Consider the following 241,345-nt stretch of genomic DNA (forward strand, 5'->3'; position numbering starts at 1 on the left):
TATGCAGCAAATTCTTATCAGCTGTGGGTTAGATGCTAATTAAAACTAATTAGTTTCCTCTCTATCCTAAAATCTGAAATAACACTATATTCAACATAAACATAAACAAATCCTGAATAAAAGCCCAGATAAACCCTTTGTGGAAACTAACTTAGCTTGGAAACCTGAGGCATGTATGTGGCTGTGTGGAGTCTATTTGATTTGTTACTTTGGTGATAGATCGGTTAACAAACCTGAGCTGATCTGGCCATTAGTAAAGAACACAACAACTTTTTTTTTTTTCCATCTTGGTGTTATATAGCAGTTGTGGTGGGAGTAATTAACAAAGGTGTATTAGTCTAATGAGTGCCCTTGCTGAACCTCATGAGAGAAATTAAGGCTGCAGGTTCCAAGGTATGCTCCCAGTTCATCTTGTTGGAGGTGGTGGGGAAGCTTATTGATTATCTCCCGCTGTCTCTGTCAAGTCTGAGAAAGCCCGGTCATGGAAAGTAGTTCCAGCTCTCCTCACTGCAGGTTCAAAGAAAGTGAGGAGTTGTGTTTTGCTTTTAAGGTGCCAAAATGGATAAATTCCAAGGGCATAGGTACATTTTGTTTTTTTAATTAACTTGAAATAACACACACATTGTCATAGGCAAACATTATTTATGGAAGGGTGAACAACTGCATATATAATTTTGTGTGGTTGGAAGAAATTAAAAGATAAAAAAGAACACTATATACTTTTTAAATGAATTTAAAGGTAATCAAAGAGGGATCTACACTAGTAGATTAATTATCAACTCTATAGCTATGCAACTAAAGCCAGAGAGCGAAACACATTCAGCAACTGCCTTGCTGTTTAGTCACTGAAAGGATTATATGTAAGCTTCCTAAGTCTCAGAAGCTTTCAGTTCATTAGGAACACTGGACACATGCAATACATTGAAACAATAATCAACCAACCCATTTGTATTTGATGCTGTTTTGCCCCATTAACCAAGAACAACATAAGAGTATATAAAATATATTTTTTAGATTTTCACTCATGTATGCTTTTAAACATTTAGAGTTTATATACTTAGTGTCTCTAGCTCCAGTTCTCCAAGTCTTGTCTAAAACCGGGGGCTGTGGGAAAAACTTTGAAACAAATTTTGAACAAAACAAAGAAGACCACTCTAATATGTCACCTAATTGTTCATTAATTATATCATAAATCACTGTGACAATGACAGCAAGTCCCAATTACAGATGTCACGCTTGGCCTGGCCCTCTATCAAGCTTCATTGTCCCTGGAAACCATATTGTGTACAAATCCCTTTGTTTACTTAATGCCAGAAATATAAGTCGTATAAGAATATACATTAGATCTTAACAAAAAGTACATATTCTATAGACATGTTAAAGACATGTCACATCCATTCATTATGTGTAAAGATGATTTACTTCATTATAGAAATCAAAAGCTAAATTAAAAGAGTGGGGAAGCTGGTTTCAACCACCAAAGATGGTGAAAAATGGCCTTGTGCAATTATACAGTATTAATGCTGTTGACCTATTTTTTTTCAATAACAAAGAATATATGATACTGGATGCTGCTGTAGTTACCCCAGATTGCAAGATTATTTACTGGCTTTCTGGACACTTCCAAAATAATAATGATACTTAGCACTGATGAGCAATATATAAAGATTTAATACATGGTTTAGGGCACATTATAATGGAGCTGTAAGCATATATAAGTGTAAGTAACGTATTTACTGTATAAACAGATATTGAAGGACAAGTGTCATTATAATATCTTTATATCATTATCTATAATAATGTAAAACATGTCTTCCGAGGAGAAATTATAATATTGTTTATCATGAAACCAATAAAATGTTCTTATAGCTGCTTACAACTCTATTACAGTGTGTTTTAAAACATTTTAAATGTCAACAATGCAAAAAATTTGTATATTCTTTAAGAAACAACATAATCAACACTTCTTTTGTATGCAGAACAGGCAACAGACCAGATTATATAAATCTATCTTCAAAATTAATGGACTTGGAATTCTTTTCAGTTGACTTATTATTTATTGTTATATTTGTTTAGCACCTTCCATACAGGTTAAGACATAACAAATGTAGACCATAATAGAGTGAAATAAAAACTAAATAAAAAATAGATGAAAAAGAATAAGCAGTCCCTTCAGGAAGTTGCGATTTTGTGATCCCAACAATTCCAGGGATTTCTGCGCGACCTTGCAAATGTGTCCAATTACTGCAACCTTTCTGCAAATCTGACCAATGATTGTAGCTTACCACATGAAACTGTGAGCCATACGTTACCAAACTCACTTCCTTGTTTCTAAAAAGTCAGACCATGCAGACACGTGCAAAGTGAATGTCCTGACCCGTTACTTTGGAAAAATTAGATTTTATTCTCACTGGAGCAAGTAGCTTTTGATTTATGATTAATTATAACACGTACAGCTTTTGTTGCAATTTTCACTTCCTCTTGCAATTTCATTACCAAAAAAAGCCTAAAAACATCACAACATGCATCACAATGTTTTGGGAAAACTGCTGTAAAATCAGGCATTTTAAACTGTGGCAATCCCTCAAAAAAGTCTTTGAAAGTCTGGAGGGATTGATGAATTTTCATGAAATAGAGTTCATACAGATCCCGATTCAAACAGGATATCTTAGTTCTGTTGCTATTTCATAATTCATGCACTGTTTCAACACAGGTGAGTGTGGTTGTGGTGTTATGGAGCCACAGGTCAGCAGGATGTCCTCTCAACCTGTTAGTGCCTGGGGATTCACCCAATAAGGACCTGGTCCTGCTGCAACTCACTCTTTGTGATTTTCCCCCCCTTTTTCCTCTGCATTTATATTCTGGTTGTGTCTGAATGCCGGCAGTGACAGCTATTTAGCATTATATTTGAATGCCTTTAAAAGGACCTCTTCAAAGGAGTACAGGCATGGTAACAGGGAATAGAACAAATAGCAGATGGTGTTGAAACTCTATGTTCACATCAGGGGGTGATGCAAATGTTCATCATTCATTAAAGCTGAGGAGAGTAATTTGATAATAAGTGAATACATTCCACATACTTTCTTCATCATGTGTTATTCTGTGCACTGCAGATTACACAAGATACAAGATTTATATGTGTATAGTTTGATCGAAAGAGGTCACTCATTATAGATGCAGGGAAGATCTCCTAGCTAGAGAGGTCATTATCTGCTGTGTACTCTGAAGAGATGAAAGGATAGACTGCGAATAACTATCAGACTGTAAACACACAAATCAATTTATTAGCAGAAGTAATTGATGGGGCTTCAGCACTTGACCAGTATCACATAGTAATTTTCATAGCCGCCTCTGTGCCTTACATAGTTAGTCATGCAGCAAATCTTGAAATAATTTTAATTCTAAGGTGTCAATTGTTGAATATTTTCCCTGGTTGGACTCAGGCCCCACATGGTCACACTCAAAGCTTTCTGTGGTGCTACATTAATGCAGGGCATGGCATAGCTTCTTACACATTCATTATGTTACAGTTTACTCAACTGTGATTTACTATTTAATAGTCTCTAATGACTAATAATAATCCATCTAACTCAAAATATGAATCATTACTGAGCTTTATTTTGAAGGTTCTTAAAAACATTGAGTGTCGCATTGGGTGAGCAAAAATGGAGTAAAGGATGGAAGCTACATACTATTTCTAGAATCAGGGATCAAGGAAATGTATTTATCATTATACAACTCAATTAAAGCTTGCAGTCCCTTCATGCTGCACACATAGAAAAAGATAAGTCAATTAATAACATAAAAGAAGTAAAAGAAAATAATATGAAACAATGTATACAGTTATTTAGATACATATACGCATACAACACACCCAGGATATAATTTTGCAGTGCATTTTTTAAATTTGCCACTGGGGGAATGTAAACAGCAGCAACAAGATAATAAGCCGATGATAATATGGTTTCATCTTCACATAAAAAGTTAGACATTTTAGAAACCGTGTCCATCAACTTTGTCTGTGTTTTAACACCAAGCATCATCAGTGTAAACAGAGTCCACGCTATCGGCTCAGAACACTGCCCGCCCTTCAAGGATATTGATGGAGCAGGTCTCTGTAAACCTGTGGGCACAACAATCTCTGATTTCCTATTGTTTAGTCAGCCTGAGTCCCATTTCATCCAGACTGACATTAGCCTTAAATCCAGCGTTATGTGTTTTAGAAAAACTGTTTCCATATTGTGAGAAGAGCAAACTTGTGTCTGTATAGCTATGTGGGCAATTTATTCCATGTCCATATTGAGGTCAGTTTTAAGACACCTACTGCCTCACCCTAGGTCTCTGATATCTAATCAATAAATAATCTGAGACTGGATCTGCCCTACCAATTCCCCATCCATCACTCAGTGATCTCCCTTTGTATCATTCCCTGAATTTATAGGCCACTGTCTGCATGCTAAACCAGACAGCAGTGGTGAAATTTCCCCTGAAATCCACATTCTTGCTTTCTTGGATTCATTATGTACTATCGTTTCTCAAAGTCTGTCTGTGCTGCCTCGTATTTTTGGCCACCCCAATGGCAGAAACACAGACACACAGTCAACCTTTTCTCATTGTCTTTGTTCAAAAAGTCTCATTGTTCTGCATCATCCGCTTGTCTCTTGACCTTATCTCTGTTCTTTCCAAATGGACAAAGCAACAGTACAGTCATGCATCCTGTCACCAAGTGCCGCACATAATTGGATTGTTAGACTCACCGCCTGAAATTGAGCACAGAGATCTTATTTGGTTTGCAGTGTTCTTTCTTTCTGTCTCTCTCACTTTATCACTTGTTTCTCCCTCTTCTCTTTTTAATCCAATCAACCCTGTCCTCTCTTATTGTCTGTATCACACCGTCAAATCCCTCCCTTTCTCTTTCTTGCTCTGATCCACTCTCTGTGTATAGACCTGTGTCGCTAGGCAGTGGGAGGTACAGACAGAGGCAGGATTCAGAGGTCATTTTACAAGTGTAGCTGCTAATTAACAGAAATGGAATGAATCATTTCAAAGGGAGATGGTGTGGACACACAATTCAACCCTCCATTTCATCTTGTTTTTTTCCCTCTTGCTCGGTGTTGCTTCCCTTTCAATAGTACTCCAAAAACACTTGATCGCTTCTATTTCCATGGACACAGACACTGCTCCCGGCTTGGATTAACACGTTTTAAAGAGTGAACACCACTTGGACAAATCCACCCAATTTTCTCATTCCAGAGATGACATTTAATTTTACATGTACAATTCCTGCTCTATCAGTTCTCACCATTTATTAAACTTACTGACCTTAATGTGAGGTCTCTGAGAATCAATATACTGTACTTCCCACATGTCAACTAGCGCTCACTTTTAAGTCAATTCAAAAATCATCTGTGTTTTCGAACCACATAACTCAATATATAACTTAATATAGAGTCTTAACTGGTCTTAACTTTTCCCCAAATGATGAATATTGTGGAACATATTTCATATTAAAAGGAGAATACCAGAATTAGAAAGTAGTTTATATAAGAACTGTGCTTTGGTGCCACACTTACCATTTTGTGAGACTATAATTGCACTCCTCTACATAAATTTTTTTTTACTGGACTACTCTTGACTACTCTATGAAGGCTGTAGTTGTATGATGACCATTTGTCAGTTTGCTCTACCCATTTATGCTGGTCAAGGCTTGATGCCTATACATGATGCATATTCTTAAATATAATTGTAGAAACTTTTTAAACGTTTGTTGTTGTTTTGTATTTTGTTTTTAAAATGTTGCTATTTTCTTGAGTGACTTTACCAGATTGCAGATTCATTGGCAATGACAAGGTCTCTCTGAATCTCTTGAACAACTCTGGCATCAGCAGCTCATTTTCTTCCCAGTGTCAAGTGTTTATAGGTGTCCCAAATGGCCACACTGAAGGATGGAGGGAAAAGCCAGCCGTCATAGAGAGAGAGGAGACGTGGCATTGTTAAAATATTTGGATAACTGTACACATTTTTAATTTTTTCACATAGTCATAGTTTTGCATTTGGTTGTAAACACAAAAAGTGCCACAGATAGTTGGGTACCAAATGTAAAAAGCCAGCTAGAGGGAGTAGTTAAAACCCTGGCACCATTCTCACCTCTGCACAGCTGGCCAATTATGACATGAGCTGGGTGTGAATGTTGGATTGCCGGCTTCGGAATGTTACAGAAGTGGTTGGACACAGACCCTCAATCAAACACCGGAAACGGTTTCTGAAGCTATTTGACCATGCCATAAGCGGGTCTGTTGAAGAGTACTGGCGGTTTCAGGGTCATGGGTTACTGGAATCTGTCCTAGCATATACTGGGTATGAGGCAGGATACACCTTGAACAGGTTGCCAGTCTAACACACAACCAGCAGTACAGTATATAGAAAGACAAACACATTCCCGCTACATGTGTAATTAAATCTCTCACGACACTAGAATACCTCTTATAGGTTACAGCCATGATCACATAGGATGCAATTTTCCACTGCTCAAGTACGTGAGGTTTAAAGGGAGATTGTGTAGGAATTTCTCCCATCTAGCGGTGAAATTGTATTTTGCATTCAAATGAATAGTGCTCTCTAGTGCCTTGCGTTTTCAAATGCGTATTGCAACTATGGTAGCCGTTATGTACCAAGAAGCCTACCTGTCGAGGAGAAAGCAGGCGACTTTAGCGTCCCTTTTGAAAGTCTTTCTCCTTCATTAGCTCTTTCCACCTGGGAAAAGCTACCCCGATGTTTACCCTCGTTTTTTGAATTCGCCGGTCACGTTGCCCTTTTAATTCCCTTTTTCGCTTCTTTGGCAACGAGGATTCCTTCTCCTGTGGCTCGGCATAAGTATGATCCTCCATTATTAACTAAAGTGCAGTGCAGACTTTCAAATGCGCCTCTCACTGATCTCCTTCTCCGTTATAGCTGGTTTCAGTCACGTGACGCTGGCTCAGAACGAAAACGCGTTGTGGATTAGCTAGACAGGTAGGATAGTGCTTTATGTCCCTCTCGGCGATTATAGTTTTTCAAAATGGCGGAATGACATGGAAGCCTCCATGGACTTGCCCGTCCAATGTATATACAGATAAGAAATTCTTCGCTTATGAGGATAAGTCAGATCATTGGCAGAGGTAATTTTACACCAATGAGGACACATTTATGAATGAAGACATTGATTTTAGCTAATACAATACTTAAAACACTACACAATGTCCCTTTAAGAGTTAACCCTGATTGCTTTTGCACCATACAAAATTAGTGGTACACTGTGAAGGGTCTGTAAGAAAAAGGCTTTCACCAATAACAAAAAACTAAATTTCACTGAATAAGGAGGTGAAATGTATTTCTTCTATAGCTCCTGATCTATAAATTTACTCATGGAACTTTGTGGCTTCTGTCATGAATAGGCTAACATAACCAAGCATGCATGCACCCATCCTCATCACATGCCTTTCTATTCAGACTTCTTTGAATGACAGGCAAAGTATGTGTGTGTGTGTGTGTGTGTGTGTGTGTGTGTGTGTGTGTGTGTGTGTGTGTGTGTGTGTGTGTGTGTGTGTGTGTGTGTGTGTGTGTGTGTGTATGTGTGTGTGTGTGGCGGTGCATATGAAAATACTAAAAGCAGAGGTGTCTCGTTACAGGTGATGATATTGCAGCCTAGATTGCTGCCATAGTTCTGCCTCTGCCAAGGAATCAATGACATGGCTGCCGGTACGAATCAAGCTCACAGCTGCCAGGAAAGTGAAGTGCAGCTCAGCTTAGATTGGAGACAGGTGGATGGATAGTTTTAAACAAAATTAAACAACAATGGGTTGGTAGATATTGGAAATGTTTATTTATGTTTGTGTGTAAGAAAGAAATCGGTGAAAAGGAAAAAGAGAAGGAGGACAAAGCCTTTATGAGTTTCTGTGAGATGATAGAGAGGGATATCAGCAAGGAGTATTTTGGTGAGGAATGAGATGGGTTGGCGACATAACAAACACACACATTTAGTCCAACTGAAATTAAATTGCATTTTTTGTCTGCTACAGCATAAATGTCTGCTCTGTAAATCACTTGTCCTGAGTTCTCCTTTGAGAAAACTGAGAAACCAAAAGGGAGAAGATTATATTTAATATTTTGTTTACCTATAGCCAATAAAATTTTACATTAAGCACATTTACATAAAGAACTTTATCATAAGCAGAGCAGACGGTCACACTGAGCCAGACAGCAGCCTAACACAGCGTAGCAAAAGATGGTAGTTACTGGATGTAACCCAAATTCTACGAGTATGTGTGTAGCCCTCTAATTTAATTTTCCTAATTAGGAGAATAAATTAACATAAAGACAAATAGTTTTGTTCGTCTATATGAGAATATAGATAGATAATTTGTGATATTTCCTCAAATACCTTTTTCTCCCTTTTTAATAATAAAAACTATTAACAATATGTCTAAAAAAAAAAAAGTACGGTAACACTTTATAATGAGTACACACTATTAAGCATTAGTTAAGCATGAATAAATACTGAATTCATCATTTATAGCGCATGAATAAACATTAGTATGTAGTTTATAAACAGTTAAAAATGTTTTATTCATCATTGATAAGCACATTAGTTATGGATTAGTAAATACTGAATTCATCATTTATAAAGCATGATTCTGCTGTAAATAGTCATTACTATGTGGTTTATAATCACAGTTATAAATGTTTTACTCTTCATTGTACTGTACATTTCTGCATGCACTTGCACATCCACTATTCAGACATGTATTAATGATTAGTGACTGTGTTAGCAGATGTTCTATAAAACCCACAACAAATTCATTTTCTAATGATGGCCTATAAACAGTGATTAATGCAGGAATTCACAGTTACAAAGCACTTACTACTCATTAATTAAGTATTTTACGCGAGCTTATCTAAAGTGAGCACTATCTATGGTTTATTAAGGATTTACAAATGAGATATAAAGGCTGACAATGCCTCGAGACTCACAAAATGTTCAGTTATCTTAACAGACGAAGGAGAGACACAACACAAAGGGATATAGAACATATTGTATTGATATTTACTGCAACTTCCCAACATATTGTATAAAGACGAACAAGGGTGGTTTATGAAGACATGCTATTGTTGTGATCTTATCTGTTTGGGACGTGTACGTTGAGCTCCCGCTCTCAGCACGTCATCAACGTGATGACGTGCTGAGAGCGGGATGTTACGTCATATTTACGTTAACTCTCAGAAGTTTCTGACAGTGCAGCCAAGGGGAGCATGGAGAAGCACATTGGAGTCTGCGGCCGTCAGCGGCTCTAGAGGAGAGTATGTGTCTTTGTTTGGTAGCACACATTATGGTTGAAAGATAACGTTAGCTTGTCACTTGACACTAACGACTAACGTTACTAACGTTACCGACCCGCCCGCGGTGGCTAAGCCGACCCGCCGCTGCTAGGCACTCACCTCGCCCGGCTAGACGAGACTAGACTAGGTCGGCTTAGCCACCGCGGGCGGGTCGGTAACGTTAGTAAAGTCAGTAACGTTAGTGACGTTAGTCGGGGAGCGAGGGCAAACACCTGCAGCTGCTGACAAGCTAACGTTATCTTTCAACCATAATGTGTGCTACCAAACAAAGACACATACTCTCCTCTAGAGCCGCTGACGGCCGCAGACTCCAATGTGCTTCTCCATGCTCCCCTTGGCTGCACTGTCAGAAACTTCTGAGAGTTAACGTAAATATGACGTAACATCCCGCTCTCAGCACGTCATCACGTTGATGACGTGCTGAGAGCGGGAGCTCAACGTACACGTCCCAAACAGATAAGATCACAACAATAGCATGTCTTCATAAACCACCCTTGTTCGTCTTTATACAATATGTTGGGAAGTTGCAGTAAATATCAATACAATATGTTCTATATCCCTTTGTGTTGTGTCTCTCCTTCGTCTGTTAAGATAACTGAACATTTTGTGAGTCTCGAGGCATTGTCAGCCTTTATATCTCATTTGTAAATCCTTAATAAACCATAGATAGTGCTCACTTTAGATAAGCTCGCGTAAAATACTTAATTAATGAGTAGTAAGTGCTTTGTAACTGTGAATTCCTGCATTAATCACTGTTTATAGGCCATCATTAGAAAATGAATTTGTTGTGGGTTTTATAGAACATCTGCTAACACAGTCACTAATCATTAATACATGTCTGAATAGTGGATGTGCAAGTGCATGCAGAAATGTACAGTACAATGAAGAGTAAAACATTTATAACTGTGATTATAAACCACATAGTAATGACTATTTACAGCAGAATCATGCTTTATAAATGATGAATTCAGTATTTACTAATCCATAACTAATGTGCTTATCAATGATGAATAAAACATTTTTAACTGTGTTTATAAACTACATACTAATGTGTATTCATGCGTTATAAATGATGAATTCAGTATTTATTCATGCTTAACTAATGCTTAATAGTGTGTACTCATTATAAAGTGTTACCAAAAGGACATTATGGTTGACTGCAAAAAGGGATGACTAAATGTAATTTCAGTTGTACGTTTTCTGTCATTCATTCAGACAGCTAGTTGGAGCCAGATGACTGGATAGTAAACTGGGCCTTTTTTTTTCTCCCTTCACACACTAGCTTACACGCTCACCAGTCACCTTAAAATGGGTGGATGCCATTGTTAATGGCATCAGAAATAAAAATGGTGTCTGCTATTCCAAGGAATATTTCTTGGTCTTGGCTCCACCATAGGCCACATTTCATTAGTCCCATCAGCAAGGTAATTCAAAGTAAAATATGAATGGTAAATTACAGTGCGTGGGAAGCCTGGTTTATAATCAAAATGCTGACATATCTAGCCTTGCTTGAAGAGTGGTTAATGAATAAAATGAGACACTGTCAAATTTCAAAGTATGAATACATTTTTTGTAGAACACTGAAAAACTGAAAAATTTCAAAGGCAGCATCATCTAAGCTACTAATATTACCAAAAAGGCTTTACCTTAACTTCACTCACACATACCAATACTAAACAATTTGTCTGAGTTACAATAGTGTAATGGTTTAAAGGTGTATTCTTTCCTGCAAAACTTGACTGTAGTTTATCAAATCAACGAGAGTATATCTAATGCAGTCAACCTCTTCACATCTGAAATATTAGTGTGGGTTCAAAGAAACAAAGCTATGTTATATGTATCAAATAGAATAGCTCTGGAATTGAAATGGCCTCATTAGATCAAACCCTTTAACTTCAGCTCATACATTTATCTGGGTTGGTGTAGTAAATGTTTTTGGTGCAAAAGTATATATGAAGTCAAACAGTATGTACTGTAGTTGGAACAACTGTTTCCAAATACATCACTGCTAAGGTTCCAGCTTGCATTTCACTCTGATTCACGGAGATGATGGATAGCATGTGTTCTACTGCGTTTCCCAGGGTGAAGCAAATTGAATACACTCACTGGAATAAAGCAGGGGGATTCACTGGTTTGTGACTGTCAAATAATGTGCCAAATGTCTCTGTGTACCTATGTCACAGCGGAGGGGGCTCCACAAGGTAGAAGCTGAGGAAAACCTGCTACATCATCAGATATTACAAATGTAAATATAATGAGAAAACAATGGGGGCCAAGATGGAAAGCAGGTGCAGTCAATTAGAGAAAATACAGCATTTTTTCTTTAATGTAAGTTTCTTTCTGTAGGTTTAAATTAAAGAGGAGTTAAATACAATTACTCGGGGAAAATGTTTGTTTGCAGCTACCTACCTTCCTTCCACTCATCCATTCTCTATAATCGTTGTGCTCGATTATCTATTGTACTGTACTGTATCATACTTAGGTAATAAACTCACAAAAAAAACAAAACATGAAAGGCCCTATATCTAGAGCCAGTGTTTGATTTGTCTGTTTTGGGCTACTGTAGAAACATGGCGGTTCAACATGGCGGCCTCTGTGGAAGAAGACCCTCTCCCTCTGTAGATAAAAACTGCTCATTCTAAGGTAACAAAAACACACACTAATTCTTATTTTTAGGTGATTATACACCAATAAAAACATATAGTATCTATGAATATTTTGTTCCATTTTTGCAAATACATCATCCTAAACACACTGGACCGTTAAATGTTATTTAATCAAACTACTGTATTTTAACCACAAGCCAAATAGTAACAGAAATGCAACTTACTGTGTATCTTATTTAGAGAAAAGGCTGGTGAGAGCTGTAGTGCAGGTCTGTGCCAGCAGTCTGAGTTTTAAGTTTAGAGTTCTGCAAACGGTTATCAGGTGAATAAGAGGGAAACCCACAGAGGGAAGGTAGTCATGGGAGTGAGTACTGCAAAAGTAATTTTGGCGGGTAGTGAACACTTTATGCTGAGTAAGGCCAAAAAGTTTCGGATGAGGAAGAGACGAGCAGACATGCATCATAATGTTGTACAATTCTATGGGGAGAAACACTAATAGTTCCTTCAATCTGCAGTCCAGCACCGTCTGAGGTGCAGTGTATTATAATGAATGATGCAAACGATTGGTTTGAGTGAAGGACGATCAGCTTCCTGGCGGGACTGGCAAAATTGGATACTTCCTTTGGGTGAATGGATGTTATTTAGACAAAAATAATATTTAGATGGCGCATGATACAACAAAATACTGAGCCAAACAAAAATAATATTTAATTCAAAAAACGTATACAGATTCTCTTCCAGAGATTTAGTATTGCACTTCTATAAAGTAGAATGGCTCACAAAAGACAGAATAATAAAAGAATAGTCAAAATCTATCCAACAGAGGATGACTGTCTCTAGTATGGGTCAAGCTAGAATGTTTCATCAGATCGAACATGAACGGTCCCATCTAGAGCCAGTGTTTGTTTGTCCACTGCAGAAACATGGTGGTCAACATGGCAGCCTCCATGGAAAGCCACCTGTAGTGTCTAAATTCAAGGCTCAATCTTAGATAACAGAAAGATCATGATTTTTTTTTAGGTGAATATAAACTGGACCTTAAAATCTTGCACTCATATCGATACTGGAAATGACATACAATAGGGCAGACTACAACAATATATTCACTACACTACATTATCATAAAACTGCTCTGTTGCAAACAATTACAGCTGGAAATCTTTAGTGCAATTGCATCCAGTTCTCATCTGGTTACTTGGTTTCCTTCAAGGGGGATATAGACATCAAACAGCATATGAAAGGGATGTAACTACAATTGCTATAACCTTTGCATTTAGACAATATTTGTTATTGTTTTAGGTTACTTAATTGAAGCAAGCGAGTTGCGAGAGAATGGTGTTTTCCTCAGTCAAATGTTGATCTTCTGCTCGGAGAGCAGGAAGCACAGCACAAACATGCAATCTGGTAATAGAAACTGAAGTCTTTGATATTGGTCCCCATGGGCGGCATCCGCTTGAATTCTGCGATGGGGTTGTGTGAATCCTAACAGAAGGCTCCTACTGCAGGGTCAGAGCTACACTGGGAGACAACACTTGCTGAATATATTTGAAAAACACTATGCTTTGATATTCAGATCAGCCAGTTCTCTGTTGGGAAAAGTGTTAGTATTATTATCCAAGGGAGTACATGTATGAAAATGCATGTTGACTTTTTGCACTGACTAAAAGCATACAAGGATGTCACATACCAACGGCTCCAATCTCGCCTAATGACTATGTATAGCTATATCTATCATTCAAGTGAGACACATGTAGAAATTGCCTGATTATAGAAATTGTATCTGTAATATAGAAGCAGAGAGATGCACAATTTATTCCTGTCTTTAAAACGAATTAGTCAATTTGTTGCAATATCCAGTGCAGAAACTAGTCAACCGTTTATTGTGCAGCATCTTTTTGCCGTCATTTCCATGATTAAGGAAATAATGAGCCATTGTCACTTCTATGTTTCACATCAATCAGGGCTCATGCAGAACCCCCCCCCAACATACTGGTGTCTTTTTAGTGCCCTGGAAAGGAACCTTACTTGGCAACCAATAGAATAAACTATGAAAAAACATTCTGGACTCAACCTTTAATTATATTACTTCCTATCCCATCTTGAGATTTAATCATTTCACAAATTAATTTTCACTGAAGCAAGAATATTGTAACCCTAAGGTTATATGGGTTCTGTCCTGTTAACTAATCACCAGATAAAACACCAGTGGTTTTAATTATTGATAATTAACCTTATGAAATGTGATTCATGCACCCATCCTGTCTTTTTCTCTGTCTTTCTCGTTAACATATCTTTTTAATATTTATATTATATATGTAACCCTCAATTATCCTGTAGTTTTAAATACTGTTATTATTGTATTGTTTTGATGCTATAACGCCGTAGACCAGATGACCCCATACCTTATCTAGAACACTTAATCTAATCAGCAAATATGTGCTCTGGACTTGATCTCATATGGTCCAACACAGCTGCATAATGTGATCCATGTTATATTGAGCTGAGAGGTATCCTTGCTTGATGATGGCTCTGCTTTGGCATACAGTCCAGTAATGTCAGCTCATATCAGTCATATCATGCCCTACCCCTCATGTTCCCAGTATAATTTCCATTGTCTGACCCAACCGCCCTCCACTTGAAATGCTGCTTGTGGATCTTTCTAGGATCTCATTAGAATCCCCTTTAGCCACTCCATCACTAGACCGTCATCAGTGACAAGTCTGTGCCATCCGCACACCAGCAAAGTCATGGATTTGACTGACAGGTCTTTTAACACACATATCCGTTTGTGCACTTAAATTATATGGACATGCATGTCAAGGCACATAAACGGTATGCACATTCATAAAGCAAACATTAGTGAATTGCCTTGACTACATATGCACACTTTCATACACACATGTATGTTCCTGCTCTCAGGGTTGTCTTTCCCCACATGCATAATATCATGCGTGCCCAATTTATAGGCAAAGTGATCAGGCCACCAGGGCTCGTCAGCTGGCTTAATGCCTCTTCATACACTCTCAACCGCTGTGGCCGGCATAGGTTGGTGATTGGCTTGACAGCTCCATTAAAAAAGAGAAGGTGATTGCATTCTGTTCCATTCCCATAGCATGCATGACTAACCAGGCTCAGCAGTAAGTGGGAGGGACCCACTTGAGCTTTGTTCCATTGGGTTTATGTCAGTTTTAATACAATGCCTTCATGTACGGATGGCTTTACCTTTCACCACTGTCCTATGAGCTGAAGTTGTTAACAAAGGGCTTCACTGTGTTTACATGCACAGAAAAGAACCAGGTTACTTGGAGAAATTAAAGAAAATACATCACATACAATAAAATAGCACATCATCAATCAACGTTATATTGTTTTGTTGGGTTACAAGTTATGTTTGAAAAAGCTGCTTTCAGGACCAGAAACTGCGACTGTGACAGTGCTGTTTCTAATGTTTTAGTGACCATGAACTGGTGTGCATGCTAAGATTGAAGACTCTTGTTTTAAAATGAACCAGCCTAAGACAGCACTTCCACCCAACTCACAGAAGTTCACATGAATTAGCTTGCTAGTTACAGCTGATAATATCTGCTAGTTACACTTGTCATTTCAGCCCACATAATAGATGGTTGCCAGCTTGAAGTGTGACCTTGTCATCAGTGCGTAAGAGAGTGGACAGTAACTGAGGGTGGTGGATCTTAGCTATCAGTCAGTTTGGTCATATTTAGCTCACTGCAGATTCTCCACAAGGGGGAGTCTGTCATTGTCAAATAGCTTTTCTTTGAGTTTGTCATTAGTGAAGATATTGTTATGCACCAACAACACAGTGAATATGTTTGCGGTGCCCTGTTATGTATTACATGTACAGAAAAAGTGTAACCTCATATTTATTTTTGTTAATGAGAGGATAGCATCTTTGCACGTTCTTAATATTCCAACGGAGGAGTGCTTTGCATGTTAATTTTATAATATATGTAATTCTCTACTATCATCTCTTGCAACATTTTCCATTCCTTCAGGAAGCTTTTGAATAAGGAGAATTTCTGTGCGAGTGTGTATGTATGTGTGAGTGATTGAGAAAACAAAATGCACTTGCTGTGATAATATCAGCAGCAGGGGAAAGGGAGTTATTATGTAAACAGAAATATTTAACAAATTCTTTACTCTAATTATAGCTGCCAACATAGCCAGCAACAACATTCAGTACAACACTGCTGTAAGAAATACAAGAGCTTCTATGTTTGAACAAGGGTAGCCTTTGTTACCTCATTTAGAGCTATAGCTTATTTTAACTACCAAATCAACCACACCTACATACTCATGTTAGGTTGTGGAGGGCCAGGGGTTCTAGGTAATAGTGTTTTTTCTTCCTTAGTTGCAAATATGTTCAAATTGTACAAATAATCTATTGTTCGCCCGTGGGAAAAGACAAATTCAGGCTTATTTTTGTTTTAGTTAGTTTAGTTACTTTTTTGGCCTTAGCTTTTCTGGGCGTAGCACTATGAACAATGTTTCTTTTCATTTCACAACACTACAGTGAAAACGTCCTTGTTTGAAGCCTGCACTCAAAGCCTGCTTAAGCATATATACATGGTCAATGACTCTTGTAAAAATAGAGTTTGTTAACTGGGCTTCAAACCCTTACCCTGATCTCATAGGCGTAATCAGGGTACTGCAGAAAGCTGAAATTGTCTCTCAGCAGTAACCATACTTATTTTATGGGGAAGCCTCCTGTGTGGAAAATGTGAAAGTACATACAATAAAGCATGTCAAGCCAAATTCATTAAAACATTTTGAATATGTATAAATGTTTACAGAATATAAACATACTGGGCTGTAACTCTGGCTGAAATTAACTCCAAACAAGGAGAGATCAGTTCTCCACCAGGTGTGTTCTGGGGCCAGATGTATAAATGATGCGTACACATGAAAAAAGTGTATTTACGCCACTTTCCATGCAGGTTTCCGAATGTATAAAAACCTACACGCGGTAAAAATGTGCATACTTGTACACATCTTTCACACCATGTGTACCTCACAACATATCAAATGGCATTCCCAGCTATTTCCTAGGCTAAAAACAAAGCTTAACTTGTTTGCTTGTTTGTTATGAACATCTGTATATTAATTCAATACCCAAAAAGTTATGATCCTTGACTGTAAGGGAGCAGGTATGCTCGGCAGGGCCCCTACCAATCAGTTAATATGAGTTAGGAGTCAGCAGTCAATGGTAGTACAAAACAGAGCAGTTAGTAAATTAGGTTTCTCAAAAATTGTGAATCACCAGAACCACAGGAGGTCCTTGAGAATACAGTCAGAAAGGTACACAAACGATTAGGCTAATAGGTACAATAAACAACGAAACACACAATCCCCTCTAGGCTTACACCTGGCGGCGATAATAAAACAAAACTTTTATTTACAAAGTTATTTGAGCTGAGAGTGTATATGATTCCATTGGTATAGTTGTAGAAAACATTGTACACAGGGGGAATCATTAACTTAACAATAAAACTGATTCAACCGACCCAGTTCACCACTGCTATATTTGAAGCAAATTGGTTCGGAGGGCTATTTATTCTAATCTGGGTGCTGAACGCACTGTGTCAACATCAGGATTAAACCCAAACAAGACAGATGGAAATCTCCTTAGCGTCCCCAAACACAAAGGGCTCAGAGTAAGCACTGCCACTGTATGACATCTACATTTAGATTTGCTGTCTTTGATTTAGCCTGTGAAATGGTGCTGTTAATTTACAAATGTTGTCAGAGTCTATCAGTTTCTTGAGAAACGTAATACATTTTTGATTGATAACTTAACATACTTAGATGAGGATGTGTCTTCCCAAAGATTTCCTAGCTTTCTGTGCACTAATAGCAGGTGTTTTTTTTTTTTCTGGTACTTGAATGATGACTGATATGTCAGGCATTCCCAGTAAATAGATACAGTGTCTTTGTACAGAATGGTGAACATAGTGAGGTAAGGGGTCACTAACCATTATGCAGGACGTCAAGAACATTCAAAGCAGCTAAGAGTCTTTCCGTCACCAAGGTCAGAAACACTTACTGTTCAGAAAGTGCAGCAAGAACAAAGTGACTGCATATGTATGTGTGTGTGGTGGGGAATGTGGCCTTACAATAAATTAAACTAAATAAAGAAAAACCTTCTTTTTAAGGGATGACACATAATGTGCAGTGCATACAGTATGAAGTCCAATGTAGCCTGTATTTTAGGGCCTCTGAAAATAGTTCATACAGTTCCATAAAAAAATCATGGATCAATTAAACCTTTTCTCTCCACTAATAACTCCCTGAGGACCATCTGTTCCTGCCAGTCCTCCCCCTGTGTCTCCATCCAAAACACGTGGTAAGTGGGGCAATGGGTGTGCGTGTCGTCATCTTTTTAACTTTTTTTTCTTCTTAAGTCTGGCCAAAGTACTGGCTGGAACTACAGTACGGGTGGATGTGTGAAATGAAAAATACATCATGCAAAAATCTAGATCGAAAAATTGCATACTAGGCCTATTACATATAAAAACATGGTGACTGTTGGATCTTCAGTATGTCCACAATCTTCTTAAAAAAAGTCATCAACTTCTGTGGGCAGCATAATTGAGCAGCTGTATTATTATTTGAAACTATGCACGTCCTGGTAGACAAGTCTCCTCCGAGAAAAAACTCTCCACTGGATTCCCAAACTGTCAGTGTGTCATGGCGGAGAAAAACCTGTGTTAAAAGAGGATGAAAGTAAAGCTTGTGATTGACCAAGATCTAACACACCCACCTTTCATGTATACGCTTTCTGGTCCTACTCCATATCTCCACATGGTACAGATGCATGTCTGACCATGAAAATACGTAATAGACAATAAATAAAGAAGTGTGTTTGGAAGGCACTGGTCTGCGCTGCGCTGCTGGGTTCGTGAAAATACATTTTGAGCTTATATTTTTCGAAGACATTAGACGGAAAACATCCTTCACACGAACCAGTACCAAGAGTCACAACGTTCATGTAGTGAAAGTGACATGCAGTGTGGCTTTCAAGCCAACAGGTGGCAACAACAAGCTTATGATATGAAAAGTATAGCAGCAATTAATATTTTGATTACAGATTACTCCGTTGAACAAATTATTGAAAAGGTAAAGCGTAGAACCTGTAAAGATATCTAAATATGTGAAGCTGCCAGAGCCCCAAGTTGGATCCTTCAATAGCTATACTCTACTGGTTATAAACACAAATTACATCTTATTATATGAAATAAAATCTTTACCTGTAAGATGCTGGAACCAGTATAGGTTTGGTATTTTAACTAAATAAATGACTTAAAAATTATAAGTTTACTGTCGATCAAAGAATTAAAATGTGGGTTCTTCCTTCAGCTTGAAATCAGGTTATTTCTATACACAGTATAAAATTGAATTGTTAATAAGATTTATTTTATTCCATTATTTCTGATAATTATATAGATATTCGGTCTTGGTGCCTTTTTGACTTGTCCTTGCATTGCCCATAGAATAACGCCATTTATAATTCCCACCTTTTGGAGGCAATTACACGGCTGCCCTAATCTCATCAGTCAGGGAGACAGTCAGAGAGACAGCTGTTGGAGTGTTTCATTCTTATCTCTTGTGCACGCTCCCTTTTCCTCTCTGTCTTTCTCTCCTCCCCTCTCCTCGATCTTCCTCAGGCTGGGTGGCTGGCACGACTAGTGACAGCAAGTCCTTGGGTCCATCTCACACTCACTCTCCTTTTCATAGCACAGTGTGCGTGTTTTGACAATTGTCAGAGCTGTGTCTGCACTGGCTTTCTTGTTTTGACGTTATTTGTCCTTCATTTTGTCCTTACTCCTTTTTATTCTTGCTTACACTAAGAGCACTTGGTCAATTGAAGTCATCAGCTCTGTGACCGCAATAGGACAAGCAGCAAACAAGTGAGTTACATGTGAATCCGCATCCCAAGTGGTCAGACCATTAAAATCAATATCAGCTCATCTCCATACCTTAAGCTCTGGCTGCTGTGCTAAAGCATTTGTCTTCCCTTAATTCTCCAATGAAGTCAATGATGAAACATCTGAACAGAGGAGCTGTAAACATTAAAAGACTGCATGTTGACCAAAATTACTAATGTGACACCTGCAAATTACAAATATTTCCCCAAAATCTCACTCTTCAAATACCAAAAAAAATCGCTCCGAAAGAATCCACTTTCAGCATCACCTTTGTGTACTGAGCAGAATTTATTTCTGGGCCTGTTTTCTCTGTCCGAATGACAGTTCCTTGGCAGTGCACTGTCCAGCCTATGAGTGGTGTGTCAGCCATGTTTATTTTGGATGACAGATGCAATCTGCCCCTGTATCAGCTGACGGTTCAATCTATATCTCATTACTCTTTCCAAACAATATCATCTTGGCTGAGATTCACAAGGCATCATAATACATTCAGTCCCAGTGATATCATGTATGGCTACCTTAGTAATGCACCCCCAATTACAATGTAGCAGCAAATACAGCAAATCAGTTTTCTGCCTCTAATGCAATAAATTTAAAAGATATTTAATTCTATTTCACACCCTTATATGTTTACTCTTCATTTTCATCTCATCCTCTACCCCCAAATCTCTCTCCCCCTCTCCCTCTTTCTTTGCTATTATTCACTTTTTTCCAGGGCAGCGCGAAAGCAGGCTTTGCTCGTGTGATTTACTTTCTATTAGGGGATTAAAAATCAATTATGCAGGAAGCCATGCGTAGGCGTGATTATAGCTGCGCATGACGGCACCATTCATCACAGGACCACTCATCTCTACAGCCGTTAGTTACACAACACACACCAGGACAGCCATCTTTTACCATGAACTCTGCCCTCATCTTTTACATACTGTAAATAGAGTAGGACCATAATACAACATAAGATGAATGACTTAACTGCTTTTTAAAAAAAATCTTTGTACAGCATAGTGAAAGAGGTGGGGATAAAAATGGTTCAAAAATGCACAGCATTTAATATCTACAATACTAACAATAAAAAAAGAAGAATTTATGAAGGGATCCATTAACATCCATCCCAGTTGCATATAGCCAATTATAACATTTACAGTCTCTTAACTGAAAATAGAATAACACAGTAACAGGTGTGACAAGGCCCAGAAACAGTGTTGAAATTGCATTAATAATGATCTTTCAAACAAAGAAATATTGTCAGGTGCCATCTGAATTACATTCTTGCGATTTGTGACTCAGCCCTCTGTGGTTTGATCATTGATATTGACCAAATGAAAAATGCATTCTTCTGTCAAAAGGTCCAACCTACCTATTGAAAATGTAGTCATGGATATAATTTGCTATACTAGGTTGAGAAAGAAACACCTGCTGACAACATTCAGCTCTGGTAACTCAGGTTTGTCCTACATATATCACAGGAATACAACAGAGTACAAACTCATAAGATTAATGGATAAATCAGTTATTTAGTTATTTATCAGTTACTTCCATCTCAGGCACAGAGGTAGACACTTTGGGAGCTATGTATGTCTATTGACCTTGGGATCTGTGATAAAATCTGCTAAACGTCTACCCTCTCTAAAATAAATTCCACTTACTCTAAACATCACAAAATGTGTCAGTAGATGGTCTGTATTCATGAGATTCTATTGTCTGTCAGTGATTCAGTAAGTCCTAGACAGAGGTAGTAGTAATCATACAGTAGTGTCATATGTCTGGGAGTGATTATAATGTGTTTTGAAACATTAGGCATTGTTTTATCTTGATTAATGTTGTCCGTCCTTTCTGCTAATTGCACTTGACCTTAGCAGATAATCCTTAAGCCCAATGTTTCATTTCAGTATTGGTCAGTTAAGACTTAACTATAACTCCCGTTAAATCCCAATGATCCATGTTCTACGCAACTACAATACAAAGTGCTGGATGTCTTGGAACCTTTCTCCAGTTATTTCAGTACATTTCTGGACTGCACAGATAACATGGAGGCACTGTGAACTGTGAACACTGTGTGTCTTCTCGAAGAGGCTCAGGTTTTTCAGATTACTCATCTGTGTTGGCTAGCACACTGTTGTGTGCAGTGGTGTGCTGGTGAGAAAACATCAATGCTGGGGATGCAGGCAGGACAAACAAGCTGGTGATAAAGGCCGTCTTTGTTGCAGGGCTGAGTCTGAACACCCTGGAGGCCTTGGCACAGGAGAGGAGGAGGACTAAACTGAACTCCATCTTAGACAACCCTCGTCCTGCCCATTCTATCATGCGCTGACACAGCTACAGAGCATCCTCTGCCTAGTCCCTCCAAGGTGCAGCACAGAAACACAGATTTTTTTCTGTGCTAGCTAACATCAGACTTCTTTCTGTTCAAATGAATTGTGCCTCAGCCACCTAGGAAAGAGCCAAAGCAGGACGACTGTGCTGTGCTGTGCTGGTTTAATAAGCTACCATGCCGTGCTCTTTGTGTGTTCTCTGTGGTACTCTATAAATACAGAGTTTTTTGCTGAACTGTTTTCTCTGGACATATTTCAGTACATTCCATGTGAATACAATCCTGCATATGAAACTTTCCCACAAAAAAGTATGCTACCTCTTTTATTTCTGTCTCACTCTTTCTTCTCTTTATTATTATAAGTTTTTTCCCAAGCGCCCTTCTACTCTATGTGCTGTCTGTAGGCTTAAAATGAATTCAGTGTGAACTTGCATAACATACAAATTCTGTTCTGTAAAATCTTGGTTAAAGCAGTAATAGCAAAAAACTATGCACATATGATGGAGGTCAGGTGATGGAGGAAACCCTGGCAACACACAGCATCTACATTTGTGTATCAGCATAATGATCATGAGTGTCAGAGTATAATGGCTGCTGTGTATGCCCGCATTGATATGATTGTATCACTGGTCAGCTGGTAGCCAAACATCTGATCAATGAGCCTGTGATTATGAAGCATTAATGAAGCAGCAGAGGCCAATCAGCTAATGCAAGCACAATTTATTCAATATTGCAGTGAACAGACACAGACGGGTGCTTTGTTTTACACCTGTACTAAAACCCAGACTTTATAAACAAGATTTGCTACATTATTCATTTAAAACTGAAGGAGTTTTAGCTAAAAGATGCAAGCAGACCGTTAAAATTTCAGTATCATCTTTTGCAGTGCTGAACATTTGCCAGCAGCAAACGCAAAATGCTTTGAGTTTTTCTCAGAATTACTGGCCAAGTTTTTCACATCAATAACTGAGGTACATACACAGTCATATTCTGTTTCTTATGTGATACACATGCACGCATGTACATGCACATACACAACCCACATTCACCACCCTTTTCATGCCGATAAGAGCCCAGACTTCAGGAGAATGGCACGTCTGTTTACTCTGAAAGGTTCAAAGATAATTTACCTGGATTAGAGGAGCCATCTGTGCCTGCCATCCCAGATTGCTTTGGAGGTGTCTCAATAAATACTGAGCAGGCTGCGTGGCAGGCAGTGCAATGGAAAGGCAGTAAGAGGTTTGCTCTGACGCAGGACTTAATGCCCCCTTTTTACATCAATTACTACTGGATGCACACTGGTGGCACCCTTGACCTCTGTCATCACTGGTCTTTGGAAACTGTGTCTTTGTCAGGCCCACAATACAAACCAAACAGTACACGTAAGCCTTCATCGTGTATGGAGAGACTTTTGCTTTTCTAAAAAACATACAGTGAAGTCAAAGTATTACACCAGTGATATGTTTTTCATTGTTTTGGTTTCTCTCCAGCACATTGAATTTCAAATGAAACAATGACTAGGAGGTTAAAGTGCTAACGTTCAGGTTTGCCTGTGATTGGGGGTGTTCACATCATTGGGGGGACAATGTAAAAAAAAAAAAAAGGGGGTACAATTTCTACACTATTCATCCAATTTCAATGTAAACACCCTCAAATTACAGCTAAAGGTCAGCACTTTAACATCACAGCTTTGGTTTCATTTTAAACCCACCATGCTTGCGTACAGAGCCAAAACAACAGAAAACACCTCACTGCCCTAATACTTTCTGACTGCACTGATGATGTGTTCATAAATTCATCAAGTTTGTGACAAAATCTTTACCTTTCTGGACAGCTCTGTCATACAGACTGATGTAATGAGGCTGCCATGCAGACAGGAGCCTGGGAAGCATAACTGAAGTGGCCACATTGTGGCATCAAGGTTACTTTGGCCTCTTGTTTGTTCAATTCAGAGCACCTAGTCACCATTGTGGAGTATATAACTATGGTACTTCACATTTTGTGCTCTTGCAGTGATGTGAGTGAGAGCTGAAATATTTGTAAATGTTATAAACCTATAACAACTCCCAAATGTAAACCTTTGTGTGAGGGCTTATTTAATGGCAACATAGACAGTGGTAGCCACTGGAAAAGTCTTCTAAAAAAGAAAAAAAAAGCATAAAACCTGCCTAAGGTGTGGGTATTGATTTTTAAAAAGGCTGTATCTGGTGGTTTCTCGAAACATGCTGAGATGCAGAAACACCCCCCTTCTCTGTCTCTCAAACTCACAACCCCTAGCACATTACCCTCTTGTAGCTGCCTCCTGTACACACACAAATGCATTTAATGCCTAGTTAGTTAGTTGCACAGTCATTACATTCTATGGATGAGTTCGAGGAAGTTACCACTAAATTAAGTCAGGAGGCTGTACATGCCTGGAGACACACCTGGGGCTAAAGAGGATAGAGATCTCACCAAACCGTTAAGTAGTACACAAGTGGTCGAACAGACTGCACTGCACTCTCAACGCAGTTAAGATTTAGATACTCGCCCATATTCAGTTTTGTCTTATTCAATCGCCTTTTCCTGAGGTGAAATATCAGGAGAGCAGAGGTGGCAGCTGAGTAAAACCTCACATTCAGGAAATAAATTGTTGCTGCCATCCTTGCTGTGATTAGAGTGGGGGAGTTTGGACCTGAGCAGCCGTATCCGGATTATTTCCCAACTGCAGCAAACAAGAAAATGAAACAGCTGCATTCATCTTGAGAGATGTGAAAAACTTTAATCTTGGATGTCAGGCGCAGCCTCTCGCAGCGCATGCATGTGAACACATTCATGTGTTTCTCACACTTTGCACATATGCCCACACACTGCTTTACTTGCCTACAAAAGTTAGGGCACAGAGTCTGTGTGGCGAGATTGTAAAGAATGCAGCTCATGCATCTGTGCCACTGATAAACCTGCCTTTACAGGGGAGCTAGGGGATCTATATTTTGCTGATGCTGCGTACAGCCAGGGATGCACACATCTCCCTCTTTCTCTTACACACAGCACATGTGGCACATACCACCACAACACACACAGAAGCAATAAAAAGCTGGAGATGCTCCTACTATCTGTGTAAAGGCTGTTGCTCACCCCAAGTGCAATCGGTATTGTTGAGAGGGTGAATGCTAAAATAAATAGAACAGGTAGACTCTCTTCCTGGTACCATCAATAAAGAAGAGAACACAATGTTATTAGGCTATGTGAGCACTTAGAAGACTAATATGCTGTTGTGACATTACACTCTACCTCTAAAGGATATCATTTTCACTCAGCAGTCCTTTGAAGACAGCCATTATACTTGTCTTGATGTTTTGCAAATTGTCGACTTTTGGTATGAAACCAAAAAGTTCGAGTGAGAACGCCTTACTGCTCCTGCTCGAGTATGATGATGAAATACACTTTATTCTACATCAAAAGCATTGTACCCTTTTAACGGCAGAGTTGATCTTAAAGAAGGCCATTTTCAGACCTCGCTGTCAGGTAGGTGCAAAAAGATTTGAATGATTCATGAATCAATTTGCCGTGTGTGAATGTAGTGCTTATAGAAATGGAGCGTTTCACTCCTAGGCAATGCTAAGGCTACTGCTGCTGCAGTACAGCACTTGTCTGAAGTAGATTCAGTGGCTTTGAGGCTGTATTTTTACCTCTCACACCGCACAGATGCCATTACCTGAAAGCATTTAGAGAGGGGAAAACACATGCAGCCTGGCTTCAGTGAGGTCACGCAAGGCTCCTGCTCTCTTTGTCTTGCTCTCCCACACACATTTCACAGTGCCTTCACACTGAGGTTATGAGTCAGTTGCAGGGTCCTCAGTCATGTTTTGGTCATTACAGCACTCGTCCTATCTTACACTGAGAACCTCAACACCCCGACCCCTTTTAGAGTCATATTACTGAACACACAAGCTGAAAACACACATGTGTAGCCTTTTTTCCTTTGTCTCTGTGTCTCAAAACACCTCTTCTCTGTTTTCTCTCATGTGCAAATTCTGACACAGGCAGATAGTGAGAGGAAAGAGGATAGATGGCACATTTCCTGAGGAGAGGCAGCCAACGTTATTTGTTATAATTCAGCTCTAATTTCAATATTTTCAAACCTTCCCAGAGATTTATATGTGCTGCCTGAAAGAGCATCCATCTTGACCGAGCCCTGGCCAGCCTGAACTGCGCCGGTGTCACATGATCGATGTTTTCCCTGGCCTCCCAACATCTTCTTGGGGTCACATGGGCCTCTGTCAAGCTTGGTTAATTTTGCACTCTCAGCTCCACAGCTATTAGCATATGAATATCCTCATAGCCATACATATTCTACAGCCATGCATGGGGATTTCAAAAAGTGGTCCTTTTTAAGGGGGAATCTGAAAAGACCGGAGGGGACGAAGAGGAGGAAGGAGTGGATGGGGGCTTGGCAGGATGTTTTCACAGCTGTCATGGTGATGAATTAGGCTCTTATGATTAATCTGTATTTAAATGTAACATTACCATCTCCAGACAGTTAGAGCCAGCCCATTTTCAGCAGACCGTGGCTGTCCAATAGCAAAACATGTTGATTATACTGAACATCACCGAAAGGAGCAAATCAAACACCAACTACATTATTAGCCCCATTAGGTGAAAGTCATTATTTATTGCCTATACACAGGCCCTTTCGAAAGTAAAAAATTAGTAAAGCTATCAAGATTTGCATGAGCCCCAGATAACTTCAGCCTCATAATCCCGGTGTTGAAGTGAAATGGAGAGATACTGAATGGGTGGCTATAAAAGGTTCCTCACTCATTGACTCTGTGAGGACAAACTCTCCTCCCATCTCCATTGTGTGTCTACATGCCAGCTTTTTAGAGCCAAGTTAGCGTTAAAGTGAGAGTTGGACTCCCACCCCTGCCATTTAGTTTCCACACGACCTTGTGGAGATACAAAAAGCGGCCACACCGAACAGCTGCCCACTGGGGCGACAGATTTATGTGGGCCAAATCAAACCTCTAAAATTCCAACAGCTGACCTGAGCGGTGAAGAGAAATAAAAATCACAATGTGCATATTATTGCTCTTGTGAGACTCTCGTCCTCTCTAGTTCAAGGCTTCAGCTGTCATTAGTGTTCATAATAAGAGCTTTCCCATATGCTTCTGTCCACAGATGTTATGATTGGGACATAACATGATATGACTGCACATTCCCAAACAGTGTTACGGGTCAAGTGAGGGACAGCCTTAGTAGGAGTGCTAAAGGGAACCAGTTGCCAGCGAGCAAGAGTTGCGGTTACCGATGCTGACAGAAATCAGAACATAATCTGATGTTAATTGTGCTTGGCGGGCTGATGTGACATAGTGTATGCTGACTCTGCTATCCTAATGTCTGTCAGGTCAGTTGACTGCGAGGAGAAAAAAAATGAAGCTCTTACAATGGGGTCGGTCAGTGGTGTGTATCTTTGACATTTTTGGAAACATGCTTATTCACTCTCTTGCTGATAATTAGATGAGAAAATTGATATCACATTATCTGTATGGTGAATATTAAGCTACAGCCAGCAGCCAGTATGGCATAGCTGAAAGACTGTAAACAGGGAACCAGCTGACGTGGCCGTGTCCAAAGGTATCAAGATCCACCTACCAGCACTTCTAGAACTAAGAAACACATTACGTCTTGTTTGTTTCATTAATACAAACTGTAAAAAAGTCAGGAAGAGCCAGACTAGCACTCTTCCCATTTATATTCTTTATCCTAAGCTAAGCTATCCAGTTGCTGCTTTTATATTTACTGTACAGATACTGTATGCAAGTTATATAAACCTTCTTGTCTGGCTCTTCGCAAGAAAGCAAAAATATTTGTATTTCCAAAAACGTTATACTATTCCTTTAAAACCACTTTATATTTCTCATTACAAAATATTGTAACCTACCGAATATAATCAGAATCATTCAATCGCCTCAAGGCAGTATCCTGCTAATAACTGCCAGTGCCATAAACATGTCCCTTCAACACAGATATATTGTATGTAGTGTCTAATCGGATGCCAAAGTGATCCACTGGCCAATTTTATTGGCATTATTTATTTTTGCTCTGCTGGATGTTCTTCTGACAATTCCTTATTGCCAAATACCATGAAAACCATCTGTTTTGAAGAGATCCAGACCTGCTCCTGCAGTGTTTATCACCTTAGGGGTGTTATAATGTTGAAGAAGTCACTGCTGTTTACTGTATTTGTGAAATGGGATGGTCAGACCCGGTCCAATTTATGTACATGTATTTACTCTAAAGATTTAATTCAAAGGAGGCTGATTGAAAGGTCCAATACAGATGGTCTAAGTTCTTCTTGGCTAAGCTGGTAGGACAAGGGAGATAAGAATACCAGTCCTGACTATGATTAATGGGTTGGTATTGCTACCCATCTCATGCAAACCAGCAGACACTGTGTAAATTATGCTTAAAATACGTCTGAAAGCACTTTGTACATTTCAGTTTGAGGCCCCTGTGTTTTACTCTGTATTCATGACATCAAAACAGGGGGAGTAGAAATAATTTGACATGTATTTGGCAGGTGGAGGGTTTTTAAAGGACAGAAGCAGGGAATAGGATGGGACACATTTTGATAGTGCAGCCACAAAGCCAGTATAATGTAAAAAAAAAAAAGCATCATCTGATTTAAATTCTTACTCTTACCACCACCATCTCCCCACCTTGAAATTTCATTCACCCAATGTGAATGCTAACATTTTTTGACCTTGCCTTTTATGCTGCATTCTAATTTATACAAATGTAAGCATTTCTTTCCCCTTCATGCTCTATTTCCGGAGTTTGTTAGCTTTTTCTGGGTGGGCGAGGTCCTGCCTTGAAACACCCAAATCTCTTCCTCACTATGTCTCTCCCCCGGGAAAAAAAGAGTGTGAAGAGGGAGGGGAGGGTGGTGTCATAAGAAACTGAAATTAAAGCTTTGCAGCGGTTCACTGCCTCTTCACTTAAATTAAAGACATTCATGCATTCTGAAAGAAAGAGCACTTTAATGAAAATGTATACAGTGTGGCAAATGTCTTTGTAATGCTCTGGTGATAAAGAATTGGAGATGGGCATGGTAAAAAATAAACATGGTAATGTATTTTGGAGGATAAACAGAAAGGGTAAACATGACAGAGGTAAATAGTTTGGATATGTGTCTCCCTCATCAAAGCTAATGCCCTGCTGTGTAAATTTGCCAAAGTCTTTTTGCGTAATTGATTCGCATAGAGGATGATAAGCTGTGTTTTGCGATAAGAGGATGGTTTGAGGACAATGTTGTTTGAGGAAAAATTGGAATTCCAATCTAAGTATTTCACGCAAAGGACAAAAGTAAATGAATTATCACAAAGAATGGGTTGAACATCAAAATAATCAGACTTCATTTTAGCCAGTAATACTGAATCCAATTATTCTATTCATTTTCCCTCAGCACAGTAATAAAGTGCCTCTGAAATCCCTGCAGAATATGAATTAGCTGTGTTTCTAACATCTAGAGGTTAATGATATGAGGAGCTGCATGTGTACTGTATACTTGATGACTAAGTGCTCTTGCAATCAACCCCTGCAGGCATATGGTGCAATTCCTGGAAAGTCCAATGAGAAACTCCATGCGACTTCCTATACAATAATGAACAGTCACAGTCAGTGACAGTCGTTTCAATTTTCAGCAGCATCTTCTTATCTGAGAAGTAAATATGTTGAAAAGGAAATTTCTTCACTACACTTCTCACCTCATTCCACCCTGCTGCTGGAGAGAATTCTTCTTGGCTCTCTTCTCTGATTGTAACTTTATTGAAGCATACAACAAAGTAAAAGACAAAAAAACAGATGTTTAGGTGAATGAAAAACATCACACCCTAATATGCATCCTCATGTACATAAGCATATACAGTACCTGTACAACCATAGCCATAAAACATCTGTTTAACACATCTGCCCCCCCACACTATATACCCTTCTTTACTCCATTCGTATATTCATCTTTTTTGTGTTTTATAGCGATTCTGTCTATTACTTACCTTTGCCTCCACATCCTATCTTTATCTCTCCCTCTGTCCTCCCTTTTTCCTCTCAGCGTGCAGTGTATAGAGGACGAGATGGCTGAATCATCTTGCTGTGATGTTAAACAGGGGTATTCCTAGGAATAACTCAACAAAAGCAGTAAAGAGAGCGGTTGAGGTACAGGCAAAAAAAATCATATGCATAATATAATATTATAAAAACTGAGAAAGATCAGAAGCCACACAACCAAGAACAACACTATCAATAGGGCACATTTTACACTATTACGTTACATTGCATTTATTTAGATGACGTTTTTTTTCAAAGCAACTTCAAATAAATGCAACCATATGGGTATAACCCAAAAATGGCAAGAATCATGCAGGTACATCCACAAATCAACAAATATGCTAAACTGCTTCAAGTGCTACATTACTGCGATGTCAATGAGGAGCTCATTCCACCACTGTGGAGCCAGGAAAGCAAATTATGTTGAGTGGTATTTTTGTAGTGAGGCAGTAGCAAGCCTTGGCAATAGCTGGGTGTAGTGGACGGGCTGGGGTTTATGGTTTGACCATGTCCTGGATGTAGGATGAGTCAGGCAAGTACCAGTGTCTTGAATCAGACTGCAGCAGCCACCAGTAGCCAGTGCAAGGTGCGGAGGAGCAGTGTAGTGTGGGAGAGCTTGGGTAGGTTGAAGACCAGACGGGCTGAAATATCCTCCTGATGTTGTGGAACAGTGAATCTGCAAGAGCAGGCTGTTGCAGCAGTGTTGGCAGAAAAAAACAGCTGGTTATCCAGTGTCACACCCTGGTTCCTTGCTGTCCAAACTGGCGACACCACAGAGTTTTCAATGGTAATGGAATCAAACCAATTAACATCCATGTGAAAGTCTGTTTTCCTTTTCCCTTTGCTCAGTATTCCGCCTTCTGTCATCTCTAACCAGGGGCAAAGGGCCGCTGGTATAATTACAAAGACAAAGACGCTTGTGGTATGTGTTCCTCTTAAAATCAACCTCTGTGCCTCTCAAATTGCTAAATGATGAAGTAACAAACATAAATTATAGGCATCATGCTTTTTGTCACCAAAGGACCAACACTTTTGATTGCAGGGATACAATGCTTTGTTTGTTACTGTGTATCAGTTCTTATAATAGCTTTTACTTACAAAGCAGAGTTATTGTGCTACCTACAGTTTGTGATCAAAATTCTCACGGGCACATGCACGGACACACGAGAACTAAGCGAATATGGATCATTTGTGATTTCTCCAGTGTAGCATGTTCCATAACAACCCTGTCAAACAGAATAAAATATGGCAAACATTTACATCAGAGGTGTTTATCTCACAGGTGCAGATATACACACAAGCACATCAATGCAGATGGTATCAAATGCCACATGCATACACAGAGGGTTTGGTTAGTAACAGGAAATGTTTCTGGTGATAAATTCACAATTTACTAAATTTGTGAGAAAGGAAGAAACAAAAAATATTACGTAATATTCCAGTTCTCCAGCATTACAGATGTTTTTTAAAATAAGGATGTTGCTTCTTGAAATAATTCTAGTTTAGTCAGTCTGATGCTGAGAGCTTATAGGGACAGCGAAAGAGGAGAAGCAGCAGATAAAATTCTGATGCTGATCTGCTTCAGTGTTAAACTTTCAGGCCATGTCTGCACCAGGCTGGCTGACTGTGACACTTTAGACCAGGCAGCAGCAGATGGCGGTGACATGTCTGTATTGGTCTGAGGCCGCAGAGAAAAACTAAACACACGGCTGCTCAGTGCAGGAGACAGGAGAGACTGTGGAGAGAGCTTCCTAATGACAGGCAGCTAATGGTACTCACCCGGACAGGATGTCCCAAGCAACATGGAGTCTGGTCCACACAAAGAAATTATGTCTTCTTTCACTCATAACTTCTGAGTGATTAGTACATATTGCCTTTGTCAGAAGAGCCATGTCCTTTGCCAGATATTAGCTACTGACCAAAAGAATACGCCTCAAATTACTCTTTCCACTAGAAACATATTCAAAATGTATTTGCAATGTTGAACAAAGAATGATTCCAACATGTTAGTTGTGTAGTGTTTTACATTCAAAAGCAAAATATGGTAAAGCTTCAGATATACATATCCAAGATGTATGACACCATTAAATAATATATTTTGTTGTCATTTGTATACGTCATTCAACTATTTAGCAAAGAGGTATAGTTTCACATAAACATAAAGGTAGTGAATATTATTTTCGCAGCAGGAAAACTTTCTGTCTTTAGGTAAAAATCACTATTTAGTCTTAGTGGCCAATTAAGAATCAAAAAGTTTGGTGAGTACATTTCTCTCTCTTCTCACCTCCATTTTGTTGCACTCTGTTCTGAAGTTGTTAGGTTGAGTGGGTGGCTGGAACGATCTGTCATATTGCATAGTGGCAGTAACATTTTGTTTTGTCTGTAACAGTTTTCTGTCTTTTTTTTTTTTTTGCCTCAGAATTTGTGCAGCACATAGCATTCATAAATAAAAAAGATAATTGCTCTCTGAATTTCTTGCTTTCAGATGTCCGGAAGAGCATTCAGACACCATTCTTTACTTGATACAAGTGAAAATATGCTCCTGTGGGTTTATGCTTCTATGAGCATATAGCCTCACAAGGCAGGGCATTAGGGGGTGCCCGAACAGAAATATAGGAATGGTATCTTGTAGCACCACTCCTCTCAGGGGATTCTCTCATCATTCATATAGACACATACAGCATACAGCAATGTGTACTTGTAAAAACAAGAAGCCTGCACATTCAAAGAATGTTTTTTCCTTTTTTGTCCAAGTAATTATTAGAGTTTTTTTCAGGATATTTAATTTCAGTGTTTGTGCCATTCACTGCCTCCAGGCACTGTTACATGTTGTGTGCTTGGTAAAAGCTAGTAATGAGGCCAGGGTTTTCCTTCCTTTCTAAACTGGATGCTGCTTGAATACGTTTTTTTTTTAAATACACAACTAGCTGAATAAAAAGAAATCCACACAATCACAGGGATGATCAAACAGTTATAGTACTATGGGTTAGGTCTCCAGTGAGGAAAGTGACTTTTGAGCATTGCTTATATGAAACAATGTCAGTCCATCCAATATACAGAATCAAAAAAAGAAAAACTAGGAGAAACATATTCACTGAACAGTCTTTTACAAATAGCTAATAATTCTATTTCAGAAAATAATTAAATTAGCCTACAAAAATAAAGTGCAAACTTCCCATTTGCCTACTACAAACAGATGTGTGTTAATACTAATTTTACTATTTTCTTCTTTTTGTCTTGTGATACTTTAATTGTAGCTGAATTCCACTGCTGCCGCATTGCTTGGTAAGCTCAATACTGTTGCATTTGAAGTGACATTTCAAAAGCTAAGCATTATTAACTTGATCATCATCATGATGATGATCATTTACAAATGTATTGCCAGCAGTGGTTACTTTTGAGGTCTGTAAACATCTGGTCTTAGACCTCTTGACCACTGTTAACTTGTTGACAGAGTCAGAAGTAGTTTTAATGGTAATATGCTTCATGAAATACTTTTCAATGTACAATACTTAAGTTCTTCAATTCTGATTGACACAGCGAGTATTTCTCCCAAATTGTCCACTTAAGAGCTGCTCCAAGCCTGAAAATATTTTGTGACTATGGTAGTTCTTGACAGAATACGTTTTTTATACAAATGTACTGGGACAAATAAACCAATTCAAACCAATATGATATACATTTATACTGTACTAGGAGAGGTGATGTTCATATTCAAAGACTTTAATGATCTTGAAATCACACATAAAACTAGGAGGATGCTGCACTTATTATAGGCTAAATGACTATGTTTACGGTCTGGTCAGACACTGCTGTGTAATTTCAATCAGCCAAACTTCCCCCACATACAAAGCGCAGCTCATTACCACTCACCTCTGTGGACACACTGTTTTGTTCCCTTGATTGGAGGGCCTCAGCTCCAATTAATATCTTAGAAGGCTGACATTTCAAATGAGGCTCCATCCTCTCCTGTTTGGAGCACATCGCCTCCTTTAATGAAGGTGCACAAATAGAAAAAAGAGGTGTTTTCCTTTGATCTTTTTTTTTTTTTTAAATGTTGGCTTGTTCTATGTGCAGTGTACTGAATGTGTTCTCTTTCAAGAAATATCGTCATTTTTAAAAATGAGATTTTTGCACATGACTCTGGTTATTCATTAATGAGATTCATAGGACTGACTTAATGGCAATGCAGTTAGGGGAAATTGCATATGTGCACCAGGGTCAGCCTGGGTGTCTTAGGGCTTTCTTGAAAATGGGACAAATACTGTTACAGCTTAGGCTCTATTGCTTTCATTCCTCAAACCTCATCTTTTCCTTTAATGACATATTATTGATCGCAATATTAATTTATTCCTGAGCCAGAAATTATAATCTAAAAGGCAGCATAAATAGTGATCTTCATTGCTAATAGCCTAGTTGATACAGGCTAAGAAAACGTGATAGCGTTTCTGCTGAAATGAGATTCATTTAAAGATTCTGAGGGAGAGAAAAAGAAAGAAAAAAATAATGTCAGACCCTGTTTCATATGCAGAGCTACATCCTCTAAGCCATCAGTCCACATAACCTTTCTCTTTTTGAGGTACGGTGGATTTCAAGCCAGCCACTATCTCTTTCTCTCATTCCCACATAATGTAGCTCCAGCTGGCCACGCTGCTTCAGAGATGTCATGCCGGGTCACACACGTGACGCTATTTCCCTCCCACCTTGCGCCAGGCCCTACAGGTTGTTTAGCATTTCAGACAGGGCTCTTGTGCTGCCTCGCAGCCGAGCACAAGGGCGCTTAGGGATGTCATCTCCTCAAAGCTAATTGCTGTGCCCTTCTCTTAACGAAACAAGCTCAGGAAATAAATAACTAATGTGCCCCTTGGTACGCTCATTAGCTTACTGCAAATTCGCCATTCCACAACTTTTCTTGCCCTCACCATCTCACTCCATCTCACTCAGCTTTCAAGCCACACGCCCATCCCACCTACCACACACACGGACATCAACACACACACACACACACACACACACACACACACACACACACACACACACACACACACACACACACATACACACACACACACACACACAACACACACACACACACACACACACACACACACACACACACACACACACACTTCTACTCTTCTTCATTCAACTTTATTCTTCTCCATTTTTCACATTCTGCCTTTCCCATCTGCCAGGAGAGATCAATGTAACAAGGATGTTAAAGAGTCTTTCTGCAATTCCTTTGAAGAATTCTGAACCAGTTCTAAACAAACAGCTCTATTCAGTAGGAAATAAGAGATCTTGTTATCATTCCTGACATAAAAGCCACTGAAGTCAGTGAAATTTGATACATCCTTGTTTTCACCCCAGTATTATTTTTTACTTACTGAATTAACTAGCATGTTTAAAACAGAGTTAGATTTTGTAATAATAATCTACAAAAAGGAGAGTCATTTTACTTCATCAGTGTCATTTATTGGAAATATTCTTTGTGGCGTGACACCCATGTCAAATCTTAATGGAAAGTGGGAATATTCAACCCCGCATTTGCTTCCAGTTTACCACAGTTTTTTTGTTTAAGAAAAAAGAAAACTAATTGTGTTTGCTGGAATACACTGTCCAGTAACACCACCATGAGCCATCAAATCCAGTCGTGGGTTAGACTTTACACTCCACTACCGGGTTGCTTTAGATTAAGAGAAACCCAACAGGAAATTGAAAATTTCTCAGACTACAGGTACATGTAACTTCCATTAACCAGAACAACCTGTTCCCCTCTGTGTAAATGAAACAGGAAACAAGGTAATTGTGTTTTCTGGCAGTGTAGATAGATATAAGGTTTCCTTGAAATCAGAGGTATTTTCATAATGATGGCTTAAGAAAAGTCTTTGACTTTTCTTGCTGATTTTACTTTATAAAGATGTGTCAATTCCTGTCTGAAATATTAATTGATTAGATTATTACTTCTAGCAGGGAAACGCATTCTGCTAAATGGAACGTGGTAACCCCTCTGCTACCTTGTGGGATAGAGATTTTAATACATTTCCACATAAAAGTATTAGTTCTGTACTAAATGGTAATGATGTGTCATTTCTGAACGTAAAGAGGCCACATCTGGACTATCTTCCTGTGGAGATTTATAACATTGCTGAATGGACATTACTCTGGCATGGAAACCTTCAGGGCATAGTGCTGGTGCTGATTTGAGACAGTGCAAGGCCTTTGGGACATGATAATGTGAGTTGTTGTGGGTGTTTTGTTCCTGTTTGTAAAAAATAAAATAAAAAGTCTGCCCTGGGATTGGCAGAATATCTGCTTGTATAACATCCACGGTATGTCTCATCCACCCATAACTAGATTTTATACCCATGGGAGAAGTTGAACAGATTGATTTTGAAAATCATGAATCTTTGGAGTAAAGGCTGGCTTACTGAGCTTAATTCTAAGGCTAGGGGATATATGTGGACACACAGCCCAAAACGAATGTCTGCCTAAACCCACAAATAATCAAAGACTCATGAATAAACCTTGGTAGAAAGTGAGATTACAGGCATTTTTTCACAAAGAAAATATCTAAATTCAACACATGTTGCTCCTATTTAAGACAGTCCACTCCAAAGGCAAACTGCCCTTGGCCTTAGATTTTTGAGACATTAGGTTTTAGTTCTCTATTAGTGTCAGAGGCGTAACTGTCAATAAATGGAGGTGCTCACGAGTATAACTTGATAAAATAAATACCACAATGTCACCTTTTCATAGTTATCTCTAACCCTTTTTATGGATCTGTCCTGTTGTAAAACACTTCAACTGCATCCTTGTACAACTTGGGTAAGTTTAGCAAATGAAAATGTCACCCTGCATGCCGTCACAAAAGGTAAAAGAAGATAAGAGAGAATAGCTAAAAGCACAAGTCCCATCGGAGCTTGTGTTCACATACAAAGGAGCATGTCTCTCTCAAACCCAGTTCCTGTGGGGAATAATGTAAATATGGCACTAAATGCCAAAGTATAGTGCGTATGTGAATGCGTGCTTGCATACACGGAGATACACACAGAGCTCTCAGATGGGTTTACATTTGGCTAATGAATGACTGGCAGAGAGACACGAATACCCATTAGTCCCTAATGACTAACTTATAAAACATATAACCTCAGACTACAAAAGAGCAAATTATCGATTTCTTAAAAGAGAAAATGTCTATAGAATGAATTCTCTTGTTTGGACCTTGTCACTAATGCCTGAGTAATCTTCTATTTAGCTGTACAAGCATGTAACCTGCATTCAGAGACCATGACAATGAGAAATGTCCCCCATGATACAGCTATGGATGTTAATTACTTCACATACCAGAACCTCAGATCAGTGGTGCACTAGCGACCAATAGAGAGCCTGTATCAATTTAGTTTAGATTAACCATGCACATGGTGTAGGGCTAAGCAGCTATTTCTTAACTAAATGGCTATGCCTCAGGTAATGGTGGAGAGGTTGAACATCTTCCAAATTAATTTTGATTTCTGAGCTCAAGTCTAACCTAATCAGGTTTCTCCAGAGTGCCATGCTTTACTTTTATAGATTTCCCATAAATATACTTACAGATACATACAACACACACTTACACACAAACAGGCTAGTATTACAACATTTTTGAGGACATACACTGACTATACATTCATTCCCCAAACTGCAATTCTAATCCCTCTCTGTAGTATGCCCTGACCAAGCCCCAGGAACAGAGCAGGGCTGTGATGTGATTTTGTGTTCACGTTTGCTGTTGAGACACACCAGCACAAAACAACCTTTTCACTTCATTACAAAAGGAAGCACTGTAAAGTGATGAGTACATTCTCTGAGCATGACAGGCAACCCAAAATTACCCTTTGTATAGTCCAAATTTGAGCAATTTGGTCCACTAATTTATTTAATGCCATTTATGTGTGCAGGCAGTTGGCAGGAGTGAGGAAATCACTAACATGCCTGCTCTCAACCCATTCAGCTGGAGAAGGACTCTTAAGTTTGGGCCTAACAATGCAGAAACTGTTTTCTTCATACATTAATACTGCCCTACAAAGCAAAACCGCTGTAACTACAATTTTGGTCAAACTTTTACGTGTCTGTTTTATCTTGTAACACATTTTCTGAGTTCAGTCTTTCTCTATCTTAGAGCAAAAAACAATGTAAAAATTGCAATAACTGCAGAAACCAACCAAAAACCAAGGGAAAGTGCAATAAGTGCACTTACTTTATTCTTCCTTGGTTTCTCAGAGCTTCGGCTGCAGATACTGCATTTTTAGTCTGAAATGGACCATAATTTACTAAATGAATGTCATAATGTATTGAAGAAGATGTTAAACTAGTGATTGAGACCATAAACTAGTTAGGAAACTGTTTACTGAGCTCATAAATGACAAGTTGGCTCATTCTCCATTAGAGTGAATGGTATCAGTGTGTTATTTCAGCCAATAGAGCCCCCCCTGCTGGATTTTACATAAAAAGCAGGTTTTAAGACACTTCCACGATGGCTTCACTTTTCTGTCCCGGACGTTCTGTCCTTTCTTTATACTGTCAATTCTCCTGTCTAGCTATTTATCACTAGCACAGTAGTACCTTGGCCTCTCTTGCTAGCTAGTGCTAGCACATTAATAGCTGTCTAGCTAGTTAGTGCTCCCTAACTAGTTTATATTCTCAATCGCTAGTTTCACATCTTCTTCAATACATTATGGCGTTCATTTAGTAAATAATAGTCCAATTTAGAGTAAAATAAATTGGGCGGGGCTACCTTTTGATTGGCCGGTCAATCTCAGTGAGTCTGTCCAGTGCACCGCACGAAACTCAGATCAAACGGTCAAACTAGGCAGTGCTGATCAAATACGAAGTAAGATTCTGTTACTGCGTTGCCTATTTCTCACTTAAAAATCATTTCAGAAGCATATTTTAATGTACTGTTTAGCTGTAATAAGAGATTGTGTGTGAGCAAGCGAGCCGCCATTGTTTCCTGCTACGCACGGGTCAAAACTGCACAGCCAAAATGCAGAACTCGAGGCTTCAAAGCGGTACTCCACAAATCAATAGGTGATGTTAACATAGGTTAACAGGACAAGATCAAAGGTCAAATAATTGGTCATGATTTTTAAGCCATAAAAATGACTAAGATAAACACATGACCATCATTCTACATTAAACATATTTGGCTGGCCAGTCAAAAAACTTTGAAGCCATTTTTCTGTTAGCATAGTTACTAGGCTTTGTAGGGCAACATGGTGCTGACACACCAAGCCACAGTCAGCCATTGGTGCCATTTATGTAGTTTTTGCAAGGTGTCTAGAAATGTTTGCTTGGCCTTTTGATGGCAATTCAGAATGTCAAGTAGTTTTCAGAGGAACTTGGTGAGAGAGAGCATACTGACTGAGTGTTCAGTCTAGTGAATCAGTGATTTAATTTAGCGCAGTTTCTTCTTATTTGTCGTCTCTGCCTTTTCTCTCCTTCACCCACAAGCAATAGATCTTGGGCTGATAATGTCAGTTTAAAGCAAATCAAGGCAAAATCTTACTTAAACTGTACTGTTAAATTAGATTTACCATATAATGATGATGGTTCGCTAATTTAATTTGGGCTGTTTGAACATAAAAAGTACAAACTACTTTTATTTGCTTTTTGAAAACTTTTTGAAATAATTTTTTCCTCTGATGCAGGAAGAGAATGTGTTCATGATGCCATGTACATGCCAGCTACCTGTGGTCTTTGCAGTGTCTTCAAGTCAGCCTGATTTGTCATTTACATTACAAGAGTCATGAATAAGAAAATGCCACACTATAATCATCCAAAAGTAATGCTGCCTATAGTACTGTAAGTGGACATTATTCTGAGGTGCCTGAGTTGGTGAAAAAAAAAAAAATTGAGTAGGAAATGTTAGGATCCTGCATATTTTCTGAACACCATGTTGATACACCGTGGTTGAATAATTAACATCTTGGTAGTAATCACATGAGCCATGCTTCAAACAACAGAAAACAATCAGTTTGCTCGATACTGTATATCAGCCGTTATCATGGCAGGCCAACATATGAATAAAAACAATGTTCAATCAGAGCTCCATGTGACTAAGAAGCTTTAAGGCAGCTCTATATTGTCAGCTGACCAACAATATCCTGCACTGTGTCGATTACCTTTCTTTCATTCTGAGAGCTCAATCTTACGTTCTACCTCTAGCTGTGTATAAATTATTTGGTGGATGTGTAATGATGGTAGGACCCCCACATTACCTCCTCTATTTATCTAAAAAAAAAAATTCAGTCAAAAATTGAAGTCTCACCAAAAATATTTTGCTGTAATATTATGAAGTTTAGTGAAAGAGACAAGAGGAGGAAAATATAACTCAGGAAATGAAAAGGTCTTTTGATATTGTACGAAATTGTTTTGCAGCAGATAGACCTACTACTGGGTCAAATTCGGTCATAGATTATCTTTGTGATATTAAGACACTGAGGGAGCTTGTGTCTGTTCAAGAATAGATTTATTTCTTCTTTTTTTAAAAGTTCATTACATTGAGGCAAGCAAATAAGGTGCAATGCTGAAAGGAATATACTTTCTAAGTATAAGAAATTGGAACTGAGAAGACTTTACTTGGCAGGCCAGGCTTTCCTATGAGAAGATACACCCACATACAAAAAGTATGAGACCTCAGAAATTCCCCATGCTTTTTAATAATTGAAAACTGTGAGTTTTCTCCCATTGGTCTTTATGTGATGTACAACAATGTCTGGGCCTCATTTACAGTCAGGGCTGCTGAGACCACTCCATGCATTCAGATGCGGCTTTGCTGCCAGGCTCAGTGCATGAAAACGAACAGTGGATTGAATTGTCAGGCTGGAGCCATGCTACTATAAGAGGAGCCACTCTGCAATGAAAAAAAAAGAGTTGCAGACTAATGTCTCCCCTTGGAATAGCTTCTCTACCTAAGATGAGATGGCAACAGTCTGCATCTTGTATCTAAAGGCATCGATGACAACAACTCTACTCTATCTGTGTCTGGGTTTGGGTGTTTTGCACAAAACCCTGGAGAAATAGTCTGGAGAAATGGTCCCTCAACAATCACTCTGTGAGACTAATCAAATCAATTCTCCAAAGAAAAATGATTAAATGCTTTTAGTTTGAATTCTTCTTCTATCCCACTCTGGATATCTGAGAATTAAGAGTTATTGCTCGATGATTGAACTGTAGCTGAAATATTGCTTCTCATACATAAAACACTAGAAGTCTTTTTGTCCTACAAAGAGAGGGTTGAGGTGGGTAAAATTTTGCCTCTGGGAAAAAAGTTATTCCTAAATACTTGCATTGTTTTTCAAAAACTTAAAACACGTGTCCAGAAAAAAATCGTGTTAATGTCATGACCTTGCCTCTGAGTCTGTTTTGAGAGAACCAGTGAGGACAATGGCAACCTGTGCACACCCTGATATTTATGCACATAATCATACACTCAAGCCACCAGAGCTACCTGTCAAAACCAGGAACCAATCTGCAAGAGTGATTAGTTATGCCTGACTGAGTTTGCTGAACATTCTCCATCTGCATGCACTAGTAATGTATGGAATAAGCAGAGTTGGTAATAGGGCTGGAGACTGACAAGGTTAAGCTGATGCAGATGCAGGATAAACAGTTTGGCATGGACAGAGGTCACTAAGGTCTGACAGTTTCAAAGGTTCATTTTTTTCTTTTCTTTTTTCAGGAGGATAACAAAATGGGCAAAGGTAGAAAAATAAGCCAAATACATACTGTACTGTCATGACTGAGCTGAAACATATTCTATAATTATAAAAAATATATTTTATAATATATATAATATTATAAAATAATTCAAAGTTGATTTGTGTTAAGAACAGTAGCAGCAGTGGACTGTAACAGCACATTTAACGATGAGAACATGGTCCTATACTGACAGTAAGCATGTGGTTTGCATGGATGAGTTATCTTGCCAGAGTGGGTGAGAAGTCACCACAAAAGACTCCTGATTGCAGAGACATGTTAGAAGTATTTCACACATGGTCACGACTTCAGCCATTTACAGCTCATGGACAAAAATAAAACACAGTAAATCTCTCAACCTTCATAACTAGTTCCTTTGCTTGTGTTGCCAGGCATTGAAACCACATTGACTGGTCAAAATCAGTAGTAAAGCACAGCTGTAAGTTCTTCCACTACAACACAATAATGTAGTTGTCTCTGGATGCATAGGCTACTCTTACCATGAAGTGATACATTTACAGTGAAAAAGAGTGGTAAAATAACACTAAGCAACAGTAACCACTGAAGGTTTTTGTCTGTAAAAAGGTTTCCATTCCTTCTTCTAGGTGGTTGCTGGTAAAGAAAATAAAGCCACAGAGTGAGAACCTAATGCTTACCTTTGTACTGTATCTCTATTGATTTGACTTAAAGCAGACTGAACCTAGTTATAGTGCTATTTACGATCATTCAGGGACAATGACTTTTGAATTTTGTCAGCCCTCTGTAATGCTGACTGTTGAAATAATACATGATGTTGAAACCTGCCGTCATCTAAAACTGTATAAAGTAAGGGAGATATGTATCTGTCATATGCTGCAGCATTGTTTACCAGCTAACACACAATTTTTCTAATCATGTAAGTTCTTTTAAATGACTCAAAACAACAATTGTCTAAATAATTCTTGGCAGCAACATCCTTGAATGACATACACTACCGGTCAAAAGTTTTAGAATACCCCAATTTTTCCAGTTTTTTATTGAAATTCAAGCAGTTCAAGTCCAATGAATAGCTTGAAATGGTACAGAGGTAAGTGGTGAACTGCCAGAGGTTAAAAAAAAGGGTATGGTTACCCAAAACTGAAACTGAAAACTGAATGTGCATTTCAGAATTATACAAAAATACCCTTGTCAGGGAACAAGAAATGGGTTATCAACTTAAAGCTGTTCTGCAGCAATGAAGGTTGTTCAAGCCTTTAAAGTTGGTGCTACCAATTCCCACAGGTGTCCCAACTTGTCTTGATTTCTTACAACCCCCTCTGTCTGCATAAAAGTAGTGTTGGAACACACTGTGGTACCATACCTGAGCATTATTTGAACAGTATTGTACTACAGAAAGTAGTGTGTTGCTATAAAAACAAAAGGCAATGAACGATGGAAGAGAGACAGACCATCATAACACTTAAAAATGTAGGTCTTTCCTACAGAGAAATTGCAAAAAAAGTCAAGGTGTCAGCAAGTACAGTCTCCTTCACCATTGAAACTGGGGGAACAAGATGGTAAGCTTGAAAACATGGAGTGGCCTGCACAGTCACCAGACTTAAACCCCATTGAGCTGGTTTGGCATGAACTGGACAGAAGAGTGAAAGCAAAGCAACCTACAAGTGCCACACATTTATGGGAACTTATGCAACAGAGTTGGGAAGAACTTTCTGAATAATATTTGATTTCCATTGTAGAAAGAATGCCACGAGCGTGTTCAGCTGTTATATCTGCCAAAGGTGGCTACTTTGATGAGTCAAAAGTTTAAAATACATTTTGGTTAATAAATTGATTCCCTGATTTCTTTTTTTTTTACTTCAATTGTTTATTTGTTCCATGCTTTCATTTCAGCATACAATGAGACACTGAACTGCATGAATTTCAATAAAATCCTGGAAAGATTTGGGTGTTCTAAAACTTTACAGTAGTGTAATTCTTGAGAAGGAGGTAAGAATTTTTTTTAAGAACATGATCAACTCATAACATTTATTCGATTCATGAGGCTAAAAACAACACACATTAAACTTTCAAGAAATTATTGGAAGGAGTCCTCTCAACAGAAGCTATCCATCAACAGAAAAACCCATTTTCCTTCTTTTAGTGCATGGTGTAGGAAATGGCTGTTTCCATCAATTGAATGTCTCCTTTTTTCTCTTTTTGTTTTGATCTTACCACAGTAAAGCACAGCTGGAAAGGTCAACATAAGGGGGTTTGTACTTGAACATACTGCATGTACAGGTTATCGTGCTCAAGGATGCTTCTTTTTTCAAAAAACACAATACTATAGGAAAGAATACAACTCTTAGTCTTATTAGGGCAATTTAATTATATACATATATAAGGGAATTTGCCATCAGTCTCACTTTAGGGACTGTTAGGTTCATCACAATATATGCATGAAAACAAAGCATAATACACCACAGTGACAGTAGACCCCTGCCTATATACCCACACTCCCAAATTCATACACACAAGATTAAGCTAACCTCCTTTGCTCAAATGACTGACTGCTGCAGGGATAAAGGATCTCTTACAGGGTGCCTTTACGAATGAAATGACAACTGTCACTCACTACCTCAGGCCTCTTGTATGTTGTTACATCGTGTAAGTCCGACAGCAACCTTTTATGACTGTCTAATATTTTCCTGTCTGTCTAATATTTTCCCAGCAGTATAAGAATTCTGACTTTAACCGGTTCCCGCAACTTGTGTGAGAAGGTTGCTAAACCATGGACAAATACTGAGAATCAACATTTGAATGCTGTCTGCCAGACTAACATAGACACTTTGCAGTATAGCCATACTGACACCAAACCAACTCAAAATCAGTGATAATTGAAAACTCAACCTGTAATGAATACATGCAAACAAAACTAAGCAATTTACTCTCAACAGACACACCATCCAATCTGTTTAAACAAACTGATTGTTGTCTCCTTTCCTGTGAAACATTCATTCATCACAGGTTGAATTTTTAGTTTTTCATTTATTCATTTATTTATTTTTGTTCATTTGCATAGACTGCACAAACCAGAAATAACTATAAAACCATATAATCAGGACTTTTATGATATACACTACTCTTTGTGGATGATTGTTTAGGAGTGCTTTGATCATATGAATAAGGCTGGAGAAGGTGGGGTTAAATCCATACATTAAAAGCTCTGCATAGGTTTTTAGTTTGTCTTTCTGCTGGTTGGCAAACACTTAAGGAAAGGAGTTCATTGCAGCCAAGTGCCTTCCAGGGCTAATCAGAGAAAGTCTAACTTATCTCTCCAGACAAAATGCAGCAATAAAGATTTCAATATAAGTTTAATATAGAACAAAGACAATGATCATTCAGGTTTCCACATCACACTTGGCGTCTCATTTGGAAATTGACTTACGTGGATCAATTTATGTTTTTTTCAATTAGTGTTCCAGCTATAGCTAGAAGGGCATTCAAGCTATCTTACCAACATTAATAGTTATCAGTGTTGTAATTCCAGTCTAGGCCATACAAGACCGCCCCATCATCAATGTCTAAGTCCTTTCTATGGCTGCCCAGCTGGGGAAATACTATATTGGTGCTACTTTGAAGACTTATATCATCTACACAGTGATTTCATCAGTGGAGCTAACCTTAAAGATCCTGAAACTACCAAAATAAACATCGGCATTTTGCTCAGTGGTTGAACTTTTACCAGCTAATGGTTGCGTAGGAAACAAGGTCTAAGCTTAAGATTCATGGCAAAACAGGCTTTAGAACCTGAAAGTCCTCATTTATCTTTGGAGTATATTATATTTATCCTGCTGCTTGACCTTCTCTTATAGTCCCCTATTAGCCGTGGTCTTTAAACATTTTTGAAGTAATACATTTCCCATTTTCTCCGCTGCTGGTGCTGCAACCACATTAACGGCGGGAGAACTGCAATATAGCACCACAGTGCTGTTTCCCATTGCTCTCAGCTGGTAAAACAGCAGTGTGAGAGAACTACCATCTCCCTGGTTGTCAGTCAGATTACGGTCTATGGGAAATGACATGTGAGCTGGCCACATACTGTGCCTGCTTGGTGGGATAAAGGCACACGTCTAAAACCCCTTGCACCTTAATGTGATTTGCTTTAGAGTGCAACAGGCTTTTACAGCGCACAGGTAATTATATTAGGATTATGGTGCCCAGGGATGTGGGCTTCTTAGACCCTTAGACAGTGAGGAAACCCTTGTCAGCTGTCAGTCATAAGTACTGAGGCAAAGACATTGTATCTATGGTGTCCAAGGCTCTGACGCTGCCATTTCAATCATTCAGAGGGGATTCTTTCACAAAAGCTGCACTGTCTTAAGTGCTCAGATTGACAGAATGCAGCTTATCAAGAAGTAAAAGGATTGCACACATTTGAAAGTACATTTTAGGGGCTTGATGTTTGATAAGCACTCATATGCTTCAGAATAAGGCATTATAAGTATGCCACCCATAAATGTCAGCCTGTCCCTGTCATAAAGTAGAAAAATATATGCATTTATTCCAGTGATGAAACTTGGTTTTCCTCCATTTTGTTTATTCACAGTTTCAAAGTATATGTAAATACAATGTTAGTATCTTTCATCCGGCAGCACTGGAGTTGTAATTTATTTACAGCTAGCTCATCATGCTGCAGTTCAGACAAGCCTTGGTCTGATGAAACTAATTGCGTTAAAGCAAAATGTAAGTGTATTTTCTCTTGCTGAGTTGACAAAACTGACTTGCAGCGCTGGAAATGTCAATAATTAAACACTGGCATGGCAAAAGCTTCTTGGTTCACAGCTTGCATCTTCACTCTATTTGATCTTCAAGGCTGGTGCAGTCTGGCATCTTCAGTCTTTAATGTGGGTTCAGGATGGATTCCCAGGACTGAACCCCACACTCAAAAGTCTTTCCGTCTTCCAAGCTTACTGGAGTTGGGCCCGGCAGGAGGCTGAGATCTGCCTTTTGCCTCAACCCTCTGAAGGTGCCCCCACACTGAACGTATTTCTCCTGCTGTGCTGAGCCACCCTGCAGCTTAAGACACACACATGTAGTAACACACCTATTGAAAAAAAGTCTGTTTTGCTTATGTGTGAGGGTCTACACTTATATAGGCTCTCATGTACACAGACACATGTGTACATACATTTTTAACACACACCGAAAGTAATGCGTTAATCAGTTAAGGAAGACATTGATCATTACTCATCAGATGCACAACTTCTGTTTCAAGGTCATCACCACGGTACTTTTACAGATCCGTACCCTCACAATGAGTCAGAGAATTTTTAGCCATACTAGTGGCATGGCTCTAAGGACTGTCGGTCAGTTGGTCATCCACTTTACTCCAGTCTGAAATATCTCAACAAGTATTGGATAGATTGCCATGATATGTTGTGTAAACATTCATGTTGCTGAGCTGTACTTTCTGTTTTTTTTGTTTTTTTTAAAACATCAGCATTGTCATTGTGAACATGTGATAATGTGTGAATGAGAAGAGTGTTTAGATCAAGTACAGCCTCACAGAAACCCAAGCATGTCTGCAGACTCTTAGTCTTGTTGTAATTGCAATGGTTGCACTGTTCTGTAAACAAAAGGGATATTTTGTTTTTCTCATCAATCTACTTACCACCAAATAATAAATACAAAAAATCTAAATGTATAGTGACCTTTATTTCTATAATAATTTTACTTTTACTTATTCTACCTCTATATATTTTTATGTAAAATAAAATTGCAAACATAAATTGAGAGGATGTGTGGGAGACAACTGAGCAAAGTGGGAGAGAAACAGCAGTGAGTAAAGCAGGTGGATATATGAGTCTCTGTGGTGCTCTGTCTGGCCCTGATTGGTGAGTTAGAAAAGGAATGGTGCTCCTCCATCCATCCATCCATCCACAGGCCTTGCTTCTCCCCGGCCTAATGAAACCATAATAGAAGATGACAGGAAGCAGGGTGGGTACGCGGCCTTCGTTGATACACTGACTGGACCTGTACTGTAGATCACTGTTTGTATGTGGGTGCTTGTGTGTGCCGTTTGGGGACGAGATGTGGTAAACAGGAATGGCAGGCACATACAGCTAGACACGGTTAACCATAACTGTGCCAACTGTGTAATCATCTGGAAAGTCATTACAAATGTGGTGTCCTTTGAAAACGGTACCAGTAGCAGGCTGTTAAATAAAATTAAAACTAATCAATAATTCTGCTGTGTTGGACCCAGCCAGATGTCTCATATGAAGATAATGCTATTTGCCTTTAAATGATGGCTCATTTCTGTGTGGGAGAGAAGGAGGGCGGTGGGATTCAGATGAGGGATATGCTCCGTGCCTTTTCTCTGTTTCCCTGGTTTGCTTTTTTGAGTCTGTTAATCCCCTGGCAAACTCTGATGAGACTGCAACTCCCTGGGAGTGCTAACAGCACATCAATAATACATCCAGTCCAGCTGCATCCACTAAACACTCCACACACACACACACATACACACACACACACACACACACACACACACACACACACACACACACACACACATACACGTATACACATGCATGCTCTGTATCTCCCTCAAGCACACATACATACACCCTTTCCATTCTCCCCTCAACCATGGCTTGACTCCTCGCTGTCACTGTCATAAAAGCCTTGCATTATTTATTCATGTCAGGCCCAAAATATGAGCTAAAACCGTCCAGAAAAGATGTGACACCTGAAGCATTTTCTAAAGGCTGCTGTATCATTCAAGAACAGACTGATTGCTTAGTCTGAAAGGAAGGTGACAAGTTTTGTTTAGGCTTCAGCGTTGGTACAAAGTGCCTCTGTGTTTACACTAAGATTGCATATTCAAGGTGGTGGCTTTCTCTGGTCCCACTAAGTGCACATCAGGTAGAATGTTAACTGGAGCAAGAGTGTCATGCTGAAACACAGCATCAAAGATTTATTTCCTTCTACACAGCCTTAATTTATGCACTATGCAAACTGTTGATTCCTTTGGTAGATGATTCAGGAGGTAGAGACAATGCTAGCAAAACATTTATTGTATCAACAATATAATGACAATTGATTCTATAACAGTTGCTGTATTACCTAAATTAACAATGTGAAGGATACAGGCAAAGTTGAAAATGTGTTGCTTTAGACACTGAGTGCTTCCTAACAAAGGCCATCAGTCTATGCATGCTGTATGTGGTTTCTGCATACAATGTTTTAACCTGTCCTTTGCTTTATTAAAATGTGCATTTGTGGCTGTTATATGACAGGGAGCAAAGCTGTGAATGCAAAATTGTCTATTTGTTATTCCACCCTACCAGGAGGTCAGGAAAAATTAAAAACACACTCACAGAAGTGCAGTGGCAACCATCCAGAATAACTATCTAATTAATTTCAGTGCATACCGTGAGTGTATCTTTTGTCTATTTCTGAAGGTTTATAATCTTTGGAGACCTTAGTCAAGGCCAAAGTGGAAAAGGATCATTTTACTCACATACATAAATGAAACCTAATTCTGCCAGTCCCCATCTGGCCTGCGTCTGTGTTTGCAACTGAGACCAAGGTTGAAAATAAAATACAAGGACAATACTTAAAAGATAGAAAAATACAGTCATACTACAGTACATACAGAAAAACGTAACTGTGGTAGTTATTTCTTAGCACACAACCAGCCGAAAACAACAATAACAATAACAAAATGAAGCAGGTAAATGTGAAGAACGCATCATGCTTTTTAGCAAAGAATAAAATTGGATGGAAGGGATTCCATTTATTATGATTATACGCTATATCTTTAATACCTTGTGGTACTTTTCGAGGAGGGGCTATTCACCTTCTGCCAATTATCAAAGTTTTTGTCTAAAAGAAAACAAGAGTCTTTAGAATGTATAGCCAAAATAATTAAATAATGTTTCATGCTTCTGATTGATGAGTTCCATCAGATCAGCGTGATGATTGATGGAGCTGTTAAAGTTTTTGCATTTAATGGAACACTTGAAGCCCTAGACAGTCTGCTGGGTGATCTGAATAACAACTGAAACTGTAATGGAATTTAAGCAGCAATATGACCAGGTTACGTTAGTTAAAACTTGTTAATTGGTGTGAAATATCTCACTGCAGTTTTTTTTTCACTCAACAAAGTTATTTTGTCTATATTAATCCTCACTAATTCTTAATATATATAATTTTTGATCTTGCCACACTATACCGTTAAAGAAAAAAAAAGACCAACTCACTATAAATCAGAATCAGAATCAGAATCAGAAATACTTTAATAATCATTATACAAACAACATATATTAAGAACAAAATAAAATATCAAATGTACAGTAATAATGTGCAAAAAGTGCAAAAAATGATTGTCTATGTTTGAGTCAGATTACAGAGAGGGGGTGTCTGACTCTCTGAGGGAGGCGTTGTAAAGTTTAATGACCACAGGCAGGAATGATTTCCTGTGGCGCTCTGTGGTGCATCTGGGTGAGAGGAGTCTTCTGCTGTAGGTGCTCCTCTGCTGGGCCAGTGTGTCGTAGAGTTCATAAGGTCAGTTTTGTTATCAAATGATATGTCACTCACTGTTACTAGACTATATAGCGGCCAAATGTCAGAAAGGAAATGTGATAGCTGAGCACGAAAAGCAGAACAACTGAAAGAATAACGGGACCAAGATCTACTCAAGAAAATTCCTAAATTGAAAGGATTTTTCAAGGTTGCGGAATATTCATCTGTTCATGACTGCGAGCTAAAGACTAACGTTAATGTCGGCGCAGTTGATACTGCAACGGAAGCTGTAGCTACAGCTAGCTTTAGCCAGGACAAAGACAGCGGCCAAGTTGACCACGACAATGCCTCACAATCTCACTCAGATCAGGAGTCTGAGACAGAGGGGCCGACACCTCAACTACCCGAAACACCAGTATGTTGTCCCACTAACACCCATGGAATTAGCCATGATGCCCCAGCCACCACGCCCACAGACCCCTCCGGGACAGCCTTGCCCGTTGCTGTGGAGAGCGCACAAGAGGCCGCCAATCCCACTATCTATAGCTCGGATCCTGCATGCTGGGATAAAATTGATGAAGACATGAGGACATACTGGGTTAAAATGGGACCTGGAACTTGTCAGGACAAGGACGTCTCTGATGTCCATCGAAAGTGATATTCTGGGCAACCTGGATTTTACCAGCGTCATTAAAGACTTTTCTGTCAGAAAACGAGGGAAAAAAACTTCTAAAAAAGGTACAAACATGATTGTGCTGTTATTGTGTGCTGTTGCCACAGCTGTGTTTATTGTATTTTTATTTGTTGTTATTGTATTGCACAGCGGTCCGATTTGTGTTTCAGTCAGGACGTTGTAATTATTCCTCAGTAGCAGGCATATTCCGACATTGGCCTGCCTGTTGGTTTAGAAATCTGAAAGCAGTTAGCAGTTAGCAGATGCTCTGTGAAGGCCTTTTTCTGTGGGATCGTTTTTTATAGTAAAGGCTGTGTCAATGTGTGCGCGCGCGTGTGTGTGTAAGTGCAGCCAAGTGTGCGCGCGTGTGCTGCGTAAAATTCCAAGCGGGTTTTTTTTTTTTGATAAAGCATGATTAATAATGTGGGGGGGCCCAAACAAACAGTAGCCTAGGGGCCCATGACCACCTTAATCCGCCACTGGACATGGCCACTGGTCATTCAAGGTCCTCTTACTTAAATTTTCTGTTAGCAGTTTGCTTAACAGGAACGGTATAGTGGGTTATCGAAGATTGGTTGTAATGGTTGGAAAACTGTTTATTGTGAACGGTGTCCTAAAACCAAGACAGTGATTTAAAAAATACACAGTTGGATCATGATTAAGTGGTCACATCCACAAACCACATTGTTTTTTCATACATTAATAGAAAAAATATTTATTTTTGCAGCCTTAATAATAGGAAAGTGAAAATAGTTCAGTGTATGTGTTAATTTGACTATAATCATGCAAATTACCTAATAAAACAGTATGAAAGTATTATTTTTTTAAGCCAAAGAGAGACCAGCCAGCCAGTGGGTTATTCCCCTGAAAGATCAGAAATGCCAAATGTCAAAATACTAATACTTAACAACAAATTGTGCACAGCAAAGATAAACTCCCTTCTTCAATCAACATGATTACACTATGTGGTAGCGCATGTTGGAAGAATGATTCTCTGTTCAGTAGTCCACTGCTTATCAACACCTCCTCCTGGTTCGCCCTGTCTCGCCTCTGCACCCCTATTTTCTCCAGATAACAACTGAAAACAGATTGCTTTTTGGCGCAGGCCTAATTGGGATGACATAGCTCATCAACACCTTGGATGAACCAGCCATGTCTCTTTGGTCAGAGTGGGAATAAGACTTGGAACAAAAGAGAGTGAAAGTTTTTACTAATTCTGTGGGCTTATTGGCTGTTAAGAGGGACAACCAGGTCTGATTGGTTGTTCTATCTTGGATAGATCCCTTCAAACCCACACAATCCCTTCATGTTGGATGTTTGAAAAGGCACATATGTGTCTCTAACACTTTATGTTATAGAAAAACAGAAAATATACTAACTTCTGACACAAACAGTCATTGTGTGCTTTGAGGTACTGCTGTCATCCATCTGTACATTTTCTATGCCACTTATCCTTTCCAGGGTCACAGGGGGCTAGAGCCTTTCCCAGCATGTGTTGGGTGAAAGGCAGATGTAACCTGGCCTCCATGCTGGATGCCACTTTGTCACGGAAATAACGCATATAGACAGACAAACAACAGCTATGGGTGATTTGGTGTTTCCAAATCCACCTGACCTGCATGTCTTGTACACAGAAAAGCTCCATCTGGCTGGTGGCTTCAAACCCAGGATCTTCCTGCTGTGAGAGGACTATGCTAAACACTGAACCACCATGAATCACTTCAGCTTGTTTAAACTCCTTAAATTCCAAAAATAACTTTGCCCCGCCCCTTCATTTTAATTGGATTATATGGTTAAATGTTGGGACTGATGCAAAAATAAATCATATTGATACTGGGAAGCACTCTTCCATCAGATTATAGCATTGCTGTTTTGCTTGGTTGTTACATTTGCAGGTGCAAACCTTTTTTCATATCTCTCCCTAGAGAAAGTCAGACAGTACAGTAGTTTCTCTGCAGATTCAACCATTGTTTCCTAAACAAATTACCAAAACTTGAGGGCATAAAAAAAACCATTGAGGCTCATTTGATAGTGTTTTACTTAACATTACACTGGTTTTGTGTACTGTATTAGCAATAGAACTCCCTTTCATGGAGAAGAAAACATCTCTGTGTGAGATGTATTACCTCGTGGGATACTGATGATAAAACCGGTGTGGTGTGTGGTAACTCCAAGAGAGGATGGTAAGATGCATATGACTCCTAGGTATAGCACACACTCAGAAGTAATCAATATCTGCCCTATTGCTTTGACAGAGAGAGAAAGGAAGGTAGAGGTGGAACCAGAGCCAAAGACAAAGAAAGAAGTCCTCTGGGATTGGTTTATGGAGGCACCTCAGCTATTTTCCAGCTTTACTTCAAACAGAACCCCTAAACACTCTTACAGAGCAACAGCAAAGGTTATTCAAAACCCAGCGGTACCTGGGTGCTGGATCTGTTTTTAGTGTTTGGCCCAAAGGTTAGATTGGACAGATTTTTCTGTTTGGTGTCAGGCAAATAAAGGCACCACCGACACAATGCATCTATAAAACAGATCCACATCACAAAACAGCAAATAAAAACAATAAATGAAAAGGACACCTCCTAGAACAAAAACGAGAACAGGTAAAACTATCACAAATATGTTATTAGAGAAAAAGAGAAGAAACCTTGAAAAAGCATCGTCAACTGCTTAGTATTCACCATCATTGTTATCTTCAGGGCTGTTATGAGAACGATGCCTTGTGCCTAAAACATAGCAATAAACTGTATGACTGCTATGTTTGAATTAATGGTGAAAAGGAGACATAATGAGGTGAATAGGGAGACTGAATATTTTTTCTGAATATGTGTTCACAATAACATCGTTTACATGCTGATGTTTAGCAAGTTTATTTTTAACCATGTTCATCTTTGTTTAACATGTTAACATGCTAACATCAGCTAATTAGCACTAAACAAAAAAACTGCTAAAGCCAAGGGTCATTAGTTCAAGTATTTGGTCATAAACCAAAGTATTTGGACAAAAAATACATTTAAATTAAATTAAATTAAATAAAAAAAATAAAAAAAAAATTAAATAAATTAAATGTTTTAACCTGAAGATGGCACTAGAGGAGAAGTCAGGGGACCTCAATCAAAACTTATTACAACTGATATTTTATGGTAATCCATACAATATTTGTTTTTATCAAAACCACAAATGTAACCTTCATGGTGGCACTAGAGGAAAAGTCATTTGGATTTCTCTTCTGGAGACAAAGAATATCTATACAGAAATTCATGGGAATCGATCCAATAGTTGTTGAATTATTAAAGTGGTGGACTAACTGACCAACAGACACACTCATGATACCATACCAATGACATACCAAGAATGCCATGAGTGCATACCCTCCATTGTCAGCAAGTCTAGAGAAATACTGTGTGATGAGTGTTTCTGTTTTGAACTTGTTTTCCATTCTTTGATTAAATTACATTATATTAATTTGACCTTGACATATTTTGAGATTGGTGCTGAAATTTAAAGACAGCCCTGTGTGGAATATCAGGTTCTAATAAAAAAATTATCAGTCTACACACAAAACACTATAGAGGAGTCACACCTCGTTCAATAACTAAGTACATTGAATAGGACTGAAGAGTTAATGACGCAGCGTCGTAGGACAGTGAAGCGGCTCCTCTCTTCTGTGGATGCTGCTGTCTCCTGCCCAACTTCAAAGCGTGCTTTGAAGTCCCTAGGTGGAGATCTCTCCGTTCTCAGGGAGATATCTATCCTCGCTTCGCTCTCTTTTGTTAGCTAATGCACACCGATGAAAACAGGGTTGAGGCTGAGAGAATGCCAAGGGAAGATCAAAGCATGAGGGGCAGAGGCGCCATGCAGTTAACTGCTTTGCCAGTCTTTGACTGAATGGATAATAGGAGAGGTGCTCTCTCATTCTGTTGGCTTCCAAGATAAGAACAAAAAACACCATGTGGAATTAAAGCACACTTAAACCTGCAATACACAACATTATACATCAAAATAAAGATAGATAAATAGGACTCACTTTCCCATGTGCCCCGAGGAACCATCAGGATATGTAGGGATTTTGACATAGTGGCCACAGCTGATAACACATGCATGCACAGCATGATAACACACAAGCAGTATAAAAAGATTCTTTGTGTTATTAAAATCTGAGCCTTATCGGTGTATTATTTTGCGGTATTATTTTTAGTTCAGCCAGAGAAGGCTTCTAATGTGCAAATGCCCAAAAATGTAAAAAGCCTGAAAGACTTTTTAGGGTAAGCACCAGCTGAGCTTTCTGTGGAATGAACCAGTTACAATATCTAGTTCTTTCACTGTAATACATCCATCTTTTCACTGATTCCAGGATATTCTGGACGTCTGTAAAAAAAAAGGTCCATGAATGCTGCGAAGATGATGCTGTTAGTATCATTATCAGGTCAGATATTGCAACATTAATGTCTGATCTAGGTTCTTTTTAAAATTGAGTGAACAGTAAATTGAGTCCTCCTTACATTCATTACATTTTAATGTTTCATTTTCATTTTCAGTGTTTTTTCACTTTGTTATAAACAAATTAATACATATTATTATAAACTAAAACATACATGTTTTCAAAGATAATAAAGACCTAACATTGTAATTCGAAGCTCACAAATGATAGAAAGCACTGAGAAAAAAAAAGGGGTTACAGCTGAACGTGTCACAGACAATGCTTTTTCAAAAACGCTGGTGAACACTGGTATTTCTTTTTATACTGCAATTGCTTGTACTGTCTGTCTGCTTTGTCAGAGCCTGTAGTGGCTCTAGATATACCAGTTACTTCCGCCTCAGGCTAGAAACTCTTTCAAAGTAAACAGCGGGATGATTGGCAAGTGTTGCAAGGTGAACCTGACCAACTGAGGAGGAGGAGGATGAGGAGGAGGAGGAGGAGGGCAGGACTAATAATACTCGTTGCAGCCTCATGTTAAACAGTAGCGTATTGTAGGAGCTGTTTGACTATGAAAGATGCAGCTGTTTCCAAACACACAGCACACCTGTGTATGCCTCTGTATTAATTTATATTAATGTGGTAGAATGTTTTCAGATGAACAGTATTTTTTTTCTTTTTTCTTTTCAAGCTCTCTTGATGCAGCTGCACATTTGTTTAACCCTTTTAGATTTTAGAAGTGCATTCAACTAATAAACTTCATTATCAACAGGATGCTAATAAGTTAGCAATTTAGCATCATGCATCAGGTTTATTAAAGTGTCCCAGTGATGAGTGCACACATTCATATGGGTGAAGCAAATAAAGTTGAGTTTATGCAACAAATAAACGAGGAGTGCCAAGCCAATATGAATCCACCCTACATGCGCTCCTGAAGCATCAAAAGAAAATATTGCTCAATTTAAATTTAATGACTGCTTCCGCTCAACCCGGCACTGGCAACTGGGCACGGCGCCCATGCTCTAATAACAATAATGCACTGCTTTATGAAACGCCCTTCACACAAAAGTGTATGTGTGTGTGTGAGACTAGCTGAGCACAGCACATTAATAACTTGGGTCTTAACTAAGAGGTTGAGTGCCTGTGAAATGTAGGAGCAAAGTGCAAAATTTAAGTATAAAGAACCATTTCAATCTCCTTTTGGAGTGTGATAGATACATGTGTGAAAAGGCACATTAAGACTTAAAGATATGGTAAAATCCTGGATTTGGACTATACGCTCTGCAAAGGTGTGTGTGCTGACTATTGTGAGTATTTTAGTGTGTTATCACCTTGCATTACACTCAGTAGACTATTCAAAGTAACAGGAAAATGAGTAAGTTAGAGGAACACCGCATATTTGTACATGCGGAAATGGTTGTATATGCACTTTTAGTTATCACCTAGTTTGTGGGCACCATAAAATGGCTCGACTAAAAACTGAAGTACTGGTAAAGGCCTTTGTGGTCCATGCAAATTGCTGTTGTCTAGAAGTTAAGTGTCTTGGTATGCCTGAACTGAGTTTGAAGTACGTGTTTTTGTGTGTTTGGGTCCATCTGTGTTGGGGTCCTGTTTAGTCAGCTGCACAGTGTGGGATAACAGTGTGGAAATGTATTTTAGAGAGTATTGCAGAGGCAGGAAGAAAAAGACCCAGCCACTTGAATGACATATCAAAACACTCCAAAAGAATGATCTCACATAAGTAGCCTTTTAAAGGTAGAGGTCTCCTCCAGCATCAAATTATTCTCTTTTTCTCTCCATCCTTCATTCAGCCCTTAAGTGTATGATAATGAGTAGCAATCAAGGACAGATACTTGTGTTTTGCTCAGTGAGGAGTTAGAGCAAGAAATGGGCACTACACACCTACATACTACAAAAAAGATTTGGCAATTTAAGCCCTTTATAGGAAAAATAATAGTATATCAGCCTGATTCAGAGGAGATGTAAATTATATTGTGTTGAGCAGCAGTTAACTGTCTGTCTAGCATTTTGTATGGCTTTGGTGCACTCACACAGTAATCCAGCTGTATGAGCTACTATAACCACAGGGGGTGCTACTGCATAATTTAAGTGTATAGCCAGTGGAATATTATTCTACAATAAAAGCCGCTGGTCTCTGCTGCTATAATCCTTAAATATATACGTTTGTAAGTTATTGTGTATTAATATGAGCATGTATACGTCATGGGAGGGAGTCATTTTTGCTGTCAGTAAGAGTTCCATTCTACACAACCACACACACACACACACACACACACACACACAGAGTTATTATTCATGGGCCATTTTTCTCAGTTGTTGATTTCAAAAGTGAGTTTAAGATTTGGAATTGGAGAGGAACCCCCCAACCATCCATCCCACAACAGCCACTTCTTATGGCACAAAATGGATTTGACCCACTCACCATGATTCTGTCCCACACACTCACCTTGTTCCATGGTTTCTCAGAGGCCCACCTCATCTGTGAGCCCTCTGTCAGAATCCGTCTCTAACTTCTCCCTCTGATTTCTCATCTTATTTTTATCTTTAGTCCTTACTGCATCGCCGTTCCCACTCCCACCCCCCTTTTCACACTCTCATGAATTTCTCCCCTGTTAAATCCCTCTCTGTCGCACTGCTCTCGATTTTGCTTCTGACGTCTCAGCCTGCATTCTCCATTGGCTCCTCTCTTCATCTAAACTGCACAATTCATTGTTCGCCTTTAAGAATGAATGCTGACAAAGAGGCAAATGTAGATGAGATGATGCTGAGGATGTGTTTTTGTATTGAAGGAAGGGTACGGGAGGTGGGCGGTGTGAACTGAGATCTAGAGGGCCAGCTGCCAACACATTAATCCCTTTCTGTGCTTGAGCAATGGAGCGTTTGGCAAATCGTCACCATACGCACAGCAGAGGTGTGTGTATGTATGTGTGTGTGTGTGTGTGTGTGTGTGTGTGTGTGTGTGCGTGTGTGTGTGTGTGTGCGTGCTCGTGCCCTTGCGTGTGCGTACAGTGTAAGAAGACACAGTGCTGAGCCCAGCTCAACACTGGTCTCTGCGTTTCTGTTGGTGGTTGGTGGCTTACCTCCTTTCAGATGGATAGAGAGCGCAGTGAAAGCAGAAAATTAATCCAGCATAGCAAAGCAGCAGAGGCACAGGAAACAAATTGTATTAGCTCAACACCACAGCAGACCCTCTCAACATCGTTTTACGCTCTGCAGAGCACCCAGACCACACCAGTCCCTGCTCTTCAGCCAATAACTCAAACATTCTACAATGTAAATCAGGTCTTAAATTGTGCAACATCATGTGAATATATATATTTGAGTTGAATATTTGTGGTCAAGGTGACCATGTAAAAGAAGACTATAATCCCATAATCACAACATCAATCAAAACAACAAAGCTTAGTCTCAAGTGGAACAACATTCAAATAATTCCTACTCCTTATGAGCTTGTTCTCTGTAAGTGGTGAAATATAAATGTTTGATGAACCTAACACTTTTTACCACCATCTGTTGACAGACGCTACAGTTTGAGCCACGGGGTTTTTGTCCAAAGTGAAAAGTTTAAAAACATATCCATCAGAATATTGTTTGGCCACTCACCTCACAGCGGTAGGGCATCAAAGAACGCTTGCAAGCTCTTAGAATTTCTCATCAAATTATTCTCTCAAAGCCCTCAAGCTCAGCATGGGGTAATTTTGCAAATATAATGTATTTTTTGGACAGTCGCATTAGAAGCCCTCCTCTGTTTTTCCACTGAGGTGTTCAGACGAAAAAAAAACAACGTGTGGTAAGAGGCACATTTGTTGCTGATTATGGAAGTGAAATTTAACAGGTGCTGTTAACACCGACTCCAATATTATGTGATCAAACAAAGAATTCCACATTCATTTGGGGTCATTAATCATTAAATGCTAGCAAATGGCAATTAGCTAATGTTGATAAATGTTTAATGAATGTATCAATAAATGATAATTGGAGTACTCCTTGGAGGAAAAAAAATAATGGAATCTTTGAATTGCAGTGTGAATGCAGTATGTGGGTGTGTATCAATGCATAGATAAATAGATAGGTAGATAAGAGCCAATCTACTTTTGACAATGTGATGTGGTTACATTTGTACAGTGGAACACCATCTTTGACTGTTACAGCCACCCGTCTCCCTGTACTGCCAAGCGAGTGAAAACTGCACTTGGTACATTGTGGATGGGGAGGATGTGTACTGTAGCATGCACACACTTGTTTAACAGAGAGCTTTTTCTATTTTATTGCCAGCTTTGGTTGTTACAACATGTACAATATGATATTTTTGGTCACAAGCTGCCACAGATGGTAGAAAATGTACACTCTTAGGTACCATTAGGTATTTTCACAAGGCCACAGTTAAAGTACTAAATTGCAATGACTCACATGGCTGCCTTCCATGTGAGGGCTCAGGCCATTTATTGTAGACTTTTGGGCCACTGCCACTAAAGGATAGATGTGCATATTGCTTTGTTTAAGGAAGAGGAAAATTTACATATAAATTGGGAAGTGGAGGTAAGTGAGAAGGGTAAAAATGCAGACAAGGAGGGAGGCACTGACAATACAAGGTTGTTGTGCTATGAGCGAGCCTGACATTTGTGATCTCCGTGCATGTTTGCAGAAATGTTTTGGTGACTCAAATCTCCATAATGCAGCTGCTGTGCCTCCTAGATCTTCCTCACAGTCTCTTTATGTTTCTCCAGGGAGAGTGAGAGAATAAATCACATGGAAACTAGGCATGGTACGATTTGAGTCACAATTATCTTTGCCAAAATAATTGCGATACACAGTATTATGACGATAATCGTGAAAATATACTTCATACTTTTAAAATGGCACTAAAACATACTGGCATCACTTTACCCATTTTGTTAAGAAACATATATGTATTGCATTACAGATAGGCAGCTCATCTCCCTGTTCTATAATTTGGAATCTATACTATTGCCACACATCTGGTATGATGATTTTTTTGTAGGGGATATAAACCAAGCCAATCCTTCAGGCTTATGATTTTGAAAATGACTGGAGAGATGTGGGGCTCCCCTTGTCTCCTTGTTCAAAATAACTCAGTAAATCAATTAAGGACTGTATGCTGGCGAGCTAGACAGCTTTTTCAAGTCAATCATTGTGAGGATATTCGCAATTACCCAGATTAATGATTATCACAATATTGGAAATGAACGATAAATGAAATTTTCAGCATGATACACCATAATATCGTATGTCGTCCCATCCCTAATGGAGAAGATAGTTAACAAATGGCCTGCTGATATTTCTTCACTCCAAACCCTTGGAAATTAACCAGGATTCCTTGAAACCAAATCATTGTCCTACCGAACTGTCTTTGATGTATGCATTACTGGTAAATTGTGCATTATGGCTCAACTGTTTTGTGAGAGAAATGTAGTCTCAAAATACCTTTTATCAGTCTCTATCAACCAGAACTGTTGATTGCAGCATTTTTGTATCTATGCATATTCAACCATCGGCTTACCTGCACAGATTTCCCTAGCAACAGCGGTCCAGGGGAAGTTTGACCAAATGTTACCAGTGATCTGATTTGCTATCTGATTGATTTTTTAATGTGACTCTCACACTGTTTACACGGTTGAAGGTTTGGAAATAGACTGAAGTAAGGATAAATGCCATGTTGACAATGTAAATGAATCTATATGTCTCAGGGTTGGCTCTTTTTTATTACAGGGTTCATTCTACTTTCCAAGAATGTAACCAAATACAGCTTTCAGCCGGGGAATGAAACCATAAACAGAGATATTATTCAAATATGAACAGATAATGCACACTAAACAGATATGAAGGCATTGAAATACCCTCTAGGTTCTGCTGTAACTAACTTGTTGTTGCTCTAGACGCTAAACAGTGGTAGCACACATGTACAGAAGCAACACCACAGTTTCCTTTTGACTAATCAGCAGTGTTGGTTACAGCTATTACTTTTCCAAGGAAGAAGCAATGTAACATTATTGTTATATTTTTATACTCACATTAATGTTAATGTTACATCCATTTGTAAGTCTAAGATCTCAACCTTGCAAGAGCTTGTCAAATTTATAAATGAGAAAAAAAAAGAGTATACATGTTCCACAGGTGAGCTTAATTTAGCTTTTTCAGTTTGGCAACCTATTGTATAAATTTAACAGATTATGTGGCCTCGCAAATCGCATGCAGTGCTGTTTTTGATTTAGCCCTGCCGTCTGCTGTAAATTTCTGTGCTCTTGTTTCCTCTTGTTTGTAGTCCTGTGCCGTCCACCAGTTTCATTGCGGCTGTCACATTAACATTCACCTTTACAGCTCTCAGTGAACCATTTCAAAGTAGCTGATTTCAGTCAACAAATCAAAATGCAATGGCAGGACGTCTGGCCACAACCCCGCTAAAAAGCATCAATGCAGTTTGAGAGCCAAACAAATAAAAGGTGTCTCCTTATTAGTGGCATATTAACAGAAAATTGATTTTGCCTGAAATAAAAGGTCAGGATAAATGACTTGTGAGCTGCTAGCTCAGCTATTTATTAGCCCTCTATCTACAATCTAACAAATTACTGCTCCTGTGCGTCTCAGAGGGCAGAACAAATAGGAAAGCAGGGAAGCTACTTCTAAAATGTCATTCCATAATGTCAAACCATGGATTATATGTCAGCGTTTTAAAAATACCTTGTGTTCTTAGTATTGGTTTGCTATTGTTTGATAAATAGGTTTCTTTGGCTAGGAAAATTTGACTGTTTTTGTTACCTCCCACTCACAATCATCCTCTCCCAGTGGGAAGTTGGCACTTACCCAGCAGGAGGTGTGAGAGTTGGCACACTTCTGCTATCATCATTACCCCTGCTTTAGCTGTAGTTAATGATATAGTATGGGGCCTGATTAGAAAAGGCAGGGCTGTTTGCATAAGTCAGATGCCAACACAAACAAAAGACAAAAGTGTCCTTGCTAGTCCAGTAGTAACTGGATGAATTTGATTGGCAGGGGCAAAGGTATTAAGATAATATTTAAATTGTCCAGTGGCATTGAAATAATTACCTGACTATCATGATTAAAAATTAGGGGGTATGGGTGTCATATCCCTTTAGGCCATGAAGGCTAAAATCCACCGTTACGCTTATATTTCATGCTATGCACCCTGCCCCTGTCTCTGTTTGGTAAGCAACATAGTGATATGTGGTAATGAGTATAGCAGTGGGATGGAGAGAGAGCGAATGAGAGAGGTGGAAAGACAGAGTGCTGTGTACGGGAGGGTTTTGCATGCTTTCACCTTTGATTTACCTATAATTACCATTGGATTTACCTTCAATGACTCAGTCGCTAAGCCAATCTCTTAAATTGGATTTCTGCATAAAGTAGCTTTCCCTGCAGATTGGTGTCCCTCACAGCTGTCTCATTACAATTTCACTCCCCCTCTTCACTCGCCACCCCCTTTCCCACCACCACTATCAGAACGGTCATAGAGGAATCATACAACAAAAAAAACTCAAAGTTTTTGGCTTGACTGGTCTCACTTTAACCAATTTGATTTGGTTGTCATGGTAACACAGCACCCCCCTCCTTCCAATTGTGGTGGGACCGCGGCGATGGGACTTGGCTGATGATGACTCCATCTCTCATCCAAATGATGGTGATGAGACCGCTGCTCTCTGCCTCAGTACATAAACACAGGCTACAGGAAGGAAGATAGAGGACAGAAGAGCAAGAAAGGCTGGGAGAAGAGGGGAGTATCACCCCGCCGGGACAAGCTCTGAGATATTGTATCAAAGCCCAGCAACAGTTCTGCAGCAAACAAGCAATTAATAGGGCAATTATGCATCATGTACCGGAGCATTTACATTCACATTTGCTCGCTTTATTATCTCTTACTGCTATAGACGGAAATTGGATAATGCAGTTAGTCAGGATTGGGAATATATTTCATTCTGAGCAGTATGTCGTGGGTGAGGATTGGCCATAAGCTTTCCTCAGTTCTCACCCTGTGCCTGCCATGCTTCTGCAATCAGACACAACACAGCTCAAAATATGATTTTTGGTCCCATTCTGCCTGGTGGTACTTATGTCAGCAATGCTACATCTTTCAGACTGCACACACAAGCCATATGTATCAATATTTGTTTGCATCTATCCCAAATACTCTCTTTTTGCTGTTAGGGCTTTAAAGCAGGCGAACTCAGCATGTGTTTGCAGATACAGATGTCCTCTCTCTGTAATTGAAGATGATGAAGAGGCTGCCCATGTGAGGGGATATTGCTCATGGACCACTTATAAATCAAAGAGACAGAGTTTAGTAATTGATGATGTATTTCGTAGAGTATGACCATATTTAAACAGGGTTTTTTCCCATTTAATTCTACACAATAGCATAAATTTACTGTAGCCACAGAGATATAGAATGGAGCAGCCTTCTTCACAGCCTTAAATCTTTTGACTGACAATAATAAGAGCCAAGACCAATCCTTTGTTAGAAGCAATTTTTGAAGTGTTGGTGTGTGAATGTTACATATAGCCCACAAATAGCCCCAACACCTCAAAATATTGGAAAAAAATACAGAATTCATGTATCTGTGAACAGATTGTGTAACCATTCTTGTCGGCGTAATGTGCAGCTGTCCACAGCCTGTTCTACAAGACTAGCAGGTATGATGGAAAATGGGGGAGATGTGAAGGAATGGAAAGCCACATCTGGACATGCCCTTCCCAGGAGGATCCTTCTCTCCTCCAGCTCTGTAACCTTTGACCCGGGAAGCTTGATTAGCCAGCTCCCATACTTTTATGTAGAAAAGCAGGAGAAATGCAGAGCCACGAATATGCAGATAAGGAACGCACCCTGGGCAGCTTTAACCACCCTGGAGTCCGAGTCAAGGTCTTCTACACTGTCACGCAGTAAAGTCCATGTAGTCAGCAATGTTTCAGTGCACACAGTGTGTCTTAAATTTTCTCTCAAGTACTGTGGGAGAAAAGTAATTCATTTTTTATTAGTTTCAGATATACAGTATAGACTATATGTATTTTTGAAACCACTCCTCCTGGGTGTCTTTTTATTTAGTCTTGTGGACCACAGGATGGTTAAACCCACTAAAACTACAAACCCTTTAAGACCATGAAAACATATTTCAGCCTCAATCGGCCTCTTTCTATCATCGATGATGTCCTACTTTAAAGGAAAAAAAAGGCAATCTGCCAAAATTGAATAGTATTGGTCGTTTTTTTCAGAAAAATTTGTGTATTTGGGTTTCGTTCATGCTCTTCACACTGTTAATGGGCGTGGCTTTTTCAGAAAAAGTTATGTCACATATTTTTGTGCACCAATCAGTATTTATTAAAACAAGAAGTTGAATCAGAATCTGATGGCAATTGTAAAGTTGCAGATAGTCCAATGAAGCCGAATAGGCTTAGTGAGCTAAATTCTTAATAGATAACAACTTTAGCTTCAGTTATTGCATTTAGTCATGATGTCTCTTCAATTTAACCTCTAGATGGGCAAAAAAAGACAATGTTCCTATAGCCTAACACAATATCATGATCAATAATTGAATCCCATATTGCACCAGTCATGGTACTGTACTATCTAAGGATGAATGTCGAGGCCCTCTCACATCAAATTTCTTTCTTGTGCCTTCATAAGCAGCGTGCCTGTCTAGTAAGGCTGATAAATGACTACTTCATTTCACAGATCATTCTCGTCTCTTCCAAGAGTATAAGTTTAAGAAAACACTTTGCCCAGGTTTTCGGCATTGCATGCAATAAAGTGCCCCCCACTGTGATGGTAATAGGATCATAATAGAAAATGGACAGGAAAATGAAACCGGAGCATGTGGGTATCTCAAGAGACAGAATATGAGGCAATAATGGCACGGCATTGATTGACATTTCACTGTTGTTTTTAATCATAATAATATGCTTTCAAGTTAGGCATGGAAATGACTTCATGATCGTATAATGACAGCTCAATAGCTGTCAGGGTACTGTGTAGAGGATAACATCTTTATTGTTTTCCATCATTGTATGCTGACAGAGCCTTGACTTACAATGAAAAAAGTTTCTTTCTGGGTGTGTTTGATGTACGATTAATCGTCATGGTTATTCAAATTTGTGGTTGCTTTTTGTGTCTCCCAGCACCTTAATTGTTTCTGATACCACACATATTTTAATTTTCTTTATTTTAAACTCAGCAGGGTTTAATTTCCTTTTTTTATAGTAATAGTTGCGATACATTTTATTTATGACTTTAGACAGAAAAGGCATTATTTTGTAGAACATTGGTGCAGGAACTAAAATTTTGGAAAATTGACAACAACAATCACAAAAAAAAAAAAAAAAAACAAACATACAAGCTATAAGGCAGTTTTGTACATCTGCCAGTCTAATCCAAGTGACTGCTGTCTCACCATGGCCTATTCACACATATCAAAAAGCAGCCCTCCATTCAGTACAATACCATGGGTAGAAAGGCTATAAATTTGCATATTACCTTTGCTGACAGCCAATTACAGAGATACACTATTTGTTGGTCCTTTTCATTCTGTGGTCTAGTTTTTGAAACTATCTACTGAGAATGCATATTCATGACTGGGCTATGTGCAGCCCCATTAGTGGTGTGTGTAGGTGGACTCAGGCTTATAAACAAGTGGAGCCATTAAAGAGCGTATGAATGCCCCCGACTCTGTTGCCAGTACCTGGACTCTCCTCAGTCAGTAATTACTAGGAGAGTTTTGATTAGAATGCTGTAGGGAAAATGAAAGACTTCTTTTCTGTGTTACAGAGAGCAGGTGCCCATATGGATATTGACCAGATTCAAATAAAAGTGAAGGAGAAATTAAGCTGCCTTGCACTTAAAACAGTATTTTTAAAAACGACAACAACCCCACATCAGCGGATAACTTCAGCAAGAAAGATACTAGACACTAAAAAAAAGGTGATATGAAAGTTTGAGTAGTGTTTCACAGTTAGAGTGACCCAATTGCAAACTTTAACTCAGTTATTCTTATGGCTGAAAAACAGCTCTTCATTACTTTCTTGACCCTCATGTTCAGGGTCATTAACCTTAACGCTTGAAGTCCCCTTTCAATCGACAAAGGTACATAAGGATAAAATACTGACAATACTAAATACTATTGGCTCATTAAGGACCGAGCCTTGCTAATAAGCCTGAAAGAGTTCAATGCAATATTAATGGTATAGGATTTCTCAGAGTCACCATTTCCAGAGACCATTCAGTGAGGTCTCCTAATAATTGATGGGCCAAATTACAAAAAAGACTTCATTACATCTCCTTGTGAATGAAGAATTCATGAAAGCTTGCCGAGTGTACTGCATGCTAATGAAAAACTGTCATAAAGACTATTTAATATGTGTATCATCTATTTGGGTGTCAAGTATTTAGTGACATTGTTTAAAATGTATAAAACAGTTTGTTTCTCAAAGTGAAATGCTCAGATTCAGAAGTTACAATTAGTATGGCTTTTTTTTTAAAAAGTAAGTTAATTAAATTTGGTGGGTAGGGTTTGGTTCCATTTAAAGATTATGAAGCTCGTTTCTGTTGATGTAGCAATAGCAATATGAATAGGAGTCAACTTGGTTTTGGCAATGATATCTTTTGTCGGCTGTATTCAGAGGTTGAAATTTATTCTGAAGGATTCATTTTCACAAGTGGTATCAGTTTTGTCACCATACCTGCGCTACATGGCTAAGATTTTACTCACCCACATATATGAAATGTCCCCACATAGCCTACAGGAGCTGATTCTATTATGCCTGTTTGTCTTTGATGTATACCATTCATGTCTAGGTTGTCCAATGTGAATTACTGGCATGCACAGTACAACCATTATCAACAGTCCACAGTTAGACGCTCTGAAAGGACCTGTATTGTTTTGTTCTGCATGGAAAACATGTTTGTTAAGCCGCCTTAATTAAAAAGCTTGACAGTACAGCACAAACACTAGAGCACTCTCAGTGCTCAATTTAAAACAAATTTCTCTCTGCACTTAATGACGACTTGTCGGAGAAATATGGCAGGTGTTGACAGGACACTACTAATCATAGAAGAAAAGGAAATTCAAGAAATGAGAAGTTCAAACGAAGAGAGAAATGAAGAGGGGAGGGGAGTAGTGATTAGGTGAAAGAGTTCTCCTATGGATAGTTGCCTTTAACTTGTGTCTGTCTGCCCACATGCTCTCAAAGCAAAAAGAAACACAACTCCCTCTCTTTTTTTTCCTTTTCCGTCTCCCTTTTGTGTGATATCTGAGAGATGATCTGTGATCACACTGGAGGCACTGTCTACTGTAGTGGGACATACATCTGTCTCTCATTAAAATCTGGAGTGCGAGTGTGAATACACTGACCCTCACATGTGTGATTGTTTTAGCATCTTTGTTAGAAGAGCACCCTGTTATTTATCTACTTCGTCCGTCTCTCTCTCCCTCCCTCCCTCCCTCCCTCTCTTTCCCTTTCAGTTTCACCATACCTCAGTCCTTTGTAGTAGCTTTTGTTCTTGCTCACTGCTCCCACCTTGAATTCTGAATCTCTCGCACAGATATAATGCAGAATCAACAGTCTCTTCTCCTCTCCCTTTATTCCGGGAGATGAATGGCAAGAAAAATGCTGTGAGACAATTAGACAAGGCCACATGATGCTGTAATGGCTGAGCCCACTCCCCCACAGCGACACGGACATTGATGTTCCTCCCAGAGGATCGACATGCATAGAATAATAAAGAAACAGACTGATACATATATACACCAACACGCTGCAATCACATGTGTGCATTTGATGGACGTTCGATTTCTTATGACTGTTACATTTTCAAAAGGCACAACATCAACTTCTAAAATCACCACCAATAAGAAGCTGTTATCTCACTAGGATGCCTCATTATGGTGGCCACTTCAAAAGCCTCTATTAGCCAAGTTGTCTATGGCAAAACTGGTTGTTCTGTCAAGGACCAAGGATAAGGGTGATCTTCCATGCTGAGAGTGGATGTAGGTAACTGCAGGTGTCACAATGTATACATCTCAACTGAGTGCCTCCTCTGTTGGAGAGATGGGGCCCTTGAGGCAATAATTCAGTTTTTTATCAGTTGAGCATACAATTCTTCCTCTTTTGTAGCTACTCTTGTTGTCAACTTTTGTTGTCCCTAACTTGTGTTTTCCTTTTTCCTAACTTTAGCCAGCCATGTCTTTCTTCTTCTCTTCCATTTCTTATGTTAAATGCCAGGATTAAAAAAAGAGACTATCACTCTCTCCCCTGTAGTTAGAGAATTACAGGGCATTTTGCAAGTGGGCATTTATGTATACACTTTCTCTGCCTGCAGTATCAAACCATCCTCCTGTGAACTATGCATTATTAGCTGGCCATACAGTGAAATATATTTGATCCGTCAGCTGTTTTCCATCTATTTCAAGCCAAACCCTGCAAGGTGTTTTGTGTGATGAGTTAAGACGATTTCTTATAAAACAGTTCCATTTATATTCCTGTTTCAATGCTATGGAGCTACAGTCTGATTAATGGCTGAAGACAGCCCCTCCACACATAGTGTATGTGTAAATATGATCTGCCTTGCAGTATTCTTGTGTGGTCCTGAGATGGGAGGGAGGGATGTTGGTTGCCTCTGGCTTATTGCACATGCAGTGTGTTGATCAACATGTTTTTTTGTCATTATAGACGTTGATCTGCTGTACAGGGAGAGTACTCAGTCCAGGAAATGCACATTATCCATTTTGAGTTCTCTGTAGTGTGTACAAATATTGCTATAAAACTCAAAGTGCTCAGAGCTCTTCTTTTAGGGTAGCTTTAACAACGTAGAACATGGACTGTTGCAATATCTGTTCTCTGAAAAAGACACTTGATAAATGGCCACTTGACTTAAAGAACATAAAGTTGATTTGTGGTCAAGAAAGTGTTTATAAATGACAAAACAACAGAAAAAAAAGTGAGTGGAAAAAGCTAAACATGCTGTAAACGTGTACACAAATCCTTTATGATGATTCCAAGATTCAACTGATGCTCAAATCCCACGTACACTGAACATGTTAAGCACACATGCTGAAAAAGATAGTACTATTGTGAATAAGCATACACATTTACATAAGTGCTGCTGGCTGTGTTTCTCTCTCTGCTTTTCATTTAAAGAAGAGAAAATGTGATTGCAACTGAGCTAAAATAGCAACTAACCCCAACACACAAAGCTACAGCCTTAAGGAAATTGATGCCTGTTCTGCATCACAAGGCACGATCACCAGACTTTGATAAATTTCTGTTTGTTCAAATGCATCTGTTAGACACGTGTCTGTGTGAACAAAAACTGACTATAACGAAGTTGCTGCCTCAGAGAATTCACTGCTTTGAAAATATCCTCAACAGTGACGCCGTTATCAGTTTGTGTCTCTACATTTGAAGGAAGGTGTAGCAGGTGGTCAAGGGACAAGTGTGTATGTAAAGAGAACACTCAGAGCTGTCAAGACTTGCAATGCCATCCTCTTCACTGTTCTCAGAGAGAATTACACCTAGTCCTCAGCACTCGATGCTGAATCTTGGTGTCTTCTCTTGTAGGGCAAGATTTACATGACAGTTAGTGGGATTATAATGCACAGAACTGTCATCAGGGGAGCCATTTATAGCTGTGGCTGCAGGCAGATGTATGAGTGGTCAGAATTTCTGTAAAGTACTAGCATAGAATCCTAGAAACAATATCTTATTTAAAATTTTTTGCTCGTACAATAAGAGGTTCTCATAAAGAAAACCTAGTCAAAGCTCTGTTCCCAAGGCTTTTTGTTCATTTCCCTCACACATAATGTGATTTTGTCGATGGAAATAGATGCATTAGCCTGTATTTCCTTGTCGTGATTCTTAAGATTACACTTTTCATGGTGTAAATTTCTCATGTATGCTAAATAAAAAAAATTAAGATGTTGTTTGTGTCTCTTAATGACAACATACAATAAGTCAAATAACTAGGTTTGATTATGGATCCAGATTTAAAAACAAATGGCATGTTTCATTTGTAGAAGTGCAAGAGGTATTAAAAATAGGTATTTGGTAGCTTTTCAGGATGACGGGCATTGAAGCCAGGACTTAACAACAGTGCCTGTCAATAGAACCATTTTAGAATTTTCAATTATACATTTTTTAGACTCTGTAGTGGAAGCAAGCCTCGCTTGAACGACATATTGAGAACTCCACCTGGCAGCAAAATGAGAAAGCCAACATGATTTGCATTCTGTGGCAGGGCTGTTAACTTGTCATCAGTGGCACTTGACAATTGAATGAAAATAAACATCTACAACCTGCACTCTGTGGAGTTAAAATCCAATTTAAGTTAGGAGTCTGAAGAGGTTTTTGAAACATCCATTATTGCCTTGTTCTCTTGTTATTTTCTCTTTTCTTTTCACATTCAGAGTATGATTCCCAGTTAATTTATTATTCACTTTCACCCTGCATTCTGGTTTACAAACACCAGCTAGAGATACTCATGGCGGTTACGCGTTGGACAATGTGATGAAGCTGAATTCAGGAAAGAATTGTGGAGCTGAAAAAAAAGAGCCTAATGTTTGTGTTTTTTGTGATTGTGTGTGTACTGTATATATATGTGTATATCTAAATGGCTCTGCAAAAGCATGAGCCAGAAAAGTTTTCTGGTTTCTGTGTTGTGCTGCAGATGTGCATTAATGGCTCTGCCTGTGCGTTCCTGATCGACCTATAGACTTTACATTAGGGTGGCTTTTCTAGGTTTAGGGAAGGTTTAACAAACATAAAACAGAAGGTGTTTTTTTAACAGTTTTATGATATTTTATAATGGTGGACTATAGGAAAAATGCATTTTGGGGCACAATTTTTTCAAATTGGTAGTGAGGCAAAGTGGTGCCACTGTGTCCAGCTCATTTACTATTCAAAATCAGCAGCTATAGGCTAATTTGCTTCTGCTTTCCAAAGTGAGAGCTAGTTAGCATGGCTTGCTGGCTTGGATTTCCCAAGTGGAATACAAACTTAATAGCACAATGGGTCCTCCCGAATGTTTAATGTTATGCAAGGACAGGAAAATGTATTCGCTAACGGTACATATCTAAAACTAATGTCTGTCGGCTATACAGGGCGATGACATCTTGCAGTCAGGAGTGCACCACAGAAGTTGACAGCATGCCTAGCAATGTCGGCTATCAAATGTCAGTCAACACCTCCCACCGGAGACTTTTGATCTTAGACGCTGTTTCAACAAATACGTTCAACAATAATATCCTCTTGTTGAAAATGGAAACATTTGCTCAACAGCTGTAGGATCAACATATTCTATATTTTCCTTCTCAAACAGTGAGGAGAATTCCAATTTCAGTTCTTCATTGAAAGTTTTCAGGACAAAAACTACAAAAGGAACAGAAGAACATCTGTCAACTTCTTTTATATAGACTTTTTGCATGCTAAAAGAGTTGAGCCAGTAACAAATAAAGTGAGTGTGAACAGTTTAGGAGGATTTTTTTGTAGCTTGTAGTCTAAACATCAAAAGGCCGGATGTGTGTAGATAGTAGAGGTGCTGGAGAGAGATTCAAGGAGAGCGGCATCTGGCTGGTCAGCTCAGTGTTCCACACTTCAGGCTGACTCCTCCAGCTTTTGAAGTCTGTCTCTTTTAAGTCACCTGGGGATACATTCTTGAAAGAGATAGGGCCTTTCGATAAGCACTTTTTTTACTCCACATTACAGAGCTCCACAACACACACCGGGATGAGAATGATAATAATCTCTCTGCTCCTGACCATTCAGACAGATAGATTGCATGGGTATTGTATTCTCATATAATGGACACAGGATTTAACAACAGTGTTAGATGGTTGAAAGGACTGACAAGAATACTATGCTTTTGTGTAAACTAAAGAAACTTCTCAGAGCTCTTCAGGAAATCGGAATTTTAAACTCTTAAGCAGTGAAATGCAACTTTTTCATTCAGAGTTTAGGTGTACAACTGTTTTACTCCAGGGCGTGACTGATAAAGAAGTAAACAACACATTTTTATTCACAAACACACCTCTGTAGCGATGCGCAGACATGAGTCCTTGCCCCCCACTGTGTACCTGCGTAGCTCAGATGTAGGCTACAAACAGTCTCAGAAGCTGCCTGTGATCTATACATAGAAGTGAGGCAAACGGCAAAGGCTAACTTTGATGGAGCATTTTTTATTTATTTATTTTTCAAGCATAACAAGCCCATACGCACATATACAGGCACAAAATAAAAAGAGCAACTTGTTGAAAAAGTAAAGTTAGATTGACGATGAATGTCACTCAAGCTGACAAATCAGCATTTACAGACCGGGGGGATGGGGGAGGGGGTTAGGGTGGTTATGTTTTCGTTTTTTTAATTTGCATAACACATGGAGGAAAAGTATGACACTTAAAGGCTGTGTATGCAAAATACAGATCGGAGTAAAAAAAAAAAAAAAAAACGACAGTATTCAGATTTATGCACACAGCATACACCAACACTGCATGTGTGTAGGTTTCATTGCGGTACATGTGATGATATGAATCTCAAACAGCAGACCCTTGTGTGCCAGATCCTTGACTGTGGATGAACGTCTCAGTTTGCACTTCTGCTCTCCAGTAATCCATTGAGGGCCAATGAAAACTCAAACAGCCTCAAACTTGACCTCACCACATGTCTTTATAGTTTAATAAGTTCATGGTTTAAAAGTTCATGTTTTATCGAAGAAACGGACTTCAGCTAGTTTAATCATTGAAACTGAATTAATAACTGACAACCACATCCTGATTCGTTTTATTATTTTATTATTAAATAATTCTAAGACATTTTTTGCTCTTTTTTTCCAGTGTTGATCATATTAGATTGTACTAGTGTCAATAATATATTTCAGTTTGTTGGACTGCAAACAATCCCTCCAAACACAAATCTTTCAAGCAATTCAGCATTTGGCATCCAATAGAACATTCAGTGTAACTAATTTCACAAGTACACTGCATAACTTGGATTTTATTTTTAAGTTTCTTGTACCAGTTAAATGTACTGTGAGAATCCATCCTTTCAGTGCTTTCTGACCTTGATCATATGATTATTATATGAAATATGATGACTTAATACACCATAGAAACTCTGTTGAACTTCAGTTAGGAAACATTAAAAATATGCTTAAATGCATAATAAAAACAATGACTTTACAGTTGAATTATTTAAAGAAATTAAATAAGCATCAAATATTATAATTTTATAATATAATATATTATGACAAAACTATTCAACAGTTCATTCTCGAATTATACACAAGCTATACACACCTACAATGTTTATGCGGTGTGTCACCATTTGCCACACAAGAACACACACATACACACATCGATGATAACACACCTGCTGTTATCATCAGAATGTCCACAGTGGTTATAAGACAAGCACAAGCATATTTACCCATCTCATTCATCTTGTGCTGTCCTATCTATCTGGCAGGGCTGTGCAGACACATATATCTCCCTATCCAGGGTACAGATGCAAGAGATCTATTTAGCTTTGCTCTGCTATTATCTCTTGTTCCTTCCCTCCCCCTCTTGTATGCATGCTAGATTTATTTTCTCCTATCCTGTTTGTTTTGTCTCTGTTTTGTTGCCCTTCTGTTCCTTTGCTTTTAGGTCTTGGTCTGTTATATTTTCTTCCTTACTTCACTATGCTTTCCATCCATTTTAGACAGGTCATTACATTAACTCTCCACTTCTAAAAAGATATTTGGACTCATGGACGTCATTCTTCTGTTGTGTTCAGCTTCCCTGCCCTATCCTGGCCTGTCATCTCCTTTACTATTCCCCCTTGTCTTGATCCCTTTCATCTTTCTAGTTTCCTTTATTTTCTTTGGTTGCCTCTTTTGTCCCCTTCTATTCTGTCCTACTTTCTTCTCCTGTTTCCTCTCTCCTCTCTGCTCCTTTACCTCTCCTCCTTTTCCTCCTCTCCTTCGAGGCTGTTAGAGTCTTATTTTGTTCTAGGAAATCCAGTCTGCCTGGCCCATCTGCATGATTATGCACAGCACCACTGATTGGTTCCAGGGAAATCATTCCAGTGGAACATGATGTCCTGGATTGAAATAGCCCACAGAGTAACAACATAACTCACATTTCCACTCCAATTTCAAAGTTGCAAACTTTATATCCACTCATTTCAAGTCCGATCAGACACCCAAGTCAGTCCTTAAGTGATTAGATTAATATTTTTCCCATATTATGGATTACAGTAATTGACAAGTCTATCCTTTTATTTTAAGGCCCGGTGCTTCAGGGATCAAATTCTTCATTAAATCAGAACAGATCTGACAAGGTAATTTGATGTATCTGGTATTAGGTGACAGTTTCATTAACTAGATTCTTTTTCCCTGACACCTGGATTATCCCAATCTATAGTCTGGCAGACTACCTGTTAACGCAGATTCCTTTCTTTATCCTATAAAATTGTTCCAAGCTAATTTAGATACTATAATCGTATATCTCATTGATATGCACTCAAGTTGCATTGTATTACTGTATGTAAGTATTTATGGCTTACTGGCATAGAAAAAGGAGACAGTGATGTTATCTATTTCCTTTTTGCTACGTGGAGCCACATATGAGCCCAATAAAGACAAAAAGAACATGTCCAAATGAGTAGAACTCAGAGACAAGTGTTCAATAATTGAACGGAAATTGAAATTTGAACAAATATATATAAGAGTGCTTCTCCAACAACACTCTCAAGTCTACACTCACATTGTAGCTACCCAATGGTAAACCAAGGTAAAGACACGTCTGTTATCACAACTGGAAACTGATGGGATACTAAGGTTCAACACCACAGAGTACAGCTTCAAGGCCCCGTCTATTAGAAGACAGAGCAGTCAAGACCAGACAGACCAACCTAAGCACAGCAGGGACTGAATACAGAGAAATAGTTATTTTCTTGTGGAAGGCTACAACAGCAAGTTTCTGAACACGCCTAAGGCAAAAACAGAATGTTCAGCTTACAAGCATACTGAAGAACTTCAGACAATCTCGCTATGTGTCCACCCTCACCTGCACATACAAGGTCAGTGAAGGGTGGACACACGGCCATATTTAAAAAAACATATTTAAAAAAAAAAAAAAACTCTCCTCATATAAGTAACACACACATACTATATGCGCACATTCCCCCAATCCAACCTCAAGTCTTCCATGTGAAGTAATTGGCCTGACTCTGAAGGAAATCTCCTATCTGAGCAGCGGTCCTGGGTTGCAGATTGCCATAGGTTGCTTTCTCAGAGGACCTGACCCAGCAAGGCTGCAGCTTATCTCATGCCTAATAGAAGCTTCTGCAGCATACACACACAATTAGGACAGGCTTCATACGCACACACAGAAAGGAGTGTGTATACACATGAATAAAAAGTTCAGCCATGCACATATATTTTTAAAGCATATTCACTTTGGCATGTGTGTGTACGCTGAAATACATGCACATACACTCATACACATACGTGCGCACGCAAAAACACTGCCTTAAGAGTCTGTTGGTTCTCTTATCCTCCACATCACCCAGTCAGGGGTAGCCTTGGATAGTCCGTTTGATGTCCAACACTCGGCAAGATTAAAAACAATCAACAACAATAACAGCAGCAGCCACAACAACAGCTCCAGCATATGGCTATTAAATCTAAAAGGCGTTCATGCATCAAAAAGAAAACTAGATTTCTATCATTATTATCAACACTATGTGGCTGCTTCAGGGGCTCATTTTAGCAAATGTCTTTCCCCATAGACAACAGATTGGGCCATGCGATGGGTTGAGAGTGGAATGAACAAATATGCTAATGAACTGACAGAATGTAATGCACAGAGAATACATACAGTTCCATGCACAGATAAACAAACATAGAAAGAAGAAAATAAGTACTGCTAATGTTCTCCAATGTTGCAGAACAAAACAAAGATAAGGTTGAGTTCAAGCCTGAGAAAACTATCAAGTTAGTCGACACCCACCGTGTCGTGTTTGGCAAATTATCCTGGTAATATAGAGCTCCACAAACGCGTGAGATTAAAGCTTCCTATTCTGACTATATGTGGGGGCTGGTCTACAATGCAGCTATTATAATTTATGAGTCTGGGACCAGGCTTCTTGCCTCTTGGTTCCTGGCCTGAGGACTACAACCGAAATTCAACCTAATCCTGGCTACCAGTTCTACAAGTCAAAATGAGAAACACTACACTAGTCAATTTGTAAAGCAAACTAATCCCATTGAAATAGTAAGCAAGGAATTCACTTTGAGAATGGATATACTCTACAATGTTTATGTTCAGACCAGAGAATATCAAGATGGCTGCTACCAATATGGAAACAACTCAGCAATGTTTCTTTCTGGATATACTATCCTACATTGTATCCTTTATACAGGCCCATATCTCCCCAGTGTAATAAGTTACGTGTCAGAGATCAGCCCTTGAGTTATGATTATTGTGACCACAGGGGAGTATGGAGTGTTGGATTTAGGGTGCTAGGCATGTCTCATTCACCCTTCAGCTGTCACAAATCCCCTCCAGAGGCCAGGCCTCCACTGACTGACAGGTGTAAGTAATGACTCGAGTTCAGAGGTCGTGAGTCAACATAAGCACACAGGCCAAGCACAGCTGCATGCAGACCAGAATTCCCTGAGGATTCTGTCATTTAGTGAGAGTTTCCATCATTTAGCAAAACCTCTGCAGATGTAGTGCCTGTGAACAAAAGATGTTAATTAATAACAACAGATTTTCAATCCCCCCAAAAAATGTATGTCTTTTATATAATTTTGCTGCACTTTCATTCATTATAATTGGTTCATTTGTGGAGTGCAAAATTATTTGGGAGTCCTTTATATAAAAACTCATTAATTTATCAAATGGATTCACCAAGCGTGAATTTGGAAAAATAATACTTTTCATTGCCTCCTATCTTTCGCCATTTATCAGCTTGTGTGTGCTGTTCACCTTTGCTGCACTGCAGGAGGAGAGCGGGCTATTGGAAATAAAATGGAGGAAGAACATGGTAGATGGAGGAGGGGGTAGCGCTCATTATGGCACCGCACATTCCAGAAAGTGAGAGATCAGCCCGGAGGCCCTCGGCAGCTGACAGCAGCTGCATTTCCCAGCCTTGTGAGGATGGTGGTGATGGTGGTGAAGATGGTAAGTGGAGAGGACAGTAGAAAGGAGTGCAGGGTTGGGAATGGGATGGAGATGTCCTGTGGGACTTAGTTATCATTTGGCATTCCTCTTCTCCTTTCATCACTTTGGATAATTTCTCACATGTGGGTGTAGGGGAATAGGGGGTTATCATGGGGAACGGCTGGGTGTCGGGTAGAGGAGTATTCTTGTTCTGGGTAGACACAATTTTTGAATTGTACTGAAGTTTTGAAGGCACCACCCCTCCTACTCCTTTCTACCCTTTATACCTCCAGGCTTTTTGAGCTTTGACTTGTGACAAACACTCGTACCACAGGCATCTGATCTGAGGACAATTAAAGCTTTCACTGACAGATGACAGAAGCACTGAATACACGCCAGGGTTGAGGAGAATAAAAACCGGTAGTAGTGGACAAAAAGAGGAATGGATTCATTTGAAACAACATAAAATGTTCATAGGCTGTCTGGTAAACTGTTATAGTGCATCTGCCAGAATGTCATGCTAAGAAGGCAGGAGCTCTACCCACTGCAGACATCCAGTGTGAGAATTGGTGGGTAAATTACTGACCAAGACAAGAGCACAGACTGTATGGCAATAGTTTGTTTCCCATGAATTTTTTGTTTTCTGTCACTATAATTCATCCTGTTCCTTTGGCACAAGCGGCTGGAGGAGGGTGAAAGGCCTCTGTGAGCACGTCAGAGAGAGAGCAACTTGGAGAAGACATTCAGGTGGCTGCCCGTCTATAGCAATTACACTAACCAAGACTATGTGTCTGTTTTGGCTGTTAGCGTGTGCTGAGGCTGTTGTGTCCCTCTCCACTGTCTTTAACAACCGATCGACTCTCCCCTGAGAGCCACTTAGTCTGTCCTCCATCCAGCCTCTTGAGTTACAGCTCACCAACACACATGCTCCCCTCAGAGGAGCTGCCATCTGGGCACACATACATACACAAACACGCAAAAACTCTAACACACACACACACACACACACACACACACACACACACACACACACACACACACACACACACACGAAAACACTCAAAAACGGACACATATGTGCATCCATGACCACGAATAGGTCAAAAACAGCTTCCCAGGGTCATGCAGGCATCAGATATGATTTTGTTCATGCTAGCTCTCCACAATAATCACAGCAATCAGCAGATTCTAGTGGCATTCATGTGACTGTAAAGTGGGCAAAATGACAGGGATATTTTCTAACATACCTGTTGTCTCTTTCCTCTCAAAAGAGAACATGTGTATGCAGAGTGAGATATCTGCCTGTATGAGCCATTATCAAACTGTCATGGGATAATTTCTCTTGTAAAAAATCATTAGCACAAGGCATCTTTTCTCGGAAAACATGTTGCTTTTAAGAGTTGCTATACCTGTTTATTTTCAATGCTTTGATCATCACAAAGGAAATTCTACTCACCTCCATTATCTTTGTTCTTGCAGCGGAAATCTCAGCCATGGATATCTTAAAGCCTGCAAAATAAAACCAAATCCCTCCATGTGACTAGATACCATAGAGATAAGAGAGAATTATGTTTTTTCTCTTGTTGTTATTTGTGATTTGTGTCAGCTAAGCGTTTAAATCAATCCTGTAATAGTAATTCCACTTCCGCTAAGCAACATACTGTAGTGTCCTGGGGTAGGTGAATAGACATACCTTCCTGACATGTTGCGGGGCAGCAGACTCAATGACAATAGTCTCACTGTATCTGTGTTCTTTGTGTTCAACATCATTTTTAGACTGTTCTTATATGACAGTTGGACAGTTTTGTTCTGCACACACCATTGCAAAACACTTCAAAACTTCCGAACTGTTTATTCTGTTTTTGTCTCTTTTGTGTTGTTCTGCATTTTAATGCATTTATGTGATAATTGAATTAGAAAAATGACACAAAATGAAGGGAAAAAGAGATGGAGAATGACATGCATAATAAGGGTTCCCAGTCAGACACATACCAGAACACTGCAATTTTTGTTCAGCACCTTAATAACCCCTTGATCACCAGGGCACCTCAAGTTTTTGTGATAGTAAGCATAATCCTACCAATTAAATCATTGTTTGACATGAAATCTCTACCTGACAAACCTGGCTATAGCCGCAATATCTCTAGTACTGCTATGAGGTACTTTTGGTTTTATGTTTAACTGACGTGAGTCTGTTTTTATTGGGTATTTTAGCCAATCAGAACAGGGACCTGGAAGTATACATTTTATACATTCTTCAGTCAGTATGCCCACACTGGTGAGTCATAAAGCTGAATGTGTTGTATATTCCCTATGGAGGTCTGCAACAGCCAGTTAACAGAGTCACATAAAGTATGACTGTGCAGTGCATCTCTCTTCACCAAGCATGAATACCATTATATCAGCTGAAGTGCATCTATGGAACGTAGCTCTCAATGCTATGAGCATCTGTTAAGATGGCAGGTGCTGGTTAAGAGCAGTAATGACTGCCATTAACCAATGTTTCACTGCTCTACATAATTCTGCTTCACATGCATCACTACTGTGTAGTGCCTGGCCATAAGAACATACTTTGTGAAGTTGCTGTAAGTGTGGAGAAAAAGGAATGCGCTGTATTTTCAAAAAGAGCCGATTTATGTATCATACAGACAAGGATGGTTTGAATTAATCATCTGCAGTCACATTACCGCCATGTACTCTATAACAGAAGTAAAGTGCATATATCCTCCTTTACACAAAAGGCTGAAGGAAAACTTGGTAGGAAATTTACATATCTTTATCCCAACGCCCTCATTAGAGAGAGGTCAGCATTATCTGTTATCATCTGCTCTCTTGCATCACCCTGTGAGGGCAGTCAAGTGAAGGGCATTGGGGCATTTCTACACAAGAACGTTATAGTTTACCTTCTGCACTTACCCAGCAAACACATCAAGAGGCCTTTGAATAATACAACGATATGGAAGGACTTCCACCTCCATATTGAGGGTTAGATGTGATAAAACACAGTGACATGTCTCTTTACACATCAGGGGAGAAGACAAAGAGAGGAAAAGCTTGTAGCTTCTGGCATGGGTTGCTGTGTGCACAGCTATGGCTAGAAACATGGAGGGATGTCGGCCTATCAGATGCGCTTTGGCAGCCAAGGTTATGAGTTATGAAGTTGATATTAGAGAGAAGGGAGCAACGAGTGGGAAGTGTATGACCTTCATCACTCACCATCCATTATTTCCCCTCTTCCACCCTCTCTCCCTCTGTTCTGCAAGCCGTGAAGCAAAGGAGCCCTTTTGTGTGAACTCTCTAATTAGGAGGACCTTGATGTGCGGATCTCGTTCATTGTTCCTCTTCATTTTGGTGGGAAAATATTTCATTGATTTTTGCAGCAATCGAAGGCGGGCGGAGCTGAGAAGGGCTCTGTGTGGGATTAGACTCTGCGGGGGGTTTCTGGGATGGGTGGGGAACTTGTGAGGCATTGTGTGTGTGTTTGTGTGTGTGTGTGTGTGTGTGTGTGTGTGTGTGTGTGTGTGTGTCTGTGTGTGAATTGAAGGGTAATGTCCCTCTTCATAACCCCTACCCCTTCTCACCCTCTGAAAGAACCAATTACAGCTGTGATCCTTCAGTCATCATAACTCACCTCTTCCTCCAGCTCTTGTTCACTCCGTACCTGCTGCAGACTGTCTTTCTTTACACACTGCTATGATAAATCCGGCTCATTTACTAACATCTGGTTTCGGCAAGGCTTTTGTTTGTGTTCTCTCGAGAGCAAGTATAATGAAAGATGGCCCTGTTTGGATAATCAACCAAAATCAAGTACTTGTCAAATGATCTTTTGTAATCCTATTGGATACTAAACAGTAGAATGACACTAACATTGGTTAAGAGGCATTTACAATTTCTGTATTTTTCTAAGCTCTTATAGTAAGAAAGAGTCAACTGCTGTCATTTTTCCCAGTGGAGTATACAGCAATCACTTGTTTCTGTCTCTTTCTCCCTCACTGTCTTTCTCCTGTCACTCTAGACTGTCTCTAAATTACGCCTTACCCTGCAGGTGCCAACGTCTCTCTGAAATGATTATTCCTACCACACCGAAGATTGCTTTTGGTAATTATATGTATCATAATTAAATTTGATGAACTCCTCCGAGACATAAAATCTCATTTGACCCAGGTGCTGAATTTCTCCTCCTATACACAAAAGGAGAAATGTCCTCTACTATTAAAAGAGATACACTTTGAATCTTGCAACTGACATCTTGATTAATCAAAGCAGTATTTCCACATTTACTGAATTCACTGAGGCCCATCAATAACTTAATTACTGAACAAGTGAAATGCAAATTCCCCATCGTTACGGCAGAATGAATTGAGCAGGATTAGCTATGTTGTTCCGCAAAGGCCAAAATTTGGCTTGTGGAGCAAGGAAAATAAGCTGAAGGTCAATACCTGTTCAGCCAGACCACACGTGGCTGTCTGAGTCAGAGGGTTCCACTCTGCCTGCCCCAATACTTTTTATAGAAACAGACAAAGAGTTCAGTCCTTTACTCATGTACTGTAGACACATCAGCTGTAAAGTTCACATGACCATGTGTTATACGCTGCAAACCCATTCATATATCATTAATTGTCATCTCCGTCCTCCATGAGACTCAGCCACACCTCTTATCTCTTCTCCCTTTGTATGAATGGTATCCTTGAGTTTTGTCCTCTTTTGTTTGTATAGTATATATAGTATAGTTTGTATAATCTTTCAAGGCCTTGGCAAGAAAGAAGAGATCAGGTGGCCCAGCTCCTTCCAGTTTTGGCAGCACTAATAGTTGCTTGACATCCTGACCCTGATCCATATTTGTATAATTGACTTGACTTGACTTGACTATAGACACATGACAGATTAAAGGAGAACCGAAATAAGAGTGGAGAAACATAACAATTGCAGGTGCTTTTATATTGTGCATCACCAGATCTGAACCCGATTGCACAACCTATGGGAGATGTTGGACCAACGTGTAAGATGGAAGTCTCTATTACCATGACCAAAAACACCAAATAAGGAAATCATGGTGGGAAATTAGCAACACCACACATTTTACCAGCCAAATGCTGGTAAAATATGAAAGCAGCTGATAGATTTCAGACACAAAATAATGATTTACTATTGAGTGGCTGGTGAATTGGAACATTTATCTGTCTGTGGGTGGTAGATGTTCATATTTTCAAAAGTTAATTTCCCAACCTGGAGGGAATATCTCCTGGTGGAATTGTGTTTCAGCCATCCAGTAGAGTTAGATTTTTAGAATCTATGCAAATGAGCATTGAAGCTACTGGTTTGCCACCTATTGTTATGCTATATTTCATTATTTGCAAATTATGCAACACAGTTCTCCACAGAACCACACTCAGACTCAAGTCCCTGATTCCATTTTGGCTGTAGGCTTTTCCTAGACCCCCAAGATCACTGTAAATATGCACACAGCTTACTGAGGCCCTACAGCCAGCAAGCACCGAGATTAGATTTAGGCCTCGGACAATCTCACAAGGCGAGAAACCAGTCACTGGGGATTGAGACACAATTGTCATACTGTGTTCTCTGTGTTTTTGCTAAATAATTATGTTTTTTTAAAAAATGCACACACAAGTAGAAGGATTTGAGACATGCCTACTTTCAGTTGTATCATCCCTCTCTTTGTGTGCCATTAACTTTGTCCCATGGTTGTAAGTTCACTATGTTCCTCCACTGTCCTTAACTCAGTATTCACTTCAAGTTTTCTACTCCCACACTCTGATCTGCACCGCTGGATGGATTGCTTTTTCTCCAACTCGCTCCCCTTCTCTCTGCAGGAGTTCCCTGCTGTGCACCAATCCTTTTCTTGCAGGTGATTGCTCAGGGAATATTGATTAAGGCAAAGATTTGCTACTGAGAAGTCACTTTTCAAACTTCCTGTGACTTTAATGTGATATAAAGTGAGCTGACTCCCTCGTCAGTGATAAACACCCTGTTACAGATGAAGCATACGTTTAAGAGAACGTTCTCCATACTCATCTCTGTCTTCATGTCTTTGGCTTTCTGTCAGCCTCAATCTGTCTATCTCAACCTATTTCTCTTACACCCATGCGCACACACATACACACACGCACAAATCAGCATTCACACCTATTGTATTGTAGTACTCTTTGTCATGAGGGCACATATCTTCCACTATCGCTCTAATTGCTCTGATTAAAGTGACAAACAGGTCCAATTAAGCTAAAGGCACAGGGGAACGATATCATAAAGAACATCACCATATCAATGGTCATTACATCTGTTTAACTATTAGTGGAGCACTACAAAGCGCTACAAGTGCAATTAAAGCATCTACATGACCTTGCGCAACATGATCTCGTGTAAAATCTGTATTACCGCTGGGTGTCCAAAATTACAAAAATGAGACGCTCATAAACGGATAAAGTGACAAGTGAAGAACTTAATATTGTATATATTTATATCACAAATTTGAAAAGACAGAAAATTAATTGTTTCACAAATCTTGTTGGCTTCATCTGACAGCACAGCCCCAGCACAGCAGTATCTCCGCTAATATGAAGCTGGATATTATTAATCAATTAGAGTCAATAGACAGTTATGGAGGAATGCTGAGACTTGGATACATCCCCATATCTTTCGACTCACCTCATTAACCATATCATTACTGTGCAATAGGCTTTCCAGTGTGTGAAGTGCTCTAAAAATCTCTGGCAACTGGAATTTACGAGACTACTGTGACTGCTTATGTATTTTGTGTGTGTTTGTGTGTGTGTGTTTATGCACAAGTGTGTGTTTGCAACCCAGATAAGAGTCTAGATGGGAGGATAATTTCCACTAGTTTGTCAAAATATTGTCACTTTACTTGGAGAGCAATTTTTTGGGTTTTGCGTGTAATCCGAGTGACGGCTCGTTTATTAGTGGCTGATGGCTTTTAACACGTGCTGCCAGCCCGACCGGCAGTGACAAAAAGCTGTTTATTTCCTTAGCCATTATGAAACCAAGCATTAGACGTCACACTCACGCACAGTGCTGACAGTAGTGTTACTGGATAATAACCCTTCCTCTCTGCTTTCTTGACTCACCATTAATGAAAGCAGAATTATCGCCCATTGAGTCACAGACCATAAAGTGATTGACTTGTTTTCCAAGGCGTTTATTGAGTGCATTTTAGTACAATAGTTCTCAGAAAGTTACAGCTTACAAACTCTTGACACGTACTTGTCACAATTTACAAGTGGTAGCTATACAGAAACAAACAAACAAAAAAGGAAACCGTTCACGCTCTTAAACAATGTACCTGTGCACACATAAATGTCTGTACACACAAATGTGCCTGCTATGCACATACACATACATTCTCTCTCTCTCTCTCACACACAAATAAACAAACTATGACATGTGCACACTCATATTCAGCTGCATCATCCATTGTGTACCATAGAGGGAGGTTGTGAGTAGTATCCTAGAAAGGTCCCATTTCACCTGATCTTCCTCCTCATTGGCTGTCCACAGTGTTCACTCTGTGTGTGCATGTGAATTTGTGAAGTGTTGTGTGTATGCTGTTTTATATGTGTGTAAATCTTTGAGTCCACAGTCTGAAAAAGAAGGGAAAAAAAGAGAATGGAGTAGTTTAATAAGTTTAGTTTTGTAGGGTGTCATGTCAGGTCATTTTCAGGTGAACACGGCTTCCACTGTTCTAACCTATAAATGACAGGCACGAAATCAGCTCCTAAAAGGACCGTTGGTCACTTCTTCGACAGTTACAGCACCATGAAACATTTAACAAGCTCTGTTCTTGTGTTTTGTATCAGGGTGAGATAAATGGCTTCCATATGAAACAGCTTTCAGAGAGGGATGGTGAACCGCCTCTCCATTCATCACACTGGAGTGTCATTACAGTCAGATATTTAGAAAGACAAACAGAGCATAATGGAAGAAAAAAAAAGAATTACACTGTTGCATAATGAATACATTCTATCATCTCATTCACAGGCTCTTGGGTTGAAAAGCAAATACATGAGACTGAGCTGAAAAGAGGACTAATGCATTCAAATTGAATCATTGGCTTCAGTGAAAGGGATTTATGCCAATCTCAAGGAGCGTGTGATTATATTTAGGAATACTTGGTAAATCAATGACTTGAAGAATTGAAAAGAAAAAGCAATTGATTTTACCCATGAGGCAAACCAGTTGCTTGATTACAGTATTTTCCATTACCAAACTAAACCAAAGAAATTAACATTTAGATCATTACAAAGATGTTGCCACATAAACCACACTGTGGGTTGATAAGGACGGATTCACTTCAATGAACTAACCTCCTGACTTTCATCTAACCATCCATTCTTTATGCCACATGTGTCGTGCATCTCCACCCTCCTGTAAACTGACTCATCCCCCTATTTCTATCACACATGCACAGACTCTGTCGATTCTTTGCCCATTTTCTTTTCATTAAGCATCAGACTGGAAACCAGACGCGAGAATAACATAATTGAGGGTTCTCCTGTGCGTGTGTGTATCTCTGAGTGTGTGTGTGTGTCTGTGTCTGTGTCTGTGTGTATTGTGTTTTGACACTCCCATCAGTCTCCCTCCCCGTGGCTGATCAGATGCCTGTCAGACGAGGGTCCCAGCAGGTGTTTGCACCCTTGCCTGGACCCACTGGAGCATGGAGCCAACCATTTCTCAGGCCAGCCCTGGCCTTGCCCAGCACAGCCCCAGCCCAGGACAGCTTGGTTACACCCAGGATGAACGAGCTGGAGGTGTGCCAGCCAGCAGGGGTAGCCAGGGAGAGAGGGCAGGACAGACAGACAGAGAAGGAGGAGGAGGAGGATGACATGAGTGGGGTGAGTATACTTAATAATCTGCTAATGGGCCTGCCATCAATTTCTAATTTTGGATGCAAGGTGGTTAGAACCGTCGTCACTCATGTCTTTTCAAATAGGGCCAAAAGGGATTTCAGCAGGGTCACAGCTACTGCACAGAATTGATACTACAATAGCTCAAGATAATTGTCTGTGAGCTAAGAGACTATGGCTGTATGTCAAAGGAATATTGCCACAGGAACATTCAGATCAGTTTACTTTCAGTTTTAAAGGCCAGCATTGCTAACGTTATTTCATCAAAACTCATAACAGATTTATAAACTATAACACCCATTCCTCATAGCTTTCCAAAAGCCTGGGCCTGAAACAAGTGACCGGCAAGAAGAAAAAAAAAAAGTTGGATGAAGAGAAAAGCCACTACTACTCATCATCAAGCTGTCCTGTAGTTGTTGTCACTGTGACACCGTCACATTGCACAGACCAAACACAATGCAATCATCAAGTACCATACCCAGAGTAAAGAAAATAAATCATCCCTGTGCACTATCCAGAACTACGGTCAAAATAAATTCCTGAAAACTGTGGTGTAACTTCACGGACAGTCATCCATTGCATCCCTTGGGAATGACGTAGATATCAAACAATCAACTACCAAAGTGTACATTTTCAAACACCAATTACTGCAGCTTAAAATTATGGATAGATTCAGATGCGCAAAACCTTCTGTAGCACAACAGCATTTGCACTCAACCTGCCTACCCATATGGCAGCAGTGTATAGTGAGAGTGCATGGATAAACTCAGCAGCTTAGCTATAGCAGTCTATGGAAGGCTGTGCTACACTGTTAGCAATGGGCCCGTGTGGGCTGTTTAAGTCTGTGTGTTCATCGAAATGGCATCAGGCGTCTGTTGGCAAACCTCAGTCCAGATGTTCATTTTCACTGTGTAGAGAAGTGATGCTGATGCACTCTGATTTCCAGTGCCTTGATTAGCTACTCTCCTATGCATTTCAAACTTGCAGCAAATTTTGCCTTGCCCGAGATATTTGTGGCACCCATGAGGAAGACTAACTGGATTTGCCTGAAATAAAATCTACCATATATAGAGCAATTAAGTAGTGTTTTTCCTGCGTGATCAGCGAGTACTTACCATGGATTTGGGACGGCCAAAGCGTGGAGTTTCCTTCTCTGGATGGTGCTGAGAACTCCCAACACAAACAACAACAGAACAAAAAGAAATAAAAACATAAAACATATCTGTACAAGTAAGTGCTCACCAGCAAGAGACAGCATGTGTACACCCACATTAAACATGATCTCCAGTAAATGGATATTTTGTCAATTATTTTAACTCCTACAGCAAATTTCATATAGATCTACAATACCAATTCTTCGCCCACAATTCCTTTAACGTATTCCTCAGGTTAAGATTCAGTCAGGATTGTCCTTGTGCCCATGGAACAGGGAGACGTTCAACTCTGTGTCCGTCGTTCAGTTGTCCAAAGGGAACCAGGACACCATAGAAATCTACACATTTCATGTGTCTATCACAATCTAATCAACAAACATGTCTTTGCCAAAAATGCAAGCAGAGAGTTCTGTACATACATATTCATACATTATCACCTTCAATATGAAGGTTTATTATGAAAGATATAATCATATTTAGCAAGAGATAAACATATTTATATTCTCTGAATCTGGGTGGGGCTGGTTAAGAAGTCCTTTGGCAAGGCCTTCCACCCAGGACTCCACAGGTAGTGTTAAAAGTTAAAATACGAGTGGGCGGCATCTTGCTATAGTGATAAAACAAACAAAAAAACGGATGGTAAAAGACAAAAATATAACTAGCTCTGAATTTCACCAGTCCTTTTACAATAAAGTTTTCAAATTCTTCAAACAAGCAAATGATGATGTGAAAGTTGAAAATGGTGCTCCACTGTACATCCCTGTATGCTTCTCCCTCTAATTATTCCTACTGGTAATTGCTTTTTCTTCTGAGACTTATTTCTGGCCAGGTCAAGGCATCTTCATTGCACACATTGACGACAGTAAAATCACAGGTCACACGTTGTTTCTAAATGTCTCACGCTTCGGTTTACAATTTTAACATCTTCTAGTCCAGATAATATAGAAGTACAATATCACTCATTTTACAGTCTGAAATTGTGAGAGATTCCCTGTGTCGATGTCTGATTGTTGGAGTTGTTTTGGTTTACAGTGACATGAATGGCAGTCTATAACCACAGTCTGTCTGTCTTCCTTTTGTGAATCAATGGAGAAACAGCATCAAGTCTGAACCCTGATCTCCTGGTGTGGATTGCATGAAGTGTGATGGCTGATAACCACGTGGTAGTGTAGACCCTGGTCTCCTGTTGTCATGGTAGTGGATTAGATTAAGACAATTGTCTCGACTCTGGCGCGTTCCGATGGATCGGGGGTCATTCGAGGGCTGCCATTGTTGTTGGTCCTGCGAATGCTGCCTGTTCCGTGGCACAGCGCCCCCTGTAGTCATGCCATAGTCGTGGGTGACTGGCTCATCTGCACCCTCATGGACTGGATATTACTGAGGATCTTCTTCTGGTGGCCTGCCAGGGTCACTCCTATTCTCAGCAAGTCCCTAGGGAGAAAGAGGCAGAGAAAAAGAAAATTGAAAAGCAAGAACATATTTTGAAGTAATAGATGAAGGGATTTCCATCAAAGTGAAGAAGGAATGGATCATTTGAGTATGAGACGATTATACTGGCAAAAAATGCATCATTTCATCATCGTATGATCCTTTCCTGGTGCACTTACAGTCCTGACATCACAATATATGAAAGCACCATTTTAGGGTGGAAAGCTAGTGGCAATGAACAGAAAACACAAATTTACTAAATTAATTCTATCACTTGAGAGAAGACTTAGCATGCATGTTTCTTTGCATTGCAAAGAGACTGCGAAATGCCACCCAGCCTCAAGCATACATTTTTAATAAAAAATGTTTTTACATTTTCACATAAATTTGTAGACCAAGCAACATTGTTAATTAAAATAAACAAAGTGCAATATTTGTGTCTATTGGTACCACAAGTGCTACAAGAATTACTGTCATGACACATGCTTTGAAATATTCCACATAAACAGCAGCAAATAAATATTGCCTCTTTAAAATGTGTATTTCAAGATTTGTGTCATTATTATTAGAAATTTGTGCATAGAAAATCCTAGACAGTAGCCAAAATACTTGAAGACCACAGATGGAAATATTCTTACTACAATGACTATGTTGTTTTCTGTAATAATGAGTTACAGAAGTGATGTTTATTCACTCCGATTTCCAGTGCCTTGATAAGCTATTCTTCTTTGCATTCCAAACTTGCAGAAAATGTTGCCTTATCCAAGATATTTGTGGCACCCATGAGGAAGACTAACTCGATTTGCCTGAAATAAATCTACCAGATATAGTGCAACTTAGGCTTTACTTTGAGGCAATCATCCAAAGACTTGAGTCACTGGGCGCATTCATGCTAAAAATACACGCACTTGACGTTGAGTCATTTTATACAAGTGTGCCCATCAAGTGCCATATGGGTTTGGATCTCTGCATTTGCACACGAGCAAGTGAACTCACTCTGAGGTCATTTGAGCCACCAGCTGCAGGGAGGTAAAGCCTGAGTTGAGGAAGTTGTCTCTGTACTGGCTCATCTTGATGGCAGCGAGCCAGTCCTCTACTGAGCTGAAGGTGTTGAAGTCAGGTATGGATCTGTCCAACAGTGGCTGAGAAGGCCTGGAAGAAGGAGAGTGAAGGAAGGGGGTAAGAGGAGGTATATAGCAGGGCTTTGATACAATATTCAGCAAGAAGAATTTAAAGAGAAGGAGAAAAACTGTGGTTAAGGTGTTTGCGTAGGTGTGTGTGAGAGAGGATGCAAGATGGAGAAGGAGAAGGTGTGCATGTGTGCTGTGTGAATATTGGCTTTGGAAAGTTCCTTTTTTTAACCCCATTATGATGTTATACATTCTATCTACATACTTACCTACCGACCTCTAAAAATGTTTAAAAAGAGCAAAAACTGGAAAATATTCTCTGGTATCATTATAGAAAACCTCCATTTCTTGGCTTGAATGCCAAGTGCTGCAGCTAGTGCCACTCATTATCTGACTGTCCTTACAACGAAGCATACAATGGTGATGCTTCTCAGTGTCAGATATTAGGAAAGTGGTCACAATTAAAGAAACTGTGAACTGAGCTTAATACAGGATGGACCTGGTGGAAAAACATGCTCCACTGCACAAAATCAAACTTGCACACGGCCAAAAGTTCACCTTTCAACTTGGCAACAACCCAAAGAACACAGCCAAAACAAGTGGCTTCAGGACAAGTCTCTGAATGACCCTCAGTGGCCCAGCCAAAGCCTGGAAATTGGAATGGAAACTGTGGAGAAACCTGAAACTCAGTTCACAGACAGTCCACATCCAATCTGGCCGAGCTTGAGAGGATCTTTGAGGAAGTTGTCCAAAGCAAGGTGTGCAGAACTGGCAAGTCCACAAGATTCAAAACAAATCAAGGATACTGGTGCCTCTACAGAATAACACAACCATTCTGAATATGTTTATAAATTACATCTTTCTGTATGATTTAATTAAAAAAATTGGATAAAATCAATTAATATAACACCACAGAATGTGGAAACTGTGTGAACTTTCTAAAGCCAATATGGGGGTCTGGGTGTTCGATAGAATCATAAGCCGCAGGGGAAAAAAAGATCCCGGGGAGGAAAAGTTCAGGTTTGATGCAATCAACAGTAATAAATGCATGTTTATTTTATGAGAGGAAAATAAGTAAGCATGTGCATGCTGGGTTAGTTTGTGCAGACAGCCTGTGTAAATACTGTATATAAACAGATGAAAAGCATATTTGTGCATACTTAATGTCCTCTTCAGGGTGAATGTGTGTTTCATGTGCTGTGGAAAAAAGTGTTTTTACTCACACTGCAGGGATGTTGGCTACAGCTTTGAGGCTGGTGGGGTTACGGATCATCTTGTCCAGGGTGCTGACAATGTCTGTGAAGCGGGGTCGGACATTGCGGTCCTTCTGCCAACAGTCCAGCATCAGCTGGTGCAGGGCACTGGGACAATCCATAGGCGGTGGCAGACGGTAGTCCTGTTCAATGGCATTAATCACCTGGGGGAGAAAGGGAAGATTGGCTTGTTAGTTATTCTGAAATTAAATTTTATATACCACGTGTAAATCATACAGGAATAAAAACTACTTTCTCTCAGTAACAGTATTTCTACAAGCTGGCTGGTTGTCAATAGTATGCTTAATTAAAAACAAAACACTAATTTGAATGAGTTTTCTGGGACTGATGACATTAGGCACATCCACTCTGTAATCCTGACACGCACATCCCTGCCTCAACAACACCACCACCAGCATCCCCACCACCACCCCATACAAACACCCCCCCGGTCACTCAAGAGACAGTTTCAGGCGGACGTGCCCTTCCTCTCAATTCTAGCCAATCACATGTCACTCCTGGAGGACAGAGTAAGGAAAGATAGCAGAAGCAGTGCCACTGTACAAAGAAGCCACTGGGGAATGGGCAAATTGCATATAATTAACACTGTGAAGTACAGCCACTTGACACATGTCTCTTAGAGGCTGCACAGGCTATCCTGGCCTTGTTAGAGAGAAGCTACAATAAAGAGTTTCAGGGTCGTCAGAGTTACAGTCAAGTGTTTTGTAACAGTTGAATGGTTCTATCAGAACTTGAGGCAGATTTGGAGGCTTAGTGGGGTACCTGTAATCCAATGACCACCTTTGCTAGCAATAATGTATGATTGTAAAAAATATGCAAACAGTGAACTCAAAATAAATATAGTTAAACATAAAGTAAAAAGTTAATCTGCAGCTGTGAACTTCTCCGATACTACAAAGACTAAAGATTACCCAGATTGCTGCATTGCACACTGATGGGCCTAGCTCTCACCCATATCCATATATCCATTCTGTCTGTAGATGTAATCTTTTCTTAAAAATGCATAGTTGCGAGATAAGGGTCTGGTGTGAAATCAAGTGCAAAAGATACTATCATTAAAAATTAGAGGCTGCTCCGTAGGTTGCCAACACCACCCCAGAGTTGTGTGCAACTCAGCAAAATCTTGACAAATGGTGCATATGGAGAAGTGGTAGTGTGTGTTTTTAAGTGTGTATGTGTGTGTGTGTGTATGGAGCAGCCGGACATGCTGAGCGGTGCCAGTCCTCTTCTCTGCATTAGTCCCACCAGGCAGTGTTTGTTGCTGGCCCACTGAGGCAACATCTGCTGGGTTGGACGGTCCTCGTGGAGCAGGGTCCATAGAGGCCTGATGGTTGGCTAGTTGTCTCACTAAAGTAGCTTAGGGAGAGAGAGACCTCATAGTGTGGGACTATATCCAATGGTTGTGTGTGTTTGTGTTAGTGCCTGTGTGTTTGTGGGAGTCTGTGTGCGTGGACCTTATCCAAACGGACATGGGGAACAAAGCAGAGCTCTCAGCAATCATTCATTGCTCTCAAAAGCCAGCCAGGAAGGAAAGGGGATAGTGTGAGACTGTTTCCATAATAAGTCTGCTTTCAAAGTCAGAGTCAAGGACATCTTCAGAGATGATGCTATGAGATGAGAACTGATAAAAATGTGTGATTTATTACAGCTTCCTGTCTTACGAGTTATCCTTGATTGTGTATCTGTGGGGTGAAAAGACAGTATAACCACATCTGTACGGAAATGGCCATCCTATCAATGAGGCAGTTTTCTCAACTTCAATGCAGTAAAAAAAAACAAGTTTGAACTTGAGTAAAGTGTTAACGCTCTTTATGATCCTTCTTAGAGATCCAATGAAATAGGCACTTGAACTTCCAAGAGAACGGCGGCTTCTCAGACGAAGGTGCATCTTCAGTGGTGAGGCCATGCTGCACTAGCAGGTGAGACAAAAAAAAATCCCCACGTTTTTTGACAATTACACCTTTCTGCCTGTCCAATCACACCTTTCTCTCTGTAACCAGCATCTTGTTTATTTCTCACTGTGTAATGTCCTGGTATCCTTTCAAAAGAAAGTACATCCCATCAAGAAAGCAATGATAAAGTTTCATGGTTCTTTTGCTTTGTCAAAATAAACTTACGTCCTGGTTGGACATGTCCCAGTAAGGCCTCTCTCCAAATGACATCACTTCCCACATGACGATGCCGTAGCTCCACACGTCACTTGCCGAGGTGAACTTTCTGTAAGCGATGGCCTCTGGTGCCGTCCACCTCACTGGGATCTTGCCACCCTGAAGGAATAAGAAAAGAACAAAAGAGGCATAAGGTGCAGCACATTAAAGTCACCCATTGTCCTCTTTACCACTGCATGGCTTGTCTTACTCCATCCCTCTAACTCTTTATCCCCCTCATCCAGCCAGGGTATCAATCCTCCAGCAGTCAAAACATACACATGATTCTGCCTCTGTCTCAGCAGTGGCTCCCAATAGTGTTCGCCCTTCACACATCGACCACCATCACATTTAGTGTCTCCTCTCCCACAGCCCTGTTTGGATAAAGGAAGATAGGCCCAGGCTTCTGCTTGTACGTCGAGCGTGTCTGCCTGTAATTGGGCTACCTGGGCCTCAGGCATGCCACACGGCCTGTTGACTGAAATCGACAGCTGCTTGTTTAAGATTCCACACACACACACACACACACACACACACACACACACACACACACACACACATATATATATACAGACACAGCTGGAAACATATGCACAGCCACAGACATAGATTACTGTGCATCAACATCCACACACACAAACAGACGGACACACATAAATCCCTATTAGTGCCCCTCCTCTCCTTCCACAGCACCTTCCCTTATATCTGTGTTGCGCTCACCCCCAGTTTAATAATGCCAATTAGCTGAACCTGAGTATTTACAGATAAGCCGCTATTGGAAACAAACCCAAACCCAGAGAGCAACCTACACAGACCACCCTGTTCTGGCTCACTCTCCGAGAGCAAGAAGGAGAAAGGAGTCAGAGAGAGAGGGATGTATAAATAGAGAGAGAGAGCAAGAGAGAGAGAAATGAGCGATAAGTGCGGATACAGAAGATGGTTCTTGTGGGGTGTGTTCATACTGCAGGCTGTTGTTTGAAATGCTGGACAAGAACACATTTAACACATTCCCTGTATTTGTACATCTATACACACTTGTGTAGGTGTTACAGGTCAGTGCTGCGTGTCACTGCAGAGGTGGAGAGGCTGAGCTCATTAATGAGCACCTCTTTTGGGTTTGACCTTTGAGTGGTTGCTGACCCTGAAAAGAGATTTTGACCTTAAATGGAGACTGCTGTCGGGATGCACTGCAAGACACAGAGGTAACACTCAGCTCTCACTGAGCACACCAGCCGGCGGAGAAAAAGACATGAGGCAGTGAAAGAATTAGGCAATGGTGCAGTGTGTGGTTGTGCAAGTGTGTGACAGACAGAGAAAATTAGAGAACAAGAAAGAAATACGGAGAGGAAGAGATCAATAGACGAATAAAGGCTATCTAAGCCCCAGCGACTTCAATGCTTCTCTCATATCTCAAACTAGTTCATATCTGAATCGTTTCATCTAAACTGAGACCTCAGGACACTTACTCTTGCCCTCTCCTTTGTCTGAGGGCAAATGGAGCAGCACAGATACAAGGCACATACCTTCCCTACAAAACTACAAAAAGGCCAATCCCTTTCTTCCTCATCTGTCACTCTGTCAGGGGCAACCCTTAAAGTCAATTATTTTGTTTGGACGAATGCACTTAAGATGAAAAACGAAGAAATAAACGTAGAACAACCTATAAAAAATAGCTGCTCCGAGCTAAACGCCGTCTATTAAAGCCTCTCTTTATCATTACTCGCTTACTCCCTCCCTCGCTCTGTACATCTGGTCTCATGCCCCAGGACCCTGTTGGGATATGAGCTGAGTGTCGCTGGAATGGCCTGAGCAAAGACACAGGCTTCACAAGAAGCTCCCTGCGCACCTCCAATGAGACAGACTTTAGTAATAACATTTCCAAGGCGGGTGAGTCAGAGGCAGCTATGCAAACCCTTAGTAATTACTGCTGTGGGCCAGTGATAGCTCTGCCAAAATCCTGCTTTAATGACATGAAGTGCTGAACAGCTCATGCATACAGGGAAGGCAAAAACATAATAAAAAGCATTGGATTTTTTTTTTTGTAAAAAGAGCATTAATACCACGGGGAATGAGCTGGGGGTAGTAGAAATGATGATGGGAATTAAAACAGACCTAATGTCAACACAAAAGCACGAGTGGTCTGTGAAGCCTCGAAGCATGGGGAGAGCTCTTTGGATATTGTATATTGTGCTGGCCACTGAAAAAGGAACAAGCTGTTTTCTGTTTGCCTTGAAGTGAAATATCGCCCCTAAAACAGAATTCACACACTCCACTATTAACTTGGACAGTTAACTCAGAATTTGTGTAGATGAGCCAGGCTGTAGCGCAGCCACTGCAGGTGCAGAACTTCTGCGCCTTGAGGGGAGTAATCTGTAATGATATCAAGTGTTACTTCCCTAAACTCCCTTGATAATAAATAAAGTGGGTGACATACAGTGCCTGATTTTCCAGAGATACTAGATGGGTCTATTTTCTGGTTGATAAATGTTGGCACTATGAAGAAAAAGCGAGTGCTCATGAGGGTGTGAAAACTTGAAATAAATGTGCCACAAAGATACCTTACTGTACGCTGTCAAAAACGTTCCCCCATTTTCCGCACTCGCTGACATAAGCAATGTGGGAATTTTGTCTTTGGCTAAATTCCCACATCATGAACGTGGACAACATATCCGCCCATGTTTGTGCACATCCATCCATCCAGAGCACCTTGAGCAGACACAGGAGTGTGTTGTCACCTTTATGTCACCAGAATGAGATTACAGTACGTGACTGGTTCCACCTGGTTGTGACCGCCTGCGACAGGTTGTGACCAGTTGTGACAGCTAGCAATACGTCTGGAGCGCGACTGCAATGGAGATGTGCTGGGACTGTCGGGTTAAGAGGTATCATGGTGAGACGAGTGTGTTTCTATGACAGCCAGGGCTGAACAATGAGGGATAAACATGTGGTTGCCATGTAGTTTGTGTACTTACTGGTGTATGGTCCACACATAAGTGTGTGTGTGTGTGTGTGTGTGTGTGCAACGATATAAAACACCTGTCATGTCTTTGCAGTGGCTTGAGCTATGCATCCAGCTGCGTGCCAGATACCTTCATGTAGACTGTCACTGACATGCTGCTGCAGAATGAAGTAATATCTGGAGCAAATACACCTGTCAGAGTGAAATAACCGTCATCACTAACATGCAGCAATGTCCCAGATAAACCTACTGTAATTGAAAAAGAAGAGTCCAGTGTTTGGTCTTGTTTTGACTCAGCTTTTTTCCACTTCACAGAAGCTATTTACATATTCCAAATAAACTTTTTTCCTTCATCTGGAAGACAAATATGTAGATCTCCCTCTCTCAGTCTTTTTTTCCCTTCCCCATTCCCTCCTTCTCCTTTCCTTCACTCCTCCAGCTTTAGTAATCCATTTCCAAACAATGCACACTCAAATGGACTTGAGCACATTTACTTAGGCTGGGAAGAGTGCTCCATAAACATCCTTTTAATGAAATCTTGAGAGCAACGATCTGCCCTGGATGTCTGCCCAAACAGAATGAGAAAGAGAGTAAGAGAGATGGCGAGAGGAAGAGTGACATGGAGAGATGGGAAGAAAAATAGAACAAAAAAAAAAGGAGGGAAGGGTTGGTGACAGAGATGTTGGTTTCTCAGACACCCATGGGAATGTCTAGTGCAGAGAAAGACACAGGTCTTTCACCATATATACAATGGAGTATTGCAAAACTTGAGGGAAGCATTTGTCAAAAGTTTTATTATTGTATTCCAAAGATCCCAAACAGTCTCACATTAGGCTGGGAACTATTTGAGGCCTTTTTAGATTTGATTAACAAATGAATTCTAAAAATTTCTATACTGCGTGGGAAGATAACAGAGGGGAAAGAAAAAATACCGTACACCCAGAATAGCCCCTGATAAAAAATTAAATTGTGATCACGATTAAAATAACTATGCTTCGTATTGCCTGGAACTGTCTGTAGCATTCTGATCCCATTTCAAAAATAACTGCTGTGAGGGACTGAAAACCAGTCAGGTTACAGTATAAATTACAGCACAATTCATCAAGAAAGAAACAGATATTGTACTATTTAGTGATATATTGCATTTATCTCTTATTGTTTAGAGAGTTTGCTTGAACTGAGAAATAAGGTCAACTGCATCCTAATAATCTATAGTAATAATCTATAAAATAGAGGAAACTCAACATAGTGAATTGGTAACTTAATAGATGTGCTCCTATGTCTTTTTTAAGTATGTATAAAACAATTTGACTTCCCTACTTTTTACTATCAATTTCAATTCTTGGTTCTTTTTGAGTGGTAAATCTGCTACTGTAACACTGCATAATATGTGCAATGCAAGGACGGAAAGATTGACTGACAAAGCAACAGTAATTAAGGGTGGTTGGGCTTAGCAAACAGTCATTTGTTTGTCTCAGAAATATTATTGCTCCTCTTGGGCATCATCTTTGATGTATAATTCAAAGGGCAATTATTACCTAATTAGACTTGAAAGAATGGTGAGTTGCTGACCTCTATGTAGTTTTGCACGGTAATTATGACAATCCATTTGCCTACATGTCACCATGAAAAACACAAAATATATTATTTTTAAGTGATTATGAACCATATTTGTCACACATTTCAGTCACAAATACAAAACCAATTTGGCTTGGTAAAGACAATTTAGTGCATGACACAACCATTGTTGTAAGCATGGGGCGAGAAATGTGAATTTGTAGACTGTATTTTGTTTCTACCAGATAAGTTAGACAACTAGTACACAAGATGGATTTTCCTGTTATAGCTACAGCATAGCTCTGGGCAAACAATAAGGTAAAACAGCTTGTTGGCATTGCAGATGAATAAGTTGATCTCCATCTTGATGCCTCAGGTTCACATATGTATCACATAATACACACAGGCCTTGTTATTGATCTTGTGCAGCTCCTTCTGACTGTTTAGGTTGTTTAAGTTTCTGCTTAAACATAGTCTTTTTATAGCCTTCATGTCTGTAGGCCTATAATGCCATAAAGTGGTTAAGGCAACATAACCATGTGAATTTGTTCTTGTATGTGGATTGTTATTTAATTTGCATATAATATAAATGTACCATCTAGGCTTCTCTCTGAAAAGCCAAACCTACCTATGGTGATTTTTATATGTCACTTTAGATGTTTTGCTCAGTACAGTAAAGACATTATAAAAGATACAATTATTCCCCATGGGTTAACCTTTCTCAATGTCTTTTTAATATTTACTCCATTAATTATCCCCATTCCCCGACATCGCATGCAATTGTGTTACATTAAACAGAAATTTCATCTCCCTCAGGGAAAAGTCACCAATAGACCTCAACATCTCTGGCATCTGCTGACATGATAAAATACAATTTTGTAAATATCCCATTTGTTCTATTTCATGTTAATATTAGACAGTGACCTTGGCCCCATGATTCCCTCAAAGGACGTGAAAAATAGGCAATCACATTCATACAAAACTGGAGCACAACCTAAATAGACCCAAATGTTTCCTTTAATGCTGAGTCTAAGATTGTTCCCCATGTTGTTAAACCTACTGGGAAGGTATGAAGGCCCCATTTAATGATAACAATATAAAAAAAGTAATGGTCATGTCAGCACTGTTATTTTGAAGATTTTAAAAAGCAGAAAGTTAGTATTTGGAAGTTGCTGCTTTGGTTAACCAACAACTTAATCTCTCTTTTGTGATACCGCAGTCTGCAGGATAGTGTTTTATAGAGACACTAACAGAGGAGGTATCTCTTTCACTGATTTAGTTGTACACAAACCACTTCACTGTAAATCCTGCTCAGATGCAAATGCAGTCCAACAGCCACAGATGGTGAATCAATGCCCACCTTATACAGACTCTAGCAAACATGACAGAAGGTATAAATCAAGGTGGAGTGCTTTGGATGGTTGCTCCCTCTTTGATGCAGGGACCAGGTATGGATCATGTTGCTTTCTTGTTTTCAGAACCTATACCTCCTCCATATTCATATTCATTTCCGTTCCTGGGAATTTTCTGCTGCTACATTTACAGCAAATTAAACTCTACGATCTGAATAAAATTAGCCTGGAAAGATCTTAATTAGTTTCAAATACAACCAAGAGATAAAAATCAAATCAGGGTATAGTGTTTAGGATTTTGCTGCAATTGTGAATTATCAGGACTGGGGTTCAGTCTCCAGCTTGTCAGGACACTTAAGTGGGAAGCCAGTTGGGGATCACGCTTGGTCACTGCAGTGGTGACTCATACTTGAGGGAGGCGGAGAAGTGGAGGAACTGTGCAGGACAGCGTGATATCTACATGCTCTCCCAGTGTAACTGAAAAGTACGTGGCATGTGTATGTACTAGTCTACACCCTCCCTAAACAAAAGAAAAGGGGTTTGGAAATGTCAGGGTATTGTGGGAAATGGCAGCAATTACATTGGGGAAAGAGGGTTCTGAGGTTCCTACCACACATCACATGTGAATGACGTGATGTAATTCAGATCAGATTCAGTCAGCTCGTACATTGTTTATGTTGTTCCAACTACAAACTACAAGAGCAGACGTTTGTTTTGAAACTTCAACAATGTATGTGAAGACACAGGTTGTTTTTTGAAGATCAAAAATAGCCTACAGTAAACCTAGACTTCTAGAGGGAGAATGACTGACTGCTGTGCATCATCAAAGAGAATCCATCAATCACATCTTCCCTTCACCTATACCAAGACAAAAAGAAAAAAAAAGCCTTTGATCTTAAAATGTTTTAATATTATAAGAGTGAAGCACATGTCCATAATTAACAATACTGTAATGCGAATTTGCCATATGGTTTAGTGTGAACTATATAGCAACTGTGAGATCTGTATTTACAGTTGGTCTTTCTAAAATGCCGGCTATGTTAGCAGCTTGATGGAAATAACTGTTGCTTTATTTAAATGCTTTTAACCCACATTTTGCAAAATGTATCTGTTTGACAAGAAATGTCAATAAATAAACAAGATATTTCATTAATTTTTAGTCTGTGTCTATCTGATCCTTGTGTAGATGATGTAGTTTGCCTGAAACTGGCTATGATAATGGGGATATTTTTGGGGTGTGTACCTTGCTGTGTGATGTGAAGTATGGACATCCAACCAACCGTGACTTTTGTTGTGGCAATCAAGGTAGCAATGAAAGAGTTTACTGTTACAGATTTAATGCCTCTGTAAATACTGTATTCTGTTTTTTGCATACAAATGTGATGTGTCAGAAATTTAACCAGAAAGTTCCTTTCTTTGCTTTCGGCCTGGTCCATATGGACATGTTCCCATTTCACTGTTTACTCCGAGACTCTGTCCCTTTAACTTTATGCAGAGCATAAATATTTCACTACAAGTTGAATAGACAAGCCAAAAAAGTGCATGGGCCTGGAGCCAGAGAGAGAGGGAAAGGATGCAAATAGAAAACAGACAAATGACAGAAACAGCAGCGCGGTCCACATAGTGTGAGCATTGGAGCGGAGCTGAGAGAATGTCACTCAGGTCACAGGGATTTGACGGATGAGCTTTGTTACTGGCTCTGTGTGACCTCGCCTTTCAACCCCTTTCAGCCTCAATGACACAAACAAACAAACACACATAGACATACATACACACATGGAGAAAGGCACCTAGAGGGCATAAGTGTGTATATACCCAGGAATACAGTACAAACACACACATCCAACCAAATACAGTACATGCCCATTCAGTCACGATATAAAGTACACATTGCATGACATGCAAGGAAATGACAGCCTCTTTCACATCATCAGCTGAGGCACAAGCAGAAATTCCTGACCCATACCTGCTCCCCAGACTATGGCCCTGTGGGCTTGAACCCTGAATAGAAAGGGTAACACCACTTGTCTAAGCTGTTATAGATTTGACACGCCATACTCGCACAGCAGATTTTGGAAACATAACTATACACACACACTCCCTATCGACCACTTGTTCTCTTATCATAGCCACAAAATGTGCATTAAACCCCAGTGACCATGGTGAAACCTCTGACTTTCACTCACCCATGAACCCAAAACACACAATAAAACAGTTTGACGCACCATTCATCACACCTACACTGAGTATGCCATTCCAATGTGCCTTTGTGTTGCTCTGGGAAAAGCCTTGAAATGGAAAAGTAGTGAACAGCTGGAGAAAAAGGAAATATAGACAAATGGATGCCTGGATCGATATCTCCTTAGATAGATGGATTGGTGAATAAAGAGAGAAATGTGAAAGTCTTCCGGCTTTGCTGGGTGTGCAAAAATCAGTCCTCTTCTCTGTCAGGTAAGCAGGGTCGCTGACATCTCACCTGGACTTGTGATCATGTGCCTACTTACTTCTTAAACCATGTAGCCATGTATATGTAATCATAGAAATCAATTGAAGTACAAGAAAGCTACGGCTACAATGAAACACAGATTTTAAATTCTTTCAAATAATTAGCACACATCACCATAGCAAGACCAGTGGAGTCCAAGCATTGTCCTGTGAGCTTAATTAATCACGACTTTGGTGAGCAGCCAACAGAGAGGGAGGACAGCCCCCTTCTGTCGGAAACCTCCACAACATTGCTCCAGAGTGAACCCACATCCAGGGTTAACGCAATTACCAGCATGTCCTCCCAACCATACATCCAGCATCACACCACAGGCACTGTAATTGGTGTGCCTAGAATTGCAGGGAAAAATTAGAAAAGCAGTAGAGGGAAAGAGGTGATTAATTTGCTGGAGGAGGAGGTCGATGGCGATGTAAATCACTGCATGTCAGCGCAATTTAATTTCCCTGATTCCCTCGGCCTTGTCTGCCACGCCAGCCTTGCTTGCTGATTGGTTAGCGTCAGGTCATAGCAGAAGAAGTCATGGAGTGAAGGACACCGTGCATAGCTTAATTACAGTATAGGACTCTGTATGGGACCTGTGGACCCTACTTCCCACTATTCTTGTTTGCATGTTCCCCTGAATACAGGGGGTGAGGGCTCAGGAGGACAGGTGATATGAAAGTCTGTGCTAACATCAACTACTTCTTAATTGAATTTCCACATATGTTAGCTGATCACATTTAGTTCTATTTAAAAATTTAACAGGCATATCGATGGACTCACTCTATTTGTATGTGGTATGATATAAATAAAACTGCTCTTGATGTGTAAGGAACAAAAACAGTTATGGAACTGAAGATTTCATCTGGATGCTTATGATAATAAAGCAGCAGTCAGTATGAAAGTGAAGCACATCCAAAGCTTTGATATGCTTGTTTTAAAATCTCTATCAGTAAAAAACACACCGTCAAAAAAAAACCTGAGTCAGTGTGTTACCATCAAAACAGCTCCCCAGGTTCTAACTTCAAACCTCACCTGCTCTATTGACTCTCCAGATAATACCCTCAAGGAGACTTTGTTTGCATTAAACAACATCAAAATGCCGACCGCAATCTATAATCCAATCCCCACCTTTTACACTCTGTTTTATTAGCAAGCTCAGCGGCGCAGACAACAGAGGTGCTGCTCCTCTTTGTTGGTACATAAGACCCATTCAGCAAGGTTTAGCCAAAGGGGTCAAGCATACAAAGAAAACTATTCCTGGGAGCAATTATCTCTCAGCCACACCAATGTGAGGGCATAGCTCCTCTGGTCCGTATGAAACTTCCTGTTCACACCTGGGCTACCACCTCTAGCCAATAGGTAGCATCCCCTGGGATTACAGTGTACAATATATTGTTGTATTGTATGTTTGTTTTTGCATATAACCCAAAGTAATAATTCTAACAGAGTGCAGCTTCTGTCTAAGCTCATCCTGAAAGGTGGATATAAAATATGAAAAAAGTACATTGTGTGTTTTGTATTGTATTGTATTGTTTAGTTTCTTCGCCTATATTTAGATGAAAACAAATTATTTTGAGAACTCTCTTTTCATACCTGCGCAGCACCGACTCACAGGATATTTGACTGCATGCTTTTGATCTCAAGTTTTGCATGTGTTGAAATACCTCTGAAACTAATCCTAAAATAGGCCCTTTTTATAACATAATATATTCATATTTATTCATAATATATACAGTGCTACCACAATGCTGTACATTCACAGTGTATACAATGAATCTTTTTCAAAGAGAACCCCCTAGGCAGTTTTATGAGACAAGTGAATATCTGTACTCCCAGGTAAGACTGGCAGAATAGGTTGTGTACGGTCACTGGAGGCTGGTAACCCAAAATAAGAAGAGGACAGGTAAAATACAGGGCACGGCTCAGTGATTTTCAAAATAAAAGCATACAGCAAAAAATGTATTGCTATTGTAAGTATATTTATATTGTAAGTTTATTGAACTTAAAAATACAAAAATCTACCTCTGCCTTTATGTTGATAATGCTAATAATATTGATATATATATATTAATAATATAGAACCATGCTCTTTATCATACATCGTTTTGCATGCAGAGGACCTTACTGTCTACAAAATGCAGGCAGTGGCACTCATGATACATTGGCAGTAAACAAGTTCATTTGCACCAAAGTCTCAAAGCAGTCAATGAGGTGATACTAGACACATGCACCCGCACACACACACACCCACCCACCAGACACACATACATACACACACACACACACACACACACAAATGCCTGTGCGTGTACACATCATTGCTCATATGCTCACACACACACATACACACACACAGACACTCAAATAAAAACACACACACAAACTCAGGCATGCCAGGAGTCCTAATGACCTGCATGTGTGTTTGCGAGGGTGTAAGAGTGTGTTTTGAATTAGGAAGAGGAGAGGCAGAAGATGAACTAACGATGGCTGCTAATAATTACAGATCTGTAGTTTGGAGGAGTTAATGAGGAGCCAAAGCCTCCCATGATGCCCCAGTAATAATGAATGAGGAGTGAGAGAGGAGGAAGGGAGAGAGAGGGGGTGGAAGCTGTCAGTTTGAGAGGCCGCAATGCCCTTTGGTTTCTCTGCACTCTGGGCATGTCAACGAGAGAGGAGCCTTCCCAGAGGAGGCTTGTCTCCACACTAATGAAGATGTGACAGACCTCCAGTCCGTGACTTGCAGAGTATAGGGAGGAGGACGAAGGAGGATGAGGAAGAAGAAAGAGACAGCTCATATAAAATGAAAAGGGACTGAAAAGGTGAAAGGTTTCGAAGACCTTAAAAAGCATGTGACAGTCTCAGAAGACAATCTGATTAAACTGATAGATTGTTTGAATGTTTCATTTGCCATGTATGTCAATAAAAAGTTGACAGGACACTTACAAGATAGATTATATGCAGATAAACCCTTGTTTAGTAAAAGACAAAACGCTACCCATGGCACTCAAGCTAAATAAAAGATTAATCATGCAAGTACTCACCAGAGAGCTGGTGTAGCTGGGATCAGAGGTGTCATCCTGCAGGTAGCGTGACAGGCCAAAGTCAGACACTTTACACACCAAGTTGCTGTTGACTAGAATGTTTCGTGCAGCCAGGTCACGATGGACGTAGTTCATTTCGGAGAGATACTTCATCCCAGCTGAGATCCCACGCATCATCCCCACCAACTGGATCACTGTGAACTGACCATCGTTTTGCTAGCAGACAGAGAAAAGAAACAAATAAAAATGGTAATTTAGATATTATCTTTGCCATGATTAACATAAATGAGAATAGCTGGAGGAAATTCTTAAAGATATTATATTGACTAAATAGTCCTGGCTTGAATGTTGTTATTTTAAATACCTTTTGTTTGAATCTGTTTCTCTATCAGGAAATATAAGTGCAAAATAAGCATGCACTTAGCATCAAGGCGGCCCAGTGGGACATTCCTCCAGAATTAGAAAATATATAAATTATTACCACAGCCAGAGGGTACATACACATACAGTGACAATGAGATAAGATGTGTTGTCACACCTTACATGTAAATAAGAGACGGAACAGTCTAATCTACCTGCCTTTCCCATATATTTGAGTTTTTTCAAAGTAGGTAATTATGTTCATTTATTTCAGTTTTTTTTATTTCCCTTTCTTTTAAATCATTTGTTGTTTACACTTTGCCTTTAAAAAATCGACATGCTGAGCTCTTTTCTTAATGTCTAGAGGAAAAGAGTACTTGTATTAGATAAGCAAAATGGATTCCTGAAGCTGATTTTGCTCATTGAAGGTGTTAAAGCACTGTTTCATTCGGGCATGCAGGCATCCATCTCTTTAACATCCAAGCATGGCGCCCCTACCCCTGTGTGAATGCTCTGAAGAGCAAGCTTTGAACCCCCGAAACACAGTAACAAATAAGAGGGTAAAAGAGATCGATGGAAACACAAGTCGGATGTGGCGGTTAGCAAAGCCAACTTCAAAGAGCCCCTTTAAACCCACCCTAGATCAAAGTGGAATAGAACACCAATCCATGAGATTGAAGGAGGAAAAAAAGCGAGTTGAATATTGATTAAGCTGTATGTCTGCTCAATCCTGACTATAAAAGAAAGAGTGAAGAGTCCATTATTAGCTCCAGGCATTAATAGAGAAATTAAAGGCTGATACGGCTAGCTAATGGAAATTTCCAAATTAAGAATGATTGGAATCATGTTCATTGTCATGAAACATATTCTCTGTTGGCACAAGATAGGTTTAGAAGGCTTATTCTAATTTGTATTAGAGGAATTCATAGCCTGAACTCCTTTTCTAGGATTGTTTCAATTCACAATTAGCTTCTTAGTTCCATGATGCAAGGTTTCTACTGTATTCAACTCCTGAATTTTGATCACCTTATATTAACTGTTTGCAACTTTGTATGACATGGTACATGTAAGCGTTCACAAAAATTACTCACCCTGAGGAATGAGTCAAGGGCACCATTTTCCATGAACTCAGTAACGATCATGACCGGACGGCTCTTCGTGACAACACCTTCCAGACGGATAATGTTTGGGTGGTCGAACTGGCCCATGATTGATGCCTCAGACAGGAAGTCCCGCCTCTGCTTCTCCACGTAGCCTGCCTTCAGGGTCTTGATGGCTACATAGATCTCCCTCTTACCAGGCAGCTTCAAGCGGCCCTTGTACACTTCCCCAAATTCACCTACAACAGAAACATAAAGAGATGCACAGTGGTTGCTCTGTCAAAAACAAGAACTTATCTACTTTTGTGTGATCAAAAAGAGATCAGTCAAAAGATTAGTAGAGTTGATGAGATCTAAATCTATTCATTTATCAAGCTTATTGGCATCTCTTGTCCCTAGGCAGAAATATTTCCCACACTGCTGTTATAGATCTTGATTTAGTCTATATCAAGCATGCTGAGTGTTGTCCAATAATCCTCTAGTGTTGCTCCCTCATGATATTCTTAACAGTGTGGCTCCTCTGACTCACCATAGTCATCTATCCTAAAAGCCTGTGTCCTCATATTCCCCAATCAAAGAATAACAGCCAAGCACTATCTGGTAAATATCTGGAACCTGTTTGATTAATTATCACCACCTTGGTGTCCTGCAGAGACACCACACAAAAAAAAACCGGAAATCTTTAATTAGTTAGTCCCCTTGCATCCTTACCCCTTTTCTATCTCTGTCACTTCCTCACACCTAGCTTGCTGAGTAGGCCAGTCCACGGGCGCTATTATAGGCCCAGTCTCATTACCAGGGGTATTTTAACCTCCGTATGAACTACACACATATGGTATCAGCATGAACTCCCTGCTATAAAAAACGTGTGCCCGGTCCAAAGGAAACGACACGATGGAAACACATGGACATAGTAAGCTGAAGCTATTTCACCCACAGTTGCTGAGAATTGACTTCAAAGCCATCAGCTCCTAGTTACCTGTTCATCAATTTTAACAATACATAAGAGATCACTCTGAAACCAGGACAGAAAACATTTTTTTACATGTAAAAGAAAGGGGATGATGCAAGGTAGCACATGTAAGAGAGCAACACTAATAGGATCCAAAAACAGAGACGCACAGGGAATAGACCGCAAGGCTTGAGTTATTTCTAATGCCATTAGGTCCCAGGGTAGCTGGCCTATATGCTGCTAGTGCACTTGACATGGGCCCTTGACATGTTCCCATCTGATGTGGCTGCCAAAAGGGCTAGGCTTTATGACCTTGAACAGATTCAAGCTAAACCTGTTTGCACACAAGCACACATACACATATAACATAAAATAACATAAAGAAATACATGAAAATATAGCAATCCATAGTCACCTTGCACCTTGCATACACATGCACATCTACACACCAACTAACACACACACACACACACAAAGATTGTTCCATAGCAACCACTCTCCATACCTGCACCAATGACCTCCTCGATCTTGACAGTGGAGACGTCAATCTCCTTGGCGAACTCTCGTACAGCTTCGTTGGGGTCTTCGTAGGTAAAGGGATCTATGTAGATCTTCATCCCCGGGGAGCCTGAGAAGTGGGTCGGGCAGCCCAGTGGGGAGGGGCAGTTAGACATGTCGGCTCGCAAAGAGAGTTCTAGAACAACCAAAGTGCTAAATGAGCTTTCCAGAAGAAGAAGAAACTGTTATTTTTTTCTTTGGCTAATGTCTAGTGTTAACGGTTGATGAATGCAGTTGCCCTTCAAGTCTTCGCCTAAATCACAGTGTGACACAGCATGACTCACAATCACTACAAGCTATTAAAAGTGGTAAATGATGATAACTCCATTTGCTCTACGGTACTCCTCACAGATGGGTAAGAGCACTACAGTATGTAAATGAATATTAGCACATATTAAATAGTATAGGTAGAGGATTACAGAAACATCCTCAGTTGCGAGTAGAGCCGACAACAAAATGGTGGTTTGATGATTCAGTACATGGAACGGAGAAACAGACCAGAAAAAAACAGAAAGAGGGAGAGAGATGAAGGGATAGAGGGAGGGATGATGGTATATAGAAAGAGTAAATGTAGACAGATTTTTTTTACCCTTTTATCCCTTACCCAAGCAGTCTCTGCTCTTTGATAGTGGTAGAACCAATTTCCCCACAGCCTTTTCCTATAGGAGCTCATAAAGAGATAAAACCACTGCCCTATCAACTAGTGCTTTATGCTGTTCTGCAATAGGTGAGCTCAGTTCACAGACAGGCGATGTCTGCAAACCGAGGACAGATTTTCTGTGTTGACAAGCTGGGTGGGGAGGAATGCCGAAAAACACTTGTAAACAAATTCAATACACACTGCAGAGACGGACACTACGGCGAGCAAGTAGACGTCAAATCATCATTTCTACAGTGACACCTAAGGGCTGCCCTTTTCCTCAGAGCTGTTTAGTCAAAACCTTGGCAGCCATGATTGGAATAAACCCATCTCCATCAAGTCAATTTGTGCCTGCTCATTTGCATAAGCCACATAGAGAGAGGGAGGGGTCTCAAGAGACAGGGGAGGATAAGGTCTGGTCTTGGAGGGATCAAGGTGCCTCACCTCGCTCTTGACTAGAAGCTGATTCTAGTTACCGCACTAATTGCCTTGAACTGTGTCTGTGTGAATGTAATTGCTCATTAGAGATTCCATACAGATTGTATTCAAGTTAATCCATCGGAGGGTTTACAGCTTTGCATTCCATAAAGTCATGCTATTTACAAGTGTCGCCAAGCTTCTCACTCAGCAGTAGCACTGGGTGGGACTCAAAATCTCAGCAGGGAGCATATACAACAACAAACATATGAGAACACATGCGCTCAAAATCTAAAGCACAAATGTATGCACGTACACAGAAGTACACCCATTACTTTCCAATTCACAGTCCACAGCCCACTTTCATGTATAATTTAAAAAGCAAACAGTTTATCTCCCTCTCTCCCTCTGGTACAGCTCTGGTTAACTGGACTCATCTTTTTATGGCCATTGGATAAAAAATAGATTCCTGCTTTAATATTTCATCAGGTCCTTCATCTGAGTGTATGAAGCAAATGTATCCAAACGTCAGTTCTATTTTTACCCAACATATAAAACAACAAGCCTGTCAGGAGTGAATGCATGGCTGCTGCAATGACTCACACGCACTCAACACATACCATATTTTCATACCCTTTTCAATTAGATGGCTGCATGTAAACATAAATGGGAAAAACTGACATACTCATAAATATATTGAATTTGGATTATAATAAATCCAAACAAAGTGCCTAGGCAATGACACAATTGCTAAATGGTTAAGAGTATTTAGTTGACCAGCATTATAAATTACAGTTTACTGCACTGCACTTAACCATGTTATTTTCACCAATGTCCAACATTTAGCCTGCTATTAGTCTGCCCTGCTCGTTTACTGAATGGCCCTAATGTATCCACAAATCAACCGTACGGCAGTAATGCTTACATTAATCTATTACAAGCTATGGGTACAATCAAATTACTGGTCCTAGTACCCATAATTTACATATTGCCTAAAGACAAACAGCAATGTTAGTAAACGAAACACAAATCCTCATTTTTTCAAGTTAAAGGAATTCTTTCATATGTTAGTCCTTCACCAAAGACATATAATTTCTTCTAATTCCTTTTGCCTGACAATATTTGTTAACAAATAACAACTTCAGGATATAGTAATGTGTTTTATGTGATTATCCACTTTGAGCAATTAACATCAACAATTGAAGGATACTATATGCCTATAGTGTATACATTCCCGCTTCATGTTAGTCCAAGATGTACACTAATCCTGTGGCTCTGAGAATATAATGGGTTGAGTTTACTTACTAAACACAGACTAATTATCCATCGTTTGATGTCAGAAAATCTTTTGTCCGACACACACTGCAGCTTATTAGTATGGAAATCACAGAGGGGATCTAAAAATTGGATGTTATTAACAGTCACATTTGTGTAGATGTTAGTTTGCATTTGTCAGGCATGTGGTGCCTTCAACAAAATTGTGATTAGCAAAAAAAGTTTGGCCTATAATAGACCTAGGTCAATGTCAAATGTCACAACAATCTACAGATGCTTACAAATTCTGTTCATGCATTAGCTAACTCACTGAAATCACAGGAAAAAGAAATAACTGAAGTATAAATACATTTGGCATCTAACAATAACTAGATCTGTTAAATGGGCTTTTGAATCCCATTCTCTTTCAGTCTGAGCACCAGATGCTGAAGCACAAACAACAGCTGAAGCTACAAAGTGACAAACAGGGTTCGAAGATTAGTGATTTTAAGATGTGTTTGTTGTCATATGCAGAGAAGCATTAGGGCATATAGTAAACATGCAGCGCTTAGGAAAGGATGTCTCTTAATTAACTGATGTTGACAAGTTGTTAAAGTGTGAGAAAGAGTGAAAGGGAATGGAGTAAAATTGACAAATGCTCAGATGCAGTACAGTGTGTGCAGTATGTTGGGATGAATACTGGTGATGGAGATGATGCCCTGATGTGGGCAATTAAAACAAAGAAATATACCCTCCAAGCCATACAAGCAACGCTTTTCTTCATTAATCTGTGGGAATGATGTGCGTGTTCATGCGTGTGTTCTAATCTGCCTGTCACGACATCCCACCCAGTATTTGGTGTATTGTTGGGAAAGTCTGATTTTCATAACCATGGCCACTCTATGGCTGCACTACTGGATTTACAGTATGAGCAGCATCCCTTTTGATGCCTGTCACATTAGGTGGGCTGGAAATGAGGAGACATCACCTGACGTGTGTGGCAACAGCTGGAAAAGTAGGCAGCTGGGTAAATGCCGGCACCACATTTTTGGAGATTCACCCAAAACAATTGGCTGAGCGGCGCTATTTAATTGTTGCGTTGAATACTGTAATTACAAAACTGTCAGTCAAATCTTGAGAGAATAGAAGAAAACAATAAATCAGGGGGTGGGGGATTACTTCATGAGTGTTGGCGGTTTGAAGGTTGAAGGAATAAACCTATGAATAGGATCCCTTATCAGCATTTTATTTCCTCTCCACTTCAAATTGCTTATTTGATGATTAGGGCCGCAAGCGTCTCTGATCTTTTGTTTATTTTCACCACTTGTGTTAATTGCATTTGGTTTTTCCAAAGATAGCCCGTGACAAAACTGACTCTTCTGCCCACAGCAGTTTTAATGAGCCCCTAGCTGCCACTGCTGTAACTGTGACACAAAGTAACCGTGTTGAAGCGCTTTGCTGTGTCAGGCTCAACAAAACTCTATCCCCTCGAGTGAGCGCCTTTTCAGACTGCTAGGTCGGCAGTACATAGGGCTTTCATTTGCGGTACAAATCTCATACACACTCTTTTGTGTGTGTGTGTGTGTGTGTGTGTGTGTGTGTGTGTGTGTGTGTGTGTGTCCCTCCAGGCTCCTTCCCCTCATCAGTCGGTGCCAAGGGGGTGCTCATAACATGACTCAATCACATATATCGTACAGCCCTGAGAGATGACTGTCAGTCAGTATCATTGTGTAAAGGAAAGAAATTGACGTTTACATCCCCAAACGCCTGCTACCTGAGGTTATTTCTCTTTTACCTTACTTCCTTTTCCTTAATGCATTATTTACATGTACATGCTTTATGTATCTGTCCTCTGACATACAGTACATGATGTGACAGCAGTAGAGGACTGGACTAAGGTGAAAATGCAGGTGTAGCAAATATCATTAAATACAACACTCACCTAGGCAGGAATAGTTAACATGTTTATAATTCTTTTGTATTTATATAGCCCAGTTTTACAAATCACAATTTGCCTCAAGGTGCTTTATTTTGATATATATATTATATTGTGCAATAAGATGGTTAGAAAACAAGTGGAGTCAAGTCAAATCAAAAGAGATTGTAAAAAGTAAGACAAATTACAAATGGCAAACACAAAGGGGCCAGAAACAAAGTGAGGAATAGAACATGAGTTCGAGCTGGTGGGTATGTAGTAAACAGATGGTGAAGATGGAGTAGCAAAAAGAAAGACAAAAAATAAGTAAATAAATAAATAACTGTGTATGCAGATGGATGTGTGTCTGTGTGTTTGGTGTGTATGTGTGTGATCGTGATGTCTGTCTATCTATCTATCTATCTATCTATCTATCTATCTATCTATCTATCTATCTATCTATCTATCTATCTATCTATCTATCTATCTATCTATCATAAATACATATAAGGGGCTTTATAATATGTACAGCCTCTGTCATTAGACCCAAGTAAGGAGTGGTACAAAATATTGTTCTGCTCAGACAATTTACACGGATTGCAGTGATGCATTAATCTTGAACCATAATAAGTGTCACAGTTCAGCAGTTCTGAGCCAAAATGTAAAATGCTTCATAAATAGCTATTTGGTCGCCCAAATCTGCTAAGTAGTTTTAAAGATATCCAGGAAATTAACAGACAAACAAATGAACAAACAAAATGTATGGCACCAAAACACAATTGCTAGTATATAGGAGATGTAGTATTAGGATGGACTCACCTCTTCCTGTGCTGTAATGTTGCAACTTGTCACTGTACACCGCCTCCTTGGTGTATGCCCTTTTCCTGAGGGAGAAATGAATATTGAAAGAAGAGAGAGAGAGGAGAGCATAGAGAGAGAGAGAGAGAGAGAGAGAGAGAGAGAGAGAGAGAGAGAGAGATGACAGGATGAAAGGAAGTGTAAACGAGGCCTTATTACTGTTCATGTTTCTCTGTATGGCCTTAAAATGACGTGGCTGAAATTGAATCAGCCGCAGAGGGTTAGCAATGGCAAATGAAGTTTATGAAAATGAGCTGATTTTTAATTAGACCTTGATAGGATCTCTCTGCTTTTCATCTGTCTCCTCTGCCTCAGCATCAAAAGAGTCTGGCCCGTTTGATGAACACTTTACTTGCTCAAAGTTGCACACAGCACTGCAGAAAATTCGACTTTCATATATCTAAAGCCGAGCAAGATAGGAATGTGACAATGTGACAAACTGTTGCAAAATTAAATTGGCTTGACTTAAGTAAGTTAACAGGGCAAAGTTGGAGTTGTTAAGTTCTCTACAGAATTTAATATTTCAAATATTTCAACTTAGCTTTCCCTTCCATCAAACTGACTGCTATAACTAAAAGTATATATATGTATATATACATACAGTAAAGAGCTCACATACTGAATGTTACAAAGAATAACCTGGCTATGTCTCCAATGGCCTACAGTATGTCTCAAAAACATACAGTCATAGATGAGTTTCAGTGTTACAGAATCTCAGCAATTTTGAGATACAATTTCCAGATTTATCGGAGTTGAATTTTCCTTGTGACATAATCTTTTATATGTGAAGTAGTCATATATGGTCAGATTCCTTTGTGCAATACATCATAGTGTGATGGAAATCCATCTTCATGCTGTGTTGCCATCTGTATTTTAAAAGCTATGGGGAGCATGTTGGGCCTACCTTTATATTTGCTAAAGTTCCCGTGGAAGCTCTATGCTGTCATTACAATGGCAAAAGCAGGCTACATTTGTAGCTATTTTCTTCTTGAAGAGAAAAAGTTGGGAGTATGAAAAAAAGCTAAATTATGTTTATTTGTTAGGGAAGAGTGTAGTAGAAAAAGGAAAATGTGGGACGGAAATAGGAAAACGTGGTTACCTGCTGCACACGATGGAGATAGCAACAAGGGAAACAATAAAGACCACTCCTGCTGCCGCTGACCCCGCAATGAGAGGAAGCTGTTCCCTCAGCTCAGACTTGAAGTCATCTGTGTTACACAAAGAGAAAGACGGACCAATATTATGAATGGCTTAGGTGGAGCTTAAGGAGCATGACTGTGTTTATTCAGAGGTGTGCATGTGAGTGTGTCTGGGAGGTAAAGGAGGAGATAGGGGGAAGAAGAGGCAAAGCGGACTGGGTGTACTGATGGATAAAGAAAACATATAGATCTCTCGCTCTCTGTTGAGCTGTGCTGACTGAAATCTGGCGAGCTTTAGCAAGACTGACTGACAGGTTGTGTTTGATAAACCAGGAGAGAGACGGAGAGACAGTGAGTGAGAGAGCGCGAGGGGCCCTCTCCGCTTTCTCTGTTGCACCTGTCAGAAACAAGCAGACAAGAAAGCACATCTTGGAATGTTGTTTCTCAGGTGTTGAAAAGGAAGTCATCTACTGCCAATCACACATATAGCCCAAACATGTTTTAAGTACGTAGCCAGGGCAGGCTGGTGGTAGTTCAGAGGACATCTTAAATGCCTGCCTAAAAACGCTACACAGCAGAAACCTCAGTTTTGTGTGCCTTTCTTCCCTCGACGTTGGCACCAGCAAACACAGTAGTTAAAGCAATGCACGATTTAGCATGCTGCAGGCAAATCAGCGTCTAAATCCAATCCCCCGTGTAGAATGGGCCTATTGGATTAAAGTGATAAAGGGAGAACTAATGCATCTTCGGAGCAGCGCGAGAGCTGGGATATATGAGGAAACTCAATGTGACAGGAATTGCTCACTCTTTTAACTTGCACATTTATCAAGTACGTTTCGAGCAAACAGTGTGAATGATGTTCCAGCTACCCAAGCTTCCAGGCACTCTTCCTGTTCCCTTTTGATGCATATTAGGCGTGAGAGGTCCAGATAAATCTCCTCCTTCACCCATATGAGATTGTGATTTTCCCTGACAACCAGAAATCACACTGCTACCTGTTCCAGTGGTAAATAGGCTCCTATTACAATCAGTTAGTTCTCAAGGCCTCTAGTAGAGAACCGTGGAGCTGTGACATCAGTTACCTTACTGATGGACCAATCACTTTTCTTTCTTCACTGCTTGTGAGTATGTGTGTTTGTGTGTAGAGGTGGCGAAAGGACACCTTGTGGAGGTGTATGAAAATGTGCTGACAGGAAGACAAAAGGGATTATATGTTTTATTTGAGAAAAGACATGGAGGGAGAACAGTGGTTGGGTGGCGAGGTGGTGTCTTCACAAGACAGTGGAGCAGCATGACAAGGGGAGAGGAAACCGGCAGAGGGGCAGGAGGTGGAGCCGTGGGTGTGATTGTCAGCAGTTCTCTAGCGTCTGCTGCTAATTGCCTTGACGAAAGCCGCGCTGTGGCAGCGAGCCAACGGGTGAACCGTTTACAGTGCTTGTGTGAGCGAGCGTGAAATGTGTGCACGTATCCTATTTGTGTTTGAGGGAAAGATCATTTGCGACCGTGAGAGAGAGCGATGGGGCCATGGCTGTGCCACTACATCTGCTCTGCACAGGTAAATAGCCACAATGATCATCTTCATCATCATTATTATCCTTCCCATCTTCCCCTCCCTCAAGATCATCACCGTCTCATTCATTGTTATCATCGCCATTAACACAATACAATTTGGAAATGTCACTCCTGTCATTGATACATCATGAACTATAGCCACACTGGCATAGTAGTCTAGTAGTTCAGGAAGGAACAGTGATGCAGCACCTTGGCAAATCTGGTTGTGAATGTTACACATATCCAGTCAAATGTTTAATCCACCCAGAGTGAATCATGCTGTGTTAATTTTAGCCCCGATTTTACTGCCTGGCAAGGCTATGAAAAAGTATTACATGAGGAAGTGATATGCAACGCCACCACCGCCAACCCGGCACACACACCTCCTTGCACTTACACTAATAAACATAGTTCCACAACCTTGCCAGAGTAGCAGGTGTTGCAGCTCCTCTTCAGCCCCTTCCCTCTCCAACAATCCAGCCCCCCCATGGCAAAAAATTAATCTCATCAACTACTAATCACAGCTATGCATTCTGGGATGGCTCTCCAGCAACAGAAGGACCGGGTGAAAAACCAATTAGCTAAGCATTTTGGATCAAGCACAGTTAGTTGCACAAACAAAAGACACTCAGCGTTCTACATATTCAAAGCTCCCACACACACACACACACACTCAAACCTGAGCATGAAGGAAATTAATTTAGCTGTAGAAATAGAAGTGCAATCAAACATTACCGTTCCCCTCTATCTCACCTACTAATAATAATGCAACAACAAATACAAAGAGCGACAAGAGTGTTACAAAGAGTTCGGATGTATGTGTGTGAGAGAAAGAGAGACAAAGTAAGACAGAGACGGATAGAGAGAGACAGAGAGAGCTGTTTCTCCTGGCTCGGCGATCCTTACCATCTGTGAGGGTTTGGAAGCACATCTTGCTGCTGTATTTGCCAAAACCAGCCACAGTCCTTGCCCGCACCTGAACCACGTAGACTGTACCCGGCCTGAGGCCCTCCACGCGTGCAGTGTTAGTTTGGCTTCGCAGGATGGTGGAGTTAATCTCTGCATGGTCCTGAAAGGAGCAACGAACACAGGGAGCACGTTAGAGACGACTTACAGAGAAGATGTCAGCAGGATGTGTTAAACCGCACAGTTAAGAAAAGTCTGGTAAAGCAAGATCCAGTGGTAGTAGTTTGACAGTGAGACAAGAAACAGGCTCATCAAGCATTCTATATTCAGGAAACAGTACTGGGAAAGTGGAACCAAATTTGGAGGAAATCACTTTATAATCGCTGTATATTGTAGTTGTTGTAAACAATACAGGAAATGTAGTGTACTTTTGATAAACAACATTGAAGGACAGATGGAAACAGTAGATAGTAGAGAAGAGACAGAACAGACCAGTTAAGGGTAGTGAAGCTTTTTTCTTTTAATATATTTTGTTTTGGCATTTCGTTTATAGATAGTGGCTGTAGAGAGAGACAGGAAAGCTGTGGGAGAGAGAGGGGATGACATACATCGGAGGGATTCAAACGAAGACCACTGCAGTATGGCCTTGATATGTGGTACGCGCTCTACCGTGTGAGCTACTCAGATGCTCCAAAGCTCTCTCTTCAAAATGAAGTGAAGAGGTAACATGTAACAACTTTGGTCAATTTGAACTTCACATACACACACAAGGATACCACTCACACAAACACACAACATTTCCTATTCATACAGTAACACACATACACAATGTGGTAATTAAAGGCAATCATTTCTTGCAAATTACAAAGAGCAATAGCTGCTTTGGAACAGTAATAGAATAGCATTGCATATTTGTCTCTTCAGATGTACTTTATGAGGCAGTTTAATTACTGCAAGAAGTTTGAACATTACATCCTCTTGTTTTGTTGACTGAAGTAGGTTGCTTTTTAAATATGATGGCAGGCCAGTTCCACCCACAGAAAGCATTTTATTTTTTTATTAAAGGGAATGCTATAAACATCCTTTGTGCAATCATGTTGTAACATTCTGTTAAGGTATTTTCCGTCTTTCTAATTCTCTGTGTTTAGATTTCATCCATTTAGATCCTCCCAAATTTTTGATTTCACCATTATGGACGTGCATTTGTCTGTATGAACATACATTATGAATATATGCATTTGTCTATGTCTGCATGGATGCATACATATCGCCATCCATTATGGAAATGTATGGTTCTGACCATGGGACCTGCCCTCCAGATCCTGTATCTCTGCCTTTCCCTCTTCAGGCTCAAGAGAATCAGTCAGGCAGTCTGCTGCAGTGTAGTTTGGGGCTTGCTGGAGGTATCTGCTATGGGGGATCAGTAATTACTTAGGCCTGTCACCTTCCCATAACCCAGAGTGAATATGACAGCCAGAAAATAAGACTGCACCTACACTACACCCACCACTGCAGGTTGCTGATAGCTAGATGCAGACATACTGTAGAGAGGGAGGGAGGACAGTTGAAAGAGTAGGGGCAAAATTCCCTCTGTCAATAAAACAGTGTAAATAGAGGCATGCTGTTTTTTTTTTTTTTTACATTGGTAAACACACTATTGTTTAGTGCGGGACTACATTTTATAATACATGTATGGCTGCTCTGAGAAAATTTAAATGCAAAATCCGGAGATCGGAGTGGAAAAAGTAGGTAGGCAAGGAGGAAGCAAGGGAGGGAGGGGAGGAGGAGGAGGAAGATGATGTCAGGAAGCGATAAGAAACTCGAGGCAGAAGCAACCCACATCGAAATCATTATCCAATCTGATTGGTGTAATTGAATCATTCCGGTTGCTCCGTCATTGAGCAGACGAGGTAAACACAGCTATGAAATCTGCCCCCCACCCCTCAAACCCCCACATAATGATGTGTGCAATCACATTAGCTCTTATTGGACACTCTGGGCTTGATGAAGACAAATGTTTAGGCTTGGGATGGGAGAGCATCGCACCAACAGGCTTTCATTCTATCTCTGAGAGGAAAGAGATGTTTATAAATGGAACACTGGATATAACTGGTTTAGAGAGTTTAATAATTTCTCAGACCTTTTGTCCATTAGATCACACAATCTGTCATCTTCCAATGTGCTGCATACAGGCACTAAAACAAATCTGAAGCTCAAAGGGTAGGTAATGTTGGAGAAACTAGCAAGAGACGGCTAGATCTTTAAAGTATCCAAAGCCACTCAGCATCCAACACACATGAATATGCAGTTGTCATCTCCATTGTCATCTTCAGCCTTATCCAACTAGCTCAAGTCTCATTCATACATATAAACTATTCGGGGAAATAACTAATTTCCCTCTTCTCTTTTTTGTTGTGTTTAGAAGTGAAATCTGTTGTAGGTACAGATGGAACTATATATATTTTGGCTAATCTTTCTCTGCAATTGTTGAGCAACTAGCTTGGTGGCTTTAGCAATTTCTAGCCGGCAGTTGTGGAAGACTCCGGCCATGTGCAGTGAGTGCAGGTGGATGAAATGATTGGCTGGGCATATTACAGGACTGTGACTGCTACAAATACTGGATTTATTTCATTTTTCCCCCCAGAGCATTTGATTTATTGATTTAGGTCAGGATGTAAAGAGAAGTTCAGCAAATATAACAAAAAAAAAATGCTTCTGGAATACACTACCTACCCTAACTGTAACTTTAAAGTGGCAGCTTGTGGATTTGAAAGAACTGCGGAAGACGTGAAGCCCCATGAGAGACTGGGATCATAGTCGCCCATTCATCTGGTATAAGACATGGTTGAGTGCACACGGACCACTTGGGGTCAGGAATCGCCGACTCCGGCTCTCAGTCATCTTGCATTTCTCGTGACCACACCCCCCATCTGTTAAGTTTGACTGGAGGACAGGTGAGCAGACAGATGGCAAACCGCCAATGGGGGAGCATCCCTTGAGGGAGCACCAGCTAGGAATGGCCCTTTCATGCTGCCAGTCAAATAGGGATTATGTGACACACACATGCATACACACCCACATCTGCCACTTAAAAATGAGCTGGCATTTGGCACAACAGCAGGTTAGGGGATAGCCAATAAAAGGCCATGCCAGGAGGGACTTCCAACCATGAGAGGTCCTCTCCTGCTGCCAGTCAAATGGGGATTAGGAGGACCACACCCTAACTTGCTAAATAAAGACAGAGTTACAGGTGGGGAGGCAGATGGCAGAGCAGCCAATCAAAAGCATTGCCAGGGGTGACAGACATGAAACGAAAAGGGAGTTTGGTCTCTGCAGCATTCAGTAAAATAACAGACAAAATTAGAAAGAATAGTCTTCCTAATATAGTTTATTGTTTACTGTCTCAAGATTCTTTCCATGTACCGAATGATGGTGAAGCGCACTCATGCCGTTTACATTTACTTTAGCTTTAATAAATTGTCCCTCTCCATTTCCTAAAAAACAATGTGCAATAATCTACACAAACCACATATTTGGACACATTTAATTTTAACCATTTTATATATATATATATATATGGTAGGAAACATTTACTAGATGTACTACATAAGCACTGGATCTATTATAGTCCTATTGCTGGAATGCTGGAAGTCCAGTACTTTTTTTACATGTAGAAAATTTCAATTCATTTTTTGTAATTGCCAATTTCCTACCAATTGCTATTGCACTGCCAGCAGACTGCGGAGGGGAGATCTCTCTTTGAATGTCCTTTCTGACACTTTCTGACATTTCCCCGTTATTTTTCTAGGCTTTTTTGAGGGGGTCAGTTTTCCAGTCAAAAACCATTACTGTTGTCTGCCTGTAAAGGTCACCGAGACATTATATGTGATATTGGACTATACAAATAAACCTGACTTGACTTGAATTGACGTGTGCATGTGTGTGTGCAGGTTGGCGTTTGTGTGACTGTTTTTCAAAAAATGCCAACCACCCAAAATGGATAGCATGGCCACCTGGCAAGAAGACAGACATGGTGGATGACCATGTGTCCTCTTCACAGGCTCACACACATTCACACCATGCAAATACACAAACACACACACACACACAAAGGGAAAGGAGGGCAGGGGTGGGGGGTGTATGAGGGAGAACGTTCTAATATTATTTTTGTAAAGTGGAAATAAAAGAAAGAAATCTCGCCCTATTAATGATAAAAATTAAAATGTATTGCCTCCGGTAAAAAAAAAAAAAAAGAAAGAAAGAAAAGGGGGGGAAATGTGGGCTAACAATTTAAATCTCACAGAGTAGATGGGTTTTATTACCGTATGCAAATAATTATCATTACCCAGTGAATTCTAATCTAAAAGGAAAATGGTAATTATTTTGAATGAAAATACAATGGTGATAAAAATCTGATATTAAATACCAATCTTAATGAAAAATAAAGAAACTAAAATAATGTAAAAACAAATTCTATCACCATAAGGCAACAAAAAAAAGAAGGATTTTCCTCTCATTCTGATTCTGTAAAGCCGCCTGCTAACGCTAGTGAGCGTGTTGTAGAGAGAGGTGAGAAGAATCATATTATCTACAGTAACTTGGAAGGGAAATCTATTTGCCTCAGCACTTTCTGTTTGTTTTCTTTGTTCTTTGCAGCCACCTCCTTTTGAGATGACTCTTTGTATGCATTCCATTCACCTGGAGACTAACAAGGAGGACGGAGCGAGTGGGGTGGGGAACAAACAAAGAGGGAGAGAAGAAGAGAGTCTGAGGGAGGAAATGTGAATACACTTGCTGGGGGACCGGGGGAGTGCTGCACAAGTCCTGCTTTTCATGGGTTCCATTAAAAATCTAAACTTGTCTGTATAACATCTGTGTGTGTCTACAAAAGTGTTGTGGTGGACTCTGAAGGCTGGCAGGGAGAGAAGAAAAGAATAATAAATACTTTCTCCTGGCTTCTCTTCTGAGGAATTACTAATTGTATGTTAAGTACAAAGGGGATTTCAGAGTGCCAAAAATGCAGATGGTGATATGGTCAGCATGCTGCAGATCTTGGTGACATGCTGTAAACTTGTATTTCTTTTAACTTCTCCCTTTGCAGTGTGACAGTACTGCTGTCATCCAGAATGGATACACCTGAACTGCCGCTGACATTCGCACACAAACACCGACACAAACTCACACACACCCTCTCTCTGACACCAACACACACAGAGCCATCAGTAACCAGAGCCAGTGGCTGCTCTGCTCCAGTCTTAATGGAAGGCCTGACCTCCGCTATGCTGAGTTATTTCCACCCTCCCCAAATTTTCAGGCTACCAGAGGAAAAAGGCTATGAGAGACCGGGAGCATGAGATTCTACTTTTTCTCTGCAAACCTTTAATTCACTTCGCCTTGCTTCCCAATTTACAGGGTCCCGGGACCACTTACTCTGTAATGAGAAGGTGGGTTGAAGAAGGGAGTGAAGCCTGTTGAGAGAACAGCCATCAGCACTCCCTACAGCTTTCAGGTGAAACTGTCAAAATGAAGTCTTTTTGAGTCATTACCATCCCTTTCCTTCATCCCTTTCCTTGCGAATACAGCCTAAACTGCCACTTTACTGTAGGTAGAAGACTTGGTCTTATAGTCTGGGTAAATATTGGCAACATTTTACATACAAGCGCAATTACAGATATTGTGGACACATGTTTAAAATCATGTCTAAAACCAAAGAACACAAGGCTCAGACCAGTTTTAACAACAGCAATATTACCAACTTCTCTGAAATACTTACTTCAAAGTGAAAATGAGAATATTATTACCATAAATATCTGTTATATATAACATATTTATGTGGACATTGTGAGTTATATTCAAAACAGTGTCAGTGATTACCTTAAATTTGACTTGTTTAAACCCGTATGAGGTTGTGCAGTGTCCTGGTGTCTGATAAGCCTTTAGACACATTCAACTTTTATTCAAACTGGACTTCCTGCATTGTATTTATTTGTCTCACTGGTATGCTCCCATCCACAAAGCCCCCACTAATAGAGTGTAAAGCTGAGTCAAGGAACAGCATTACGCTATTAGATGCACACTGGTCAGACTTTTCCTGATGCACAATAATAATTAAAACATGTGAGTCTTACTAACACTCTCCTAATGTCTCGAAGAGCCATATCAATGAAATATTTCTGTGCCATTCATGTGTATGTATGGTGAATGACCTTCAATGGAATGAATAGGGCACCATCTTGGAACACGATCTCAAATTCCTCTTAATGCATCCATGCTTGTGTCCCAAGGGCCTTCTGGAGGCCAAACAGTCAAGGTTCACAGTTCAAAACCATCTGGGGATCTTTTGCCCACTCTCTCTCCATATTTGTCACTCTAATGTGAACTATCAAATCAAGACAAGTCATAAAAATACTCTATACTGTTATAAAAATAATGTGTTATCGTGTCTCCAACACTTAGTTGTGATATGTTAGGCTAATGGCTAAAATTACAACATGAAAAAAAGGGAGTTTTCCTTTATGATTATTCTGGGGTATTACTCAACACAGAGTGTGACAATGCCACTGCTGAAGAAGTCACTCTTGTAAATGGGTATAGGGGGCTTCCTGTGAGATGGAGTGTACAGAGAGACAGCTCTCTGCTGTGCTAAGGACTAGCTGACTGTGCCAGGCACGCTGAGACAATCAACTCCAGAACCATAACAGTGTGACTACTGTCAGATTAATGCAAGCATCGGTGAGATGCATAAAAAGAAGGCGAGTATAGCAAGGCCATTTTGATATAAAGCGCCTATTTTTATGATTGTATTATCCTGCCTACTGTATAAGTTACCCATGGCGTTGGGTAAAGCTTGGAGTGTGCAGGGGAGTGTGTGATAGACATGGCGAGAGACTTCCATCCGTAATTGGCTTTTATGACTAAAAGGCCACATCATCGCATTACGGCTGCGTGGAACTTCCAGATTTTCTGGACCTCTCAAGCCTTCAGAAAATCAGCGAAGAGCTGGCAGGACTGACCTCGATGCAATGCAATTTAATTCCCTGCTTCTCCATATGCACCAAGCAGGCTAAACACGCATGTAAGTAACCCAAGCCAAAGTGCGTGACAGAATTTATGTGGACTTTTTATCATGCATATAATACATTTTAACTGGTGTGGAAATAACACACGTGGCGTATACTGGTATTTGATTCTTTTGCTCAAATTTGCCACCACCTGCTTTTTTCTACTGAAGGTTGGTGCTCAATCAGGCACAAAAACACATCTGCAGTGACACTTTGGACAGCAGAGGCTGGCAGAAGAAAAGTCTGTTTAGAGCCTATAAAAAGCCTTGTCAGGTCCGAAATACAGAGTGTCAAAGGAGGACCACCAATGTGGAAATCTCATCCCCACAACCCAGTGTGTCACAAAGCAATCACTCTGACTCACCTTCTGTGTCTTACTCACACTCATATGGTGGTACTTTTTCTAGACAGACACACATACTGTACAGGGGGATATGGAGGCACATTAAAACAGAGGTAGACACCGTAGAGTGCAACCACTCTGTCACCTGAATCATCCCAGTGCAATTAGCAATCTTGTCCTCCTTAATTCACTAATTTGTGATTACGTCGTGCTCATCTATTTGTGCGGGGACACGCTACATAAACATCAATAGGATTAGGTTTCATTGATATTCATGAGCTAATGGGAGGCTGTATAAGTGTTATTTACACGACACTAAGCTGTCTGGCAGATAAGGTTTCTCAGGGCCATGGCAATCGGATTCAATTTTATGACCTGTGCAATGCTGGGGATGGGGGGGAAACAGCAAGCAATGCAGCTATTATTGGATAACTGCAAACATCATTTAAAAACATGATTGTTGTTCTCACTGATAGAAAATGTTAAATGTGACAAACACTATTCTGAGGTGGTGTTGTGAATATTGATCCAAGAACCTTAGCCAAAATTAGTTTGTGTGAAATAAATAACTCAACAGAAAAAGAAAAAACATTTATAAAACTCTATCGATCTTTCCTTTTATTTGGAAGGCTGAACATGGGTGAAGGTGCATCAAGTCTCGCAAAAGTCTCAGCTTAAGATGACAAAGACCGGGGAAAGAACATGCATGAACAACCTTGCTATACTTATCGATCAGCTTTAGGAGGACAAACAGGGGCCCAAACAAAAAGCTGGAGTCTTGGATCTCTAGGTATCATTATGTCCCAGGCCTTGGGAAAAGCCTACAGGTCAATACTGGAGAAGCATAGGCGCTGTGGGGTAGGGCTGGCGACTTAATAAAGCAGACGTATTGTGTGTGAGCAGACGGGTCGATGTGGCTCCCCCCAGACGCAATGCATTTTCACAGTGGGACAGGTTGCTGCACTGTGCAGAGTGGGCCTGGATCAGAGGTCAACCTATTCACTTCATCAGCAGCAGAAACCAAAGAACAGTGGGAGAGATAGAGTGAACACAGTGAAAGAACATATTATCAACCCAGGGGACTCTGCTCACTGATATCAGGAGAGTTTAGATTTTTGGGGGCTTTACATGCAGTTTGCTACGCATGTGCAGAGTAGGAGACAACACCCAGTGTCTGAAAGAGATCACACATCAAATACACATTTGCAGTCAGATATAAACATGTCAATTCTTACATTTGCACACACTCACAAACACACACACACACACACACACACACACACACACACACACACACACACACACACACACAGAGAGACTTATCTTACCTTCTCGTAGTAGCGCAGCTCATAGTCCAGGATGATGCCATTGGGCTGTTCAGGTTGTGGCCATGACAGTGTGAAGCTATTCATGGTGGAGCTGATCTGGTGCATGATGGGAACTATGGAGGGAGCTGTAGGGTACAGAAAGAGTAACATAGAATCAGTACATTTCTAGAATAACATATTAACAGGTATATCTCAACCACAACTGTTTGAATGATACTAGATAAGAAGGTATTTGGTTTTTAATTTCAGTTATCCACAGGCAGTATGAGAGTATATTTTGCTAATGCTGCCTCGACACTAGTCTGCTTTGATTTTCCACTACTCCCCCCAGTCACTAGGCAAGAGTGTAGATCAGCTCACCAGACATGAACATGTGGAACTGTGGCCTTTTGGAACCATATTGATTCTTTACTTTAGGTTCAAAATAAATTAAGCCAGCTACGGAACAACCCCTTCATTATCTGCCAGCTAATCATAGTCAGGAATGATGGTGCAGATTTTAAAAATAGTGCAGAATTCCAGTACATATCATCCAATATGTGTACCTAGAATAAATCATCATGAGTCATCAATACTGCACAGAATCCAAGTTTAAACAGTACAACTGCCACTCTCATCAGTAACCAGGTAACCAGCTGAGATGGGCCGATTAGAGCTGCACTCAGCCATATTCTGGCACTGCAGGACCAAATATGTGCCGGCTTTGGCCAAAATAAGGCTGCTGATTTGGCAAAGATTTGAGGGTGTGGACTTCGGCTGAGTGTCAGCTCCAGTTAGCAGGACTCAAGATACCTTTGCGCCAGAATTGTCAGTCACCACACGTCTGGCTCGAGTCCGACAACCAATCGTGTTGGATTTAGTCCGCTGTTGGACTGAGTATTTTTGGCTATTTGGGCAGAATATAGGAGCACTAAGTGTGGAATCCATGAGATGCATTGGCTGCAGTACTTAACACAGCTCCAAAGCTTTTTAAATTCTCAAAAGTGGCGGTTCATATTTTAATTATGCAATACTGGTCTGCATATGGCTAGGCTAAACAACACAGTATAATGTTTAGTAATGACTGTCATTATCTTTGGAAAAATTGTCAAGTAAGAAAATGTCTTAAATCTGTTAATATTTGTTATATCTAAAAAATATGCCTGACGAAAAATAACTGACAAATGTACTGTAATTGCATTTTTAAAAATGATTTATGAAGTCATGTAAATTAGTTATTTGGGCCTTTGCGTTGACAGCAATACCATAACTATGCACAAATGCAACTAAATTTACAATATAAATTCAGAATAGGTCATATTAGAAATGTATGTTAAAATGAAAAGGGCAAAAATAACATGAACAGAAGAAGATCTAGAAGAAACTTGACAAAAATGACCCAAAATTGATTGTGATGTAATATGCAGCCTTACAATAGGCCGCAACACAGGCAAACCTTTATGAAAATCTGAATCACCTGATTTATTGCGACATCCCCCCGGTACAATCCACTGCTGATTTCAGTGCAAATGAAGTCTTGGCGAGCCATGAAATTGCTAAACAGGGCAGGCAGGAAAAATATATGTTTGCATCCAATAAAACTGCCACTCTGCAGGCCCAAGGAGACTGCACCGGATCTTCAGAAAAACAAGCATCGTAAGTTTATATATACTCTATACAGAAACTATATTAATAAAGACCATAAAAGCCAATACTACAAATTATTCATTAATTTAAATCCTTTGAAATCAAATCTGGTCTTGTGTTATGATCGTTTGGCCACAGTCTATTCCATCCTGCAGGCCCAGTACACCTGAATGCACACACCGGTTGTCAATTAACCCAGAATTAACCCTGTTCCTCGTCGCTCTTCACATGACACTCAGAGATTGTGTTATTGGAAAGAAGGAAGATATCCGTAATAAAACTGTATATACATGTGTTTTAACTTGTGTGTGTGTACAGTACAACTGCCAGTCTTTACTGTAGGCATTACAAAGGCCTAAGACATGAATTTCTGTACAGTATTACTACACCCTGCTGGAACACTGTATGTTTCCTACTCAGTTCTAAGAAGAACTGCATCTGAGCCAATGTAGCATCTAAAAGCATTTTTTTTTTATATGAAATAAAATAAATTGAATTGAACTGAATTTGACCCTAATTTTTTACCGTCAGAACAGGTGTCATGTCTTTTTGCTATCATACCTTGGCAGATTTCCCTCTGTTGACATTTAACAAATCCGTGGATATCGTGTCACTGCTGACAGTGGCGTTGAAGGAGTTCAATACCCCAGACTGTCTCCTCTGAGAGAAAAAAAAGTACATTTTCCTGGTGCTGATATTCACTTTTTCTTCATCTATTTGTTGTGTTAATATGTGTAATCTAGGGCAAGCTGACAACTTCCTACATGCCACTCTCAGTAGAGTCTAGGCCAGTAGCAGGTGAGCTGGTTTCTAAAATCTGCACAATTCAAATCATTATACACTTCCCAAGGATCGTTTGGATTCCTATTAAGTTCTAGATGTAGTTAGTCTTTTCACCGGTCATGCTAACTGCTTTTTTTGTCATCTATTTATTCTAAACAAACCACTGTTGATGCTGGAGATGCTCCAATACAGCTACAGTTCCTGTGTAGCAGAGGATTTTTCAGCAAAATGGATTTTAAATGCCCTGAAAACATCAGCTTTTTAAAATAAGTGATGTGGTCCTGCTTCATTGCTGAAGTCAAAACTGTAATATATTGCACTTTAGAGATTTATGCATTTATGTTTTTCTTTGTGCTCTTCTTACTGGTTTAAAGTGGGCGGGTCTCAATTGGAAAAATGTAATGTCTCATACTTTCAAGCACCAATCAGGGTAATCCAACATTTGAATCACAATTTGATGACACTTGTGGGGTTGTTGCTCATGTTGCCAGCACTGTCAATAAAATCTGATCAAACCACATGCACACAGTCCTTATGAAACTGAGTTTGTGAATGTTAAGCTCTTATTAAATTCTACCAAAGGATGTTTTTCCTAGATTATTGCTTATTTATTCATAGTTTTTAGGATTTGAAACCAAGTTTCAGGGCTTTAAGTAGAATCGTTAGTATAGATGCGCAAATCTATGATAGAGACAGACATTTGTTCATGAAAATGTCCCAAAATATCTAATAAAATTACAAATTGGTTGGCTTTTATGTACAAATGAATCATTTTAATTGGCATGTGAATATGCCCCCAGAATCTACTGTACGATCACAAACTCCTCCAAGGTGCTAAGATAAACTCTAATTTAAAGTTCAAAGATGAATCCAACCAAACTTACTCATCAAAACCAATTTGTGAACATACAAGCAAGTTTGATTAAAATATGATTCTGTGGCTGCTTATATTAAGTTCAAAGCCCTGGTGTTTGTATACAGTGTTGGAAAGGAATCTCCACCCCCATGTCTGCAGGCATAAATACAGCCCCACACAAGCCCATGCTCTACATTTTGTGCCTATCAGCCTCTTGGCTCTCAGCCTGCTCGCTGCTGAGGCCTAGTCATCGCTCCACCTGGTCTCCACTCACCATGTTTTTGAATAACTCCTCTATTGAAAAGGCAGCAAATGGCAGCCTCTCTCAACTAAATGATCCCCTTTTATCAAACTCCTTAATGGTTATTCTATTTCTTTTCCTTCTCTTTGTACTTCACCCTTGCATAACCACTCCATGGTCACAGTTCTTTAAGAAGAAAAGCCCCTGACCTTTTCACTCAGTGTGGTTGCTTGTAAATGGTGTTTTGTAGGCAGGACAGATCACTCTACAGTTTTTCTTCAAGTATTTCTTGATTTGATTGTCAGATAATTACCTAATATGCAAATGTAAACAAATGAATGAGCTCTGTTTATCCTGTCAGTGTGAATGGATTGTGTTCCGTCTGCCTCCCTTGGCTCTCACCTCCTGCCTGCCCTCCCTTGCTCGCTCCCTCCCTCCCTCCTTCTCTCTCTCCCTCCCTCTCTCTCTCCCTCCCTCTCTCATACCCTAGACAGAGAGTGTGAGGGCTAAGCTTCACCTCGGTGCACTTCAGCCTCTCTGCCTCTCAGGCTGGTTCACGCTCCACTGACCAGGGCTAGGGCTGCCTGGGCCGCATTATCAATTACCGGCCACAGGCACACACTGTTCCTGACAGACTCAAGGGAGGGGCACTCCACACAGAAATTCCTGCAGTAGAAAAAGGGGTTGAGGAGGAGAGGTATTTCCACAGCCCCAGCCCCGAATCCAGGTCCCAACTTAATTTATGCGTTCAAGTACAAAGACAGAAAAACATCCATTTTCTACCATGGAGAATTTGTATACATGTTTTCATGTGTCCATTGTCTAAATGTATACAAGTGTCTAGCCTGGGTTGAGATCTTTTTTCAGTGATTCAAATAGGTCTGCTTATTGATGTTAACCCCATTTGGAGAAACAACTGAGCCAATCAGAACTTTGTAGGTGGGATTAAGGGTTGAGACATCACCCTCCTGTGCCAGGGCAACTCCTACTCCTAATCTCAGAGGAGCTCATCCTTTTTGGTTTTAGGGTATAATTATTAGGATAGCTTAGGTGTAAGTTGTGAATACTTGATCATAAACTTTTATCTTAACAACAAAAATTCTCACTACATTCCCTGAAGAAAAAAATAACTTTTCTCACTACCGTGTCCCACTGGACAGACAGTGGCCGTGTTTTCGCGAGGAGAGATAAAGAGGGTGTGCACATGCATGTGAGTCTATGTGTCCTAGTAGCCTATGTGTGAAGAGCCTGTCAGAGACAATGTGTTGTGCCTGTATGAGGGTGAGGTTCAGCCCAATGAAGCACCGCTGTCCCCTCCAACTGCGTCCCCCACTGTCACCCTGGGACGATGATGCTGACAGTGATTGGTGACTGTGTCCTGCACTCCTCTCTCCTCCCTCCATCCCTCCCATCCCTTGCTCCTGTGCTCCACTTTTATCTGGCCCCACTTGCTGCCCCTGGCTTTTAATGCAGAGCTTGGCTCACCATTAATCAAAGTCAAAGCCTCCCAGTGTCTGGCTGAGAAAGAGAGAAAGTAAGAGACAGAGAGAGAGGAAAGACAGAGAAGGGGGGAGAGAGAGAGAGAGAGAGAGAGAGAGAGAGAGAGAGAGAGAGAGAGAGAGAGAGAGAGAGAGAGAGAAGGTGGGAAAGGGGTTTGAAAGAAAGTGATGAAAGAATAAAAAGCTTCTTTACCTTTGTACAATTAATCTACTGTGGAATACAGATGAGTTGGAGCATCAGATTACATGTTTGACACAGACCTGAGCCTCTGTTTTCATTATTGTTACTTCACTGTGCAGTCACCATAATTCATATAGTGTGGTGAGGGGTCACAACATCAAATATGCTGTTCTACATCTTAAAAGAGTACTCCAGTGACTTAGTATTGCACTTCAATAAAGTTGGGAGAGACACATTTCAAATAATTTTTAAAACTGATATAGACATATCCTTACTTTTAGGTCCTTACATGGGTAAAGCTCCAAAAACGCCGGATCCCATAATGCAACTCAGTAGTACCTCTCCATTAGACACTTTCCTCCTGGTAAATGCCCATGTCCTCTCCACTCCCCAGGTTCGTAAGGCTATTAAAAAGTGGTACTCACCAAGTCAAATTAACCATGATGACTTTAGACTTTAGAAAAGTCCCTCCAGAGCCACTAAAGACATTATACAACTGTTTTCACAGGCTGAGAAGTACTCCCCATGACTAACAAAATGAACTTAATTCCCTTCCTTTTTAAATTGCGAGTAAAAGTTATATCTGTACCCCCTAAAAAGTAGCCAATAATAGTTGTATTAGTTCCACTTCAAAATTAGTATCAATGTTTTAAGTCTCCAACTCTCTCTTTCCCCTTTTTACTGTGTCCTCTCTCTCACTGTGAGGTTCCCGGGATAGACTGAGTGCAGACAGCCATCAGTGTTCCTCAAGCAGCACAGCTTTCACATTTGAATTCCCAGCTGGAAGTTCCTGCTCTGCCTCAGTTACGCTCAGCTAAATTATTGGACAGAAAGTTGTACTATAATTGGTCAGCTGATCTTTTACCAACATCCCATTCAACTCTTTGTACAGAAAAAAAACACACAAGTGCACAAATACTTGTAGGTATGGCCTCATTCACAACCGCATACACAGGCCAAGTTCTTTCTCTGTAGTGCACTTGCGGTTTTGTGCTTTAAGATGCTGGCACACCATTGAACCGTGCAGCCTTCTAATAGGGGCTCAGTGTCTCAGATGAGGAAAGCAGCCTATGGTCATGTGCTGTGCCTCTGTCAGAGGCATAGGTTTAACTACTACCCTCCCCATTAGCAGGGGCTCAGAGGGCCAAGCCAGCCATGACTATATGGTAATGGGCCTCTCTCAAACATCATAAAGAGGGATCAGTTCAGCACCATGGATTCCTGTCAAGGAACCGGGGTTGGAATTATTTTCAAACTCACATTATACGTGGAGGATTCTCAACGTAGCTCTATGGGAAAAAAAGAACCCGTACACTGCATGAGCATACTTTCATATAGACACAAACACACATGCTTCCGACCGTCACTTAAGACACTATATGAAGACATCAGAATTGACGAAGGGGCTCACTAGCATTCTAGCCCACACTTTTATTTTTGCCTGCAGCTAATACCTCACTTTCTGGGTGCAGGGACAGGATCCAACATTTATGAGAACAGGCATCAAATGAAATAAAAATGGCACAAGGAGAGAGCCCGAAGAACCGTCTAAGATGATGAAACTCTTGGACACCCTAGATCTGATACATACAGGCAGCAGTGAGAGGGTAGAAAGCAGAAAAAAGGCAACCCCCTAAAAAACAAAGAACGACTCTGCAGCCTGTAAACTAAAAAGACATAATGAGTAGTGTCTTGAATACCCTCCATGGACATGTTTGCCTAACATCTCGTCTGATTTTAGAACCCCACGGGGCGTAGATCTCTTTAATTCATCTGGTTGTTTGGATTTCAGTCTAGCACATTGAATCTTAGTATCTTGAATGCAACCCACCCGGTTGGACTTGCCCATAGAAGGCCGAGGATAGTGATGTTTGCATTTCTGTGGGAATAGCTCTCCAAACAGAGCAGCTAAGTGGAGGAGGATTGTTTGTAGATATACTTGGCATTCTGTGGTCTGAGGAATTGTTGGCACACAATCTAGGTCAAGAGGGCTGTGCCAGTAAGATCAGAGAGCTGTTGAGCATCAGGCATTAGTTGAGAAAGATAGCACCAGTCATGAGATTTATGTGTTTTTTTTTCTCATGCATCGTTCACCAAACCACCCCCGCATAACAACTTGGAGTAGAAAAAGAGTTGTAAAATGTGTAAAAGATAAAAAAAACCCTCCTTAGTTGAAGCAGTGGTGGATGTGAGGTAAGTGTCCAGGATGGATTACATAAGAAAACATGACTGCCATGTCTGTAGTTCTCACCGGTACTTTTATCACCCCCAGCATGACTACCATATACACTTATCTATGTGGTCATTTAGCAATGTGATAAATTCACTTGGAGCAGAGAGTGTGTCCTACCCTTAAAATTAAAGCACAGTTTTTCATAAAGAGACATGACTGGCTATTTTTCAATAGCTAACACAGATAAATATGACATTCATATGAAATTCAGGCCAGTCCTGAATGATAGCCTAAGAGGGGGCAGTATATAACCTTTGTGTGTCTGTATCTGTATATGTGCGTGCGTGAACCTCCTGGAGAGCACAGGCCGCGAATGAACTCCTAAATCACACTATTGATCAGTCTTTCCTCCCAGACACACACTGGGATTGAGGGCAGTTAAATGGCCTCTTCGGTGATTCACACTAAATCCCTTCAACTCCCTCCTCACCTCCATTATTCCCTCCTCTCCTCATCTGAGCTCTCCCTTTCCTCCTCTCATGGCCAATTTACACCATAACCCTTCTAACTATATTGCTGCCTTACTGTTTTCTAGGTGGTCTCTTGGTTTTCCTTAATCTTATAAGAGTCCACACTACAGCCATGTCAAGTTGAAAAAGACATTTTCAACTTGACATGGCAAACGTTTTTTCGTGGGTAAAGGACCACTTCACCTATCGGTGCTCTTGTGGGTTGACAGTCTTATAGTACTAGAAGGGCAATAATAAACCATTACCCTTGTCAACAATCTATATCTCATGGGATGGCTCTATTTATCCTCTAAATCCCATAGCTGATGATGTTGTTTTGAGTTGAGTAGAAGCGAGGCATACTTATTTTGGTATGAGGGCCTCTTTTCATTAACCAGACAGAACTGTGAGACTTTAAAACTACAAAAATATAAAGTTAGACTTTTGGATGGCATGAAACAGCATCATCTGCTGTAGGTTTTTTGGGTACTATTGATTGTAAATATTTATATAAGCCAATACAAGCCAATCAATATAATACAAGGCTGAACATTGGTGAAATAGTCCTTTAAACAGAGATGTACTGGATGTATTTAAAATTACAGACCCTTAGTTTCAGGACATGTTCACAGTGACATCTATAAATGCATATATAAATGCACTTGCCATTCACTTTAATATTAATTGGAGGCACATCCATGCATGCTATTTGCAAAAAGGATGGGTGAAATGGAAAATAAATAAGAGGGTTTGTTGATTAATTATTATCTGCTAAGCAATCATCTTACTCATCCCCTCCATCATCCTTTTTAACAGCTGTGCTGAGCACAACAGCACATGACAAAAATGGCTCACCTTGAAAAGCAGAGCCAAGAGGGATTTAGAGGAGACTGTGAGCAGCGCACCCTTTTCCTTAAACTGTGCCACATTCTTCTGGAAATAATGAACTTAACAAGAATAAGAAATATTTTTCATGATGTATAAATGTGTAAGCTTCTATGCACACTTCCATGGCATGGCTTCTTTAATACGACATTCTAAATCAGTAGCTTTCTAGAATCATGTCTTTTTGGATAACTAATTCCAATTTGAAACAGAATTGCAATTAAAGTATTTAATGGACAAATTTCAACTTTCGCATCCCGGATATCTGCGCACCTGCGCATTCCCTGATGTGCATAAACAATGCCATGTCACATAAACAAAGAAATCTGTCTATTCTACTGGCAGTCTTGGCTCTGGCATAGATAGGACATTATGTGAAATTAGGGATGTGCCTCATTCGTCTGTTTAGTCCAAACAGTGCCATCCTTTGTTTCACAGTGCTAAAGTTGTCATTCTGATGCTGAAGCAATCAAGTACATTTCAACAAGGTTTTGATTGTGCTTTTGTCATTTTGCTGCTTAGTGAGATGAAGAAAATGTTTGCTCTTATATATGAACAACAACACCATGGATACCAGATAAAGAGTACTTATGAATTAATTTGGATTACAGTTGGGTCTTTTTTCTTTTACAAATTCAGTGTTCAAAGGTTACAGAAAATGGTAAAATGTATAATTTCTTAATGTTACAGTCTTCATGAACCCATAAAAATACAGCACTACATTTTTAAGACTTTCCACTTTTAATTTTTCAAGTGCATTATCAACATTAATCCCTTCTGGATACTTCTGCCTCTTCAGTGGGCTGCCAATGAAACCCCCTGTTGAAACTATAGGAACAGTGCAATTACCTGGCTACAAAGGGCCACACAGGGCTGGACATAGGCCTGGCAGATTACTGGCAGACACCTCATTACTGCAGCAGACTTCAACAATAGGCCTGGGCATTGCTTCTTCTACATCTATCTGTCAAGTGTGCTATTAGCCTGTCAAATGGGGACAGTCAGCACCATTAGGCCACCCTGATAATCAGACCTATTTACTCCCTCATTTTCCTCTCCTTCACTGTCACAGTTTCGCAGTCTGGTCAAAAAAAAACAAAAAAAAAACAGCTCTCCCTTTCTCCATTGTGCCCTGTCTTCCCTCCCACTCCTCCCCTGACTCATTCTCAGACAACGACAAGTTCAGTTGGTCATTACATTCCTCTGAGAGTCGTCATAATCAAAAATGGTATGCCATCCACCAACTGGACCAAATTTAATTTCAAAATGTATTCTTATACAAAAGGGATCTGGATAGAGCAATTTTGATTTCACTGGTCTTTGAGATAAATGTGAAATAAGTTCATTCTACAATTAAAGTGGAAATGTACTGAAATGTACCAATCAGTAATTGTGAATTCTCCCTCTCTTTCTGCACTCATTCATGTCCCATTAATGCATGTTACTAACTTCACTTCTTCCCCGGAGTTCTTGTGCTTTCTCGTCACACAGATTCTCATGGATCCTGATGGAGCCTCCTGCCATGGTCCTGCTTGACTGCCATTGCTAATATTACTGATATTATTGTTATAATTATCATTATTATTACTAGTATTATTACTACAGTTACTATTATTACTATAATCACTGCTCATTGTCCCCCATCGTTGCCATCATCTTTTTCATGTTCATCATCATCAGTCACTACTATTAATTGTTGCTACTGTTGTTGCTGTGCACCTCTGTCTGTCTGTCTGTCTGTCTGTCTGTCTGTCTGTCTGTCTGTCTGTCTGTCTGTCTGTCTGTCTGTCTGTCTGTCTCTCTCTCTTTCTCTCTCTCACCCCAACTGGTCGAGGCAGATGACCACCCACCTAGAACCGAAGGGTCTGTCCTAGGTTTCTGCCTCTTAAAAGGCAGTTTTTCCTTGCCGCCGTCGCCAAGTGCTTGCTCATGGTGGTACTGTTGTGTCTCTGTAAATAATGCTATAAGGAGTTTGGTCTAGACCTGCTCTATTTGAAAAGTGTCCTTCTGTTATGAATTGGTGCTATACAAATAAAATTTTATTAAATTGAATTGAATTTGACATTAGGTATTTGTTCACTGGCTCAGACTAAGCATTTGCTTATGCAAGTGCTCAATTGTACACGTACAGTGCATGGCCAACAGAGACCCAAGCTGACAAACTTGCATCTCCTTTGTTATGGGAACCTTGCCCGTATGAACAAAACCAACAATCTCTTGTCTTTCACAACACTGTAACTCCACTTTGTGTCTGTTATTAGGTCCCACAAGCTCCCGCTGTGATTTTCACGGTCCGTCTCACCCACAGAAACACGAAGAAAAAATGAAGAGAGAGCCTCATTTAAATTTTTCACTTGCTCAATATTTGTCCCTTGATAGGTGCTTTTGTGTACAAGTCAAAGATTTACAAGAGCATGAAAAATGCCGTTGCGAAGAGGACCGGCAAAGACAATATCCCCGACCTGTCATTTCCATTGGCTGGGCTCAGGTCCCATCACAGGCAGTTAGAGGATGAGCACACACAAGCACACAGTGAGACAGACGGGGCGAAAGAGGGAGAAAGATAACAGGATGAAGGTCATTTTCATTTGCTGGACTCAGATCCATCACAGGCAAAGTCAGAGAAGGCACACACATGCACACAAACAGAGAGAGGACGAGAGAGAGAGAGAGAGAGAGAGAGAGAGAGAGAGAGAGAGAGCAGGAGTGAAGAATATTTCAGCGCAGCCTGAAAACAGCAGCTGTCCATGTATCTATCTTTGGTTGCTCTCCTCCAGTCTGACATTAAAGTATTGAACAGTGAACAGAGTTGAACCTGGATAACTGTTATACAACACTAAATGCAGTTCAGCATGTATGTTGTCAGCTAAGCTAAGAACAGTGCAACATAGAAATGATGGCTTTTGTGGCTCACGCCTATGTTTAATGTAACTATATATATATATATATATATATATATATATATATATATATATATACACACATATATAATGAAGGGGATGGAATTAAAAAGGAATAAATATTATTATTTAAGAGAGGAGTACAGTGTCAGTGTATAAATCTGGCGGTTTACAAACATTCAACTGGGGTTTAGCCTTCCATGAAGAGAGAAGTACTGACTTGCTGTGCGGCGTTGCTATCAAAACACAGTCTCATTAAACAAAGACCAAAGAAAAACAACAAAGAGATGTGTCAGTCTGTGAAGCAACCAGCCTTCAACATCCAGATGTGAACCTCAAAAAAGAGGTCTCATATTTGACTTGTGTGTTATTTTTGGAAGGATGATTACCTTTACCAATGTTAAAAACCAAGAACTCCTGGATTGCCCAAAGAGGAATGCAAACTGGGGTTATTTCCATCATCGGATTTAATTTGTAAATAAAGTACAAAAGAAAGAGGGATGGTGCAGTGAATTGCACTTAGCCTGCCACAAAATGGAACATGCTGTGTCTTGGGTCTGTGTTTCAACTCCTCCGTCGTGTTTTCAGAGGGGAAAGCTATTGCTTTGATTCAGGGAAGGAAAGCTTAGAAGGAGAGCATGTTCGTATAACTTTCACTAAACCAGCTGGACTCACACTTCAAGCTTTAAAGTCATTATGCACGGTGGAGCGACGTGAAATCTTAGTAGCCCTGAAGTCAGCTATGCCGTGAAGTGAGACTCTGAAATGCACTTTGTGCATGATGATGGTCTGTTGAGGTGAAATAATTCACATTTATGCAATAATAGTAGAATTTGCCGTTTCACAAATGTAAACTTAAATAAAACTACTAAGGAAGGGGAGGTGAGGATGTTGCTGATGGATAAGAATAGATGTCATCATCCCTTACCAGCCTGATTGGTGGTGATGTCTATGGAGACATGCTGGGCGGGGTACGGGCTCTTATTGCTCACTCCATTAACAGCCTGTATCTCAAAGCTGTAGAGGGTGTGAGCCCATAGGTTGCTGATGAACACCCTGGTCTCAGTCAGACCCAGCTGTCGGGGGACGAAGTCCACGTTGTCGTCGCAGTGGGAGCAGGACCGCCGGTCGGCCCGGCACTTCTTGCAAACTATGTTGTAGACGACATCATCGCGGCCGCCTGTCTCCCTGGGAGAATGCCACTCCAGGATCACAGAGGTTTCGTTCACAATGGAGATCACATTCCTCGGGCTAGATGGGACACCTGTAGACACGCAGAGAGATGTCAGCCAGATTCCATTGTAGCTAGGGTCATTTACCTTTACAACTACGTTTATATTTTATGTCAGAAAAGGTTTTATTATAATCTGCCATGATCCTCAAAGCAAAATGCAATGCTTGTCAAGAAAAAAGAAAACTGTTTCATAAATCTGCCTGCTGTTAGGTCAGTTTAGTCAATTTACAACCCTGTAATAAATATGTGTTGTTGTCCAAGAGCAACTCGTCTTTTTCGTCTTTTTCTCCATCTTCAGCACAATTGGAATGCTAATTTATTCCATTCACACTCAGAGAGATCATACAGCGAAACGTTTGTGTCTATCAAACATTGGTTATTTAGCAAAATGCAGTGTTGCATGGAGTATTCTTATCCAAGTGGCTCTGGAGATTCACGCTCCCATTCACTCCCTCATAGCCCGCAGCTGGAGCAGAACCTCAAAGACGATATTCAGAAAGAAATCAAGAAATAATAAAACTATTGTTTTGCTTGAGTGGTGGCTTAATATTAGGGTTCAGAAAAGTGGCTAGTTCAGCCTCCCGCAATTGGAGCACAATTCTTTAAGAGTTAAAATCTGCACAAATGGCAGTATAAAATTTTGCTTAGCTGAGACTCTGTGTCCCTCCGGCTGCTCAGAGGCTCTTTTCAGACACTGCAGATAAAGCAGAAGCTTTCCAAAGCCCTTAGTCAATGCTGCTTAGGTTAAGTGAGGCTGCCCTGTAGAGCTGATCTGGTACCAATTCATCCTCCATAAAGCCTGACCTTTATCATTAAAAGAGAAGTTTAACTGACCCACTATTAGATCCATGACTACTGTGAAACTGAAAATCTACTCAATTCTAGAGACCCTTTGAAGAAATACACAACTCTCTAACATGCTGTATGTCTGTTCCTCTTCTCCGATCTTTTTACCAATTAAAAAAATAAGACAACAAGGGGGATACACAAAGATTTTTAGATATATTATTATACAGCACTTTCCCATTTCTGTGGGCATAGGGCAGATAGTTACTTCAGTCAACACAGACACAATTAATCATTGTTGCTGCAAAGCCATGTGGGATAGCCCTGGGGAGCTGGGACAAAGCGACAGAACACACAAGGGTGAGGGAACGGCACTGTTACTGCTGCGACCTCAGCTCAGCGGCTCAACAACAGAGAGGTCAGTGACAGGAAGGGCGTGACCTCCCTAGTGTGATTATTATGGTCTGGCTAAAAGAAAAGCTAGTGCTCCAGATACATGGTCAAATGGCACTTAATTTGATCTTTGGATGCTACCTGATGTTTTTTTATGTGGAGAGGAAACAAGGCAAAAAAGAGTGTGTGCTGGTAGGAACTGGCCATATGAGGGAATTGGCAGCACACTTTAGCTTCTCCCCTTGGGGACTGCACAGTAGGCACTTCATATGTTACTCACACCGCTTGTATCCAGTGTATCATCCATCACATACATGCACTCGCCCCAAACTCGCATCGCAGGGAAAAGCAATGCACATCTGCTCATGTGGAAAATGCATGTGACACAAACACACATGCCTGAACTATCTGCAACTGTGTACTTAAGTCTGCACTGTCTGTATCAATGTATTCATACAACAGTGGAAGGAATACATATTTCCTGGTTGAGGTGTGAACTAGGCGTCCCACTCCTTCGTCCCAGTTACAACCAAGCTCTACATATGCAGGGAGGGCAGAAGAAATGAGAAGTGACTGCCACTTAACCAATGATTTGCAGACTATTACTGCAGCCTAAGGCTGTTTTAATTTGCCATAGAATTTAATTTGTTGAGAATGTTACTTACAGGTTCTTAGCTGGCATTCATTTAGCTATGCCAGTCAGATTTGTTTGTGCTCACATAGATGTTGCTTTCACTAGAATTATAGGAGTTAAACATCATCTACAAGCACCTCATGTGCTCTTGTGACATATACTGTATCACAGCACAGTAAGGGCTCTATTTTAATGGTGCAATCACAACAATCGGTGCAAAGAGTCAGGTCATTTGCACAAGGACAATGAGGACGAATCAATGCACATGTGTTATTTTTATTCAGTATGGGCAATTGCATTATGCACAAAAGGGTTTGGTGAAGGGGAATGTAAATAGCACTCTTGCAGTGATGAACCATATCACCTCAACCGGTCATATTATCTGTTTCATACCCTTTAAACAGCTGTGGCAATCATAGGGGGACATGAAAATACTGACAAACCAAATGGACAGAATAGTGCAGACCAGCTACTGCAAGTAGGAAATCAATGTAGTTATCTAGACAGCACAGAACAGTAAGGCACAAATACATAGAAACGCAAACAGGGAGCCAGATGTTGTGCCTTTTTAAGTTTAATTTGTGGAGATGGTAAAAGCCTGGTCATAATGCACATTGAAGACAATAAACAGCATTAGTATTTTGTGCAGTTACTAAAGGCAAACAATTTAGACTAATAACAACATTTTATAAAGTTTGCTGGCTGCTTTTGGTCTGATTTGCTCATGTGATTAATAAGGTTGTACTCAATTAGATTCGCTTGTGTTTGCATGCAGTGCCATTGCTCCCAAAACTGTGAGTCAAGGAATAGTCTTTGTACGCTGTTTACATGGTTACATAAACTGACAATACCCCATGCTAATCCTTTTTACATGACTATCTAGAGAGAGTTCGGGATATTTTTCTAAGAACTTAACATGTTTCTTGAGACACTCTCTCACATTGAACTAAAATATAGCTGTAATAATCCTGCTGTTACTCATCATATTGTAATAAAAAATGCACTTTAAACCTAATGATCTGCAAACATGAATTACTCATTGTGTGTCTAATTTATGAATACCATAGGTCTGGTTTGAATGAAATACAATTTTTTTTAGAGAATACCAACATAGTCTAACAGCAAATTGGGAAATGTGTCTTGAAAATACTGCTTTGCCTAAATGTCACCTGCTTTGAATGGTTTCTGAGTCCCTGTTTTTCTTTTGCCTCTCAACTCAAGTGTAACATTTTGATTATATGTGGCCTCTGTTTTGTTTATGTATGATACAATAGTATATGTATAACCAGGACTGACAAAGTTAATGTCTTAGTAATAAACTACAAGTATTGTGGAAAACCCCAGTACCAGCGAGGCTATGAATTTATGACGTCTCGTTTTCCACTCTCTGAAAGCTAACATTAGCTCAACCAAGTAACACTGACCCAAACTGTTACAATAGTCTTTTCATGCAGAAGCACATAACACCCATCTTGTACCACAGCTTAGCTGTATGGGGTATGAAAATACTAATCAAATGGACAAAGGTAATTTCAAGGTCAGGAAAATACCAATATGTAGTAGCAGTGCATATACTAGTCTTTTCACTAGCAAAAGCAAAAGCAAAATGAGCTAATGGTTTGGCTTCAAGTATGTATGGGCAAATGTGACTGTTTGCCATGTTCTGTATGTGAAATTGTAATGTGCTACCCTGTACTGCATCTTTAACTCACCTGGACAAGTAAAAATGGAATTCAGTAATATCATGAAGTGGATTATCTTCAGAGTTATGATAAATTGTACAATGCTCCTCCCTATGTCTTCCACGCACATACAGTACATGTATGAAAAGGTACTCAGAGGGACTGTCTGACTCGTGGCTAGTCACAGTGAGTAGGATTTAAGGTGCCACAGCCTAGTTTTCTCCCTCAGCTGCTAATATAAAGAGTGCCCCAGTGCCCAAAATAAACACTTCTGCACATTGTTTACTCATCCACCCTTTGAATGGTCGGAGGCTGACGCTTCTCTTCTTTCAAACTGTTTGTTTTTATGATGTGAAACAGGCCTTGAGGGACCAACAGAAGGTCCCTGTGTGGAGATACTGATCACAGCCAGAGGAGTTGGGAGAAAGAAAGAAGGGTTGTGTGGGTTGGTGAGACATGAAATAAAACATGTTATAAGGACCAATACTGTCTGCTGAGAGACTGAGGGAGCCGTAGATAGACTGTGTGATACTGTGTATGTCAGCATACAATGCAGCTTGGGGAGATTTGGGTACATAATGACTTATCTGAGGGGACACAATATGGCTATGCAGAAGCTTTTCTTTAACTGAGTAAAGGATCATCTACGCACCCACATTACTCTCTACAGCAACCAAATGTTGAATTACCTTGACATCCATAAAGCAGTAGATGTGAAACAGAGACTGGTATAATTTTAACCTGTGCGTGCATATTGCACATCAGTCTGGAGTATTATTTCCTCCTATTCAGTACAAGGATTAGAGTAGGCCAGACCATTACCTTGACTTGGCTTCATTTACTACTGCATTACTGAGAGAGGAAACTGGCCAGCTGACTGCTGTGGGAAGCACCCTCAACTGACTCTAGAATTGACAATAGAGTTGATGTGGTAAAAAAAAAAAAAAAAAACGTGGAGAAAAGAACAGAATATTTATGCACTTTGATGGCTCACTCCTCTTTCTCTTTGAAAACAGAACAAGGAGAGAAGAGAGACGGTGAATAGTAGAGCAAAGAAGAAAGAAAAATCTAAATGGGATGATGAGGAGAATGGAAAATCAGATAAGCCTGTCCTTTCAGTCAGGAATTTTGATGGGTTTTGTTTGTGTTATGAGGCGCAGACAGTGTTTGACAGGGCTCAAGGAGATTTTCAGGGGACAGGCCACAGATGTGAGTATTGAGTGGGAGCCACAGGATTCAGGGCCAATGTGGTACAGATCAGGAATGTAGAAACCCATCAGAACCATCCTATTTTCCTTCTCTAACCCTATATTTATGTTCATCCAATTACATTCCAAAGATTTTCCGTGAATTGGTTGGTGGCTGGCAGTGGTGGTTTCCAAGATGTAAACATGCATATACAGCATGTTTTTGCCATAACATCGTATTGAGTCTCACTGGGACTCTCTCATATCCTGTGTTACTGGGCTATGTGTAGAACCTCCCCAGACAGGTCTTTTAATCCATAATTTCTTCTAAATTCAGACCAAACCCTCAAATATACAGATTCCACTCTTAGTTTGTCACATCCCTCCCACTGTGGTAATGGATTTTTTTTTCTATCTATCTTTGTCACTAGTCCTTCCCTCCCATCATTCCCTTCCCTTCTTCGCTATTCTTCACACCAGGATGCTCAATCATTGCATCCTTTCTCCCCTATGGACCAATCAGCGCTGGTTTCACCGTCTGACTCCCCTCAGTTACCACTCAGCTTGTCATTCCCCTCCTCTGACTCACACAATGAGAGAAACCTACTGGCCCAGCGTGCTGAAGCTGGCTGACCTCCCCCCACCACACCATTCTCACATGAACACATTAATTCTTTTTCACACATACACACACCCACGGGGAGGTATGTGTACGTCAGACTGGGGCCTCGAGCCTGAAAAAGGGACCAAGAGGGGATGCCGCACAATGCAAACCCCTGTCCCTAAGAGTACTCTGCTGGAAAGCCAAGCTGAGAGGAGTGGGCTTCACACTGCGAGACAGAACACTTGGTGTTCCTCCCCTTAGGCAAGGCTGGAGTCAGCACAAGACAGAAGATTGGGATAAAGGAGGGGCAGGAGGTGGAGGGGTAGTTTGAAGTGCATCCCAGGCTTGGCATATCCCTAAGGGAAAAAGAGGAGGGCGTATAGAGTGGAGCCCCCCGCTGACAGAGCCGAGCGCTGGACAATCCATCGGCAAGCTAATCAGACTGATCTGGAGCACACAGGGACCCGCGCCTGTGACGCCGGCAAGTAATGCTAAAGCTACAGCTTCTGCTGCTACAGATTGGCCTGATTTAAGCTACTCTAGCAGTGCTCTTATCAGGACCCGAAGTATTAAAGAGATTCTTACTGGGATGATCTTACTGGCCCCCCCTACTGAGATCTAGGGCACCCTGAGCATCAAGCTCTGCTGCCACTGTATGGTTCTACCTTCAGAGAAGGCTTTGAATATGCGAATATGCTGTTGCAAAAGTTAACACATACTGAGGAGGAATTGAAGTTGGTTTAAGATGTTAATGTTAAAAGGAGTGGTTGAAAACATAATTCTCAGTAGGAGATTTTAAATGCATGCATGGGTAATAAAAGCATATTTCAAAGAATCGGGATACATTCTCTTGTAATTACTATTTCACTTCATAGTGCACTATAATTGTGATTGTAGTAGTGGGCAATTTTTCCTTTCCTTTCCTTTTAACTTATGAACATGTAACTGGGTACCTAGGGTGTGTTATCATCAAAAAAACAAAATTATTCTTGCCTAAATGTTAAGATACTTAGACAATTGAAGTTGTACTGAGCATGACAGAAAATGTGAAGCGGAGGAAAAAAGAACAAAAGTGACAGAGAAGATAAGACCAGAAAGGAAGTGGTGTGATTGAAAGCAGAACAAAAATTAACACAGGCTGCATGTGGAAACTGAACAAGGGGGATCTGTTCAAGAAGCTCCACTGGGGAGCTGTTGTGGAGATTGCTTGGGGAAAAGTCAAGGCCTCAAGGTAGAGGCAGATGCAATACTTGATGGAGCGTTCACTAATTCACCAGAGAGCTATGTAGTATATCATGGGAGGGCGGAGAAAGCTCAAGGTGAAAGTGGGGTGTCATCCGTTGAGAACATCCAAAGCCTAAAGGTGTGGATGGCTACACTTGGGAAGCGTTCAAACAGTTAGACAGACAGCAATGCTGCATTGGGGTACCTCTGTAGCTTTAAGACACTTAATTCAAAGTTATAAAAAGGGAAAAAATTGCAAAAGAAGCACATTCAATACACGTTTTAGCTGTGAAGGCTACACTATGCAGCTGCTAACCGATTAGGAAAGGAGTGTGGTCCTGAGCCCATTGCTAAGGCCAATTAACCAGGTCTATGTGAATAAATCAGCACTAAATGAATACATAACCACACCAATAATGCTTCAACGTCTGCTGTTGTGAGGAGAACAAACCATTAAGACACTCCCTAGTGGCAGCGAAGGAGGAGAGGTAAACAAACTTTTTGGGGTCTAACAGTGCTCTCCTTCTGTGTAACCGTGTGTCAGCAGGGACGGCAGGGAGGCTTAGCATATTGCTTTAACATCATATTAAGATAACTCTGATGCTGTGAGAGGCCTTATTGGATCTCCAGCGGATAACGGTAGGACAGTGTCGAAGCTTCGCAGCATCTGCCTGAGTAATTAGGACTGCAGGGGATGATAGCAGACAGAAAGACAGAACAACAGCAAGAAAGAGAGACAGAGAGAGGGAGATAACTAAGAGGAAGCACATTGGCGCAGTGATGGAGACGTCAATGATGGAAACCCTGCAATGTGATTATTATGACCAGACTGAGAAGACAACTCGGGCTCTGGATACATGCTCATTTAAATGCTACTACATGTGCTGGTTTGATGACAGTAAGAAAGAGACACAGAAGGAATGAGATAGAAAAAAGAAATCTCTACACTGTCGTTATGAAAATATAGTGGCTCTTATGCATGGCCAGTGTATAAAGTATTGATGTCCCATACAGATTTATAATAAAATGGATAATGCATACATAGATATGCATATTACAGGTGCTTGTCATACAAGAATGTAAGTGTGTGACAGTGTTAGAGTGTGTATGTCATGTCATGTACAATATACTCACTGGTGCAAGGTTCATTCGGCTGATCAGCATCGCCACGGTAGTAGCCATTGCGGCACACACAGATGGTGGCAGCCTCAGCTGTGGAGCGGCTGTTAGGAGGACACTGTAGACACAGACCTGGACCCTGGGTCGACTTGAAAGTACCCGGAGGGCACGCTGCAAGATCAGAAAAACAATGTCAGACAATGAATGGATAAAAATAAATAAATCCACAAGCAAATGCATGACCTAGGCATCTGGGTCCGAGTTCCTACGTACTACAAATAGTCCCACAAATAACCCTAATAACACCACTATTTTTCATTTTCACAATATTGTTCTTGTGTGGATTAAAATAATGATATATAATTAGCTAATTAGTGAGCTTTAGAGGTTCTGGGGAGGGTTGATTTGTTACCTTTGGACAGAGCTAGGCTAGCTCGACATGAGAATGGTATTAATCTTCTCATCTAGGTGCTGTTGGACAATTGCTGAGCGTCTTTGACAAATTAATGGTAGTGTTTGTATTGTGGCGGTAACTATTGGCATTTGTTGGCCATTTTCAGCACATATTCTGCCATTTCAGCATGTTAAATCAACAGCTGAGGAAGTCTTAAAGTGTCTGACAGCAAAGTAGCAATTTTACTGGGATCGCCGTTATTTTTCACCTCTACTGTTTCTTTTCTCCTTCCACAAGCAAAAGACCAAGCTGACAACACCGGTGTAAAGTAAAGAAATGAAAAGCAAAGAAAAACTTCTACAGTGCCAGTTGCAACATTAGGAATACAGCCTGCCGACTATATCTTCTCCCTGAGGCAGAGAACATACAGGCCTGTCAGTCGTTAGCTGGCAATCCGCTGTAGCAATTGCAGTGCGTTCAAGTATAAATTTTACAAATTTAACAGAAGACATGTGGCAACGTGAGGCAACGTCATTGGTGGTTTGTGGAGGTTGGCTTGACGTGTTTGAGTCCTAAATTCTAAAGGCCGTGGTGGAGGACAAAGATTATTGTGGCTGATATCACTGCGCCTAAGTCCAGGCAATAACCTAATCCATTTACCTTCATATCCCAAAAGAATACAAGGCTGTGGAGTTTCTGCGCTGTGTGGAAGGATTTACTGACTATAATAACCATGATAAATGTCTAATATTTTAGCAGGCTTACGGATGGGGGAGGAAACTGTGGTGCCGCTGCACTCCAGAGGGGGAGGGGTTATAAATTTAATGGGACAAGCATCTTACAGTTTCTCCAGCTGCGTCTATTTGCCTGAGTAAAAGATTGTAAAGGCTTGACTGCGGCTGAAAAATATGATGTAGTTATATTCCTTTTTTCACAGAAACTGTCATAGCAGTATTCGGGCAGTATGTAAAAGGGGAAAAGAAAGAATGTACAGCCAAGATATATATCAAGAACGAAATGTTTCATGCAAGGTCTGCGCTAAATTACAAGACTTTATCAGGTAAACAAAATGATGAGCCATTGGTTAAGTGTTTCAGATAAAAGCAAACGAAATTGTTTCAATCAATACTGAATTTGCTTACCACATAATGGTTCTATTGTATCTGACTAAGAGCCCACTATTCCAATATTTATGAAGAGCTTGGTAAATGGAGAGTTATTTAAAGCAATAATGACCAAGGAGTTGGTCACATTACTCCTTACTGCTGGGTCAAACAGTGGAGAACATAGCACAGTAGCTAAAGTGTGTGAGAAAACCCTTTAGACCTTTGTGTCAACAGGCTTTTAAGATTTAATTAAAACATTTTATGCTTCATTAAAAATTCACTGAGAGGCTGGGTTTGGAAGCTAGAGTCTACTTTATTTCACTGTAAAAAGGGCAGGTTCCTGTTTTTAAGAGTCTTCCATTCATACCATTCAGCCTGCCTCTCTGATGGGAGGATAGAGAGATAAAGAAAGAAAGCAGGTGAAGGAGAAAGAGGAGGCATCATGAACACACACAACTCAAGCTGCTCTTCCATCTCTTTTGGAGGAGGCTGACAGACTCACCAGAGGCTAACTGACTGACCTCATGTCTGGTCACACAACACTGTCCACACACAGCCAGACCATCACACAATCTCTCTCTCACACACACACACACACACACACACACACACACACACACACAACCAGACTACAACAACCACAAACAGCTTATAAAACAACCCTAGGAGCTGTAAGGCAGATTGCAGCTGCAATGCACAAGGACATCGCCGTGAGCAAAACACATTGCCATGCTGTGGATGCTCCAGAGTTGTCTTGAAACTAAAGATGCATGTATGGAGGAATATAAAGAGTTGTATAGGGTTTGCAAGAGTACAGTAAAGGTAAAGAAGTTTCTATAGGGGAGTGTGGGCTTCTACTTCAGCGTGTGGGAGTGGAGGTTTGCCACCTCTCTTGACTTGTAATACACGGATGTCATGTGTGAGAATATCAACCTCCCTCCAATACAAGAACATTGAGACTTTTAAAAACCCTCCCTGGCCATATGGGGAAGCACAAACCAGCTGCAGAGCCATTTTATAAAGCAATAACTTCCAAAGATATCAGAGATTACAAGATGATAAAACACGGATCAAAAATTCATTTTCAGCAGGAGAGGAGGAGAGAACTTATGTGTCATCATCTTTGCCGTATAAAATTCATACATCAGGGTGAGCAAAGAACCACATGCATGCACATGGCCATCTCACACACACACACACACACACACACACACACACACACACACACACACACACACACGCACACGCACACACACGCGCAAGCTTCAAATCTATTGCCCTGACTCTTATGAAAAGGGATCACAATAAGTTGTTCAGTGTGTGTTTAATGGGGTGTGAGCAGAATATGTGCGTCAGGTTCTGCCCTCGGGTTGTGTGTTTACAGACAGACAGTAGCTAGCATGGACACTCATAAATGGGCAAAAGCTAAGAGAGGAGCAGGGGAGGCTGTGCTGAATCAGCCATCTGCAATAGCTGTGCAGCAAAAGTGCCTCGAGGCAAACTTGTGAGCCCAAGAATGTATATATACACACACTCCTAAACTCATGTACACACTCACTCAAATAAACACACACACCCTAAGAAACACTCCCGTATTGGCATCAATGCTATCCTTACCTCCAGAATACATTTCCTGAACTGATTTACAGAGCAACACATGTAACCACTGCTGACCCCATTAAATGAAATGGTGCAGCCATATTTTCCGCCACTTGACTAGCATATGTTCTAGAGAACCTGAGATAATTTAATACCTCTCCTTTGACAACTGAAGATGCTGCAATCAGCATTACAGGAGGGGAGATAAGTGACAGCCAGGCAAAAACAAACAGGCAGCAACACTTCACACCCAGCACGGGATGAATGTCCGTCTAGATTTTAACTCCTACCATGGAGCTGAGGCTCTTTCTCTAATTGACACATAATATGTGCATGAATCCTAGCATTAAACTCATTAATTAGCTGCTCACTGATCTGCCTCAGAGAGTGAGAGGGAGGAAGAAACCAATATGGGTGAAGACAGAGAAAGAGAGAATGAGAAAGTGATTTGAACAATGTTAGCAAACCCTCAGAGGTCTCGTTCTAAGGGCGGGTAGCAGTGGGCTGCATAGCGTTATGCTTCATGAATTTTGGAGCTGAGCCCAAAGTCTTTTCTCCTGATTTGTGAATATTTATATTAGAGGAGGCCAGGAGTTCCTGTCCTGCAGAAAGAAAAAGCACATAGACCCATCACTCATCAAATGTGTTGGTTTTCGGGGGACAGGAGGGGATAGAACATTAGATCAACAAGCAATTAGTCTCCCCAGTGGGAGAATAACCCACAACTGAACTGACTGCATGCAAAAACTAAACATTCTTCCCTTTCAAGAGGTCTCTACAGGATTCTCTCTGCATTGTTCTCCCATTCTCTCCTTCTCACTTCTTCTCTGCCCTCACATCTTTTTTGTCTGTCCCACCGGTAATGAATTGCTCTTTCCCTTCTCCCACCTTTCTTCCCCTTGTTGCTTTCTTGCCTTGATTGACAGGTTTGAATCCTTGTTAAGGTTGGCTGTCTTTCTCTCTTTCTCCCCTTCTGTCTCCAGCTCACTCTGCAGTGGGTTGACAGAGGTATGGCAGCTGTGGATCACTGCTTGCGACTCATCACAGTCTAACTGTGATGACCTCATGTCACAGCAAGCCTGACCGGGAGAGACAAGATGATGATCTCTTCACTGTCAGTCATCTTCCCAGCAGGTACTCTCCCTCTTTACTGATAATGACAACAATCTTAATCTGGATTTAGCTCAAAGACAAGCATGTAGACCAACTTTGTATACACATACATTTCCAAATCCCAAGTTAATTTGGAGAAAACTTTGATCTTGTTTCTGCTCAACAGTGATGTATTGACTGGCCAGGACAAGTGCCACATGAGGAGATTAGCAATATGAGGTAGTCTCTGTGAGCAAGCTTTAACAATGGCTGATGTGCAGAGTGGGGAGTTAGTGCTCAGAGGTTATAGACAAAGAAATGTGTTTGTTGAGTGTATGATATAGTGCACACTGCAGGCAATTCATCATACATGGAAGCACACTGGCACAGTGTCACATATGGTGCAAGAGTTTAGAACGTGCAGTTGCAGGATGTATATAGTCCATCAAAATCTTAGGTAATTGGAGACATGGAATTTATGGAGGCAGTGTAGTAAGAATTACACTAGCTTGTTATGCCAGCATCACCAGGTGTGTGTGAGATAAAATGGAAATGTACAGTTATGGGTTGCAGGAAGCCGATGCAAAGGATTAGATGGGTTTTGGAAATGGCTTGCCTATACTCAAACCCAATCAAAGTTATAGTACACTAAGTTCTCCCCTGGCTTTTACTTTGGCATCAAGTATGTATGAGCTTTCAACCACCAGAAATGGCTTGGCAGCAAGTTGTTGAAAAATACAGTCAAACGTATGCAGCATTTGATGTGGATAGGTAGAATTTCTCCAGCACTCCAATATTAACCGCTAGCACCAAAGTTAAGCACATTTAAGTTATGACTCATGTGAAGACATTTTCTTTTTATAAAACATTTGCCTTGAGAAAGCCACATATTTTTCCCCAAAATATATACGCAGTCTTCTGGAATTAAAAAACTTCAAATATACATTCAAAATCAGTTTCAGCTTAAAAATACTCACTCTGCTTGTCTGAGGTTTTGTGCAGATCGGGTGTGTGACCCACGGAAGGGCACAAGTTGTGAGTTAGCCTCAATGACCCATAAATACAACTCTTGGCCCCCAAGTCCACCCTTAACCCTGGCCCTCATCCATCACATGAGATGGATCACAGTCTTAACAGGCTTTGGAGTCATGCATACACCCCCAGACTCACAAACACTCATACAGACAGGCTTATGATCGGGTCAAGACCCCAGTTGACCCTTATTTCACTATTTTGTTGCTCAGTCACTCAGAAAGACAGCTCTCTCCCACTCAAACCACAAGGGGCTGCTTACATGCTAAGTGCACGCATGTATATTTTTGCTTATGTGATAAATGAGAGAAAATCCGTCGAGTGGTGTAACAAAAGTGTTTGCTTGACAGAGGGGACACAGAACGTGGCAGGACAGCCAACATCTTAAAACAAAAAGGCAATCAGTGCAGCAGCCTATTGGTATTCAGTCTTACTCTTCTGTCATTGTTCATTTTCCAGCCACAATCCACGTAATGAGCTGCTTTTCCAACCCAGGTGTTCCATTTCTCCACAAGGTCATTGAAAAACACAATACAATTATTTGAGACAGAGCATGGCTCGAAACAAAGCCTTGTCAGAATCATCAGAAAATGCCCGCAGGATATTAAAAGTCGGGGTAAACTGCCTTTTAGGGTTATGATTTATTCATTCACAGAAACTGATTCAAGAACAATTTTGCATATTTCTCATAAACTGCCAACACATGTCAACAGGGACTCGGTCCAAGATCTGGGATGAAAATGTATGCGACTTCTCACAATTGCGGTCATTTCTTCTCCACTTGAAGGCAACCACGGTTCACAGTGGTGACATCACTTGGCGAGTCTGGTCAACGTAAGTCTCCACTACTCCCTGTCATCACCTTCTAATCTCGCAGAAAGAGAGAATGTGAGGCGGGATAAAAGAGGGCCCGAGAGCTTTTCTCAGGAATAAAGGGATAGGTTGAAAGAGTGCAGTGCTTGGAGCATACCTCTTCTGCTTTTGTTAAGAGCTGCGGTGCTGAAGAGTTCCTCCCACAGAACACTCCCCCCGATCATTAATCATCTGTCCATTCTGGCCCTGTCAGAGCCTCTCTTCCAAGCTGAAACACGCACCTACACCCACACCCACACCCACACCCACCCACATATACAAAAACTCACACACATACAACACCTCTAAACTTTCTGCTGCCTTAGTCCTCTTCACCAAACACCACTCATCTTGACGTACCTGTCCTCTCAACTAGCTAATACAGCAATGTCTGACGCTGCAGAAACCCCAGTGAACAATACTTAAACCCCCTTGAGAAAGCTGATATATCCTCCAATTAGGCTACCTTTGAAACTCCACACAGTGCTATACTGCTGTGTAGTCTTCAGAAGAGAAAGGCATTACAGAACACATAAGAAGGAGAAAAGGGAGAAGAAATGAAAAAAATTGTTTCCTCTGATCAATTTCTGACACCCATTAATGTGCTAATATTTGGCAAATAATAGCAGATCGGCACCGTACACTTCCATTTGAGTATGTTTGTAGAATGAATATCATGTCTGATTAGATTCAATAGAGGGCAGTGCAGCAGTGGAATAGCTAGAATATGAGTGTCCAGCTAGAGAAAAATAAATAGGCTTGTGTGTGATATCTCCAAAATAATCTGTTTGCTTCACATAAGGATGTGAAATCCAACAGTCTGACTGCTAATGCTAATGAACAGAGCAGGTGTCTGCTAGACAATGAATGTAGGAAGACACATTCTGTTAAAATTAAGATGTGTGTGTGTGCGCGCATGTGTGAGTGTGTGTGAGCCTTAACAAACCAGCGCACAATTTAGCAGACAGCCCACGCCCCTGGGCAGGCTGTTACCATGGTAACCTCACAGCCAGTATTTTTTTGGCCCACACTTTCCCTTTGAACAGCCGGCCAATGACAGACCAGCCGACTGGGAAATCTGGCTTACTGAAAGCGCATGCATGAGTTGTGTGTCTGCATGTCCATGTAAGTCTGTGTATGGACGTGCGTGCATTATATGAGCATGATACAGATCAGGAGAGCTATATAATCTCTAGCTCCACACAGACTCGTCATAACTGAGTGTTGCGTTGGCAGTTGGCTGCTCTGTATCGCGCATGGCACATTGGCTCAGGTCAATTTTTATTTCCAGGAAGATGCAGCTATGTGCCAAGGCACTGAGCGTATCTTTTAGATAGAGGAGTGGTCAGAGAGGAGCAGGGGAAAGAGATAGAGAAGATGAGGAGGCATTGGTATTCCAGGAAACTCCACTGTGCCAATCCATCCCTGGCTGGCAAGGTAGTAGAGAAAACCGCCCTCCGAAACATATCGCTGCTCAGCAGGCAGTAACATGTGCTTGCACTACAATCTACACTGTAATCAGAACCTAACAGGGGACTGACCAGGCTCATTGCCCACTGCCAACTAACAGAGACAAAAAGGGGGAGAGGCAAGACCGAGAGAGATGGAGAGTTACTTGATGAGGGGTGAAATCAGTCAAGGGAAGTCATGTGAGCAAGGAGCATTTTATTGTCAGTGTTTGATTGCAGTATGATTGCAATACTGATTTGATCAATCTAACTCCACTCAGATTGCAAACTCAAATCACAAAAGCCTCATACATTACCAATCTAGACACATTAATGTGATGGCTTAAGTATATTCACAAACTTTACTGTCAAATTAAATCCCTGTTTGTCAACACTTTCACAGAACATGGCTCTTCAGCTATCTGGAGTTTACAATCAGGGATCCGTTGTTGTGTCCTGTGCCGAATTGTCTGTGGATCATGACTTGCAAAGAAGGATGATCAGAATGAGGCAATAAAATCAGCAGTTACAGGCCCCGTCAATTACCTTGCGATTCTGTCGCACGGTGAATAAAGTATATGTTCCAAGATAAATAGCTTTCTCTTTCTTACCACTCCAAGTTGTGAGAGACCATTAGCTTCCTCTGTCTCAGCACTTGTCTCTTTTAAAAAGGATCTAGCTCATTAACTTCATGGCTAGATCAATTAATCTATAGCAGTTAGCCAAAGATGCCCACTCTTGCTCTTTTTGCTCCTTTGCTGTTATACTGCTCAACACTGTCTATTACATTTACGGCTAAACCTTTTTTTCACCGCTCATAGTTCTGTCATGAGCAGAGCTCCACCTGATGAGAAACTGTAGATTGTAAACGATAAATCATTATGCTGGGAACGAATTCGGAAAACAGAGAACTTCCTCATACAGCAATGTACCTTTGCCTTCTGTGCAGAATTAGAAACAGGGAAAAAATACAGAAACACAGAGAAGTGAACAAATCAAGTTGGACTTTTATCAGCCAATCCAATCATTTGGCAACAGAGGGACCCTTTACCCGTGTAGCTTTGCCTGATGCATAATGCATATGCTCTGGTGCCAAATTAGATTTTTAGTTTTTGTTATTTCTTCACACAGTGTGTAATTGAAAATGAAAGTGGACATGAACAAAGATTCAGGCGGCAGCGTCAGAGCTATGAGTTTACAGCCATAGATGTACCTGGTAGTGATACAGCACTGCAAGATGAACAGCACACATGGTTTAGAGCAGCCACAATAATGTGTGGCAGTCATTACAGAAAACAACAAAGGAAAAGGATAGATGGTTCAGGTAAGTGTTGGGAAAAGACATCTCTTCATGTAAATTAGATTTTTGCTATTTATGATCAAAGAGAACAAAGAGTCAGCTTCCTGATAGGCTTTGTTGTTGTTTTTATATAATTTAATTTCTTTATTGTTTTATTTGATATTAAAAAACCTTGTTCCACTAATAATATAAACAAAGCGCTGGTATATATTGATATAATTAATTAGCTGCGAGTAGCAGTTGACTACGAAACAAATGATATATCTTGCTGTTAATGAATGTAAAGAAAATTATCAACATCAGTTAACCGTAATTGTAGATGCATTTTGCATTTGTATGTACAATATCTCTGTAGAGCTCAGGCTTACAGCAAAGTCGCTCAGCGTTAAAGCAATGTGCCTGTGATATTGATTGAATGTAAAATGCACTTTTCATGCAACAATGTAATAGGAGTCACTCTCTGGTGTGGTAATAGAGTAACAATGATTTTGACAGTTTCACTCCCTTAGTCAGTAAGATCTGTCCCGTTAATTGATTTGTTTACTAAATGCTTGTTTTGATCCTATGAACTGTAATTAAGGGAGAAAAACATTTCATTCATTCATCTTGTATGTATATGTTTAAAATGTGTCCTTAAATGTATATTTGTCCCAGTTGTCCTATTTTGCATTCCGAAAGCAGTGAAGTCTAAACAGTGATTGCTGCACAGTACCTGCTGGTATCTACAAATCTGTCAACATTATATCACCCAAACAATGAGTCAGGTGAGTTGGTATGAAGCCTGTGTGTTTATGCTGCAGCAAGACTGCAGTAAGATTGTGTTTTAGAATACATGGGAAGATAAGACTCTAAGCAGAAGCTAACATTACTTGAACTACATACATATTACATAAATGGTGAAATCTTTTTTCATAAGAAAATACCACAAACTGTTATAGCAGTTTGCTTTATTGCAATTAATTATCATAAGCCCAGTAATCTATTTATTCATGAAAGCAAAGGGCCTTAAAACAGCTGTGAGAGCTATGACGTTTGAATATTCCCCCACCCAACACCTAATTATTAAAATCAAGTTGAAACTGTTATATACATATCTTTATACCACTTCAATTATTTTAACTAGATGAAATGATAATGTCAAGCACAGAGCACTTGAAAAAGAGTTTAAAAACTAAAAATGTCAAGAGAATTTAAACAAGATTTCTTTATTTTATTTAAATGTAAACATTTACATTTTGATTAAACAAAAGAGATGAAAAAGAAAAATGTGAGGCTAAAACACTGGTAACTACGCAATCTAGCAATCTCTATTATCTAGCTGAAAAGCCCTTATCTCAAAAACATATAATTCCTTACCAGCCCATTTAAAGTTAAAGTGCTTTGAGAATTGTTCTAGCAAGGCTTAACAATAGCTTCAAATACCCATGTATCCTAAAATACCCAGCCCCTTGGCTCAGGGTTGAGGCCCTGCTAATGAGTGTAGAGGCCTGTGCAGGGGGATGAGTAATTATGCACATTTGAAGGTAGCAGAGGAGTAGAATGATAAAACAACTGGAAAACGAAGGTCCCTTCACTGTTTACCATTCCCTAATTTGATTCCTAATTGAGCGTACATAACACAATGTTTACACCAAAATATTCTGGCAACGACAAGCACCCATGGCAAAATCACACAGCTGAACACGGCCTGCTCGTCCCTCTGATGATCTCAGGGAGTGTAATCACAGGAGGCCATCTCCATCCCCAAAACCATTTCGACATAGTCGGAGTGCGGCGACATGTCTCCGACCTATAACCCACTAGTAAGCATCCTCACACTGTCATGCTGATGCTGACATTTTTACACGTGGCAAAGAGGCTGTCACAGACACAGTAGGAGGCCAGAGGTTAGCGGCAGAGTGGATTTGGAAGTGGATGACAAGAAAGGAAAGGGGAGGAAAAACACGAGTCTGGCTTTTTGAAATTCAATGGTGAGCTTAGAGCTGACTATTGGGCCGTAGACCGCATCACTGATGACAGGACAAGATAGGTGAGGTTGAATAACGGATGAAAGGATGGATGGCGTGAGTAACACAGTGATGGAGAGGTCATTAGGAGCAGCACTGCACCCTGGGATGGTGATGACATCAACTATCACAAAAACAGCTACAGCAATAATACAATTGTGCATTCACCAACCAGTGAGATGTTCCCCCAGCTGCACTAGCATATCCACTGTTCATCGCCCCTGCTGCTATTATGCCTAATGGGAAATAATGATAAAATGCTCTGCATCAAAAGAGAAGACACAAATTATGTGTGAAGCGTGGGAGAGGAAAAGTGACCGGGATCAGGGAAATAGAGTGTGAGAAAGGGAGACACAGAGAAGTGGGAAAGTGAGAGCAAAACAAAGTGAGAAAGCACTCAGGAGTGCATCTTGTCACTCAAATTGTTGGTGGCAGAGTCCCACAATATGTGCGTTGTGCAAAGCAGCCATTTCTCATTGCATACTAAGTGACGGCCAAGCTATTATTTCTAAAGCTGACAATAGGCAACAGGGAATAAAAAAGACTGGATAATAAATGCTGTTTAAAAGGACTAAGCAACTGCCCTGCCCAATGTAGTCAGCTCCATTCACAGTTCAGGATGGGTGTGCTTTCATACATACAAAAACGACTATTGTTGACATCAGGCCCAGGCATGACCAGTAAAACTCAATGGATGAATGACGTGCTTGGAAATATATTCTGCTAAAAAGACAAACGGATGTGTTCATCAAACATTCTGTTGCATAGCGTGAATGAGCAGAGGTTGATCCCGTTCCCTCGCATGCAATGCACCTGCAGCCATGAAATCCTCCAAAGGTATCCAGGCCCAGAGCACATCAATATTCATGTCATATTTACATCTGCATGACCTCTACACAACCTTATCAGAAAGCTGTATTCCCTTCCAAACAAACAGACGTGCACTATCACACAGACGCGGTGTGTGTGTGAACTGTAGCCCCAACCCCACCTGTCCAAATCTGGACAGCGCTGACCTTTATCAGGCAGCCTTAGTCAATACACACTGAGGTATGAAAGTGGCAAACATATGCCCATTGCGTGTTACTGCATGTGCGTTTGTGTGTGTGTGCCTAAAAGGGAGTGTGGGACACGTGGGACATCCTTCCGCCACTTGAACATCTTCACGCACTGTTGCATTGATGGAGACCGGAAGTCATTCCTTCAGATCAAGAGTGGAGATTAGACATCAGTAAAGAAAAAGGAACATCAGAAAAACTGAAAATAGGAAGTAGAAGGTGGAAGAAACATTTAGCATTAGTTCATACTGATGGTTTGTGGTAACTATGATCCTATAAATTATATAAATATCATATAAATGAGCACAAATAAATCTATATTACCAGCCAATACTGAGGACTAAAAAGGGGGCATGTACTGAACTGACAAACCCAATCTCATAAAACCGTAAGTAAGTAAGTATTTGTGTGCGTGTGTAGCTTGCTTTGAAGTGTGTATGACATCCTCATTAGGTCTTTGTGACATTGTGGATTTTATGAAAGACATCTGCACTTTGTCCAGCAGAGAATTACAGGGGAAATACAGCACAATCAACTGGGAAACTGGATTAGCTTTATAAATGGCAGAAAGGCATTAACATGCTGTATGTGACAACAAATGTGACAAAAGTACTTATCTCATAGTGGATAGGATTTCAGGTTCAGTTTCATACGTTTTAACTTTATTGCTTTAATGGCAACAATCCCATTTTCCCCTCAGACTTCTACTATTGCCATAGTAATACAAATGTAAGCATACAAAACAAAACAAGTGTAAGCTTGGACATTGGCATTACTATTCATTTAGCTATCTTAACCACACAAGTAAAGGTGCATACTATATACACACATACTGTACAGTTGCTATACAGACAGCAGTCTCAAGACAAATGTCGAATGCTGCATTTACTGATGCAATGCTACTGTATGCAATGACCCAGGGACATATATAGTTTTGCATGTTCCAATCACCACAACTGGAACAAATATACACACAGTGACATATATGCGCCACAACCCTATACATTCATAGCAGCAAATTGCACTAATGAATACACTCACAGATGTATGCACATGTCAGTGCATAACTGCATAAACAGGGTCAAATAAATATAATATGCAGTGACATCATATATGCACAAATACACACATCTATGCAAAGCATAGAAAAGAATAGTCAGACACATCTTTGTAGATGTCATATGTGTTCTCACATGTCAACAGTCATGCACACATTCTTGTTGTCATCAAGTATTCATATATTTTGCATGCAAATGTTATGCAGGGGCCCATCTAAACTCTGCATGCACCAACACATGGGGTCTACACACCTAGGCTGACACGTGGTTTGTAGGAAACCCTTGGGTGCACACAAACGCACAGGCCAACATAACAGACGCACATACACCTTCCAAAACACACCTTCCCTGGGTAGGACATATTGGATTAGGAGTGATTTTTTTTTCTTGGCTCCCTCTCAGAGGTGCTAGATTAAATGCCATTCCCACTTTACTACAGATGGCTCGAAAATAAATCATACTATCCATATACACACACGAAGAAATTTGCACACACACAGACACACACACACACACACACACACACACACACACACACACATAAATACAGAGAAACACTCACACAGGGAGATATATAACATGTTGGCACACCCAAACACTAAAGCACCTGTAAGGTCCAGCGCGTCTGCTCTTTGTATTTCAATCACTGAATCAATGGTTCTAAATTGATTGTAGCTGAGCAGGGGCCAGAGATGTTCCCCCTGGCTCGCTGCCCTGGCCCTCTATTGATTAGATCTGAGAGAGCCAATTGCTTTCACACTGGATTAAGGTGTTCCGGAGCAGTGAGCAGGGAGAGAGAAACAGAGGGAGAGAGAGATAGAGTCAGAGAGAAGGGGAGGGATGGAGAGAATAGCCTGAGCAGCTTGAGAGACACACCAACAGAGGACTAAGATCAGGCCAACAACATTACTAATTAGTTAACATCCCCTTTTTGTATGGAGAAGAACATGTACACACACTACTATATGGTGCATCATACACAAACACACACACACACACACACACACACACACAATGTGTAGAGACACACTGTAAGGGCTTACAGTTCTTTTGAGTTAGATGCACATGCCATAGATATGTAAACCAGTTTACACATAAAAACTCTTTCTATAACAATGATACAGACACATGCCTTGTGTGTATGTGTGTGCGTGGCACAGACACACACACCTCTACGCTGCAATCCTTCAGATCAGAAGGTACTAACGCAGATCAAGGGTGTAATCTCATTTGACCCTGGAGCTAAGTAGCCCAGGGCAACAGCATTACACTTCAAAGCTTCACTCTGAGTTTGTTACACATTCCAGCTCCAAAGTCTTAGGCACTGTAACCTAGAGGAATAAAACCAAACTTTACTATCAGCCGGCATCACAGAATCTGTTCTGACCTGGATCAAATGATAAATACACTGCGAGAGGTGGATGAATCTTGTTTTTTTTTTGATAACTCTTCTGCTATTCTCCTATATCTGTCTTCCAAGTCTGCATTCATCTTCCTCTTCAGCACATTCATATTCCACTGGGGGCAGTGTTAAGCAGGACATCCACGCAACACCCCATCACTCTTCCTCTCCATACAACAATTAGCCACTCCTGCTAGGGGGTTCTGTATGGAAGAATGGGAAGGGAGGGACAGGGCTAAGGGGGCCCCAGCTTGAGCCAAAGGCAAGCCCTTTTGTCTGGCCGAGGTCCCCTTCTCAAATAATTTCCACAATGGGGAAGCTTCCAATCCAGATTAAGTGCTTATGAAAATGAAGAACTGTGTGCTCTGAGATGGGCCGGCACAGGCGATGAGGACTAAGGTCACGAGAGCCAGAAAAAAGGCCCCTCACTCCAAGTGCTCGCAGAGGCCTTTCTCAGGCAGCAGCAACCCTATTCATAAGGCATTAGGAGTGTAAAAGCCTCACATTGACTGCGCGAGTCAGGCAAGCTCAGTATACATTTGGTTAATACCTCTATTGTAGCACTCCCTCTATGACTGCTCTCCTAGCAGAACACGAGAGAAGGAGGACTGTGGTAGAGAGGGATATAAAGAGGCAGAAAAGATGAGATAGAGAGAGGAAACAAGGGGGGGAGGAAACGGGATTTGCGGGCCCATTCATGGCGTGATGGGTGTGAAGCACACCCAGACACGCCTGGACGCACTGCGCACATTCGCGTATGTGCACGTACACATGCACACACAATAATATCCTTCTAAAAAGGCAGCTGGGAGTCCTGTTCGTGGGAGTATGACATGACACTTGGCTGACACCATAAACTTGGCGAGAGTTAAGAAACTCAACAGACCTGCAAAGCCAAAACACATAATGATAGGCCAACCACGGTAGCCAGTAATATAAAGGTCAGTTTATAGGGAAGTAAGAGAGAAAGATAGGTAGGGGGAACAAGAGAGAGGGAGAGAGAGGCAGAGATATTGTGAAATTGACTGAGTGTATGAGCATGTGTGCCTTTGTGTCCCTATCACTCTGTGTTTGGTTCATTCCCCAAAGGGTCTTATTATGCTTCGCACTGGCTCCAACACAAAGGCAGCATCTCTGTATCTCAGCCCATCTAGCTCCCCCAGAGAACATTCTAGACACAGCAAATCCATTTGTTTGTCAGCTTCTGCCTCTATTCGGACTTGGACTAATCAGATATCATTCTCTTTGAGAAGCATACCACTGTGCAGTCTGGCCTGGCACTACAGTAATACTGGCCCGGCACTAAGATAACATCTCTGCTCTTTCAGACAGGATTTTTTGCATTTGTTAGCACTGTGTATAGACATGACAAAACAGTATTAGAGGTGTATCTATAAAGGTGTCTCCTTCCGTATTAGTCACCAATTACAGATGAGCCTTGTGGTGGGTGAATACAAACTTACTTCCTGTTGAAGGGGTGTTGTCCAAGGTGTCTTGAATTGGTTGAGGATTATTAGGACATTATTGTTAACTGCAAAATGTTCCTTGGGGATAACTGCCAATCAGCTTCAAGGAACATAACATCCTGTTTTTAAAAGCATCTAATCCAAGCCTAGTAGTGCAACACAGGTGGAAACCAAGGGAAGATTACTTGATTGTGCAAAAACGAGACTCACGATTGACAGTTCTTAAAAATGATCAAAATCTATGCAGCATAACCAGCGCCTACATTACAAGAATAACAGAGACATTTATGAAGGAAGAGGACACTGGTGACACACCTATATCTAATAGAATAATGCATATCCATTAGTCTGTGAGGCACTAAATAGCCTAAATTCCATTGACAATGATTCTAATCTGTGTCTGTAAAAAATGTTTAGTCTCCTCCAAAGCAGAGGAGAACAAGCACATGCAGTGTACCAGAGATAAGGGCTATCGCTCTGATAGGTAGCACAATGTTTTAGTCAGTCATCAGATTTCATGTATTGTTTGAATTGGGTTTCACGTCATTCAAGCTACTGCAACAATGTGTGCAAAGGTTACACCTGTGAGCACAAATTGAAGTCTAACAAGTCTGTTGATGCTGCTGATTTAATTAGTCAGGCCTGAAATGTTTCGATTGCTCAAAATGCAGATTTGAAACAGATGTACAAAATAACAGTGTCATTTTTTGATCTCATCTTCCTTTTTTTGATTTTACACTGTCTCTGTGAACTATGGCACTTAAAAAATGCAATCAGTCCAATACCTCCTAACAAGACATACCGTCCACTGCAACACGTAGGCAGCACTCAACCTGTTGACACAGACTGTGTTCCGACTCATCACGCATTGAAAGCATGATGGGTGTGTGATGGGTTTTCATTACAAAATGCAGCCAAAAGGAGACTGAGAGGTTAGCAGGCTTGATTGGACTATATAAAACCACGCATGCCTTGAAGATTTCATTAAAGTCGAGTTGCCCCAACTGATGAGGATATGGTAAGCTCTAACCTCATCTAACACACACACACACACACACACACACACACACACACACACACACACACACACACACACACACACACACACATACATAGAACTAAATACACATGCACATGCATAAGTGCCACACAGATCTGACTACATGTCTGGCTATGCTAATTCCGGTCTGGGAGAAAAGCTGCAGCCCCCCAGCCAGTGTGGGAACTCAGTAAACAAATGGAGCACAAAGCACAAAGTGCTCAAAGAGAGGATTACGAAGTCGCCCTCTTTCTCCTTTTATCACATTGCCTCCCCAACACACACACACACACACACACACACACACACACACACACACACACACACACACACACACACACACACACACATATAGATAGACACACACTCCTCCTTTCCACTATCTTGCTTTCAAGATTCAATATTCACACAATGTCTTCTCCAGTGGGCGTTTTCGGAAGACAGCCATAGCAGGGGGCCCTTGGCATGAGGAGTGACAACAAAGCCAAGATCAATAATTTGTCACAGAGATGTGTCTGCCAGATTGAGCTTCATAGGCTCTTCCTGTCTGTCAGTCTGAAAAGAGACATTTCCTCTGGTTTCTGCAGAACCACATGCCTTGACCCTAAACAGTGCACGCTGTGTTTACTGTCAACGAAAACATGCAATTAAACGCGCACAATGACATAGTGCAATGTGGATTATGGGAGTTGTCTAATTACTGGATAATTGCATATGGTAAAGGTCTTGAGGTTGTGTTTGATATGACCTGCCCAGTTATAGAGAGCCAAGCTGGTCTAGGATAATGCATAGTGTCATAACATAGATTACACAGACATAATTCTTCACGTATGTTCAATCAGAGATACTTAGGGAGCACTTAAAGTGGAACTGTAATGCTGTTTGCTTCAAGTGTGCAGGAATTAAGGCAAACATGATTAAGTTATGAAATTGGACATGCAAAGTTCAGCTTGAGGTGATGGAAATTGTGTGTGTGTGTGTGTGTGTGTGTGTGTGTGTGTGTGTGTGTGTGTGTGTGTGTGTGTACATGTGTTCATGTTTGTGTGTGTGGATTTGTGCATTTGCGTGCAGGCTTCCCACAAAGGAGAGCAAACATCTTACAAGCTTTGACCTAAAGTCCAAAGATTTTGAGCTTTGAATTGATTTCAAGCGCCCATGTGGATTGACAGAATCAACCCAAAGCATTCAGAGATGGATTTTCAGCTTACAGGATTTGCTTATTGCAAAACTCAATCTCACAATGCTGACTGTATGCTGGGCAGGTTTAAACAGTCCATCTACGGCAACTGTAATCTATACGCTCTCTCAACTATACTCTCAACTATTATAAGCACAGGCTTGTAACTTTGAGACCCCTGGAAACAGCCTGAGAAAACAAATTTACACTCTTGAAGCGTTAAATTATGTACTGACTAAAAGGTCCATTTATCAAACAAATTACAAACCACGTATTTTCTCTTCTTACAGCTAGACAGATAGTTTGGGTTTCATTTGCCAAGGCTTTGATCAGTCTGAAATTTCTGCTGCCACCTCAATACAAAAGAACGGGATTTTTGTTTGTGGTCTTTAAAAATCAATTTCATTATTACTCTTAAATTACTTTCAACAGCTTTCATTTTGAAAAAAATAGAATCTATGAGGGACTGGAAGATGGAACAATTCCAAAGAAGGATATCTCAAAACTGGTCAAACAAAACCAAAATGATTTGCAAGTTTACATGACTAGATACCACTGGAGGTAGTTTAGGAAATATGCTTTTTTATAAATGGGGAGAACCGACGCTTTAATCTGCTCCAGTAATAGAAAATGTGGACCTTGTTCCAGCCTGATAGGCTGCCACATTCTTCTTGGTTGCTTTGTAAACTACTTCTCACTGCATGTGGAATAAACAGAGGTATATTGGCCTTACTATAATTGCAATTCAATTCTAATTAGATCGTCAGTCTGCAAGTTCCACAACATAACCTTGACTAATCCACATCCATCATCCTGCTGCTGATAACCCCCAGGAAGGGATGAGACAATTTCCTAGAATTGAATGTGTCCTACTGCCGTCAAACCAAACAGACTTGGCTGTGTTATTAGCGGAACAGTGAATATTGATGGACAGTGATGAGGGAGAAGGAGAATCAACAAATGGGGGCAATGGAGAGAGGGTAGTGTTTGTACTCTTTCAACAATGTGTATGTGTGTGTGTGTGTGTGTGTGTGTGTGTGTGTGTGTGTGTGAGGGGGGTGTCTGTGGAGACGCTCAACATATCTCCTCATTATCTATTGGAGCTTACTCCAGAGGGGGGAGAGCAGAGAAAATAAGAAGGGGTGAAGAGAGCAGAAAAGTACATGGAGAGAGAAGACAGTTTTGTACGTTTGTTTCTCTTGACATTTAAGTTTTGGTCCCTTGTGAGATAGAAACAGACAGTTTTCCACAGCACTATTGATGATGTCTTTGTTTTGTTCTTAAATGTGCAATCATAACTTAAAGCATAAGGTGAGGGATTTGATTGATTGGGGTCACAGTTGGGGTGAGGGGGTGAAGTGGAGGCCCTAGTGCTGGGCTTTTGTGTTTTGCCAGTGAGGATGACATAGGCAAATTAAGCGGAGCCCCAGCCATCTGCTGAATGTTAGAGGTCCTTTGTCTCCCTGTGTCCTTGTGTCTCTCGCTGGCCTCAACACCCAGTGTCCATCACTGACTGAGGAGAGGAGTAGACATAGGGACTGAAATCCTGACTGAGACTGAAGTAGAGTAAGAGAACTGAAAAGGATTTGGAGAGTAAGATTGGAAGAGATGTCGGGTCAAAGTGGAGCCTTCGTGAAAAAGTTCCTGTGCAGCAACTAAGGGAAAGACCAAGTGAGAGATGACAATGAAAGGCTAAGAAATAAAAGCCCAGTGACCAAATACATGGACTGAAAGGGACTGAAGGTTAGAGAACCAGACAAAAAAAAACAGCAGCTGAAAGGAAAGACAGAAAGAGTGAAAAATAATAGGACTAGGAGTATGTGTTGCTCCATGGGGGATAAGAACAGCTCTGTGTGTGGTGGGTATTTCCATTATGTGCGGACAAAATCTCTGAATTCCCCTTGCATTATTAGGGACCGACTCTGTCGTTGCAGTGAGAGCAGCGCATCTGTGTTTGGGGTCATTACAAACACTCTGTTTGGGCCTTAAATTCAAAGAGTCTTTGTTTGGGTCACACTCTTTCACCGCTGCTCTCTGCCATCCCTCTATTCAGCCCATTGAGAACCATGGAAACAAGAAGTCTTTCACTCTCTGCTCTTTCTTACAGCTTTTCTCTGTCTCTTCCTCCCACTACTCCATTTTTGTCTTCATCACACTGGTCCTCACTGCCATAGGACTAATAGGAACAGGAAGAGTCAGACGCTTACTTAATTGGGCTTCAAGGTGACTTAGTAGATCTTGGTGGGTGTTTGTGTGTGTGTGTGTGTGTGTGTGTGTGTGTGTGTGTGTGTGTGTGTGTGTGTGTGTGTGTGTGTGTGTGTGTGTGTGTTTGGAGCGTGTGTGCTGGTGAGTACACATGGATGCTTCTCTGCAAATGAAGTAAACTCTGTGGAACGGAAGTAGACAAGGCCAAATGGGCTGGAATTGGCTCTAATAGCTTACCAGGCCTTTGTGGGTCCTGTCTGCCAGATCCTTTACACTCAGACAAGACAAATAAAAAAGTAATCAAAGCCTCAGTGGAGCCAAAAACTGTAAAACTAAAAGTTTACACTAAGTAGCCTCCAATGCCAAACTTTAAAGCTCTAAACAAATTAAAATGTCTGGAGAGACTCAGTGGTTGTATGTGTTTCGGGTATGCTTTGAAAGAATTATTGTCTTATTTCGCTTAGATTCTCCAATCTCTCTAATACAGAGGAATGAGCCAGCTGGTTGGTATCCATGACAATGAACTCTGTAGGGGTATATATTGGGGTTTATAAGGTTTTAGGCTAGGGTTAATAATGTGCCTCGAACACTACATTTTAAAAATGCACACATGGAAGACCAAATGTGTGTGTCTGCGCGTGTGTGCTCGTGCCCCATGATGGCAGCCATTAGACAGGAGTAAGGCAGCCATGATGAATCGGCACTTAGCCCAGGGAAGCGCACTTGCTCAATGGGCTGTGAATCTCCCGCTGCCACTGTCAGCCTGCAGAATGTTAAATAAAGTTATTTGAATATTTGTAATATTAATGTGCCAGTGTGTCAAAAGCCCGCTGGAGCCTAACGGTGGGAGAAAATATGAGAAGATTCATATTGTCATGTAGACCTATAGGACTGCTCTGGTGAGGGATTTACGGAAATACCTGACTAAATAAATACATAATCATGGGCTGTGCATTACATTATAAGAATGGATGGGATACGATAGAGTTCCATGAATAGTTAAACCAGAAAATATTATGGATAATAATGATAGCAATTATGTTTCTTATCATCTTATTTTGCTAGTATCCAATTCACATCCTTGCAAAAATCAATAGCTGAAACAATGCTCCCTCCCTTCCAATACTTTTACTATCCTCTGTCCTCAACCCAGTCTCAAAGTCCATGCAGGCGTGGAGACTCTGAGCAGCTATGTGCCTTGCATAGGAATGGCCCACTGAGGTTACAAAAAAAAGGAGCAATAAGCTTTGAGCATGGTTAACCAATTACAAAAGAAGACAAAATATAGTAGAGGGCCTCATAAAATAAGACTGCCAGCTTTATAGACTCCAGGCAGGCATTTATCAGCTCATAGAAAATTTTGTTCCCCAAAGGAAAAAGCGTGAATAGCAAAATAAGGAACAAGCAGTCCAAACTTTTGAATTGCTCTTCATAGTATGTAATTTAGCCCTGTTTATTCTGAAGCAATTCCTGCCACATCATTCACTTGTAAGAGTTTAAACGTCAGAATAATTAGCTTACTAGGGAGTTTTAATCACTTCATATATGAGAATACAAGCAACATTAAAGTGATCAATGATTATATCAGACTATTAAAAAAAAAAAAAAAACACAGAGAGATGGATGTGAAACAAACCTAATCAAGGTGATTCTCAGCTGGAGACCATGACAACGACCATGAGAGGGTCCACTAAAACCATCCAATCAGTCTTTCTTAGAAACTTGACTTGAGCAGGACACACACACAAGACAAGCTTTGCGTTGGTGGAGGTAGTGGGGTGCTATTTGGAGTGCCTCCGCTCGATTTAACAGGGAGGTGATAAAATATTTAGCAGATTGCTTACATAGCCAAGGGGGAGAGGGGAGAGAGAAAGAGAGAAAGAGAGAAAGAGGGAGAGGAAGAGAGAGAGAGGGATACCCAAATGGCTTGTGTGGGAGCTGGGGAGCTGGTAATGAGGATGGCATGCTGGCATCATCGTTACAGAGCACAACAACTCTACATGTTCTCTCTGCCCAACTGACAGCAGGCAATACACACACACACACACACACACACATACACACACACAGAGACACCATGCTACCTGTCACTAATTAAAACATATAGATTAGAGAAAGTGCAATCAAGTACACAGGGAGGCTCTCTCTCTCTCATACACACACGCACACGGACACCCAGTAGCAATTAGAGGGTTATTTTCTCTATCATGAAGAATGACTTCTATATTCCAACAAGTAAAAAATCTTTCATTTGTCACTTAAAAACAACACTCAGAGAATACTACTATGCAGAACTAAACATATCAAAAAGTAGGGATTTGTGCAAGATTAATAAATGTATGTGACTGCCACAGCCACTGTAAGTTTTGTTATGCCATATATGGTAGATTGATGTTGTGTTTTGCTTTTGTCGTTTTATGTTAGTGTGCATTAGTGTGCACATACTATTGTCCTCAGGCAGTTTAATTTCAAGTGAGACAGATTATTTTGTCATTAGCTTTGTTAAGCCAGTTAATTTTAATGCATAATGTTTACGGTCCCACACCAACTATTCACAAATACAGAAAAATTGACAATTTACACATATTGTTGAGTGGGCAGACATTGGTGTATGCACTTTATTTTCCCCATAACATATAGCTTGCCAATATCCCAATATCAGACTGTTTAGCATAGCTAAAAACAGAAGCAATTTATTTATTTTTTTTTCCCACTGCTTTGAAGCACCACAGTGACTTCCCTTTCCTATGTAATATCTTTCCTTCTCATGTTGCTCTCAATGAGGAGCATTATTTCAGCATGAAACTGCATGTTCTCATATTCTTTTTGTTCCTGTTCCTGTTACTTCATCTCTAATGGGCAATTACTTCAGACCCAATGCTGAGGCCATGTTATTGCACCAACCCCCAATTGATTGGTTGCCCATTCTACTCAGCTTCCACAAGCACTTTAAGGTTAGATTTCCTTGTTTAAATAATGGATTGCAAGCCCATGAAAAGAGACTGCGTGGAAAATAAAAGGTTGAGATTGCTCTTATTGGAGGGGCCTTTCAGTGGAGATGAGAGGGGAACAGATTCCATACAAGTCTCCAGAGAGTCAGCTAGTTATGAGAGACAGAAATGGCAACATATTTTTTTTTCTCTTTAAACTCTGATAACTCTGTTTCTCTATGCATGCATGCTTGTTTGCAGGTTTGTGTTTGTATCTTGAGGCTTAAGGTCAACACAACACTACACAACATTTAACAGGTTTATATGACTTTCTACAGCTACACACGAACAACTCCCTCCCTCCACAGGCTGTTTTTCATACCTCCCATAATGCTACATTTCAGTCAGAGAGAGACATGTCAAACTTAACACAGCAGGAAGTCTACTTGCTATGGGTACTTACAGGAGGAAGTCAGAGGGATTGTGGGAATTAGTGGAAATATACGTCTCCTCCACTGTTCAAAGCGACTTTGTAGCGCACAGTGCCTACCGGGGGACTGTGTACTGTATGTGCATTTGCCTGTGTGTGTTTGTGGTGTTTACAGCAGTGCCAAAGCCCCCCACTAACACAAGCCAAAACAAGCCTCCTACACTCGAGGATACCTAAGGCTGCAATTACTGCTGTGAGTGTGTATGAGTTTGAGGTAAATAATGGCGGAAAAAAGGAAATTCTGGGGAGAAAAGATGGACAAAAAAATTATGGATCAGCATCAAGTAAGTTTGCAGGACAAAAAATATTCATACATTAATGCCTGGAGGTTTGTTTGCATTAGAGGACAGGCAAGGTTATTTGTCACCTTTGCTATAAAATCCCCGTACTGAACCATGCCTAACATGTTTAACCTTGAAACTAAAATATATCACATACACTAATGACTCAAATATATAGCCACAAAGTAAAACTAGTCTGTAAATTATTTATTTATTACGTCTCTTCAGTCATAAAGTAATCTTCAGGGTGGTTTTATTACATAAAAGTACATTAAGGATAAAAAAGGAAATCATCTGAGTTACAGTATTTCGAAGTTAAACACACTGTACCTGACATAACATACTGCCAAAAAGGTATATAAATATCTACTGTAATGTATAAATGACAACTAGGAACAAAGGCACAGATTTATTTAAAACAAGTTTGTTAAGTTGGTCCTCTAAGTTGGAGGTTGCTTGAATTATAAACTATTTTCAATAGCGTATCAAAAGCAGAAATTATTATATTTATATCATTACAGGATCTTGTTTAGCTCAAAATGCTGCCACATATTCACCTATTTTTTTTCATCAGTTTGAAACTCTCTGTTAGACATAATGATTCTGAGGTTGTTTAGAATATCACACTACTCACGTTCCTTTGAAAAATGCATTAGAATAAAAATTCACAGTAGGCAAACTAAAGCCTTCTATCTGTAAATTATTAGTTGCACATAACGCACTGAAATATTTTTTCATAGGTATGGGTTAGGCAACAAAGTTCCTTTAAAAAATATGTGAATTAAATTGACTTTGCACTGAAGCAAAATACAATGATCATAGAAAGTCATGCAAAATGAAATGACCTGTGAACAATGTAAAACACAGTTTTGATGAAATGATAACTTCCAGTAATGAGCAAACTAACGGCAACCAACTTTGCCATGTCATTTTCATTTGAAAGTCATTCCACCTTAGCCAAGGACTGTGTGTGTGTGTGTGTGTGTGTGTGTGTGTGTGTGTTAGTGTGTTAGTGTGTGGGTGTGTTTTGCGTAGGACATAAAGCAATGCGAGAAGGATACAGTAGACACAGTCACACACTGGGCTTTGTAGATATGTGGCACTCTTATATCTGTTTATTGATCAGAGCAGATGTGCGTCAATCAATCTTATCTGGGCTCCACACACTCTCCAGCTAACCTCCAGAGGCAAGCCAACCAATACTGCGCCATACTGAGAGCCCCAAGCCACTCATATTATCATCAGACACCTTGAGCAAATTCTCTCTTTGTACGTGTGTTTGAGTGTGTGAGAATAACGGGGTGCAGAGAGTAAAGGTGCATTAGAGGACAGACAGAAAGAGAGAGAAAGTGATAGCTTGAACTAAAAACCCAGATTAACCTCATCTTTATGTATGCATTATTATCTATTCCTTAGAACTTAGTCTTCTGCACATCAGACTGAGGCAGAATCAAACCTCTCGCCATCTGTAAAGTAGGCTGCACAGAAGGCTGGCATTCGCTACAGATTAAGAATCAATGCTAATGTGCCTTTCTAGTACACCGGAGGTGGATGTGATCAAGGAAGAAGTACGACACATCATGCTCAGCAAAACGCATGAAACACAATCAATTCAGCCGTTCCAATGAAGTGGAAAATCTATGATCCAAGGTACGCTGATGCCTTGTTATATGCACGCCTAAAATAGAACAAATTCATGTCGCCTGTCTTCACTCAAGTGATTTGTTCTATTATGTGTAGTCCATCATTTTAAAAGAGAGTGAATGATGAACTGAAAGAATTTGAAAGTAGGGTGTTTGCAACTAGAAGAGGTTACACTTTCAAATAGAATCTATAGGATCTTTATGAAAAATCTAGTTTTATTGACTTACCTCGACATACGTTGCCATTGTCAGGTTCAAATCCAGCCTTGCATGTGCAGCTACCGATAGGAACCATCCACTCTCCGTCCCCATTGCAGTAGAGCTTTATAGGGACATCTACTTCCTCTGAGTTAGGGATGCAGATTCCTCTGGCAATGACCAGGGAGGTGCTCTCAGCCCCTGTCATGGTCTCTGGAAAGATTGCAAAGTTCTGGACCACACTTGGGCACTTCTTATAAAACACCCTGACTGACAGCAGAGACATACAGGCGCCATAGTCCTGGAAGGCAAGGTAGAAGCCATTTTTAGACAATGGTCCAAAGCTCCGCACTTCTGTGTTGACCTTCATCAGGCGTCCACCAAAGTCCACCTGCGAAAAGCTTTCATCTGCAGCAATGGTGTCCACCTTGAGGTAAGGGGCCTCCATCCAGAAGGCAGTGCCTTTCGTGGCAATGACAGCATCAGTTTCATAGTAGTAGAGGTTAAAGGTCTCCTTGCATGACCCAGGGACGTTGGGGATGGAGCTGCAGTCGCGCACGGTGAATCGAATCTCCACATAGATGCGCTGTGCTCCACGCCGATCAATGAAGGTAGTGAGGAGCCAGTTGTTTTGACTGGGCTCAAAGACATTACACACCTGGTAGGTCCTGATGGTGTTGAGGTTTTCATCATAGCCACTCACCTCCTCCCACTACAAAAAAGACAAAGAGAGAGAAGTGTGCACATAAATGATTAGTTAATTATTGGTGATATATCTGTGGAACTTTCTCTGAATGAAAATGCTAATACTGGCTGAGCCACAAAGAATTTGTACACATATCAGTAATCTCCCCAAAGCACTAAATTTGAGTCTACCTCCTGGATCAACAGAAAGGAATCAGCCCATCGAGGTTTGGGTTTTATTTATCCATTGATAATACACAAATGTCCTTCTTTTCTGAATTATAAACAATTCCTTAAGTGCAGCAACAGAAAAAATACCATTTTGCTTTCTTGTTCTCTGAATACACTCAACATTTATAGTATATGTATTGCCACTGCATAAGCACAAACCCAGTAATTACTTTGGATGCGCTGCTATTTGCCATCTATGCCGAGCGTGGCTGGGCATTGAGTTGATGCATTATAAAATATGGTGTGCAACAAATTCAAAATTATGCACTATTGAATTACAATTAAACAGACGGGGTCTACTACATGGCAGCCAAGAGGCGGTCTGATGGAAAAAGCCTTTTTCATGCAGACCAAACTGAAATACACTGCAGGTCGTTCCTTGCAGGTGTGACCCAGAAAGTATGTTGGATGAGCATCAGATGCCTCTTGGGTTATAAATCTAACAAATCATAATGAAAATGTGCCATTAACTTTTCGCTGGAATCACTAAGAATCGGGAGAGAAATCATTGAATTAAAAAGAGCTTGCATATGAGCTTGCTTTCAGATGAAAGAGTAACTGTCCAGCTGCTCAAAAGATGGTCACGACAGACAATCTACTAATATTCTAAATATATTTCAGTTTGTAGTTGCTATTTTTATAAAGTGTGTGTTATACAGCAAGAGTAAAAGAGCAAAATATAAAGGCCTCATGCATTGCGAGAGTCACAAAGACATTAATGTGAAACAGTTTTAGAAATGTTTCCTCTCAGATGACTTCCACTGTCTGTAATAATACCATTCTTTTTACTCCTATTCGAACCAACAGCTTGGCTCACAGATTTATTTCTCCAAAATCCCACCCCACCAATGATCCAAACAGCTGTAGGCGAGGAGGAGTTAATGAGGTCTATAGTGGAGTGAGTGGGCCTCAAGTCAGTTCATGTTTCTTGTGTGCATATATCTCCTGGTGCTTCCTCCTTCTTCTGACCTTTAAAGCCCCAGCTGCTCAATCAGGCCTAATGGAGAGGAGAAGACATCAGCTCTCCACACACAGCCCCAGCAACTGGTCTAATGATGGAAATGATTCCAAAATCTTGTTAGATGAATCCATAAAATCATGTGAGACGAGATACACAGGATGCATGTGAACCACCAAATTTCAGGTTTGAAAATATACAAAAACAATGAAGATGGTAAAACTATTTGGTCGAGGGAATACAAAGCAGTATCTGGAGAAAAGCAAGAAGGTTTAGGTCATGTGGGGGCAAGGAGAGGGAGGGGTGAGAAGACACGTGGGGGACAGTGACACTGCTGACATGATAAATGAGTTTACAGAAAACTGAGGTGCAAATTAAACCCTTTTTTCACCGCTGCTCCCTCTGTGCCCACTTCGCTGTACTCTCCTCTCCCTCTCCTCTCTTCCCCTTCTGCTCTCTTCTCTCGTCTCTGCTCTGTAATGACCATTCATCAGCATTACAGGAACCTGTCCCTTTCAGCACTGCCTGTTCATTAATACAGCCAGCCCTAGGCTCCTCTGCACCCGTCTGCTCCAGTCTAGGAGGGGGTCCTCACTGCCCCTCGTCTAGCCAAATGACCACCATCTTTCACGCCAGAGAGAGGCCTGAGGCGTCTCTGATCATGCCCGTCTGAAATCTGTCCAGAAATTCATTGGCTCATATAATAATGAACTACAATCTTTCTATCTTCCTTGGTAGATGTTTAGTGTCACCATTGTGTCAAAGACAAACAAAACTATTACAGGTGGATCAGTTTCTTCATATCCTTTCAGCACATTGTATTCATCTGCTGTTCACGTCTGCGTGTGTGTGCGCTCACAGAACGTGCTGTTTATAATTTGATGGTTTACCGACCACATATTGATTTGCTGGCTGTTGTTTTGCTGCTGAAAAGCTTGAGGCTACATGCCACATTTCTGCTTCTGTAGGTCCAAAACATTTGATTACCCCGTGTATTATCGTTGGAATCCATTCTTTAGCATCGTTATCATTTGCTCAGTTCTAGCAACATTAAAATACATGTGACACATGCATTTAAGAGGCGAGGACACTCTATGTAAGAAGCACATGCCCTACCGTCACATCAATACTCTCCCTATGTCTCCTATTTCTATGTCTTTGCTCTTCCCGAGACCTTTTACATCATTTAAATCAAATCTATCTCCTGCACTGCTCGGTGACATCTCCCTGACCTTGCCAGAGAAGAGAGAAAAGAGAAGGCATCATCACCTGTCACCTTACTGATAATGGAATTCCCTGGTCCCTCCATCCATTTCCTCTTCAAGGATTTGTGTATAAAATAACACTGTTAGTCCTGCACTGTGTATATTTAGTCCATGCATTATAGATCTAAGCGCAGATGTATGTTCCAGGCATGTATCATTCATATCAGCTCAAGGTGAACAAGGTGGAGACTGTAGTGTGATTATCTTTATATACCTAAGTGCATCCACTCTTTTGTAATACCCCACCCTGCTGTAGATCTCCCATAAGTTCATGTGATAAGAGATGATGGTCTCTTGTAGCAGTCAGGTAAGAAAGCAGGAAGAGCAGTAAAGAATGTGGATCTTGATGAAATTGAAGTTCGCATAAACAAAAAAGATACAGTGGGTAGAAGCTTTAGTGTGCAGTGACTTGGAGGACCAACATTACTTTGTAGAGTATTTTTATATGTCCCTATAAACTGAGCTCTCTCTCAGTTAGTTTTAATGTACACATTTCTGCATCACTATATCTATAGTTTATCATAACCAATCTCACTGAACACAAACTTTCTTGCTGATGAAACACCAGACAAATATTGAGAGCCTCTTTGCACAACACTAATTTTTACGCCAAGCAAATGTACCCATTGGCTCCACTCTAATAGCTTTGCTTTTGCCAGTAATATAGGAGACACTCTTCCCCTGCCCCTGATTGTCAAGTGTGCCCATTGTGTGTGTCATTATGGCTGCTCTGTTTTATGGGCAGCAGCGAGGAGATGGAGGAGCTATGGATTCACAGAGCGCTTAATGTTTGTGTTAATGACCAGTCACAGCTAGCTGAGCTGGAGAAGAGAGGGCGGAGGAAAGAAAGAGACTGAGTGATGGATAAAAGAAAAATACAGGAGTGGAGACGAATCAAGAAGAAGGGGGGGTGGGGGTGGTAATAAATTCAGGCTGATGTTCCCCTTCCCACAGCCTCAGCCCGCTGCCATCAAGCCATCGATACTCTGCCCTCATAAAGGCCATTCATCACATTGATCTCCTGCCATTACCTTCAAAGGCTAAAATAACACAGAGCAGCTCAGATGGCCACAGTCTTGCTCTATAGAGGACTACAGCATCCAACAGTGAGCTGGGGACAAGCAGAGCCCCAACCACAGAGCTGAGAGTAACCTATCAGAACATGAATGTAACACCTGTGGACAATAATAGGAGAAATGGGCTGAACTAATGAGTCATTTAGAGCAGGCATGGTTGGAATAGGACAGGAGCTACTGTACACATGTTACAAGATTACAGTCAAGCTGGATACTGAAATAAAAAGAGCTACAGATAACAATAGCACAAAAGGTCGTATAGCACCTTTCTACCACAGGAACTTTTTTCCGGAACCTAGAAACCTTTTTTAGGAACTCATGAACTTTACTTGCTTTTCAAATTAAGGAACCTTTATCTAAATGTAATGTACAACAACCAATGTCATTCCTGGGATGAACTTCCTGTCCTCCAAAGTTCCTGCCCTGGGGGTTGTACTTTCTAATGGCCAAGGACATATCGTGGCAAATTTTTGCCAAGCTGACCAATGCTAATTGGTCAAACACAAGTCCACTGCAACTTGTTTACAGCAGTCATTCACACAGTCCTCACCAGGGGTTGCCAGTAGTACCAATATTATAAATATAAATGAGAATTTCGTTTTTTGTGTGTTTTCAGTCTCTCCAAATAGCTCTGCAGGTCTCCTTTCCAAAGAGTTACACAACAGTAGATAATAAAGAACAACAGTGACTCTGTGTTGTTGACACTCCGGAAAAGCTGTTGCTTTCCATTATGGTTAATTTACCTAATCTTCTGGGTTCTTCCGATGCTGTGGAAACAAACAAGAGTGCGCAAGAAGGACCTTTATTTCCTGATTTAGTTTCTGAGTTCCATTTTTCCAGTGACTATTTAGTGGAACAGGGCCAATGGTTGCCACAAAATGAAATTCGGAAGAAAGTATCAGCAACACGACTTCTGTCCTGATGTACTGCAACTCTACCCTCAATCATAAAAAAGCCCCAAACACTTGGCAGCAATAGGTCTGGTTGTGGCTCGGGCTTGACTACACACACATAAAGACGGGTCTTGACTACTTTTAGCTCATTATTCAACTTGAGTCAATTCACACAAGATGGAGACTTGAATAGCGAAGCATACTAGGCTGATCTTTAACCTCCAGCCCGCTGTCTGAGTCTCAGTGGAGTCACACTCACAAAATGCTTTTCAAATCCATCAGCACCAGTTAATACAGCTACATGCTCAGACATACTGAACACAGATGGATGATGAGCAGCTCAGATCATTTCCATGTTTAAAGCTCCACAGCCTAGAAAGGTCTACAAAATGCCACTGCAAATAGTAGATGAGTGTCTGGCAACTGTTTCTTGAACAGGCGTCAAAACTCCCATTATTCAGTCTGATGATGGGCTTTTACAGCAGGACCCAAGGCAAGAGGTTTTATTAAATAGTAGACAGCATTGGCCAAATGGAACTGCTCCAACACTACCGTGTTTCCCTTGACTTTGTCCCTGACTATGCTCTGCTGATGCAGTTTACAACTGGATTTTTTTGTGCCCTTTTCAGTTAAAGCACTCTACTTTGAGCATACCCTTCAAAGGAACACTGCCTGTAGGAGAGGCTTCATTTTTTTATGTTCCCAAAAGGATTCTGGGACTAGATTGCGTTTTATGTAGTGTTTCGCCAACAGTATGGCTAGGGTCTTGTGTTTACATCTGTGACCCCAAGAGGATTGGCTGGCACATTTGTGAGCACTTTCTACCCAAGAGTTGTCTGTTAATCTATCATCGCGCAACTAAAATATGTGGGCGGAGGCAAGCAGGAGATTGGTTTTCATACAACAGGCTTAGGATGGACATTTCAATAATGAGCCTATTTGTTATTCATGACAACACAACACTGTACTCAGGCAGGGAAAGTATACCTTCATAGAATCAATTTTTTTAATAATTAGGCATGAATAAATCAGAATTTAAAGAGCTGGCTTTTGATAAAAAGAGAGAAGAAAAGAAAAAGGAATGGCACACATGCAGGTGAAATTCACATTGACAGATTTGTAAAGGCCAAGGTCTCAGAAGGACAGTGGATTATAGCTGGACATGAAAAGCTGAGATAGGGATTGAACTCTTTATGCCCCTGCTGAAAGATGCTCTTCTCATTTTGCAAAGCTCACCGCCGAAGGTAATCACAAGCCAGATAGCTTTTTTTTTTTCTTCCAAAGGCTGTTTCGAATCCCTCTGACTTAATGAGGATATTTGCATTTCAACCTTTGGGTCTGTTCCTTGAAGTTGATAGAACGGACATGTCATATAAAGCAACAGTTGGTTTGCCTTTAACAATAACTGCAGCTACATTTACTCACATTCCCTTACAAGCTTTGAGACACATGCTCATAGTATCTTGTAAATTCACATATTCTGAAAGCTATGCCTCATCTCCCACCACACACACACACACACACACACACACACACACACACACACACACACACACACACACACAACTAGACTGCAGCCTCTAAGATATGCAGTGGCATGATTGCTATTATCATTTCTGATCAGCTGTGTTATTGAATGAGGGCTGCTGTCAGGCCAGTTGCATGGGAATGATTATTTTGCAGGGCATCTGTGGCCTAGTTCCGCCTGGCTGAATGTGATGGATGGGGAGGAAATGGTGATGTCTGAAACACTCCAAAGTCCTGCCAGATCCCAGCCACTCTATAATTACAGTCACACAGTTTGACTGAGCCCAAATAGAACACCGTCCGCATGAGACTCATTGAAGGGCTGCTCCCTGACCACGCCCATGACCCCGATCAATATGTGTATTGAACTGAGGCGTTAAGCAAGCAAGTTCACATTGATGTTGCTGAGTATAAAAAAAACAAGACTTTTTGTTTTGTTTTGTTGGCACTGGTGGCTTTCATACCAAACTTTATCTGAATGTGTGTTTACACCATGTGAGAAATGTGCTGCATTGACACATTATTCACAATTTGGTCTCATTACATGCTCCCAAATGTCTTTGATATGCCTTTTTTCTTAGATCCTGCAAGAGATACACATAATGTAGCATCACGCTACACCATTCAAGTGAACAATCCACTCAGGCGCCTCACTCTCCCACTCCTCCATACAACTTTTGTAATATCATTACTAACACGCACATTTCAATTACTAGCGCTGGTTGCTTTGAAGGCTGGGCTGTTTTTAGATTGAGATGCTAGTAAACACAACCTTTCTAGATAGTGTAGGAGACACTGTTGTAAATGCATGCCTGTTCATACTGAAGAAAGCAGGCTTCACCCAAGAAGTATGAAATTGAAATGTCAACTTCAGGCAATTCGGTCTCATCAGTCCTACAGAAGATTTTTTTAAAAATCAAATTATTGAGACATACATATTTCGCAGAGATTGGTGGGTGGTGGAACTTTTACAAGGTTGCCTAACATTGTGGGAGGGAAAACAGGTACAGGCGAATTATTGAATTATACAGCAGCTAATTTTTAAAATATAAAGAAATATGTACAGGATAACCTCAGCTCAAAACACTTATTCTTAACAACTGAAATTAAATTTTTGTGATGACGATTATTGATCTGTATTCCTGATCAAAATATTTATTCTACTGTACATTGCATATCTTATCAACAATGGCATTCCCAAATATAGCAGTGATGATAAGTTAATTATTAATTCTGACTGCTGAAATAAAAAGAAAGTTCAGGTCTGTGTGAAATAAGTATAAAACAAAAAAAATAATTTGACATTTTTTACTTGAATCAGATTTTTACACGATTACCATATTGGGAATGAATGAGTATGCTTAAAAATAAGTCAGTAAAAGGTTTGGAAAACCTCATTAAGTCAACAAGTTATTTAAAAGGACAGAAACAAGGTTAATGTAATTGTGTTGAAACAGAGAACTGTTTCCTGAAGGGTTTTATCTCACAGTGCACCTGGTAACACCCACTCAGGTACCTTTAGAGAAACCGTGCAGCTGACACAGCCTCAGCAAGGCTTTCAGTTACCAGTAGCAACATTACCCTGAGTCACCCTGTGTAAAAGGCTCAAGCCGTGTGTTGTGTTGAAATCTGACAGCCTCTGCACCCCCTTGGATCTATTGTGGAGGATGATAAGGAGGAAGACTAAATGATTCACCATCACTATATATTAAAGTTGGAGATGTGCCCTGACCCACCAGCAGGTATGCAAAGAGAAGAAAATGAAAAGGGAGAGAGAGAAATCTACAGAAAAAGCAGACCTAATGTAAAGAGCAAGAGCTTAAATAATTCAGAGTGGACGAGAGATATAAAAACGACGAACAGAAAGGGAATGTTATAACAAGGGTTAAAGGGAGTGAGAGAAATGTGAAAAAAGAAAGAGTGAAAGCTGTCACCCTGCAGGCTCCCTGGCCCCCTATGGCTCAAGGCGAGGCCATTTAGGGACAAACCACAAAGAGCGTGTCAGCAGGGGACAGGAGAATGGCAAGGTATCAAGGCTTTTGGGTGCAAAGGGGCCCCTGCCTGTCTACGTGTGTGTGTGTGTGTGTGTGTGTGTGTGTGTGTGTGTGTGTGTGTGTGTGTGTGTGTGTGTGTGTAAAAAATCCTGCAAAGCATGACACTTGACAGCCATCTCCAGACACAAGGTGGGGGAAGAGGGGGGAAGGTGAAGATAAAGCAAAAAAGGGAGTCTGAGCTCTGAGACAGACAAGCTGGAGTAAAGAAAAAAAACAGACACAGAAACAGTCACTGTGAGTAAAAAGATGGAGGAGAAGAATAGGAGGATTTACAGCTATTTCTGCCAGCTCTGTAGGACTGCTGATATAGCAGGTAGTGCAGGTACTGGGGGTACACACAATCACTCCCACACACATTAAGTCAGACTCAGCCTCCAGCCACTCCTTCGCACTCCTCCAAATTCATACCAAATTAAGGATAGACTCATTTCTCTTTTCTTTTTTGCCCTAGTTCTATCACTTTGTTCTTTTATTTATTCTTTGACGAAAAAAATGTCCTTGGTTCCTAATACATCCAAGAGAATTCTTACATGTGAAATATGGAGGGGAAATCCACAGGAAGGAAATCAATAATGGAGGTAGCCACATGTTATTTCATTTCAAGGAGGAAAATACAAAATGGAGAAAAGGTAAAAATGAAAAATAGTCCGAAAAAGCAGCTCAATTTCAAACCAGCCTGTTTTAGCTTGTAAATATATTCTATTTGTGTGGCACACATATTGTAAGGTTCTGCTCTGTCTGTAACTATGCACTGTAGATGCTGCCGTCTCGGCCGTGCCTCCCTTGTAAATGAGATTCAAAATGTAAATGAAATCTTACCTACAAAAAAACAAACATTTAGAGCTAAAATATGATATGGGAGTGGCTCTATTACATAGACACACAAACAAACGCCCAAAACACTGAGCAACACACACACACACACAGAGGCATGGATGCATTGTGATCTGAGTGATTCATTGTCTGGTCTTCATGCTGAGCAGAAATGTTTGTATCTGAGCTCAGAGCAAATTCAGCTGTCTGGTTACACACCTAAATCACACCAAATAACCATGGAGGCAAAATGAAACAGGTATCCCACTGGTAGGACAATCTTAGCTGTGTGTGTATGTATTTGCATGAATGTGCACATACATTCAATTTCTTTTAAACCGTGCCTCATTCCTGAATAGTCTATAAGGAATTATATGTGTATATGTGAATCTGTGCATGTGCTCATGTCTGGGTAAATTCTTATACATGTGTGCAGTTTCCATCTGTGTGTGTGTGTGTGTGTGTGTGTGTGTGTGTGTGTGTGTGTGTGTGTGTGTGTGCGCGCGTGTGTGTAGGTGTGTGTGTGTGTGTATATGCGTGTGCGTGCATGTAATGAAGGCACTTTTCTCACCTGGCCGCTGAAGCGCAGCCAGCATGACTCACTGTCGTTTTTCTCCTCTCATTCTATTTCAGCTCGGGCTCTGCAGGTTCAGAGTTCACCTCCATCCCTCTCTCTCGCTTTCTCACTCCTTCAAACTCATTCTCTGGATTTTTTTCCTGTCCACCTCTCTCTGACTCTTTTCATCTACATCTAATCAAGCCGCTTCTCCTTCATCTCTACCTTTTGCTCTTTTTCACTTTCCTTTCACTTTCCTTTTCCCTCCTGTGTTCCCTTATGTCCATTGAGCCACTGCCTGTCTCTCTGTCAGGGTATGAATAATTGAGGTGTATTGAGTCTGGTCAGCAGATGGCGAGATGGCTGTTATGGATCTATCTGTGCTCTTTAGGAATCGCTGAGTGTATGCTGACACCTGTCCAGTTAAGGCCCACAGGAGCTTTGCTGAAGCACAAGGCGCAGCGTGAAGCCAGGCCAGGCACGCCCAAAAACGTCTCTCCTCCAACAGCACCTGCACTTGCGCACGCTCCCATATGCAGGTGCAGATATGCAACCACACTCTCAGGCACTCGAAAATATGCCTGAGCACACGCACAAGCCCACATGTGGAAATACAAGGGAGTGTAAATACAAACAAACATGTCTCCATCCTCTCGTATGCACCTGCCACAACCAAAGACCAAAGGGATTTCTAGAAAATCTCCTCTTTATCTCTCTGCTTCCGTCTCACTCCCTTTCTCACTACCTTTTCCTGGCCGCTGTGTCCCCCCACCATTTATCCTCCACACCCTTCTCTCTGCTTACTTGGCCCGCTTTTTATCCCTCTCCTCCCCAAGCCCCTTACAATTACACCAACCTGCCCTGTTTTTCCACGCTTGACAGCACCCACAGCCTTCTGTCAGCGCAGCCACCGCCGCCCCTCTGACCCCATAACCCCCCCAACACCCCTCCCCCAAAGGCTCTCACCTTAAAGCCTGGACTCTGTCTGCGACCTCCCAGAGTCACATGAGTTAACCGAAGCTCTCTTCCACACGCACACCCACAGCTTTTTTTTTTTTTTTTTTTTTACCCCACTCACACAATTCATCTCTTACTCTCTCTCACTCCAGTTTCTCCAAATCCCTTCCTCCCCACCCCCCTTCCTGACCCCGCAACCCCTCTCAGCTCCTCCACCATCACTACCAGATTTCCCGTCCCAGCTCCTGTCACTCCACATTCCCCTCCGCCCCCTTTCAAATGAAAGCAATTTCTTCTGGTTGCCCTTTTATCTAAATTATTCAAGAATGATGCAGAAATAAATTAAGATAAAGAAACTCTGCTTTCTTTTCTCAAAGTTTAGAATTACTTGATGGGTGTGCCCACTACTTTTTTAGGGTTGTCGGGATATTTCTCTCTCTTTTGTTTTGACAGGGGACTCCATCATCAACATTGTTTTTGTTTTATTTCAGAGAAAGAATTTAAAACAGGGGTTTTAAGTTGTCATCACTGCCTTTAATGGGAAAGACGGGGGAAAAGCTAACAGAAATTAGGACAAAAGACATAAAGATTAATATATAGGAGCATATGGGTCCAACACTCACTCTTTCTGGTAAGACTGTGTTTTTTTATATGTTTTTATTTCCTTGTGGTATGGTGTTACAGGCTGGTTAACATTATGCACCAGCATCTCTAAGCATTTCTGCTGGTGCTTGTTCCCCACTATCCTGCTTTTTAAAAAAACACCTAGTGGCCACTGCGCCTTAGTCTCCTCCTGTTCTTTGTTTCCTCTATTTCACTTTCACTTTCTCATAAAAATGTTTGCAATACCAGACATCAACTTGTCACCTTCCTTATCTTCTTCTCTGCACAATGTCTGTGCTTACACTATGAACCCAGGCAACAAGATTACTGTGAGAAATCAAGCAGGAAATCAGATAACACATTTATATCCACAACAAAAGTGGGATAGTTCTAAAACTCCAACTTAAAATGTTGGTGAGTTGTCTGATTTCCTGTGCCCTACCATGTTTTGAATCAGGTAAATATTTGTTTAATAATATTTAAGTTAACATGTTATGTAGGGAATCAGCATTTGGAGTATTAACACAGCAGAAATGTAGTACGAGCACTCTTTTAGAAACTAAATTATACAATGGTTTAACTTTTTTGTTTCTTTAAGTTTCCCTTTGTATTGGTTAAAGGATGAGCCGCTTTAGTACATATCTTTCTTTTGAGTTTTTTAGCTTTAGTTCAAGTTTCAGTTTTAGTTTAATTGCATGCTAATTACGTCTTCCAGTAATACATATACAAAAAAAGAGGAAAAAAAAAAACATAACCACATGCTAAAGTACTTCTATATTCTTTCAACTAACAATGTTAAAATAAAACATTTCCAACATACAGTAATCCTGGGATTTCTTCAAGTAACTAGCCCATTTAAAGGACAATTTAAAGATTTAAAGACACCTCAATCTTTGTGTATCATTCATATTTACAAAATCAATATATTCATATAATATTGTAATATATAATATTTGTAGTGTATGAAACAACAACAAAATTAAACTCATCAGTTACACTGTACATTAAACAAATCAGCTTTTCTTCCCCCTGACTGATATAATGTCTAGTTTCAACAGTAGGTTGTGTTTACCAGATGTTAACCAGATCTCAGATGGGTACATAAGGATGTTTGCTTTTAAGATAAATGATATGCAACATGGGGCACCCTGGTAGCTCTCCAGGTAGACCTGGCGCCCCATGTACCAAGGCTGAGTCCTTGTTGCAGCGGCCATTGGTTAAAACCTTGCTGCATGTCATCCTCTCTCTCTCCCCCTTTCCTGTATATCTTAAACTGTCCTGTCAAATCAAGGCAAATCCCCCCACCAAAAAATACAATACAAAAATGATTATACACAACATAATTCTTACTGTTGAAAGCTGATAATAATCACACAAGAAAAAAATAGAGTTCTGACTCATGAGGATAAGGTGAGACAGAAACAGAGAGAAAAAAGACATTCGAGGGAAAGTCCACAGAGAGAAAAGAAGGAATATATCCAACTGAAATGAAACAATAGAAAAAAGCTGGAGCAAGAATGCACATTATGAAGGAATATTGTGATACAGTTTGCTGTAAACATCTGTTTTCCTTCTGAGCTCTCCCTCTCTCTGGCAGATGCTAACATACGAGTGTGCATTCGCATACTGCTGCTCCATTATACATTCACTTTGCCAGCCCTGATATGTCCTCATGTTTACACCACTGGAACTAATGACACCGCTTCTGCAATCCTTCAAAATTAACCCCTCAGGTCAGCCAAACACAAACACACACCCACACACACACACATATACACTTCTTATGAACTCCTAAAGGAGAAGTTACTAAAGGAAATTAATGAGATGTATCGAATAGCACAGGGACAAAGTATGTGTGTCTTTTCTCTTGTGTGCTAGTGAGGCAGTTATCCTGTTCACAAAGAGAAGCAAATTAATTGACCACTTAGCCACTGGCATACAAATAAACATTATTAAGATCAGTATATGTAGACATACAAGTATGTATGTATGTATGTATGTATGTATGTATGTATGTATGTATGTATGTATCTTGACACCACTGTTCACAGCCCCTGCAGGCTATAGTCATGGTTATCAGATATTTTAGAAGCTATGAGTATACTACTTAAGTTTAAGCTATGACTTGTAGTTCATGTACAATATGCTCATTATATGAGATATGTTACACTCAGATGAAATACATATGAAAAATGTATCTCTGATTATTCATCAAATACTGTGTTTCCAAATCAACTGCATGGCACTTCCTTATTAATATTGATCTTATATTGACCAGGTTTGACGGAATTATATATTTTGCTCTCACGCAACAGAAATCCTTTAAAAGCCAGCTGAATTCATGTGTACTCATGTGCATGTGTGAGAGAGTGTGCGTGAGAGTGGGTGTGTGTGTGAGTGTGCATTTCAGCACAAGCACGCTGCATCTCTCACACACTACCAGCAAGGTCAAGGCAGCTGCGGAGTGGGGTAAGTTTTTCCTGTGAGTGGTATGAGTGTATTCTCCCTACAGCTTGCAGGTCTCTCCCTACCTGAACTTTTACACCAGCAGTAGCTTAAAAAACTATTCTCAACACAGACAAGAGGCTCTGTGTGCCTGGAGGCTTGCTGAACAGGCTTCAATGGAAATAGCACTGTAGATGTCTCTACTCAGTAGGTCTTGCTGGATATTTCCTTTTCACAGAGAAAAAAAATATATGGTACAATGTGAGGCTGATCCATGAAAAAAAACAACACATTTATTCCATTGTATATTATGTAAGCGTGATGAAACATTGTTATGTGTTGACCCAGCTGATCTTTTAAAATGAAAAAAAACCCTGAAGCATTTAGTTTCACAGCATTCAGGGTGAACAGTATCAACTGGAAGATCAACATGCCTCACTCCTTAAGAAGAACTCAGAATCTGGTGTAAAGACTGAAGTCAGAAGATGAAGTGTGTAAGGGCAAAATAATTAAGCAGTTTGTTGAGTCACACTGACAATTGACAAACCACTAAGCAACTACTTAGCTGTGAGGTAACAAATACATCTTGGCAAAAGATTTATAAAACCATTGAAATCAAAATATAAAAATACACAGTTTAAGATTTGAAACGAAAGCCATTGTTGTTGTCTTAATTATATTGCCTCATCTGCAACATAATCAGTTGCTGATCATAATCAGTTTTTCCATGTAGCCATTGCATTAATGGATTCACTGATTCTAGAAAATATTTGGCATTTTAAAAGAGTGTCATGACACTCTTTTAAACACACATGACATAACTTTTTAATAAATAAGGTCTCAGCTATCAGATCCTATTAAAAAAAAACCTCTCTCTCTCTCTCTCTCTCTCACACACACACACACACACACACACACACACACACACACACACACACACACACACATATACTGGTATGTACATATAATGAACACACTAAGCTATTCCAGGTTCCAGGTTGTTTTAGTTAGCACTCCTTTGGGGAGACAAAAAGTGGGCTGCCACACTCTCCAGTTTTTAAACAGAGCCAAAGCTCTGTTCAAGAGCAATAAAGGCTCCCTGTACACGTGTGTAAAATGCCTCATAAAGAGCCAAAGACCCAGAAAATGTGGGAAACAGTCATTGTCTGTCCTGGATAGCTCCTGCAAGAATCATGCTATCAGTGTTGGTCCATCAGGCATTTAATTGAATTATTGAATCACAGCACAGAGAACAAGGCCTTAAAATTTTCTTTAGGTCCATTAGTGTAATAGGGCAGTCATACTTTTGATACTGTGATTCTTTAAGGGAAAAAATAAAAAAAACACTGTTCCCATTCTGATGACTTGGCACTTTCTTTCATTTCTGCTCCTTTCATGTTCGTGAAACTACCTGAAAGTTGAAAATAGTTCCCCTAAAATCAGAAAAAGCCCTGAGCGTTTCCATCCTCTTAGCTCCTCCTCCCCTGTTTCATCCTAATACCTCCCCTTCCCTGCATAAATGTATCATTACAGTATCATTATGTCTATGGTATCCCCCCAGCCTCCATTTACAGGGACTTAGGTACTGTGTTCTGGGGCTTACGTGGACCCATTATGTCATTAAGTCATTATGAGCTGGGACAGAGAGAAAATAATACCCATAATAGGAGCTACATTGGGCACTACTTAAGTCTATACTCCCATCCTGCCTGCCTTCCTGCCTATTTGTCTGTCTGGCTGATCTGTATGTGCACCGTGTTTCATGTTACACATCACCCTCTAAAGCTATCTTCCTCCTAACAGAAAGCGATTGAACACAAAACTTCTGAAACTGCTTTTTACTCGGCACGCATGTGTGTTGGCAATGAGCAACTCACCCCAGAATTAGGATATGCTGTCCAGCCCAGTTCAGCTGTGGCCACCCGAGTGTCCATCACGGTCTCTGCAGCAAAGAAAGAAAAAGAGGTAAAGAGAAAAAGACAGCGGTTAGCCTTAGAAGAAAGCCATTTTGAGTATCATTCCACAGTGTTGAACTGCATTCAAGCCCCAGTGATCACTTGACACTATCATTGATGAACAGAAAGGAGATGAATCCTTCAGTGGGTTTCATCCATCTCTGCTAGACTTCGGTTAAGACAAGAGTCATGGAAACAAAGCCTTGGCACTTTGCTGGAAGAAATGTCTGAGGGCCTCTGTCATGCTGTTAAATGCTGAGCTTTGTATTGTGTTCTCTCTGCGTGAGCATGAAACTACAGTTTGTGCATCCTGCCTTTGTTTGTATGCGTGTGTGTGCATGTATTTGCACGATAGGCAGTCATTTGTGTGCACACGAGAAATACTGTAGGGGTTTGCATGCAGCCGTTGTGTGAGTGCTGAACTTTGTCACATTGTTTACTTCAAAAAAAGCGGCTTCACAAATGCAGAGACAGCCCTCCAAAGCGAGGCCATTGCAGTTTGTTTACTCCTAGTGGGGACATTCTCTGAAAACTAGTATGGAAGAGTGCTTAAATGAGATGGGAAAGATGCTTGTGTTTCTATGTGATTTTCTGAACATTTGCAAAGAATCTCCAGCTGTACCTTAGATAACTATATTGTACACTGGTTGCACACAAAAATGAGACATAAAAAGTTATAAGCTCAGACGGGGAAATCTGGCACAGAGAGTAGTTTGGAGATATTTATTTATCTCACTTTGGACTTGTATTACACAAAGTGTCATATCTATGAAATATAAGAAGAGAAAGATTACCCTTTCTTGCTCTCACCCCTCTTACTAATCCTCAGTGACACACCATAGACAAAATAAGTCTGGCAGCCCCCCCAAGAAGTTTGTCATCCCTGTTTTGATTAATATCCGCCTTGTTGGCACACTGAAATCTAGAAAACCTGATATACCTCCAGGAAAGAGGAGAGAAGTATGGTGAACCACAGGTCTCTCTCTCTCTCTCTCTCTCTCTCTCTCTCTCTCTCTCTCTCTCTCTCTCTCTCTCTCTCTCTCTCTCTCTCTCTCTCTCTCTCTCTCTCTCTCTCTCTCTCTCTCTCTCTCTCTCTCACACACACACATACATACATAGATTTATATAGTGATGGACTGGATGACATGTTGGCCTTAGCAGTATAATGATAGATTCACAATTTCCCAGACAGTTTATTCTCTGGCCTAAACATTCCATCTTACTGAGAATGAACCAGGGTATATTTCACATTTTTTGATGTCCCCTGCCACAACATGCCCTCAGTTGTGTTTGTTGTGGCCAAACAGATAAAAACTGGGAGACAGAAGAGTGAATGGTATGTTTGGGTGATGCACTGTAGTAGATAAGCAGGGTGTGTGGGAATTTTCAGAGGAACTGTGGTTGCTGTATCTTGGACATCATCCACTAGCACAGCAAACTGTTGGCTAGCGACACCCACACATGTTGTTGATGAGGGAGAAATCTCACTCATTTGAATGCAAAGACTTACAGCAACCGACAGACGCTGCCCTTGTTCAAGAACAGGTTCCAGGTCCTCAGCACCATTCCTTTACTGGGAAGCACAGACCCGCAGCTGTTGCTTATTTGAAATCTCACTGAACTTGCAGTGATTTAGAAATCATTCCAAATGATGGAGCACTCGAGCCCGTCATCTGCAGTTCAAGTGGTCTTGGTAAAAAACAAGTACACTGAGGATGAGTGACAAGCCACTGGTAGGAAGGAAAGAGGCCTTTCATTCTCAATCTCTACTTACTGGGAGAAACTGTCCTCAGACATGAAACCAATTAGCCTAGGTAATTCAGCTGCACACACAAGCACTCGCACATATACACGTAAAGACACACACATGCTGCACACACACACTCACATTCACCAGCCAACTCAGAGAGCAATTTTCTGTGTACACCTACAGTGACAGCCTTGTTCACACCCGGCTTCCATCAGAGTATTTCAATTTCCCTAAGATCAGCCTTGCCTTGTCTAGTTTCCACAGCCAGCCAGCCAGCTCCAGCCTGCCTGCCTGTACGACTTGCTGTCAGCTGGGGAGATAGGAGCATGAAACAGCCCTCAGCGCCAGCCAGCGTTGTGGGGACTGCCAAACCTTTCTCAGGGGAAATCACAGAAGCTTTAGTCAAATCACACAGGCACTTGGTAGGGCATTTTCCATTCCCTTTTAAAAGGAAAGGAGGGGTGGAAGCAAGATGGTGAAGGTAGGAGACAAAAAGAGGTCAAAGGCCCAGGGGAGGGGTGGCTGAGACATGTCATGTGACCTAATGTCTACCATTAGCAGAATATCAGAGTAGGAGATGAGTAAATGGAGTATGCTAAGTGGTTATTAGCAATGGGGTGGGGTGCTCACTGCAGTCATGCCTATAGCTCACACACCTGTCCACTGGCACTGGGGATTTGGAAAATGTCCCTTGTGTATGTGTATTTGTGTGAGTTTTAAATGAGCTGTTATGTGGACCATTCATCCATTTAATCATAAGTGGATTTGAAGAGTTTCATTTTAAAATGAGCTACCCACGTTAATTAGAAAAGCCAGCTCTTTTAAAATTACAAGAGGCACATTTTGGTTTATTGCTGAAATTATAAGTCATCCTGTGACCTAGGCTTACAAAACAATTAGGTTTCAGAGGAACAAATCATCTATATTAAAAAAGCAAATAAAACAAAACTAAGTGGCTGCTGGTCTGTTTTATAAAACAACATCCTTCAGATAAAGATACAAATTAATATATAGACTTTCTGGGATCAAATATTTCTCAGTTTAATGGATATTTATCCAGACTTGTGTACACAGCAATATGCTTGACAAAAAATTGTGCTTTAAGAGCTGGGACACTGATTCATCTCTTCTATAGGTTCCTGCAGTTATTTTTTGGAGGGGGGGGGGGGTTTATTGCCTTTTATTGGTTGTGACAGCTGAAGAGTGACAGGAAATTGGGGAGAGAGAGGGGATGACATGCATGCAGCAAAGGGCCACAGGTCGGAGTCAAACCCATTGCCACTGCAGCAAGGACTCAGATTGGGTACATGGGGCGCCAGCTCTACCAGGTGAGTTATTCAGGCGCCCCAGAGTTCCAGTAGTTTAACGCTGGGTTACTCCTCAGCTTAGACCATAGTCTTTCTTTTCCTTGGCTTCCAATTTCTGATCTCTCTCTCTCCCAGTTTTTCCAAGTGATTTGGAAGACAAGGAATGGCAACAGCTAGCTATAGTCCTTCATATTTTGGAGGGTAGCCCAGAGTGTTTTCTCCTGCATTCATATTCTGCTATGTCAGCTCCACCTTCAAGCTCCAATAAATTAAACACCGCCAGGTTCACTAGCAGTTCAGTCTGTGAGAAAATTAACATAGAGAGCTTAATGTTGACTATGTCACCATGGCTCATCAATCTATTGGAAAACAATAGCTTGTAGGTGTCAGGGTAGCCAGCCTTAAATGGATTCAAAGAGCCGCAAGCCCGGGGGATGTATTGTGTCTACATCGCAGAATATTAGTGACTCTGAAACATACAACGGATGTGGGTTGGCTCATTGTGTAAGGCTCACTCAAGCTGATACACTGCCAGTGTGCTAGTCAAAACCCAGAAGTTGCAAGCTGAGCCAAAACCAAGGCTCAACCGACGGGCCTACAGCTTCCAATCTCAGAAAGCTCAGCTCCTTCTCATTAGCAGCAAGTGGTAGATCAATACCAAATGGTAGGCTGTTTTCACAGATAGAGAGAGAGGGATAGAGAGAGGGCAGGAGAGAAATGAAAGAGCGAGAGAGACTGCATTAAACATTGATGGGGCCTTGCGTTACAGATCGATAAGGCAGCCCTCTTCACACAATTACACGTCAGCAAGCAGTCGCATGATACATCACATGGACACGCACGATTACATATTGCTAGCACTTTGGCCATAGAACATCTATAGAAAAGCAGTTCAGAGAAAAAAGAACATCAGGAATGGATTGTCCAATCTCTCCATTCTCTTTGAGCCTTTATGTATGATTTTAATTCTATAGTTTGCAAGTCAGAATGGCAACGTGTCTGTGTAATTCCCCCTTTGTGGCCATGTCTGTATGATTGTATGGCTGCTGGTCGATAAAACATGTGCTGAAGCGCCTCTCTGAACCTTCCTGGCTCCTTAGTCAATACAGCAGACAATTCTCCGTGGATTTCCCTTCCCATCCCAAAACACATCTCTTCCATTCATCTACCCCCCCCCCCCCCCTCCCTTCAATATGTCCTCCTGTTCAAGGATGCTGGTACACTTTGTAATTCAATGAGACAATCATGTCCAGATGCTGGATGCTGGGCTGAGAGGGCCTTCTCTTTGTGATTGTAGCAACAAACCGAATAAGATCCGAGGGCCTTGAATGACATTATTTAAGAGGGTTTTATCTTTTCACAGAAACGGAATCAAGATGGGAGGACAAAGGGAAAGAGACAGAGAGAGAGAGACAGAGAGAGAGAGAGAGATTGAAGGGAAAAGACAGACAGAGGGAAAGGCAGAGATGAAAAACCGAGAGGAGAAATCAGCGGGATTGAAATGAGCACTTAACAATGATGAAGCCCCATGGTAGCCTGCTGAGCCTGGCATCTTAATACGGGGCTGAAAACAAAGTGACAAACAAACAAGAGCAAAAGCTGCAGCGTCTCCCAAACTAATCAGCCGTCCACTCAGGGGATTTATGAATAAAAAAAGGAAAATTTTTGACAGAGTGAAGTATTTTCTGAACAAATCGTGTGGAAGTTTGTCACACAGATAGACAGTATTCATTCGCTGCACCCTGGGAAATCACACACAAAAAAATTGTTTGTTGGACTGGAAGGTAGAAGCAGCTCAAGTCCGGCATGGTCGAGAGCATTGAGCTGATTTGAAAAACTATGACTGGGTTTATGGCACAGCCCTGCTTCAGGGTAAAAAGAATATGAAAGAGGTGATATCTTTGATTGAGCCATCGTGTTCAACAGAGAAGACAATCCTTGCGAACACAGATGTGAGACTTTTCTAATCTGCGCCACACTAAAGCTGTGTCACTCATACTGAAGGGTTTTCGCTTTAAATAGAAGATACAGAACAGTCAACTGAAATACATCAAAAGAAATATGTTACTTCCATGTCTCCCAGAAGACAGAAATGACAATGTGGCTGATTTGAAAATTGAACAGAAAATAATCTGCCATCCTCTGAGACATTGGCGCCGAGTGATGGGATACACAAGTCCCTCATCGCTGAGCCAAAGACAGAATTAAATGAACAGGCTCACAAATCACAGATCACACACACACACACACACACACACACACACACACACAAATGTATTAACAGTGTTCTGGGCTCGCAGTCACTCGCTCTGGCGGAGTGAAAATAAAATTTTCAGCATGAAAGAAGACCAGGTCAGTATCAGAGACGGGGAGAAAGCCAAGAGAGATGAGAGGAGATACAGAGGAGGAGAGTTACAGAAGCCAAAGTGAGATCAGCAGCAGATGTTAGGAAGAATGCCTCGCAAGATAGGAAAATTAATATACATGCAGTATCTGCAGAACCTGATGAAATTATCCAATCATCACAGCAAGGTGACATTCTCTTGGCCTTACACATCTGGGCTGCCACGTCGCATAAAACTTAAGATTCAACCTTGCGGCACTTGGTGAGCAGCTACACTCTCTTTCCCCACTATTACCGGTTTGTAATAGAGTTGCTGTGGAAAGGAAGCAGGAAACACAACAGCCCCCCCTGAGGCCGGGTTGGCAAACACGGAAAGGTGCGCAGTCAATGCACACCCAGAGGCTGGTGACACCAGACTCATGCATCTAATCATATCTTAGTGGTCAATCACTCATTATGCTACAGGCCTAACGCCGAACAGCACATTTATACATAACCCCCCACTTCACACATCCTCATCTCTCCTTCTCTCTCTCTCTCTCTCTCTCTCTTTCTTGCTCTCTCTCCCCTTCCCTCCCCTGGTCAGGGGAGAGAGGTTAGGCACATCATTTGCATTCATTAACATTACATTAGCAGACAGAGTGATCTTTAGAAACCAGGCTGCTGGAGAGTGTCATCTTTAATTCATCATAACCCCACCAATCCACCCACCCACCCCCTCTTGCTCCCTCTTTACCGCCACCTTTTTCTCCTCCCCCTTCCCTCTCCCACTCATCCATCCCTCCTCTCCCTCTCCCTCTGTCCCCTCTACCCTATCCTTTCTCCTCCTCTTCTTTGCACGTTTCTTCACTCTCCATTTACCACTGTCATTCATCTTCTTCACTTTTCCCTCTGTCTCTTTTTTGCCTTCTCGCTTCCATTCCTTCCCCTTATCTTTCTTTCTCTGTCTCCTGTTAATGACAGGCTACAGGGGGAGTCTGATTTCTCTTCCTGCATGAGCTCTATGGTAGATAGGAAGGACACAGAATATACCTAGAAAAAAACACGTCAGCCTTCTGTGTGCACCATATACACCTTAGAGTATAAGCTGAGGATCTCCAGGCTTTATACAAGGCTCTCCGATGTGACCCTTTGACCTGTTCTTATTATTAAAAAAATAGCTTCCAATCAAAAGACAATGGACTTTGATCTCAAGTGCTTCTTACCTGTTCTTCTAAAGCTCGCATGGAAAGCAATTTTCTAGATATAGTTACAGTTACAGCAAAAACAAAAAGGTATTTATAGTATCTGTAGTATCTGCACTAGTGTATGTGCATTCATTGTGTGTTTAAATACACATATACAAGCATCGACTGGATGCAAAGGTGAGGAAATAAATGCTCGTCTACAAACCATTACCAGAGACGGATAAGAAGAATCTAACACAAATTAGCCTATCTTTCAGGTCAATTAAACCAACCTTATTACTTATAGCATACGGTTCCAATGAATCTTCCTCTTCTTCTAGACAAAATAAGAAGACAGCTAAAAGTAAACACGGATAATAGCCGAACCAAATACTGGAGGGACTGAGTTTACGCTAAACACAGATCAATGTAAGCCGAGAAAATCTTGAAAATATTTCATAACATATGTATAAGTTTCAGGCCAAGCAGCGGGGATATTAACATTTCCATGAAAAGGTTAAATTATATGAACATAATCTGGTGAAACACAGTGTTCAGCATTCTGACAAAAGATATGCCGTTTCAATCGTCTCTTTTTCTCCCTGCTCCTGGCGCACACAGCAGAAATATGATCACCCTTCATGTGGATTTTTGGAGTGAGTCTGGCAGTGATGACACCGCTTAGGGAATTTAAGTTACTTTAATAAACCGTCATTTAATGGATTCTCATAGGGACCCATCAAACCTCAAGCATTTCTGTTGTTGTCCCCCACTCCCACACAGTGAAGATAATGCTTGCTTGTAAGGAAAATACACAACATGGCAAGTGTGCACGCATCAATAGACACAAGCATGCAAATTATTATACACACAATCACTGACATACATGCAATTTCTGGACAGATTTTTGCAAGCTGTTCGAGATCTTTACCTCAGGGCTAACTTTAAAATATAATAAGAGAAAATGTCTTGTAGATCTGTTTTGGATAGAATAATAAATAATAATAATAATAATAATAATAATAAATAATGTCTTTTTCAATGGCTATATATATAAATATTATATTACTATGCAAGATTAATGCTAACATACACACTCATCAGGCTGCCAAACAAATAGTGCAGAGAAACTCAATATTAAACCATTTTATACCTCACAGTAATTGGCCCAGGATCTGCTAAGGTTTGCTGTAACAGCAGACCAGCAGCAGTGACCAAGCAATAATCCAGATGGAAGCAGCGCTAGCCTCCCACAACCATCACAATACTCATTACAGCTGATATTACCTCAGCCAGCCTGTCTGCTTTTAAGAAACCTGGCAATTTGCTGCAGTAAAATGAGGTAATTACAACTCTTATCAGGCTCCTCACCTCACAAAACAGCATTTAGAGAGAGGGAGACTACTCCCCAATGGTTCACTGGCTGTAGAACAAGCTTTTGGCTGGCTTCCCAATCTCTCAGCCACACCCACACACTGTCATTTATTCTCTTTACAAGTCCTGGTCCTCCCACTCTCCTTTCCTTCCAATAAAAAATTTAAAAGCAGAAATTTGATCACTTTAATGACACAACTAAAAGAATTCCTCGATCAATGCCTTAAATTAAAAGTGTGGAGTGGCCGAAGTGAACCATGAGGGCCAGAGGAATATCACCTTACAGCACAACAACTGCAGTACCAAACTCTGTGTTTATGTTGGAGAGCTAGCACGGAGAAAATGGTAATGTAATTTAACCTTTTCCCATAAGGAGAAGGGATTTACAATGAAAGTCTATCCACTATAGCTCTGACATTTCTAAACTTCACATATGAAAGTTAGAAGTTAGCCCTGACTTGGCCCTAACATCTCTTCTCCTGGCACAAGTAGACTGACGGAGAAGAACCATGTCCAGGTCGCACTGGGATTGTGTGAGGCTGACATTTAGCCGTATAAGCTATAGCTAATAGGCTATCCGGGGTGAATTAAAGCATCTTTGCTTTTGAAGCAGACCAGGAAATAGTGCTGAATTAACAAAATGTTGTCACTCAATTAGCTCCTGCTGCAGTCCTTCACTCTAATTAAGACAGTAAGGGTTATCATTAGCACATTCCTGTGTGTGTGTGTGTGTGTGTGTGTGTGTGTGTGTGTGTGTGTGTGTGTGTGTGTGTGTGTGAGTACGTGCATGCTGTTGGGAGTGTGAGGGGGGAATAATCACTAAATTAAGTACAAAAATAAAGAGAAATTCAGGAATCGATAAAGTTAATGTCAAATATGTGCACAGTGTGTCCTGTGGCATCTCAGTTTGACTCGCCTGGTTGAATTTTATAGCAACTGGAGGTTAGGAGGGCAAAGAAATAGATAGACCTGACTGTCCTTTTCTGTCACTCACTTGAACTGAGATAACCATTCTGTAATATGCTGAACCAGAATGGAGGGCAGAGAGACACAAAGATGGAGAGATAAAGGAAAAGGGGGGGGGGGGGACAGACAGTACTGAGATAGAGAAGAAGGAAGGGTGCAGTTCATATGAAGAGAGATACTGTACAAGATATGGAAGGAGTAATCGGAGAGACACTGCAATGGAGAGGGCATCATGTGGCAGCGCCCTGTTATCTTATCCAGAAATGGATCTAACCTTAGCTGAACACAAGAGTCACATCACTTCTTAGAAACCACCTGACCTCATTTTTGTCATGCTGCCTGGATATACAAAGACATGCACTGCTCTTGTGTGGCACTTGCAATATTTATGAACAGTAAAACACAAGAACAAAACGGTCTGGCCTTAACACGAACATGAACATCACGCTAACGGCAGAAAAGGGTAATGCTTAAAAGGATAAAAGAAAGTCACACATTTACTCACTCACATGTGTATGCAAAGCAAGACACAATGTATGCATGCTCACAACACCCATTAAAGCCAGCAGAGGCCAGCTGCTCCTCCTATCACCGCCACTGGTACACCCTTAGAGTCTGGCTCAAAACTATGGGAGGCATTTATCAGAGCAAGTTGACAAACTTCCTCCAAAAAGAAAACACCAATGAAGAAAATGAATACAGCCTGCCCTTTAATCCCCAAGAGAAAGACTTAATACTTCTTAACCTCTGTCACTGCTGGTTTCTCCCCAAGAATAAGGCAATGTGCCACTGAAAAGTAATAAAGAAGACTGTGTTCAAGGGGGAGAGGCAAACACCAGCTAGCTATATCCAATCTCATTAAACGCTGTTGTTAACCATGTTTGGATGCACCACAAAATTGACTCGCGCCTCCTGAAAAACTCCCCAACTGGCAGTGACGGAAGCAGACAAGAGAGTCAGTGAGAGATAGAGCCCTGAATGTTTGATGCTGTGCTCTCCCTCCGTCTCATCTGTGGCAGTAAAAGAACGACCTTCAACCACCTTGAACCCACTGGAGCTGAATTTCAATAAAAGTCAAATTATCAGCCGCGCCCATGGGGCTTGGGAAAGGCACTAAGCCTGAATTGACTGTGCATATAAGACGATTTAACAGTCATATGGAGGTGTGAGTGAGTCAATCATATGAGGCACTTGTATTTCTCACTGAGACGGAGTCTCAGCGGTGAGCAGTGGTTACTGTACCCTGTCGGGAAAGGGTGCCACTGGGATGGATCACTGATTGTTTGTCGCAAGTGTGAGCATGTGTGTGTGTTCGCCAGCACTAGCATGTGTGCGAAAACACATTATGCCAACATGCGATTGGGAAAGTGTTATTCAATTTAGCCGTGTTCTCCCTTGACCAATGTAGTGAGATCCAGGTAATTGATGCCTCAGTTTGGTATTCCCCAGGCATGTGCTCTTCACTGTGGGGACAGTGCCGGCTAAGCCGGTGTGAATGAGAGGAAACACACAGTGTGATCTCACTCCCTTAACCGCAAGTGAGGTGTTCTTTGGGGATCTCGTTAGTGCAGCTCCACCACACACACACACACACACACACACACACACACACACACACACACACACACACACACACACACACACACACACACACACACACACACAGCTTCACTTACAACACACTTACATTAGCAGAGAATACATCCCAAGAGTCTGGCCAAACTATTGGCGATCACAGACATTCTCAGGTTGAGATCACCTCTCATTTTCCCCTTCATTCCTCACTATTTATCTCCATAAAAATGCCAGTGGCCCCTCCAGTGCCTCCAAGCAAACACAATGCTTTCCATTAAAAGCAACCACTAAATCTACCTTCTTGCAGCATATGCTCAGATGCCTGGGGAAGTCTATATATTTTGGGAGATGGGCTTTGTTTTTCCTCCAGGGCTTTGCTAGAGTCTGCATTCGGCAGTGGGGGAATAAAAGATAGAAAATAGTCCTGAGGCTAAAAGAAAAACTTTCAGCAGAGGATCTTGACCTTATAGCACGAGGCTGACAGAGGCGAGTGAGATTCTCCAATGAGAATCTATAACAGGAGAGAAGGAGGGAAGGAGAGATAATTTTTACCTCTGGGGAGTAAGAGTGAGACAGACCTTTTTGAGTGTATTTGTCTGGAAGTCTCTCATCCTGCAGTGGAAAACAGTACATGCCCTCTCTATGCTTTTCAGTACTTCTTTAGAGTTGGGCAATGGGACCATAAAAAGGGGAAAAGGCTGATTCTTTTAGTTTCCAGGAGGAATTTGTGTTTGATGTTCCTTCATTTGATGCTGCTGTTTTTATTCCCACCATCAACCTTCCCACTCCTTTGTTTCCTTTTTTAATCAGTTGTTTGTTCTCTTTATCTCTTTCGCTCACCCTGTCCTGGCTCTTCTTTCTCCAAGCCACTCTGAATGCAAACCCATAGCTCAGTGAAACACTGAACTCTTCTGGGAGAGCAAATGTCATTTCACACACATTACATTCAGTTTGTTTTGCCACAGGGAGGGTGTGGGCAATTTTGATCTCATGCCACCCACACACACACACAAACACACACACACACACACACACACACACACACACACACACACACACACTGTATCTGACCTCATCTGATTTGGCATCCAGGATGCCCGGGTGCTAGAGCTTTGGCCGAGAACGCAGACCCAAATGTCACAGCTATCCAGTGACACTGGTGGGGAGCGCAAACATCAGCCACCCCTCTGGCCGTCTCTGGTCCCTCAACAGTCATCTTTTAGACATCCACAACATCCACCAACACCACTAACATTTTTCTTTTTTTTATCCTGCCATTTTGGATCTTCCAACCCTTCAGTTGATTGCTAATGTAACCGAGACAACACGGGTGGATCAGAGGGTGAACTTCTGCATGCAGTTAGACAGCCCGTGGTTACCCTCTCAGTTTAAGATCTGCCTGCCAGAGGAGAGCAGAGTTTCCAGGCAGAGCTGTACTTGGCAGCCCCGCCAGATGAGACTGTTTGCTGGTGTGATGTAAGGTGTGCTCCAGGAGTCAAAGTGCGACACTCACTACAACGGTGCAGCTAAAGAGCCGAGACGCCTCGTTAAATATGTAGTGCCACCGACCCACTTCAAGCTGTTCCTTTACTTCACACGTAAGGAGCAGTGGCAGCAAACACTTGCTCCCAGCTCAGCACTCTCAGAAACACACACATTCACGCATCTACACATGCACATGTAAATACAGGAAACACAAGCAGCTTACACAGCTGTAAAAGCTGCTCAAAGCTGTTAAATTATTTCTCCAGTTTTATGTCACTGAGTAGATTCAGGTGTCTGTCCGGTCCGGGTGTGAGTATCTGCTGGTGGGGTAAATAGCTCTGATGGGAGACACAAGTGGTTCGCAGGTCTCTGGTGAGAACAGCACCGTCACATCAGGACCTGCTGTATTTTAGATGAAATGGCAGCGGTGTTTGTGTTGGAGGAAATAAGTGCACCTTTGGGTGTGTTTTCTGTGTGTAGAATAAAGTGAATACAATACTTAGCATTTGTTTAAAGCTGCTTGGAGGGCATGGCTGAAATGTATTTCTGTGTGCAAAAATGTATAGACAATCTCAGTTACATAAAACAAAGGCACTGTTGTCAAGCTGATGCAGTTAACTTCATCCATCCTGTAAATTTTTATCCCTCCAACATCAGTTTAAGTCCTCATGTAAATCAGGCACTTTTTCTGGGGGATCTTTTCCTTGTCCGAATCAAGGGTCTAAGGATAGGGTGTGTCATATGCTACAAATTAAAGCCCCTTGAGGCCAATTTGTGCTACTGGACTATATCAATAAATTTTTCTTGATTTGACTTGAAACATGTGAACAAGCTGGATACACAAGCAGTACATTGATTTAGAGAAGCCATGAAAACTGCAGGTGTTCCATTCATCCCGGCCATCAACCTGCATTGTGCATTGTGTGATAGAAAAAGAGCCTCGGGAGGTTTCATTACAAATGTTAAGTAGAGCAGAAAGGCTCTGTCTCTTCCCTGAAAAAATTAACACTCAGCCCATGGGGTTCAACAATTCTGTGCCACAAGATTTGCACTAAGCATACCACTTCAATCAAATACACAAAGAGGGAGACACATGTCTTGATTTTATTACAAATATTAACATCTCTGACCATTTTCTTTCTCTTACACACACACATTTTACATAAATCTGACCACTGTTATGCCACCAATAAAATAATTTCCCTTGCAGATCTTGAATAGGTTGAAAAAGCCTCTGAAGCAGGAGACACTAAAACCTTCCATCATTGATATATAAATGAGTGGGTCATAATTTCTTAAGCTTCTTACCCAATGGCAAACATCACTACTTCACAAATTAATACATGACATGACATGTCAGGGATGTCACTTTTTCAAAAAATCAAGTGTGAAAGAATGAGAGAAACATGTAATAGGTTCAAAATAATTCAAATGCAACACACGCAGCCTAATCTGCAGTAGAATTAAAATTTTTCTGTTCATTACGAGCCTTGACGTTTTTTCAGAATTTATTCACAATTTCTACTTTTCTGGTATTGAATCCTAAATACCTCTACGGATCACTTTTCAGATAGCATTCATTTGCATTTTAGGAATGTTTCTGGGTTGTTCAAGTTCAAGGCACCACCAATTCGAAACACGTTATTACTGATCAAATAATTTTTTGTTTCCCACAGTGAACTTCAAACAACAGCTGTAATGCGTCATGGCAATATCAAACTTATCCCTAACAACATCTATAAAAGCAAACTCCACATATCTACAGTACTTGAATGCCTTAACACTCATAATACTTGAGTGAAAATCAAAAACACAATGTACCTTTAGTCATAAGCTCAGTACATACGGAAGGTGTTTAAATAAGATAAAGCACCAACCACTGTGTGAGATGGAACAAAGATTTCCCCCACTATTAAAAAGGCAATTTTCCAAATGTTTGCCAGTATACACAGTACATTTCATAAAATGCTTTTACTCAGGCTTAAGTGTATGCTGAACAAATATGACTACCATTCCATGAAGTGTTTGTTATCTGTGCTTGTGCAGTTATTAATGTAGATGGGTGTTGGAATGACTCCCAGAGTTTTCACACACTACTACTCCTCTTTCTCCTCCCCAGGGGTGTTGTTAGCCTGTGTGTCCCCTGACAGCTCGCTCCACATAATGAGGCTGACAGACCAAAACAAACACAGGTACAGAACATAGGTAGACAAAAAAAAAAAAAAAAAAAAAAGTTGAGCCTGAGGAGAAACGAGACAGGCAACTCGCTATCTTTGGCAAGACTTATGGCTACTGCTGTGATGGCTGTGGTAGAGTATGAGTCATAACACTGCTCTTTCCCCCCTTGCCTTTTGCATCCCCTTTCATTTTTTTTCTCTTTTTCTGCTCTGCTGTACATAGATGCAGCTGGTCACGGCCTCTGTAAAGGCATAGGGCGATAATTGATGGTAAGATAATGCACTGTGCTATCTCTTCTTTCTTTACTCCTCTTTTCCTTTCCTTCACTCTGTCTGTCTCTCTCTCTGTCTCTCTCTCTCTCTCTCTCTCTCTCTCTCTCTCTCCCCAGGTGTGCTGGTGGCTGGGGCTAAATGATGAACAGAGCCACAGTGTCTGCTGTCTCTAATGGGGACATTATGCAGGAGGATAGGAGAAGTGCTCACACCAGGCTCGTAAATCACACACTCCTGTAGAGAGACTCACTGCAAGGCCTCACTGCTCCACTAACCCTGCAATAGATACACACATAAAAATGGAAAAAAGCTGGCTAGCTGAACACACACACACACACATGCATGCACACATATGCAAACACATATAGACTATTTGCATACATAGACACATGAATACAGATAAACGGACTCACACAAAGGCACATCTGCACTGGTGCTGCTACTGCACAGCCCATTTACCTGACCTCCAGCGCGCAGTCACCATTTGCCATGTAACTACTGGGACACAATTCACTTACATCTGTCCAGTGACAGCACCTCTGCCAACAGGACAGTGTGCTACACCAGAGCTTGTGTCAATGTGATTGAAGTTTGACAGAGCAGTTAAAGCATTATTAGTGCTCCCTGTCACAGCCCAGCACACACAGAGGCCTGCCGGTGGCACAGGTGAGGTAAACACAGGCCCCATTTAGCATATTACCCATCAGTCAACACGACAGGCAAAGGAGATAAAGAAATGCACACCCACTGTGAGTGGGAAAACAAGCACTCCAGTCTGCCCTGTCTCACAAGGAGGGCTATATGAAGGTATTTTGGCAGGTGTGTGCACAGGCAACCCACACACACACATACCCACAGCCATGCATACCCGCACGCTAAAGAATAGCACGCAGAGACACATGCTTCTATGCGCACACACAGGCTGATGACAGAAGAGGTATTATCCGAAGTGAAATATCTCCAGGAGATGCCTCACAGAGCTAATTGACTGTGATGAGCCAGCGCCGGCATGCCTTGATGCTTTCTTTTTTCCACTCTTATTTATCCTTCAATTTCCACTTTATCTGCACAAAGATAATCTGGAGAAATCCACAAAATTGGGTATTTCTTCTGTGTGATTTATAAGCCACATATCCTTGAAAATACCCCCAACTGCTGATGCACAGCTTATTGCTGCTACAAATATGCTAATCTCAAAATCTGAGGTGAGGAATTCGATTTATTATCTGCCTCGATATAACTAGCGCTTTACAACAACATACTCCATTTGACACCTGTGATGATGGAAGTGAAAGAAAATGTTAACTTCCAGTTCTAAGACCATTTAGGGTGGAAAAAACCTTTCCAGTTAAGTCATGACTGATACTCATGGGAGTCAGCACACACTAACAATGGTATGCTTTTAACAGTTAGCGTGTTGCCAAAAGACAGGGGGCCATGATGTGGCAACAGGGGCTTAACCAACAGAGCTGTTTGGACTAGAAACAGACAGCTGGCGCAGTGGTAGGGAGACCCGTTAAATGCTCTCTCCTCAGGAGGCCATGAACCAAGTTGACCTACGCTGACTCAGTCAAATGTAGACATGCATAACTATATTCAAACACTAACAGGGATATTCTTAAGTAACTGGCAGGGTGCAGGACTGTGCTTTTCATTGTGGAAGACAAAAAGGGTGTAAAAAAGTAAGAGGTAGGTAGGTTAAAAAAAGTGACTGAGACAGGCTGACAGAGCGATTGATACAGCGGACAGAAGGGAGGCAGCACACATATACTCTCACTGCAATGTTTACACGGTCTGCTGGTATTTGTCTTACATCTCTGAAATGGCATGAAGCAACCTTTATCCAGCATGATTCCTCCCTGAAGATAATGGATTGTGAACACAAAACCTCCACAAACCTTGTCATCTGCCCCTTCCTCACTTCCTATCATCAACAGACACACACAGACGCTCAATCACTGCAGACATAGACAGAAATGCACACACACACACACACACACACTTCTGTCAACACTCCCTGAGGCAGTAGTGTTAATTCCTCTCAGCCTATTCTCAGTCACACATGGTCGTGGAGCCAGTCACCAGTGGAGCCTCACTGCTAGATTAACCTTTGCTCTCTCCACAGATCTGTTTTTCAGTGGGACCGGCAGTCGGACAGGGGCCATGGCTGACAGATAGTAACTCATTGTCAGAACGCTGTCAGCGCTCGGCCCCTGCATTAGTGGCTTTTGAAGAGAGGGACTGTTGACGTGGGCAGGGTGCCAGCCAAGAGGAAAAACAGGCCTACTGCCCCACACGGCACTTAACCTGACCTCTCCCCTCAGGATGTGGAGAAAAAGGAGGAGTGTGAGTGTGTGTTGCCGTGTGTACGTGTGCACATGTGTATACATGCGTGGCGGTAAGAGTTTTTTCTCTGTGTACACATTTTGGCTGCTTATAAATCCCAAAGCTAGAGAAAGAAAAACAATAGTGCCATTTTCTTCTAATTTCTCGAAGTTTCTCACTGGTGCACAATGTGCGATCCTGTTTTCCCTATTCCCCCCTGTGGTCTGTGTTACATTTACCAGAGGAAAAGGTCACATGTCATAGTAAATGTAATGAGCATGCTCTGGAGAAATACAGCCATTGGCACTCGAGCTACGCAGTGTAAAACCGGAGCAAGTACTTCAAAATTGTCAAAACCTCAAGTAAAAACACCAAACTTGGCTTTTAGTAATCCATGTTTATTCTTTGTAAAGGCTTGTGGGCATATACACGGACTTTCACACAAGCTGTAGTTCAACTGATGTATTGACCCACATGTGCAGCAGTAGAACTATGCAGTGAGTAAAAGCATAAGGAATCATCTGGCTGTGAAGAATTTGTTTTACTCTAAAAATCAATACTAAATGCCTTTCACCATTATCAATGGAATATACTTCCAACACTCACTGACTGGTCTACATTCTCACTTACAGCACTCACTTAAATCAAGTGTTGCAATGGAGCAATAAATGGCTAGGACTTTCACGTCTTATAACTAAATAGTCTACCAGACTTAACAGGAGGAATAATAGGAGAATGAAAATGTGCGATAAACAGACAACATGACAGAACTGCTTTGCTGCAATTTTGATAAGATACTGGCCTTTACATGGCACAAGTTCAACCGAGCTGCTGCAGCAAAGGCACAATGGACAGCTAATTTCCTGCAAGCGAAGAATGGTCAGGGGCCTGTGAACATTCCAGTTCCACCTGCCTCAGCTCCACTCTGCCAAAATTCAGTTTAAATGACTTATAATATGGCGGAGGGAGGAGGATGAAGGGGAGGAGGAATGGAGCAGGAGCAGACGCCGGCAGCTTTGTACCCCATTGTGTGGTTTGAATAACACGGAATGGCAAGATAGTGCCAAACAAAAGCGGAACAGGAAAAGGCCAATGGAGAGTTCTTTTCAACAGCCCCATGTCTCTCTCATACTCCCCCACCCACATGTCACCCAGGTGATTCTTCCTTGCTCTGCTGCTAACCAAGTGAAAAGCCATTCCTGCCAACAAGGTTCCCAGGTGGACAATGTACACTTTAAAGCACCTTATTCTCAACTAAGAGAAAGCAGCGGCCACAAAGTCATGGAATTGAAGCTCTTAACAACAGGACCAGCTCAGAAATTGGGCAGGCAGGATGTGGGACTTGTTGGGCGGGAGAGAAAAGGCTGTGAGTGAAAAAGCGATTTGAGTTTTAATGAAGCGCTGATGAATGGGTCTCAGACCCCGGCAGCCATAACTCAAAGTCCAGGCGGAGACACACGCCTGGCAGGGCTAAGAGCTGCACATGCTGGTTCACGGCGGGGCCACAGTACCCTCACACTTCTTAGCCATGGACTAGATAGACATGACACATATTGTCTAAAGTGTGGTTTGTAAAGCAGCAAAAAGGCTTTTGTTTTGGTTGTTCAGCAAATATTTCTTGCCTTTAGGACAGGCCACTGTGTGGGTAAGAGCAGATATGTGGGCAAGTATATTGTATGTGCATGTAAAACCCAGTCATGCAGTCAAAAAGCACATTAAATGTTGAGATTGATATGTCAAACTCAGTGGGCAGGATCATATAAAACCCTGGGCCAAGTCTAAGCAAGACCTCAGGCCTGTTCCACATTACAGAGAATATAGAAAAATCAAAGCACATTATGTTTATTACGCTTCTTGAGTTACGGCATCTTTCATAGTCTTTCCAATAAAAACGTCACAATATTGCTCTTAGTCTTTCACAGCCATAGATGATGTATTTTCCAGTTTTGCTTTGAGCATCTGTGTAGACTGTAAATATGTAACTGTAGAGGAAATGCTCTTGAGATTCTGACAATGAACGATTTCACATTTTAGAACTGCATATCCAAAGTAAAGATGCGTGAAATTGTGGCAGATTTGGATACCAAGATATGGATAACAGGATTAAATTCATCACTGGGTGGTGGCCTTGTCAAATGCATCCTGTAAAGCCTGTAAACTCATCAGCTGAATGAGCTACTGTAATGAAGTACAACACAAAACAGAAAATATAAACTGTCTGCTTTTATTTGCAATGGATTTTTAAAGAGTGGATTAATGTAAGTTGTTCCAGTTTTTGTCACAATTACTGTACTCCTAAATAAAATGTCACACCGAGGAACTCGATTGTTGCCCTGCTGTTGACAGTCGCTCTATATTATTGCCCATTGGTTTGATGAAACTACTTTATTGCCTACAATTACAGTATTGCCACTTATAAGGTATAATTATGCTCATCTGCCTCAGTGCCCCCTTGGTATCAACTTTGTTCCATGCAGATTAACCAGTGGCCGTCAATGGCACACTGTACACAATATAGGCAGCCGGGGAGCCGTCTAGAAAGAAGTGGCTTGAACTAATCTCAACAGCAATTGGCTCAAAAAGCTCACTGTAGCTCCCAAGGTTCAGAGATCTCACAGTATCAAGAAGATAGGCCTAAGCTTTGTAAATTTAAAGAAAAATAAGGAAATAGAAGAGGAACAGCAAACTAAAAGTCATGGAAAATATTTGGATTCTGTTGTAATATGTTTTACTTGTAAAAGGAACAAGTGGGTAGCCACTAGAGACTGTTTGCAGGCAAACAAGTTTGCCACTTGGCGGAATAAGAAAAAGAAAAATATTGGCCAGCACACAAGATTGGGGCGACTGGGGGTAGAGCGGGTCATCAACGAATCAGAAGGTTGGCGATTCGATCCCTGGCTCCTCACGCTGCAAGTGTCCTTGAGGAAGATACTGAACCCCATATTGCTCCTGATGCTGTGTCATCAATGTGTGTGAATGAGTATTAGTTTCTGTTTGTGACAGGCTTTGCCATCACTGTATAAATATGGCGCTCAGTGGTCAGAAGGCACTATACAAGTACAGTCCATTTACCATTCACAAGACAGTTGTAGATATTTCATGATAGGTTCAAATACATGTCTTAACTGTGATGAAAATAGATAGAAGCATAATGAAAAACCTGTATATTCTGTAACCCATGAGCTTCCATAGTTTCTAGAAAGCCAAAATAATGTTTTTAATATATGCAGGATGTTTCCTATAAATTATATAATATTCAGTGATGCTCTGAGTCTCTCCCACAGCTGCAGGTAAATTAATTTGCTTTTATTTGTCAGTCAAGTTGACAGACAAGTGTGTATTTCTACACTGGTTTTGGCTTATGGCTGGATGAATTATGATAAAACTAATACATCCACAACTGTAGTTAGTCCATACGCATGAGCGCACACACAGTTACTCGTACCCTCACTTGTGTGAATCTCTCCACTTTTAATCATAAGCTACCATATGTCTCCTTTCTGTAGATCCCCTGCGGCCTCACTCCCAGCTCCCAGCCAGGCAGTAGAGCTTTTGGGGAGTCCACCTGTGATGGATCCAAATCCAGCAACGCAACTCAGCTGTTGTGCTGAAAAACCTCTCCACTTGGTTTCACAGTGGCCTAAAGCCAGTTCTGAGAGTCATGCTTGGTTCAGAAACAAGCTAGTGGGAAAAGAAATGTTGAGGACAGGCTCATGAATACTTATGCCACAGTAATTAAACTCTTTTGGCTGCACTGTGCTCTCTTTTTCCTCCTCCTGTTTGTCTTTTTGCCCCTCGCAACGTCATAGACAGAAACACACATACCTTCTTCCCTCTAAAGGACAGAACAGACTGGCAAGCAGAGGGACGGTAGAATTCACCAAGGCTATCAGGAATTCCAAGACAAACCTTGGACACCTTTACTGTGCAGCACCTGTGCCAGCAGCAATGCACATCTGCCTTGCATCTGCTCATTGCAGGTGATTAGCGAGATGATATGGTGTATTCTCCGCCATCTAAATGCTACCCTGCAGTAAATGTACCTGGTGTTTCTCTACATTACAGACAGCACTTACCTAAAACATACAATTTAGTAATAAGGGGAGTTTTAAAGACAGAATGTGTGTAAAAATCATGTTCTCCATCTGTCCTGTAAGTCTTTAGAACAATAAAAAGCAATCATATCTTCTTGTTGTTGCTTTTTCTTCAGCCTGTCCTTGGTATCCAAACTCCTGGGTAGGCTTAAAAATAACTTGTCAGACATTACACCTACATCACAGCGAAGATGACCCAACAGGCAAACAAACACACGCAAGACTGACTCAATAATCAGCCCACATACCTACCGAAGATGGAATACCAGAAAACAGCTCCTAGCTTGAGCAGCGAATTCAAAATGTGATAAACTCCAAAACTTTAATCTTTCGCAGTAGAATATATGTGGAATGACAGCCAGGGTAAGACAGTGTTCTTTCAAACCCACAGGTTTCTGTTCTCTCTTTCCTGTTTTTTTTCTTTTCACTGTAGGGATGTGAGCACAGCCATAAGGGGGAACCGCAAAGCATCCATCTTTTGGACTCCGTTTGTCACGGAGGAAAAAGACAAAGTTACTGTGACAAATATCATTCAAATGTCAAATTAAGAACAATTAAACACATTCAGGGCAAAGTGTGGACTGAGGAGACAAAAGCAAACAAAATCAGTATTCCTAAAGACAGTGAGAATAAACTCTATTAACATAACGATTTACAACAACAAAACAGAGCGCAGAGTTGAGACATGAACTCATAGGACTCCAAATTGAGAGTCACAGACAACCAATGGCGAGTAATTTGCAAATAATATCAGTAATTGAAGCAATTAACTTTGTTTTGTTGTGGAAAGGAAACCATTTAGACACTCATGCGTGCAAGAACACACACACACACACACACGCTCGCCATCAAAAACACAAATGCATCTCGCTCTCTTACACACAGATACATAACGCAAACATACCTTCACTAGGGCGCGAGATGATGAGGGTGCAGCTACAGTTCTCAGTCTTTTATTTATACTTCCAGTGTAGGTTTGAAATATCATTCTGAAATGCTAAAATCAGTCTCATATATATAGCTACTGACAACTTATTATTCAGCTTAATAATTAACAAACTGTGTTAAAAGGCATTAAAAGCCAAAATCTGTGTTGTCTCCCTTATTTCCACAGTGTGCCAGATGGTGGTCCTCTCACTCCTTTGTTAACACATTCTTTCTTTTTAAGTGCTATTTTTGTATCTGCCATACCTCAGTCTACCAACAGACAGATGAGGCCTTGGACACAAAGCATCCGCCCTTCTATTTTCCACAGCGGCTGCTCAGATAACTAGCTTGCAGTCTCTCATGCAGTGATGCAAATCTCTGCCCAGTCTTCAGGGTCAATTTTTCAGCACACCTGCTGAGTTGGGAAGACCTTCTATCAAAACAATGCCACGCGAGACAGTTTGAATGAATTCTGACGCGGGATGGAGAGAAAGAGTTCTTTAAAAGACTTAAGTTATGCATATATTTGTCATGGAGGAGTAGCTTGCTTTTCCAAAAATAGCTGGCAGTGACAGCATTTTTATGCTGCTGTTTTCATGCTGTCTTTTCAAAAGTGAGGTGCATACAAGAGAGAGAAAAGAGTAGAAAGGATAATAAGCTACAAATGTCATTTATATCTTTTGTTGCCAGCACTTTATTCATAGTTTTAACCATCTTTTATTTACAGACTTTCTAAACCTTTTGGGCCAATCACCCCATTTTAGGCAGTCAAAAGAGTTGGTATATCATACTTTTAAGAGCATGACTGGATGTTCAAAGAGAATACTGTACAGACAGACAGATAGAGCAATACACAGCTGCTATAAGCTAACAAACAACACTGGCTGATATTATAATTACCTTGATAGTATCATCCTCTAATGATGCAAAACCTTGCTTTTATCTCCCAGCGAGGGAGAGCCTCTCCCGTGGGCGTTAAGTAGACATTCTCATTGCAGGAAACATCCTTAGATGTGAGCAGCTTGTGTAGTGCTACATTACAGACAGGAGGGCAATTTTACTTATGAATCTCATCATGTCGGTTTAACACTTAATGAAAGAAAATCAGTAACAGGTAGCATTTGGAGATTGTTTTATACAGGTTGTTCACCAAATAAAGACCTGGGACTTAATGTGTTAAAATTAGGCTTTCAAGATATTACATACATTGCATACAGAGCATGTTTCTACCATTTGACACTGATTACCTTCGGTTACATTTCTATGATTTATGACTATACTATGTATTTTGACCATGTCTTGAGTTATCCAAATCCTGACCAGACTGATGAGAAACACTGTCTCTCCAGTTTGGGAAGTTAAAGAAGGCAAGAGGACAGCACCTAATCTGCTGATCAATAAGAGGATTTAACTTCATACAAAAGACTGCTTATCTGCATTCACCACAGCAGCCTTGGAGGAATCCTGCAGAGGTTCCGGAATACTATCTCTCCTTCCCTGTGTTCTTTTCCGGCCCTGCCTTTTCTCCATGTTCACCTTTCGTCTGTTAATCCCTGTCTTTCATGCCAACAGGAATGGGCGGATTAGAGCTGGGAAAGTATTCGCACAGCACACAAACCCCTCGCACTCCTGCAATATATCCCCTCTCCAGCCCACACTCTCTTCAGCAATTGTCTGTGTGTACGTGTGCATGTGTGTGCGTGTACGTGTGCAGCGTATGCTAACCACTATGGGACTTCCATGTAGGTGTGGGATGTGTGTGGGTGGTACACTCCTTTACAACACGGTATAATTTACTGGGAACAGTCCATCACTACTTCCTCTAATCCTGTTTAAATTAGCCAGTCTTCTGGAGAGACACTCAATACACACCCTCTCTCTCTCGCACGCACACACACACACACACACACACACGCACGCATACACGCACGCTATCCACAGACATATCCTTTGTCTTTTTCTCCCTCTTTCTTACTTTTTCTCCCTCTTGCTCTCTCTCTCTCTCTCTCTCTCTCTCCCTTGACACATACTCATACATACTCAGCTGAGCCTTTTTAGCAACTTTGGAGAAGGATAAACACACCTGTTTAGAGCAGACCTGTCTGTCTTAGGCACAGTCTAAATAGAGTTAGCTTTTAATCCTGTTCACTCTCCCCTGTCATTCTTGGGCTTCCTTCATCTGTGGGCATAGCTAAACCAGACCAGCCACAAACACACAAACACACACACACACACACACACACACACACACACACACACACACACACACACACACACACACACACACACACACACACACACACACAAGCTGTAGTCTCACTCGAGCTGAGCCTTTGTGGGACTCAAACAGCCAAGCAAGCAGTCTTTCACAGATGATGGGCAAGGACTGGCAGCATCTAATAAAATGGTATTAGACGTCCAATCTGTCTGATCCATTTAGGGCAGATGCCTCTGCATTCCTTCTCATTGCAGACAATTTGAGATGTGGATTCATTTTCAGACCTCTTTCAGAGGAGGGTAACCCTCTCTCTTGGGTCACTTTCACATGCTTGATCAACCACAGATGTGTACAAACACACATTTATTCTGGGGTCGGAGTGGGTGCTATTTCTATCAGCCATTAGTAGTTGTATTAACACTCCAAAATGGCCAGCTAACATTTTGAGACCTCAGAGCTTTCAGTAGTCTGGCGAACGATGGGTGCTCTTAAGACACTTAAGTCTGCAGATGGAGACCCTGACACAAACAACCACAAGTGCACATGTTTTTACATGCAAAAGCCATTCAGTGTTCAGTGTTTCAGCAAAACAGCAATGAAAATAGATAAACAAGGCTCCACAGCTCTTAAACCATCCAATATAAAAATATCTAATAAGAGCACAAGGTATTTAGGTTTAAAGAGCAATATAGTCACCATCACAAAACACCAGCATATTTGCGGAAAGAGCAACCACAGCAGGACTAGACTATCACTCCACGGAGAGCATGCAACGTATCCATTCCAACCGAAGACAACATTTGGTTATTTCTGCTTATTGCGCAGCTTAGTGGAATCATCTGGTGCAGGTTGCTTATCTGTGATCTATAGCATGTGTGCTACAGATCCTCAATGACTGAGGGAAAGCTCATTCTGCACAGACCAAAATGATGGTTTTGCATTATGTGTCAAGTCCATGCAAGACAGAGCAACATTTAATTAACATTTCTAATTGTGCCTTGAAGGCTGCCTCGATTTAGTGGCAGCTTCATCCGCCGCTGATTATGTTGCAATGATGAGGTTAATGGTGCTGGATATTTGGCTGCTTGGCAAACAGTAAGCACGAGGATGCTGTAGCGGTCTGTGTTGCCCCTGGCAACCCCATATTCAAATGTGAAGGGGCTGTGTATACGTGTGTGTGTATTCACATTACCATGTACGTGACCTTGACAAAGCCACACACTTTCTGTGGTGAACCCATGCTTCACGTAATCAGTTTATTCAATGTACATATTTATTTATTTTAAGACACTGATTTACTTTTAGAATTGCTGTCCTCAACCTCTATGGCACTTACTCAAGAGTATTTAGAGCATATTCTGGATATGTCTGTATTTAATAACATCACTTCTACCAGACTGCAATGGTAGATTGAGTCATATTTTAAGTCCCAGGCCAGTTAGTGGCTCTGTATGTCTGTGCAGACTAACACATAAAAACTGACACAAAGTTGTTGAGCCACTCATTTGGAGCAAATTCAAGTAAAGCCTTCCACATAGAGGAATCACAGGTTGTGCACCAGTCAAAAGCAAACACACACTTGGAAAGGCACATTTCAGCTCACCACACTCAGGCCATATTAATCTGCCTCACTGAGCTCACTTGACTCTCCGCCAGTATAACTGTAAAAGTCACCCCCCCCCCCCACCTTCCCTGCTTCTGTCTACACTCCTGTCCTGACTTCCCCTTCCCTTGCTGCATCCTTCTCTCCTACCCTCTTCAATTCCAGCTCTTCCTTCAATTTCAAAATAAACACTGCAATCCTGAAACAAATGAGGGACATAAATGGGCCCTGGGTTTATTGTTAACAAATAGTCTACAACATAGCAAAGCATTCATTAGGACGCAGTGCCGAGCAGCCGTTTACAATGGTCGTCCACAAGAGAAGATGGAATTGGTGAAGCAAAGATAACAGCTGTAAGATAACAAAGACAAACCTGCTAACACAGAAAGAGTCAGAGAGGCACCCAGAGATCTGAAAGCCATTAACTCTGGTGCTGGCTAGGAGGAATGGGGTCTGTGATGGCCTATTTCTGTGGGCTCTATATCTCATCAGGGGCTCTCACCCCAGACTCCATGTTGTGTGATTTATTTGGCCTCAAAATCAAGTGTGTGCAAGTGTGTGCACGTGTAAGCCCAGTTGTGCAAGCCTGCCCCATCTATGTCTACCATCACCCAAAGGCCTCAAGCTCAGTTGTCATGGAGATGGGGACACAGGTGCTCCAATGGCTCCCTAGACACTTGTGATGTCATCAAGGAACAGGAAGAGGAAACAGTTCTGCTCTAAATTCCCCTTGCACACAGAACTACTTCATCTTGGCCACAACATTATTACAACTCAAAACTTAACTTCAGCAATTCTGGGTCACTTATTCATGTCATGCTATTGAGTCGGTTTCACAATAGTCCATTCACGGTGCACTGCAGGCCAGCTGGTAGGGTATAGCATCCATAAGCACTATAATGACTCTATAATGAGAGCAGTAACTTTTTTTCTGGGGGGTAAATATAATGCTGACTACGATGATGTTACCCTCTCATGTGCACAAAGGGGCCACTCTGGATCATTTGTGCTAAATGTTGATGAGAGTCAAGGAGGAGGATGAACCTTGAATCAGTTTCAAATTATTGGAGTACAAAAGAAACAGGCTATTCAATAAAAAGCGCTATTTCTATGCTCTCTTCTCTTGAAATGACCTCTGTCTCTCAACACATGCATGAACACAACTGAAGAGTATGCACTTGGCAGAACAGGAAACATGGGGTTAATGCCCGGCTGTCCTCAGGTCTCAACGCTGAGGCAGGAAATGAGCTGCTGTGTCCACCAATCACTTTAGATAATGGAGAGATTTATTAGAACGAGGCTGCTGCTGCTGTGCCAACCCTAATTAATTTTCCTGTGTGTGTGAGAGAGAAAGAGAGACAGAGAGAGAGAGAGAGAGAGAGAGAGAGAGAGAGAGAGAGAGAGAAAGAGTATGAATTAATATTTCCATGTAGGTTCATGGGTAAAATTTGTTTTGCTGAAAGCAGCAGGTTCCAACCTGACTTGTACTCCCTTCGTTGTGAGACAATGTAAAACATGTGGGCTTGGCAAACCAGAGACCTATAGATCAGACAGCCAGGCCCAGCCAGATGGCCCTGGCCAAGCAGCCCTCCTCTCCGTCAACCTCATCACTAATTAGGATGTTTACATTGGGCCACGTGTGTCTGTGTGTAAGTTTAAGACTTTCCTAAATGAACAGAGAGATTAGTGAGGTGCGAGTTGAAATTGCAGCGCTGGAGATTTATGCTGAACCCTTCCAACTACGGTGAATGTAATAAGTGTGACGTAGGAGTAGCTGTGCAAACAGATGAACGCATTTTGAATGTTTTATCCACATGAGAGAGTTACTCTCTTAACTTGCAAGTCCAAGTTATTTCAACTTCTTGCTATATATGGCAAAATAAATTAAGTAGTTTCAGAGGTACATTCAAAGACTCTTTGGTCCGTGGTTTATCCTGTGATTTACTGCTACTTCTCTGCTTGAATATAATGAACAGGTTGATGCAAATTAGGAAAATAACCAAACCAAACTGTGTCTAGCCGAGGAAAATTCTACATATGTTTATACACCCGAAAAGAAGAGGTTTATCAAGATGTGCTGAAGAAGTCCCTCACACACCCTGCTACCTTTATAATAGCTATTGAATGAGAATGACATTGCCTCATCTCCTCTCTGCTAAATCACTGCCCTCAATTTCTCCATGGGTGACCAGCTCTTTTCTCCTATCAATCTTAACTTCTGCCACCACTTATTTCTTACCCCTCTATTTTATATCAAAATGTTCTGGATCTCTCTTGGTTTCTCAATTACTTAAACCCTCCTCCCCTTTCTTTTTCAGTCTTTTTCCCACTCTCTGCTGTGTTGCTGCATGAGCCTGGAACCACAGCAGTGTGATGGCTAACAGCAGGGGAACATGTTGAGGGTTTACTCAATGTTTAACATGCAGACAGAACTGCCCCAGATGGGCACCCAGCCAACAAGCTTGTTTTATTTGCAATAATGGCTTCCTCTTAACAAAATATCTGTTGGCGGAGGCAGTTGATGTCTGTGTTTGTGTGTGAGGGAAATTTATATATGTCAAACATGAGCGGCCATAACTTGTGACTAGAGATACTTTAACCTGCTCTTCATAGATCTTTTATTATGGGTTTGTGTGTGTGTGTGTGTGTGTGTGTGTGTGTGTGTGTGTCTCGGTGAGTGATTGTTTTTTGATACTGTGCTACCCCTCACAATACATCTTCTGTAATGGCTGGGTGACTGGGCAAGCCCCTTTCTACATGGTGGGGTGGCGTAAATCAGAGTTGATTTGGCTTCCTGCCACAGATGTGTCAGCTCACTCTGTCCAGTCAAGATCCAACAAATAGCATTCCACGTCACTCACATCACACTCCATAGATCTTCCAGGCGGCTACAGTATCCCCCTGCCTTTTTTTAAGACAGACTCCCTCAGACTTCTGGTAGTGCCCCCTGCATGTCACTCCCATGGATCTGCTGCAATACAATGTCATCTCTCTTCCCTTGGCCCCTCAAATAGGCCTGTCAGAGTATTTCCACTGGATCAAAAGCCCAGATGGCTACAGTCAGCGGGAGCGAGAGGGAAAGCCTCCAGTATAAAGACGGGAATGGAATGAGATGACATGGAATATACTGGGTTCAAAATCTCATTGTGCTGCAAGAACATAGGGATAGATCTGCCTTCATTCATGTGCAGCTCAAATAAATCTAGCAGGATATAGGGAGGAAAACATGTTTTCAACAGAGAAATGGTGAGACACTGAGAGAATCCCTTTTTTCCCCAAGCCATACCTGCTGTTCTCATGTCCCAGTTGTTTTTGATAGGGAAGCGGAGCACAGGTCCCATCTCTGTGCGATTGTGTATCTCTGCAAGTGTGCTTGCCACCACGTCGGCTTGCTGTGTGTAATTTCTCCAGCGACCATGACAGAGGAGCAACTGCACGACGTGTGCAATGACAAAACGGTGTGTGTTCACGCTGCTGCTCTCTTCCTGCCTCTGCAGTAGGACAAGCAGACTGATGTTACAGCAGTGGAGCACTATTTTGCTAGCATGTCAGGTCACTTGCTGCACCCTGAGCCTCAGGAGAGAGCAAAACAAGAACATGCTTCCCTCTTTGTCTTTGTCCTCATCTCCCTTGTTCTCTTTCTCTTTCTCTTTCTGTTTTCGTTTTCTGACCACAGGCTTTTCCTTCTACTCAAGTTAACAAGTTTTGTAGAAGTGCCACTTCAACGTTGGATGGCCTGCAGACACAGTTTCCCCCAGCTCTAACTTCTGCATAACACAGGTTGGCTAAGCGGCTGAAGTCAATAAGGATACAGTGCAGCTGGCTGAAACATGAGAGACTGCAAGTGCACTTTGTATCGAGCCTCAAGGTAAACACTGGAGACCAAGTCACTGTATTAAATTATTAGCATCAATGATATCGTCACTGCAACAGTCATTTGATTTAGAGAGATCTCATTTTCAAAAGCGGGGAAATCTGTACTTTGTTGTCAGAGGATCTTTGAACATCAAAAGAATCAAACACTGTGATATGAGAAATGCAAATGAATTAACATGCACACACACGTCAACACTGGGGACAGTGCAGAACATCTGTGATCAGCATTAGTTAGATGGATCTGACTGAATTAGCATGAAAATCCAACTAGGAGACAGCAACAAAGGCGAGATTCTTTTGGCATGTAGGAAAAGAGGAGATCAACAGACAGAGAAAGAGAAAAAAAGGGCAATAGAGACTGGGACGTAACCAACTAGTTTGATATTTTCTGTCCCAATGCTGCACTGACTCAGTTTTGTAATTTACAAGGGCAAGGCAACGTCCCTGAGAACATTCTATATAGTTTGAGCAACAGCCTGAATGAGAGGGATATTAGAGAGATAGGAAGGAGAAGAGATGGAGTCGAGAATAAATGGGGAGGGGAGGAAAAATGAGAGAGGCAGACAGGGGAACTCATTAACTTCTCTTTAATAAAGCCCAAGTCACATGGGGACCCTTTCATTCCTTCATCTATCCAGTCACCACACACACACACACACACACACACACACACACACACACACACACACACACACACACACACACACACACACAGGCACACAATCCACTCTAGTGCCGCACTGATCGCCTCCAGATTACCACACAGATAGTGATCGTAACCACATCTCTAAAATCATTTGACTCACATTAAAAATCACTAACCTGTAGAAGTTCATTAGTGATGGGATGTCCCTGATGAATCCATGCAACTCTAAAGTTACCGCAAATCATACAATGCTGACAATAATCTCTCCACTGCTTTATTCTGTGAATAAATTACTGGACCGTGCTGACAGTGAAGACGCTGATTGTAAATATTTTGTAGACTCAACGCAACTCGATACCATAAAGAAACTCTATATCTGAGAGCAACAGCGCACACACTTCGAGAAAATCTGCAAATATGAAGGAGAGACAAAACATTTTTTTTTATCCCTTTTCTATTTGCAAGCCGTCTTCAAAGACTAAAAGGGGAAAAGCATTTCTATGATAAACATTGAAACTGGCGCTGGGCTCTGTTCCAGATTCTCTTTTGTCGTTATCGTTAGTGGGATAAGTTTACCCTGACTGGGAGGCATGGGAGCGGGACTAGGATGGTTGGATACTATAGGGAAGGAAAGCCGGGATTGCAGCATTAAAGCTTCCTCTATATCTGAACATCCATGCCTTCCCCAGGGGCCAGACAGCAAGGCTAATTTAAGAAGCGTGGGCCCTGTCAGCTGTCATTAGCATGCACGCCCGCAGACACACACAAACACACAAGTGGGCACATTTATCCGAAAACACACACATGCAACCGCACACTCGCTACACAAAGCTAATTCCAGAAAAAGTGGGCAACTGTCAGAAGTCATCATCTGAGAGTACAAAGCCAACCAACATGTTACACAACCTGGCGCTCAAATGGGTGGAGGGAGAGAGAGAGGGGGGGGGAGAGAGGCAGACAGCGAGAGAAAGAATTATTGATTAAGGCTGAACACAACAAAGAAAACAGAAAATAAATTGCAAGCGTCTACTTAAAATGGACCCCATCTACTTAGGCAGTGTGTGAAGCAGATTTTGTATGACCCTTTTGCCATGCGGAGGTGTGTTAAACATAAGAGTTGAGTTTGGGTTCCCTAGAACTAAAAGGCATAGCTAAAGAAAAACAGAGAGCTCCTGCACACCATGCAATAACAGCAATCTTGCAGGTTCATTGCATGTCAAACTGTTCAAGATGAGTCTAATTAAAATCTTACACAGTCTGTTTCAGACCCACACACATACATTTTAAGTTTTTTTTGGGGCCTTTATCTGGAAATCCACAGTAGAAACATGAGAGAAAATCAGGGCAGAGAGATGGTCATTGACATAGAACAGCGGCCAGACTTGAATCAAGGTCCATGCAGGTAATGGTCGCAGTCTTAAACCCTTAAGCCACAAGGTCACCTCGCAATATCAGTTTTGATGATTTTTGAGGCATGTCAGATAGTGTGATGAATGTTTTAATGAATTGTAACTCTACAATGTGAAAAGAGAAAAATGTGTACTTTCATGTCAGTTGGTAGCAGCAGTTAAATTGTGAGAATTTGGTCCTTCATTTCTGAGACATTCTGAACTTTGGCCGTCTGTCACCGATGCTCAAAATCAGCCATCTGCACACAAGTCTCAGTGAGCTATGACTACTGATTTTGATTGAAGACCATAGATTTCACCATGTTTCTTTCCCGATTATAAAATGTCATGATTACACAATGTACGGGGGCTGTTGGTCAGGGACATTGCCAACATGGAAATCTTAGCAGTGGTGTGTCTCTCTAAACAAGGTCAGTCAACAGAAAAGTCCAGAGGTGAATAAACATAAAAACGAACCCCACACAAACACACACATGCATACACTCTCTCTATCACTCCATCATACATAAAATCAAGCAAATACAAAAATGCTCCCATACAAATCCTAGTGAGAGAAAGAGATCTCATCCAGGTGTTCTGTGATCAGTAGGGATTTCAAAGCAGCGACATGCAAGTGCCAGTGTCTCCAAGGGCGACTGTGGCCTATCCTATCAGAGACACAGATTCCCCATCCGTCTCAATGGGCTGTCGACCATTTTGTGTCACATTAGTGCTTCATTACAGAGATCAAAGGGACTTTTAAACTGCGATCAAATAAGTCCAACAAACATGATGCAATGGCTGCCACCTAAGGAATCCATATGCCAGCAGTCGTGCCATACTGTTTCTCAGTTACAGTGTGCAGGAATTAATTTTCCCATGAATGTGACATTCCTCAAGCAGATTTCCATCTCATCGTCACTGTATGCACGATTGCTCATTCACTCATATGATACAACTTAGGGGTTTGGCACTGAAATAGATTAGCATTTTAGAATATATTAGCATACCCAAAGGGGACTGCGGTAACATTGATTACAAGTAACCACATGCATTTAGATGCTGCTCTGCCTCTGATCACACACAATATGCCATCGCTACACCCTGCCCCCCACTCTCTCTCTCTCTCTCTCACACACACACACACACACACACACACACACACACACACACACACACACACACACACACACACACACACACACGAACACCTTGTCTTGGTGAAGCAGTTCCACCCCCTGCTGTGAAGCAGGTGCCGTGATATGATTCGCCCTCCCCCCATGCATGCTAACACACATGCAGGCACACAGTCACACACACAGAAGTGCATGCACACACATACACATGCATGTCTTCAAAGACAGAGCTGTGAAGCAGAGGTGACAGGTCTCTGGTTCAATGCCATCCTCAGCAAATGTAGTGCTAATTGCCATTCCCCCACTGTTAGAGAGCAGCATGGCTCCTACATAGGGCCCATATGGACCCCAAGATGGAGTCATCTGCTGCCCACTAGAGGATCATGGGAAGACAGAACAACCAAGTGGTGTTCAGTGATAGGTATGACACCTGAACAAAATTCACAAGGAAAACGTCTAAGTTGTCACTTCCTTTGTGTATTCAGCTTCAGCTCATGAACTCGTATTTGGCAGCTGGGCACAGGCACATGTAGAAGCTGGTGTTGTTAGTATGACAGCTGATTAGAGAGATGAGAGATTTGAGTGTGACACCTCTAATGATCTCTTCATCTGATTGACGGGCTAGGCAAGGCTCCAATTCACACATCTTGCACATCACAGAATTTGGTGCATATACAGCAAAGAGGGTCAGCATGTCAGACACACACACATACTCCACACAGACACACAAATATGCCACACACACTGCTCCACTGAATGTTAGAAAAAGACTATTTGCTTCCATAAATCCCTCCTGTGACTTCCAGAATATTCCGCTATTATGTTGGCTCGAACAGGGCTATTTCCTCCCCCAGTTAGCCTGTCATCAGGGCATTGTACTGTATTGTCTGGGAGCGAGCCTAAATGGGGCCCTTTCAGGGGTATTTTCAGGTACTTTCATGGAAGAATGGAGAGGATATTCATATCACATTTCAGTTTTTCTATCGCTGAGCAAACACAGTTTTGGACACACACACAAACACACACCGACACTTCCTTCGCTGACCCAAACGAGCGAGTGCATTCCAGCTCCCAGCGATTTCCTCCATCTTCTCCCAACAGACAGGATCCCATTACAAGCGCCTGGTTGTTATCTCTCACAGAGGCAGCAGCAAATATTGTAATACACGTTGCAAGGGGAAAATCCTTAACATTTCCAGAAGACATCTGCAATTCTAGAAAATAAATGACCAACATTTGAATGAACTTCCAACATTGGAATTGGTAGCCGCATCCAAAACTGTTCTTTCAAAAACCTATTTGATTAACCTGCTCTACTAAAAGAGGGCAAACTGATCAGTCCAGATTTATGCACCGAGCTGCTTTAATTGCACTTTCACTGATCCATCTCGTGATTATTGGCAATTATCTGTCAATTAGCAATGTGCTGATGTCACCACGATGTGAAAGGCAAAGCAATCAGGAGCCGTAGAAATGGTCGTCCATACTAATGACCCAATCTACTGTACGGCTCGCACAGAGGACCCTGTGTGTTTGTGTGTGTGTCCTTTTGGTGGAGTAATCTCCTGTGTGACTGTAGCGATCACAGTGGAGCAGGCCTGTCAACACCGTTTCATGTCTACACTGCTCAGTAGTTTAGGGGGATCCTAAATAGGATACATATGCCACTCAAAATGACCTTGCCTGAAACACACTTAACCCCTTATTCAATGCCCCCCTTACCACCCATCACCCCAGTGAGGTGCCCCATTTATTTGAGTGCTATTAAATCTGTAGAGAACGTTCATGTAATATAACTGAATTTTGATAATTGCTCTGTTAAAATAATCTCTGCTAAGGGAGAGAAAATTACAATAAAGAAGGGGCAGAGAATAGTAATTCTATTCTATTTTATTACTTAAATTATACATGTCCTTGAAGTGATATATTCTGTTTGTTTAGTAGTTCTACTTGCTAACTTTGGGGGAAATAGTTCTACATGGGACAAACCCTTTATTTGCCCCGTTAAATGTTTACAAAAACACAAAGAGACATACGAGATGACAAATCATCCTTGCATCCACCAAACGCACCCAATCCATCAGACACACACTCGCCTCTCAAATAAACAGAGGACGCTTACGACATCTGTCATTCCCTCCCCATGCTGTGATCCATGATATGATCGCAACGCTCATACGTCCTGGACGATTCACAATCAATCTTCAGAGCCAAGGCGACAGACAGACAGAGAGAGAGAGAGAGAGAGAGAGAGAGAGAGAGAGAGGGAGAGAGGGAGAGAGAGATGATTCTTGTTTGCTTTTTGTCTTTTCCGCTTTTTCACATGCACTGATCATCCATCATGCTTTTTCTTTTAGAAGCAGCCGCATGATGTTTATCAAAGGAAGTAGAATTTCAAAGCATTACCTGAGCCTTAAATTGATTGAGAACATATGCGGAAATGCAAGTCACTCTCCACAGTTTCTCCACATTTTCAACTGTCAATAATAGCTGAAAGAAAGTGTCCTCTTTCAACCAATCATTGCCAGGTGTCTGAAAGCCCTTTTAGAGCAAGCGATTGAGTGATTTTTTTTTTTATACACACTCGCACATACACACTCACAGATTCACACAGTGACCTTGTCAGGAGTTATAACCATCACATGAAGACAGCATTACACACATGTCTCTCTGTTTCACCTTGGGTTAGGTAAGTCCATGTCTCGAGTAGTCTTCATGAAAATGGAAAATGGATGGTGTATTTTGGAATTGTTTGAGAATTAAAAGAACATTTTTGAACCTTGAAAATAGCATAAACATGGCTGGCACCAGGTGGGCTGTGAAGATTTTAATAGAGCCCCTTTATTCGCTTTCAAAGAGGGGAGTCATCCACACACACACACACACACACACACACAATGAAAGAAAGCTGACAGTATCAATACATAGTCAAACAGACAGACAGACAGACAGACAGACAGACAGACACACACACACACACACACACACACACACACACACACACACACACACACACACACACACACACACACACACACACACACACACACACACACACACAACTAAAACATTTCTCATGATTTCATTAGATGGTAAAAAAAAAGAAAAGAAGAGGAACTTAGAACAAATATGGGCGTGAATCTGCAAATCACAGTGGCCTAATTCACTCACGCACAGCTTTTGAAGACATACAAGCACAGAGGCATTGTTGCTTCATCGCCTTAACCTGTTTAGTGTTGTCAGAGGAAGGTTAGACTAAAGCCTTGGCATTGAGTACAAAAGCCTGGGAGACTGTCACACTACAACAAATCCCTGCATGACTCTGCTTGGCCAGCTGCTTTTGTCAGGATAGCCGTTTTGTGATTGGTATTGCACAGTCAGTATTGAACTTAATGCAGGTTAGAACATGATATATTCACTTGAAAGGGTTGGGAGGAACTGAGTAATGTGATTCCTTCAAATGTAGGTATATTAATATTGAAATGGCATAAAAGTAACAGAAAGATATCCAAGACCCCAACCTAAGAGATCAGTCTCGTTCAGGGAGTGAAATATCAACAATGTTAGGGAGGGCTTTAACATCTCATGAGTTGCTGGAGTGAACAAAAATGTAATATTAGTGATTTAATTTAACCATTAAATTAAACACTTAAGCCATGTATTACTAGAGCCTTGCAATGTTTTGATTAAATTATTAATCAACCATGTTTTACGGACAACGGTTGTGTTAGACATCATGATGACAGACAGTGTTGGTGCCAGCCAGTAATTGTTACATTAATTAATTCTTAAACTCGTAATTTTTATGTGAAACTTGTTGGCATGGCTTGACTCCATACCTTGAAATATTACAATGATAACTGATATTATAGCACATGGCATACTCACAAAAAAAAGATTAACTAAGACCGTCTTTAAACACAATAGAACCAGACACAAATGCAATCTATGTGACAATTTGTAAGAATTGATTTTAAGTACAATATACACTCACATACATACACACATCACAGACTTCTTGTCAAGATAGGCCTTTAGAAATCATTTATCATTTACTGAGCATGAAGTAGAGATCCAAGGCTGCACTGGTGTGCATTTACATAGAGAATTTATGATAAAAGAGGCCAGCAGTGGATATTATACATTAATGATCTCACATCACTTATATGTCAAGGATGTATCTTTTGATACTGTCAGAATTTCTTCTCAAACTGACGTTACAAACTTGTAAAACACAGACAGGAAAACCACTGTACAATTATGTTCAGCTCAGTTTACTGAGAACGTTTGTCATCTTGACATATCATCAGCTGAGTGCAAGCATGGCCACAGTGGGGAAATTTGTGCATCTGAAGCACCACATCTGTTCATTCAAGTCCACATTCCACTTTACTTTATTTAAAACTACCTGACTGCATACCATATTTGTGTACCGTATATTCCAGCAGTTCATTTCCCCAGCTCTCAGAAATGGGCCGACTCCACCCAGACATCAGTGTCAATCTGATGACTGGGTGTCTAACAGTGTGTGAAGCTCACATCAAAGGCATGCCGCTTTAAATTCCCAGCCTTGGGAGAAAGCAGGGAGGGGAAAGACTTCATAGGAATAAGGAATGAGGAGGGAGGGAACAATTGGAGAGGGGCACGGATTTTATACTGTTCAGTGAGCCCCATTACCGAAAAGGTTTGGGTTAGGAGTGTATGACTGGGACTCCTTTGCTAACTAGTATCAGGACAACCTTCATAGATTTAGCAACAACCTCAACAAACAAGCTCACACCAACAGCAAGTACACACACTATCCTGACTCACTGCACCAAACAATCTTCTCCACATCTTTCATTATCGCTGAGATTTTCATAAAACAGCAAATCCCACTCCCCACAGACATCCAAGGAGATGTACTCTCACAAAGATACACGCAGGCGTACACACTCTCAGGGCTGGATGTGCTTAGGGGTTAGCAGCCAGAACCACCAGCCTCCTCATTAGTGCAAATAAGATCGTAGGCAGATACAGGCCTATCCCTCTCTCCCCTCCGTATCTTTGTCCCTCTTCGCCTCTGTTCTCTTGCACAAATGAGTCCTAATCCTTGTCCTCTAGCTCGCCTCTAACTAAAAGAACAGCACATATAGCTGTAGAGGGACAACACAGTGGAAGGAATATTACACCATCTCTATGTAGGATGTTTCTTCTCGACTGCATCTTCTAAAAGTACATGTTCAATAATATTGGGCAAGATTTATGACCTCAGGGTGTTTGGTTATGATGTGACCTCAGGCTGCATTACATTAAAATGAGTCCCCTTGGCCCTTACAGTCATAACTATTCATGAAGGAGAGGTCAGCAGGCCAACATGGGCTGCAGTTTGTCAGGTCGGTTATCAATAGAGTATAAGAAATATGAAAAGTGGAAAAAGATATATTCAGTGATACTCAATATTAGATAACGGAATCTGATCGTCACAACCTGGACATCCGAGGCTAGATTCCTATCGTTCTTTTTCCTGATATAGTCTCTTCGCCTATATATACAGAACAGAACTTGAAAGCCAAATAAACCACCTTTGACCTTGGCTCTTTTAGGGAAATGCTTCTTTCACCCCGTCAGTTTTCTAGTTGTACTCTAGCCAGCCTGCCGACTGGCGGTAGATCGAGATGCTGTCCACTCATTTCCCATTACCCTCTGTGCTTCAAATCAATAGTTAATTACCTCCAAAAAGCTCTCTTCTTATCCAGCTAGAGAAGTGGACAGCACAGGGCAGGCAGAAATTTGCCTGGCAGAGGGATTCAGTGTTATGCAGGGTGAACACTGTCCTCCCACCACTGCTACTTATTGGCCCATCAGTGTCCCTCTCAGAAGCTGGCATTCCATTTTGCATTGCGCAGGCACTTCATTTCTCTCCACCACAAAATTTTCATTTCTCATGCTAACGCAGAGACACACGGTCAGACACGAATATTCATGCACAATTTCTCTCTGTCTGCGCCTCTCTTGCCAAAAACCCAATGCTTAATAAGAGATTACATTTATGGTGAGGAGAAGGGCAGACGAATGGTGAAATATGTCCACATGTCCTGAACCTGGGAGAGGCACTGGCTCTTACTCATTAATAATGGGACAGGCCCCAGGCCCAAGCCCTTAGCCCTCCGTCTCTACTCATTTCCTTTCCACACATCAAAGCTATGGGTGTGTATGGCTGTGTGCGTGCTGGGGCTCTAGCACACTCACGTATGTGCTTGTGTGTGTGTGTGTGTGTGTGTGTGTGTGTGTGTGTGTGTGTGTGTGTGTGCTTGTCAGTCCCTATGAGAAACAGCCTGTGGAGGAGCTGGCTTTTATTTAATCAGAAGTAGAGCAGCTTCCACCACCATTCCTAATTTCAGCCCTATTAACGTTCTGCCTTTAATTCCTCTGAGCGCTGGAGACACAGCATCCTCTGGGCTGCTGATTCACTTAAAATGCAAAAAAGTACTGCAAAGTTGTTTTTTTTTTTTTTCTGTACAGTAGCAACTTCATATATTGTACATTTAGACTTAAGAGGCAAGGGATTTGCTGTGTAAACACAATGATAAGCAGAGAGTTTGTAATTGGTATTTATCAAGTGTGCACAGTGAGCTAAATTGATATTCTTATCAGTTTGATTGTAGACTTTAAAAAGTTTCCCACGCATTGAAAGTCACAATCACACAAAACACTGCACCACTATACCTGCCTCCTCCCACTCCTTAGTCAGCCTTTGCCCCGCAGACTTGCAGCCCTTAAGCCTGAGCCTTAGGGCTTAAAAGTCAAATTAAATCATTCTGGGCCTGACTCAAAAACAGATCTCATTATAACAATCATAAATGAAGCTCTTTGTTCCTAAAAGCCTACAACCCCAACAGTCTCTTTACCCTCTTCCTGTTCCTGCCAATGTTGCATCTATTACGTCTTTAGAACGACAAACTCATATTTCACTTTTTTTCCTTATGGTAAACCCTATAATGTTTCATAAATGCATCTGTTTTTAACTAAAAAAAAAAATCTGTGTGTGTGTTTGGGGGGCAGGGGGTGGGGTGTAGAAACAACCAATTACTTCCAGGCAGGAAGGTTCGAGAGAGGAGGAGTGGGGAAAGAAGCGAATGTAGCTTGTAACTACTCTACGATTTAATTAAACTTTATTGAAAAAAAGAACAATCTAGCAGGCAAGAAGAAACGGCCAGGAAGTCAAGTCAACAACAGGCCTTTGTGAATCCGGAAAGGCTGGAGCTGATGTAGGGAGGGGTTGGGATGGACAGGGGCAAAAGAGGCCATGGGGTGGAAGAGGAACGGTGGATATGGAGCTGGAAGCACAGAGGCCCCAGGAACCAGGCTGCGTGAAAAGTGGGAAATAAGACTCGATAATCAATGCTTTCTCTTCTCGCCTCTCAACTCAACAAATATCGAAGAGGCTCTCCTTTCCTGCTGACTGAACAACTGTCACCCAATCTCTAGGACAGGTGATAATGGAGGGAAAAAATCCTGAAAGACAGGAAAATAATGAGAAAAGCACATTTTTCACACCACCATCCTTGAGTGGTGGGGAAGCTGGGTCACTGCGCCCAATCAATTACTAGCATTGCCATTTTCCACTAGGTGTGGAAGAGAGTTTGGAGAGTTATCTCTAAGTTTGTGCAGTTGGGTGCATGAAGCCTTGGTGAGTATGTCTGTGGGTGTGTGCATCTGTGTCCATGTTGTGTGTCTGCCATTTGAGAGAACTGGCTTTACCGGGAAACAGATGACTCACACAGTTTGAGGTTGAACTGTGTCACGAGCGTCACCGCTTTCACTCCGGTACTCTAATGTGTTTTGTATGTTGCTGATGCAGTGGGTCTGCTTATCCCCGAGATTGCAGAGATAAGGCCTTAGCCATCGTCCCACAGTCAGCCACCTGCTCTGATAAGGGCCAAGCACGATGCAAGACGGGGTGGAACCTAACACTGCTGATAGCATCTCTGCGGCAAATCTCCGGGCACAAGAATGTGTGGACACAGGAAGACGTAGTAAAGAACATGAAATATCCGCAAGGTGGGAGAAAGAAAACAAGATCCCAAGTCTGGAATAGAATGGAACAGGACACACAAATATACACAAACATGCAGTATAGCGCATACTGCTCTCCTCGTCTCTCCACTCTCCTTTGATACCGCTCATTCTCACAGTCAGACGTACACAAAAATGCGCACATGCATACCAGCCCCCAACCTGCATCCACCATCTGGCCTTCCCAAGGCTCAGATGTCTCTGGGGTAAGGTGAGCTGTGAGGGGGACTCTATGTGCGTATGCGTTAAGTCTGCATGTATGTGTTAGAGAGAGAGCGAGAGAGAGAGAGAGAGAGAGAGAGAGAGAGAGAGAAACAGAGAGGAGTGAGAAGCCAGTGATCATATTGGTCAAGAGAAAATACCCACTATATAGCAGACTGCAATATGTGAAAACCATATCATGAAGGAAAAAAAACCCTGCACAGACCACAGACACTTGCCACGTTGCCTGCATGCAAGCACAATACTTTCAAAGAAAAGGCAGTATAACCCAGTCAGAGCACTGCAGGTACATGAGCTGCAGGCAGGGGTCTGCACTGGGGGTCGTCATAGCTGACTAGGCCGCGTAAGCGCACCTTAACACCGAGTAGTCTTTTCACTGTGGGCAAAATAAAGCCTCCATTATGGGATGAGGCCATGTCTGCTGCCCCTGCCAGCCATAATGGCTTTAGCACTCTACTGACGATACAGGCACCCAAATGTACAATACACACAACGTAGTACAAAACGAGTGGAAAATTGAATTCTACTTAAGGTGGTCCCAGGTCAGCAGTAGTGCCCGTGGCCAAAATACACTTGTACACTCATGTGAGCTCTTTCTCTCGTTCTCTCTCTCTCTATGTCACACACACATGCTTCATGTTCTACCACCTCAATCCAAAGGCCTATGTTGCACTTACATTTTCATTCTTTTCTTTTCTAACCATTCGAAATGAGAGAGCAGAGGAAAGGCGCAATCTTGCATTCACATCCATTAGACACTCAACAGGACTCTTTTCACAGGCTGTCTCCCCTGCACAGCTGGTGAGCTCACACGCACGAACAATTTACACCATCGAGTAGTAGAGAGTTCTTAACTCAATACTGCTGTAGCCTTGCAAAGCCAGTCTATAGCACTACGAGCACAGGTTTCACTACTAGATTTAAGTCTGTGAAACTATTGAGAATCATTTGAGCCTGACCAGATACATGTTCAACAAACCTGGCAACCTAAAGTGTGTATAGATGATGTGACTTGCCAAAATTTTAACTACGTGTATAAGATATCAAATGAACCATGACTTTACAACTACTGGCTTACATTTTTGCCTGTCACTGATGTTGGATTAAATAACATGTTTTTCTACTTCAAAAATGCGAAACAATGATCGATAACAGCCCAGAGAGGGCGCTTTGCAGGAATACTACTGTAATCAAAGTCACCCAACTCCAATATCTTGGCTGCTCTGATTAGAAAGAAAGATTCAATCAAAATGCGATAAGAGGCAGATTCTGACTCTTCTCCACAGTGAGGTCAGAGCAGTGGGTCAGCAAGGAGACAATGCCTCCGGAGTCTTGCTCAACCACACTTCAGCAGGCCAGTTACTTGCTGACACGGGGGTTGGAACTTCTCCTTCAACTTGTCCTCTAACCTTTCTAATCAATATGCCACTAACACTGCTGATTAATGTATATCAACAGTATGAGGTTTTCGACCTCCATAACTATTATCTGATGCTTAAGCGATCATTATTATTGTTTATTCAGCTGCAATATTCTCCATTTCAACCACTTGGCCCCTGAGCAAGAACAGGTACTTAACACAGCATCCACAGAGACAGCTCGGTGTTCGTTTACTTCCACAGCTTTGTTCAATTGCAGGATACTCATTTGTAAAACACGCGTACTGTATCTTTTCTCAAACTCACTGACCTCCCTCCTTCCATCTCTCTCATCTTTTTTCCTTATCTCCCTCGGTCCCTGTCTATCTTTCAACTGCTGTTTCATCCCTCCTCCCTCCGTTTCTCTTCTCTCCACCACCCAGTTCCAGGCCGTTAAATGAGCGGGCTTATCTAAGCCTAATTGGTTTAAGGGCAAACAGAAATAAGCAATGGCTCTGTAAGTAGGGGAGAATTACTGCTGCTGTTGGCAAGAACCGTCCGCACACCACAGAGAGAGAGAGCGAGCGGAGGAGGAAAGAAGGGAGACAAGAGGGGAATGGGGAGATTAGTGAAGAGAATTATGGAAGACAGAGTGAGATAGAGAAATGAGGGGGGAAAGGGGGGTGTAGAGGAGAGTGGGCAGGGAGAAGGTGAAGATGAAGAGGAGAAATGGAGAGAGAAGACAAATGAGGAAGAAACAGGGCACTGCACATGCTTCTTTTTCTAATGGTATGCAAATCCCCGTCTTCACTCTCCTCTGTTAGCCCTTTGCTTCAGGTCTGACTGCTCCTTCAATAACTTGTCGGCAAATGCATTTCTGTTTGCAGATATCATGTCTTCATGTGTGTGGGATTGTGCGTGTGTGTGTGTGTGCGCTGGGTAGCGTCTCTAGAGTTTAAATCCAAAAAATTCAAAGTTCTGTAATCAACTTTACACTCAATTAAACTGCTTTGGTTCTTTATTGCGCCTCATTCAGACACACAAATGCACACCTTTACACTGTAACACACACGCCGCTGCATACTCGAGCTTCAACTCTCCATCTCATTTTGCTGTAATGATCATCCGTCTCCCATCTATCCATCCATATTTAGGAGTATTTCCTTCCTAAGATTTTCATCCCACAGTTCATCAGTTCATCAATGGTGTGAGTGGTGTTTACTGTGAGTGTATGCATGTGTAAGGATGTGTAAGGATGTCAAATAATTCATTAAATTCAGCCACGGCCATATGTGTCCATATGGTCAGGGCTGCTACTCACTCTAAGTTACAAACACACCCAGACACACACATGCACACGGATCTTTGACACTTTGTGATTATCGGCTGATTTAGACTCGTAATCAGATTAAGGGTGAGAGGAGAGGCAGGGATAATGTGGTCAATGGATCCAATCTCTCTCTCACACACCCAAACACACACACACACACACACACACAAACACACACACACACACACACACACATAAAAAAATGAAAGAGCAACAGATTGGAGTTCAGATCAGTGAAGATTTTAACCTGCCCATGGGACAACCTCCTTTCAATTAGCAACCCAAACAAGGAAATCACTTTCATCCTTGTTACCGAGGTAACTAGGGGCCATCTCCCAGCCCATCTGTTTTTCTCTCATCCTATCTTTTACAGAAGAAGTCTCAAACCCCTTTTTTCTTGCTGGGAAATTTCCCTCCTCCCTCTCTTCCTCCACTCATCTATCTGAATTGACATTTCTGCTGTCAATTCACACTGGGTAAACATTTGAACCTCAAAATATCCATCCTCGCAGAGGTAGCAATTTGGGCCTTGGTATCCATAGCTGTGTTGAAATCTGATGAGCACAAACAAGAAAGCCACTGCCGAATTACAGAGCACAGCCTGGACTGGGAGCAGTCCAGGAGCAGAGTTGTAAATGATTAAAGAGAAAAGCTGCGTGTGAGCAAACTAATTTTATTTGTGCTTCTAATTTACTTATTTATGCTTTTGGGCAGGGTCTACAGACAGCCATGGGAAGCTGGAGTGTTCCTGTGTATTTTTTATTGGAGAGGATGAGCTACTGGACAATAAAATGAGAAGACACTATATACCCATGATGCTGCTGGGATATCCATCCAGCAGCCAAGGTCTGAGGCTACAGCACAGTGTTCGGTCCCCAGGGTCCCACAGCGGAAATGAAAAACATGTTTAACTGAGGAGATATTAGCTTTTAGTGGCACTACCGCTTGTCCAGAAGTGTGTGTGTGTGAGAGAGAAAGAAAAGAGGATATAGGAGGAGATGCAGAAAGACAAAGCCAGAGAGGAGGGAATGGAGATGCATGAGGAAAAAAAATACAGGGACACTGAGAAAAAAAGGGGGAAGGAAGTTGCAGTTTGTTTTCTTTCTTTAACCGATTTGCAAAACTAGAAAAAGAGAAGTTTAGTATAAAAGCATAAAATCCAGGTTACAGGGAGACTGTGACCGTGGTATCCGCGATCTATGAGAGTTTGCTATTCCAAAATGCCACAGAATGATGCTCGGGGCTCGTAGTAATAGTATTTTATATGTACAATTTAATGAAAAAACGTGACAGGAATCCTTGGAGGTTTGACAGGCACTTACAATGTAGCCTTCGTTTCCCACCGATCAACTAATTTCTCTAGGGATAATGAGAATCTTAAAATAACACACTTTACAGAAGAGACTTCTCCTGCCTCGCACTCCGGGCTTACAGAACAGAGGAAGACTTAAGAGTGAGAATAACTGATTTTTAAGCGCAGAGCCAGTAATGAACTCAAAAATACAGAACGTGCGCTATCAAATACATTTTAAATCAGACCGAGCATCGTTCTACACACGGACGGGTGACAGCAGTGACAACCGGCGAAGCGGGAGGTCTGCCGCTCCGGAATAAAGGGATAACCACGGCAATCTGCTGCGATCCACGTGTATGACATCCCTGTATCCCCTCTGTCAGAGGCGCAGCGCTGGCCAACAGAAAAACCCCGCTGCAAGCATCCCCACACACCGCGAGTCTCGGAAAAAAGGAGCACTTCCACCACATCTACAACAAAGTACAATCCCCACTCTCTTATTTACCTTCCATCGCAGAAGATGTGACGACCAGCACGCATAAAAGCGCAAACAAATCCACTGTCATGGCAGAAGGGTAGTCTCCACAGCCGGTCCCCAAATAACCAAAGACGCACGGCGCGCGTCAAAAAGAATCCCTCAGTTGTCAGAGCGGTACTCCAGCAGATAGCCTGTGTTGTGAGTCACATCTCAAGCCGTAGTAAACAATGTGTGACAATCAGCACAGGGGAAGGACGGAGTGTAGGGGCTGAGGGGTGCGAGGAGCAGGGGGGGAGGAGGAGAAGGTGGTGGAGGAGAGTGGTGGTGGTGGTGGTGGTGGAGGGGGGGGGACCCGACATTGCCTGCTCACAGCCCCCATTAGAGCGCCAGGGCCAATCACCGACTGGGAGCTGAAACTCACTAACCAATCACCAGACCTCCGCCCCGCCCACCTCGCATTGTCAAAACACAAAACTTTTCCTTGACCTATTTGAAGCCGCGTCCGCTTCACTAAAGGGAAATATCGCCACCACTCGGGTGACTACAACTACTGCAACCCCTAAGCACTCATTCGAGCCAAGCCGTCTCCCATGGGAGAGGATCTAAACGGGCTGCATACTTGCTCAGTGCTCTGTTCGACTGGTTCAAAATAATGCTGCTGTTGAACAGTATAGCAGGCTGTGTGATGTCCCAAATGGTTTGCTCACTTCCCCCCTTGTTGAAAGTGTGTGCTACAATACATTTTATCCTGACTTATGACGTTAAAAATTCATTTATAAAAATCTCAAGGATGTCCTGCACAATTAAGACTCCCAAAAGCCAGCCGAGCAAGGTCTTTCACTCTATTTTCATTACTAAACAAAGCCTGACAGTTTGTTTGCCAACTCCCCCACCCCAACCCAACCGTTTAAGTTGCTAACCATTCTTTTTTTTAGCCCTATACGTGGCCTGGCAGCCTCACTCTCCCATTATTCTCACACTCAGTGCAAACCCCATTTGCAATGAGAATGTTCTTTAATAGCTTTTGCAAATTCAACTGCACCTCCTAATGATATTAAACAGGCATCACACATCAGCTCCCTCCCTTTGCCCCCCTGTCACCCCTTTTGTGTGAGCGTGTGCTGCAACAGATGGTACACACAATGGGCTTTTCCCTGAAGGGACACAGAGGACCCAGGTCTGCCTCAGCCGAGGAAGTGGGCAGTTGCCGCCCTGTAGCCCAGAACCATACACCTGTCTTGGGCTAGATATGTCTCCCCCCCTGAAGTCCCTGGAGTTGAAGAATTGGGATGGAGTTGTTAATCTACAGCCTGAGTAGGCCTGGTTATACCCGGGGCCACTGGATGGCCTAATACTTCAGAGCTGTCCTTTCACAGCACACTGGCCCAGATACTTTTTACCTGCTTTACTTTTTATGGACTTAATGAATGGGTTGAACAGTAGGGTTTTCAAAATATTATGTAGCTTATAAAATGGACGCCTATATTTTATTGCACAGTTAGTACGTGTGGATCTTAAAGAGACCACACTTCACTCTTAAGTGTGCAGGTTTTTTCCTAAAAAGCCTAAACTGTTTTCACTGCATCTATCCTTTGTTCCCCTTTGCAATTCAACTCCTAACCTTTACAATGACAAAAATCAAACACATTGTAAATGAAAAGTGACTCACACTTAATAAATGGTTGTTCCAACTGTGGCAAAGGTTGGCAGATGAACTGGGGCAGACACAGTGCTTCAGGAGCATCAGGCAGCGGTTGCTAACTTGGGAAAGCAGTTGATGAGAGCATTTGTCATTTTTAATGGTGTGGTGAGGAGTGGTGCTATAGTGTGACATGGCACAGCACAGCATGGCCCCCGGTGCTGGCTGCTATGTAAGCCTATGATAGCCACCTGGCCTTATTTTTCACCAAGCCAGTCATCATCACCTATGACTCCACAGGTCATCTCCAAATACAAGAGCAGCACAGAGCAATCTGTCCCTGTTTCCTGTCCACACCCTGGGGGTGGGGTGGGGGGTGGGGGGGGAAGGAAGGAAGAGTATGAGGGGAGGTAGGAACAATAGTGAGGCTGCTGTAGCACATCCTCCCTTACAATGCACACACAGACAAATGCTTGCATACAATAACACAAATGTGCGTGCAGTTGCTCACCCACACAGCACTCTGATAATGATCCACACAAAGCCCCACAAGCACTTGCCTACTTCAGCTCAAGAGCCTCAACCCAATACCAATACTGAGCCCAAACACGTTGTAGAGAGCCTCTCATTCTCTCTGTGGCCTGATTTTGTCTGTGTGGTTAAGCTTGCAAGAGCAGCATCCCAGCTCGATTTTGTTTTCTTCATTCCTCCACTTTTCTATTTCTCCATTCAAGGCCAGATTCGAGGCAACCTCTCTGAGTGGGGTATTCTCTCTGACTTGTGTTTGATTAAATGTTTTCCCATTCTCTGCATTCTGTGATTTGACCCCAAAGTTATTGCGCTTTTGACCTGTAAACATCCAACCAGCGTCTACCTCTCCATGGCCAATGTGCCATGACCTTTACATTTCTCCTCTCTGTCTGTTTCCTGATTCCAGTTTGGTAGCTGGAAAAAAAACACAGTTGTTCTATTTTTCAATAGAGTCAGGCAGGAAATACAAAATAATGTGTGGTTTGTTCTGTGCACTGACAACAACACTGAGAACAAAAGAGTACCTGTCATACACAAGGAAGACCTTTTAGGATGAGAAGGCGAAGAGAGCAATGTTAAATCAGACGCACACTCATTATTTAGATATGTGATACAGAAATGCATAAGAGAGGTGGTGATAAGACGATGTACATACAATAAGAGCTGGATGATTTTAATGGTACAGAATGAGAAAGGCAGAAACAGACGCAGCAATGAGAGAGATGTTTCCCAGCGACCATGGAAGCTGGAAAGGTTCGTCTGGTGATGAATATGAATGCATGAAAATGAAATGCCTAAGTCAATATGGAGACAGTGCAGGGACCCAGGTGACAGAGGAGTGCGGTGCTACACCCACCCTGGGGGGATAGACTGGTTATTAGGCTGGGCTTTAGCTTCATCCATCTTCAGGAGTCTGGGCGCTGGCCATTGACAATATGAGTACAGAGCCAGGGCTGAATACAGATGTGCTCTGGACCAGTGTTCCCCAAATAGAGGGTCAGGACTCACTAGTGAGTTCCATCTACGGCCGTACTTTCTGGGTCACGGCTCAAGAGAGGCGATGGAAAATAGGTTCATTGTGGGGGGATGTATGGTTAAGTTTGCCTCAAAATGTATTTTTTAAAGCCAGACAGGCAAAAGGCAGCACAAAAGTTTCACTACAAAATATAACTCCAAAGACAATCTTCTTCAGTGGCTTAAAATATTTAGATACAGTTGTGAAATATTCTCACTGTCTACTAGTGAGTCGCGTTCAACCAAATGTCTACATATACGAAATAAGAGGGTTATTTGAGTTTCAAGAGTAGAACGACTCTGACAGTAGGTCAGACAGGGATACAAGGCAGGAGCTAAATACAGCACTCCCATTAATCTGCCAATGATGCCAAGACTGATGGTACCTGTCCCCTGCTATCAGCACACAGACTCTTCAGAGACATTCCTTGCACTTCTCTGATACGGAGCAAGACACGGTAAGACACTTCTGTAGAAAAGTGGAAACTGCAGCAGAAATCTAATGCAAACAGACAGGAAGAAACCTGTACGCATACAAACAAAAGATTTAATAAATGTTTATGTTTTTTGCGTGGGAAAGTGAGAGAGAAAGAGGAGAGGTTATACTCCATTTCTCCTCGCTGAGATGCAGTGAAAGCATTATTTGTTTTAAGTATTGCAGTTTGATTAATAAGTCGTTAGCTCACATTCATTCTGTTCAAGATTCAAGCTCTTTAGTTACCATTAATCACAACAGCACAAAGAGATTCTGCTCAGCGTTGAATGAGTAAGAGCATCATTATAGCTTGCTCTTCTACAAGTGTGTGCGTGTGTGTATGCATGTGTGTGGAAGGGGCTATATACTCCTACCTGTTCTTACTCTTGTGCACGCGTGCATGCACGTATTCGCACACTGTGCATGAGCGGTGCGGCTGACTTGAACACAGAATGATGGATAATAGATTGGTGCATCCCCCTCCTCAGTCACTCCATGCTCTGTCAGCTGCCATAGGGTTTTCTGCTGCAGACAATGTTCTAGCAGTGAGCACACCAATCCGTCTCTCAAAAGGTGCCACCAGCCCAAAAGTGGTGTGAAAACACAAAAAATCACACAAAATCCAGCACCATCAAAATCATGAACACTATAACAATTCACTGATTAATTATTTTTCTTGATGACCGTGGTGATTAGGATGCATTCATTTACTTGTGATTAGGGATCTCTAATCACAGATGAGGTTAATGGGGTTCTTATTCATTCACCTATTCACTTGCAGCATTTAAGAAAGTTTCCTATTAACCAAGTGGCCTCAGCTCCCTCAGGTGTAATACACCTTTCAATTTATGCACCAACCTTTTCCACCTCCTTCTGAAGAGGTTCCTTGACAACAACAACATTTGACACTTAGTAAATTGTTCTTTTTGTTATCATGGGCTGGTCGAGTGGAGAGGCTCATAAAGTAGTTTTCTGGCTACAAAAGCAACATTCAGGAGGTGGACTTGTTAATGAGGAAAAACAAAACTAGCCTGACAGCTCATCACTTTATGTCAGCTCCCAGTGACAGCCTACCCCACTCGTTCCCCATCTAGTTGCTTGTTTCACAGGGACATCATCAAAATGCATCCCTCCGCGTCTCCTCCGACCTGTCTTTTTATTCCCTCCCTGGCCCGTGACAGATAGTTGAGTACAATCTATCAACCTCAGTCTGCCTCAGTCAGGGCCAGTGCTTTGTGGAGCCACGTATGGACAGAACGCACACACAACAGCCCACATCCCTGAGTCCGTCACGCTAAATGGGATAAACATCTGGCAGTGGAGAGAGAGAGAGAGAGAGAGAGAGAGAGAGAGAGAGAGAGAGAGAGAGAGAAACGGGGGTCAAATCAATCTGCCCTCTGTCTGCCATACACTGATCCCCTGTCATAGGCTGACCTCTGCAAAACCCAGTAAATGAAACTCTAGGGCTACATTTGAATACAAAGAGTGGAGCATCTCGGTTGGGTTTCTGCCCAGTGGTTGAGTGTACCTACTTACTGACAGTTGAACTCACTAGTCTACTGAAATGTTTATTCAAACAATCATTTTAATTAAGTGGTACAAGAGAATGTTGGAAGGAGTGGGACAAGGACAATTATTATCATAAAAACTATAAACACAGTATAGTACAGTAGATTTTGAGTTAATAGTGTAATATTCCTTTAAAGGTGATAATCTTCTCATTATTGTAAAACAAAGTATTAACATTTTTATTCTTACTATATATATACTAACATATAAACTACTACAGTTTAAGACATTATTAAAAAGAGCAAAAAAAGGAATTAAAATTTGTATCATTGCCCCTATTTGACACAAATTTAAATATACAGCTTTGGGGTTATTACTGAGGGAACAACATGTATGGAAGTTGCAATTTGTGGTGATTGGAAATGGTTTACATTGCAAACCAAGATCAATAAATTAAAATAAATGCATACAGGGGAACCGTGAATAATCTATCAAATAAACAGTTGAAAAATGAATGACATTTGCTTGAACCACTGCTGCAAATGCTCATATCATTGATGCAGTTGAATGCTGAATACATAAAATCTGAAAATTCAACAACAACAACACAGGGACACAGATTAGTAACAGTAGAGGTTGTTGTGCAGAAGTTTGAGCCTTATTACTCAAAGCCTCAGTGTGTCTATCGCTTTAAGTCTAATTCATTTCATTATCTGAGACTGATTCATTGTAATTAAAGTTCTGTTTGTTTTGCTTTGCGATTTTGGATAGTCTTTTCTCATTAATTGCTCTGCCAGCTGAGTGTTGTAGTTTGAGATTGCATTTTGTTATTTGAATTCATTGTTGTGATTTCGTATTTCATGTTTAGTTTTCCAATTTGTGATTTTATTCTACACCGCAAGGTGTTTAAAAAATACACCTTAGTTTCTATCACACTGCATTAGTATGACACCTGTAGTCACATACACATATTTAATGCATACACACATGGCCTCAGTGGTACCTGATGTGATGGTGGCTGTGACAGCAGAAATAGAACAAAAGGATTCATGCAAAGATGCATGAGCCATCAATAAATGTCATTACAGCGGTGCTCAAAGCTTTTTGCTTGGATGACTGAAAGTGTAAAATGATACTTGGCTGTGGGACAACAATGCACTTGGACATTTATTATTTAGATAATGACCTCATTTAACACATACACACATCTACACAACAATTATCCATTATTGCACACATGCAAACAAACAATAGCGCGAGTTAACACGTCGACCTTCTGATATTAACATTGACCTTTGAAAGCAATCTTTTCTCCCAGCGTGATCATCAGATCAATAAACATTGCTGCCAGGTGATGCTCAGAGCATTATCGGCCTGTTGCAGGCTCGATGATGACGCTCATGCACACGCGCACACAAAAATGCAACAAAGCCCATGTCAAATTCTAAATGTCAAAACCTTGTGCTGCACACACAATGTGTGTTATATTAGTAATTACCAATGTCATACACAGTCTGAAAACGCTATCACTCAGCATTGACTTGTTGACCATTACTAATTGTTAATCAGTGTTTTGTGTTATGTGGTTAGAAACCATGAGCACAAGTGAGAAAAGCAATTAACAGTTCCAGTCCCATCTCTCTCACTGTTTTACTCTGCATTTTTCTGTGTCTGCCTTTTTCTCCTATTTTGTGCTCTCATTTTTAGTCTACACCCTTACCACATAAATGCAGGTGGCTCTCAGCCATTTCTCTGTTCTTGGTTCAATCTCCTTATCCAATCAGAAGCAGACCCCATTACCACACAGTTTCCTAGTCAATGATTTCTCATTTAGACCACACTCCCCAGATCCTCAGCTCATTGAGGGCTTGATGGATGGACTGTCGAATATTCATGTGTGTGTGTTTCTGTGTGTGTAAGTTTAACCTGAGTCCCCCAGCACTCCCATTCCTAAAAGGTTTTGCATCTTCTACAATGACAGCATCTTTATCATGTGCTCATAAGGAAGAAATGGTAATACAAAGCAGTGGTAAGATGTTTGAAATAATCTATATAATGAAATATTTTTTAATCAACATAAAAAAATACATCATATAGATCTCTCCTGATAAAGAAATAATGCTTTATAATTCTTATGGTTCATTTTTGGTGCATTGTTCCCACTGTATGAGTAGTATGGGAAGCAGAGAAGTGCAAATTTTACCCCAAAAGTTCCTCCACTTCTTCCAAGGAGATCCCCACAGTTCTGCTGGGAACTGCTATCTGCTATCAAAGAATTACACAAGCATTGTGTCCCGATTCCATACTACATTCAAATTATAAGAAGATTTTGAGTATGTAGTTTACACTGGAAAAGGGGGACAACATTGATATTCCAAAAAAGCTTGATTTTTGAGTGTGCTGCTGAGGTATCCTGCAGTGTTCAACCACAATTTATTTTACAAAGGAAATGGAAGAGTAGCTGAAAGTTGAAAAAAATGTAATTAAATTGTGGATGGTGGTGAGACCGATCGAGGCTGTCATGTGTAACTAGGGAAGTAAAAGTAAGTATTACCCTTTTAAAAAAAACGATTATGAGGTTTAATTGTCAGTGGCATTCCAGACTCAAAGGTTGAACAAGTACAGTACAGATTTCTTGTATGATAACAGAAATCTATGACCTGTATAGTGCATATTACATACTGAATACTACAGACCCTTTTCACAGCAGCCACATGCAGGTACATGCTATTGTGCATTTTGGCCCACTGGAAAGTTTTTGCTTTTTGGCATGAAGACAGCAGGATGAATATCAAATTCTCAAGTCACTGTAATACAGTGTCAAATACTCTGTAGAGACCACATAAACTCTGATCACACAACCATGCTTAAGCCGGAGAAGGCAGTAACC

The 241,345-nt window shown here is 41.0% G+C and overlaps 1 protein-coding gene and 1 long non-coding RNA gene across 4 annotated transcripts; one reads left to right on the top strand and one right to left on the bottom strand.

The window, feature by feature from the left end:
• Positions 1-84,970: 84,970 nt before the first annotated feature.
• On the bottom strand, positions 84,971-233,600 carry LOC127365242 (ephrin type-B receptor 1-B). Of its 3 annotated transcripts, none has more exons than XM_051403146.1 (17): positions 233,315-233,600; positions 187,840-187,904; positions 171,931-172,612; positions 146,140-146,295; positions 138,190-138,525; positions 125,609-125,733; positions 116,877-117,039; positions 114,380-114,488; positions 113,242-113,306; positions 108,144-108,266; positions 106,678-106,925; positions 105,227-105,442; positions 93,800-93,949; positions 91,632-91,825; positions 90,275-90,430; positions 87,812-89,281; positions 84,971-85,433 (listed from the first exon to the last, which is right to left on the bottom strand). In XM_051403146.1, exons 1-16 carry the CDS (start codon positions 233,373-233,375, stop codon positions 89,173-89,175), a joined length of 2,958 nt encoding a protein of 985 aa, XP_051259106.1. In that variant the 5' UTR covers positions 233,376-233,600; the 3' UTR covers positions 84,971-85,433; positions 87,812-89,172. The 3 variants fall into 3 exon arrangements, with proteins under 3 accessions (XP_051259106.1, XP_051259098.1, XP_051259115.1); XM_051403138.1 differs by having other exon boundaries at positions 108,144-108,332; XM_051403155.1 differs by lacking the exon at positions 138,190-138,525 and having other exon boundaries at positions 108,144-108,332.
• Positions 204,506-208,847, top strand: LOC127365262 (uncharacterized). The gene is made up of 2 exons (XR_007885160.1): positions 204,506-204,732; positions 208,166-208,847. It is a non-coding gene; the product is annotated as an uncharacterized LOC127365262 (long non-coding RNA).
• Positions 233,601-241,345: the final 7,745 nt, after the last annotated feature.

Source organism: Dicentrarchus labrax, unplaced genomic scaffold (genome assembly GCF_905237075.1).
Source record: "Dicentrarchus labrax unplaced genomic scaffold, dlabrax2021, whole genome shotgun sequence".
NCBI lineage: Eukaryota > Metazoa > Chordata > Actinopteri > Moronidae > Dicentrarchus > Dicentrarchus labrax.

What these genes read in the sequence shown, in the direction of transcription:
- LOC127365242 (XM_051403138.1), bottom strand. Translation starts at nt 233,375, where the DNA reads ATGACAGTGGATTTGTTTGCGCTTTTATGCGTGCTGGTCGTCACATCT. An exon ending in CAGCATATCCTAATTCTGGG is followed by an intron (nt 172,613 to 187,839) that starts GTGAGTTGCTCA and finishes TCTTTTTTGTAG; the next exon opens with TGGGAGGAGGTGAGTGGCTA. An exon ending in ACATTACAGCACAGGAAGAG is followed by an intron (nt 108,333 to 113,241) that starts GTGAGTCCATCC and finishes TGGTTGTTCTAG; the next exon opens with AACTCTCTTTGCGAGCCGAC.